Source organism: Castor canadensis, chromosome 10, assembly GCF_047511655.1.
Source record: "Castor canadensis chromosome 10, mCasCan1.hap1v2, whole genome shotgun sequence".
Classification (NCBI taxonomy): domain Eukaryota; kingdom Metazoa; phylum Chordata; class Mammalia; order Rodentia; family Castoridae; genus Castor; species Castor canadensis.
In genome coordinates, this window is record NC_133395.1 from 47,019,750 (window position 1) to 47,308,107 (window position 288,358).

The 288,358-nt window shown below is 35.2% G+C and overlaps 2 long non-coding RNA genes across 6 annotated transcripts; both read right to left on the minus strand.

Moving 5' to 3' along the window:
* Positions 1 to 16,308: 16,308 nt before the first annotated feature.
* On the minus strand, positions 16,309 to 167,147 carry LOC141411452 (uncharacterized). 5 transcript variants are annotated; one of them, XR_012436207.1, is made up of 9 exons: positions 166,960 to 167,147; positions 162,017 to 162,087; positions 128,803 to 128,882; positions 78,596 to 78,682; positions 75,133 to 75,234; positions 73,793 to 73,888; positions 64,525 to 64,635; positions 25,033 to 25,157; positions 16,309 to 16,581 (listed from the first exon to the last, which is right to left on the minus strand). It is a non-coding gene; the product is annotated as an uncharacterized lncRNA (long non-coding RNA). The 5 variants fall into 5 exon arrangements; XR_012436210.1 differs by lacking the exon at positions 162,017 to 162,087; XR_012436206.1 differs by lacking the exon at positions 128,803 to 128,882.
* A 27,846-nt stretch (positions 167,148 to 194,993) lies between these two features.
* Positions 194,994 to 284,665, minus strand: LOC141411453 (uncharacterized). Its single transcript, XR_012436211.1, has 4 exons — positions 284,496 to 284,665; positions 279,273 to 279,375; positions 253,801 to 253,881; positions 194,994 to 195,160 (listed from the first exon to the last, which is right to left on the minus strand). It is a non-coding gene; the product is annotated as an uncharacterized lncRNA (long non-coding RNA).
* Between the last annotated feature and the right edge of the window lie 3,693 nt (positions 284,666 to 288,358).

Consider the following 288,358-nt stretch of genomic DNA (forward strand, 5'->3'; position numbering starts at 1 on the left):
AAATCAGAGTCTTAAGCAATCAACATATTTTTCAAAATATGTAAGAATCTACAAAGACTAATCTGAGTATGTGGGAGAAATTGGACTCCATCAATATTAGAAGTAAACAAGAACATAAATTGTATGGAGATATCATTTTAATGTCACCCTATTTTCTCTTTTGCAAATTTTGAATGTGAATGTTGATTGGGTTAATTAACAGATGAGATGGGTCCAATATTACAAAAGGCTAGGAAATGTTCCCTCAGATTATGTGGTTAATTTCATGGAAGTGAGATACAAGACACTAACATGAAATATCAACCATATTATTTTGTTTAATGCAATATGGCCCTGCCCATTTATGAGAACCATATACTACCACATTTGATACAACATGTGAAGCTGTTCCTGTGTCCCCAGAGTCACTCTGTCAGAAACTCTAATGCCACTCTCACAGGAGTGATTTAGGTAATAAGTTTCTAAATAAGTTGTTCCAAATCCTCCATTTCTTAGAAAGTTCCAATGCACCCTCATTAACACCAGAGGTTCCTTAGGTAGTACACTTTCCCTTTTCTAAAGAGATGAAATTTCCCTCAGTGTATTAATTAGAAAAGATCCTCCGGGTAATTTTAATGTGTGGCTCCAGATGACTACCATCTCCTATCTCATTTTTTTATCTGATGGTCTTGGGATGATAACCCTAAGGAAGTTACTAAGAGTTCAGGCTTTAAAAAAAAAGAGTCAGGTGTTCCTTACCACAAAGCAAAACTCTCTGACACCTTCTCTCTTGTTTGCATGTTAGCCTCAAACATTTCTAACTCTACTAAAGTACATTCGAAATATTCTTTTTCTCTTTCTCTATTACCATAAGACAAGCCCAACTACCATCATCTTTCTCTTGAACCACTATAATATTGTCCTAAACATTCTCCCCATTTCCATTTGTTCACAAACAGCAACCAAAATAATCAACTTAAAACACAAACTGATGTTACTCTTCTGGTTGGAAACCTTCAATAACTTTCAAAATATCTTGGGGTGGGGTACGGGTAGGAAGGAAATTTATTACCTTTCATAGTCCTTAGGTACCTATGTTAATTGCCCAGGCAAAGTTTTTTCATTCTTCAACATCTCATCAGCTCTTTCCTTGTCCTTCTACCAAAATTCTTTATCTCACATTTTCTGCTTGCTAATTCTATTCTTTCTTCAGATCTCTTCTTAAAATAATGACTAAGATTACTCCCAATAAATTAGGAACTTCTGTGATATTATTTCTAGCAAAAATTTTTATTTCATACTATTGATTGTGCAATTACATCCTACAAGGATTATTTACTTCTTGCCTCTTCCATTAATAAGTTTCTGATAACAGGGGCAGTGTTTGTTGGCTTTCAGCTCTATACTCAGAATGTGGTATAGTGTCAAGTATGGAGGGGGAGTCAATAAATGATGAAAGTGTGAATCAAAGTGTGGTGGCTTTTCTAAGGTGTTCACGTGGCTATGCTTACAGTCTCAATTAGTTCAGAAAGCATTTATGTAAGTGTTGCTGTGAAGACATTCTGCTGATACAACTGAGGCCCTCATAAAATGACTTTGAATAAGTGTCTTACCTTAGATAATCAGCAAGAAATTCATAATAGCAGGGCTGGAGTTTTCCAGAGAAGAAAGTCCTGGTACTAGCTCTACTTGTGTGGTTGAACCCTGACTAGTAGTACATAGTGGATACTGTCTATATGTGATCTGTGGACAAGTCACCCAGTTACTCTATGAAAAAAATGTGCAAAATGCAAAATAATAGTGCCTAACTCACAGGATAATTGATAGAATGGAATATAATGGTTGTAACACATTTTGCAGGAACCATAGTAAATAGTTCAATAAATACTTGCTATTGTTATGACATACTTCTAAAAAAGCATGCATAAAATATATTTATTATCTTCACATCATACATATGCTGAATCTTTAAAAAACATTTTCTACTTGGCTCCAGGTTTCTGATTCAATGGACTCAAATGAGGAAAATTACAATTCAAGAAATAATAAATTAGGAAATAACATATATAAATATTTAAAACAGTAAGTATAATAGCAAATATTGATAATGAAGCATAGTTTTTCCTCCTTAATTCCCTTACCTGAAATATAGCTTTCAAATATGTAGATATTTCATATTCATCTATCTATCTACCGATCTGTATCTCAGATATCATATAAAGACACACAGAGTACCAGGTACTTTATTCACCTTTTGCTTGATTCACACAAACAGCAAACTTTACTCAGTTTAAAAGGAATCAACTTGGATCTGAATGGGATTTTTTAAACAATAAACTTAAAAAATAATCTAGCTTTCTGCAGTGGTAGAAGTCGAAATGAGGATATAATCAATTTGTATTTGTCAGAGGTTAATTATCAGCAGTTCTGTTCAAATCCAAAGTGATGTAATATAGCATGTACTTGATTTTTCAGCTGGACTGTTTTTAAGGCTTCCACAAAAAAAATAATTTCAGTAAGTTCACTTGATTGCTCACCCATTATATATCAATATGAAAGGTCAGTAAGAAAATCACAGCTTTAATATATCAGTGTTCCTTTACTACAGAAATAAATACAAATATGTTTCATGTTCAAATCAGAGCTATAGCAAAATGCCAATAAGATTTTTCTGGGACTAGAGGTTTGGCTCAAGTGGTAGAGGAGCTGATTTGTGAGTGTGAAGCCCTGAGTTCAAATCTCAGTCCCACAAAAAAAAAGATTTTTTCTAAAAAAGTTTTTTCATTTAGCTTTAAAAGTGGTGAAAAAAATAGATCATATTTTCATGGAGTTTTTGATTACCAATACTGTCCTCACATTAAAAGACTGAAAAGACACTCTCTTTGACCATACTTTAATCAGGTTCCTCTAAATCCTCTTCTTGACTAAGCTTCAAACTTGACTCCCATCCTTGATAGCCTGAGTATCCCAGTTTGAACAAAAATCTTGCTAAGTCTGTTCAGAGACATCCCCCCATTTTGACATCTGACCACCCTGGTCTGCCTTCATCAAGAGTCCATTAGGTCACACTAGCAAGAATTCTCTTACTCTGGATGTTCCCCTTAAAAATTTTCTACCAACCCCTTAGCTATAAATCACACTTATTTTCTTTTTCTTCCTCCTTCTTTTTTTTTTTTTTTTTTTTTTTTGTGGGACTAGGGTTTGAATCCAGGGCTTCCCACTTCCAAAGCAGGTGCTCTACCTCTTGAGCCACACTGCTAACCCATTTTGCTCTGGTTATTCTGGAGATGGAGTCTTGCGAACTACTTGCTCAGGCTGGCCTAAATTCATGATTCTACTGAGCTCAGCTTCTCAACTAGCTAGGATTATAGACACGAGCCGTTAGTGTCTGGCCCCACTTGTTATTTTCTGAACTCAGACACAAGTCTGATCTCAGTCTCTCCCACTGCAGTCTTGACACCTATCACAATAGTCCTGAATAAAAACAGCCTTACCCTTTTATCAGGTATCAGAATAAGTTTTTCTTTAACAAACTTCTTAAAATGAATCATTAAGTAGGTCAGTCCTTTTGGCCTCAGTCTTGTTGTATATGTACCTATATGTGAAGCAATTATTACAAAGAAAAAATTCAATGAAATCATAAGTTTATTTACAAACACCACATATATAACTGAGGAGCAAATCATATACTTTCTGCTTTCTCACTCTTTTTTTAAAAAAGAAATGGCTGTCTTGAAATGGAAATGTATCTATAAGATTTGACATTTGAAATAAATCACCTATAATTTTGCATTTCAATTGAAATAAAAGTATAAAAATAACCTGATCAACATTTTTCAAAACAAATTTATTCTACATATAAAAGTCCCAAAAATGTTTTATGCAAATTGGTAGACAAATATAATGCAATCTAAAGTTCGCAGTTTTCCTTTCTGTATTATGTTAAAGATTTACAAGTGGAATGACTATTGGAAAATAACTAAATAGATTTTATATTGAAAATTGTAAGAAGAGAGAAAGTTGGGTGGGTTATGTCCTGATGACTAATGTTTTATTCATTCTTCTGATTAGGAAGATGGAAAAAATTAAAATGCCCTCAAAATTCTAGATATAAGGCTATCATATTTCACACTACTGTGTGTTTGTTTTTGTGGTACTGGGGGGTCAAACCCAAGTTCTTTTATTAGTATCATTATCATATTATTTTTATATTGGGGTTACATTGTGACATTTACCAAAGTTCTTACAATATATCACAGTTGAAATCACCAGCTTGCATCATTCTCTTTTATTCCACCTCTCCCCATGCCTGGAATAGTTTTAACAGGTCTTATTTCCTGCACATTCTAGGCAAGTGCAACACAATCCAATCAAGCTACTTTTAATATTAACATTTTATACTTGAAAAAGTCATCTGTTATTAAAGATAAAAGGCTGTTTTCACTATCTTCTAACTGAATTTTTTAACTAATAGACTTTCAAATTTTTTAAACTAAAGACTTTAACTAATAGACTTTAAATATTAAAGATTGTTAGAAAGGTAGGTTCAAATAATCATTGATAAATCTGTATTATTATAATACTGTATGTTACTATATAATATCCCCATCTTCTTCTGGTATTTGCATCCTAAAAACTTGAAAGTAGAATGGGACGAGACATATATCTGAGTAACTAAAACTTGGTTGTAGTTTTCTAATTGGAAACTTCCTAAAAGAACTTTTTAGGAAAAGTTCTTTTTTGCTTCACCAATTACACTTTACCAGTTAATGCTTGGAGCAGATCCTTTATATAAGTAGAAAAATTGGGAGTGCCACCTCTTAACAGTCACATTAAGAGATTTATAGCCAAATATGAAGATATCTATTCCAGTAATCAGAATAACATAAAGATCTATGATAATCTAATTATCTATGATAAGTGCTACTCCTTTAAACATGACCCCTTGCTGAAATGTTTTAAGTAGGCGCTTAACTAAACCATGAATCCATTACATTGCAGCACTTGGTATATATTGACAACAGATAGAATGTTACCATGTGAAAGCTGTTTTAAAGCAATAAAATAATAGTTATAATATCTATGTGTTATTTTCTTAAATTGACAGATTAGCCATCTGTTGATAGATTATTAGAAATAAATCCATGTAAAATACAATAGAAACTTTAGAACCATTGCTTTTCTGAAATTAAAATCAAGAGATTAGAAATCCCTTTGAATATTTATTCACTACACTACAATATTTTTTAGTCAGGTTTATAATTGTCTTGGGTATACAGTGGCTATGTTATGGGAGTGTATGTTTTGAATGCATGTGGCTGTCGTTTAAGTTTATTGTGTAGAAACATGTGTGTATCATGTATACATATGTGTGCACATATTTTAAGAAACTGTTTTTGGTCAGCCTAGATTTGTGTCAATTTAAATTATAATGCATTTAGTTTAAATGCATTTAAGAGGTGATCTTCAAAAATAAGGTTAGAAAAGAAATTGTGATAGATTTGGAATTATTGTGTACTTTAGATCAAAACTATAATACATTAATTAAATGGTATCACCAGCAAGAAATAGTGTTTTCCTAAAGTTGTCATAAAGCTAGAGAGCAGGTCTATTATTTACACCTATGTAATTATGAAAGAACTACAATATCTCACACTATCCAAATTATATTTTATTACTTGGACCATTTCAGTTTTTCCCTGTTCAATAAATACTAAGCATGCCCCTACCCATTGATTCTTAATAATGGCAAACTAGTTCCAGTTTCTAAATAACCACACCTTTCTTCATCCGTAAATGCAAAATAACACACAAACCACATAGCTGGCATCAATTAACTCTGATTAAAAATATTATAGCTGATTTAGCACTGGAGCTTTTATTCCCAACCCTTCCATTCAACATTGTATCACTCGGCCAAGTTCCATTTACATCAATTGAAAATTCAGATAAAAAGAATTAGGTGAAGTGCAATCTCATAAAGTACAAACAAAAAATAAATACTAACACTTCAATCCTGCCTCTCGCCCTTCTTTATTTTTCTATTTCAGTTGGACTTGTAGCACACTACAGGCAAGTGGAAACCATTTGGAATGTCAAAGTTATTTTGAGCTCATTTAAATTGATTAGATCCAAAACAACTTCACCATGTCTATGACACTGTAAAAGAATAGTGTTTATTCAATAGAATAATTCAATAGGATAATTAGAAGCAAATAGGAAATTACCTCAAAATACTAAACAGTACTGTTTCATTTTATGGCCTCTTTTAACATGAACAAAACAATTGGTTTACCAAAAGCTTTTGTTTCTGAAGAATAATCTAAAAATGTACACACATGCTTAGTGTTAATTGTAGCATTGACTAACTCAATTGTAAAATGGTTATAGAAAACTTTATATACTACAAAAGACTAGAGGAGTAGCTAGACATACATGTTTCCAAGTACTCTTTAACAAGACACCCTTGTAATCTTAATGCAATTATTCCTAGCAAAGGTCCAACCAAAGTGTAAAATAAAACTTTGGAAGTTCATTTTAAAATAGGTCTTTTTCTGTTCTATTTAAAAGTGTAAATAAAAGGTTTTGGCTATTATGCAATCTACACTTAAATTTTATTATATAGTCAAATGTCCCTGAATGATGGGGCTATATTTGCAAAATTCATTGTTTGTTTGTCATTGTGCAAACATCATGCAGTACACTTACTTGATAGTATATATATCAATCACTGAGCCTGACCTTTTAATGCAGTCAAGATATGAGGTAAACACAAGATGCTACTGCCAGTATAACTCAGCTTACTGTTTTCCAGCAAACTATGCTTTCAAAAGGATAAGGAGTACACTCTCAAATAACAATCAAAATATGGCATAGCAAATGCATAAGCCATTAGTTCACTTAGGAAGATTACCAAGTATTATGTACTATGCACAAGCATATGCATTATACTCTTGTAAGAATGGGCAGTGCAGTGGTTTATTTACACCAACGTTACATGAGCAAGAGTCATGAGTTGTGCTTCAATACTATGAAGACTATTATGTGTGCCTGTGGTATCACTAGGGGACAGGACCTTTTTAGATTCATTTTATTCTTACTAAATGTCATGTAGACGTGGAGCATTGGCGCATGTTTGTACACATATAACTTAGATTATTCATTTACTTATATACATGTATAGGAGAGACACAGAGAGAGAGAACCTGCATTATAACTCTTGTCTACTCACAATTTCCAGAGATTTCCACACATTCAAAAAATACTATTAACTTAGCATCATGGCTCACACCTGTAATCCTTGGTACTTGGTAGGTGGAAATTGGGTTTGAGGCAAAAAAATATTACTGATATCTCATCTTAATTAATAAATGATGGGCATGGTGGTGCATGTCTGTGATCTCAACTATGCAGAAAGCTGAAGTAGGAGGATCATGATGCAGGCAGGCCGAGGGCATGACTGTGATACCCTATTAGAAAAATAACTAAAGCAAAAAGGATTGGAGGTTTGGCTCAAGTGGTAGAGCACCTGCCTGGGATGTGAAAGGCCCTGAGTTAAAACTCCAGTACCACCAAAAAAAAAAACACGTTTTTTTTTTTTTTTAATGTGGTTGTAAGATTTCCTAATAATCTATCGTGACATTTTAAAAACCCCAAAACATTAAAGCGTTTGATGTCCCCACTCCAGAGGAACTAATACAGGAAACTTAAAGTGACAGAGGTCAGCAGGAGAAGGGGATCAGGAACCAGTGTAAAGGTCAGTGAGAGATGAATCAACTTGGGTTGTAACACATGAAAGCAATAGTAGGAATCTCTCTGTATAGCTATCCTTAACTCAACTAGCAAAAATGCTTTGTCTTCCTTATTATGCTTATGTTTTCTCTTCAACAAAATTAGAGATAAGGGCAGAACAGGTTCTGCCTGGAAGTGAGGTGGAAGGAGAGGGAGGGGAGGGGAGCAGGGGGGAGAAATGACCCAAACAATGTACGCACATGTGAATAAATGAATAACAAAAAATTTTTTAAAAAACCTTGTGAAAGATTAAATAATTTATATCCTCCAATTCTTTTTACAGAATTTCATTAGAAATGTGGGATTTCATGGCAGCAAAAAGAACAGATGAGAAATCAAAATCTATATTTTAATTGTAGACCTAAAACCCTAACACATATCATTCTCATCACAAGTCAGATTGGAATTGTCTCTGCTCTTCCATGGAGGACTACTATGGGAAGAATGATGAATACAGAAGCAATGCCTCTAACCTCACAGCAAAACTCACATTGCCATAGAATTACTCCATCTGGAAATCTGGGTGACAAGTACTTTCATTCCCATCCCTTTACTCCATTCTTCTCTCCCACTCCCAGGTCTTTCTACATAATCTTTGTTTAAGTCATACATTGTTGTTTTAACTCTTAATATTCTCAGCTTTCTCTGTCTCTTAACTTTGAATGTATTATTTTTCACAACGTATGGCACTCACCCTCATCTCATTCCTCTTTGCCTTCATTCTCAGCTTAGTGATCACTTCCTATGGGAAGTTCTCCCAGCCAGTCCCATCAAGCATGTGTTAGATACCCAGTCTATGTGCTGCACAACAGTCTGGTAAAAACACCTCTATCAAAAAGCATTCAACCCAGGCTTAGTACTCCTGAGCATATACCTGAAGGAATCAAAGTCAGCCTACCAAAGGGATACCTGCATGCCCATGTTTATAATGACACTGTTAGCCAAGTCTTGGAGTCATCCTAAATCCCCATCAACAGATGAATGAATAAAGAAAAGGTAACATATTTACCTAGATATAGATATGTATATAGATATTTATCTATATCTATCTTTCATTTCCAGGAAAATGGAGGAACTGGTGCTCATCATGTTAAGCAAAATAATCCTACAAATACAGAATCACATGTTCTCCTCTCATATATGGAATCCAAAAAGTAAAAGACATGAAAGTAGAAGGAGGGTTAAGGGGGAACAGGGAAAATAGAGGATGATCAGGAAATGAACATGATAAAAGTACATTATATTTATGTATAAAAATGTCAAAATGAAACCCACTATTTTGTGCAATACACAATAATAAAAATAAATTAATTTAAAGAAGTGATTCAAATTACATTTTTCCTTGTCCATGTTCTCATTGACTGTAAGTTTTGTTTGATAAGGAATCATGTGTGTTCTCTCATATTTTATCCTAGCCCCTAATATACAATATACATGTATTGATTCATATTGAATGATAGCAAAATCTGCAAAAATTACTGCTTAACATTAGTTGGGAAAGAAAACAATGACAGGATTGTTAGGATCAGGTATTATAAAAGACTTAAACTACTTTTTCTAAAAAGCACTGACTCCTGGGTACTTGAGAAAGACATCTCTAGGTTGTAGATGATTTACATCTCAAAGAGGCATAGAAAAAATTTACAATTGCTAATTTTCTAAACCAAATGATCCAAAAAAGGAAAAGTCAGGGAGAAACCCATCTAAACTTTAGTCAAGGTGAAAGAAACATTCAAGCCAGTTCAGCATCAATTACTTTACTATAAATCAAATAGTAGAAATGAAGGTAAACTGAATCGATATTTTAAAATGTTTCTAAAATGTACTTTATTTTATGTTTCTAGTGATATCTTTTGCACACACCAAATAAGGTCAACACATTTTTGGAATTAAATGCCATTTTTACACTGCAAACCTTTGTTAGCTACATAAAATATGTCATGATGTCAGAATTGGACTAATGAAAAATAATGAGGTATCCATTCAGACAGTGGCAAAAGGCAAGAGAAAGTAGCAATGTATTAATTAATAAATTATATGTCATACCAAATGCATATCACTTAACTCCAGGCTAGAAATTACAGTCTGTTAATATAAAAGCCATGGAATTTCAGACCATTAAAATGCATTATGCCTCCTAGAGAGGAGTATTTCTCATTCTAAAAGTTATTTGGTATTTGAATAGACCTGTCTGACAAGTAACTAATCACCTTCAACTTACCAAATTTTAATTATCAACACATCAAACCATTTGATATGTTTCCAATTTTGCTGAAAATGTTATAAACCTCATGTCATAACACAGACAACTACTATTTAATCAGTGGATAATAGGCTAAAATATGACACCTGCTGATTAAACTTCCTAATGTAATTTCAACCTTCAAAAGCAGACTTTATGTTATTCATATTTAGGAGAAGCAGACATGACTGAACTGATAGATCATGTTCAACCACAAGTGTAGTGAATGCCTGCTGATTATCTTAATGACTCCTTACTAGGGCAATAATTGTAGAGAGAGAAGAACAGGAAATCCAAGGCATGACTCATGTAAAAGACTCTTCTAGATTAGCTCCTCCTACAAAAGAGAACAAAGAAATAGGATCCAACAAAATGGCAGCGAGTCTGAGCATTTCATACTTTCTGTTTTATCTCTTTACTGCTCAACCTCTACATAGAGAACTAAAATACCATTTGTTTACTGCTATGTATGCATGACTTCCAACTTTGCCTAATTGGTAAGAATGCATTCTTAGTCATGCATTCTCTATAATGTATTTAGGACTTCTAGCTCCCAATGCCATGCAAGATGAGAAAAAAAATCTAAATTCATCTCTCCTTTCTGGGAAGATCAATCATTAGAATTGAGGTTAAACAGAAGTGTTGGGATTTAGAAGGCCTAAATACATTCTAGAGAATGCTTACCTAAGAATCTTGCCTATTGAGATGAAATAGCACCAACAGAGTCAAAGGACTCTTAGGTTTCAATTTAATGAGAGAAAGGAAAGAAATTAATTTTGGAGATTTCTTTTTTTAATCTTTTTTTTATTTTTGACTTATCATACTTTAATAATATAAGTGAATTTCATTATGTTAATTCCATACATAAATACAGTATGCCTTGAACAAGTTCACCCTCTCTACTTCTGGGTATATTAGATGCATAATATTGGAGAGTGAGGGGTTATAACTGGTATGGCAAAGGTGGAAGTCATGCATACATAAGCAGTAAAGGAATATATATATATGTATATGTAATCATATATATATATATATATGACTCTCTTTTTAAATATTTTCAAGCACCATAGAATCATTCCTAATATGTTTATAGAGAAGTAGAATAAATGAGGGTAAATGAGAAGTTGAATAAATTAGGAGGCATGTTCCTAATACAGTTCCATTTTGTCACCACACCATGACTCTCTCCTTTCCTCCAGTATTAGTTTTCCAGGTCAGTATTACACATATTCTAAACTGATAATGAAATCAGAATAATGCAGTTTGAGCTGTATCAAATTGACTAGCCTGTTCCTTAAATCAATTTGTAATCATGATTAATTCTTATCTTTACCTATTAAATGTAGCAATATGTAAACTATCAATTCAATAGGAAAGTAAGATTGTCAAAGAATATTCAGTAAGTACCACAGATACAATAAGTGAGAGAATAGCAGTCTATAATTAGCCTGTAATTTAGTAAAGAAAATAACATTAATATTTTTAAAAAGCTGAGAGTATTAAAGGATATCATAGTAATATACAATGGGAGTCAAAGACTTAACCAAAGAAATGAGATTTAAGCAAAGACTTGAAAGAGTATTAGCAATTGGTTCAGTGAAATGTCTTATTTCTACTGAAGGAGGCCAAGTAGTCCTTTGGTCCATTATGGGTCTGGTTCTCAGAAGAGATCAGAATTATAAATTAGAGAATCATCAACATTAAAATGTTCACCTAAGCCAGGCATGGTAGCTCAAATCTGCACTTGGGAGGATGAGGCAGGAGGATTGTGACTTCAAATGCCAGGCCTGAGCAGCATAGCAAGACCCTGTCCAAAAATTTTTTTTAAAAAAGAATGTTAATATGTTAATCTAAAGCATGGAAACAAATAAGATCACTAAAGGAAAAAACACAAATAGAAAAAGAACTGTGAACAAAAAAGTTAAAAAACACATGCACATAACAAAAAGTTGAGGTATTCTTAGAAGGCAGATCTATGGCAGATGCTTTTCATCCTTTCAACTCTGAAGATGCAGACATAACACATTCTCTTTATGAATTCCCCAATCAGTTTATCACAATTTTTCTCTTTTGTCTTTTGAGTCTAACAAAAGTTTTGTTCAATAATCCATCTCAGTCTTGTCCAGTTCAGGAGTACAGGTAATACCTATAGTCTATGGAATAGCCTGGAAGGCACCATATTGTCTTGTACTTGTAGCTTATTACTTTTGATTCATCACTCCCTCTCACTGTTCTTTCTCATTCAGCAGCACTGACCTCTTTGCTGTCTCTTGACAATTCCAGACACTCTTTTTTTTTCTTTTATTATTCATATGTGCATACAAGGCTTGGGTCATTTCTCCCCCCCACCCCCACCCCCTCCCTTACCACCCACTCCGCCCCCTCCCTCTTCCCCCTACCCCCTCAATACCCAGCAGAAACTATTTTGCCCTTATTTCTAATTTTGTTGTAGAGAGAGTATAAGCAACAATAGGAAGGAACAAGGGTTTTTGCTGGTTGAGATAAGGATAGCTATACAGAGCATTGACTCACATTGATTTCCTGTGCATGGGTGTTACCTTCTAGGTTAATTCTTTTTGATCTAACCTTTTCTCTAGTTCCTGGTCCCCTTTTCCTATTGGCCTCAGTTGCTTTTAAGGTATCTGCTTTAGTTTCTCTGCATTAAGGGCAACAAATGCTAGCTAATTTTTTAGGTGCCAGACATTCTTATGATAGAGTTTTGCACAGGGTACTCTCTACTTCTTAAAATGTATTTCCCTCAAATTTTTACACAGGCAACTCTCTCTCCTCTTTCAACTAATTGTGACTTTATCTAAAATTGCAATATTGCTAACCTCCCAACCCTGCCTTATTTTTTTATTTCTTCATACTACTTTGATATTAATATATCCCAGTTACCAAGATAATTCAATGAGTATCTTAGATAAGTAATTTTTGCTGAGTGAATGAATGGATGGGCAAAGAAAGAAGGTGTGAAATAACTTATTTGCTCCAAAATCAAGAAACTTGAAAGTAGATAAATCCATATATGTATCATGGACTACAGTGTGAGAGTAAATATTATTCCTGAATAATGTACAATTTACCTAAACACAAACATATCAATAAAGTAATTGAAGGTAGACCCCCTGAGAAAGAGGTTAAGTCTTTGCATAACCTCTTTGAATGTGGATTAGACGTGAGTAATCAAAGGGCATGGAAAGATAAAGCCGAATTTGAAATCTATGCTTATTTTCTCTTATTGTACCATCACTCCTGACTCAAGAACTATTTCAGCAATCTTGGAAAAGTAATTCCAAAGGATTGGTTTCAAATTAGAAATTCAAAAGTGTTCTGATATATCAAAGTTTCTGTCCTAAAACTTGTCATATTGCCAAAATTGGACTCTCTTCTTTTACCTGTCTTGTAAAAATGAAGACCTAAAAAGACTTAGAACTATTAAAAAGTTATTTATTACTTCAATAATAGTGACAAGAAAGAGGGCAAATTCTCCTAAATCAGAGGATATTGTACCCACATGTAGGAGTGTTCTAAAAAAAATGTATAGTCCTATGCTCAATGTGACCCTGAGAGTAATAGCTTTAAGTTTTAATGAAAATTTATGCATTTTGTTATTCTTTTCATGCTTTCCTTTTTTTTTTTTTTTAGCTGTACTGAGGCTTGAACTCAGGGCCTTGGGTTGGCTAGGAAGTACTCTACCACTTCAGCTTTGCCTCCAGATCTTTTTTGCTTTAGTTACTTTTTTGGATGGGGTCTTGTGCTTTACCTCAGTCCAGCCTCAGGCCATGATCCTCTACCTATGCCTCCCACACAGCTGGGATTACAAACAAGTACCACTGTCCCCAGCCATTTTCAGATTTTTTAATTACAAATTATTTTCAATTTTAAAATCAACAGAATTAACTTTTAAATATAATATAAATCCAATTTAAAGATTATTTTACATCATATATTTTTCACTTAGGGGATTACTATCCAAAGTTTGGCTACAGAATACGCAGTGGATATAAAGTAATAAAACATTTCCTCTTTCTGTCCTTGTTTTGTACTAAAATGCAGAATTGTCAACTTTGCTACAAAATCAATCCCTTACCTTCTGTGACTTCAATTCTAGACTTAATGCCACTTTAGGTATAAAGACACTTTCTTTGCTAGTGTGGAAAGACACAGCCAGCTATAAAACTCAATAGCTCATTTTGACTTGAGGAGTTTTTAAACATCATTCTTATTTAAATGGGATCCCCATTTTAAGTAATTTGATAAAGTGGTATAATCTTATCTATAGAAGCACCACTGTGTTCCATTAAAATTTAATTGCATAAGTATACAAGAAACAGTTTTTAAATTAGCCAAGTAAAGAGTGAGATTGAAACATACAATTTAATCATAAAAACAAATACATCAATGACTTACACACACCTAAGGTGGAAACACAAATACTAAATTACTCATGAAACACAGCCCAATGGGGTACTTAATTTCAATATGCTATTGGAAAGCACACCAGGTGAGATGTCTCTGTTAGAAAATGAGCTGGACTCACTTAAATGAAGCCTCCCAGAGTAACTAATTGTGACATCAGTTACTTCAAAAGAAGAACACAGAGATGTTATATTTAAATAGGATGAAATAAAATTTTAGTATCTGAAAGTAAAAATAACTCTGGTCTCAGGTAGATGCTCCTTAGTTCTCGTGAAGCCGGCACTATGAAGACAATCTCTTTATATTTGGTTTTCACACAAAAAAAGTCTTATAACTACACAACTAGGCCAAATAACTGTATCACAAACCAATTATTTTGTGCTATGAAGAAAATGACAATTAAAATTAGTGAGACAAGATATCAGCATTGCTTTAAAAAATCCTCTAAGTTCATGCCTTCCTTTTATTAGGCAATAAGAACATAAGAGATAGTACATTTCACTTAACTTACAAAACTTTTCACAGTAGAGACTCCACAACCTTTTTAATAGCTGATGTTTAAAAGATTACTGTTTAGAAAATTCCCTAAATCTTTTATGCAGTAGTTTATGATCCTTTTAGGTAAAACCACGCAAAAGCCTGCCAACCTGTTCTACATAACTCCTGAGCAGCAAGGTTACACAAGGACGATGTCACATTTTGGAATAAAGGAGGTCTGAAGACTTGTCTGTGACTTTTAACTGTGGTAGAGGATGCTGCGAACCTTTCTATGCCTTACCTCAGTCTGAAAAAGTTGGTTAACACCTGTATTTGCATTTGGAGGAGCTTTGAATCTAAGCCTGTCTAACACAGTGTCCAACACATAGCATAAGGATAAGATAGTGTTTTCTTCCTACAGGATGACATTAAAATTTTATTCCTGGAATCCTAAATAAAATTCCAGTCTCTGGAGGCATATGTTAATTAAAGTGGAAAAACACTTAAATGCTTTCCTGCAGAAAATCAGCATGCTGAATTTAACATTATCCTTGCTTTCACATGTACTCTAGGGCACAGGAAACTATTAAGTAAGGAAGTACATCCAGCACTCTCTGCAGAACATGTAAACATATTGTTTTTGGTTCTAGAGGTGTTTTTAGAGGTTTGATTTAACAGTCTTCAGTTGTACTACGGTTAGTCCAAGATGACAAAAAAACAAATAAAATAAAAAACAAAGATGAAATACATTGCTTCCCTGATATTAATACTGTGTTGCTTGTCTAAGTCATCACATCTGTTGAGTCTACAAGATTTACTGTGTATTCTACTTATGTCTGTAAGGAAGAATCTTCAAACAATAGGGCAAGCCTAACTTGACTGGAAGAAATGACAGACACCAAAGTCTACTCTGAACCACCTATCTAATGTTTGGTCTAAGCATGAATTAAAATCCGGTGTCTGTTCTACCTCTCCTTGAATGTATTACACAACTCATGGAACAGGTCTGTAATCATCTGCAGAAGTCTTCTAGAAGATGGTTTGCATTTCCCCAAGCAATGTGACTAACTTTGCTGTACAAACACTCACATCACCCTATTGAGACTTGGAATACAAGGACCAGAGAGTATTACGTGTACCCAAGGCAGCAAAGAGGCCCACGGCTTTCAGTTGGTACAGAGTTATTAATTACTTAGAAACTAAGATGTATGAAAAAGTTAACATAATAAAACTCTTTCACATTCCACACCAAAGAATATCTTCTATTCCCAATGTCATTTTGTTACCAATAATTTTGGTTTCCCCTGAGGAAGTGAGGTCCCCAAAAAGTGATCCCAATTTTTCCTTTCAGTGTCACAAAGAAAAAATGAGCCCAAATGGTAAGCATTAACAGCATGAGTTTATTCATTGGCCAAAGAATGCAAGAATGGGAGCCCAATGAGCAAATCAATGTCTCAACTCCAGGGGCTTGAGGAGTTACAGATACAGGGTAAGAGTAATAAGCACAAGGAATAGACTAAGAAAGGGAAGGAACATCCATCTTTTCTAGGAACAAATGGAGATCTTCCAGGAACTATGGTGTCACTTAGTTTTGCTTCTTTTATGGTCTCTTCTGGTTATTGTTATGGCAATTGTCAACTTTCATGGCACTGAGGCAAGTGTCATTTAGCCTTGAAGGAGAAGGAAAGAGACAAGGCAAGTCTAGGTCAAGTGAACTCTATATTATGGTTCCAGACAAAACATTTCTCAAATTACCAACATATCTACATGCAGAGCTGAGTAGAATCTGACCCAAAGGTTAAGACAGCAAAGGAGACAGACACAATAAGACAGAGTTGTCAAGCTTTTTCTTCTCATTCTTGTCACTTATTGTCATCCACTGGTCCAAGTGAGGAATCAGTGCTTTCAGCAAAAGCAGGTTTGAAGTCCCTGAAAAGTAACCTAGTTATCACTACAACCCACAAATGAGAGGTATTATCAACAACAAACAAAAAGAGACACTAGCTCTGTTACCTCTTAAATAGTGAGTTTTAAATCAACTAAGAGCAAGTGAAGTTAGAAGGCTTATTTAGGTTTTCCCCCAGTAACAATTCTGTGAAGAGTTTAATCAAAACTTATGTAGAGTATTAGTGTCTAAGCAGCTCCTGGAAAGTCCCTAACGCCATTCCCTCTCCTGTTTTTAGGCATGCTTTACCTGCTCTTGCAAGGATACTTATTCAATAGAAATTAAAGCAAAAGACCAAATCACAAGACCATATCAAACCAGATATATCCAAGATGGGGATGTGATGGCATTCACTAAAGGGACCATGTGGGAAAGGTGCAGAGTGTAAAACAAGACAGTCTGAGGATGACTTTTACCAACCTGGAACAATGACATCTGTGCCTTATAAAAGAAGTCCACTTTCCCCATCTGAAGAAGGTGTCTTTAGGGCAGGAGTCCTCCCTTCCACATTCTTTGATCAAAAAATTAGGTTTCTGCTCTGCTTTGAAAAGTGAAGTTTGTTCTATTGGAGCAAGAAAAACCAGGCAGGAGGGCCTTCTGGAAAGGTATGTAACCTTATTTTGTGAACATTATGGTAAAAAGAAGACACTGCAGAAACTCTGAAATGATTAAGATCTCTTAATGGACATTTTCTTTCTTTCTTTTCTGGAAGGAAGTATGATGGGAATTAAACCCAGGGCCTTGTGCAGCCTAGGCAAACACTCTACCACTGATCTGTATCCCCATGTCATATCTTTAATCTGATCAAAAATTATGAAATTTGCTCTTAGAGTCCTTATATAAAGAATTTATAAATGGACTTACTAATTCTAATTGATTAATGTACTATAATTGTCTGAAGAGTTGCCTTATAAATTATTGTTTTTTTATTCATTTATTCACATGCACATACATTGTTTGTGTCATTTCTCCACTCTGACCCCCTTCCCAACCCTCTCCTCCCACTCCTCGCTTCCAGGAAGGTCTTGTTCTGCCCTTATCACTAATTTTGCTGAAGAAAAGACAAAAGCATGATAAAGAAGACAAAGCGATTTTGCTAGTTGAGTTAAGGATAGCTATACAGGGAGATTTCTAACATTGCTTTATTGTACCCATGTGTTGCCACCCATGTTGATTCATCTCTAACTGATCTTTACACTGGTTCCTGATCCCCTGCTCATGTTAACCTCTGTTGCATTAAGGTTTCTGTATTAGTTCCTCTGGAGTGGGGACATCAAACGCTTTCATGTTTTGGGTTTTCTACCTATTCCTATATGTGCTCTCTCCTTATCATGTGATCCAAGTCTAACCACATTGCTGCATTTGCCATAGATCTAAACTCCACATATGAGGGAGAACATACAATTTTTGGTCTTCTGAGCCTGGCTGACCTTGCTCAGAATGATGTTCTTCAGTTCCATCCATTTACCTGCAAATGATAAGGTTTCATTCTTCTTCATGGCTGAGTAAAATTCCATTCTGTACAAGTACCACATTTTCTTGATCCATTCACCAATAGTGGGGCCTCTTGGTTATTTCCATAACTTGGCTATTGTGAATAGTGCTGCAATAAACATGGGTGTGCAGGCACCTCTGGAGTAACCTGTGTTGCATTCCTCTGGGTATACCCCCAGGAGTGGGATTACTGGATCATATGGCAGGACTATGTTTAGATTTTTAAGAAGTCTCCAAATTTTTTTTCAGAGTGGTTGCACCAGCTTGCATCCTACCAGCAGTGTATTAGGGTTCCTTTTTCCCCACATCCTTGCCAACACATGTTGTTGTTGGTGTTTTTGATGATGGCTATTCTAACAGGGGTGAGGTGGAATTTTAGTGTGGTTTTGATTTGCATTTCCAGTATGGCCAAAGATGGTGTGTATTTTTTCATGTGTTTTTTAGCCATTTGAATTTCTTCTTTTGAGAAAGTTCTTAATTTAATTTAATTTAATTAAGAAAGTTGCCCATTTCTTAATTGGTTCATTGATTTTAGGAGAGTTTAGTTTCTTAAGTTCCCTGTATATTCTAGTTATCATTCCTTAGTCTGATGTACAGCTAGCAAATAATTTCTCCCACTACGTGGGAGGTCGTTTCAGTTTAGACACCGTTTCTTTTGTTGTGCCAAATCTTTTTAATTTTATGAAGTCCCATATATTCATCCTTTCTCTTAGTTGCTGGGATGCTGGGGTTCTATTGAGGAAGTCTTTGCCTATACCTATTAGTTCCAGAGTGTTTCCTGATCCTTCCTGTAGTAATTTCAGAGTTTCAGGTCTGTTATTTAGGTACTTGATCTATTATGAGTTAATACGAGTACAGGGTGATAGATATGGATCTAGTTTCAGTTTCTTGCAAACAGGTAACCACTTTTCCCAGCAACATTTGTTGAAGAGGCTGTCTTTTGTCCATCATGTGTTTTTGGCACATTTGTCAAAAATGCGGTGGGTATAGTTGTGTGGCTTCATATCTGGGTCCTCTATTCTGTTCCACTGATCTTCATGTCAGTTTTTGTGCCAGTACCATGCTATTTTCATTGCTATTGCTTTGTAATATAGTTTGAAGTCAGGTATTGTGATAATTCCAGCATTGTTCTTTATGCTGAGTATTGCCTTGGCTATTCGCGGTCTCTTCTGTTTCCAAATGAACTTCAGGGTAGATTTTTCAATCTCTGTTATGAATGTCATTGGGATTTTGATGGGAATTGCATTAAACATGTAGATAGCTTTTGGTAGTATAGCCATTTTTACTATGTTGATTCTACCCATTCATGAGCATGGAAGATCTTTCCATCTTCTGCAGTCTTCCTTGATCTCTTTTTTCAGGAGTTTGTAATTCTCCTTATAGAGGTCATTCACATCCTTTGTTAAGTTTACTCCTAGGTATTTAATTTTTTTTGAGGCTATTGTGAGTGGAATTGTTTCCATATATTCCTTCTCAGTTTGTTCGTTGTTGGTATATAGAAAAGCTAATGATTTTTGTAAAGTTGATTTTGTATCCTGCCACCTTACTGTAGCTGTTTATGGTGTCTAACAGTTTTGGGGTAGAGTATTTTGGGTCTTTAAGGTATAGGGTCATATCTTCTGCTAATAAGGATATTTTGACAGTTTCTTTACCTATTTGTATTCCTTTTATTTCTTCTTCTTGCCTAATTGCTCTGGCTAGGAATTCCAGTATTATATTGAATAGGAGTGGGGATAGGGGGCACCCTTGTCTCATTCCTGATTTTAGAGGGAATGGTTTCAGTTTTTCACTGTTAACTATGATGTTGGCTGTAGGTTTGTCATATATAGCCTTTACAATGTTGAGGTACATTCCTTCTATTCCTAGTTTTCTTAGAGCTTTTATGATGAAATAGTGTTGGATCTTGTCGTAGGCTTTTTCTACATCTATTGAGATGATCAAGTGGTTTTTGTTTTTGCTTCTATTGATGTGCTATATTACATTTATAGATTTGCATATGTTGAACCATCCCTACATGCCTGGGATGAAGCTGACTTGGTCATGGTGTATGATCTTTCTGATGTGTTGTTGGACTTGGTTTGCCATTATTTTATTAAGGATTTTTGAGTCAATATTCATTAAGGAAATTGGCCTGTAGTTCTCCTTTTTGGAGGTGTATTTGTCTGGTTTTGGGATGAGATTAATATTAGCTTTATGCAGCCATGAAGAAGAACGAAATGTTATCATTCGCTGGTAAATGGATGGAATTGGAGAACATCATTCTGAGTGAGGTTAGCCTGGCCCAAAAGACCAAAAATCGTATGTTCTCCCTCATATGTGGACATTAGATCAAGGGCAAACACAACAAGGGGATTGGACTATGAGCACATGATAAAAGTGAGAGCACACAAGGGAGGGGTGAGGATAGGTAAGACACCTAAAAAACTAGCTAGCATTTGTTGCCCTTAATGCAGAGAAACTAAAGCAGATACCTTAAAGCAACTGAGGCCAATAGGAAAAGGGGACCAGGAACTAGAGAAAAGGTTAGATCAAAAAGAATTAACCTAGAAGGTAACACCCACGCACAGGAAATCAATGTGAGTCAATGCCCTGTATAGCTATCCTTATTTCAACCAGCAAAACCCCTTGTTCCTTCCTATTATTGCTTATACTCTCTCTACAACAAAATTAGAGATAAGGGCAAAATAGTTTCTGCTGGGTATTGAGGGGGGGAGCGGGAGGGGGTGGAGTGGGTGGTAAGGGAGGGGGTGGGGGCAGGGGGGAGAAATGAACCAAGCCTTGTATGCACATATGAATAATAAAAGAAAAATGAAAAAAAAAAAAGAAAATGAGTTAGGCAGTGTTCCTTCCCTTTCTATTTTATGGAACAGCTTAAGGAGAGTTGGTGTTATTTCTTCTTTAAATGTCTGATAGAATTCAGCAATGATTCCATCAGGTCCTGGAAACTTTTCTTTTTTGGGAGACTCTTTATAGCTGCTTCAATTACTTTTTGTGTTATAGATCTATTCAGGTGATTAATATCCTCTTGGTTCAGTTTTGGTGCTTGTAAGTTTCTAGAAATTTGTCCATTTCTTCAAAATTTCCAAATTTATTAGAGTATGGGCTCTCAAAGTAGTCTCTGATGATTTCCTGGATTTCCGTGGTGTTTGTTGTTATATTTCCTTTTTTATTTCTGACTTTACTGATTTGAGTTCTTTCTCTCCTCATTTTAGTCAGGTTTGTCAGGGGTCTGTAAAACTTTATTTTTTCAAAGAACCAGACTTTTGTTTCATTGATTCTTTCTAGAAGTTTGAGCTGTAGTATTAGGTCATTGATTGGAGATCTTTCTGTCTTTTTACTATGTGTACTCATGGCTATAAACTTTCTTCTAAGGACTGCCTTTGCTGTGTCCCATAGGTTCTGGTAGGTTGTGTTTTTGTTTTCATTAACTTCCAGGCATCTTTCAATTTTGTCTTTTATTTCATCAATGACCCATTCTTCATTGAGCAATGTGTCATTCAGCTTCCAATTGTTTGGATATTTTTTACTGCTGTTTTTATTGTTGATTTCTAGTTTCAATGCATTGTGGTCAGATTGAATGCATGGGATTATTTCTATTTTCTTATATTTGGTAAGGCTTCCTTTGTGCCCTAAGATATGATCAATTTTGAAGAAGGTTCAATGGGCTGCTGAGAAAAATGTATATTGTGCAGAAGTTGGATGAAATATTCTGTAGACATCAGCTAGGTCCATTTGATCTACGGTGTGATTTAGTTCTAGGATTTCATTATTGATTTTTTGTTTGGATGACCTATCTATTGGTGATAAGGGGTATTAAGGTCTCCCACTACCACTGTGTTGGAGTTTATATATGTTTTTAGGTCCTTCTGAGTATGCTTGGTGAAATTGGGTACGTTGACATTGGGTGCATATTGGCTGATAATCATTATTTCCTTCTGGTGTATTTCCCCTTTTGTTAGTAGGGACTGTACTTTTTGATCTTGTTTGATCAATGTAGGTTTTAAGTCTACCTTGTCTGAGATAAGTATTGCTACCCCTGCCTGTTTTGGGGACCATTGGCTTGGTAAATTGTCTTCCAGCCATTCACTTTCAGCCAGTGCTTATTTCTGTCAATGAGGTAGGTCTTCTGTAAGCAGCAGATTGTTGGATCTTCCTTTTTAATCCCATTTGCCAATCAGTGTCTTCGATGGGGGAATTTAGTCCATTAACATTCAATGTTACTATTGATATATACATGGTGATCCCTGTCATGCAGTTGTCTTTGTTGATTAAGGGTTTGATTGTGTGCAGCTGAATCAATGTTACTCTCTACTTTCTTGCCTTTTCTTCTCCTGTGGTTTGGTGTTGTCTGCCCTTTCATGCTTTTCTTTGCTTTCACTTTCTTTGTGCAGAATTCCTTGGAGAATCTTTTGTAGTGGTGGCTTGGTGGTTATATATTGTTTTAGTTTCTGCTTATCATGGAAGTCTTTTATTGTTCCATCTATTTTGAATGATAGTTTTTCTGGGCAGAGTATCCTAGGATTGAAGTTATTTTCATTCAGTGCTCGGAAGACTTCATTCCATGCTCTTTTTGCTTTTAAGGTTTTCATTGAGAAATCTGCTGTGATTTTGATGGGTTTACCTTTGTATATTATGTTTTTTCTCTCTTACAGCCTTCAATATTCTCTCTCTAGTCTCTGTACTTGTTGTTTTAATGATAATATGTCATGGGGTAGCTCTACTTTGGTCACATCTGTTTGGTGTTCTGGAGGCTTCCTGGATCTGAATGGGCATAATTTTCTCTAGATTTGATTTCTGGTATTATTTTATTGAATATATTACACATTCCTTTTGCTTGCATCTCTTCTCCTTCTTCAATGCCCATGATTCTCAGGTTTGGTCATTTGATGGAGTCAGTGAGTTCTTGCATTTTCTTTTCACAGGTCTTGAGTTGTTTAACTAATAGTTCTCCAATTTTTCATTTAATTGCCATTTTGTCTTCAAGTTCTGAGATTCTGTCTTCTGTTTGTTCTATTCTGCTGGAATGGCCTTCCATTTTGTTTTGTATTTCCGTTTAATTCTTTTTTCTGAGGTTTTCCATATAGTGGGTTGTTACCTCATTAATATTGTTAATTTTTTCCCTTAATTCATTTATCTCTCTGCTTATGGTGGTCTCAGTTTCAGTTTTGTGTTCATTTAGGGCTTCAGTGATTTCATTTATTTGTTTCTGGGTTTTCTCATAGTATTTGTTTTTGTTGTCTTGGAATTTCTTGAGTGCCACCTGTTCATTTTGGTTGCCCATGTCTAGTAACATCTCTATGAAATTCTCTTTAATTACTTGTAGGAGTTCTTCTTTCAGAGTGTTCTTGTGGGCTTCATTGGGTTCCTTGGTATAGTTTATCTTTATTTTGTTTGAATCTGGATCTGGGTATCTGTTTTCTTCATTTTGCTCTAAATCCTGTACTCCTTTATTTTGGGGGGAGAATGGTTTCCATCCCTTTTCTTCTTCCTTTATTTCCACTAGGTACCATTTCTATCCCTTGACTATGTGTAATTTAGTATTAGCTGGGTTACAATATTAATACTAACAAAACCAAGGGAGAAGGGTAAAAAAGAGAAAGAGATGGAAAGATAAAAGGAAGAGAGGAAAAAAATGAGAGAAATGGTGGGTGATCAAACAGCAATCCAGGCTGGAAAACCCTTAAAGAAGGTAAAAAAAGGAAAAAAAAATCACCAGTTCTGGAACAGTAGAATTGCAGTCTTAGTTGTTCTGATGTTACTCCTTTAGCATCTAGACCTGTCTGTCTGTGTCTCTTAAGCAGGTTTGGAGTCCTCCTGTGGCGGGGGGCAGGTGAGTGGGGTTCCACGGGCCTACGGGCTGAGGCCTTCATTGAGACAAACTAGCGGGCCTTCTAGCATAGACCTGGCATGCCTGAAAGGTGCGGGCCTGGTGGAGTGGAGATCGTACACGTCTGTAGATTGCTGGCTTGGTAGCTTTAGGGGCACAGTCCCAGCGGAGGTCATGCAGGCTTCTGCAGGCATGAAGAGCACAGCCTGGTGGAGATCATGCAGGCCTGTGCAGGCCTGAGTGGCATGGCCCAGCGGTGATCTTGAATGCCTGTGGATCACTGGCTTGACAGGCCTGAGGGGTGCAGTCAGGTGGAGATTGTGAATGTCTGTAGATCTCCAACTTGCCAGGCCTGAGGGGTGTGGAACAATGGAGATCATGCGGGCCTGTGTGGGCACAGGCAGGTGGAGTGGAGATCTGTGCAGGCCTGAGGGTTGTGGCCCAGTGGAACGGAGATCGTGTGTGCATGTGTGTGTGTGTGTGTGTGTGTGTGTATCACAGACTTAGGGGCAGGGCCTTGCAAAGCAGAGATTGTGCAGGCCTGTGAAAGCCTGAGGGGTGCGGCCTAATGAAGATCGTGAATGTCTGTGGATTGCCAGCTTGGCAGGCCTTAGGGGCTCAGTCTGGCAGACATCATGCAGGTCTGCAGGGTGGGAATTTGGGGTAGTGCGGCCCTGGTGGGCTGAGGAGCAGGCCCAAGGATCCCATGGCCTGCAGAGCAGTGGCTCTGTGAGCCTATGGTGTGGGGCTTGGTGTGTAGCACTGGCTACTCTTTTAGTATATCATGACGTGGAGAAGCATTCTATGAGCTAGGGGTTCAGAGTGCTGATGTTTCAGCTCTCCCTTGTGCTTTACCTCAGCTAAGTGTGTCTCCAGCCTCTCAGCAAAGTCCCTGGCTCATGGAGCTCAGGAGGTCTGCATCTGTGTCCCAGTTGCCATCTTGGATCTCCTCCATCTGTTGTTTTCAATTAGTATAATTGCTGTGAATATGAAGAGAAAGATGTTTCAAATGCTAAAAAACTGGCTTTGAGGACATTATAATATAAGCAAAATACAAATATAAAAACTGTGAGGACTATACATTTTATTCAATTATTATAACTACTTGTGATTATTATAGAGGGGTATATACTTTTTAAAAAGAACCTTGCTATGCTTGAGATTTGTACAATGTAATCAAATCACTGCTCTTACTATTGCAATCTCTGGTTTTTAAAATACATTTAAAAATCTAAAATCGTAGAGAACTAGTAACAAAGACCAATGCTAGATTTAAAAACAAAAAGTTCTCCAAAATGGAGCACACCTAAGAAATCAACTAACATTACAGCTTACTCCTATTTATTTAGTTATTCATTCAATAATTGTTTAGCATGTACTACATTCTAGACACTAAACAAGGATTCCTGTTTCTGGGGAATTTAGAATATAGCCACACACACCCAAAAGGAAACTACAATGAACAGATTATTAGAAGGCCAGGTAATGTTAGTGAAAAAAACAGAAGGCCAGGTGTGATGGTGTATGCTTGTAATCTCAGCTACAATGGAAACAGAGGCAGAAGGAGTATGAAGTCAGCCAGGGCAAAGTTAGTGAGCCCCTACACAGAAACAAAATATAGAGAGATGGGGTGAGATGGCAGATTGTTAACATCCCTAACTACCCAAAGGATACACTGTGGACCCCAAAGGACACCATCCATGAGGTCTCATAGACAGCAAGAAGCAGAGCTCTCTTCAAATCCACAAAGAGAGAAGTAACCAACTATGTGGAAAAATGCTCGCAGGTCAGCACTTCCACTTCTGCCCGGAAGGCCCCCTGGTTCCACTCAGCAGCAGAAAATCCCCTGCCACAAGCAAGCAGAACCCAGGCACCATGCTTCACTACTCTGTGGGTAATATGAGGCTTGTTTCCCCATGGCACAGAGAGGACAGCATTCCTCAGTCAGTGTGCTCACCCACAGGAAAGTCCCTGCTCCCCCATCAAAGAGCGGGAACTCCAGCTCCTCCAAGGAGAGAAGAAAAGCAGTAATCTGCACAAGAAGTTTATGCAGTGTGGTGTGTAAGGTTTCCTGTGTGCCTCACTCTGAGGAAAGCTGCTGGAATCCCAAGAAGAAAAGCTGACATACTCCACATGGCTGCCTGTGAACAAGGACCTGCCCCAGGCTGGGCCAACACTACACCTTCAGCAGTGTAACCATCCAAAGAACTGCTGGCACTAGAGTCTCCTGTCATGAGGAAACCTAGTAAAAGCCTACCCCTGAGCATAGATATAGTCTCTAAGTACCGGAGAGCTAGAAGAAGGAAAAGCTGGAAGAGGTGATGGCATGATGCTGGCAAATTCACAAGAGACCTATCCCCTTCTCCCCACCATCGGTCATGCTCCAGAGCCAGGAATCTAATTAGAATGCAATCTCGTAGACTTAAAGACGCAGTCACAAAATGGGGTGGACATAAGTTGGTCTCAAGAGCACTAGAAAATTTGCAGTCTTTTACTGTAAAATTTGAGTTTGTCACTGTCAAGATTGCAATGCAGATTTTACATTTGTCAACCTATATCTTCCTGTGCTGTGTACTCCAACAGCAGCTACACATTCTCACATCCTAATTTTTTCTCAAGCCCTGTCCTCCACTCTTCCCACTCTGGGCCATCATCACATGACAGCATTTCAGTCTTTAACCTTAAACCACCTCGTCTTCTCCCCCTTTCTTTCACTCTTCACAACTCACACTTTCCATCCTAGCTCTTAACTTAACCTTTTACTGTTCACCCACCCACAATCCTTTAGTACCAATATTATTAGTGGATAACTGTATCCCAGATCAATCTTGCAATTTTATTGTGTCCATATCTATCTGTCTGTCTGTCCAACTCTCTCGATTGATATCCTCCCCTTCTTACTCATTTTAACATCTACTAACTCTCTTCATCACATACCAGTTTTCTTAATCATCCCCTTATAATACCCAACCTGCCATCCTTTCCTGCTACATAAGCTTCTCTTCTCATATAATCCACTAGAACTTTCCCTCCTGTCTCCCTCCCATCACAACCACTACTACATTTAGCCTTTCAGGACCACAAAGATACATCCTTTCTCTGATAGACAACCAAGACACAGGAACAGTAGCAATATTAATGAGAGATTACTACACCTTCAAGTCTGCAGTTTTACAACAGTTAATCCTGTCCATGCTAAGTGGAACAGGGTTTAGAATCTAGCACCCCACAAATAAGAAGCAGAAGAGAATACTATCAAGCATCTACCCTACCATCTAAAGACAGTAAAACACATCAAAGACAACCATTATTCAGTTCTGTATAACCCTTCATAAAACCCCAATCAGGGGGCTCAAGGGATTGGAACCCTGGACCAAAATCCCAGATGCATAAATCTCAATGCAGACACATGAAACAATAAGACAGCAACTCTCTCCCCACCACTCCACCACTAAGCCAACTCCACCACTACGGGTTTAAACTACTGCAAAGAGGAAGAAATATCAAATACTGAATTACAAAATGTAACAGGGAGAGTGATAATTGAGTCCAAAGAAGAAACCCAAAATCTAGTGTCTGATCTCAAAGACGATGTTAATAAACAACTAAATGAGCTCAAAGAGAATAAAAACAAACAGATGAATGAAATTAAGAAACTATGCAAACTATGAAAGAGAAAATCAATAAAGATATGGAAATCCTGAAAAATAATCAATCTGAAATAAACAAGTCAATATCCCAGACGAAAATCTCAATCAAAAACTTGGCAAACAAAGTGGAACAAAGTTGAAAGTAGAGTATCAGTAACAGAAGACAAAGTATAGGAATTAGATCAAACGTAAAGATCACCAAAAAAATGTTAAGAAAATATGAATGGAACATTGAAGACATCTTGGACACCATGAAAAAAACCAAATTTATGATTCATGGGTGTAGAAGAAGGAGAAGAGATACAAACTAAAGACCTAGACAACCTATTCAATGAAATAATAGCTGAAAATTTCCCTAATCTTGAGAAAGAGAGAATCATCAAGGTGCAGGAAGCTTACAGTACACCAAACCATCAGAACCAAAAAAGAAATGCTCCCCCCGCCCCGACATATCATAAACAAAATACTCAACACTCAGAACAAAGAAAGAATACTGAAAGCTACAATAGCGAAGACAAATCACATGTAAAGGCAAACCCATTAGAATAACAACAGATTTCTCAACACAAACTCTAAATTCAAGAAGGTCATGGAAAGATGTATTTCAGGCCCTGAAAGAAAACAATAGTCAACCTAAACTAGTATACCCACCAAAACTATTCTTCCAAATTGAAAGATAAATTAAAATCTTCCACAACAAGGAAAAACTAAAGAAATTCACAACTACCAAACCAGCACTGCAGAAAATACTGAAAGGACTCTTACATACAGAAGAAACTAAAGTGAGACAGGAAGATGAAAGAAAAAGCAAACACCTTTGACCAAGCAGACCAGTAAACAAGGAAGGAATATATAAAAAATAAACAACTGGAGAATAAAAATGACTGGAAACACTACATACCTCTCAATATTAGCATGAATGTAAAAGGCCACAATGACCCAATCAAAAGAAATAAATAGCAAACTGGGTGAAAAAGCCAGATCCAACCATAGGTTGCTTACAAGAGACTCATCTCACTGAAAAAGTAAACACTGGCTTAGAATCAAGAGGTGGAAAGAAGTTTTCCAAGCAAATGGACTTCACAAATAGGCAAAATCTAATGAAAATGAAAATATAACCTACCAGAGTCTGTGAGACACAGAAAAAGCCTTGCTAAAGGGAAAGTTTATAGATATAATTGCTTACATTAAAAAACAGACTTCTCAAACAAACAACCTAATAATGCAACTTAAGCTTCTAGAAAAAAAAGAACAAATCAAATCCCAAAACAGCAATTGAAGAGAAATAATAAGATCAGTGCTGAGATCAGTAAGATCAAGACCAAAAAACTATACAAAAAACCAAAGAAACAAAAAGTTGGTTCTTTGAAATGATTAGCAAGATCAACAAATGCTTACCAATGTGACAAAATGGAGGAAGAAGACACAAATTAATATAATCAGAATGAAAAAAGAGACATAACCACAAATGCCAATGAAATCCAGAGGATCTTTAGAGAGTACTTTGAAAACTTATATTCAAGTGAACTGGAAAATCTAGCTGAAATGGATAAATTTCTAGATGCATATAACCAAGGAAAATAAAACCAAGACGATATTAACCACCTACATAGACTTATCACAAGCAATGAAATTGAAGTAGTAAGGAAGAACTTCCTGACAAAGAAGAGCCCATGACCTGATGGATTCACTGACAAATTTTTAAAGATGAACTAATACCAATACTCCTCAAACTTTTCCAGGAAGTAGAAAGGGGAGGAACACTACCAAACTCATTCTATGAAGGCAGTATTATACTCATGTCAAAACCCAATAAAGATACAACCAAAAAAGAGAATTATAATCCAGTATCTTTAATGAAAATAAACACAAAGACTATCAACAACATACTGGCAAGCAGAATTCAACAACACATCAAAGAGATCATATACTATGATCAAGTTGGTTTCATTCCAAGAATGCAAGGGTTGTTCAACATAAGTCTATAAATGTAATACAGCATATAAACAAAAGGACAAAAACCACATGATCCTCTCAATAGATGCAGAAAAAGCCTTTAACAAAATTCAACACCTTTTCATGATAAAAGCTCTGAAAAAAGTAAGAATAGAACAAATGTTCCTCAACATAATAAAGGCTATATACAACAAACCTATAGCCAACATTATACCAAATGGAGAACTGAAACCATTCCTGTTAAAGAATGAGACAGGGATGCCCATTTTCTATTCAATATAGTTTTGGAATTCCTAGCCAGAGCAATAAGACAAGAGCAAGAAATAAAAGGGATTCAAATAGAGAAGGAAGAAGTCAAACTATCCTTATTTGTAGATGATGTGATCTTATTCCTAAAAGACCATAAAAACTCTAATAAAAAACCTATAAAATCATTAATTCTTTCAGCAATGTAACAGGACAAGAAATTAACATACAGAAATCAATAGCCTTCCCATATACAAACAATAAACAGACTAAGAAAGAAATCAGGGAAAAAAATCCCATTTATAATAGCCTCAAAAATAATAAAGTACCTTGGAATAAATTTAATGAAGGAAATCAAAGAGCTTTTCAATCAAAACTATAAACCACTGAAGAGAGAAATCGAAGACAGAAAGACCTTCCATGCTCGTAGATTGGTAGTATCAACATTGTGAAAATGGCCATACTACCCAAAGCAATCTACATGTTCAACACAATCCCTATCAAAATTACAGTAACATTCTTCACAGAAATAGAAAAATCAGTCCTGAAATACATATGGGAACACAAAAGATCTCGAAGAGCCAAAGCCATTCTGAGCAAAAGTTCAATGCTGGAGGTATCACAATGACTTCAAACTATACTACAAAGCCATAAAAAAAAACAACAACAATGAAAAAAAAACAACAGAGTGGTATTGGAACAAAAATAGACAGAAAGACCAATGGATTATAATAGAAGCCCCAGACATCTATAGCCAACTGATCTTCTAAAGGAGCCCAAAACACAGAATGGAGAAAAGACAGCCTCTTCAACAAATGTTGCAGGGAAAATTGGATACCCACATGTAGAAAACTAAAACTAGATCCCTGTCTTTCACCCTGTACCAAAATCAACTCAAGGTGGATCAAAGACCTTAATAAAAGGCCTGAAACTGAAACAACTCTAGGAAGTAATAGAAAATATACCTGAACATATAGGCATAGGGAACGACTTCGTAAGTAGAACTAAAAAGTCTCAGCATCTAAAAGAAACAATGAACAAATGGGACTGCATTAAACTAAAGAGCTTCTGCACAGAAAAAGAAATAGTCACCAGACTCAAAAGACAGCCCACAGGATGGTAGAAAATCATTGGCAGCTTTTACCCAATCAGGGACTAATATCCAGAATCTACTGGGAACTCAAAATCTCAACCCCTAAAGAAGCAACATCCCAATGAAGAAATAGCCACATGAATTAAATAAGGAATTCTCAAAGGAAGAAGTACAAATGGCCCATAAATATATGAAGAAGAGTTCAACTTCCCTGGTTATAAAAGAGATGCAAATCAAAACTACACTTAGATTTCATTTCATCCCAATTAGAATGGCCATAATCAAAAGCAACAGCAACAAATACTGATGAGAATGTGGTGAAACAGGAGCCTTTGTACACTGTTGGAGGAATGCAAGTTAGAATAACCACTATGGAACTGTCATATGATCCAGTGATACAGCTCCTGAGCATCTACCCAAAGGAACATAAGTCAGGATAAAATAGAGACACCTGTACACTGATATTCATCACAGCAGCATTCACAAAAGCCAAGCTACAGAAACAAACCAGATGCCCTGTATCTAATGAATGGATCAAGAAAATGTGGTATATATACAGAATGGAGTATTACTCAGACGTAAGGAATAATGACATGATTTGAGGGTAAATGAATGCAATTGGAAGACATTATGTTAGGTGAAGAAAGTCAGGCTCAGAAACACAAAGGCTGCATGTTTTCTCTCATACATGGAAGATAGATTCAAAAGATAAACATATACACAAAAACAAACATTATCATATACAAATTCATATGTAGACATGTTTGTAATAGTGGAACTACTCTATGGAAATTGGGAAAAGAGGAAAGGAAAAGAGAATGATAGAGCACCACTGACATCATAAAACATAACATCCATGAAGGTAGAGGATCTAAGAATGTGTATAGAAAGTTGTTGAAAATGGGGGGGTGGAAGGTAAATGGGAAGGGAGAGTTATGGAAGAGGTTGAGTGGACCAAAACAAAGTATAGCCACAGCACAGATACATTGAAAACCCCTTCAAACATCAACTTAAATATTAATAATGTAAGGCAGGACTATAAAATAGGTACAGTATGTGTGTAGGGGGACTACTAGTCAGAGGGGTGAGGGTGAATGAAGGAGATTAATAATGTGAGGGTATATGGTTGATGGACAGAACAAAGAAACCTTTTGCAATTGCTTTAAGTGGGGCAGGAAGAGGCTTCAGGGGGAGAGTCGATGAGGGTGATCTAACCAATGTATAATATAAGTCTAATTAGAATTGTCTCTATGAATTCCCTCCCTGTACAATGGATATATCCTACTAAAAATTTATTTTTAAAAAAAGAAAACAAAATATAAACAAAGAGTTTTAAGGCTTTACTTAAATGGTAGAGCACTTGCCTAACATGTGTGATGCCCTAAGTTCAGTCCTTTGTAAAGCCAAAAAAAAAAAAAAAAGCACCAGTAATCTATTCAGCTATGTAATACAGGGTCTGCCAAAACTACTTCAGGAAATGATATTTCACTTAAAGAATTATGAGGGAGTTTCAACCACCTTGTAAACAGTATCATCTACTCCAATCTTAACTATCAAAAGGAAAGTATCACTACCACTCACTACTCCTCTCTGACTGCCCCAAGCTCCCCAACAAAGCTGCATGTACTTGCAGAACACTCAGAATGACTCATTATTCTTCTCTGTTGTAGCTGCAAGCAGAAAATAAAGGAACCTGACACATTTCGAATAGCTACCTCAATTCAGTTCATGGGTAAGAAACTACTGATGAACACCCTTTCCCATAGAGATGAGAACTGAGAATAGCAACCTTTGTGTCAAGCTTTCATGATCACAATGATGATGTTTCTCTATGCTATCTTGGTACATATAAAGCCAAATGGACAACTACTAAAAACTGATTCCAATGTTTGAAGTTTCAGGTTTAAACGTACACTCATGTTTATAGCAACACTAACAGATATTAGGCTTTTCAATTCTTAGAAACAAAGAGGATACATAATGAATGTGTTTCTAAAATTGATGGATTCAGAGAGGGTATTATTAGGACATGCATAATGATTCAATACAATTCAATTTAACAGCCACTAATGAATAGCTGTTATGTATATAGCACTATTCCAGGAGATGTGTGAGATGGAAAGATAAAGATAACATGATTCTTGCATAAAAGAGTTTTCTTGATTAAAGTCTTTGCCTGTACAAGATTCAAGTACAGCAGTAGACATACAATCTCAAATGTCTTCAAAGAGCAATTATATTGTATAAATTTTGTAAAGTACCTAATGACCTATTGATTACCTTACCTTCATTATTTTTTGCTTCTATTTAATTTGCATTTCTTTTTTATCTTTATGAAATGAAAACTAATACCAATGATTTATTGATTTTCCTCTTTTCCAATATTTTATAATTAACAATTCCATGTAACTGTTGCTTTAGCTGTATTTTAAGTTTTAATGTATTTTTCTTTTCATTTATTTATAAATATTTTCTATTTTGTTTTAAATGTTTTTTATGTATAAGTTGTTTCAGAAAGTAATCTTTGTAATTTATAAAGATTTATAGATTTTTCTAGATAATCTTCTATCATTTATTTGTGAAATTATTTCCAGTAATTTTGAGTTAAGGAATCCTATGTGATTTAAACTTTTTTTTAATTTAGTGAGATTTATTTTACTTTATGGCCTATCTTGGTAAATGTTCCATGTGTATTAAATTGTATTTTCTGTAGTCCTTGATTAGAATACTACAGAAATGTGAATTAAACCATGTAAATTGAAGGTACCACTTAATATTTTATACCCCTATTAATTTCCTGTATCTTATCTTATGAATATGAACAGAGAATTGCAGAAGCTTCCAATTATTATTATGGATTAATCTATTTTTCCTCTTCAATTAGGCATTTTTTTCTTAATGTATTTTGAAGCTCTGCTACAGGATGTATACATATTTTGGTCTGTTATGTCTTCTTAAGAAATTGTGTCCTTTATCATTAGGGAATGACTATCTTAATTCCAGGTAACATTCCTTATTCTGAAATCTACTTTGATATCAATTTAGCAATTACAGCTTTCTTAAAATTAGTTTTTGTATGGAGTATATTTTTCCACTGTTGTTTTGTTTGTTGTTTTTTTCCTTTGCAGAGTCCCACTGTGTAGTTTAGGCTGGCCTCAAACTCGCCATTCTTCTGCCTTCATCTCCTGGGGGCTGGGGAGTTCACCACGGTCAGCTCCATTTTTTACTACCTGTTTCTCTATTTGTACTTTTTGTTGTTGCTGTTCTTGTTTGTAGAGAGCATGTAATTGAACTTTTTTTTTTTAAATCAATCTGATAATATGTCTTTTTTAAATAAGGGAATCAGATTTATTAATAATAAGATAAATATAAATCAATAAGACAATAATACTATTATACACATATCAAATTGGTAAATTTAGAATTCTCATACTAAGTATTAGAAAGGATACAGAACACAGAAACTCTAGTACATTCCTGTGAGGAAGGAGGATAGCAGCACTTCTCGAAAAACAGTTTAGACAGTAAAACTGAAGGTGCGTATATCTGATTCCCTCTACTACAGATAGATACAAGTACACCTAACAGAAATTCACACATGTACCAAGAGACACACATAACAATGCCTATATCGGTATTGTTTGTAATAGGAAAAATTTGAGATAAGTCATGTCTCTCAGCACATGAAGGGATTTGCCATCTATGCTATGTAAATATAGAATAATATATGACAACATAAAGTAAATTATAATTTTGTACAGCATAGATCAATCTCCCAAATATTAAAACATGAAAAAAAGAAAAGAAACACAATAACATGCATAGTATATCTGTTTGTTTAAATTTCCTCAACCAATGCTTAATACTTATTTTCAAATGGTTCAGCAATTGAGACACATACACACACACACACACACACACACACACACACACACACATCCATCTTATGAAAACATGGTAGAATGCTAACGGTTGGGAATCTAGATGAAAAGTAGTTTAACTGCCTTACTTTGCTAGTTTTCTGTAGATTTAAGATTTTCAAAACAAAAAGATAGAAAAGAATTCAATAATTAGACAAAGATAATTTATATTATTTAGAAGTATAAATATTAGTAGTAAAATGTTAAAGAAAATAATTATCAAAATGCAGAATGGTGCCAGTTCTAGGAATAAAGAAGTACTTGTGTAGATGGATTGCTTCATGTGGAGCAATTTCTTCACCTGAGTGTAAATGTTTGTGCTTCCCCTTGTAATTACTTATGAAACTATATGCATAAATTCTACACATTTCTTTTCTGGATGTATATTTCACAAGAGGAAGCAAGTAAAAAGAGGCTGGGCACCATGGCTCGCTACTTCTGTAATCCCAGGTACTTGGGAGTGGAAATAGAGGAGGATGGCTTTTGGAAGCTGTATTGGGTAAAAGAGTTCAGGAAAACCCCATCTCAACCAATGAAAAAGCTGAGCATTATGGTGTATGACTGTCATCCCAGCTAAACAAGAAGCATAAATAGGAGGATTTCAATCCAGGCTAGCCTGGGCATAAATATGAGACACTCTTTGAAAAATACTTAAGCAAAAAATGCTGGGGGTGTGGTTTAAGTGGTAGAGACCCTCTCTAGCAAGTTCAGAGCCCTGTGTTAAAAACAGTACCAGTGTCATCAAAATAAAAAAAAAAAAAGCAAGTAAAAAGAGTGTGGTGATGTGACGAGGTATATAAACATACTTTCAAGGAAAAATCACTGGAGACTTGATAACATTATACTTTAAGAAAAAGGTCTTACTTTTCTAACAAGCAAATGTAAGTTAAGTGGGCTTTGCTGAGTAGGCCATTTACTTCAGATCAATCTATCAAAAGATATTTACCATGCAATAATTTTTAAAGCTAGCTATAATGATATCATCTTATTTTCACATGAGGTAGTTCTCATACAGCTACCAATTCTGAGTATAGTTTAGTTTGATACTAGGTTACACATTCTTCTAAACACGTTGAAATCTGTTGGAGTTATTTTCAGAAAAGGAATGGAGGAAGAAGAATGCTGATTATAGGGAAAATTGGGTGAAAGGTTTATGAGCAATAACTGTAATAATCTTGTACCTTTTCTCTAAATAAAAATTTAAAAAATAAAAAAACTACATTAACTGTCACATGATACCCCAATATTCATTTTTGGCAAAAGTTTCATAATTATTCAAATATTATACACAACTTATATAAATTCTGCCTATTTCCTGTGGCTTTTTCTGATTAACCTCATTAGGATTTCACAAATATTTTGATGCAACCCTCAAAGACCAAAGTTTCTCAGAATTTCATATTCTCAAACTGACTTTTAATAGAGTTATATTAATCTATTTAATTGTTATTATCTGGGTCATATAAAAGAAACATGAAAGTTCAAAGTTCAGGATAAACACTTGGAAAGGTAATTACATTTACCTAGTGTGACAGAAGCCTTAACACCTCCAGAAGGAACCACCAAGAAAAGGTTGATAGATTAAACCACATGAGAATTTGGCCTTCTATAGTTAAAAAATTACCCTGTGAGCAAATTTAAATGGCAAAATCCAAAGTAGTAGAATTTGCTTTTAACACACTTTGTAAGAAACATATTTGATAGCATTAATAAATTATTTTCCATTCAATATAAAAATGTACAAGCCATCAAAAAATAAGCAAACACATAATGAGGCAATCAGGAAAGAAGGTATATAAATGGTTATCAGACATAAAAAATATTCTGTCTTTGCAATACAGAAGATATAGAAATTTTGCCAAATTTAAATGTTTGAAAACCATTGTCTAAAACAATCATTTTACACATATTTTATTGTTTGCCTTTAGAGATATTAATTATATAACCTTCTGTATTAAAAAATGCATGAGATATACCCCAAATCCTAGGAAATCTCGTCTCTTTCCACATAAAGATTGTGAAAATTCATTATAAGCTAGTGATTGAGAATTTATTCCAAAGGCAAGGTGGTAGGAGTAATATGCCCAGGGTGTAGGCAGGAAGGAGGTACACTGTATGTGAAGAATTTACAACAATAATAAAACTTACTAAAAGTCAGTTTGCCTTTTATTATCACCATACACAAGCAATTTTCAACAATATCAGTGATTTAAAAGCCCCTCCTCACCAGGCAGACAGCTTCTACTGCCTCTCTTGGTATTCCACTACTTGCTGGAAATGAGAACAAAACTGCAAAAATATTTGATGAATAACATTCATCACCCTATTCTTTTTAATATTAAAAGAAAATAACCATTCTAAATGCTTAACATTCTGGGATTAGAAAAATAAGACTTGAAACACTCTTATTTCACAATCATTAGAAATGATGGTGTGATCTGTGCTTGTTAAGCCAACAGTGTATTGTTAAATGAAGTACAGGACAAAAATTATACTCACACCCTGTTTCTAAATGTATTTATAATATATTACATTAAATAAAAGGTTACCAAACAGTCATTCTTGTTTTTTATTCATATGTGCATACAATGCCTGTGCATACAATGCCAAACAGTCATTCTAATTACAATCTGATTTCAAATGCATTTTATTGTACTGTAGGAGAAAGACTAGGAAAGATAAATGAAACCTATGATATCTGTTACACACACACACACACACATACACACACATTTTTATTTAAGCAGTTGTTCTCAATCTTGACTGTATATTAGATATCCTGGGGAGCTTTTAAAATGCTAACACCCATATGAATTATATCAGAAACAGGAAGGGGCAGAGAAGGACCAGGCACCAGAATTTTTAATTCTCTGGTGATGATGTCAATGTTCAGCCAAGGTTAGAACCAACCAACTCAAGTATAGCTGCTCAAGTGTGGTCCATGAACCTTCAGCCACAGCTGAAGTAGAAATGCAGAATCTCAGGCTCCTTATCAAATCAGTCAAATTTTAACAAGATTCTCAGGTGATTTTATTAAAGCTTGAGAACCCTCTGCTTCCATCTGTTCAGCACAAGCTGTCAATGGAAGAAAGCATTCTGATGTTTGAAATAAATCTAAAACCACTGGATAGCTAAATTCCTTATCTATTTACAAATTCTGTGACTAATTCACAAAGTGAGTATCTTCCTTCAGAAGTGAGTATATATCATTTTTACTATTAATCCTTATTTAATAAGAAAATAAAGCAATTAGAGAATCATTGGAAACAAGTTTAGAAGGTAATCTATCTCTGCTTTCAGGAAAAAATTGTATCATGATTTTATTTATCTTTTTTCTAGAAGAAAAATTAATTTCTAGACTTTGAGTTCAAAATTAAGTTACTTGATATCTTTTACAGAGTCATATTAGCTAAGTAACTTCATTAGCCAAACTTTAAAAAATGTACCAAATCTAGAGTCATTAAGTGCCAGATCTCTAATCCATATCAAAAGAACATCCAAGTCACTCATATAACATTCTAACCCTAGTTGTTTAAGTAACAAACTGCAAATGAGTAAAGTTAATAAAAGAGAAAAAAATTGAAGTTTAGGGAGGGGTATTAAAATGACACAAACTCTTATATTGAAAAAGCAATTGCCATACAAAGTACTTTTCGTGGGAACTAAATTTACATAATGGAAATCCTAGGCAACCTGAATCAATGCAAATAACCCAATGCAATAGCAACTTTATTAAGATAACAGCTATATACATTTAGGAAAAAGTCATTTCCCTCAGCCTTAAAATGGTATTCTCCTAATAAAAACCAGTATTATAAACTCTTCAGTAACAGAAGAAAATTGACTGATACACTGATATTTCTGGTGTTAACATATTAATGCAAACTCAATTTCTTGGCAATTTCTGCTATAAACATTGACACTATTCTATATGGTGAATAAAAGTTTAAATTGAATACTGTACCAGAAATTTTGATTAGTGCTTCAGAGTTTTCAAACATTTTTTTTCTTTCCTTACTCAAGGAATATGTATCACATCTTGGTACAGAATCGCTATCCCTGAAACTAAAATTTGGAGGAGTCATAACATATCCAAGAATACATATTAGTAAGTCATAGAATATAAACTCAAGACTAGATCGCTCACTCTTAAATTTCTCCCTTCGAACAGCTCCTTTTTTATGTAACTTAATATCTTTCAGTATTTATTTTGTTCATGTGGGTTTTGAGAGTACACATACAACACACACACAGACACACACACACTTTTGGATAATCATGGCCAAGCCCAGGTTCCAGTTCACCTGTTACAAAATATATTCACATAAATTAAGATTTTCAGATTCTGATGCCATTTTGCACATCTCCAGATAATTAAATATGAAGGAATAGGACATAGGTTCTTTGGTTTCCCTGTTATTCTGATAGTACTAACTTCTACCCTTAGTTAACCTTTCCCAAACAAGGCAAGAAGTAGTTAAGAAGAAAATAATGTTGATCTTATGTATGGTGAAGTTAATTCTTAATTGCATTCTACTTTTTAGTAACAAAAGTAATTTTGAATATTTCTTTTTCGTTTAGTGATTGTTTGCTTAGTTTATTTTTCACAGTGCAAGGACAACATATGGTGAATTGCTATATAGACATCTAGGAGATAGGTTAGAGTGACTTACTCAAATAAAATAAATATTCACAAGAATTCTCTTTCACTCTTCCATAACTCACTTGCATTTACTTCAGATTCATGCTTGCTTACTTCATTATTTCCTTTTATGCTTGTGGCAAACATTTTCATGCATAAAAAAGTAAAAAAAAAAATATGAATCCTAAAGTGTCTTGATGTTAATATTCTTTTATTTATTAGTTTTGCATTTAAATAAATCTTCACAAAAATAAGAAATCTCATGGGGAAAATTGGAATTAGATTTTTAAATGACCTAATGATGCCAAATATAATATAAACACAATTAAAATTCAATTCCAAATAATTTTTACTCTAAAGAATTTATAATGAGTTCTCTAATCCCATTCTTTTAGACAGCAATACAATTTCCAATATAAACAGGAATACCTTTGGGACATTATGGCTACTAATATTATACACTACCATTCTTTGAAGGTAGTCATGATCATTAAACAATACAGAACTAAAAATTAAGAAAACAAGCCTTATTTAAAATACTTAGATCTTTAAATATTTGGATAGTTTTCTTAACTATACATTTATGCTGCTGGTATGGATATATCTGATTTAATTTCAGATTAAGCTACATTTTCAATGTGAATGAGTATGCCTTCATAGAAAATAATATTTTCCATGTGTATTTTTAGAGTTAGAAAGTCACATATTAACCAGCTAATGAAAAGAAGAAAAATTAAGATATTAAACAAATGTCATTAAATTTAAGAAAACATATTAATTGTAATACAACAAAATTTGATTTTGTGGTAGTACTTCCCAAATGTGCCCACTTCAATAAACCATAACTCCCTGTATTTGCTTGCTTCCATTGCTTAGTGTAGTTGAAAACGGGTTGACTCTCAACTTCCTTTGGAAGAGGGAAAGGTAGTGTATGTTCCTGTGTATTATTTCCAAGTTTAAGTAATAATAAGCCTTACAGCTTCTATCTTGATGTCTTGAATTGCTTGCTCTAGGGGAAGCCAGCCATCTTATAAGAAGTTCTAAATCTTGAAGTCACCATACTGTGAGGAAGCCAAGACAGTTACATAGAGAGAAGCAGATGCTTGGCCAACCCACAGTTTTTTAAGTGAAGAAGACTTTTCAGACATCCTTGTCTCAGGAAATGTCATATGGAAAGAATAAAGAAATCAGACTGACAACTAGAACAGAAGCTGCAGATACAGAAATCCAGTAGTTGAGTCATCTAGCCATCTAGCCCTATCTCTCACCATGCTAGCCTTCATTATCCCAGAGGAGACTCCAGGGAACAAAGAGCAAATATAGCCTTTCTCATTATATTCTGGTGGAATTACTAACCCAAGAATTATGTAGAGCAGAATTCCTATAAAAATTAGCCCAATGACACTCTTGGTAGACTTGTCCCTATGTTGTATATTCCGCACTGTAGACAAGACCTGCTATCCCAAAAGCCCACTGACCAAATTCAAAATTTATGAATGTAATTAAAAAAATAATTCAAAGAAGTGGAGCTTAAGCATGTAGAGTCTTGCTGCCTTGCATATCCTGAGAAACTAAACCCAATATATGCCAGCCCTAGATAAAATAAGCTGTGTGCTCAAAAACCACAAGCTGCTGCTTCTTCTCAGTTTTGTAATCCAAAGACTCCCTTCCGTGAGGCTGGATAACATCATCTAGACATCCTAGACATAAAATCCCCCTTTCCAGTCCCCTCTTCCCCTCTAAGTTCCCATGCCCTCCTCCCTTTCTGAGCAGTAGTATTGTATGGGCAGATCCCCCAAATGTAAGTTAAAATGGAGCCCAGTTAAGCATGGAGAGGCTAATTTTACCTCACGGTCATATGTTTTTCCTTGATCAACTATTAAATCCTTCAGCTCCCATAAAATAACAAATTGGTTTTTGTTTATGAAGTCAAATTTTATGGTTACGTGTTATAGAGAAGCAGTAAGTAACAGAAATGATTGAAATTATTTCTCTAAGGCATTCCAAACCTTAGAACAGAACTTCTAACTGTCCCAAAATATTTACCAATATGGTACAAGTATCCTGCTTCAATGTGTTAAGTATAGGTTGCAAGCTTATAGAGGGTGAAGTTCCTAAAATGATCTCATGTGCCATTTCCTACCAAGTCCTTTGAAAAATACTATAAGATGAAAAGATATTTTTATAAAAGAAAGGAGCCATTTCCCCAAAAGGAAATTTAACTGCTAGTAATATGCAATATAAAATCACAATCACAAGCATTCTTATCTAACAAAAATGAAAAGCAGTTTTAGAACTAATCCACTATTTCTAAATTGTTAGTATTAACATTTCTTTTGTATCTGTTTTTATTTATGTTGCCATATATTAACATTTATTATAAGATAAATTATATTTGGAGTCAAAATTTTTAGAAAATGTTGAGGCAAAACTAAAACATGGAAAATATAACTTGCAACTATAAAACTTTTATAAATAAGAAATAACTTCTTTTTTAAAATTATTCATTTATTCACATGTGAATACATTGTTTGGGTCATTTCTCCCCTGTCCCCCAAGAAATAACTTCTTTAAGAAAAATTAACCTTTTTAAGAATATGGAAAAGACTGTCATTATTGGTTTTTGGCAGAGTAACTCTGTGATCTGCTTGCAGACCACAAATGTTCTATGTCCGCATAATTGGAGAACAGCTAATGTGGGAGTGTTCTTTCTAATGCATTTTTCTCTCACAAATAGAGTAAAGGAGAATTAAATACTGAGTCCTCTATTATTTGGTCTACTTGGCTAAAGCATGCCTGGAATTAAAGTAAAGTTGCAAGATGGTCTTTGAATACTTACATGAGAGCTGAATGTATCTTTCCAATCACTGGCTTAAAATAATTCCACTAATTCATATGTGACTTTTCTATGTTTATGACCCAATCTTTATTAAGCTATGTAAGAAAACATCCTGAAGAGCAGAGAAATCAAACCAAGAAAGCTTTAGTTTTACTTCTTATCTTGCCACTTAATCATATTATTTTAGGAAAATTATATAAACAAACTGAGTTTTTACATATTCATAAAATCATATTAAATCTCAGTTACTCATATAGTAACTGAGTTTTACAATGTATGTAAAACTATTTTGTATTAAGTAACTTGCTATGTAAACTATTATTTTCATGGATTGTTACATAAAGTCAGCACAGTACTTTATAAACTTGAGGAAGAACAGCATCGCTTTCTGTTTTTTATTTACCAAAAATGTTTTTCACATCACATAAGACTTTATTTATTAATTTATTTTTGGCCATAGTGGGGTTTGAACTCAGGGTTTCAGGCTTGCTAGGCTGGCACTCTACCATTTGAGCTACACCCTTAGACCAGAACCTAAAACTTTCAAGAAAGTAAGAAAGTTATCGCTTTCACTATACTCAGATCCTTACATGGCAAATGTGGCAACATATACTGAAATGCCAATGAGACTACATAAAGAGTAGACTGCAATATTGATTTAGAAGCTGGGGAAGCAAAGATAACACTATCAGTATGAGACTAAACACCATGTCCAACCACAACTTCTGAATGTCCATTCAACTTCTGGATAATATCAATTGTGGCTCATATTTGTGCATATTTCCTTATACATATTTTATCTCAATATTCTTAGAACCCTGCGGAATAGTTGCTTCATTTTACTGATAAGAGTATCGAATATAAGAAAAGAGACAGTCATGTTTCAGAGCCCTCTCCAATTTCTTCCTAGATTAAATTTTGATTTCTGCATGTTGACTCCTAAAGGGAGATAGATATAGATGATAGACAGATAGATAGATAGATAGATAGATAGATAGATAGATAGATAGATAGATAGATATAGATAGATAGATAGATTCTTACAATATATCAAATATATCACAGTTGAATTCACCCTCTCCATCATTCTCCTTTACTCGTCCCTCCCCCCTTTTCTGGAGTTTTTTCTGCTTAAAGTTCTTAAGACAAGGTTCAACATCTCTAACTTGGCTTATAAGGTGATAGATGATTGTCCCTTTGTGGCCACCCCTGGCTTCTCATATCTACGTCTGTGCTCCATTTTTTCATATACACAAAGACATCACTTGCTTTTGTAAGACAGCCTTTGTGCTACTACTCCCTTGGCATATTGCACTCTTCCCCAAGTCCAGCCATTGCCTGGTTTAACCCAAAATTATCAAAGTCATTTCCTCAGAAAGTCTTCCCAGAACTGCTTCCCACAGCCACCCATCCCAAAGGCAGGGTCTTTGCAGACTTCATTTCACCCTGTAACTTTCCACAGTGTGCAGTTCTACCATTGTTTGTATGAGTGTAAACCCCAGGAGAAATGATGGCCATCTTTTTCTTAAATTGATTAATTTTTACTGTGTTTATTTAGGAAGCATAATATATTTTAGTATATTTATATATAGTGAAATAATTATTATAGTTGAGCAATTAGCATATATATCATCTTATATTGTCACTCTGTGTGTATGTGTGTGTGCCAAGAGCACCTACCTCCTATTTAAGCAATAATCTTGAGGTTCAATACAATATTATTAATTACAATTCTCACATTGTGTATTAGTTCTCTGGGATATTCACCCTACATTTCTGTAGCTTAGTATCCCTTGACTTCCATCTTCTTAATCCCCATTTGCTTCCACTGCTAACCATCATTTTATTCTCCACCTCAATACATTCAACTTTCTCTTTTAGAATGCACAACTAAGAGATATCATACAATATTTTTTTTCCTGAGTCTGACTTATTTCACTCTGATGCTCAATTTTCATCACTATTGCAAATCCAGTGCCAAATACAGGAGTAGTCACAGAGCAGAGATTTGGCATTATTTGTTGAATGACCAATGAAGGAACTGAACTGAACAGGTGAATACCTTCTCATCTTTTCAAGGATATATGAGATGAAATATTTCCTCTTCTGTGCCCCTAACTCTGTTTATGCTAGTATCATATTTATCACACGGATGGTTGTATACATATCTATGTTCAGCATGGATTATGAGTCCTTCAGAAGCCTTGAGAGTAGAAATCATGTACTGTTCATTGCTGTGTCCTCGACCTTTCACAGTGTTCACATGTCACAAGCACTCAGAAGTGGAGCGAACTGAAGTAGTGAAAAAGATGAACTCTGCTGCTTTACGATTTCAATTGGCCTTGCTTCAGCAACAAACCCATTTGCACCCAGGAGGTGATGCCAGGTAATATTGAGGAAAATTGCTTAATCTGCTCTATATATTACAGATAATGTTTCAAATCTGCTATCAGGCCTTGACAACCTGCTGAGTTTCAGAATAAGTAAAGGCTTGCTATTGCTGCTGCTTCTTAATTTATAAATATAATCCATGTATTAAAAGTTCACTGATCTTTCAGAACAAACAAAATGCTTCATATTAATTCCTTATTCTTTGGAAAAGGGTAGATTTAAATCCACAATAGGTATTTTTGTTGTTGCTGCTATTTTACAGTTAAAATTAAGCATTGGTGTACACAGCAGTTAATCCAGTTTTAACACTCATTACCCAGAGATACAATGATAAGAATAGGAAATAATAATGGATTTTTAAAGGTGTGGTTATATTTATAAATAAGAGAGCTTTAAATTTTTATCAAAACGATCTAAATGCAGTTAACCTTTAATATTCACATTGAAAAAGAAAATTTATTTTTCCCACAACCTTTCTGTCTCTTAAGGAGTTTGTTATTAATATAACACTTCTTTAAAGGGGTCATTGGTTCTCACTCAGGTTGCTAATTCCTGGTTTATGTGCTCTGTTAAATATAGCTCATAAATACATTTTAAGTTTGGCTCTTAGTAACTGGCAATCTCTCAAGCAGTTCAGAAATGTACTCATACAATTAGCTTGTTCCTTGCCTCTAGAACCTGAAGGATTAGCATTTATCTGAGTGAAAAATGCTGTATTAACTATGTTGGGAAATTTGTGGCTCAACACATGGAATAGATAATAGGCATGCGGTGAAAAAGAAAGGAATAGGAATCTTTGAGGTTTTCAGATAATCATCTCCTAGATAAGGGAAGAGCAACTATCTTTACCTCTATTTAACAGGTAAGCATATGATTAAAGCAAGAACACACTAGAAAAACTGTAATGCACATAATTTAATGAGTAATATTTTAAAATAAACATCACCACAGTATCTTATTTTTAATGTATTAGTTGATGTACTTTTTATGTGTGACTAAGCTTATTGGAAAGAATATTTCCAAAAGATTTTTTTTTTTGTTTTTGGCTTGGGTTAAGAGATTTCACAGTCTAACTATAGATTAAGATATTAGTAGATAGTATCAAGTACTCCCTTACATTTTACACTTGTTAAAATAGATATAGAAAATTGCATTTTGCCTTTTAAATCAACATAATTGAGAAAAATGTGCATACAATGAAATGCTCCCCTTTAAAAATGTTTAGTTCAACAGGCTTCAACCAGGTATATAACTGTAAAGCATCTGTCTCTATCAAGATGGAGAGTATGTGGAAGTATAACTTGTTTATCCAACCATCTTTTGCTAAACATTTGAATTGTTTTCAGTTTTTAACTACTATTATTAAAAGCTATGATGAATATTCATATATAAGTTTTTGCTGGCATTTTCCTTTTTATTCATTTCTCTTTGACAAATATGTAAGAGAATAGCTGAATCATAATATAGGTATAATATTAAACCTCACAATAAACTGTGAATCTAAAAACTATATTTTTAGTTAATGTTCAAAGGTGTCAAGAGGGAATTAACATATATGCTCAGTATTTATTCATTTATTCAATGAATATATTACATAAATATATTGTGTGATTATAAAACTTTGGGCATCAGGTATACATAATTTAATTAGAAATAATCCCTGTCTTAAAAAAATTCAGACAGTATGTTAAACAACTCTCACTTATGCACATAGAAAGTTGCTGTTTGTGGACATCACCTTCTGGACATATGTTTAATTGAATATGCTAAGCTCTATGTCAAGAATTGCTGTCGAATGATTAACTTTGAAAAGACAATCTTTCTGAGCTTTGTCATAGTTCATGACATGTTTGAAATAATCATTATTTTTCCCAACATTAAAACAAATCTGTAATTTGTAATGAAGTAAAAGGAAACAGCAGCAACTCTTCAGATTTGGCAAATTAAGTTGGTAAGATCAACAAAGTTCTAAACTTTGAAGCATATGAGTTTTGTTAGAAATTGATGAGCAGCATAATTTCTAGTAAATATGAGTTGCATGAATCATTTCTTAAAGCATAATAATTTCAGTGACTCAGTATTAGAACATAAATTGTTGAGAAATCCTATCAATGTTCAGAAGACTGAAAACCTACTCTCTATTGAATCTCAACCAATCTGAAATATAAACACATGAAAATAATTGTGGCCAAACATAACCAAAAACAGAAATGAAAATTAAAAGCACAAAACTCTCACTGGTTCCCAACATCATAACTTCCAGCTGTAACATTTTAATGGTCCTGACATCAAGTAAACTAAAAACTGGTCTGTCCAGCAGCAAAAAGGTGATAACTGGCCAAGGAGACACTTCTACTTCCCAAGAAATGTCTGTCTGCACCTGAGAGACATCTTCGCCCTCAGGCAATACACAAAAATACTGTAAAACCCAATCTCCAACCTGACCACAGGACCACCTGTTTCTTGGTCCCCTGCATGACCCCATGCAGCCTTTCTCTTCTCGTCTCTACAAATAAAATCTTTCCAACCTCTGCTGCTGGAGTCCCCCTGTGCTTTCATTCTCAGAGTGGACCCAAGAACCCTGAACACCTGAAAATTCCTGCGTGTCATCTGTGCATCACAGCTGTTACTGACACTTCTAGCAATAGTTTTCACAATGCGATTTTCATCAAAAATCAAAATAGGCAAGTAGCCAACCCTTTAGAAGAAATAGGAATATGACCCAGTACTTGTCCATAACTTAAAAATATTTTCAATTTATAGCCAGAGATTTACAGGGAAGGAATTATTCCTGTCCCTTTTTTATGGCAGTTTAAAGATATTGAATGAAGAGAAGAGTTGCCCTTAATTTGTTTTGCTTTATTGTGCTGCTAACATCCTTAGCTGTCATTAATCTCTGCTGTCACGTTCACATGAAAGCTCTAGTTCTTAGAGAGAATTCAGTAATTCTCTCCTCACCCCAAAGGATAAAGGGTACCTGTGAATTCAGTGAAGAGCACCAAGTACTAGGTAGAGGTGATTCCTTAGGGGAAACAATGAAGAATGGAAAGTATCCTCTTCCAGCATTTGAATAAGCATGCAAGTCAACACCGTTAGTCAGATTACCAAACAATGTTTAATAAAATGATGACTGTCTGCCTTGGAGGTCTTAGAGTAGTTAGTCATGGAAAGAGAACAGTATCCAACATCAGAACCAAATGAGCTGTTAGTATCCATATCCAAAAGCAAGCCAATTATCATTTTTCTATGTCCTATTTTCCTCATCAATACAATGATCCTTGTCTTATAATATAGCTTTATAATATTTAACAGCAAAGTCATAAAGAACATTTTTCTCTATGTAATATGGAGTTTAGGAAACAATAAAATGTACCTACAATTTACCCTATAAATGTAAAATAATTACTACTGTCATAATTTGAAGTATAGACAGCACTTAAGATTTCTAGGTAAGATAAAAGAGTAATTCTTGGAGTATCTAATAGGAATTACCCATAAATTCTGCTTCATACTTGAGGCCAAGAATGAAGTTCCATTTCTATCAGTGCTGGGTTTCATAAACTGATCCCTAAATTTCCCATGTATATATCAGCCATGAAATTCTTATGAGAGATGGTCATCACATATATATCATGATTAAAACTCTAAACCAATTACTTTATATGATTAATACAATGACACTTTTTATCAGGGCAAGACTAATGCATCCACAGCATTAAGTGGAATCTTGTCTTCAAATTCTTAATCAACCAGGAATCATAGCAGAATGTCCACAGGCAGAGGAAGCAGCTGAAGAATCCCCATCTGGCTCTTAGTTCTGTGTTTATCAAGTACTAGAAAACTGGATTAGTTTTTTTCCTGTCCTGCTGCTCAATTTTACCTTACCTTATTTAAGTAAATCTTCTGTCATTAACCTTGTAATTATCTGGTGTAGTAAAAGCTAGGAGGAAAGAGGCAATGCCATAACAAATGCCCAGCGATTGTTAGTCAAAGCAACCAGTCCTGGTGACAAAAACCTTGAACCTCTATGCTGTGGGTCTCTTCTTCACATTTAGAAAAAACATTAAACTCATGGTACTGGGGTTCATTGAGGCCGAATAGACCCATAAGATCTTTCTTTATCTCACCAGCCTGTTCTGCATGATAGCCAACACTGATAGTAGCATTCTCTCTTACATATAAAACCATTTCCCTTTTGATTTTATCTGTTAGACTTTTCCTACTTAAATAAAATATGTTTATTTAATAGTAAGCCATGGTAAATTGTTATTAAGTGAATTACTTGGCTCCTTTTATGCTCATTTAATTTTTTTTTAAAGTTCCACCTTGCAAAAAATTTGGCCAGTAAAGGAGAGGTCCTTAACATTTAAATTATGAGCTGTAAAAAATTAAAGTGAGGCTTAAAACTTATTTTTACAGTATCTTCAAATAACATGCAGCTAAATGATTTCTAAGAGATTTATCATTTCTTGCTTTTATTTATTTTTTTATTTAGTTAGTTGATGGGACTGGAGTTTGAACTCAAAGTTTCTCACTTGCAAAGTTGTGCTCTACCTTGACCTACACCTCCAATCCATTTTACTTTGGTTATTTTGGAGATGGAGTCTCATGAACTGTTTGCCTAGGCTGGCTTCAAACTGTGATCCTCCCAAACATAGACTCCTAAGTAGTTGGGATCATAGGTATGAGCCATCAGTGTCCAGCAATATTTTTTTCTTGAGCAGATATTGCAGAAAAATGACAAGTAAGATTTAGAAAATTCTTTTACTGCTTTGTGCCTTTGGACAAGAATGCTATATTATTTAACTAATTTGAGATGTTTCTGAAGTCAATCATTGGTCTTCTATCAATAATCGATCATTTCTTATATCAGTTTTAAGCATCAACACTATCAGTTTAAGCATAGCAACATCACAAATTCCAGTGAAATTTAAACATCAAGGCTATGTAAAAATAAGAACTTCAGAAACACTGAAGCATCTCTTTGCTTTCTGATGTATATAAAAATAGAAATAAAATATATAGCATATAAATATATAATCACAGCATTAGATAAATCATCCCATTTAAATATATAGTTGAGCAATATTCTTTAGAATGAAATTTCACAAATAGGAACATGGTCCTATAATTACACAACTACTTGCTTTGGGAGAAGGGCATGGTCTATTTTTATTCTCTCAAGAGCTTTCTGGCAGTCACCACCAAAATTGCATCTGCTTCATTTGATATGGAAATTGTTAAAAGGTGGATTACTAAGAAAGAATAAGTCACAAGTAGATGGCTTTATCTTTAAGGCAGAGAAGATCTGTACAAAAACAAATGCATGAACAATGCATTTCTTTGGTTTAAGGTTTGACTCCCTTCTAGCAAGAAACAGCCTGACTTCAGGACACCCTGCTAGAGGGCAGGTAGAGAAAAAATAAGATGGTGGACATAAGATATCAAGGAAGAAAGATTAAAAGAGTTAAAAAAGAGTATGCTTTATAAATTTAGTGTACATTTTTAAAATGTACTTTTCCTTTATATACTAGAGGAAAATGTAGGAAATTAAATATCACAATTTAAAGGATTTTGGTTCCCTATAAATAAAATAAGTGAAAAGTGTAATTTCAATTCAACATGCTGACTTTATGCCTGATTTTCAGAAAACCTCCCTAAAATAAGTACAAGAAAAGTAAATAGTTGTGGTGAATTTGACAAAAGGAAGAAATATTCCAAGTGGTTGAAAGATGACTGTATTATCTGTTACCTTTACTGCTTTTGTATTCAAATAAAACATAGCAGCTTCATTTGGTTTTAATCTAATACTTCAAGTGCATAGGCAAACATGTCAGGACCTTTCCAGCTTGTTTGTTAAATTAATGTAACCCCAAATAATTGCTAAGAGACAATTGGGTGCTGGATTGATAGACAGGACAGAGAGAAGTGGAGCTTTTCACTTAAGTTGCAGCCATGGTTAGACTCATACCCAAAGAGTGAGGCGAGCTGTCAATATGGAAATAATCTACATTCTACTACAATTCTGTTTTCAACCTAAGACTCTTATAACATCCTGGATAAGTACATCTGAATATCTTAAAGATGGATGAGGGATATGGAAAGAGAATCTTCTGAAGGAATACGGGGAAGACCTGAAGTGGGAGGACAACCTGACACCTTCCAGAAGAACCTAATCTCTCATACCGTATTTCAATGCTGAAAAAGTATCACAGTAATTCCTTGTTCCTTTTTTTCTATTTTTCCTTTTCCCTCTCATCTTTGCTTGTCTCCTCTGGGTCAGCATTAATGATATTGGCAGCTTAGGAAGATTTCTAAGAGTGTTAAAGCTTTAGTAGGAAACTATAATGAGAAAAATGGACCTTTTGTTGAATCAACAGCAGCATTATCATTACTGCAATACCACAGCACCTTTGTCATTATCATAGCACTTTACAACATATCCTGACTTTATATTTTTGTAGTGTATATATGAATCCTTTTAACTGTACACATTATCTGTGTACCAGATTAATACTGTATTGGATGACATAAGCAGATAGTTATAGGTGTGTTTATAAATAGGCTGTCCTAGAAATATCTGTACTCAAAATAAGGGACAGATGTTTTTTTAAATTCTCCATGTACTAACTAATATTTTAAGATGAAGAGTTAGCTAAAATGCAAAGATAAGTATGTTGGCTGTTTTACATAATGGCTTTCCTTTGTACCCAGCTAATTGCTTTAGAATGCATCTGTAGTTTCCCTATCAATAGTATTCCTGGCTCATTATAGGAATCCAATTTCACTTATCTCATGCATAAATTATAGACAACTTAAAATCGGCAAGATGCAATGTTGGGTTTAAATTATGGAACGTGAGATGCAAGAGATTGTGGGATGTCTAAAGCTTGTAGCTGAATTGTAGCAGAGTACACCACTAAATTTCAAATCAGACAGTGAAATGAATTAAGAGAATCCTCAAAAGTTGCCCTTCTAGATATTTCATATGATATATTGGGAGTAGGCTTAATTGAGAGGAAGTTGGAAGTGCTATCATTGATTGTTTGCTTTGTAAAACATTTTAAAAGCTTGATTTCTTGGATAAGACTTGAGAGAAGGCATTGCCTGATTTCCTCTAAAAAAACTCTTGGTATTTCTCCTATTTGTATAGTCTAGAGTCGCCATTCCTTGAGTCAAAAAACTAAAAGTCACCAATGATTTTCACCCTCACATCAGCTCTCATATCTTATCTATTACAAAAATCTGTCAGCTCTCATATCTTATCTATTACAAAAGTCTGTCAGTTCTACTTTAAAATATCTATATCTCAAAATATTTATACTCAAATCTACTTTTTTTCCCTATCTGTACTACCAACAACCTAGTTCAAGCTCTCATGATATTACTTGTTCAATATTAGCAGACAGTCTTCCATATTCTCTTCTTATCCACTATCAGAAAAGCCCCCTCATCAAAGTAAGCTTATTTGCATTGTTTTCTTTTGATTTTTGGTATGAAGAATTAGTTTTGGCTAACTACACAAATTAGTCAGAAATTCATTTTCCTTTTTATGTGACATGGTTTAAAAAAAAATCAGAACTTCTCCCCTTACTGAAACCCTCCAGTGGCTTTCTAATTGCAAGCTGAATAAACTCATTCTCTAAATGATCTCATTTTTACTTATTTCTCTTATTTTATGTGACACCTCTATCTAAGACTACTCATTTAACTGAATACTTTCGTTCCCCTACTTCAATGTAGGGCACAAAAGTGCACCAGTGTACCTCAGTTCTTAGCAATTGGCTTATATTATGCACTCAATAGATTTATAAAATAAATGAGCAAATGAACACATACAATTCTACTAGTTTTCTGCTTTCTCTACAGTTCCTTCTAATACTAAGGGACTAGCTATGGTAACTGCAAGAAAAGTAACCAAAAGCCACATTTCAGTGACAATCACTTATTAAACTGGGACTCTAACTCACAACAATTCAGATGTAGCACAACACTCATTCCATTCTTGTATATAGAGTTTCATTATAACTACCTTGCAATATGACTAAGACTAAATATCATTCTCTTATTTTTAAACATAAGGCAACAGATTTCAAAAATTTATTAGCTTAAAGCACCACATTTGAGAAATTTGGAGATGTCATTGAAAATTAATTCATTAACTTATTCCATAGATGTTTATTAAGTCTCTTCTTGGGAATTTCAGGTTTTGTGGGAGAGGTTACTTTATACACACACACATACAAATTATTTTTTTCCAATATTTACTAAAATATATGACTGTATGGACATATGTCTAAGGCTTCTCCCAGAGATGTGGACAAAACCTGTGCAAATAAAGAGCTCTGAAATTAAGTTCAATATGCTTGATGGGAAATGGTGCTCTGAGGGCCTATAAAACATTATTTTGGCCCCTGGAATCAGTCATGAAACATGCTATCACAAAATTCTAGAATCAAGGTAAGTACAGAGTATTTGGGAAACAATAGGAAGGTGGAGGACAACCTAGGGAGACACTGAAAGAGAGGCAACAGTATGACTGAGTAATAAAGATCAACTAAGAGTTGTCCCAAACAGTAGAGCTTGCCCTGAGTAGGGCTGGAAGAGAGAGGAACAGCATATGTGTAAAGCAGCATTTGGAAAGACACATAGAAAAGAGATTGCCACATTTATGAACTGTCACTACTTGGTTCTGGATGGTGTTTGAGGTGAAGGCAATAAGCAACAATGAAATAATGGCAGAAGACAGAAAACAGTTTAAAAAGAGCCTTGGGGTCACACTAAGGAATCTGTGTTTTCTCTTAAAAGCTTCTAAAGACATTTAATAAGGAAAATGGTGCATGAAATATATTTCTTAATAAGATTATTCTTCTGGTAGTATTGAAAATGAATGAAAGTAGGTCAAGATTTGCAAGTAAGGGAACTAGACAGAATGCTATTGCTGTAACCAATGAGGAGGAAAATCATGAGGGCCTGAAATAAAGGGTTGAGAGGATGCCTGCTTCCAGCTCTTATTTCTCATTCATAGACCAACCATTTAATGAATACTCTTTGTAATCAGGATTTTATTTGTATTCATACCAAGAACATTGGGGAAATGGTTATCCTGATCTGTTGTGCCTGCCTTGAAGACTAATTAAACCTTACCTCACTTTTCTTATCTGAGAAATAGGAGAACTGATTTACACATTCTATGAAATTCCCTTTCAATTCTAGAATTCTATGAGCAAGTATAACTTTCCCATTTCTATTATAGACCTGTAATTTACTGCTCTTTTTTACAAGTTAGGAAGGGAAAATGAGCTAATTAACTTGGAATTAATCCTCCAATTTTGCTGCCTTATATCTAGAAGGCCAGGCATTGATACAGACTTTTTACAAATACTAATTAAACTTAGTTATCTTTATGAGAAAGGTCCTTCAAAAGACAAGTATAATTTAAACATAAATTCTAAATTAAAGTTAGTTATATTTTCTCTTATATTGTAAAGAACAGCAGAAAAATATATATCTACCTTTCAACATATATTATTTACTTTAAGATAGCACAAATTAGTAATTATATGCAGTTAAGTACCTCAAAATCCAATGCTCATAGTTACAAACTAAGTTTAAGTAGTTTTAAGTAATTCTACTAGAGCATTATAATTAAAGCTGTGCTGGAGTAATCCAGTTCTGCACTTGAATTAGAAACCTGTTATCAAGAGAGTGCTTGCCTGCCATTCACTAAAATGGGCACAGATAAGCCATTAAAGCTGACTTTTCCCACATACTTCAATTAAATGCATTTTATTTTACATATTAGATAGAACTATGTGGAATGAAATTGCTTCTATTTGAACACATTTGACCCAGAAAGCAGCAATTTCACACAGTTCATTGCAATACTAGTATATGAGAGACATTGAAAACATAATTTGTACAATTTTTGCCAATTATAAAAATAAACAAAATGGTTTCTATCTTCAAGTATTTCAGCTCTTTATATACATTTCATGGAATATTAATATATGAAGTATTGTATATAAAATGCCAAACAAAATTAGATGCATCATGAAAGGTCTCACTTTCAGATTTACTAAAAGTAGTTTCCAAATATCAAATTGGAATTCTGGACTCAGTTGCCCACTCTGCCTAAAACATCACAAGAATTAAAAGTTCTATATTCAATTTTTCTAAATCATCTAAAGGGAAGAGGAGCAAACCACACAGTTAAAGCCTCTACAAAAGTGACCTGGAACTCCAACTACAAAGTATGCACCTTAAAGTAACCACTAAAGTGGCTCTGGTCAAGAATAGGGAACCAGGAGACCTCAAACCTCACAGGTCACAGCAAAGTTGGGTAGAAGTACATCCTAGTAGCTTTAGGGGATGCTAGTTAATGTGTGCCAGCAAGAGAGAGAAGGGAGGTCTGGGGGTGTGACTCAGTGATAAAGCACTTGCCTTGCATGAGTGAAACACTGGATTTGTTGAAGGAAGAATCAGAATCAATGTGGTTTAGTTGTACTCCAGACTTTGTTCTGAGAGAGTAATGAGGAAAGAAAAATCAGAAAAAAAGGGAAAACTTTAAGACTTTGTTTTTCATATTTGTTCCTTGGATTAATGTCCTACCAAAGGACTATTTCAAAACTTCAGGTACTCAAACACTGGATTTACTCTTAGAGTGCTGAAAAAATTTATATATATTTACATATACATGCCCATTGGCATATCTGGAAAAAATTAATTCTGAGAAAGTAACCTATCTCAGAGCCTATCTTTGGCTCACAGATTAATGTGAGCCAAAGGAAAACTTTAGAAAATGGATGGAGAAATGAAATACTCAATAGCATTGTATTAGAACAACACAAAGTTAGATAGAGACTAATGTCACATTAAGCCTCTCTGGAAGAAAGATTTATAAGTTCATCTTAAATTTTATTTCCTCTAATTAATATCTAAAGCCACAAGGAATTTCTGAAAACCAACAAGAAAAAGGCAAGAAACTCAGCAAAAAGGGAGTAAAAATATGATAGAAAACTTTCAGAGAAAAGAGAGTCTAACAATAAATGTTCAACCTTGCTAATACTTAAGTAGCTACTTTACACTATCAAATTGGTGAATACGTTAAAAAAAAATGAGTACAAATGTAAACAAATGCAAAAGTGATACCTGTTGAAACTACTCCAAGAATCAGAGGAGTAAGGATGAAGGACAATGGTTGAGGAGGTGAATTCACCTGTGATGTTTTTGATACATTGTAAGAACCTATGTAAATGCCACAATGTACCCCTACCTATGACAACAACAAAGGAAAAAGGAAAGCATGACAAAAAAAAAAAAAGAAATTTGGGTAGCATCAAGAGTGAATAAGGGTGTTGGGAAACTGGATCCCTCATGAACTGGGAATGGGAGAAAAAATTATTACAGCAATTTTAGAGAGAAATCTGAAAGTATTTAGTTAAATCCACTTTATGCACACACTGTGATCTATAACTTTTGAAGTATGATTTATTCTAGTTCTCAATAAGTGCAAAGGTACAGCAAAAAATCTGTACAATGACCATCAAGGAATGAGTTAATAAAGGCAAAACAACCTATTTGTCCATCACTTGTCAAATGGAGACAAAAATATGGTAGAGATGTAAAATGCTATGTACCACTCAAAAAGACAAAATGAGATACTCCTAGAGAAACATAAATAAATTTAGAATTAATACTGATTAAAATATCAAAAGGCAGAAATTTGTACCACAGTATCATTAACTTATTTTAAAAACATGCTTAAATATCTATTTTTAGTATCTAGATACAAATGCAAATGATTGTGTACAAAGGAAACTGGAAAACTAACCTAAAACCTAACAGTGATACCTATCCAGTAGGGAGTAAAAGGAGTTGGGAAATGAGAACCAAAGGAGGAAATTAAACAAAACACACAAAATAAATTATGTATGGAGAAATGAGGGCTGCAGTGTCAAGACAGAGGATATAGTTAACTCAATGCTGTACTTCTGGCAAAATTAGAACAGAAATGAAAAATAGAGCACCTTCCTTCAAGTCTCCTTTTGATACTTACATGGATTATGTTTATAAATTCCCTTTAATGCACTGCATATTTTTTCATGAGCTCTTTTATTTCCATGCACATCCTTAAGTTATTTCATAATAATTTGTGGCTTGATCTAGAAAAGCTGCTAATATTTCCAAAGTTTCAAACCTCAATTTGCTCTCTATAACCATGGGAAGAGTAAAACTGAGTATGAAATAAAAGAACACAAGTACAATAATATTTGGCATGTATAACATGCTTAAGTTTGAGTAAATATTAACTTTCACTTCGTTTTTCATATTGATTTGTCTCCATTTACTCTGTCTTCTATTTACGTGCTACATAACTTTGCAAATGACTATTTTGGTATTCTCTAATATATTCTATGTGCGTTTTAAATCATCACTGGTTTTATTTAATGTTTCCTCTTTTTTTTTTTCTAACAGCTACTATCACCTCCCACAAAAGCTACACTTGGAAAAGTTCTTATTTGGATGCTTGAAAATCCTCTAGCATCTAGGGATCTGTCATTTCACCTGACTCTATAGCATCTATCTCTCGGTAGAGAGACCCTCCCTGCCTCAACCCAGAATCTTTTCCATCTTGTAACATAGGTCTTCAGTAAACCTTCCCTGGGTCACCTAGGCCAATCACTATCCTGGTCTTGATCCCAAAGCAGGTAGATGTCACTAACCACATTCAGTACATACCACCCCAAACCTGAAACTTTGATGTTTGAAGAAATAGCAAAAACAAGAATGTCTCTCTGACTTTCTCCTCCTTCTCTGAAACAAACCATAGAGAAAAGGTTAGATCAAGAAGAATTAACCTAGAAGGTAACACACATGCACAGGAAATTAATGTGAGTCAACACCCTGTATAACTATCCTTATCTCAACTAGCAAAAACCCTTGGTCCTTCCTATTAGTACTTATATTGTCTCTTCAACAAAATTAGAGATAAGGGCAAAACAGTTTCTGCCGGGTATTGAGGGGGTGGGGGGAGAGGGAGGGGGTGGAGTAGATGGTAAGGGAGGGGGTGGGGGCAGGGGGGAGAAATGACCCAAGTATTGTCATGAATAATAAAAAAATGAAAATTAAAAAAAAAAAGAAGAATTCTCTGACGTTCTTCTGCAGTAGGTCCTAAGACTCTCCTTGCCAAAGTTCCCTCTCTAGTCTGGGAGGAAAGGAAGGTGCTTATATCTGAAGACATAGGGACACAGAGAAGAATCTGAATGCACAGGTCTTGCCAAGTTTCCCAGAGTTTATTACTGTAGATAATACCCTTGTGTCCATACATCTTCATGAATGTCCACTCTTCAACCCCAGCACCAAAATAAGCAGCCTTTTCTATTCCTTTCGGGTTTTACTTCTGAAGACTTTTGTGACACATAGAACTTATATCAAAACAGCATGTATACTTTTTGTTCATCTGTTTATTTCTTTGGATGCATCATTATGAACCTAGGAATGGGTGAAAAAAGAAATCCTTTACCACCCCAAATATTCTCCTACCCTCAAGATTTTTCTGGGCAGGAGGCAAATCCCAGTACATGGTCTAATCGAGCTTTCACAGGTAGCAGTTTTTGCTGTCACTTAACAGCTGAAAATGAGCAAAGAAATGAATGATTGGGACCATGTAAGGTCCTCTACCAGACAAGAGGTAAGAGGACAAGAAATTCTACCCTACCGCTAACAGCAACGTCAGAGGAAGGAAAGGATTCCAAGCTTTCTCCAAAGGAATCGGAGTATAAAATCCTTTTCCTCCACTTTCTCAAATTCAGATCCTACAAGTGAATGGGGCGCTCCAAAAGCCCTAGATCAGGTTCTCAAAGTACATCTTTCAATTTTATTTTATTGTAACTAAGAACAAAGATTTTGTAATTCTTTGTATCTAGTCAATATTTAAGTTATAAGGTCATATTGCATAAAGAAAGCTGAAATATAACCATAATGAGATACTGATTATCATTGTAGGGGATTTTGAAATGCATAGATCATAACAAAAAAGACTTAAAATGACAAATATTTTTACTAAAATTATAGGTTCAATCTAATGACTAAGTGGTAAAATTTGTTACCAATAAAATAGCACATATCATTTCCGAATGTATATTGGGATATTTATTAAAATGGCCCATGTGTTAATAAGACCAAAAGGAATTTCAACAAGTTCCACATCTTCTGATCATGATACAATAAATGAATTACTAATAAAATTAAAGAAACAAGTGCCAATAACAAATATAGCTAAAAGAGAAGTGTGCAGTTTGAAGTGAAAATGCACATTTAAATCACTCACGGCCTAAGGAAGAGTTATTAATCAAACCTATAAAAATGAGTCTGATCAATAATAATGAAAATATTATGTAAAAGAATATACCCAATTGTTTTGCTTGAAATGTTGAAAAAATAGCAAGAGATTAATATGAAGTAAAGATTAATGAAAAAATTTTTAAATAACTGAAGTATCAAAAAAGATGTTCAAAGCCAAAAATTTCTCTTTTTTAAAAGATTAATAAAATATAATAAGCTAGACTAATTAAGACAGAAGTCAAGGATAAGCAATATCAATAATAAAAATGGCACAGACTATTAACATTGTGGTTACTTTTATAAATCCTTAAGTACTTTAAACATTTCTATGATAAGATTTGAAAATGGAAATGAAAGAAACACAATCTATCAAAGACCTAAACAGACTAATGACCATTTCACAAGCAAACAAGTAAATAAATAGATACTACACCCCACAAAAGAACCCAGGTCAGACAGTTTTAACGTTTATGTTTAAAAACCTAAAAAAAATAGATTCTTAAGTTTCACAGCATGTCCTAAAAACTAGAAAAACAATACTGTAACTTGCTTTATGGGTCATTTTAACCCTGATTTCTATGAAAGAAAAATAAAGCAAGGGGAAATTTTCAAGTCAATCTCACATATTTTAGGTAGAAAAAAAATCCTAAAATAATATTTCACTTAGAAAGTCCAAAAGGGTCCAATAAGGGCAAGCCCATTATCAGGTGCAGTGGTTAGAAAATTGTCTGTTTCTGGAATCTCACTTTCGAGAACTACCAGGTATATAAAATACAATCTTCAGTCTTCAAATTTGAGGGATGATAAAAAGTCCCTCACTTTTAACTCTACTCCCAATCACATGGAAGTTACTGTAACTTTCACATCATAAGATTGTCTTCTAGATATTTTGTGATGAAATTTAGCAACTTTTGAAAGGTTTTAGTAGATATTTTATTAGCAATAAATGAAAACAAGCAGCCTTAGGGATGTGAAGAAGAGTTTTTGGCTCAAGATACTGCAAGCACTTGTGGCTGTATTCACTACCTAGATTATACATTACACAAAAAGAGGAAATGCAAAGTAAAATTACAGAATTTATATTACAGTAAGTGAAAAAAAAGAAAAGTATCATATACACATGCATAGAAAAAAAAACATGCATAGAATAACTGGTTTTATTTTTTGAAAAATAAAAGCATACGCACACATACATGTACCCCGATAACATAAACTCGAAAATAACACCCACCATATATTAGCAATTATTACAAATGTAAGTTGGATTGAAGAAATGGAAAGGTAACTTTTACTTTTTAAATTTTTCAATATTTTCAAATAAAATACAGCCAGAAAAATAGGCAAAAGATGGACTCTGGCTGAAAGAAGGAAGAGGACACAGAGAGAACAGGAGAACCAGCAAAGGTAATTTTGATAAACTTGGAAAGGTGAGATGAGTATAACAGAATAATTGTCTAATGTTTCTAACTATCTAAATGCTATGGTAAAATAAAGAAAATTTAAGTTCCCCACAACCCAAAATGGATGATAAAATGAATGCCAATTTTCCCAAAAGACAATAAAGGAGGGAGCAGACCCAGAATGAACAGGCTCTGAGGGTAGAAAACAATTGAGCAAACCATCTGCAACTTGTGAATGAGTCTCGCCCAGCACCTAGCTGATGTGTCTTCTAACCCCAGGCCACTCTGAAGCAGTTTTCTATTATAAGAGGAGGCAATATAGTGGAGCTTTAGGATGAGTGAAATATATTAAGTTGGAGAATAACCAATTTCCTTTACAAGTTTGATGTTACATCAAATTGTTATAGCAAGTTGTTTTCATACCAAAAATGGAAATGATAATGATTCAAAAAGAATAACAATACTTCATAACCACAGAGAGTTCATTGAAGAGTCCCCAGTGTAACATTACATTTAAAAAAAAAAAAGCACTGAATTTAAATTCAAAAAGAATTCAACTCTTAAAAGTTTAAAACAAGAGTAAACAAAAAGGAAGCAAAAGAATGAAAGAATTAAGAAGATAAAAGTAGCAATTAATAAAATGGAGAAAAACCAACTGACACAAAAAAATCAAAAGCTCTCCAGAAAGACCAACAAAAAATGCAACATTCTGCTAAGAATTTTAATTAATTAAAGAAAATTAATGTGGAAACAAAACAGACAATAGGGATAAAAACTGGAACAAAACCATAGATACAAAGGAGGAGCACATATTTTGGGAAAATATTCTATATGACTTCATTTTAATAAATGTGTAAATACAGATATAGTGGATAAACTTCAGGAAAAATGAACACTATAGACACAAGAAGAAATGACAGATTTTAATAGTTTGATAGCAATAGAAGAAATCAAAAAGCTAGTTAAAAACCTGTTCCAAAAATTTCAAGTTAGATTCTAGAAAATTTCAAGAAATATAGGAATTGCTTTAGTATGCGGTAAAGTTAATAAGATTCTGCAAAATTATTATAACCTCATTTACAAAAGAGTAACAATCACATTTAGTATTAGCAGCAGCAGTAACAATAGTAATGAAAACCAATCTTATGAATGAATACAGATGAAAACTCCTAAAGAAAATGTTACCAAACAGATTCCAGAAATGAATTTAAATACTACCCGTGAGTAGAGTACATTCCTAGAAAATAAAGATGTTCCAAAATTAGGAAATACATTAATAATGACCTCCACAAATTTCCAGAAATCATTTAATAATACTCCATTTCTATCCAAAATTAAGCTTGTAGTAAGGTTGCATTACATGAAGATTTTCTGGACTGGTGTCACTGTAACTGCCAGAAAGCAACAGCAAAATATACTTTGCTAAAATAGTGGAGATATCGCCTTAAAATCAAGAACAGAGATATACTCTCACTGCAATTTTTCAATATTGTTCAAGAGATTGCAGCTAAAGTATTTAGACCAAAAAGAAATGCCATGTGATAGGAATATTGGGAAAAGTGGCTAAATTTTCCTTATTTGTTGATGCACAATTTTATCCTTTGGAAATCTAACCAAATTGATTAACAAATTGTTAGAACCAGGCCCCAATGTTTTGACATTAGAAATGAGACTTCATGGCCAAAAGGTTGACTGTACAAAGATTAGGGCTATATATGATATATGTTTGTGTCTGCATTTCTATTTGTTGAGTGTCTATATTTCTATGTGTGTGTCTGTATTTCTATATGTGTATGTGTGTACATGTAAGTATATGTCTGTCTTTCTGTCTGATTGTGAGCATGGCAAATGAAAGAAGTGCAAAATGTTCTGGCAGGATGTTTAAGAAACATTCAAGAAATTCAAAGGTCCTGGGATAGAAGAAACTTTTTGTTTCTGAAGAACAGAAATGGGTCTGGGAGCTGGAGGTTTCAGATACAGGGGAATTAGAACACAGTAAATTAGTAAATATGAAATGTTGGCGGAGGACAAGCCATATAGCCACTCATTAGGCACGACTGAAGTTTGGATTTTTTTCAAAGAGAAGCCTAGATCTGATGAATAATTAGAGGAGAGTGATATATATGAAATTCACATTTTTAGAATATTTTTGTGATCTGGTAATAAACTATTATGGTAGAAGTAATAAAATTGCTTAGGAAGCTTTTGAGGTTGCTCAGGTGAGAGCTGTAGTATCTTCATTTAGATTGTACTGAGGTAATGGAGAAAAGTAGACAGATTCAAGATATAGTTTGGAAATGTAACTGCTCAGATTTGTTTGTGAAATGAATGTGGGGAATCAGAGAAAGGACGTTTTCAATGATACTCTGAGTGACTAGGCAGATGAAATTATTGCTACTAACTTGGTAATGAACATGTAAGATGGAGGTGATGAGAAGTGAAATTTAGATTAGTTTTGAGTACACTAGATTGAGGTGCAGTTAGAAATCCAAGCAAGCCAGTGGAGGTGACATGCCAGTAGACACAGTCCCAGGTACTTAGAATGTTAAACCTGGAGGAGTTTTTAATCTCAGGAGTTCTAGGACAGCCTGGACAGAATAGCCAGATCCAATATGAAAACAAAAGAGATGGAGAGAAAGACAGAAAGATAAAAAAAAAAAAAAGAAGAAGAAGAAAAAGAAGAAGCCTGGTTGGGAGGTGTATGCCTATAATCTCTGCACTCAGGAAGCTGAGGCAGGGTGATTTCAAGTTGGAGGCCAGCCTGGTTACACAGCAAGACTGTCAGAATGATAGGGAGAAGGGGAGAAAGGGGGGAGAGAGAGAGAGAGAGAGAGAGAGGCAGAAGGAATACAAGGAGAGAAACGATATCCAAGTGGACATGTCATTTGACAATTCAAATTGAAGAATTGTTCAGAGAGTTCTGGACTAGAGATATGTTTCCAAAAAATCAATATTGAGTTTTTAAGCTATAGAACAAAATGAAGTCACTCAGAAATAGTGAAAATCAAAAAGAAGGCCCAAATCTAATCCCAGAGGCATTGAATATTTACACACCTTCCAAATTTTAAAAAGGTGAGAACACAGAGACAAAAATGCAGGGGTAGAAGTAAATGAAATGTCACAGAAAACAGAAAAAAGAATGTGATTCAAAAAGGAACAGCATCCAATTGGCTCAGATTAAGTTAAACTTTTGAGCTAGATGACCGTGACAAGGAGAAACCAAGCCATATTAAAGGGTACTGGAAAGAAAATGAAAGATAAAAAAGTAGTTAAGTATAGATAGTGGGTAGGTAATATTGTCAAGTTTTGTTAGTGAAAAATAGGACAATAATAAGTAGATAAGAGTCACAATGCCAGTGCTTCTTTATTATGCATAACTTTTTGCCAGGGACTCTTGTTAAAATTCAGATTATGACAGTATAGGTCTGAGATCTGCAAATCTAGGAAGTTTCTGTGAAGATCCTAGATACACTTTCCCACATTAACATAAGAAGACTATCTACTGGTTAGTGAAAGATGAAAGTTGCAGAACAAGGAACCAGAATGTTAAATCAGATCTTTCTAAATCAAACTTTACTAACAATTTCAATTTCAAATGCATTCTCTCTGGATCAGAATAATAGATGACTCCTCTAAGAGGGCATTGAGGTTACTACCTCTTCCTCTGTTAAGAGCACTTACATTATAAAACATCTCTCTTACTCACTAAGGAATTATGTCACTGACATGATATTCTCCAAGGTTTATGTCTCATAAACCCAAGCATTCTAGATTTATAAGAATTCCTCTAGTCAGGGATATATTGTTGAGGTTATTCAGTAGATAAGGTCTCTTCCTCCTAGCAAACATTATCACTATGTGTACCTGGAAGGACAGTTGACATTGAGGTTAGGCTACATCACCCACTTCCTTTTTCTTCACCTAAGGTCATCACGTCCTCAGAGAAGGTCAGGAATGGTGTATCTTGTACCCTTCCTAGAGGAAAGGAAACTTTTTTACATTCTCAGGGAAGCAGCGCAGAAATGAACACTTACTCTTCTCTCCCTTCTGCCCATGGTACATTTCTCTAGCAAAGATACTTGCCTGGTAAGACTAGGGAGAGCCTTCTATTCACTGGACCTCATCACCCGCAAAGCTTTTTGCTCTTTTAATGTGACTGACTCACATAACAAAGTCACTTCCTGTTGGTTTTCAGCCCAAGCCCTTTAAGCCTTCAGAACAGAATCTCCTCTAAGCAAGAAGAAGTTCAGATAGTTGAGTAAATGTGATTTAGGAAAGAAATCCTGAGGGACCTGGTTTTGAAAAAGAACAGGGCTCTTGGAGAAAGGTTGTGCTTTTAATTTGTTTACTGATAGACCTGGAGTGGAGAATGGAGGCATGCAAACGTCTTGACCTCAATGTGATATTTTTGTTTGTGTGTGTGTGTGTGTGCGCGTGTGCATGTGTGTGTGTGTGTGCGTGTGCGTGTGTGTGTGTGTGTGCGTGTGTGTGTGTGTGTGTGTGAGAGAGAGAGAGAGAGAGAGAGAGAGAGAGAGAAGAGGGATGATATCTCCTTGTATATCATAACAAATTGTTGGTATTTTACACCCTAATTGTTAAAAGTGGGTTTGTTAGGAAATTATGGGATGGAACAATTTTCCCTTTTTACTTTATGTACTTCTGAATTAATTTTTATAATGTGCATGTATTACTTTAGCAGTTTCAAAGTTCACAGATACAAAAGTAGAAAGGGCCTTAAATAAGTGGTATTCCATGGACAGTCTCCATCTAAGGAAGCTCCAAGGCCAACACCAACTGCACCTCCTATAGATACGTCCATGCTCTGCTCAGTTAACAGGGATCAGATCTTTCTTAGAATCCCTAAGCATGTATTTATAAACTCACATGTATTTCTTCATTATTTATTACAATATTTATGTCTCTTTTTATTCTTGTTTGTACCTTATGCTCCTATAAGTCACTTGGGTAGGGACAGAGCACATCTTATAAGTCTTCATTTTGTCCCAGTTAAACCTGTCCCTTGCATGTTGTAGGTTCTTACTTATCATGTAGTTCATTAACTGGTGGAAGTATGTCCTTTGCACACTGGTGAAAGGCAGAGGAAGCACTCCTCTGGCCTTTTCTCCACCTTTATGACTCATAAGAGCACATGGCCCAAATGCAGAGGGCCATGTTAGCACCGTCAGTGAAAGCTGAGGGAAATCAGCTACATCTCCTAGACATAGGGCCCTCATTTATGGCAAGTGTACCTTTTAAGATCTTGTGAATTAATACAATGGTGAGCTAGGCAAGCAGCTAATTCACTAGCCTCTGTGTATTATAAGAAATAAATGACTAGGTCCAAGTCCCTATACGATATTAATCTAGTCTAGCATAATCTCAGGCTTATCTTCTTGAACATTCACCAGTAAAATCTCTTACTGTAGACAATAATATATAAATATAAACCCAGTAAGATTCTTATTCAATTTGTATACTCATCTTCCTGGGAGACATGTATTAACCTCCAGACTGGAAAATCCCTCCTGTCGATGATGTGACAATGTGAGCTCCAACCTTCACCTTTGGTGCTAATAAAGCAAAGTAAAGTGGTATTGGCTCCTCATATTTTTCTCTCTTCATTGGTGACTAGGAAGAGTGTGTTCCAAGGAAGGAAGGCTCATTCTATCAAGTTTCACTGAGCTTAGAGGATCTATCGCCCTCGTTTTCCTTCCCAGTGCACAGATAGTTCTCATTCCCATATAATTGTATCTTTGTCCAATGAGAAGATGCCTGTTTACTATATTTCATGTAGCTGTATCAAGAAATTCAACCTGAGGTTCACAAAAATCCAACAGTAGAAAAGCAACCCATTAAAGAGATCACTTGGTTTAAGATGGTGAAAAAAATGAAGTCTCATTACTTAGGAAATCCTGAACTAGAAAATTTACCACTTAACATACCATTTGGTAATTTCTAATGGCAGGAAAGGAAAAATCTTCAAAATTCAAAATCACTGAAATAGTATACTTATGTCTGCAGCTTACAATTATTTTAGTTTTAGGTATGAAAAAATTAGTGCTATAATGAACAAAACAAACAATGGGAAGTACACTTGTATCAACAGAAAGCACTGACTCAAAAATACCCTTTAGCTGATGAATGGCTAAATATATGCACAAAATAAAATAGTAAAACATTTCAAATCTGTATGTACCAATGAAGATGTATGCACACAAGATGGGTGAATAAAGAAAGGTATAGAACACAATGGCTTTTGATTCCATGACTGTGTAAAAGTGCATATGTACATAAATAAAATGGATGTTGACATACATGCATAGACAACAAAACAAGTAAAAACATGAGTAAATTGTCAACAGTAGCTACTTCTAAAAAGTAGTCTTTGGATATACTTACTTTTTGCTGTTACATGAGTTTGTTTCAAATTAGTGGGGAAAGTTGGGAAAAAGGAGTAACACATATGGATATATTTTCTTTTAGTGAAGCTGAGTAAATATTAATCCAGTGCTTTGCTTATCAAAAAGTGTCACTTGACTCCACATTAGAGAAGTATTCCAAGTTTTCCAAAGGAAACTCCTCTGGCAGTTTTCCTTTCTGTATTTCAACTGTTATACTAACATGATAAAATTATATGAAGCATATGGAAAGGCTTCCCCTACTCTTACATCCTTCCAGCCATCGTCACCCTATTTATCTGCTCCATTATCTCTACTTCCTCACTGCTTATTTATTGTTCTCTCTCTCTCTCTCTCTTATACTGGCATTTGAACTCAGGCCCTTGTGTCTGCCTACAAGCATTGTAACACTTGAGCCATGTCACCAACTCATTTTGCTTTAATTAATTTTAGATAGGATCTCATGTTTCTTTCCAGGGCTGACCTCAGAACATGATATCACATAGCTGGGATTTTAGGACTGATAAGATCTCAACTTTTTGCTCAGGCTGGCCTTGAACTGCTTCCTTCCTGATCTTCACCTTCTGAGTAGCCGGGATTACAGATATGCTCCCTCAAACCCAGCCTTTGTTTTCTCTTTAGTCCACTCCAATGGTGTTTTAGTTCATTCCAGTGGTGGTTTTCTCTTTCCAGTGTCTCCAGTGAACACTATCTTGCTAAATCTATCCTCTTCTGACTGTTCAGCAGAATTTAAGAAAGGTGATCATTTCTATATCCTGAATATAGTTCCTTCTCTTGGCTTCTATGTAACTACACACTGTAACTAACACCACAGCTCTAGTACTACTAGTCATGATTTAGAGTAATGCCAGCTGGTGTATCAAACAAACCTCCAAGTCACAGTAAATAGACAAAATAAAGGTTTACTTCTTACACAACTCAATACATATTTTTATGACATGTGAATTGTTATTTTATGAAGAACAAGTAATTTATGATTAAAAGAGTTTTGTATGACCTTCTTTTTCCCTCCCTCCTCAGTTCCTGCTCCCTATCCAAGGACTTGACTTTTCAAGTTATTCCTAGTTAACCAAAACACATTATTAGTATTAACACTACAATTATAAGAGGTATGAGGTTCCACATAACCATGTGCTTATCACATGAATTTTTGGTGGCTGGTGAACTGTACTGAGAACACACAAATAAGTGGATCCTTAGGAACGGATGTAGTTTGATCAGGAACAGCTAAGTTAGTGGATCAAGATAGAGAAGCTACTTTAATTCAAGGGAAGGCCAACACTCTTGTGAATGAATATTCAGACCCATCTGATACTTTGAAAATTTTTGCAATTTCACAGGTATAAATGGAACAGAAAGAGTACATGAATTTCAAACACATTCATCAGGAAAACAGAGGAAGTAGAATATTTTAAATGAGTCAGATATAAATTTAAAAATTAGCTCAGCAGCAGAGCAACTATTTAATCAATTTGCTACATGGTATAACAATGACAATAGCAATGATAATAATATGTGACAGTAAATGTTTGCAAGTGTTCTACATTAACACATTTACTCCTTCCATCAACTTTGTCTCAAAGGTACTAATATCCCCACCATAATAAGCTCCATAGTTAACACCTGGTGGCTCTGGATTCAGACCCAGCCTCCAAAGTATACAACCCTATACAATGTGCAGTATTGCCTCTGAAACATTAGAATCATGAATTTGCAAAAGATGAACTAGAAGAATTAGCACTTCTATAGGTTTTAATATTACTATTGTGGAACTAGCAAAATTAATAGTTATGACTTAGGGTCAACACGGTACTAGATATGTTTTAAAAGAAAAACAAACATATAAAGAAAAATTAATAACCAAGATATCTTGGCAATGACAACATTGTAGTTACTATCTCAAGAAAAAACAACAAAAATAAATTGGAAACCCTTGAGTTTCTGGAATGTCTAGTCACAAATTAACCACTGAGTCCTAGAAATGCTGCTTATCATTATTATTAAAAATACAGCAAAATGTAGGATAATTTTTTTTCCTATCTCAAGTGCACATATTTTATCATGGAAAAATCCTGTCTTAAAGTCATATTTCTAGCATAAAGACATAACCATGAGGGAGTAGAACAGAGTTGTTAAAGAGAACTGACTGGAATTAATCAATGACCCCCTCTAATTATCAAACAATGCTGCCACCACCAGAAATTCTATAGCCAGTGTTGTCAATGAAGTCTGTTCTCCTGTTGCCTTGTAATTCCTATCACCTGGGGATTAAAGTGTAGATAAAAATTTGCTTTATCCTCACTATAAGATTAAGTTACAGTTCAGGATAGATGACTGAGTGGCAAATGAGGTATTCCAGCCTTACTCACCCTTTTCCTACATGGTTTTAAAACTTCTTGCCTTGCTGGGAGCCACTGGTTCATGCTTGTAATCCTAGCTACTTGAGAAGCTGAGATCCAGAGGATTGCAATTCAAGGCCAGCCCAGGCAAAAAGTTTGGGAGACTCCATCTCAACCAAAAAATGCTAGGCATGGTGGCATACGTTTGTCATCCCAGCAACTCAGGAATTGAGTTGGATCAATTGAGTTGAATTGGAGGATCATTGTCCAAGATACCTCCAAGATAACCAGAGTGATCAGGACTGTATGCATGGCTCAAGTGGCACCCCCAGTACCACCAAAACAAACAAACAAAGCCTACTTTCCTCACATCTTCTCCAGAAGGATTTTAGATACCAAATGGATTCCTGATGAGCCTTTTTCAGCTCTTCTGAGACAAGATCATATGGCATGAATCAAGGTCTGTTTAAGCTTGACCTGACCAGTAGATCTGAACTCATTGTTATTGGGTCTGATCTATCAAACAACCCAACCTTGGCATTTCTAGATTCTCATTCCTATGCAGTGAAATACTGGCTTCTCTCTGAACTCTAGAGAAATTTGGAGTTATAGACTAAGTTGACTGTTACTTTCCTATAATAAAGAGGTTATTAAATTTCAATGAAAAGTTTTGGGAAATACTGAAAAGTAAAATAATTTTAAAAGTTTTGATCAATGCTCCCACCAATAAGAAAGTCTTTTAAGACTACTGAATATACAGCTTATTTACCTTCCTATATTTTCATGACAAGTAGATTTTTCAGGTTATTAAATTTACCTGTAAAACTATATTTAATGCTATCATCATAGTTCATTGTAGAGATATACTATATTATTATTAAACATCAAGTTTTTAACTTTGGTGTAAATAAAACTGTAATGACTATCATGAATATAAATAATAGCTCTCCTTTTTATTTTATCTTTAGTATTAGTAGCATGAGATCAATAAACCAAGGAAATAAATATTTTAACATTTGTATTTCTTGGAATATATACCATTAACCTGTTCTCTACAAAAGCTGTGTAACCATTTTACATTCTTAGTGGGAATGTATAAAAGTCACCCACCTACCAAGTATCAGTATTTTATATATTTCTTCATATATATATATATATTTTGCTGATTTGATATGTGAACATGGTATCCCATCCCATGAACTTGGATCAACTTGATTACCCCTGCAGGAAATGATTTTCATTTTCTATTATTAATACAGTGGTTCTACTTTATTGGTTCTTCAGAGAACTCAGTTTATGATATGTTTCCTGGGCTAGTCATGGTGGTACATGTCTGTAGTTCCAGCAAGTGGGAGACAGAAGACAAGAAAATATGAAGATCTAGGTCAGCCTGGGACACACAGAAAGACTCTGACTCACACTCATACATACACATACACATACACATACAAATACAAATACACATACATATACATATATATATATATATATATATATATATATATATATATGTTGCCTCAGCGTATTCTTTTTCTGTGTTCCATTTCATTCATTTCAACTTTAACATTTATAATTTCATCCTTCCTTTTTCTTTTGGCATTCTGCAGAGCTGCTTTTCTAACTCCTTGGTTTCAAAATCAAGTTTAAGAATTTTCTGTTGTTAAAAAGTCTGGCTGGGTATAGTGGTGCATGCCTTTAACCCAGCAGCTGGATGGTAGAGGCAGGAGAATGGTGAGTTTGAGGATGACCTGGGTTACATAGGGACATGCTGTCACACACATACATAAAAAACAAACCCAACAAAATAAATTGTCTGTTAATAACCAGCTTACAATTATAACTGCTTTAGCTATAATTATTTCACTTCAATATTTACTTCCATTCACATGCTTTGATTTGAGAATGTATTTTTAAAGTTTTTGTAATTTAGATATTTCAATTTAAGTTTCACTAATTCCTAGTTTTATTGCATTCTGGTCATAAAGTAGGGCTTGTATAATTTCTACTGCTTATTTCTGGAAATATTTTAGGAAGTATTTTCCAACTTCTTATTGGAATCAAAAATAGGCACTCCTATTTCCTCTCACCAAGTGATCTTACTTCAGAGCATTTACTCTTGTCAGTAATTACGTATTTCTTAGTTTGTTCACTTGCTTATTTTATTATGCTCCTGAACTATGCTGTAACTGTAAGGATAACTATCAGGATGTCTGCTTCACTCATCGCTACATTCCCAGAACCTAGCAATGCTTTTATTTTACAAAAGAAATAAGTGAGAGAAACATTCAAGGGTTGGTGATGGAGGTAAGGGCACGGATAGTAGTGTGACAAAGGGTCATGTTTAATAAATGCACCCAAGGACTTGTTCTGAGGAAAAAGTTAATGTTAGCCATGAGTAAGAGAAACTGAGGTTGCCTTCTGTTTGGTTCAGACAACCTAGGGGAAAAAGGAAGACAGCTGGACTGACTTCAGACCAACTTCCTAGCTGGGTATGCTATTTCATTTCATAGCATAAATTGTGCATAGCTCTTGGATCCAAGTTTTAGCTGCTGCTTGCTTGTTTTCTCTGTATACGGTGATGATGGGAGACAACAGTTTGGGAATCCTGAGAGAGAGAGAGAGAGAGAGAGCAAGGACCAGGGCAAATGACTTTATAGAGTCGGGAAGTCAGCATGAAATGCACACATAAAAAGATGGAAGGGGATTTCATTGTATTTGAATGCCACCAGGTCATAGTCAAGGAAAGGCAAGAAGGGGATTTATGGCATGGATCAGTCATATCAACTGGCACTTAACTGGACACAGCACTCACAACTTAATTGTGGGGATTTTGAGGCATCAGAAATATATGAAGTTTTTAAAATTTACAAAACAGTAGCCTGTTATAATTGCAAGGTTTTTAAAGTCTATTTTTAGTAAGTTTACATCCGTTTCCAAGCAGGTCTCAATAAAGTTTAGAGGGACTGTATTCAGAGTTCCTAGCCTAATCCTGCTTTAATCTGAAATCTAGGTGTTTCTTCTTATAATTATAATTGCTGTGCTGCTTAGATGTTCTGACTTCAGTTAATGCACTTCATCTCTCACAAACATACACGTCAGTTATAGCATGACACTACACTGTCTCTTTATTCAATGGCATGTTATTATCTACAAAAGTTAGAAAACTCATTTTAATTTGATTTGTGAAAAAAAAAATTCCACAGTGGATGAGGTGTCATTGCTTGTTAAAATCCTTTGTTTATTTAGTACCACTGAGAATAAATTGACCTGGTATCATAATTTTCAAGTTTCTCTTTAAGAAATCATAGTAGTTACTCATGATAATGACAAAATAAGCCTTTGAACATTGGACTCTTTTCCCCTAATAACACATCTTTCTTTGTACAGATTGATAGTACTTTCTTTCTTTCCCTCAAGAACTAATACTAAGCTTCAAGGTCCATCAACAGTTTCAAACTCTCTGGTTTTCATCTGTTCAGTTGAGAGTACTCCCTCTCTGGCTCTCCTATTCAAATCTTTTCATCTCACTATTTTTATATGTGTTCCACAGCATTGTAATTACTTGTTAGTCTTCCCAATGAATTTTGAACTCTTTGATAACAAAGATCTTTGTTCTTTATTTGCATAGCCCCTGTGTATACCCCAATGGATAGTAGCATTCAGTAAACACCAGTAATGCAAGGAAAAGAAGGAGGAACAGACTGAATAAAAGAAGGAGAGGAAAAAGGATGAAAAGTAGGGATAACATAAAAATGCTCTGAATCAAATTGATATCGTAAGTATGAGCAATGCGTGCATGCACATGTGTGTGTTTGTGTATATTTGTGTATGAATCTTGGTAAGCAAGAATTAGCTCAGGTAGAATAAAATAAAATCATGAAAGGATTGAGATCTGTTTGAACTGCTCAATTTCTGTTGTAGAAGTAGAAATTCTCATCAAAGCTGTCCTTTTCTATAGGAGCAATTTTTACTGTATCTGCCCCACATTTGTACCTTATTAGTTTTCTTTTTCTATCTGAAGAAATAGGTAGAAGACTGAATGCATATTTAGAAAGTACATGATAAATATCTGTTGAATAAATTCATGAGTGAATGAATGAATACCTAACAATGAATGAATATCTAAAAACAGAAAGTTAAAAATAAAACCCAGTTTACCTACTTGGAGGTTTTCAAATATACTTGAAATACTTTCATTCCCTAGCAAAGTAATTGTTGATTCTTTAAACTGCCTAAAGTTTTTGATACATTTTCTAAAACTTTATTAACTAGATAGAGACAAATTCACCCTAATTGTCTTTTTTAATTGTTATTCATTTATTCACATGTGCATACATTATATGGGTCATTTCTCCACCCTGCCCCCCCCCCTACCTAATTGTCTTTTGTGTTCAAAGCAGAGGCACTGACAGCCATGTCCTCATCTCTTCTCAACCAATAACTTTCTAGTCACTGGTTTGGCTCTGCTGTCTATAAAGCAAAGTTGTTAATTAGCAAGTGCGGATAATACTTGATTGGCTCTACTAAATTAGATTTTGTTGACCTGACAAAGTGAATTTGTCATTAGCATTTACTAGGAACACACACATACATATACACCAAAAACAAACAAACCAAAAATAACCTCCTTATAAAGTGCTTCAGTTAATGTTAATTTCTTTTTACTCAAAAATAGTGTAATTGCAACTACAAACCTTTTGAGTCAAAAGACTATGTGAAAAAAACTACCAACCATAGATCCTGGGAAAACTCTAAACTTCAGTGTTCCAGTGTATAAAATGATGATAACAATGCTTTCATTACAGGATTATTATGAGATTCAATAGAGTTAATTAACAGAAAAACCTATCTGTACCTAGTGTTATAGCTGATGTTTATTAGTTATTTGTTAAATCTCTTAAAAATAGAATCTTTTAGGATTATGTCATTACAACAGTTTTGAAGTTGAAAGCTTTCTGGCTAGATTCATGAATTCATTTATTCAGTATACCTTTATTTGGAGAATACTATGTGAAAGATCGTATTTGATAGGTACTGGATATTATAATTCCTTTCTTCATAGGGCTTATGATTCACTCAGGGAGGTAAAATACATGCATACATGACTAAAGCACTATGTAAAATATAAAATTAGATGGGTTATTTTATTGCTTCTTTCTGTAGCTATACCTATCTCTTCCAAATTAAACTATTTGATTATTTGAACACAACTACTCATATTATATTTATTAAAACATTACTCAAATCTCTGCTGTCAGAATTCACTTATTAAGTCATTCTAAAAGCTAATATATATTGGTAGCTCATTGAAACAACCTTCTTTTACAAAACTCACTTTTTCCAGCTATTTCAAAGGGCAAAATTTGCAAGAGTATTTTCAAAAGCTCCCTTATTTCATTAGTAAATATGTTTTCAATTCATAGGACAAGAACCATTGTAATATCAACTAAAATAATACCAACTGTTTGGTTTTGGATTTTTAAATTTAATTTTATTTTAAATTAGCATACATTCATAATATGAGGGGGTTTCATTGTGGTAATTCCATACATATTTACAGTGTATGGTGAAAAAAATTCATCCTTCCATTATATTCTCATATTCTTCCCTCTTTCCCAGTGTTTGATGAGTTTTATTGAGCTGCATACACACACAAAGATATACTTATATATATGTACTTCAGTCCTCTTCACCACTCAGTGTGCCTTCTTTACCTTTTCCCCCTTTCCAGTGATCCCTCAAGAGAGTTCCATAGAGTCATGCAGTGGCACTTAAGAATTTGTAATAAATTATTTGTAATAAATTGATGCTCTTGTCTAAAAAAAAAAGAAAAGACAGTTTCCCATCATCACCATCATCATCACCATCATCAACCTACAATGATGACCGTAATCATTAAATCTAAGCCACCTTGGTCTAGAGTCCACAAATGAACAAATGCATGCAATATTTGGTTTTTTGAGCTTGGCTTATCTTGTTCAACATGATGATCTCCAGTTCTGTTCATTTTCCTACAAATGATGTAACTGCAATTTTCTCTATTGCTGAATAATATTCCATGCTGTACATATGAGTATGTGCATACGTATGTATGTATCTGTCTATGTACATATCTGTGTGTACATCATATTATATTTATCTATTCATGGGTCGTTCAGCACCTTGCCTGATCCCACAGTTTGGCTATTGTGAAAAGCACTGCAGTAAACCTGTATATGCAGGTATCTTGTCTTTTATACTTCTTTTTCAGAGTCAAAACAACTCCATGAAGCATAAAGGAAATAGATTCATTTTAGTGCTGGGATAGCAGGAAGCATTTTGTGAACTTGGCTTTTTGCTACCAAAGTAAATGAGAGGGAAACTAAGGAGGAGATAGTAGTGAAGGATAAGGATGAATGGAGCCATGAGGGTGATGGATAAGCTAAGAATGAGTGGAGAGTAGTGTCAGTTGAAAACAAATGAGTGAGTGTTAAACATTGTAACTCATAATTCAATGTTTAGGGCAAACTAAGAGATATTTTGAGTTTTATATAGGAATTCCACCATACCTTATTAAAACTTTGAACTTCTATAATACCTAAATTATTGCCCCTCAAAAGGCTGCATCTTGCTTTAGTTTTGGCCCTGTTATTCAAAGATACATTGCTAAATTTGATATGAATTATAACTAAACATGTTTACCTCATTTAAATAAATTATTTTAAATTCTACTGTTACATGACTTCATTTCTACAATGAGTATGTAATTTCTACTTCCTAGGAAGAAATTAGATGATCATTAATCTGTGGATAACCTCTCATGCTTTATGAAGGAATGAAAATATACCATTCTCCGTAATTCCACTCATTAGCTCTGTGCACTTGTGCATGCTGTTTATCTTCACCGCACCTCAGTGTCATTGTCCATAAAGCAGTGGCAACGCCTGTCTTTTCAAGTTTCAGATAATACATGTAACTTGAGGAATGTTACACACAGGAATTGCTATTATTAGTGATACTATTTGTTTGATAGTTCTTTTTTCTTCACCGAGGGAAGAGCTCTTAACATGAGAAGTATGCATTTAAGAAATTTTAAGTGTACGTTATTACTGAAGATAATTACCGAGTACAATGTTGTGCAATAAATTTCTAGGGTTTATTATCTTGTTTGACTTATATCCATTGATTAGCAACTCCCCATTGTCTCTTCCCCATTTTTTTGCTTTTTCTTTACCCTTTTCTTCAGTTTCATTATAAAGAGCTGCCTGACCACTCTGCTTCACTGGAGGATATCATGGTGAATATGTATAATTATAAACTGAAGCTCCAGAGAAAAGTGTCTTATAAAGTTCAATAAAATGCAGAGAAGAAGAAATGAGAAAGAAACTGTTTCTTAATAAACTGTGGTACTCTCTGCTACTTTGAAACAAATAAAAACTCAAGTCAACATCCTGCCAAGAAAACAATCTACAGAAGTGATACCATACTGAAGCTATGGAAAGACAAAAGTCCATCCTTGCACAAGTTTATCTGGGCAATAAAGCCCAAATATGCAACCTCTAATCTAGAAGGATAGTAGCAAGTAATTTCAATTTTTAAAGTTAGCTTGAAGCAAAGGTAAAGGTAACATTAGATAAAAAAATGAAACAGTTAATAGAGGAAATCTTTAATAAAATGTTTGTAATTTTTATAGGAAAAAGTACAAGAATTATTCTGGGAAAAAAGGTAAGTATTTTTAATTATGTAATATGTACAGATTTGTTTAATGATATCAGACACCTAACATATTATAGTTTCCTCAGAAAATCAATAGATTTTCCTGCATACATGTTATCAAAACATGTGTTAGTCTTTTAATAGCAGTTGACACAAATGGAGTTATATTGCTCCCAGAATATTATGAGGGGGTTTTTACTTTATTCCCTTTTAACATTATATAAGCCTGTGCATTGAAAAGAAGCTTTAGGCAAGATTCAGGAACATTGCTAAGAAGCTAAAAATAAAGTTGGTAGGCAATAATAGCATATATTTTTTAGAGCTTGAACCGAGCATATCAACAAAGCAATAATAATAAAAAGTAACAAGCGCTGCCACTGTCTCCAAATGGAAAGCACAGCATGTACTGTGGAATAGGACCAAGGAAATAAACAAGTGCTCTGAAATCACATGGCATACTTGCCAAGAACTACACAGCCTTCAAATACACAACATACAAAGGAAAACACTACGAGATCGCATCTATTCCAATCGCTTAGGCTGGCTAGAAATTTGCTTAATTGGTACCATCTCAAAGGGCACCAGAGTGGTTATAGATGCAGTGATAGCCTGTGGTATCAGCATTTCATTTAATGTAGGGCAAGTTAGGGTATAAAAGCTGTCTCTTGGGGAAATACATCCCATAAGTTATGTTATCCCATTACCTATTCTCATTGAACCGTTCAGCTACAGCTGCTGTCTACCAATGTGGAAGAAAAGGAGATATTTACCAGCTTCAACCAAAGCTCACCATCTCCTATTCCCTACTCATCAACAGGGCTGCAAGCAGTGGTAGAATAAGATTCCACTAGTCTTATTGTCCTTTCTACAAGGAACTGTGAGGATATTCAAAGAGAAAACTGTGGTTTCTAGTCATGTGCCTACACCATTAGAAACTCACCCTGAGAAAACAAACACCCAGTGAGTATATGTGTGAATATCCGCAAAGGAGAAAATGGTTACGTGTTTTCAACACTGTGTACAATGGATAAAATCCATTTTCCACTTATGTGATTCCTAATTCTAATACTAGTATTGTCCAAGTGTGAGGGAAGCATGGAGATATAAAAACAAACCACTGTAAAAATGTCCCTATTATTAGATATGTGCAATTCCTTTGAGAAATGCTATCATTACTGCATCATGTTAAAAAATAAACTTAGACTGGCTATGAAAAACAGATAATTCATGGTAACAAGCATTAGTGCTCATTTTCATTCATTTAATTAAATTTCATAATATTTATTAAGAACCTTCCATGTGCTATAATCTCAGAATCTATTATTGGTACTGTTTATTCATGGTTGTGAATAAAAACAGTGCATGTAAAACATACAAAACCCTGTGAGCAAATGCACTCCATTATTATCAATGGGACATTTTTGTACCATTATTCAATTATATTAAAAATAGTCATACCTGGGACTGTCAAGAAAAACATACCATTTACTGTGCAGAGAGCTAAAACTTTTTTTCATTAATTTATTCAGTCACCCCAAAGTCTTTCTGAGTCCAGAGTAGCATGTGGTCCTAGAAAATATAATATACAAGGTCAGAAGCAGTCTCTGCTGTAATGGGAATGACAGTGCTGAGAAATAAGAATTTACACCACCACCTGCTGTTCAACTGGGTGAGAGCTCAGGAAGAGAGTATGAGAGGTGCTATGGCAACAACGAGGCCAGTGAGAATGAATACTAAAATACCAGCCTATGCTCTGGGTATCTGGTTCAACAGGCAGGTAGGGGACAGGTTTTAGCAAAGGAAGCATCACCTGTGAAAACGCTAGGATAGAACAGAGAGAGTGACTTCATCCAGGAACAGAGAGAAAATGCAGGTATGCATGGATTAAAACGTGATCAGAAAGAAGGCAGGGCCCAAATGAAAGCTCATTTATCCTATCATTTGTGGTTTGAATTTTATCTCAAGAACTGGTGGTCTCATGAAAGTAATTAGTTGTATGATGAAATCAAGACTGATGTTACAGGTAGAGAGCAAATCTGAAGAAGGTGCCCCTTAGGTCAAGGAAATCCAGTGTAAAAAGTCTTAACATATTTATTTAATGAACAGTGAAGGGAGTAGCCTGAATTAGAGTAGTTATGCAAAAATAATGGAAATATTTGGTGAGTAAATGGATGGTAAGTAAGGCACAGACAGGAAACACAGGAAAAGCCACATCAAGGATGGCACCAATCTGAATGGGAAAACAGGAAAAAATGGTGGTACCAATCAAAGAAATAGTAACACGGAGGAGAGGTATGTTGGGGGACCAAAACTGAAATATTGTATCTTAAACTTGTTGAATGAGAATAATTGTAAGCCATCTAGAAAGAGATATCCATTCAAAAGACAAGGAGTTGTATGGATCTGGGACTCGGCAGAATCTAAATTTGAGGTAGTAATGTGAGAGCATAATGTCACAGAGGGATTGTGTATGAAATAGGAGAAGATAACCCTAAAGGACATCAGTGCTTTTATGAAAAGAGATAACAACAGAGGCAATTATGAGGTGGTGATGGAGGGGGAATAAATATAGTTTTACAGCAGCCAAGAAATGTGACCAAGAAAATTGAGGACCCAATATGTCCACACCAGAGGTGGAACATAGGTGGAATCAGTTCCTGGAGGTGAATAAATGAAAATCAGGCAGTAATAGGTTAAAGAGTCAACTGGAGCTGGAAAAATGAGGGTAAGTTCTTATCCCAGGTGCTCTTCAAAAGGAAAGGTATTTTTCTCAAAAAGCATATTGGAACTGAGACATAAACCTGACAAAAATTAATACTCTTCTGAACAAGGACTCTTGTCCTTATCGTTAAGGATGTCAGTGCCCCCGTGGGTCTCTTGCATTTCTACATTTCTTAAAAGCATAAGCACACTTCACGGATGTTTGCATAACAGCCTTGAAAAATGGAAAGAATCTCTCTCTCCACAGTAAAAGAAAGGCTTAGTGGACATTAAGAGATACTTGTGTTCCTTGAGGTCAGGATTTCTCTCTTACAGCCCTGCACACTGCATGTGCAGGTATCACCTAATACTCTTCACATCTTGTGGAAATTAGAGCTCCAGGATCTGGCACTAGAAAATACTGATACTCTGGCCACTACTGTGTTACTAAAAGTAACAAAGTCCTGACCAAGGAACCTCATACCTTCTGTCATCATCCATGACACAGAGCAGGCTAACTTAGCTTATAAGTAAGGCAAAATCTCAGGTTTTTTTCATAGTGCTTAACAGTTTAACCATATACACTATTATCCTGGACCTCCTCAAAACAGACTTTTCACACTAATATCACCCAAAAAGCCAGAGTAAAATTGTTACTATAAAGAAAAAGGGCTTACTGATTATGTAGTATTCTTTAATATCAATTCCAATTAAGCTATAGATCAGCAGTTGAAATTAGAAAATATGCATACCACTGACAAGCTCACAGGGTAATATTTCTTAGTTCTGCATTGGAGCACATTGCTTAGAGTGCATATTTCCTGGTTATGTTCACTCTGCATATATATATACACAGTGAGATCCACAGTGCTGTCATTTTTATGCCAGGTTACTCATACAACACAGACATATTATTTGGGTAAAATACCACTATGTGAATAATTTCTGAATGATAGAGGCTCTTTGGAAATGCATTCTAAATCTTACAAGAATGGTATCTAGTCAAGAGGTTTGTTCTTTTTCAAAAAAATGAATTTAATAATATACAACTGTGTCTCAAGTGAAATACTGACTGACTGAATTAAGGATGGCTCAGACTGAAGTCATTTATGCCAACAGGGAGACTTATTGGTTAAAGCCACTAATGTCTTCTCTGGGTAAGTTAGATTCTCTCAGTACCTTTGAATAGACTGAGTTCACTTAAATAGTAACAAACCCTCAGAGGTACAAAATTACAGAAACAAGCAGGTCATGGTGACCTGTATTTCATTAAATGTTCAATGAATAAGATGCAATTGAAAACAAAATAAAGAATAAACATAAAAGGAACAGAGCATAATAATCTGAAGAAACTAATTGTATTGAAATCATAAAGAATAGAGAAGATATCAGGGTAACACTAACAAGAAAGATGAGATATTTTTATTTTTAACATCTGTTGAAATCATTATTATGCGGATAGTTCTATCAGACAGGATTTGTACCAGGCTTGACAAGGTGGGCTGAGTAATCAGTTAAAAACTTCAGGTTAAGAGTAGGAGGAAACACTACTCTAAAATTATAAAATTATAATAATTTATATATATGTATATATATAAATCCAGGATGCCCTGGGCATAATCATTACCGAAAGTATTATGCCCTGAATTATAGGTAAACTTTCAAACACAGTCTTCACTGAAGGTAATGTAAATATCACTTCAGTGGGAAGTCACAGCACAAGGACAGACACATCTAGGAAACACAACGTTTCCAGTTCTATTATTATAAGCACTCTTTTTGGAATATATTAATTTAGTGTCATAAATTTCTACTCAACAGAGTTTCTGAGCAGGTCATATAAGTTCTGAGAATACCAGAATTCTGGTTATCACTCATGCCCATCTGAGCGAAGAGTAGCATAAGATATTTCCAGAAAAATTATTCATCTTAACATTTTATAATGTCTGTTTGTTATTAAAAGTATTCAGTCATACTAGGAGATATAATTTTTTCTAGGTAAACAAACATCTCTAGAATGCCCACAGGCCTTTCTAAGCTCCAGAATAGTATTTTCCAAATAAATTGATCTATGTAAGAAATATTTAATGATCACACTTAAGGCAAAAAACAAATTGAAAACTGATTCCAGAGATAAGACAAGTTATCAAGTGAGTAATAGCTATACTAGCATCTATTTTAGAAAATTACTAGCTTCAGTCTACAAGAGGCAGATAAAAGGGTAACTTTAGGATGACATTGATAGAAGCTTTCATTCCATTTCACCTGTGACAGTCTCAAGTGGTTCAATTACCTAGCATGTGTGTGCCAAGAAGTTAAAATATCTCCTTCCTTGGATTGAAAAGCAAACCAAAGTGACCACCTGCTACGTTAGCTAATCTTGTCTGTAGAATCACACTAAAAGTGTAATGCTTGTGAAGTTCATTCTCTAAGAACCTGAGCTACCCCATTGTTTCTACCCACCTTTCCCACCTCTGTTTAACCATCTTTCAATCAGAAAACATCCTGCTGAGTAATGGGCAAACCTCATCAACAAGGGAGCTACTGTAATTCACTATTATCCATTGAAAGGGGCTCTGTCTGTGCGTCTATGTAGGGGTGAGCTACAGGTACATCAACTTAGATGTGGTGCACATGATGCAAAGAGTAAACAAAATCTTTTTATAAGTATGAAGAAAAGTTTTTGGGATGTAGTAAATATACATGATTGAAAAAATCTTATGAGTTATTTTGCCTATTCTCATCATACTTTCTCTCCAAATATAGTTTGTTTCTCTTTTTAAAAAATTTTCTGAAAATAACCTTCAATTATTCCATTATGATGTTTCATAGTTGGTAACAAGTAAGATTTTGATATCAAACTCTAAAATCCCTCCCATCTATTTAAAATGCATACCCTATTGTTCTGAGTGCCAAAAAAACAGAGAAAAACACCAAACATTCTAGTTTTTAAAATCTAGTTTTGTAGTTATTCGTGACTCTAAGTTATCATCAATAAGACAGTATGGTATAATGGAAAGTAGACTGGAATTAAAGATTAAAAAAAAGGTCACAGATTCAAACCTAGAAAGTCACAACCTAATTTAACTTCTGTTTTCTTAGTTGTCCTTGGAACTGCTGAAATATCTATAAGTTATTACAAAGAGACGTGATTTCAAATGAGACACAAGAAGTGACAAAACTTCTAACGTCCTACAACACTTATAGAAACTACAGTACTATTTCAACCAAATATGGATTTCTCATTTACATAATGACATTAAAACTCTCCTTATTACAAAGTTGTTTTTTAAGATTATATCTAGAAAGCATAATGCAAAATAGCTAGCTCAGTATCCAGTTCATACTGAAAGGTCAAAGAAGGTGTGTAAAGAGCTATACCAACACTGACTACATCATTGATGCTCAAAAATCAGAAATCATTTCTAACAGTCTTTGTAGTAGTACTACTCAGACATGTTTTATTTTATTTATAGGAGAAAAGCACTGGAACAAAAGATCTATTCAGCAATTTTTCTACTGGACACTTCATGATTAATATCTCATGTAAGACTCACCATAGCTCCAAAAATTAGATATTAGTTCTCCCATTTCATTGGTGGAGAAATGGAGACTCAGAGAGATTTTATAACTTGCCAAAGGCTCACAGAACAAACCAAGTTATGTCAAATTCCAAAGTTGCTTATATTTGCTTACAACCACAGAAATTCAAAGTTAATCTTCATATTCTTAGGATAGCCTGGCTAGTCTTGCATAAATACATATGCCAGAAAGTCATCTTTTGTTTTCTATAAACCTTACAACCATTTACATAGGTTTTAAAAATTTCAACCACCCTCTCACTTAAAACACACTGAGAGATGTGAAAAAATGTTGAATAGAGCTTTAATGTTTTAATTTCTTTAATAAATATGAAGAATTATGGTAATGCATGCAATTAAAATTTCTTTTGTTAAATAATTCCATTACTGTACTAAATTGCTTTCATTATAGAGAATTACATTCTCTTACATATTTTGGTGTGTGTAAACGCTATCTGTGTTTTGGAACATCCTCCTTCTTAATATTGTCCTACTAATTATATTCCAAAAATGTTTCTTCCTCTAAATAGCTCACAATTATAAGAACTAAATAAAGGAAATTACCCTTGGAATGTAACATTTTGTAATCCTGCTGGTCTTTTAAGTTTGCAAAAATATTAAGATTGAGATATATAGTCACAGCTTTGAAGATTCTATCAGAACTTCTTTCAACAAAATTAATAGAATCGGCTCCAGTAATTAATTCCTCTAACAACTTGTATTTTTGAGAGCCTAAGTTTATCTGTTAAATAAGATTTTCATTCAACTATGCTATATTGCAAGAAGTTTTTTGTAAATGTCACAATGTACCCCCAATACAGCAATAATAAAAAAATTAATAAATACTTTCCATATTTATGATTAAGACAATAATATTTATGTTTGCTCTTTTCATCATTTCTTTTAAGGCCCTCAGGGTCATAGATTTTTTTCAACCTTCTTTATAAGTCAGCCCATTTTTTACATTGCATAGTATATTTGAACCTACAGTTTTTAATATATATTTTACTTATGCACTTACCATTGTGATTTCTAAATAAAATACATACTCTCAAAATATTCAGGTATGATATATTTGATTAAGAACTTTTGTAAATGCCACAATACACCCTCACCCAGCACAATTTTAAAATGTAGTCTTACTAAAACAATAGAAATTAAAATGTATTTATAGAAAAAATATCGTAGGAAGATCAATTCAGATCAATTCTTTTAGAGATCAAACAAAAAACCTAATTACTTATTTTAATATAGATTCCATAAGAAAACTAGTAAGGAAGAAAAAATAATTTATCATTTCTACCTTGACCTTCTTCCATTGTTACTAGTGCCTAAACAGTAAGAAATTTTATTATCCAGTCCATTCTCCCTTGAACTCAGTCATTACAGGGTCTCCTACCCAATCATTTTATCAATATGCACTTCTTACAAGTGAACTTGGTTTGATTTCATTTTCCTTTACAGACTTCTATGATCTCAAAAGTCATTACTCTCTTCCTATATCTGGCCAGACTCACTTACAGACAAAAAAAAGCCTAGATTCAGATTACTCCAGCTCAGTCATAGATGCATGCGTGTTCTCCATGCACTTAGGTGCCATTGAATTGCTGACTCACATTGGTATGTGATAGCAGTAAGGACTATCTCATGTCCCCTGTTCCAGTGCCCCAGAAATCTAAGGTAAGCTTTCCTTGTTTCTGGTTGCACACTTTCTTCAAAACACACATGGGTTAAATAAGAAGTAACAGGTGGTCAAGCAGAATGGGATCCTCCAGAATGATTTAGGGGAGAAGATGGTGTACTTATAATGAATTCTCATTTTTAAATCTTCATAATTTTGTGAAACTCTTTAATGACATCTGCCTTATTGTCTTGTATTATGATTATTTCCCTATGTGTCTTACTCCTAGAATTATCTGATTATCCAAACAGGACAAGCAATGGTCTCAATTTGTGAAAGTGGCTACATTTTCAAAAGCCAATTTTTCTCAGCACCTTTAGGATGAGGAGTAAAAGGGTACAAAAAGAAAGAAAATGTCCAAAGCACCTTTTCTGAGTTGATCTCAAGACTGATAACAAAGAGGGAGATTTGAGTGGTAGAGTTAAGAAATGTCCTTGGACACTATCCTGGGTAAGTCTTTTATAACATGTCACTGGTATTCCTGTAGGCAGGTAAGCATCTATTACAAAGGTTGGCACTGCTTGGGCAATTTGCAGACTGTAAACCTTTAAATGTCAAGGATGCTTCATGTCTGACTCACCTTCAGAATCAACTCAAATGTCATCTTCTCTGTGAAGGCTACTCTGATGATTCCCATAGCAGAATGAATTTTTTACTTTTTAGTATTACCATAGCATTTTATTTATGTCAATAGAATGGTCATAACTTCTCTATTTTATGTCTAAATATTTACTTTCTGCCTCCTCCAACAGAATTCTTTGAGGAATGAAACCATACCTAATTTATATCTGTATTACTAGGCCTTGCAAGATTAGAAGAGATTCTGTACATAAGAGATACTTTTTAGATTGGCTTAAATTACTTGTCACACACACAAAGTATGGGAAGGATTAATTACATTATCAGAGAAAAGAATGAATATATTAAAATAAGTTGAACTATGTTGAATGTATGACATTTTGATCCTGGGTTCTGAGAGGATTATAATACTAATAAAGAAATACAAGTCATCAAAATCAATACAGATCAGGACAATAATGAGAGGTTCTGAAGGCTGTTGTTGAAAGCTCAGTACTGTATTTTGGGAAGGAAGCCAATATGGAAAAAATAAAATTGAAACGCATCCATTTAGTGTGATAATTTAACCTGTGAGGACATCATTACAATACCAAGGGAAAAATAATGAGTTGTATGCTAGGAACTAAACTAAAGGAATGCCGATTTTTACGGATTGAGAGGAAAATTTCCAGTACATAAGGCATAGGTGGAACCTGAGAAGTGGTGGCCAGGGGGGAGAGAATAATGAGCAATTATGGAAACTTACTGAAAGGATCTAAGAAACAATAAGGTCACGTATGATATATTTGATACATTGTAAGAACATTTGTGAATGCCAAAATGTACCCCCACCCAGCACAACAATAAAATAAAAGAAACAATAAGATTAAAAGTACCATAACATAAGGGAGTGGATTTAAAACTGTGATGTTGGCTGGGAACAAAGTGAATTCAATAAATTGAGCTGAAAAGAGATAAACGGAAGTGAAAATGTCAACTCATAAACTATTGAGCCATAGCAAGAGAAAAATTATCTTTTTTTAATAAAATAAGTTTATTGTTGCACAGTTTATTGTTTTTATAAGTTTTTAAATAGTTAAACAGATATTCGCATTTTGGGTTTTTTTAAATTATTCATTTATTCACATGTGCATACACTGTTTGGGTCATTTCTCCACTCTACCCCGCTCCTCTACCCTCTCTCCCCCTCCACTGCACCAGTTCCAGGCAGGTCCTGTACTGTCTTTATCACTAATTTTATTGAAGAAAAGGCACAAGCTTAATAAGGAAGACAAAGCATTTTTGCAAGTTGAGTTGAGGACAGCTATACAGAAATATTTCTAGCATTGCTTTTCATGTACACATGTATTATGACCCATGTTAATTCATTTCTAACTGATCTTTACACTGGTTACTGATCCCCTTCTCATGTTAACCTCTGTCACTTTAAGGTTTCTGTATTAGTTCCTCTGAAGTGGGGACATTAAAGGCTTTCATGTTTTGGGTTTTCTACCTATTCCTATATCTCCTGTATGTGCTCTCCCCTTGTCATGTGATCCCAGTCCAACCACATTGCTGCATTTGCCCTAGATCTAAAGTCTTCATATGAAGGAGAACATATGATTTTTGGTCTTCTGAGCCTGGCTGACCTCACTCAGGGTGATATTCTCCAGTTCTATCCATTTACTTGCAGATGATAAGATTTCCTTCTTTTTCATGGCTGAGTAAAATTTCATTGTGTACAAGTACCACATTTTCTTTTTTTTTAACATTTATTTTAAATTTTACTCAAATGTAAGAAACATGCATGAATTTGTCACCATGAAACCAGGTACTTGACAATACCTTTTTTTTTTTTGTAGCTTTTGCCCAAATTACTTTTTTTTTCTTTTATTCATATGTACATACAATGTTTGGGTCATTTCTCTCCCCTTACCCCCACCCTCTTCCTTCCCCACCACCCCCTCCTCTCACCCCCTACTCCCCTCACTACCAAGCAGAAACTATTTTGCCCTTATCTCTGATTTTGTTGAAGAGAGAGTATAAGCAATAATAGGAAGGACCAAGAGTTTTTGCTAGTTGAGATAAGGAAGCTGACGCATTGCTTTCCTGTACAAGTACCACATTTTCTTGATCCACTCATCAATAGTGGGGCCTCTTGGTTGTTTCCATAACTTGGCTATTGTGAATAGCGCTGCAGTAAACATGGGTGTGCAGGTGCCTGTGGAGTAACCTGTGTTGCATTCCTTTGGGTATATCCCCAGGAATGGGATTGCTGGATCATATGGCAGGTCTATGTTTAGATTTTTAAGAAGTCTCCAAATTATTTTCCAGAGTGGTTGCACCAGCTTGCATTCCCACCAGCAATGGATTAGGGCTCCTTTTTCCCCACATCCTTGCCAACACATGTTCATGGTGGTGTTTTTGATGATGACTATTCTAACAGGGGTGAGGTGGAATCTTAGTGAGGTTTTGATTTGCATTTCCTTTATGAGCAGAGATGGTGAACATTTTTTTCATGTGTTTTTTGGCCACTTGAATTTCTTCTTTTGAGAAAGTTCTGTTTAGCTCAGTTGCCCATTTCTTTATTGGTTCATTGATTTTAGGAGAGTTTAGTTTCTTAAGTTCCCTGTATATTCTGGTTATCAGTCCCTTGTCTGGTGTATAGCTGGCAAATATTTTCTCCCACTCTGTGGGTGTTCTCCAGTTTAGAGGCCATTTCTTTTGTTGTACAGAAGCTTTTTAATTTTATGAAGTCCCATTTGTCCATCCTTTCTCTTAGTTGCTGAGCTGCTGGGGTTCTATTGAGGAAGTCTTTGCTTATACCTATTACTTCCAGAGTATTCCTTGCTCTTTCCTGTACTAACTTCAGAGTTTTGAGTCTAATATTAAGGTCCTTGATCCATTTTGAGTTGATACTAGTACAGGGTCATAAACATGGACCTAGTTTCAGAAAAGTACCATTTTTTTGTGGTATTGAGGATTAAACCCAGTGCCTCCAGGATCTCCAGCACCTTGAGCATCATCAATTGCTTTTTTATTATAAAAACACTACTTTTGTTTCTCTGAGTCTTGTTTCTACCTGTGAATGCATATGTTTTGCTCTTTAGTTCCAAACAGGGCCATTAAAATGTTTCATTATATAGCCCATGGAAAATGTGAATTTACTCAATAGTCATTATTTACCATTATTAGTTTTAGGAAGGAATCTTTATATTTTAGTATATGTTTGTCCATCCTTTCCTTAGTTGCTGGGCTGCTGGGGTTCTATTGAGGAAGTCTTTGCCTATACCTCTTAGTTCCAGAGTGTTTCCTGATCCATCCTGTAGTAACTTCAGAATTTCAGGTCTGATATTTACATCCTTGATCCATTTTGAGTTGATACTGGTACAGGGTGATAGACATAGATCTAGTTTCAGTTTCTTGCAGATGGGTAACCACTTTTCCCAGCAACATTTGTTGAAGAGGCTGTCTTTTCTCCATCATGTGTTGCTGGCATCTTTGTTAAAAATGAGGTGGGTATAGTTGTGTGGATTCATATCCAGGTCCTCTATTCTGTTCTACTGGTCTACATGTCTGTTTTTGTGCCAGTACCATGCTGTTTTCATTGCTATTGCTTTGTAATATAGTTTGAAGTCAGGTATTGTGATAACTCCAGCATTGCTCTTTTTTGCTGAGTTTTGCCTTGACTATTTGTGGTCTCTTGTGTTTCCAAATGAACTTCAGCATAGATTTTTCAATCTCTGTGATGAATGTCATTGGGATTTTGATGGGAATTGCATTAAACATGTAGATTGCTTTCGGTAGTATAGCCATTTTTACTATGTTGATTTTATCCATCCATGAGCATGGGAGATATTTCCATCTTCTGCAGTCTTCCTTGATTTCTTTCTTCAGGAGTTTGTGATTCTCCTTATAGAGGTCATTCACATCCTTTGTTAAGTTTACTCCTAGGTATTTGATTTTTTTTTTTTTGAGGCTATTGTGAATGGAATTGTTTCCATATATTCCTTCTCAGTTTGTTCGTTGTTGGTATATAGAAAAGCTAATAATTTTTGTAAGTTGATTTTGTATCCTGCCACCTTACTGTAGCTGTTTATGGTGTCTAAGAGTTTTTGAGTAGAGTTCTTTGGGTCTTTAAGGTATAGGATCATATCCTCTGCAAATAAGGATATTTTGACAGTTTCTTTGCCTATTTGTATTCCTTTTATTTCTTCTTCTTGCCTAATTGCTCTGGCTAGAAATTCCAGTACTGTGTTGAATAAGAGTGGGGATAGTGGGCACCCATGTCTCATTCCTGATTTTAGAGGGAATGAATGGTTTCAGATTTTCACAGTTAAGTATGATGTTGGCTGTATGTTTGTCATAAACAGCCTTTACAAAGTTGAGGTACATTCCTTCTATTCCTAGATTTCTTAGAGCTTTTATCATGAAGTGGTGTTGGATCTTGTCAAAGGCTTTTTCTGCATCTATTGAGATGATCAAGTGGTTTTTATCTTTGCTTCTATTGATGTGCTGTATTACATTTATAGTTTTGCAAATGTTGAACCACCCCTGCATCCCTGGGATGAAGCCGACTTGGTCATAGTGTATGTTCTTTTTGATTTGTTGTTGGATTCAGTTTGCCATTATGTTATTAAGGATTTTTGTGTCAACATTCATTAGGGAAATTGGCCTGTAGTTCTCCTTTTTGGAGGTGTCTTTGTCTGGTTTTGGGATGAGAGTAATATTGGCTTCACAAAATGAGTTATGTAGTGTTCCTTCCTTTTCTAGTTCATGGAATAGTTTAAAGCAACTTGGTATTAGTTCTTATTTAAATGTCTGATAGAATTCAGCAGTGAATCCAACAGGTCCTGATATGAAGAACATAAATAATATACTGCTTGAACTTGACATCAAATGAATTCTAAGGAAGAACCTAAAAAACTTATAGAAGAATTTGTTTCATTAGGAGAAATTCACATTTTATTTAAAGGAGATCATGTAGAAAGAATGGTTGAAGGCTGTAAACAACTGTGAATAAAAGGAGATGCCACAGTGTAGGGGGTTGCAGAGAGAGTTACAGAGAATGGATATGGAAAGAGGACAGGCTTTGCTGAATAGGAATAAAAGAATGGAAGGAGGCAGCACTAGAGTGTTTGAGATTGTTGATTTAGAAATATGTGAGAATCCTGATTATCCTAATTATTCCTGTGTACCCCCTTGTTTTGTGGCTTTTTAGTTTCTCTCACTAGAGTGGTAGAATACATTTTACCCCTCTTGACATAACCTTGCCAGGTGAGATGATGACAAGTGTAATGGAACCAAAGGCTTGGGAATCATTTGAGAAGTTAGACTCATTCTCTTATATTTTTGCCACCTTCATGAGATGCAGAGGCAAGGTTTCTGTATCTGGAGAAAGATATGAAACAAAAGGAGCACAATCAATCCACAAATTCTTGAAAAAACAAAAACTATCCAAATGTAGCAGAGTCACTCAGCTAAGCCCAACCTATAGCAGCTGAACTGTAGCCAACTGAGGGCTGTATGAGCTAAATAAATGCCTATGATTACATATGACTGAGATTTTGTTGTTATTTTGCAAACATATTATAGCAATAACAAACTGATTCAGAAAATAATAGCCAAATAGCCATTTATTGAGCAAAAATGTGTTAGAAACCAGGTATCACAAACCATTTCACATGGAGAATCCCATTTAGCCATTATCTATATGTAATACAACAGACACTGTATCATGGTCATCTAACAATACTAAAGCAAATTCAGAGCTCATCCTACCAAGTGGAGTGAACAAGATGCTAATTCAAGCACTAACTCTGCAAAACAAGATTTTTAACCACTATGTGTTCCCTGAAAATAATAGATCACTACTGAAAATATCGCTATGTAAATATGGTCTTTCAAATAAAGCATAGAACCTGCACAAGTATAACAATCTAAATGTGAAGTATATTATTGATTCCATTTTTTTCTGCAAGCTTTTCTGGGAAAGGATGGATTGAAGAAAGTGATATAAATTAAAAGCTTATATACATGCCATATTTCCTGCCATTACTAACTTTTAACATGGTATGCTTAAGTTTGCTTAAGATGGCTAGGTTTACTGAGCAAGATCAGAATTCAGATGGAAATAGAATGAATATAATGGATGATGTGATATGTGGCAGGAATCCCCCTTCAGAACCAAGATGTTCATTCTTCATGCTGTCAGTACTGTCTGTAGTAGATGGTCCCTAGCTGTAGCAAAGGAAGCTGTCTTCTCCAGCTATGTGCTTTCTCCCCAGTAGCTGCACATAGTAATTGACTGGTACAAAGCACAAAGGTTCAGCAATAATTTCTTGGGCATAACTCCCAAAAAAACACAGACAACAAAAGCAAAAATAAACTAAGATTCTTGCAAGCTAAAAGGCTTCCTCACTGTACTGTTCACTTCCTCAGAGTGAACAGTACAGTGAAAAAACAACCCACAAAATGGGAATATAGTTGCAAACCATCCATCTGATAAAGGGTTAATAACCTAAATAGGTAAGGAATTCAAACAACTCAATAGTAAAAACAAAAGAGACAATCTTATTATAAAAACTTTGAATGGACTTTTTTTAAAACACATACATAGGACCAACAGGCATATGAAAAAGTTCTCAACACCAGTAATCATCTGGGCAATGTAAGCCAAAATCACACTTATATTTCAGCTCACCCCAGTAAGAATGGCTATTATCAAAAAGAAAAAATAATAATTATTATTGGTAGAGATGTGGGGAAAAGGGAATTCTTGTACTCTATTGGTAGGAATGTAGATTAGTACAATTATTATGGAAAATAGTATACAGTTTCCTCAAAAAATTGAAAATAGAACCACCATATAATCCAAAAATCCCATAGAAGTAGAAAGTAGAATGGGGTGGGGTGGTGGGAGGGGAGGGGTTGGGGTGATGTTGGTCAAAGGATAAAATATCACTGTCAGGAGAAATCATTTCAAGAGATCATTTTGTACATCATAACTATTGTTTAAAATACTGCATTGTGTACTTAAAATTTGTGAATAAAGTAGATTTCAGGTGCTCTGACCACAGAAAAAAGATAAGACTGTGAGGAGATGATATATGAATTGAATTTTCTTGACTATAGTAATCATTTCACTATGTATATACATATCAAAACATCATGTTATACTTAATCACTTACAATTAAAAACTATGGCCCAAACTGCCTATTGACCTTGTCTTCTTAAATTGTAGACTCTTTCAGAAAGTTTCACTAATGAACAATCTCATCACTTAGCTAAGAAAGAAATTCCTTCTTTAAGGTTTAAGTTATGCTAACAAAGACAGTAGTACAACAAAATAATATTGATATAGACAGCAAGGCATGGCTTTTCAGCCTAGGACTACATAAAATGCATCTTTCAATCCTGAAAGAATAGTGATAGAATTTGGAGAGGTTCCATAAGTGCCTGTCAAGCAGACAGATTTTCTTTCTAAGGATGACAGTGTAGCTTAGAAGAAGTCATGTAAAACTGGTGATCTTTCATACATAAACAACAGAATTTAAATCAGCCCACTTATACAAATACTGTTCAATTTCTAAAAATAACTATTATTTTTAATATCCTGATTTGTATTAATCAGGAGGTAAGCCTCTCCTTCATGACAATTCTTTCAAAAATCCAAGTGTGTTTTGCATTAAAATTTCTTTTTAATTAAACAGAAAAAAACTGGAATGCATCTCTTACTTAACCTATAATAAATATGTTACATTAATTTAAGCTTTAGAATATTAAAGAATAAACAAACAACCATTAAAAATTGCCATCTATAACAACCAAGTAGTCTGAATTAAGTCATCTAATGTACAAATGGGATTAGGGACAAGACAAATGGAACCAGTGATTGATGATCAAATGAGTTAGTCCAAAAGAGCTCTGTGAAGTATACATAGCATGCCTGCAGTGCTCAGTCATTTCTCTTCAATCTTTCACTCCTCTATAGCTCTCCTTACTCCCTCATCTCTCCTTTAAACTCTCAACTCTCTCATAACAAGTCCTGTCTCCCTACCCCACCATCCTTCCAGGTTAGCTCTTAAAAAAAGGATTATCAATCATTTTTTGTTGCAACATGATTTTTCTCAGCTATTTTTTCTCTCAGTAGTATCTATACTTAAATCATATTTCAATAAGCAATGGTAAATCCTTTCTTTTAGGTGAAATTTGGAAAGACTGCCTGGCCTTTCTACAATATCTAAAGTTATACCCATTTTTGCTACAGTTGATTATAGTCTTCCTTCAATTCACTCTTGAATGTAACACAATAAACAAGGGAAAGAAATAAGAAACCTACTCATCAAATACACTTTTCTTTGTGTTCCTTGGAATAATTTCAAATCTGTAGATAGTAAATAATGATAATGATAAATCTGAAGATAGTAATTAATGAGGCTAATATTTATTATCTACTGTACTTCAAGCAGTACGGAAAGTGTTCAACACTCATTAAATTTCCAGAAAAGTCTTTTGACATAGATATTATCTGTATCTCCACTTTGTAAGAAACTAGGATTCAGAAAAAGTAAATAAATTGGCACTGCAAGTAAATGGATAAAACAGAATTTAATGTCAGGGTTTTATCAGATTCCAGAATCTGTCAGACCTTAGAGGTAAAAATTTATGTCTCATCTATTTTCAAAGAAATATGCCTACCACATATTGGAAATTTAACACATATTTGTAAAGAGAGTACTGTACTTGAAGAAATCTTCAATAATATAATATGAAAATAAATGTGTTAAATGGCACAAAAAATAAAAATGCTTACTTTTTTATGTTAGTAGAAGTTTCAAAAAGAGTTTGATATGTTCCATACACAATTCAGCTAAAATGATTTATGTATAAAATGATAATGCCATATCATTTATATTACCCCTAATATTTTATAACAAAATATGACAATATGTGATTATCTCATATAATGTGAAAAAAAAACAATGAAAAATATTAGGCATGGTTGTTCTTATCTCAAGACAAAAGACTGATTCTCTGTGGTTCTAAGTCCTTTTGTACTCAGAGCTTCTCATGCTGAGTTGAGATTATAGCCTTTGCCTTTAGATATTATAGAAAATGAATAACTGATCAATTAAGCTGAAATATACTGCCAGATATGAAAGACTCTTTGTAGAGTAACACCCACACAAAATACAGGGTAGAATAACTCCCAACCCAGCCTGGACCATGGATACATATCACACCCGTATAACTGCTCAACAAATATCAAGTAACATTCAGAGAATAGACTTGTCATGAAAAAGAAACAAACAGGCAAGAAAAGCCAGCTTGTTAATAATGGACCAATTCTGACATCCATAAATTTTAACCTAAGCTCTTAGTAAAATAATCACAGTTTTCATGTATCTCTTTATTGCCTTCAGAATGTCAGATCATAGTAGAAGGTTATAGGAATTATTTACATTTTTGAACATCCTTGGCAAATGAAAACATAACAAAGACAAAGAGTTATTATCTCTTATAAATTATTTCAACTATTTATTCTTACCCTATGCTGAATGAAGAGTGTTGACTGCACAGTGTTACACTGATATTATAGTTTGCCTATTATCATTTTACAGATAAGATACTGATGATAGGTTGTTGGTAGGTAATATTAATTTAAAATATTATACTATTTATCAGAATTTCATGACATTTTCCTTTCATCTGTGGATGATTTTGCAAATTACAAAAGTTCTTAGGCAGTGTATTTGAGTCTTTTAATAGCATTGTAAAAGAGGACCAGCTTCAAGAAGCCCTGGTAATGACAAGCAATAATGCAGCAACCTAATGAAAGAAAGATTCAGGGAGATAGTCCTATAGTAAAGTGAAAAAAATACAGACCTTCATCCCTGAAAGTCTTATATCAATGAAACTGTGTAATGGACATCTGTAGTGGGACAAGGATGATTTATTCATTCAATTATTTTAAATATATATTAAAGGCTTAATAGATGCCTAGAGATTATGGAAAAGACAGAGTAATAATAATAATAATAAATAATAAATAAATAGCCATATGTCAAAGCTAAGCCTAAGCTGTGGTCAGAAAACAATCATGCTTAGAGGAAAACATCAAATGAGGGGAATGACAGTGTCAGACAGTCAGGGATGCTGGCCTAAGAAAATAATGATAGAATCAAGATCTTCAGGAAGAGTTAACTGTGGTCTGTGCTTGTTTGTGTATGGTAGAAGAGCATGCAATAAGGGAAGAGTGTGTGCAAAGGTTCTGTGTTAGAGGTAACAAAGAATATTTAAAGAACAGACAAGAAACAAGGCAGATATGGCTAATGCATGAAGACCTGGAAGATGGATGGAGCAAGATGATGCTGAAGAGGTCAAAAGACACTACATTTACATTGTCCTGTAGCTCTAAGACATTTCTTAACCATAAGAGAAATGGAAATCAATTCATGTGTTTTAAGATGGAGGGAAGGAGCACAACAACTCTACTATGATCCAGCTATATTTTGGAAACATTTCTCTGTAGTTGAAGTAAAGAATGGACTGTGGTAGGTCTAAACAGGTATAGAGAGAACACTTAAGAGCTTATTTCAGTAGTCAAGGGATAAGATAACTCTCTCAGCTTGAAGTGGTTGCAGAAGAGATGGTAAGAAGTAATAGATTATATTGTTCACCATGTGGGTGAATACGGACTGAATGTGAGATGTCACAAAAAAAAAGAAGGGGAAAAGTTGATCAATAGTCTTCTGATTTTCATTCCTGGGTTTCCTATAGTTCCACTAAATGAGTAAGATATTGGACAGTGAACAGTGTCAAACTAGAGTTTGGTTGGAAGTACAGAGTTTGACAAAGCCTTATGGCATTCAGAAAAATACTTCAGGTGGGCAGTTAGTTGCATCAGTTTCACTTAGACAGGAGGATCCAGGATGCCAATAGACCTTACACAGTCATCTGTGTACAAACAAGAATTCTTTTGCAAACAAGAATGTCTGTGTTTTGTATTATACCTAAGGTTGATAAATATTTTCTCATAACTTTTATTTCTGATAGACTATTTATACAGCTTATATTTACCATTTGAGTACTGTCAATTAAATATGTGAAAAAAAGCTAACACTCTCCATCTCAACCTTATTAGAGGGAGCCAAGCAAGGAGACCTCTGTAGCACAGAGCGTAGGAGCTACAGATTGTCCATGCCCATGTGTTGGAGCCCAAATGGGATAAGGAGAAGATCTAGTGAAAAGAAGCTTGGTACTAATGGCCTTGAGTGGAATATTAGAGCCAGCCTAATGAAGAAGATGGTCTACAGAGTGCAAACCCTGCAGGGAGTACCAGACTCCTATAAGTACAAAAAGGACATATGAGCATGGGAAGTAAAGTAGGTTCTGAAGGCTACTGGAGACTGGGAAGAGTACGGAGGACTTCATCACAGAGAGAGAATGGGATCAGCTGAGACAGGGTTCTACATCCTGGATGAACTCAAGTGAGCATACATAGCAGGGACAGAGTTCTGTATAATCCATAATGCAAATGAGGTCTCCTTGAAAAGATGACTCACTGCAGAGCTATAGCAAAAAAGTCTATTAAATGAACCTGGATACATATTATGCCAGAATAGGAGAAAGTACTGTCGGAATGAAAGTGAAAGAAGACAAAGATGTTTTAAAGGGCTTCTACATGACCAAATGTGGGACGTTTTAAGCACCATTATATATATATACATACATATATATATACATATATATATATTTGAATATATATATAATTGAATAAAATAGAAATCTGTACGTGCATAGTGACAGAAAATTTAATACATTGGGCTATTTATAGCATCTAAAGTGTCTCTTTGAACATGCTTATTAATACTGAGGAAAGAAAAGCCTTGCAAATGCCACCATTAGCAAGCAAGCAATAGCAGCATCTCCAGTAACAAGATAAATCAGGCACTATGCAGGATGCAAAGATAATACATCACCTCTATAAGGTTCCTGAAAAAGATGTCTAACCTGAATTGATAATCCCAAGATGAAGATCAAAATAACTGGTCTACAATTTTTGAAAGTGTCAATGTCGTGAAAACCAAGCAAAAATGAAGGAAGTCTCCAAGACTGAAGGTGATAAAGGAAATGTGACAACTAAATGTCACATGTGAATCTGAATGCACTATATAAAGAATATTACTAGTATAAGAGGTGAACATTGAATGGCATCTTAGTGTCAGATGATATTAATATACCACTGCTATTTTCTATAGACGTCTATAGAAGACTTCTCTATATGAGAATGTCCATATTTGTGAAACATATTTACCATATTCATGATAATAGGTGATCATATCAGCCACTAAATTTCAAACTGCATGGGAAAATAATACCATGTCTCCAGTATATTCAACTTTTCTCTGAGTTTGGAATTTCATTTTTTAAAGAATACCATATCTCCTGGAATTTATATGAAATCAGTTGCAAAAGGTAGGTTTCTGTTTAGTTGAAATAGAAAACAGAAGACACAATAAAAAATTATCTACATGAAATAAAGAAATACTTTGCTTTCAGATTGTCTCAACACTGCCTTTCAATCAATGGTGCTCCAGTGTTAATTGTCAATATAGAAAATTTCACATAGGAATATGACAAAAAATAAGAACCATCAAGGCACAGACATTTAACCCATAGACAATAAAAAATCGATGCTTTTGCTGTCCTTGTGATCTCATAAGGGTTACTATCACTTGGATTCCAGATATTGGTTAAATCTGGTTCTTAATACTGAAAAGTATTACTGTGATTTGCAGATCTTCTTACACTCCTAACACTACCTTCCTTTCTGAGAGTGTCTTTCAAAAATAAATGAATAAAAGCCAAAGGAAACAGATTAAGCTTTTCCTAAAGGTGAAGGGAGAAGATAACCCATAATGTGAATAAAGCACTTACAAATTTGAGATGCTTTCAAGTCAGAATGAACCACTGAATGAATCATTGAACCTTAGTAACTAACTTGAAAGCCTTTGATAGTCAATATAACCTCGTAAGAATGTGATGTACCATGTATTCATTTTTTTATCCAAGTTTTACTATTCAATATCCGTTTGCTTAAAATGACAGGATGGAAATAATTTGATGTGCTTCTCTCGTCTTATCTATATTCACTACTTGATTTCTATCATTACTCTCAAGTCAACAATAAATTTAACAGGGTTAGGAACCTGAAGCTTGAAGAGATAATAATGTCTCTTCTGGAGCTTAATGTACCATCAAAAAACTCAAATGCTGGAATGAAGGGTGAAGTGGTTGACTACCTCCTAAAGCCATCACCATAACTTTTCACACCATAATCTGAATACTTCATTCCACTGCAGAAAATGAATGCACAGAGAGAGAAAAAAGGTATATGCGTGCAAGTGGGGGGAGTGGGAGTTGATAAAAATTTTTTAAGAAAGAAAGCCAGTGACACAATAAATAATAAAAATAGATCTTAACAATGCAAAAGTTTATTATTATTATAACTGTGAAAGTAAATCTATCTGTGGTATTTTGATTTTGTAGATTGAACTAAAATAATTTCTGTCTGAAATTAAGTAATAGCACATACAGAACAGAGAGAAGGGCACTATGTGAATGTTATCAAATGTAATGGCATCATCAATCGTTGTGTGCCTCTGGTAAGAACCACGAATCACTCAAATGATGGCTGTCCTCTCCCTATCAACCCCCCAACGATTACTTTGGGCATCCATTTGCCCAAAGAAAAAACTTACTCAATTTGTCCGTGGCATCTTATTTTCTTATTGGCTTTTGCTTAAGAGTAACTCTCAAAGAAGAGAAGGTGAAATAAATAAATAACTTTCCTCCTTTTTCTGATTTTTTGATACCCATCATCAAATATCCAACAGCCAGGTCTTCCCTTCCAAGTATTCCCTAGAATACCATGCATGCTTACTGGCTTTCACTTTCACCAGTAATGGAAATGTGAGTACCACTAAGGCCTTGAGGTCCACTAAATCATGCTAAAATCCAGGATGGCCTCTGCTACCTCCTCCATTAAAGGTATAGTTTATAGTCATGATAACACACTGCCTTCTACTCTTATGATTACATTCAGAGTTCTTGAAATATCAACAGACAAAACAAAACCAAAAGCAAAAACTCTGTTGCAATTTCTGCTTAAGAGGGCAGTTTCTCTCTCTCTCTCTCTCTCTCTCTCTCTCTCTCTCTCTCTCTCTCTCTGTTACTGCATTGCTTGGCTGTCAAAAAATTTTGTAATATAATTAAAGTATCAATAAAAGTACTTTACTGAAATAGCCTTTTCTGGTTGTATTTGCTATCCTCCCTCTTCCCAGTACTCATAAATGACAAGGAAGGGGGTATTAGGTTCCATCTGACTGCCTAAGTTCTAGTTTTCTTTTATCACCATTGTCCCTCTCTTCTGAATATTCACCATTGAAACTGAAGCAACTAGTAAGTGTCAAAGTCTTCCCTCTGAATGATTTTTTTCTCCCCAAGAAGGCTACTTTTTTGGACAACTCATACATTCTCCTAGTAAAGCTCACACACATTTTAACTTTTTAACTATACACAAAATCATAGACGGTTGTTACATACTTTTGTTTTCTCCATTTTGAAATATTCTTGTCTTTAATCTTTGCTGCTGTCAATAATTGACACTAAATTGAAAGGAGAAGTCAGAGAAGGTAACAGAGAGTACTTACAATAAAATCCAGCAATATTAGGCTAATAAGTCAACCTCCATAATGTAAGTAAATCCTTTCCAAAATCCCTAATAAAATTACTTTTGTGAGGTAATTAGTACCCACCCTAAAATATTATAGTTAAATTAATATTAGCAATTTCGTAGTGAGTGCTATGGTAATTTCCTGTTTCCTGCTATTATTATGCATAATAGTGTTATTGCAGGGCCCTCATATATTCATTCCTTCATTCATTTAATAACATGTTGTATGCTCATTATGTTCCAGATAGATGTGCACATAAATAATTGCACTATTGTAGTTTAAGGAAAGATGAGCAGTTTCAGCCAAGAGCAATGGGAATACAAAGGACAGTGTCATCAATTCTGCTTGGTTGAGTAAGGGAAAGCTTAACAGAGAAGAACACACATGAGATTTGGTCTTGTAGGATGAAAGTCTTAGAGTCTATCAGGGGAATAATAAGGAAGAACACTACAGGCAGAATGAAAGTTTGTGCAAGGTATGAAATAATGAGGCTTGTTCAGGGGACTGTAAATAGTTCCATATACTTGGAAGGTACCAGAAGTCTCACACTTTCATGTCAAAAAATCTAGATTTGCACTTTGCCTTGATGTTTACCATCAGTATAATTTAGATCAAGTTCACTTAACCTTTTAGTATTTTCATTTTACTCATTTGAAAAATGAGGATAGCAGTAATATTCATCTCAACTTTTGAAGTAAGGATTGAATAAAATGTAAAAAAAAATGGGCTTTTAGAAAGTCTTACACTGTTCTTGACACATAATTGCAAGCAGTGTGGTGATTAATGATGTCACAACAGTTGCTGCTGTTGATAGGGGAAAGAGGAGATAAAGTTGAAGAGGTGTGATGAATGACGCAAGTATAAAATGAGGGAACTGTTTTGGGGTGGGAACCAATGGGGGAGAGGTAAAAGGAGAAGGCAGGTGAATATGATCAAAGTACTTCATGTGTGTGTATGAAAACACATTAATTAAATCCATTAAAATTGTTTTAAAAGAGGGAGGAAGAGGATAAGGAAGAGTAATAGAAGTGGTGAATTTGATCAAAGTATACTGTATACACATATGGAAATATCAAGATAAAACACCTTTGTACAATTAATATACACTAATAAAAAAGAAAGAAAAAAGAAATTAGGTGCAGAAAAGAATCAATTTGAAGATGTAAGCATGGATCAAGTTTTGGAGGACTGGATGTTCTGCTAAGCTGGCATAACTATATTAATTATGGGATATAAATAGAGCCTTTCATTCCATTATCAAAAATCTTGTTTTTCTTAATTATACTATAATTTTAAAATACAGGCATATTTGATTCAGATATCCTACTTTAAACAAAAAAAGAAGCTGTATGCTGTATATGAGAGCTAACATGAAGGTATTTATACATGAAAATGAATTTGAGTCTGAATAGCATCCTGCAAAAGTATTTTTTAACTATATTTCAAAATAGTCTTTCCATAACTCTCACCCGTGATATATTTGCATTGCCAAATCCCTCTTACTGAACTAGCAAAAACTGAAAAATTCATCAGACATAAAGATGTTTGGAGAAAAATATACGATCTAAAACAGTTACATTTTGCAAAATAAGTAAGGTTAGCATAGTACCTTTAAAATTGTCTCAAGGAGAAATCATTTAGACTTTTTGGGAGAACAGCACTTTCTTGAGATTAAGAGGAATGAGCATTTAAATATTAAGGTACTTATAAAGTAAGAACATTTTAACATCTTTATTGAGATATAATCCACACAGGATAAAATCCACCCACTTAAAGTGTACAATTCAATGGTTTTAATATATTAGCAGAGTTGTGTAACAACTACTGTATCTAAGTTTAGAACATTTTCATTACTTCTGTGTTAGTCAGCTGTCCATAAGAATGACAAATACCTGAGAAAATGAACTTATAATTGGCAAAAGTTTATTTGGTTCACAGTTTTTGGAGGTTTCAGTTCATGGTCAGTTAGTTCCATTGCTTTTGAGCCTATGGTAAGACAACACATCAAAAATCACTTAAATCATAATCCCAGGGAGCAACAGACAATGAGAGGAAGGGTCAAAGCCCCACAATATGCTTTGTGGGCCTATCCCTGATGATCGAAAACCAGGCCTTACCTTTTAAGGTTTCAACCTAGTCCCACCAGCACCACACTGGGGACCAAACCTTTGCACAAAGAACTTTAGAGGAATATTTAAAATCCAAAATAAAGAAATGCTGCAGCCATTGTAATTATTTCCCATACCTGTCCCAGCCCTGGACGCCACTGTCTACTTTCTCTCTACAAATCTGTCTAATTTAGACATTTCAAATAATGGAATCATACACCATATGGTCTTTCACAGTTGGTTTCCCTTTCACTTAGTGTAATGGTTTTAAGGTTCATCTATTTTTATCATTTATCAGTAATTTATTCCTTTTATTGCTGAATAGTATTTTTATATGGATTTAATACAATCTGTTCATTAATTAATTGGTGGACATTTGCATCATTTCTACATTTTTGCCTATTATAAAAATGCTATTATTCCTACTCAAGCACAAATTTTGTGTGGATGTATGTTATTATTTATCCCAATACATACATAAGAAAGGAATAAGTTAATGTGATTAACTCTATGAATGACCTTTTAAGAAACTGCCAAACAATTTTCCAAAGAACTCAGCCATTCTTCTTCCTTCCTTTTTGCTTCCTGATGTGTTATGAGGTGATCAGTCAGGTGACCACAAGCTCCCAGCATGTTGTACAGCTTCTCCACAGGCCCAAAGGCAATGGGCCCAACTAAGGACTGAAATTTCCTAAACTATGACTCAAAATAAATCATTACACCTTCTCAATTATTTTGTGACAGTAATGATAATACAGGATGTGCAAAAATAGCTTTGAATGCCTAATGATCCACTAATAGGCTAAAACAAGCTTCAACCATATTTTTAACTGTAGCTATAACCCCCTCCCTTACCCTCATATATAGGCATATCTACAATTATCATAAAAGATTTTTCCAATCAGAGAATGTTGATTTCATTTCTTAGAAAACCAGGTCCATACTCTAACCAGCTGGGGAATATCTAAAATACCTCAGGTTTTCACAGGAAAGAAAAACTCTCGGTGGTTGGACACCAGATACTATCTAAGAATCTGGGGCTCTGGTCAAATGCAATTTGAAGCACATTATAACATTGTTATGAAGTTTGTCTCAATAAAGGAAAAAGACAAGAAAATAAACAGCTGGGTGGCCTGAAGAGGTCAGGAAGACAGAAAGTGAACATAGTAAAGAGCTGCTAAAAGTCTGGTGCAAATACCATGTACACATGTATGGAAATGCAAAAATGAGACCTGTTGAAACTATTCCAGGAATGGGGGAGTGGGTAAAGCAGAGCGGTGGTGAGGGTGAATTCAAGTATGATATATGTGATACATTGTAAGGACTTTTGTAAATGCCATAATGTATCCCCGCCCAGCACAATAATAAAAAGAAAATAAACGAAATAAAAATCATGAAGGTGCCTATTCTAAAACAGAAGTAATATCAGTATCTTCACAATATAGTCAATAACCCTTGCAAAAAATGTATGGCGTACAGAGGAGCAAATTAGTACAACACAACTTGTATCTGATAAGACATACTTCATTCTAGAAGACATTAATAGTTTTCATTAATAAAATATTTATTTTATATGCATTGTTAATAATTATATATTTTGTCAGTCATGTTTATAAGTTTATCACAATTTGTTCATTACTCTCATATTGTACTTTTAGTAAAAAGCTATTTCATGCTTCTTTTCCTTTCTAACCATTTCTTTTCTTTTCCAAACTTTTAGAACTACCTTTATCATAATCCACTCGACCTCTCAATTTCACTTGTCTATTCCCAGTAATTTCTCAAAATTCTTACACTAGTTCAACACATTTTATATCTCATAAATTGTCAAACATGTGCTGGGTAAGTAAATACTCAAAATGCATTGAATTATTTATTAAAATAAACACTGAAAACATGCATAATATTTATAAACACTTTCATCATCTATTTAAAAAGCATTTAAAAGAGAACATGTATGTATCATGACAGACTATAGGTATCTCATTCACAGCTTCAAAAAGATTAATACACATTCAAAAATGTTACAAGTGTTGTAATATCCAAACATTAAATTGTCAACATTTCTAAACTGGGCACAGTTTTTACCTCCTTATTAGTGTCATTTGTGATTCTTGGCTAAAGTAATGACATAATATATATTGAAATAAACATAAAAAATAGATAATACTGTGGTTTTGGGGAAGCTGAATTATAATTAAAATCTTAAACACATATGACTACAAATGACTTTGTAAGAAAGCTACAGAAAAGCAATATAGTAAGTTTACTGTATGATATATAAAGTGTAAGTGAACATCTAAGTAGAGAAAGTTTTAATTTTGTCATTAAAGATTTTTCTAGAGAGGAGACATAGGTTTTCAACAGCCACTCAAAACAAATGCAAAGATCTTTGCTGCTATTTATCAAAAAGCTACATCATATTAAGAAGGAAAGTGGGCCCAGCTCTATCCCCTTCATTCTCTCTAAGATGAATTCTTAAGGGGATAAGAGGTGGAAGATGACAATAATTACTCAACAGCAGTATTTCTCAACCTTAGCTGCTTATTGGAATCATGAAATACCTGACACCCACCCCCACAGATTCTGATAAAACTGGCCTGGAGCTTTTTAAACTTTCCGTGTTGATGGCAGTATAGCCAAGGATGATAACCACTGCTGTATATGAAAGTATACTGACATAGATAGAGTTGCACATACAAACAATAAATATATATACAAATACACATGCAGATATAGATATATATTTTTTTTCTTTAAATTTGGAATGCCTCCCAAAGGCCAATGTGTTAAAGATTTGGGCCTCAGTTTGACACTTTTGAAGGTGGTTGAAACTTTTAACAACAGGGACCTAGTGGGAGGATTTCAGTGAATGGGGTTGGTGCCCATAAACGGAATTGTGGGACACTGTCTTTCCCTTTCATCCCAGCCACATGAACAGCCTTACTCTGCTGTGTGCTCCCTCCCATGATGTGTTGCCTTGCCACAGGCCCCAAAGCAATAGTTAACTGGAGTGATTGTTAATGTCATGGGAAGTGGCAAAACCATTGTAGATGAACACAGACTTCTCTGAATGATTTCGTTCTCTCAAACTTGCTCTTCCCTCCCTGACAACACACTAAAGACTTCTGCAATTCTTGTTTAAGAAAGATTACCTGAGTTTCTATTCTTCCTGAGACACTTGAAGAGGGGGGAGGGAGAATCACAGGGGAAAGCAAAGGAGAAAATTAGAAAGACAAAATAAAAAGAGTCAGGTACAGTGGCTAACACTGTAATGCCAGCTACTTGAGAGGTGGAGATAAGGAGAAGAGGCCTGGGCAAAAAGTTAGTGAGACCTGCCTCAAACAGCAAGCTGGGCAGGGTTGTACATGCCTGCAATCTAAAGTACACAGGAGGCAGAGGTAGGAGGATCATGGTCCAAGGTTGGCCCTGGGCAAAAGTACAAGATCCTCCCTAACATTATAAAAATAGATAAAGCAAAAATGTCTCAGAGTGGCTCAAGTGGTGGAGTACCTGTCTAGCAAGCACAAGGCCCTGAGTTCAAATCACCATATAATCACTACCAAAAAGAAAGAGAAATTGACTTATGTGTGTGTTTTTGTATATTCTCTTGTTTTCATATTCTTTGGCCTAATAGGAAAAGAGTCAAGAATTCTAAAAGCTTGGGGAATATTGTTTGCTTTCTCTTATACTGCTTTCCCCCAAAATGTGATTTCTTAATGTCTATAGATCCTGATCCTTCCTGCCACTAATCTGTATTTTGTCAAATTGCATACTTTCAAGATCCAAAATATACTCACCAATATTTGTTTCAAAAAATACTTAAAGGCCACCTGTGAGGAGTTCTACTACAATGCCCTGAACACTGTATCAACATACAGAAAATTCCTTCATGATTTCACATGCAAAGTGCTGGGAGAAACAAAAGGTTTTCAGCTCACATTTCTCAGCCACGGACTCTTCACTCCAGTTGAATATTTAATTCACCCCTAGATAATAACACTACGTATAGCGCTCAAAAAGGCCACTCTTATAATTTGCTTCTTATAATTGAAAATTTCAATCTAGGTATTTCTAATCTCGAAATTTTCAAAGAAATAAACAACATTTTCACTGGAAAAGACTTCATCAGTGTCAAGGGAGATGGTTCAGCCAAGAGTCTCTACAGAGCTTTGTAAAAAAAAAGGAGAGGGTTCATGACTTTTTTCTTACCTCTGAAATGTATCTTCATCAAATGTTGTCTGAGCTCTCTTTACTTTGTTATCATATTGACTCACACTAATTAAATCACCAGGAGCTTAGTGTTTCTCTGGCATAGTCTTTGATTAGCAATTCCACTTGTGCTTTTTTCCCAACTGTCAAAAATTATTTGTTGACCAGAGTTTTCAAACAAGAATGAAAGAAAAAATACTTCAATGACTCAAAACTGCTGGTCTCACACTCAATAGTATACTTGTTTTCTAGATGCTTGATATAAATACTTATGTAATTTGCATAGTTCTTATCTAACCTTCAGTTCTCAGTTTCAAATCCATTTGTATTTAGTCTCTGTTGATATTAGTCCTATGAGCCTCTGTCCTACTGAGCTTATTTGTTACATTAAAGATTTGGAGCCTACCACTACAGGTTAGGGCAGGAAAAATAACAAGATTATAAAAAACAGGTGCTTGTCCATAAGCTTTTGGGGTTTCTCCACCCCTTTATTGAGCTGAATTAATAAAAAGTGTAAAGATTTGGGCATCCATCTAAGCTTGAATTTTGAATAGCACCCTAATTAACTGTGTGCATCTTTGGAAAGTCACACAGTATCTTTGGTAATTTTCTTTATTTTATTGATAAAATCTTAAGGAAATATATTAATGAAATAATTTTTGTCAACTGTAAAATACTATGTAGATATAAAGCATCTTATTATGAACTCTGTTATCTGTACTGATTTTTCCTTTAAAAATAAAAGATAGTTAAAACATTTCATAATTTGAGAAGTGTTTTTAAGAAACTGCTTCAACACTCCTTTCCAATTAAAAATAAATCCTTTTACTTATAAGCTTGAGCTCATGGTCAAAATCTGACCATCAGAGGCATTACCCCTTTAAAACATATATTTTCTCAGAGAAACAAGTAGTCAGTAACCACGTTCCTTCAAAGTTAAAAGCATGGGTGCGAGGAAAATAATGCCTTGATCTCACTCCCAGCTCTGTCATTTACTAACTTTACAAACTCAAGTACATTTGTCAATTTCTCTGTGCCTTAATTTCCTTATGTATAAAATAGGACTGATTATAGCATATAGGGTTGCCATGATGATTAAATAAACTACTAAACATTATATATTTAGAACAGTCCAGCACACCGTAGATATTAAATAAATTTAACTATCTGTTAATTTTGTTATTATTAGTTCACCCCTCTGCCTTACCCTAATTGTTTCTTATCCATTACTTCCCATCTGATGTATTTAGCTCTCCCACCTTTATTATACTCAAAACACTACTTTTAGGAAGCCTTCCCTGATTTTTCATCTCCTCTGAAGTGAATAGAAGAAAAGCATTGAATAGAAGAAGAGAAATGGAAAAACACCAAGGGAAAAAAATTCATCATGACATTCCTCAAGATTTGCTTTCCTGTTAGAAATACAAAATACCTGAGAAAAGCATAGCACATCCCATTCACTTGTCTACTCCTACCCAGATGCAACACCAACAGCAATTGCTTGTGTCAAAGCAATAATGTATTAGGCAAAATTAAAAACAAAGACAGGTTTTGTTCATGGCTCTTGAAGTTGGAAAGACAGAGAAGCTTAAACTCAGCTTAGTTTAACTCTGATAAAAACCAAAGGTGAAGGGTTTTTTTTTAAGTGCTAGGGTAGCTGGCGGGATAGTGGTGGAGCCTTTAACTTGAGGTTGACAATGGAAACTGCTGAGGACAGGCAGTTTTCCTGAGTTTGCAAACACTTTTCTCAATGATTAAGCAATTTGTGTTTGCTAATTGCCTCCCACTGAACAGAGCCCTGGACTAGGGGTGCTACTCCTTAATGATTATACCTCAAGGGCTGACAGCCAGATCCTAGAAAATGATACCCAGCATTGTAAAACCACATGAGGCTTTTAAAAGGACTTATATAAATCTGAAAAGGGCAGATAAAAAATTTTACAATTGTAAGTTTTCTATGGTACAAGCTCTAAGAAAAGTCCTATATATGCAGTGTGGTGCGCTACAGGGAATGACAGGGAGAAGCAGAGATGGGAGAATCACATTTGGCCAAAGCCCAGAAAAAAGCAAGAGACCCTATCTGCCAAATAAACAAAAAAAGCAAAAATGCTGGGATGTGGTTCGGATGGTAGAATGTTCGTCTAGCAATTACAAGGCCCTGAGTTCAAATCCCACCAAAAATAAAGTCCTGGGGATAGCATGTCTAAAGTATGTTCAGATGGAAGGTAACATGGAGGCCCTTTTGATCTGTTGCTATTTCACCCCTTGACTTTGTTTCATTTTCTGACTACAAAGGAATGAGAATATTGACTCCATCAATCCTCTGTGTCCTTCACATTTCATTCTTTACCCAATTTGTCTTACTATATTGTGATTTCAAAATTTTAGTTTCATTCAAGTATTGATTTGTCTTCAAAGTCCTCCTGAGAAGAATGTTTTCAAGTATAGCAGTCAACCAAGATATGAATAAGATCACCGACTGAAATAATAATATAAAATGGTGTATGTGCGTCTGTGTGTGAATACTTATGTGCCCTGTATGCATTGTGGGTGTGTGGGGTGGGGATGTACCAATTTACCTCTGGTAGGACAAAATGTTGGTGGAAAGAAATTAAGAGTAGCAATTTTGGATAATTTATCCTATTGTCACATTGTTAGCACTTATTATATCAAGTAAGTAACCAAGTAAACATTCCTTATCTCTTGGAAGAAATGTTTTAAGTAGGTTTTGACTTTCCAAACATAAATTAGTGCCTCTGATGTTCACTTAAGAAATTGTTTCTTTTTTGTTTTCAAAATAAGTAAACTAGGACCTTTGTGTATGTATAAGCTCTGGAAAATAAACTAGCAATAAATAGAACACAAATTCATGCAGCATGCATTTGTAAATTTGAAAAACTCAACTACATCTTTCTTGACTTTTGTCAAATAATAAAGAAACCATCAAATAAGGTTCACGAGCAATAACAATTGAGGATTGAATCAGCTTTGAATATGAATAAAGAAGCTTTTCAAAACTCCTAACAAATTAGCATTAATTCTTTTTATAGAGAAATAACATTTTGCAAGGTGACTTTTTTCTTCAAATGCACACATTGCGGTCACTGAAGTGATATATTACCAGAAAGTCTACATAATACCAATTTTCTTTGCCCTGAAAGAAAAAGGCAGGCATGTTGACTTAAAATCATCAAAAGCTACAGAGGTAGTGAGGTAAAAATACTGATCTTATAAGTCCTTGTGAAATCTGTGAGTGGGGTGGAAACTATATATTTAAGTTTCTAAAAAATGTAGTAAAACAAAGTCAAAATCTACATAAAAAATAAAAGTGAAGAAGGCTGACTGATGAACATGCAGAAACGGAATCTATAATAATCCAAAAGTGGTGAAGATGTACAATGGTTCCATTTTAAGATGATTTGTATGATTAACTTCTTTGTTAAAAAAAATTCTTTTCTTTTTCCCTTCCTATTTCAGGTCACACTTGTGATAAGACAAGTGTACGCTGTCACCACTTATTAGCAAGAATTGTAATCTCCTTAGAAAAGCTAGGAGGATGAAAACCTCATTCATAGGCTGTCTTTCATAGTTTTGCTTTTTCCTGGAAGTCTCTTAAAAAGAAGACAGAGCAAATCCACAACTGATGCTAGATGTGTAGGTACCATAAAAGAAAGTGCTGAGTCAACATCCTAGACACCTACAAATCACTCAAGCCGTACATCACAACTTCTGAATGGACCTCCTCCTTCCAGCTGCGTGAAGTCCCGCTTCATCTGACTTACACTCTCAACTGTACATGTCTTATTTATTCACAAAACTTTGATATTGCTTATTAGTTCTCAAAAATCAACTATTTCTCTTATAATGGAATTCATTTATGATATTATAGAATCTTTAAGGTACAAATTCAATCTTAGTCTAATCACCTGGAAAATATATAGTAAAACCTTATTAATTCTATTCTGATTGGATTGAAAAGCAGAAAGAGGAATCAAGAAAAGGATTTGTCAGACACATGAGATGTTCTCCTCACAAAATTCCTCTTTATGTGAAAATGTAAACTTTTGATCTTTGGTGAGTTAATCCAAACTAAGCACTATTTCATTTGATGTATTCATAGAATATACCTGTGAACTTTACCCCAATCTAAACAGGATTAGAAAAAAAAATTATTGTACTCAAGGATGAAACAGAAATAGAATGCTATCAATATAACTCCAGTCTGCAGCTTAAACATGTCAGGAAACACATTGTCTTTCAGTAGTGTGCAAACTTTGCTAATTACTTGTATTATCTTGGTATCCAGGCTTCAGAACAGATAGTAGGTAAATTATAATTGGTATAAACCTAAAGACTGTAGATTAGGAATAAACACACAAGAAAAAAAACTCCAGTGATTACCTTCAAAATCCTTAATAAATCACTTTTTAGTTAAGAAGTGATTTAAAAAACCTACCCTCTGACAGTAATGGATAATTTGTCTATTGTTATTGTAAATTAATGATAGACTTACTGTGTAGCAAAGCATTTAACAACCAATGCTGATATTTTTGGAGCTATTTATACCTTGGCATACATTGGAGATAAGGACTGGGAACTGGCACTAAATCAGAACTCTCAGCTCTTTCTGGAAAGGGCTATTTTATTCTGAAATGTTTTTCACTTGGTAGCACAAATCCAATGATAAATCTTGTCAATCAACAACTGTGTGACAAAATTTATGTCAAAAGATCTCAGATCTGGGTGAAGACCTAATGGTTTCTTTTCAGGAACCATAACAAAGTAAAAGAAGCTTACCTTTCAAATCATTTTGGTATTAAGCCAATTTTTTTCCAAAATATTAACATGTGGACTTTGAAAACCAGAAAGTTTCTTTTAAAAGAGTGAAGGTATCCAAAATTTATCTTGTGATAAAAAAGCTCTTACTATTTCTTACATAAGCATTTATAATGGAGAAAAATTAATGTATATTTCCTTGTATTATTTCGGGTAAATATTAAAAATTATTTTATATACATATATTGAAATTTTAATTTTCTTTCTTTTTTTGGAAAATCTCTTGTTTATTTTTTTAATTTTTATTTTATTCATATGTGCATACACCGTCATTTCTCCCCCCTTCCCCCACCCCCTCCCTTACCTCTCCCCACTCTTACCGCCCCCCCTTACCCCTTGCTATCCGGCAGAAACTATGTTGCCCTTATCTCTAATTTTGTTGAAGACAGAGTATAAGCAATAATAGGAAGGACCAAGGGTTTTTGCTAGTTGAGATAAGGATAGCTATTACAGGGAGTTGACTCAAAATTCTATCTCATAGCTACCAACTTAACTTTTTCTTATGAGGTACCCTAAAACATTTGCAGGCCGGAAATGCAAGGGTTTTGTTGTTGTTTGTTTTTTTGCTTTGTGCCAAATAAAATTTACAAATCAAATCTGGCAAATATGACAGAACTATAGAACCAAATACATGGGTTGAAAAGATAGCTAGATACCTCAAAATTAACAAATCAAGTCAGCAACCATACATTAGCAATAGTTCAAGGTTTTTAAAACATAATTATCTCAAAAATGTTATTAAATAAATGAATGATCAAGACAATATTTTTTAAATCCTTAATATAGTAGGAAGAGAAGGAAATTTCCTTAGAATTTTTATATTTTTGATAAACCAATAGTAGTTTTTAATATGTTTGGGGTTTTTTTATTTTTTAATTTTGTTTTGTTGTGATATCAATGATCGAAGCCAGGGCCTCACACATGATTGGCAACTGTTCAACCACTGAGCTAAAATTCGAACCCTCCAATAGCCCTCTCCAAAATGTCATTTTTCTTCTTCTTTTCTTACACAAAATCAGAGAACAGGAGGTTCTGCTTGGGGGGTTAATACCAGTAGAGGGATAGGGAAATGGTGAATGAGGGTGCACAAATACTGTGTACACATGTATGTAAATGAAAAATGGTATCTGTTGAAACTATTCCAGGAATGGAGGGAGGAAGAGAAAGGGAAAATTGTTTTTCAATCATCACTTACTCATACATTATACTCTACTCACATTGCTCTGCTCTAACCTACATGTGTGTTTATGTGGATTTTGCAGTCTTCACTATTGTCAAGAAAATCTGTATCATTAAATGATTAAACAATTAATTAGTAAATTATAAGCATTGATGAACATGTTGAGTTAATCCCCAACTATTCTCAGTCCTCTTTACTCACAATTCTAAGTATTTATCTTTTATGAAAGCTTTCTTTACATACATACATACTTTAACAAGCCTAAAATAATTGTGTGTAATAAATATCATATTTCTCAATATGAAAAATCAACCCACATATACAAAATCATCCATTAGTTTATAGAGAAAGTGCTACTCCAGAACTATTTTCCCTATTACTCATAAAAGAAAAAAGTCACTTAACATAAAAGAACTTGTATATTCTGGTGAAGAAAAAATGCAAAAGAAAACATCTTACTTAAGCATTACTTTAGTCATGACAACAATGAATACGTGAACTTCTGAGGACTAAGAAAGGATGAGTTCTCATATATTTTCTCTTACATGCTCAAGTAATGATTGCAATTACCATAGCAAAGTTAGAAATTTCATCATTATAAAAAGGCCTACTTTGAAAATCATGACTCTTTTTGTTTTTCCAGCTTTCTTACTGATTGATTCACTGATTGGTAAATAGGGAATGCAATCATGTATTTCTAATTTCCAAAAGTACAACAGTGTACACTAATAAATTCTCTTCAATTGCTAACCAGCCAACTAGGTCCTCATCCTCAGATGCTAGCAACTAATACCCATATCTTATCAACATCTTTCTATGCATGTATGCAGTTTTCCTTTCTATCACCTAAATAATAATATTCCCATGCCCAAGCTTGTTTACTCTTCACTCAATGTGTCTTAGAATGCATTCCCCATCAGTTATAAATTTTTCCTCTTTCTTCAGTAGCATGGTATTCCATTGAATGGATGCATCATAATCTACCTGACCAGCTCCAGACTGATAGAAGTTTAAGTTGTTTCTAGTCTTTGCTATAGTAAATAATGATGTGATTATTTGTATTGTATGTGTCATTTTGTTCATATGCAAGTAACATATTGTAAAAATTTCCAAGGGCACAATTACTGTTTCATAGAGTATGTATATATTTTACCTTGGATAAATATTGCCAAATTACCCCACATATAATTTACCAACTTATGTTGCTCTCAGCAATATGTGAAAAAGCCTTTAGGAATAAAAGCACTATGCCTGCAATTTATTTTTATAAATTGTAAACTACATGTAAAACCACATAGATGAAACATGTATATGAAAAGGAGATGGGACAGAATATAGACAATTGGAAAATCTGGGCAAAGGGTGTGCATAGGTATCCCCTGTAGTTTTCTCAAGTTTACCCCAAATTCTGAATACAAGTACATTTTTCAAATTCTCACAAATAAATATCCAGGCCTAGTTTATTTCTCTGATAAATTTTATCAACCTTAATAAGGAAATGGCACCAGTCTTACACAACTCTTTCAGTAAACAGAACTTGTTATTATTAAGCAGTGTAATCTTAATACCAAAAGACATTACAAGAAATTTACTGACCTTTCTCCCTCATAAAATGCCCACACAAACACTTAATAAAAAGGATAATATATCAAAATAACTAAATTTTATCATAAGGATGCAAAATTGATTTTATCGTTGACAAAACAATGTAATTCATATTAGAGTAAGTTGTTTTTTAAAAATATGTTCATTTAAAAAATACAGAAGAAATTTGGTATCCACATGTGATTGAAAACCAGCTTTTAGCAAAGTATAAGTAGAAAGAGAAACTCATTGATCTGAAAAAGATATCTCTAAAAAACCTACAACTAACATCATACTTTATGATGAGATAGAAGTCAATCTCAGTGTAAATTTAGCAGAGACTATGTCCGTATTAAGTATATTAATAACATTCTGGGTTTCCTAGGTGTCTTCTCAATTAAAATTGCTGACATTTTGTTGTTCCATTTGATGTTATCATAGCCAGAAGACTAGGAATATATTACACCAGCCCCATTCTAGTGCTATTTTTCTTCACAAGTCCCTAAAAGAAACATACGCAAAGAGCAACCAAAAAGGAAAAAAAAATAGCATTTTAACAATTAGAACTGATTATTAGACTTAAAATTTCAAAATGAAGAATTTTAGTTAACCAAAATGGTATATTCATCTTCCCCTAAGAAAATTAGACCTAATGGCTTCAGACAAAAGCAGGCAATTACATCCTCTAGGTTATTTCACATTCCCTTCCTACCTCTTTCCCCACAACTACTTTTCCACACTTAAACCAATAGATTTAATGAGATGAGAAAGACATCTTCTTTTTGCATCATAGTGGAATAAGAAACTCATACTGAAATATACACAGAGGTCACAGAGCTTTAGTTTCCAAAGCAGTGATTCTGCCACTATGTAAACATTTGAAAGTACAGGTAACACTGGAAAGCTATGACCATAAGTCCTGAGTTTTGACTGTACTGGATTTTTTCAAACACCTAACAGGCCTGAGAACTTAGGACACTGATCACCATTCTGTTTCCTTTCCACTTTACAAAAGAAAACCACAGATCTCAGGTATCCAGAATTTTGTTATGGCAAATTGTGTCATATTCTAAAACCACCAAAGCAGCAAAATGCAATTCCAGTAAAGGATACTGAGAAAGGAACAGCCTGTAATAACTTGGAAACAAGCCCACTTCTAAGACAAGTAATTATAAATCATTTGTTTAAGACAAAAATCACCTATAGCTATCAACTGTTAGACAATTAAAATAATTTTTGTTGAGTGCTCAAGGTAGAAGAAGCTCAAAGTACCATGTCTTCACATCCAATTTTATGTGGTTTTTCAGCACTTATCTCAATGAAAAAGAAAAATGGAGTAGAATCTGTGCTGAACTGCTTTACCCTATCAATAAAATAATATTCATCTAGGAACACATAAATTAATTTTAATATAGTAAAAAAGGATTTAGATTATTTTTCAAAATTTTGTTTATATTCTGTTAATTATTTTTATATTTTATTAACTTAATTTTTGTTAGCATATATAAATTTTACATGGGGGTTTCATTGTGATATTAACAAAATTCTTATAATGTATTTTGATCAAATTTATCCCATCTATACTACTTTTTCTTAACCCTCACTCCTCCCCATCAATTTTTGACAGTTTTTGGTGGGTTTCATTGTGCTATTTTCATACATATATATTTTTCTACAATATTCATACTGTTACCCTTTCTTTTCTTTCTCCCCCCCAAAGTTCCTAACTCTCTTAGTAGTCCCACTTTTGCAACCATGCCATATTATCATTTTTTTTGGGTCTAGATTCTGAATATGACCAGAAATATGTGATATTCATCATTCTAAGCTTGGTTTGTCTCCCTCAACGTGCTGACCTCTAGTTCCATCTATTTATGGATGATATAATTTCAAATGATATAATTTCAAATGATATAATTTCATTCTTCATTATGGCAGAATAGTGCTCCATGGTATATATGAGTGCATTTTCTTTATCTAATTATTGGTTGTTGGGCACCTAGGCTGGTTCCATATCTTGGTTATTAGAAATAGTGCTGCTATAAACATGGATGTGCAGATATCTCTCTTGCATGTTGACTTACATTCCTTTGGGTATATGCCTGACAGTGGTATAACAGGATCATATGGTAGTTTAATTTTCAATTTCTTGAGGAGCCTGATTTCCTTCGTGACTAGATTTATTTTCATTCCCACCAACAAAAGGACTCCTTCCTCTACCTTTCCCATCCTTGCCAGCATTTCTTGCTATTTTCTGAATGATTGCCAATCTTCCTGGGGTGAAATGGAACCTCAGTGTTATTTTGATTTGCATTTCCTTTATGTCTAAGGATGTTGAATATTTCTTCATGTGTACATTATTTATTTCTACTCCATCTTTTGAGACTGTATGTTCAAGTTGTTTGCCCATTTATTAATTGGATCATTTGTTCTTTTGGTATTTAATTTCTGATCTTTTGAAATAGTAATAAGTGAATGAAATAATAAAGATTTTGACCACTTAGAACCTTACTGATCACAAGAAATAAAGCACTTTGATTTTAATTTATATATATAGTTTTATTGCATAAAATATATGACTGTGATCTACCTAGCATAAACATATTTTACAATAAGGTAAAATTCTGTGTGGTGAGAGGAATAGAAATAAGATCATAGGGAAAATGAAGTAAAATCTATGACTGTTAAAGAATAATACTCACGTATGTATTTTAAACAGGTGTGACAACTGTCAAATTAGTATGAATTTAATTTTCCATTGGATAACTGTAAAAGGGTAATTTGACAGCTTTGTTTTAAAATTAAATATGGGAAGCATGTGAAAAATTCCATCTTAAATGACACCTTAGTATTGTGTGTATGAAAATAAAGTTTTTCAAAATCTTATAAGTGATGCAGAAAGATAGCTTGAGGGTCATTTCTCAAACAGTAAGATGAAATTTGGAGAAAAATTTTTCTGTTTGTAAATATCAGACAACCAGTGCCTAATACTCATCCAAAGAAATTCTTTATAGTATTATCTGTGAGAGTTTTGCAAGTATTTGTGCTCAGTACTTAGGACAAGTTTGAGAAAATTTTCTGATATTGTTAAGTCGGGCATGATTTTCAAAGTGTTTAAAGATAAACAGCACTACAGCATTATAAAAGCTAAGGAAGAAAAACTTTAATATGTACAAGATATAGAAATTTTTAAGACTTCTAAAGATGACTTAGCTACTTGATAGTTACTAATAGAGACTTATTTGATAGCTTTTATGCAACAGTACAATAGGAGCAATGTCTCCACATCTCTGTGTATTATTAACATGCCCTTTAATTCTCCAAAGTCTCAATGAATTCAGTAGAATGCCTGCTAATTTAACAAAAAGGGATGTTGGATAATTTTACTCTGCTTTACTTTTCTAGTCAGTCATCTTTGTAAAACATGTTATAGAACATCTCATGTTCTAATCTCCTGATATAGAAAATAGATAAAGCCAGACTACAATCTGTTAATATTCTACAGAGATATTTCCTAGAAAATTCAATAATTTGAGTGCAGTATCATGCATGCAGCATGGGGTAATTTACATAATTAAAGGGACATATGCTTTACTTTTAATCCCTGTATTCATATAATTCCAGTTTTAACATTACATATATGATCAAACTTGTGGCAAATTAAAATGAGTGAAGAGTGAGATATCAAGATGGCAGACAGCCAGCAGACCCCGGAATCCTGAACTCTCAGGATTCAGAAAGAATACTTCAAATTCATGGCAGCAAGAATCAGGTAACCTGACTTTTTTGACAACTAAAATACTGCAAATATATAGGGTGCACATAATGTACAATGACTGACCTTTATATTAGCTTTTTATAGCACATAACAGTCCCAAAAGCTTAGAAAGTCATTTTTCCTTTTTATTCACCCCTTCTTTTCTCATCTCAAGGAAGAACAGAAATGCAACAAAGAGAACTCAAAAATGAGCTCTGCAAGCATCTGGGACAACCTGGGCAGGCAAATTCATGGATACAGAATTTTGGACACTGCCTGCCTGTGCAATCCTGAATCCTATTCCCATACCACCTAGTGAAACTACAACCCCACCAAGTGAGCCCACCACATCATCTGTTCTGGAGAGAGCCACAAAGTCCAATGCATCATGTGGTAAATTGCACCCCTCCTGGACAAAACTCATGGCCAAATAAACGGAGGAAAAATTTCACCTTAAGCACGGCCAAGTGCTGAGTTGACCCAGCCTGTGTGGGAAGCCCAGCCATGGTCTGGGGAAAATAACAACACATTCAATCACCTTGGATAAACTGTAGAGAGCAGAAACTAACAGACTTCCCAAAGAAAAGCAGTCAACCAAAAAGCTCAATTCTCACTCCCAGGCTTGCCCTGCTGGTGGAAGGGGTTGGCAAATGATCACATCCACCTCCTCTCAGGGCCACTTCAGAAAACTCACCTACAAAAACAAGCTGACCTAAATGGCCCATGCCCCCCAAGAAGAGCCTGGGCTCAAACACCCAGAACAGATCCCCCCACAAAGATATCTGATAGAGCATCACCATCCATTGCCACACAGCCCAATATATTAACCTTAAGGAGGGGCAAGAACCAGAAAAGGCCCCTGTCAAAAGTATCAGTAGTATTAGAAATCAGAAGGAAAAATCCAGAGTACTCACTGAACTAAGAGGAAACCCACTCCTTTCCATAACAAAGAACTATTTTATTTTATTTTATTTTTCCTCTTTTAAAATTTGTTCTTACGTACCTCATTTTTCATTCTTTCCAAACTTTAATTTTCTTAACCCTCTCTTGTTCTACTTTGTTTTCTCTCCCTTAATTTTTTTCTTCTTTTTTCTCTTTCTTTCTTCTCCTTACCTTCCTTTCTGCTCCCTCCTTTCCCCACACTGTCTCTGCCTTCTCCACACTAACCACACACTGAATAGACTATAATACCAACTTTACACATCACCCCTATTACAGAGGGATATACCCTCCCCCAAAACAACTGAACAAAATCTTACACACTTTAGGGACTTATTACTCCATGGCTCTCCTCACCTCATATCTCTTCTCCCACTCACACAATCCCCTCTCTGCCCACTCTTCTAGCACCATCATTTTAATCATCTAAATATCTATCTCTATGCAAACAACTGTTATCTCCTCAGTACCACTGTTTATAGATAATATCACCAAGGGTTTTTTTATATATTATGTAAATAAATGATTTGGCACTGAATCTGTGAATTTGTAATTGCTAAGTTATACCTCCAGGTCAATGAACATACAACAACTAAGCTGGTCAGAGCATAGAAATTAAGTTAAGGAAAAGAATAGCTAATTAAAACCCCCAACCAACTAATCAACAACACATGAGCAAAGCAAAAAATAGAAACAGAAAAAAAAGAAGTCAAAGTCAAGGAATATGACCCTCAAAAGGCTAACAATAACACAATAGAGGAATTGGTGAAAAGTGAAGGGGCTGAATCCTCAGTTGCTGACATCAGAAGAATGATGATAAATATGTCGATGAGCATAAAGAAGAGTGTAAAGAGGATATACAAAAACAACTCAATGAGTCCCAAGAGAGCATGAATTAAAAAAAAAAAAACTTCAAGAATATACAGAGAGAACTAAATGAACTCAAAGAGGATTTCAATAAACTCTGAAACAAAAAGAAATAAAGAAAACAGTACAAGATATGAAAGAGGAGTTTAACAAAGATAAGGAAACTCTCAAAAGCAAGAATCAAACAGAAACCCTGGAAATAAAAAGTTCCTTAAGTCAAATAATAAATAAAGTTGAAAGTCACTCTACAGACTGGAAGTGGAAGTCAGACTCTCAGGGCTCAAAGATAAAATAGATATTAAAGAAAAATCTAAAAATACTTAGACAAAAACTGAAGAGCTGAGAAAGGAATATGCAAGAACTCTGTGACTCCATCAAAAGACCAAACCTGTGGATCATGGGGATTGAAAAAGAGAAAGAGGTGCAACAAAATAATATCAGAAAATTTCCCAAATCTTGAGAAAGAGATGCTCATTCATGCACAGGAAGTCTCCAGGAAACCAAACAGATGTGACAAGAATAGAATCTCTCTATAGCTTATTATAGTTAAAACAACTAACATGAACAAGGAAAGAATATTGAAGGCTGGAAGAGAGAAAAACCAAATAACATATAAAGGTAAACCCATGAAAATAACAGATTTCTCAACAGAAACATTAAAAGCAAGAAAGGCATGGAGTGAGGTATTTCAAGCACTGAAAGAAACAATTTCAATCCTAGGATACTCTACCCAGTAAAGCTATCACTCAAAATTAAAGGAGGAATAAAAATCTTCCACGACAAACAAAAACTAAAACAATACATTACCACTAAGCCACCACTAGAGAAAATTCTGAAAGGAATCCTGCACATAGAAGATGAAAATAAACATAGCCATGAAAGATGAGAATTATTAAACCTCAAGAGAAGAGCCTAATCAGAGAGTAGAATAGAATTAGTTGCATACACACAAACCCTTAAAAAACAACTAAAGAGCAAGGGTCACCACATTCCTCTCAGTATTAAAACTGAATGTTAATGTCCTCAGTTCCCCCATCAAAAGATACAGAATGGCAACTGGATTAAAAAAGAAGACCCAACAATCTATTGTTTACAAGAAACCCATTTTACAGAGAGAAACAAACATTGTCTTAGGGTGAAAAGGTGGAAGAAGTTTTACCAAGCTAATGACCCCTGAAAACAAGCAGGAGTAACAATATTTATGTCAAATAAAGTAGACTTCAAACCTAAATTAGGCAGAAGAGACAGTCACTTTTAACTAATTAAAGGACCAATACATCAAGAGGAAATAACAACTGTTAACTTATATGTGTCCAATGTTGATGCACCCAACTTTATTAAACATACACTGGAGGACTTAAGACCACAGATAGACCCCAACACAGTGGTGGTGGGTGACTTCAATACTCCTCTACTACCAATAGATAGGTCAAGACGTGGTAACTATTATAAGGAAGGGGGGTGCAGAGGGGATAAAGGAGAATCATGGAGGGGCAGAATTTAACTAAGATATATTATAAGCACTTTTGCAAATGTCACAATGTACAAAAATAATACCATAATAAAAATACAATAAAAAAAAAAACTCTAGAATTGAATGACAGCATAGATTAAATGTCCCTGAGAGACAGCTACAGTGTCTTCTATCCTGCAACAGGATAATATACTTTCTATCAGAAGCCATGGAACTTTCTCCAAAACAGACCATATTTTAGGTCACAAAACAAATCTTAACAAATGTAAGAAAATTGAAATAAGCCCTTGCATACTGCCTGACAACAATGCAATAAAACTAGAACTTAAAAACAACAGAAAATACTCAAACTCCTAGATGGTGAACAACACATTGCTCCATGATCAGTGGGTCACCAAAAAAATAAGGGAGGAAATAAAAAACTTTTTGGAATTTAATTAACAAAATTAGAAATGAAAAAGGGGAAATAGAAACATACACCAGGGAAATCCAGGGAATCATCAGGGACTACCTTGAAAACCTATATCCAAAAAAATTAGAAAATCTAAAAGATATGGACAAATTTCTAGATACACATGACCATCCAAAATTGAACCAAGAGTATATTAATTGCCTAAACATATATATAACATGCAATGAAATTGAAGCAGCAATAGAGTCCCCCAAAAAAGAAAAGTCCAGGACCTGATAGATTCTCACTGAATACTACCAGACCTTTGAAGAAGAACTAAAACCAAGACACCTTAAACCTTTCTATGAAATAGAAAGGAAAGAAACACTGCCAAACTCATTACCCTCATCCCAAAACCAGACAAGGACACACCAAAAATGAAAATTACAGGCCAATCTCTTTATTGAACATAGATGCAAAAATCTTCAATAAAATATTGACAAACCAAATTCAATAGCATATCCAAAAGATCATACACCACAGTCAAGTCAGTTTCAACACAGGGATGCAGGGATGGTTCAACATATGCAAATCATTAAAGGTAATATATCATATTAACAGAAACAAAGACAAAACCCACATGCTCATCTCAATAAATGCAGAAAAAGCCTTCAATAAAATTCAGCATCCTTTCATGATAAAAGCTCTGATGAACCTAGAAATAAAAAGAATATATCTCAACATGATAAAGATTATATATGACAAGCCTATAGTCAACATCATACTTAATGGGGAAAAATTGAAATCATTTCCTCTAAAGTCATGAATGAGACAAGGATGCCCACTTTCTCCACTCCTATTACTATTCAACAAAGTCTTAGAATTCCAAGCCAGAAAAATAAGATAGAAAGATTAAATAAAAGGAGTAAAATTGGAATGGATAAAGTCAAACTATTTGCAGATGACATGATCTTATACCTAAAAGACACAAAAATCTCCACCAAAAACTCCTAGACATCATAAACTTCAGCAAAGTAGGATAGAAAATCAATTTACAAAAATTAGTAGCCTTTCTCTACATCAACAATGAAGAGACTGAGAAAGAATATAGGAAAACAATTCCATTTCCAATACCCTCAAAAAATATAAAATACTAGGTATAAACTTAGCAAGGAATATAAAAGACTTCTACAAGGAAACTATGAACAATTGAAGGAAGAACATCATCTTAAGTGAAGTTAGCCAGGTTCACAAAGTCAAAGACCCCATGTTTTCTCTCATATGTTGAATATAGACCTAATACAAATATAAGCAATATCATGAAAAACAGGTCATGCTAAGGGGAGGTCACATACAAGAAAGGGAGGATAAAAGAAGGAAGTTAAGAAGGTGAATATGGTTGATATACAGCCTATACAAAGACAAATATAGAATTTTTAATCCTGTTGAAATCACCAAAGAAGGAGACTAAGGTAGAAAGGAGAAAAATAGAAGAGATGAACCAATTTGGGTTATAATGCATGGAAATGTCACAAGGAAACTCCCTATATAACTATCTTAAACAAACAAAAATGTCATTTTTTTTCTTTTACAAAATCTGAGAACAAGAAGTAGAATACATCCTGTCTGGGAGGACAGTACTTGTGGGAGGGGAGAGGATGTGGAGAAAGGATGTAGAAGGGTGAATATGGGGCAAATACTGTGTACACATGTATGTAAATGGAAAAATGAGACCTGTTGAAACTATACCAGGAATGGGGGGATATGGGGAACAAAGGAAAATGAAGGAGAGGGTAAATGTAAGAACTTTTGTAAATGCCACAATGTACCCATAGCACGACAATAAAAAACATCCTGGCTATAATCAACCCCTCCCCCCCAAAAAATAAAAGTACTCCTTGGAAAGTCTTTGAGTCACTTCAGAGGAAAAGATCAGATGGGGCAAAATAAACATTTCTGGTTTTATAAAAATAAATAAATAAATAAAAATAAAGTGAGTGAAATGGACTCTTTTCTAGTCTAAAATATTTATCTTATAATCTTCTAGTTGGCAATTTAATTGTAACTTCCCTAGGCTTAACTTAAATAAGTATATTTTTATTTAACATTATTAGTTAGTGATGAAAAGTTAAGAGTACATATTTTTCCTTTTTATTCAAATAGTGTTCTGGAGAAATATGGAAACACAATTACTATGGATAAATTTTTTTAAAAGAATAATAGAATCATTCAAGTCCTCTAAATTATTAACTCAGCTATAAAGACAGAGCCTAAAACAAAAACTGTTCAGTGTTGTGAAATTGGTGACAGAGGGTTGAAGGACCAAAATTAACTTTATAAGATTATACATATACATATACATATGTATATATACAGTAAGATATGTAGTTTATATTGTTAAAAAGGTAAATATTAAATAAAATTTCACTATACCTATCAGATAGATCAGAAGTTCATTCTTTGATTCTAATATTTTAATGAGGTTATTCCATCATTGTTTCTATCAAAATTGCTTTGCTAAGAAATTGAATAAGAAATGGATATAAACACTTAGAAACTGGAACATTTATTTCTTGTGATACAACTTCTTTTCAAATGTCAGTAAATTCTGAGAGTAACATTTAATGGGAGAATCTTTGTATTTTCTTCCCAATGCAAACCCCTTTGATTTTTCTCTTGGGGAAATGTAATACTGTCACAGGTGATGTGTTTCAAAACCTAGAGTATCTCTTCAGGAAGCAAAAGGTATCTTTGAAAAGCATGCCCTATTTGGGCTCCTTTTCTTGAACTAAAGAATCTTTTTCAACTTCTAAGAAGGCAGCAAAAGTTAATAAGGCATTAATAACATTATTAAAATAGTAACATAAAACTTATATAATACAAAAGCAAGAAGTATATTGTTAAGGAAGATAAATATTCCTTTAAGTATATATTTCATTGTAGTAGAAGGTTAAAAGCTGTTTGTAATTCCTCAGGCAATATGGAGGTAAAGCTAGAATGCCCTCAATTTGAACCATGTTTAATTTCTAGCCCAATCCCTATGAATGCTTTCATATAAACATATTTCAACATACATACTACAAAATTCTAATTTTAGGCTAGGCATTGGTGATTCATACTAGTAATCTTAGGTATTTGGAAGGCTGAGATTAGGAGAATTGCAGTTTAAGGCTAGCCCAGACAAAAGTATTTGTAAGACCCCCATCTCAATGGGAAAAAAGCTGTGTGTGGTAGTACGTGCCTATCATCCCAGTCATGGTGAAAATAAAGTAGGAGGATGGTAGCCTTGGCCAGCCTGGGCAAAAACCACGTCCTATCTCCAGAATAACCAGAGCAAAAAGAGCTGGAGGCATGGCTCAAATGGTAGAACCCCTGCCTATAAGTTCAAAACCCTGAGTTCAAACTCCAGTAGCACCAAAAATATCCAATTTTATTTAACAATTTGAAGCATTATTATTTTGTCTTTACCTATTGCCCAGGGACTTTGATTAGAAGAGCTACACACCGTGAATTGTACTTGGATTATGTAAAGCAATGAAGGTTGCCATGAGTATATTGATCTACTCTGATCTAAATCTACTAACATTTGTTTTGTCCATAGCAGAAACTTGAGCTCTGCTTTTTGATGCTTCATCTGATAATAGACATGCTATTATTCTACTTTGTAGACTCTTAATCACCTCTACCGAAAGTAGTTCTTTCTGTATTAAATCTTAGAGTCACCATTAAAATCTTACTTTGAGACATTTTGGTGACTCATTAGCCCAAACAAGGCAAAAAGGGTTGAGACAGATACTTACATATACTGATATTGCTCAGGCTGAAATAAACTTCATGGAAAATTATCCCATGCAAGTGAGGAAGCAATATGCAATGAATCTAAAATGTACAGAATAATTCTAGAAATCTTTAATCTCATTCCTTCTAATCAGATATATGGATGAGAGTGATGGGGAATTGAGCTGGCGCTCAATGATCAGGAACTGGGTAAGGCAAAACATCCCCAAGGAGAGGACTCATAGGAGTCATTCAGAAAGAACAGGTCCTAGAAGGAAGGACGAACTGGACATGGCACATGATTATATGTACTACTGGAAAGGCTGAAACTTAACCCTGTGACTATGACAGTATGACAAGCTATGTTAGTAAATGTTTATCTGCAGCTAACAGATACTACAATTTATACAGGCTTATGGAAATGATAGTTTCTTTCTCACATATAAAAAGTCAAGAGATGGGCAGTTGCTGGAATTATGTTACTTATTTGTAACTATTTGAACCCTGTGTTATTCTGTCCTGCCATTTTATGTTATATTGGCTGTCATTCAAGTGCCTGTCATCTAATGCTTGCAGGAAGCATTGCAGCTCCAGACAACAGACAACACACTCACATTGAAAGCCAGATAAGTAGAGTAAGCAGTTGTACCAGTTTCATACATCCCCTTGGAACAAAAACCCCAGTGGAAATCAATTTATGTCTCACTGGATAGAATTGTCGTGTAACCACTCTCCAGCTATCAGGGAAGTTGGGAAAGTAAATACATTCTGCTTCTGTAATATAGATTAGGGAATATATGAGTGGTAAATGGGCAATAATGTCATTAGAAAGCAATAAATACATTGTTTTCTTTCTTAATTTTCTTACACAAAAAGCTAAAACATCAGCAGTAAGTACGTGTTGTTTTGATGGAAAGATACTTTTTCCACCACATTTTAACATTTCTGAAACCAATGGAGTTTATAATTGCTGTAAGCCAGGTGGAAGTCATTACAAACCGCCATTGTGTGTATGCATATGCAAATTTGGTCATAGTAGCATATATTGTCATGCATTCAAATGAGTTATGTGATGTTGGTAATGCATGCCAATCAATGTAATTGAAGGCTAGAGAAAGCAGAATATTCTTCCAAAACAATATAAGAAATTTCAAAACAAGAAAATGATATCACCAAAAGATACATCAACCATGTAACACACTCATTAAGACAGAAAACATTAGTCTGTCAGAAAATAATTCTGGTTTTGTACAGAAGCTATTTAATATGCAGTGATGTATGATTCAGTAAAAGTATAAATTAGTCAAATATAAAAATTTCAGCCTCTTATACCAGGTGTGGTGGTGCATGCCTATAATCGCAGAATTTGGGAGGCTGAGGCATAAAGATCAAGATTTTAAGGCCAATCTTGGTTATCTAGTGAGACCTTGTCAAAAAAAAAAAAAGAAAGAAGAAGAAGAAGAAACCAAAATAATCAGCCTATAAAGTTGTAAGCTTGTAACTTGGATAAAGACTTCAAAATGCTTTTAAGAAATGCTACAATGTCCTTAATAGTATGCAAAAAGAGATACATAGGACATCACTGAGTTGAAAAGTCATAGAAATGAGTTGGACTCCAAATGTAAAGACATTTTAAGAATAATTAACCAATACTCTTTATGTATAAATTCTTAGTTTTCTATACAAAAAGAGTGATTTAAATTTTTTGAGCAAATCAGCCTAAAAAGTGTTTTGATGAATAAACTACAGAATTCTAACTTTGACAGTAAAACACAGTGCTTGGCTTAAACAGCACGAATCCCTCTTACTAATATTTAAATGAATAGAATTTCTTGTCCTACAATCAAGGCCTCTGAGTGAATTTGATGTTGTCAGCAAGATTGGCTGTTGTTCTGAAATTAAGAACCTTCCCTGAATCATTTTAAGAAAATTCAGAAAGGAGCACCTATGGGTTCCTCTCTTGGAAGGGATTTGGCCAAGCTGGGAATGGTTCCTGGTTCCTGGTCACTGCACTACCTTTGTCCATTTTGAAAACGGTAGCCCCACGTACTAACTCCATTTCCATTTTCCTTAACTCAGAACCACTACTTTGTTCAAGTTGGAGTTTTGTCAACATCTCTTTTGCTATTTTGCAAACTTTAATATACCCTATGGTAGCCTCTATTGGCATCTTGTATTTGGAGATGCAACTGATTTGTAACTTAGCAAACTTGCTAAGCTACCTTGTTGTTTCTAATAATTTATTTGTGAATAATTTTAGAATGTCTATTTATGTAACAATTTAATATTCAATAAAGAAAGTTTTATTTCTTCTATTCCAATCCTTTTTTTTTTTCCTTTTTGACAGTACCAGAGTTTGAACTCAGAGCTTCAATCTCTCTAGGCAGGCACTCTATTTTTTGAGCCATACCCTAGCATTATTTTTTTGCTTTAGATAGGATTTCACACTTTTTGCCTGAAATCTGCCTTGGACAGTGATTCTCCTATGTACACTTCTCAAGTGGTCAGGATTATAGATGTGTACCACCACCACATGGCCCTTCTACCTCAACTCTTGTTTACTTACTATAAATTTTTAATTTCTTTAACCTTTTCAGAGAATAGAGCTATCTTTGCCAATACTTTCTGGTTCAGGATTCATTTAATTTCTTTCATTTCTGCTCTTTTAATCACTTCCATCTGCTTTCTTTGGATTTATAAATTTTTTTCTACAAACCTTTAAATGGATACTCAACTAATTAAATTGAGCCATTTCTCTTTCCCTAAAATCTTATTTTAAGATTATGAATTCTTAAATTACAAGATAAACAGGGAAGCAGAGATAGGAAAGCAATTGTCTCCAAGTTTCCTTAAGACTAGTTTTTCCTTTTTTATCATATCAAGGTCTATAATGACATCCACCTCAATGGGATATTAATTTTTCTTTATATTTTCTTAACCACTATAGTTTTGGCTACACTAAACTTCCTTTTTAAGAAATAGTTCCTTTTTCTGGACACAATAACTCTGGTTTCTCCTGTCCTTCTGCTTACATCACATGACTTCTTTCTCTCCTTTGCTGATTTTCAGTTTACCGTGTTAGACTTCAAATGTCAGATTGCCCAATGCTCTCTTCGAAATTCTTTATCATTATTGTTGTTATTATTATTAATTATTCTTAAATTACATTATCTTGTCTGGTGATTTGGAATACCATCTCTATTCTAATGAATCCCATATTTTTTCTCTCTTATAAGCCCATACTAAGTTTTTTCTAATTTACCTATGCAGACATGTCTCAAATAAAAATCTTTATTTCTTACCATCTATCTCCATCAAGCTTATTTCTTTCCTATCCTCTCCTTCTCACTCAGTGGTACCATAAGTCTTCCAGTTGCTCAAACTGAAAAATAAAGAATACTTTTGTCTCTTAATTCTGTCCATCCCAAAGTGTACATATTCACACATACATGCACACATACATGGGCATGTCACGATCCATATCCACCCTCCATGTCTCACACAAATACAATAGTTTATCATCAATTGAATGAAATATTTAAAGAACCTCCTGATTCCTGTTTCCTTATTTCTTCTCCACAATTCACCCACTGGAGAAGTATAGTGATTTCTAAAATACAATAATATAATTCAAATAATGTTACCATTCTATTTATAACCCTTCTAAGAAATCCCATCACACCAGAAAAGATTCAAACTTTCTTAGTCCTATAAAAACTGGTCCCTGCCAATCTGTCTAGTTCATCTTCTCCCATGTGTCTCTCACCCTCCACATTCCAGCTTCTTACTGCTCCTTGGACACCATGAGTTTACATCTGCTCCAGTGCCTGGTACAAACTGTACCCTGAGACTGGAATGATCTTACCCAAGGTATTTACAAGACTGGTTCCTCATTCAGAGAAGGATAACAACCTACTTTAATCACACAGCCACTTTAACACATTGGTCAATTACTTATCACATTGGTCAATTATAATTCTGTGAAACCATTTAGTATTTGCCTTTTACTATAGATTTTTGGTCTCTTTCAGAATCTAAGCATTTGAAAACAAAGATACCGCCCACCTTTCTTCAATGCTTTGTCTTCAATATCAAGAAAAGAGCCTCTCACAAAACAGTAACAATAAATGGGTGGAAAAAATGATCCCCAACAGAAAACATTAAGACTAGTAACTAAAGCAGCTCAGATGACCTACTGAATTAATATTGTTATCTTAATTCTAGAATGATTTGAAGGCTCAGTGAAAAAAAAAATCACTAAACCAAAAAATATGGCCCCTGACAAAAGTCATCTTGTAGTTACCATTTTTTATGAGATGCCTGCCACAGGCAATTTAGAAGTCTCTGAGCCAAGAGAAGGATTTCATCTCCATCATGCAATATCAAAAAATGCCCTTCACCTCCTATTGTAATTCCCATAAAGCACATCAGGAAGGACATTTAAGCTCTCTTTCTGGAATCACTTGAAAATAGCTTAGACAAGGGAATTATTTCTCCTCCCTTTTAAAATCCTTTCAGTTTTTCTCTGATTTGACTTTTTCTCTGATCATCTGAGAGCAGATCTCATTCCTCCAAAGGTTTAAATTCTCTGCTTATGCTGAGATAGGAGTTTGTGGGGGGATGGGAAACATCTAGAAAAAACATCAAGTGACTTTTGCTTCAACTCTGCTAGGCAGTAAAGGTGTCATGCTATTTGATTTGATCTTAATGAACAGAACACCAGGCAGTGCTTAAGGAGGCTCTATAAGCTGCCTTTGGTCAGACTGCCCAGCATGAACTGGCCACCTGCAGAGTTGAGTGGTAGGAACAATAGAAGCCTGTGTCCTGTAACCACTAAAGTTTCTCTGTTCCTTTCTCTTGAAAAAAACTTTTGAACCACAAATGAATAAAGGTTAAGAGTCAACTGAAAATATTGGTTTTACAAACTGTTTACTCAACTGTCTAGAGCCAATCAAATAAATAGGCTAGGCATATGGTGCCTGAACTTTCTCTCTGGATAGAAAATGAAGAATTTTTTATTTTACTAAAAAAGGCTACTTCCAATACCACTAGTGCATTTTTAAGCAAGCACCATTAAGGAGGAATGACTGAGCTGTATGACAATTAAAATTATGTTCACATGACTTTTCTTCTAGAAAACCTTTTAACAAACTAAATCTCTTCCTTTAGAAGAATTCAAAGAATCCCATATATGCGAATATAGAACCAATGCTCTCTCCCTCTCTCTTTTTTTTATTTTTCACTTATAGAATTAAAATTGACAGCAGGTTTTCCAGAACAAGGGTCACTTCTATTCTGGTTAAGAATAGTTACCCTCTTCACAGGACACAAGTAAGTAGCCTGTTATAACCTTCAAAGCACCCCAAGTTGTGGATGCTGGTTAATTTCTTGCTCTGTGTTCTTTGGGTTAGAAATGCTAAAAACCCATTTAAACTATCTTAAGCTTAAAAATGGAAATCTGTTACAATGGTACAGGGTTTGATTGTCCAACCCAAGGTTAACACAGATATGGTTTTCAAGAACAGATGAAACCTGAGACTTTCACTTACTTTCCAGCTATTCAATGTTCCATTTTGCCTATCTGCTTCATCCTTCCCTCTCTTTCTGAAGATTGGTTTCTTCTACAGATTCAGTCACCAAGTAAAGAACAAGGCCCCAGAAATCCCTAAGTTTATACATTATATTTTCTGTTGCCATGTTGGAGATTGATCTCTCCCAGTTCTGATCACAAATTCTTAAGAAAGAAAAAATGTGCTTTGATCCTTGGTGGGAGGATATAATTCATAATCTCATCCCACCCTTCCTTGCCTTTATAAATCTCTTCCAAATCCTCATAGCCCCATTCTGCACATTGACTGACCTTTCAAAAGTCCCTCATATCCTTAAAAAATGAACAAAGGGAAGTGTTCATAGTGCAGGGTCTCTATTCATCACCACAAAAAAAATCTATATTGCAGATGAAGAAGATAAATAATAAAGAATTTAACATAGCTAACATATCTCAGGGTCAGAATTCAAAGTCAAATCTCTCTGTAAAACTCACCACCTTCATTACTCCTAATAATTCGATTTTTTTAACTTGGTAAAATTTAAAATAATTTAAAATATAGAGACCTCATTGACATAGGCATTAGACAGGAAATTAGGAAACTTGATGGCTAAAAACAATGGCTTGGATGTTGATGAAAAACTACATCCTGTTCCACTGACAAAAATGGAACAAATCATGACATAAAGTTGGGTGTTGTAGACACACATCCTGCAAAAACTAGAAGGTCTCCATCTGACAATCTAAGTCCAAAAACTCCCCTGCCCAACAAGTGGGGAAACCCCCACCCTCTGTTTTCCAGGAATGACCACCCCTATGTTTCCAAACCCCGACAAAAGCTCAAAATGTTGAGACCCTCAAGACAACTTCTCATTCTCAAGCCTCCCTGTTTTCCTGTCTCGAGTGTACTTGCACTTTGCTGTGCAGCAGCTGCTCATTCCAGAGCCTGCCTGCACTCCCATCCAAGAGTGTGCTTTTACTTTGCTTCCCAGCAGCCACTCTGCCCACTCACCCATCTTGAGTATATGTTCACTGTGTCTTTGCCTTGTTTCACTGTAATAACCTGCTCCCACTAACTCTTCGTGGTGTCCATCCTTGACTTCTTTCTCTGACAAGATTAAGAACCTTCTGTCCCTGGACCTGATGACACCATATTTATAATTTGTTTCTCTGAGATCATTAGTCTATAAGAGATTTGGATTTCTCAAAATTTATCCAACTGTGGGTATAAACTTGAATGACCTATATTTCACTATTCAAAATCCATCACTAGCTCTGATCCAGCTTGTCCTTAGAGTCCCTAAGGCCATGGCATGTGAGCTCTCAAGCATTTCTAGAGTTGTTTCTTCCCATCCCATGAATAGCTATCTCTGACCATAAAGCCATTTGAGAGGGTGGCCTCCAGGTTCTCCTACTGCAAATGCTCATGATCAAAATGTCTCTGTGTGACTAGAATTAGACAGCATACTTTTTCCAAAGCTGCAAAATCTTTAAGTAGCATAGAATCTCTGTTTCCATATTAAAGTTAAAGACAGTAGCCAGGTGCTGGAGGCTCGCACTTGTAATCCTAGCTACTCAGGAGGTAGAATGTGAACAGATTCAATTCCTCTGTTAAAAGATATGGATCGACTGGATGGATTTAAAAACAACTAGACCCAACAATATGTTGCTAACAAGAAAAATACTTCACCAATAAAGACACACTTACTGAAAGTGAAGGATAGAAAAAAATATACAATGCGAATGAAAATCAAAACTGAATCGGAATAGCTATACTTACATCAGATAAAACATACTTTAAGAAAAATTTATAAAGAGACAAAGAAAATCAGCAAATCAGTATAGTGATAAAGAGGTCAATTTAACAAAAGAAAAGTACAATTGTATGTAGATATGGACCCAACATTAAACTACCCAATTATGTGAAACAAACATTATTAAATCTAAAAGAAGAAATAGATTATAGTGTAATAGTTGAGGAACTCAGCATCTCACTTTCATCAATGGATAATTATCCAGAAAAAAAATCAACAAACATTTGAGGTAAACTATACCTTAAGCCAAATGAACCTAACAGACAATTACAGAATGCTTCATCCTACTAATACATATAGGACATTCTCCAGAATCAAACATATAATAGACCACAAAATAAGTCTCAACAAATCAAAACCACAGCATGTGTTTTCCTTGACCAGATGGAGTAAATCAACAAGTGAAACTTCAAAAATTGTATAAATACATGGAATTAAACAACATTTTCTTCAACAACTAATGAGTTAATGAGAAAATCAAGGGGGAAATTAATAATTATTTAAAGAAATAAAAACAAAAACACAACATATCAAACCTAGAGTATACCACAAATAAAGTAAGAGGATTTTCTAAGAATAAATGTCTTTATTTATAAAATAGAAAGAATTCAAATAAACAATCAAATGATGAAAAAATAAGAAGAAACAAAACCCAAAATTGTGGAAGGAAAGAAATAGCCAAGATAAGAACTGAAATATAGAATACTAAAACAATACAAATATCAATGAAACTGAGTTTTCTGGAAAAAATAACAAAATTAACAAGCTTTTAACTAAAATAACAAGAGAAAAAGAGAAGACAAAAATAAATAAAATCAGAAATGAAACAGAAAACATTATAACTGATACCACAGAAATACAAAAGAGCATTAGGGACTATGACTTCAACAAATTAAAAACCTGGAAGAAATGAATAATTTTCTGCACACATATGAGATACCAAATTTGGACCATGAGAACATAGAAAACTTGAAAAAAAAAGTCCATCAAAAACTGTTAAAAGTGACAAATTCAATGTATTTTCACAATATAAAACAAACACACAAAATGATAGCATTTTAGCCCTGGTAATGAAATTGCTGAGGAAGACATCAAGAAAGCAATCCCATTCACACTAGGTACCAAAAAATCCACCTAAGTATAAATTTAAACCAGACAGGTAAATGGTAAATGATATCTACAAAGAAAATTACATAACCTAGATGAAAGAAATTAAAGAAGACACCAAAAAAAAATGGAAGGACATCCCATTTTCATAGACTAGAAGAGTTGATTTTGTTAAAATATTCATACTACTCAAAGCAATCTACAGATTTAATTTCTAGTAAAATACTAATAATCTAGTTGGGTGCCTGTGGTACACGCCTATAATCCTAGCTGCTTGACAGGCTGAGGTAAAAGTGAACCCATGCAAAGGGTTAGCAAGACCACCAGCTCAACTAGTGGTTGGAGTGGTGGTAAACACCTACCATCCATGGGAAGTTGAGATAGGAAGAATTCTGGTTTCAGGCCAGCCAGAGAAAAAGAAGTTGATGAGTCCTCCATTTTGATGGAAAAAAATTGGGAGTAATGGGTACACTTGTCTTCCCAGTGACAGGTAACCATAAAATAGGCCAGCCTGAGCAAAAATCAAGACCCTATCTCCAAAATAATCAGACAAAAAAGGGGCTGGAGGCATGGCTCAAGTTGTAAAGTAACTGCCTAGCAAGGAAGAAGCCCTGACTTCAAACCCAGTGCCAGAAAAAAATATTACTAATGACTTTCATCACAGATTTAGAAAAAAATAATCATGGAATTCATATGGAAACACAAAAGATTCTGAATAACCAAAGCAGTCCTCAGCAAAAACAAAGCTTCCATGATGGACCACACTAATCCTGATTATGTCAATAGAATTAAAGGCAAACCAATGGTTTTGGCAAAATTGACAATAATTACACCTAAACAGATGCAATTACATAACATTTTTAACACTAAACATTTAAATATAGGTTTCTGTAAAAGTTGTTTTCTAGAAGCAAAAATTATACAATCCTGAGCTTATCAAATGTAAGTTCTGTGATCTCTCCATATCAACTAAAATCCTACCGAGTTAAGCCAGTAGATCTAAACAGTAGATTTATCCTTTTCCAGCTAGCATTTTATTTTCCTTGTGTTTTAAAATGTATATAAAGCCATTTTAATTGGTTCATTTCATTTTTTAGGCTAAGGAGTTCTCCTTTTATTGCATCCATAATTTAACAATAAAGGACCTGAAACTGGGCTAACATCTGGCCTATCCCAAACCACAAGGAATAAAGAATCAGGTTCTAAAAATAAAGTACCACCAGTTAATTTCAAAGCACATATTCTGTGGAACACTGACCACTAGTCCTATTGTAGATTATTATGCAGTGTGCTTAGTGCTCCAAATATCCTTGGAAACCTTTTTTTATAATTTTAAATCTGTTAATGATCTTCAGTTCCACATTGTTGAATAGGCGATGCTCAGTTCTATTGACTTTGAGTATCTCCTGTTGTTCCTCTGATGCTAAATGCAAGCCGGAGGTCCCCATGACACTTTAAAAGAAGAGGTGCTGTGATAAGTAACTATAATGTATCTTTAAAGAGAAAGATAGTTAAGAAGACAATAACTGCTATTTATAAATTCTTTCACAATGTGTCCTCAGATTACAAATTATGATTCAGCCTTAGGATAATAAATTGAGTAGGAAAATTGAAGTTCTTATTCATCTTTTTTGTCATGGAGAAGAGGGTTCATTTTCAAAATGAATCTGGAGTACTTTTGTTGATTAGTATAATAATAGGAAGGCTACATAGTCTCAACTGGCATTATTAGTCTTCTAGAACAAAATTGGAAACCAAAGCAGACTGTCCTCATAGCTTCCCCAATGCAAGGAAAAAGGTGAGATATTAGTAGTACGGAATCAATAGGTGAGTAATGTGTCAACAAAATGTTTAGTTTGTGTGCTTGGAGGTGTGTTAGTGTTTTCTATTTTCCCCTTATTACTTGATTATACTGGATGTGAAATAGATTTGTGAGTACCATCTATAACATTGCTAGTACTTTGATAAATATAAACAAGGCAAATTAAATCAGGGAAAAACTTAATTTAAAAAATGGAATTTGGCCTGCATCTTGAAGGCTTAGCACCTAGAGGGAGCTCAATAAATATTAAATCAAGTCACAAGATTCTAGGTCTATTGAATTATAAGGGAAAGCTAATTTCAAAATCATGCACTATCTACAAAGGAACCCCTGCTTCTAGGCTCTGAATTCCAATTTTAAGTCCCCACCAGGTATGCTTTAACAGATAATGCATACAGCAGTCTGCAAGGGAGAAACATTATTTGTAAATCAAAGAAGGTTTAAAGCTTATTGAGTGTAATGAATGGAACTCCAGCACTGAACCTGGAAGCTAATAAATGAAGCTGACTGAAGACCCTAGGAACAAAATGATTTACCATGTCAAATGTTGAATAATTTTCTTTACACTAGAATAGGAAAATTTCCTTAAAATTAATCACATCTTAAATCAATACTTTCATGAGTGATTTGAGCTTATGTGGGGTGAGAATTCTAGAAGCAAAACCAATGCGCACAGATTAATTGTAGATAATCTTACTGCACAGCTTTCTGGCGCTTCCCACAGAAAAATAAGGCTTGCCTATTTGATTTTGTAATTATTATTTTATGCATAAAGTGCTCAGAAATATCATGTTTACTTTGGAGTTGCTTCTATAAAAGTTTCATGATAATATCCAATAAATTCTTGGTTCTATTGAAGACCAGATAGTTAATGGTCTAGTGTAAGGAAACAAGTCAAAATCCTGGCCCAGTCATTTAGTAGCTGTGAGTCTGTCGTTTAACATTCTTGTCCTCAGTTTCCTAATTTCAAAGTCCAGTACTATCTACAAAAAACCTCCTGCTTCCAGACCCTGGTTAAAATCAGAATCATCATCAGTAAAAATAAGGATGATAAGACTGTCAAACGGTTCTGTGCCAATTAAGAAAGAAAATATATGGAGAAGCTATATGTAAGAAGTGTGGAATGTGTGATTGTTAAGTCTAAAGAAGATCTGTAAGACTCTCCAGATGGAGCAAAAATGGGCGATAGAAGCCTCTGACTGCCCTTTTGACTGGCTGCAGAATGCTCGATAGTATCAGCAAATAGCATCAGGCCACTGAATGCTTCCTGCCCATCCCCATTTTTGGATGGGAGGAAGATTTTGGAGAGTCTGGAATGGCTTCAGTGGCTCCAGTCAAGGAGGACATTTCTAATGTACTCAGATATAATTTAAAGTTCCCAGGAAGTCAAAGCCATGTTCAATTTCCAAGGGTAGAAAGGCTTTTGAAAGATGATCCAAGTTTTCACTGCCCACAAAGTTTCAGAATACTATATGAATACTGACTACTCATTCATCCCCATGGCATTTTTACCTGTTGAAATTGTTTAAAGCACCTAGCTTAAAGCGTGCTTCTCCCAAATACTTCTCCAGTTCAAAGGTAGGCTATTCCACTACTGAAAATTATGCAATATTCTGTGTCTCTTTATAAACACATTTCAATATACCTTTGTTACAGTTATTTTTACATTTGTCTTGCTGTTGCTATCATAATGCTGTATGAAACACAGCAACAAATATTAGTGATTTACCACCACAGCCACAGATACTTCTCCTTTGTGTGTTTTCATCATTTTCCCTTTACCAGTGACTTTCAGTTGTATGTTCTTTCCATGGTGAATCACAGTAGTACCAGAGACAAGATAAACCATAAAAATTCACTTGGAGTCTCTACAGCATAGTACAAAGTGTCATTCCAATTACCAAGTCTGTGGTCAATTCCAAGTTAATGCAGCAGTGGCGTACATTTCAAATTCACTAGTGGAAAGCATGCCAGTGGCACAAAGCAAAAGAGCTAAAAATTGAAAACTACCATCTAATTAATACAATGTTAAGCATAGTGTAGGGCACACTCTATTTTCACAAATATGTGTTTTTTATTTATACAGTCTAAACGTGTAGACTCAATCAATTGCTCATTCAACCAATTAATTCACAATTTAATACTCTAAAAGGAAAGCAATCCCGTTCTTAATACAATATCTGGTACTCAAAAGACATACAACAAATATCTGTTGAATCACTTTCTTGAATGATGAGAAGTTCAATACCTCCTTCTATGGATTACTTAATACATCAGGCAGCTGAGTGGGACAATTCTCTGCAGACTGTGTGCCCCTTACAGCCACAAAAGATCTGACCTGAAAACCCAATCAACAGCATTACAATGCCCCCAAAGTATAGGCTGTAAGAATCAGGCAGTATCTGGAGTAATTAAAAAGAGGATTATCACTCTTATAGTCTTGTTAGATGCATGATAGTTTAGTCACTTCTGTCGTTTATTCCACAAAGCTGAGCATTATATCAAAGCAACAGACATTTATTTAGCTTCGCCTTCCCCACAGATGAGGCTTAGAACCAAGTGAGATCTGCTTCTCCAGGGGCCCCTTCTCCTTTTCCTCTCTCATTTTTATTTTATAATGTCCTTTACACATTAAAGTCTACAACATCTGAAAAGCTGAACTAGTTTGTTAAGTGGAAATGAAATTGTTGGGTCTACATTTGCTGATTGTATCCATGGGGGGAAAAAGATTTACTGAATTTGTTGGAGTATTTGGATTAACCACTCAGGCTATGTCAACACAGTGGAAAATTTATTTCTCTGTTTCTTGCCTATATAGTGACAATGAAGTTTCAAGTACAAAAAAATGCTTCAGGGCCCAGTGATTATTTAATTATGTCCTGCAAAATAATTTCCACATGTGACAAGGGCATCAACAATTTCTTTGAGTCTGTTAAATTCACTTTCTCCTCTACCTTTTCTATCCTGTCTCCTCAAATTACTTCCCCTGGCGGGACACATCCAGGTTTTGAGGAACTAAGATTTATGTAATTAGGGAGAAGACTCTTTTTCATTAAAAAAGACTATAAAACTACAAATACAGGAGTAGATTTTTTAAGTGTGCCTGTGTGAACCCTAAAAACTTAAACTTCGTTGGCTTCAAGATTAATCCATCTATGTTCATTTTATAACTGGAATTGCCAGGTAAAATATGACACCCAGTTAAATTTGAATTTCACATAAATAATAACAACTTATATGTGCAGTCTTCAGAACACAATTCTGAATCAGAAATTCACATTTAACTGAGCATCCTATAGTTTTATTTACTAAACAAATCCTACCTAAAACCTGGATAGAAAAGATATACTCTGAGCCCCTCCCCACCAGATAAATCTATAAATACTCATATGGATCATCTTAGACTTTCTCTGACTTCTCTAGATAATTAGGCTCTTGATCCTTATATCAATAAGTATTTTAGAATTGAATTTCATTCATCTCTGAATAAACAGAAGTGGTTTTAAATTAGTCCCTAATTTTAAAAATTCAGTAGGGAATACTTTCGAATAAATATTTCTTATTCAATGATAACATCAAAAGTAACAAGACTGATGATTTCAAATAAATGCCAACTGCTTGTCATTTTAAGGTAACTTGATTACATGCAAATTCCCTCAGTAATGAATTTTAGTACCCCATAGCCTTTGTAATCTGCAACCCAAACCCTCCTGTTTGAGTTTAACCCTCTCCTTAGTTGAATAGGAAAAAAGAAAATCACTCATCAATACATGGCTTTCCAAGCTTGCACACTGTGAAACCCTTCTCAGGCTGCTCTTGCTCTCTTGCTCCAGTGCTTGCTCTGGGGAATGTCTGCCCCCACTTTAACAGAGCTGAATCTTCTCCCTTCACACAGTTCTTGCCCCACATCTCAAGATGGTTTAGTTCTGAGGTCTGACCACAGGTAAAAATCCTAAGGAAGCCTAAAGTCAATATTGAACATAAATTTTGAAAAATCTCATGAATCTGAGTCCTGTTCTACTTTTGGAAATGTTTTTGGGAAACTGGAAGTGATTTTTGAATTGTTCTCATACTAACCATAAAATGGAAACCCTTGTTAGATAAATGAGATAGGGAGTGAGGTTTTATGAAGTTTTTAGTAATCATAGAATGAAATTCTCCATGGATGAGTCACAAACCTACTAAGTTGGTCGGATACCAGACAATAAGATGGTTAGTTCAGATATACAGGGTGAACATTTAACTTAGAAAAAAAATGATGCTATAGGCACTTTCCAAAAAATGTAAATAGGACTGACAATATTATGAACTACTCAAAGAAATACAGATTTCAATACATACTTCCCAAAGTGGCAAGTTTGAAAACAATGCATACTTTATTTATAAGTTGTGTTAGTTTTTGGAAAAGGGTTATCTGTAATTACAAAGAGTAAAAGTATCCATTTCATTGAAGTGGTATAGGAATTAAATGAGAATATGTTTAAAGAACAACACAACAACTATAATAAACACTCAATAAACATTTCTTATCATTATTAGCATTGCCATTACTCATTCAAAAAAGGCTACCAAATACTACACACGTATACACACACACACACACAAAGGAGATATTCTTTTCTCTATCTAAATTCTTTTCAGTTATTTAATAAATGTAGACTTTTAAATAGGAAAATCAGAGAAATTACATTTGATCAATATTTTACACATTATAAATTTAATATATCTCAGAATCTTAACAATATTGCCACATTTCTATTATATGATACTCTTATCTAAATGCTAATAATTAATGTGGTCTAAAAACTTCTTGATGCTAAGTACAGTTTTGTAGAAAATTTGACCTTAAAATAAGGTGAAATCTCTGCATCAGTAACTTTTATCCATTGCTGTTGGTTCTGCCTCTGGTGAAGCATTCCATCTCTCTTCCATCTTCCTTCTGGCAGCTGTTCTACAGTTTCTAAAAATGTCTTTAGTAACTGTCCACATCAAGTCATTTCTTCTTTAGTTTTTCTTACTTTATTTTATAAATCTCTAAGAATCTACTGTGTACCAAGAGCTACTCTGCATGCTAAAAAAAAAAAAAAAGAAAAACACAATTCCTGACTGCAAAAAAGATCAATGTAATGGCAAGGCATAGTCTAAAAGACAGAGACATAAAAAACAAAATAAAATTGTGGAGTTGGTACAGTCCCAAGAATGAAGGACAACTAGCCCTATTATTCATAGTGATTATAATTCTCAGTTCTTCACATTTCCTCTTCAACCTGAGACATTTTTGCCTTCCGTGGAATAGCTGGCAGCACCTGGAGACATTATGTGCTGTCACTCTGGGTCAGGAGGTGTAAGTTCTATTAGCAGGTAGTGGGTGGAGGCCTAGGAACTGGTAGACATGCATTGCACAAGGTAGCTTCTCCACCCCTCCACAAAATGTCTTCTGGTCTCAAATGTAGATAGCTTGAGAAACATCTAGCTTTTAAAACTCGATGCCCACCTTGTCATTTCTTCTCTAGTATAGTTTACTTTAGCTTATAAATTCCTTTTTTTTTCTTGTGCTTCTGGAGCTTGAACTCAGGGCCTACACCTTGAGCCACTCCACCAGCTCTTTTTTTGTGAAGAGTTTTTCAAGATGGGATCTTGCAAACTATTTGCTTTGGTTGGCTTTGAACCGTGATCCTCCTGATCTCTGCCTCCTGAGTAGCTAGGATTACAGGCAAGAACCACTGGTGCACAACTATAAATCCTTATAAATCCTTCTATAATATTTAATCAAGGTAAAAAGAAACCAGCCAGGTTCCAGTTGCTCACACCCGTAATGCTAACTACTTAAGAGTCTGAGATTGGGAGGATCACAGTTTGGGACCAACATGGGCAAATAATTCATCAGACCCTGTCTCAACCAACAGCTGAGTGCAGGGGTATGCACCTGCCATCCCAAGCGACAGAGGAGTCTGAGATCAGGAAAAAGGAAGTTTCAGGCTAACCCAGGCATAATAAGTTCATAAGACCCCATTTCAAAGGAAAAGAGCTGGATACGGTGGCATGCCTATCATCACACCTAAGGTGGTATGTGTAAAATGGGAAGATCTTGGTCCAGACCAGTCAGGGGAAACCACATCTACAAAATAAGCAGAGCAAAAAGGGCTGGGAGTATGGCTCAATCTGCAGAGCACCTGCCTAGCAAGTGTGAAGCCTTGAGTTCAAACCCCAGTACTGCCAAAGAAACTTTTAAAAACTAGTAAAAAACACAAAATTCCAGATGTGGCCACACCCATTTGAATACAAAAAAAGGCTTTATATTCCTTAACTTATTCTTCATATCTGAATTAATTAGCCTAAAATAGAATAAAATTTTAATAGCTTTTCACAATGTTGGCTCATAAAATAGTTAGGGTCAGTTAAAATTACTACATTGATCAATTTTTCCTGTGTAATTTTTTGTTAATTTCAACCTACAGTTCTGGCCTACTGAGAACTTTGGAACCTAAATTCAGCTACTTTCAAGTTTGACATGCCTACTTATATCTTTATCAAAATACTAACAAAAATATCAAGAATATTAAGACCCATACCATTAAACTAAAAAAGTACCTTGAGAGATAGAAACTGATTAATTAAGCAACATTCTTAGAAACAGATATTCTTGAATGTGTGTGTGTGTGTGTGTGTGTGTGTGTGTGTGTGTGTGTATGTGTCGTGGTACTATGGTTTGAACTCAGGGCTTCTCCCTTGCTAGGCAGGCATCTGCCACTTGAGCTTTGTCCCTAGCCCTTTTTTGCTTTAGTTGTTTTTTTGAATACTGTCTCACACTTATGCTCAAGACCAGACTTGGAACCATGATCCTTCAACTATACCTCCTGTGAAGCTGGGATTATAGACATGTACCATCACATACACCTTGTTGGTTGAGATGAGGTCTCAGTAACTTTTTTCCCCAAGATGCATTTCTGCCTCCTGAAGAGCTGAGATTACAGGTGTGCACTACCATGCCCAGTCCTAGATATTCAAGAAGACTGCTACTTGCCTACATCACAATTACTAGCCCTCAGAAAAAATGCTGTGAGAGTATGAGAGTTCACTACAGAAACAGAACCAATAGGTATAGTTATAGATAAGTATAATCAGTAAGTATAGTTATAGATATACATACAGATATAGATACAGATGACATAGATATAAATGCATGTGGATTTATTATGGTAATTGGCTCATGAGGTTATGCAGAAGAGGACTGGTATAAGTCACAGAATTGATTGGCACCAGAATCAGGCCTCCAATGTGTCCAAGAGTAGGAAAAGATAGATGACCTTGCTCAAGGAGAAAGACAGAGACAGGGAGGGAAAGAGGAAGAAGGAGAGAATTCACTCTGCCTCTGCCTATTTGTTCTTTTTGCCCCAGCAGATTGGAAATGGCTGGTATTGGTGTGTGAGATCTTCTTTACTCAGTCTTCTAATTCAAATGCTAATCTCTTCCAGATACACCCTCACAAACCCATCCAGGAATAGTATTTGACCAATTATCTGAGCAACCTTAGCCTAGTCAAAGTTGAGACCTGAAATTAGATATTTTTGATTCTTTTACCAGCAGAAGGCACTGAATCCATTAGATTGATGAAGTTGCCTAAGGCACACAGCAAGTAAGGCGACTGAAGGGATTTACACACCACCCACATGTGACTTAAATACCATGATCCCTCTTCCCAATGGACTATTTCAACAAAACATCAGCTGTGATTACAGTACAGGTACATGCACCTGATCCTCACAACCATGATGTAGTGCAGACATTATTCTATTGATATTACAATTGTGGTGACACCTGATGCTTAAGGAAGTTGACTACTAAAAATCGGACCAGAATTTTTACCTTATTCACTTTGTTCTAAAGCCACCACATTGCCTCTCACTGGAGGCCATCATCAATTCTCCCAGCTAAGCCATCAGCCGACCCTCCCTTGCCTTCTGCAGACAGAAGGGTTCTAGAGTATCTTCCTACATCAGTGGCACACTCAGCCTTTGCTTATGGATACTCTGTCACATTCATACCTTTGGGAAGGATGTGGCTAGAGATACACCCAGAGCAAAATCATAGAAACAGAATAGCTCCTCACTAATTATGAAAGCATGGAGAAAGAGGCTACCAACTTCTCTACATTGCTCAGCCTTAGAGAGCTATTACCTTTTTCTAGAAAAAAATTAATAATCATTCTGCCTGTATTTGTTCTACATTTATAGCAATTTTTAAAGAAAAGGTAGGATTTCTTTTCTACCTAACTAATATAATGCTTTAAAAATACAAACAGAAGATAAGTTCAAAATTAAAGTTCAAAAAACTAGATGGGGGAATATTATAAAATATTAATACATTTAATATAAGTGATGAAAGTATGTATATATCCTTTCTACCCTTAGTATGGCTGAAATTTTTCATAACAAAAAGTAAAACAAATATAAAGTTCCAGATTTGGTAATACTTATTTTCCCAATAGAAAGTAATTTTTTATATAAAATATTTTCATCATTCATTATTACAAGTCAATATAATTTACAAAATACTTTTACAAATTTGCAATTCTAAAAACTAATTAAATCTCAACCTTTAGAAGATAATCAAAATCTCAATAAAACCCTCACTGCAGTCAAAGCATAAAAATCTGTCATTTTTATTTGTAAGCCTTGCTGAGTATGCCTGCCTTTGAGTACAGTATTAAATCCCTATTTGATTTATTATCAATTTCGTTTTAGATCCCTAACATTTAAACAACATTTAACAGAGCTGAAAGCTGTTGCCAAGGCTGACAAGTATTGGCATAACAAGAAAATGAGACAACTGCCATTTTTACAGGTGTGAATTATTTGACAGTGTTATGAGTTGGCCTTACCCTGAAATGATAGTTAATTATTGAGTTCACTGTAAGTAAAATGAACTACACCTGCAGTAACTTCAAAGCAGAGGTTGAAAAGATCTACCTTTCAGTCTTTCTTAAACCTTCCCAAATCTTGTAATATTTTCTTTAAAAGGAAACACTGCCAAACAATATTGAAAGAACTTTCATAAGTATTTCATCACGACAGACTTATCCAGATGGCAAGAAGGTCCCTTGCCTCACACACGGGAGATGGAGAGCAAATTTTCACAGAGCCTTGAAATAGGCACCAGCAGAGAAATAACTGTCAGCTGAACATACACAACATGACTGTCATGGCTTCCCAAGTCTGAACAATAAATGGAGTCTGACACCAGCAGACAGAGTGCCAAAATTCTCAATACTGTGTCAATGTTACAGGACTGTGATTTGTGGTTTGAAAAAATACTGCATGAAAATAATTACTATTATTTCTTAAGAGCTCACTATGTGTGATGGTTAATCTTTTTTTTTAAGGGTATAGTACTGGGATTTGAAATCAGGACCTTGCACTTGCTAGGCAAATGCTCCCGAGCTATGCATCTAACCCTTTTTGTGTTGGTTATTTTTGAGATGGGGTCTCGCTTTATGCCCAGGTTGCTATGAACTGCAGAACTCCTATTTGTGTTTCTCTGAATAGTTGGGGTGACAGCTGCACTCTGTCTCACCCAGCCATTGGTTGAGATGGGGGTCTCACAAACATTTTTGACCCAGCTGGTCTTGAAATACAATCCTCCTAATTGCCACCTCCCAAGTAGCTAAGATTTCAGACTTCAGCCACCACTTACCCAGAGTGATTGTTATTCTTGATTGTATACTTGATTGGATTGAGAAGTGCCTAGGAGATTAGGAAAACACACCTCTGGATGTGTCCATGAGTGTGCTTCCAGAAAGAATTAACTAAGGTGGGGAGGATCTGCCTTGCATGTGGGTGGCAAATCTCAACCCTGGGGGCCCAGATGGATAAAAAGGGGAGAAAGAGAAAAACAACCAGCCTAAAAGCAGGCATTCTCTCTTTCTCTCTCTCTCTCTCTCTCTCTCTCTTTCTCTCTCTCTCTCTCTCTCTCTCTCTCTCTCTCTCTCTCTCTCTCGCTCTCTTGCTCTCTTTATCTCTCTCTCTTTCTTTCTCTCTTTCTGTCCTTCCTGGCCACCATGAGATGAGCTCTGCTCTGCCATGCCCTCCTTACCATAATGACTGGAACTGACACCATGAGACAAAATAAATAATACCTCCCTTTATCCCAGGATTTTTGGTCCCAGCAATGAAAAGTCTGACTAACACACTATGCTAAGCCTCTGTGTACAATAACTCATGAGCTTCACCACTATGATGGTAAATTTTGTGTCAACTTCACAGTCATGGTATACTCAGATATTTGATCAAACATTATACTTTAAGGATGTTTGGGATAAGATTAACATTTCAACGTGCAGAGTGCATAAAGCAGGTTGCTCTGCCTCCTGTGGGTTTGTCCAATAAGGTCACATAAGTAGAACAAAAAAGACTGAGCTTCCCCCACAGTAAGAGAGAATTCTTCCCACCTGACTGCCTTTAACTGGGATACTGATTTTATTTCTGACTGAGTTCAAACTGAATCATTGATTCTTGCTGGGTCTTGAGCCTACCGTCCTTTAGAGCTACACCTTTGGGTCTCCTGAGTCTCCAGCTAACTGACCCTACAGGTCTTGGGACAAATCAGCATCCATAAAGGCATGAACAAATTCCTTACAGCAAATCTCTTTATTTATTATAAGGCACACATCCTGTTGTCTCTTTCTCTGGAGAACACTGATGAATACACTTAATCTTATAAGGTAGCATAAATACTTTTATTTTTCAATGAGAAAAATAAGAATTAGAGAACACATATTCCTTGGTAAAGTTTATTTTCCTTTTAGACTAAAGTCTGCTCAAGAACTAATATTTTTGTCTTTCCCATTTAATAAATGTTCTCAAGTACCTAGGACAGTGCAGCACATAGTAGGAACTTGGTCTGGTTGTTCTCTAGATCTATTATTTTAGCCTTTATGCCTCCTGATAAATTTATAAGACAGTCTGTAAAAGAATAGTCCTTAAAAATATTACGAGCTTATTTGAGCTCAGTTCTAAAAGTACTAATTCCTAAAAGATGAAAAAAAATTTTTAAATCCCAACAGATGGAACAATGGACATGTAAGATAAAATTCAATCAGGAAAACAAAAATTCCTTACTTTTATTTCAAACAGCAACTAAACTTATATGGATGTCAGAGGCATAGCTTAGCAAGAGCATAAATTAAAAAAAGTCTCAGCAGGATTATTTGATAGAGAGCTTGATGTAAATCAGTACTGATAGCGATTGCCAAAGGAACTAATGCAATTCTTGGCTGCATTAATAGAATATTTTGTCCAGATCAAGAGAAAAATAATTCCATTCTATTATGCCTCTATATCAAACCACTTCTAAGTCACACACTACAAGCCTAAAGGTAAGCTGGAATACATTCAGAGGAGAGTCACAAGAAAATGAGGAGAATCAAAACCATGTTATACAAAGATTAGTTTTGTGGTTAGCAGTCTGCAAAAAACTGAAACTAGATCCATGTATATCACCCTATACCAAGATTAACTCAAAATGGATCAAGGATCTTAATATCAGACCACAAACTCTTAAGTTGATACAAGAAAGAGTAGGAAATACTCTGGAGTTAGTAGGTATAGGTAAGAACTTTCTCAATGAAACCCCAGCAGCACAGCAACTAAGAGATAGCATAGATAAATGGGACCTCATAAAACTAAAAAGCTTCTGTTCATCAAAAGAAATGGTCTCTAAACTGAAGAGAACACCCACAGAATGGGAGAAAATATTTTCCAACTATACATCAGACAAAGGACTGATAACCAGAATATACAGGGAACTTAAAAAACTAAATTCTCACAAAACTAATGAACCAATAAAGAAATGGGCACGTGAACTAAACAGAACTTTCTCAAAAGAAGAAATTCAAATGGCCAGAAAACACATGAAAAAATGCTCACCATCTCTAGCAATAAAGGAAATGCAAATTAAAACCACGCTAAGATTCCACCTCACCCCTGTTAGAATAGCCATCATCAACAACACCACCAACAACAGGTGTTGGCGAGGATGTGGGGAAAAAGGAACCCTCTTACACTGTTGGTGGGAATGTAGACTAGTACAACCACTCTGGAAAAAAATTTGGAGGTAGATCAAGGACATCGATCTACCATTTGATCCAGCAATACCACTCTTGGGGATATACCCAAAAGACTGTTACTCCAGAGGCACCTGCACATCCATGTTTATTGCGGCACTATTCACAATAGCCAAGTTATGGAAACAGCCAAGATGCCCCAGCACTGACGAATGGATTAAGAAAATGTGGTATCTATACACAATGGAATTTTATGCAGCCATGAAGAAGAACGAAATGTTATCATTCGCTGGTAAATGGATGGAATTGGAGAACATCATTCTGAGTGAGGTTAGCCTGGCTCAAAAAACCAAAAATCGTATGTTCTCCCTCATATGTGGACATTAGATCAAGGGCAAACACAACAAGGGGATTGGACTATGAGCACATGATAAAAGCGAGAGCACACAAGGGAGGGGTGAGGATAGGTAAGACACCTAAAAAACTAGCTAGCATTTGTTGCCCTTAACGCAGAGAAACTAAAGCAGATACCTTAAAGCAACTGAGGCCAATAGGAAAAGGGGAACAGGTACTAGAGAAAAGGTTAGATCAAAAAGAATTAACCTAGAAGGTAACACCCATGCACAGGAAATCAATGTGAGTCAATGCCCTGTATAGCTATCCTTATCTCAACCAGCAAAAACCCTTGTTCCTTCCTATTATTGCTTATACTCTCTCTACAACAAAATTAGAAATAAGGGCAAAATAGTTTCTGCTGGGTATTGAGGGGGGGGAGAGGGAGGAGGTGGAGTGGGTGGTAAGGGAGGGGGTGGGGGCAGGGGGGAGAAATGACCCAAGCCTTGTATACACATATGAATAATAAAAGAAAAATGAAAAAAAAAAACAAAGATTAGTTTTGGAGGAAGGAATGGAAGATGTTTTTAAAAGAAAAAGCTTAGCAAAAACATCTTAGATGACTTTGAAATTTATAAGGCTGTCATGTCTAAAAGAGGTTAGATTAATTTGCCTTGACTGGTTCTAGAAGATGGTCTTTAGCCTAACAAATAAAAATTAATACCATTGTGTACTCTCTCCATTTTCCAAAAGTAAGATTGACAATATCATGACAATAGTTATGTTCTCAATCACTGCTATTGTTGAAAACCAACAAAACCACAACTTGTCTTCAGTTGGGAATTAAGTTTCAGATGGATTGTCAGAGTAGAAGACCATTATGGTTCCTTACAGAAATAACTGTGATGATGCTCAGACGTGACACAAAAGGTGAAGAGGGAAGGTGGACAAGATGAGAAGAAAAAACTAAAATCTATTATGTGCTGATAGTGTCAGTACTGTGCAGAGAGCTTCTATTTACCTTAGTTTATTGACTCATCATGAACATAATAGATAACATATCATTTCCATTCCAAAAAGGAGGAAATTATAGCTCAAAGGATACAAGGAACTCGCTCATTGTCACAGATCTGGTAAATAGAAGAATATTGATTCCTATTATTCCAAAGCACTCTCCTCCAAAAGGGAAAAATGCCTAATGATTGTCAACATTTTTCAGTTGTGCTCATCAAATTATTAGTAATCCTTTCTAAAGGGAATTGTTGGTGCTGATATCTATACAGCCACCCAGGAAAGCAAATGTGCTCTACCAGAAACTGTGAGAGTCACCCACATCAGAGATGCAGCCTGCCTCATGCCATTTAGGATTCCTCATATTTTAATCTATATCATAAATGTTAAAAGAAGGCCATAACAATATCATAAGTTTATCTGTACAAGGAAATCTTTAAACTTCTATTGCATCTCAGTGTTACATAAACTGTGGGATTTTTATATAATTCATTTCAGATAATAATGTCAGGGCAAATTTATAATAAATCATCTTTTCAAATAATTACAAGGAATCAGAAAATTCCTCTCTTCTCTAATAACTTTGCAGATTGCTTTAATAAGCCACTGTGTTTAGTTATTCTAAATTCTTATGCTAAATTCATTCAATCTATATAACCTATGCACAAAATTCTCCTATTTATTGCACAAAATTCTCCTGGGACTTTCCACATCATTTGAAAAAAATATGTTCTTGAAAAGGCCATATACAATGGCCATATAGTCATATACAATACATGTAGCCATATACAATGGGTCCCGTCACCAGTTTGAGCTCCGGCTCAGCTCCAGCTACACTAGTCTCTTGGTTATTGTTGAGCAACTACCTTTAGCAGATAATCTCCTACTGCTTAGGATGCTTGTCTCCTGGAGAGCTGAAAGGCACCACCTTCAGGTCTTGAATGAAATGTCACCTTCACAACAATACCTTTGGCCACCTTATAATTCTGCCTCCTATTACCCTTACCTACCTTAAATTTTTCCCACTAATTATTAAAATTAATATTGTATATATATTTTTTATTTTATTTATTTTACTTTGCAGAAGAAATTGCTGAATGAATGAATGAACAAACTGGTTTTTATGAGGCAATTGTTTTTAAAACAAACCTCATGTTGATCCAGGGCATAAAGATGAAGATGCTCTAATATACTTCATGTGTTTATTGTTCCTGTATAAACTTCCCACCAAACATGTAAACACTGCTCGAAAAATGTCAGGAAAACAGTAAAAAATCTATTAAGATGTAACAATTTCTCTAAAATTTAAAAGAAACAATATAATCATGGTCTTTCGTACATAGCTAAACAAGATGATTACAGAGAAATATAGTGGCTTTCTTTCTTTTAATAACATTGCTAAGAAAGAGAAATATTAGAATTAGGTAATGCATATCTGGGCCTTAAAATCACAATCTTTCCAAGGGAGTGAGGAGTCTATAACTCACTGGTTCACTCACAAAATGTGTCCTCAGAAATATTTCCACCAACAGCATTAATTACATTTTCAAATCCCTGTACACTCCTGACCCCTGTGCCAGGTTTTAAGGATGTAAGTGAAACAAGTGAGCTACAAAGTCCCATCTTGGAAGGGCTTCTGATTTGAGTTGGAGAAAGAAAGAGAGGAGAGATTGAAAATGACCAGCTGCCTCTTTGGAATCAGCAGAAACACTGCCAACATTCTTAGAGATGAATGATACACAGAGGATCTGAAAGGTTTTAGTTTAAAAAGCTTCCTGAATAATTGAGAAGGGATTACAACTGGATGAAACACATTTGTATTAGTTACAACTTGTTCTCAGTTATTAGCTATTTCCTCTAGTGCCTCTGAAGGATTAATAGGGTTATCAAGACACAGTGTCACAACTGGTAAGTGTTTTAACCCTTATTGTGACCTGCCTGGCAGCAACGCTGAAACCTAAATAGTATCTGAATTGTTTAGTGCTATAACATGCCACTGATTTACATCTGAGTACCCTATTTGGTTCTTTTATTCCCCATGACTAAAAAACTTGCAGTATTTTTTATTAGTGTCACTGCGGTGATAATATTTGATGTTGCAATGTTCTGAAGGCTTATCTTCTATAATTTTCAGCTCTCTACTTTAAAATCTCTTACATAGTCATACTATTAGATCTTCATCTAAAATTCTCACCTCTGAAAGATCATTCCAAGGTAGATATATTGGCTTTAAGTTGCATCTGTTTCTACATGAAACTGCTAGAAAAGCAGTTTAGAATCAATACCACCTTTTTTTGTTTATGGATTTAGGTGCCAGTTTTTTCTTAAATTTGGAAACACCCAATTGGGTCATGCCAATAAGTTGCCCTTATTGTTTTAGGCTGTTTCTTAAAATAAGATTGGTCTAAAAAAATAATGAATATTTTACCCCTCTGTTACTTGGAATGAAAATGAAAAGTTTATTTGTATTTAACTTATTATTATACACATCTTGTGTCTAGCAAACCATTGTTCCAGGATTTTAGAAAGCACAACTAAAGCTGTGGAAAAAGTAAAGCCAGCTAGTTGTTGCTTAACCCCTCCTGTCAAGGAAAGTTACACTCCCAGCATGCATCCCCTTCTCTGTGTTAATGATGCTTGTAGAGAGGAATGCAACATGAGCTGTAAAGGTAATAGATGCTGCATTTTGATAACGTTTGAATGGGCATGGACATTTCAACAAAGCTATAATGGGTGACAGCTTAAATCGTGTCTAAAAATGTCTTTAATTAAGATTTATATGGCCAGCTACTAGGAGCAAATATAAAATGGTTGCTAGACATGGTTAAAAAGGAAGATGACTGATCTCTGTGGTTCGTAAAACTAACTCTCATTCTAATTTATATGACTTAATAAAATTCCCAAATCTGGAGAGTTTTGCAGCATTGGAGAGAAACAAGTCAAGAATTGCTCAGACTTAAACTACAGAGTCAACAAGGGTCAGACTCTTTGTGGTGGTGATGAATACCAATATCACAGTGATTCCCTAGCTTCTAATAACTGGAGATCACTATTCTTAGAAGCAACAATGCTTAGTGGAGTCTTAGTTTCATCCCCTATAATGTCAAATAGGTTTCTCACCCTGTTTTTCATCTTCTATTGTCCAAAGGCAGGTTCACAACAGCCTGTTGAAACCTGTGAAAATAACACACCTCTAGATCTGGTTCAGCGTCAATGTTATTTACCTTCCTCTGAGATAGCCCAAAGGAAGTGACCACAGACAATCAGAGGGCATCCACAGTGCACTGACAGCAACATTCTCCATACAAGGGGTTCACATACTTCTTTCTACAGGTAAGAGATCATGAGAGAGGCATAACATGTACACTTTCAATAGGATCATGGTGAATAGGCAATCTTTTATTTCAACATGAAAAAGGCTGGTACCAGTGAAGCAAAGAGCTATAAGAACTGAAAAATCTCTTTGATGCCAATTAGGGTATGGAATCAGAAATCCTAAATTCCATTACTTTAGAAACCTCCTTGAGACATAGGAGCTACACTTTGGTAATTGTGATTGCTTCTAGCCAAAATAATAACCGACCAACACATTAAGTGCACGTAAAATTCAAGGACCAACCCTTGAATCAGCTTTTAATTGCACCTAACAGCCACATGCAGTACAGCCAGCAGGACACATCCTGTCCTGGACAAAAGTCCCCTGGCTGTCTCTTCTGTTTTTATTTTTTTTCCCAGCTAGCAGAAGACAGAGCATCAATCAGAATCAAACTCTGCAACCTGTGGAAAGCCTCCCTACACCATGGCATGATGAGAAAAGCAGTGTCATTTCTCCCCACCAGTCAGCTCCAAAGCTGCTTGTGTGAATCTATTGAATGAACAGGTGAACATCACACACCACACATTACTCCCCTACCCAGCCCCCGGGAACATAATCCAGTGCAATCCCTGGGCAGATTGAATCCCCCCTCAACAAATCTGAAAAACATAAACAGTGAACTGTAAACTAACGTGACAGCAGAGGTGGGTGTGGAACGCTAAACCTGCCCTAGAGAACCGGAGTAGGTCAAGGAGCTGAACTTTCAGTGAAGAAAAAACAGAAAAAATATTAGTCAAACAACTCAAGAGCTGCAAAAGATATATGCAAGAACTCAGAGACTCCATCAAAAGATCAAATCTGAGAATCATGGACACTAAAGAAAGAGAAGGGGTGCAAGCCAAAGGGATATGTAATATATTCAATAAAACAGTAACAGAAAAATTCCCAAATCTCGAGAAAGTTTTGCCCATTCAGGTACAGGAAACATCCAAACAAAAAAAAAGACTTGGCCAAAATAGAACCTCTCCATGGCATTGTATCATTAAAGAACAAGCACAGAGAACAGAGAAAGAATATTGAAGGCTATAAGAGAGAAAAAAATAATGTAAGAAGGTAAACCATTCAGAATAACAGCAGATTTCTCAACAGAAACCTTAAAATCAAAAAGGATGTGGAGTAAGGTATTTCAGGCACTGAATGAAAATAATTTCAGCCCTAGGATACTCTACTCAGCAAAACTGTCATTCAAATTGATGAAGAAATAAAAATCTTCCACAATAAACAGAAACTAAAACAATATATGACAACCCTCATACACTACTGATGGAAATGTAAGCTAGTACAACCACTATGGAAAACGGTGTGGAGACTCATTAAACAACTAAAATAGATCTTTCATACAATCCAGCAATGCCACTCCTATAGCTATACCCAAAGGAATGTAAGTCAGGTTACTACAAAGGCACCTGCATATCCATGTTTATTACAGCATTATTCACAATAGCCAAGCTATGGAAACTACCAAAATGTCCCAGTACCAAAGAATGGATTAAGAAAATGTGGTAGTTATACACTAAGGAATCTTATTCAGACACAAAGAAGAATGAAATTTTGTCATTCACAAGTAGATGAATAGAATTGGAAAACATCATCTTAAGTGAAGTGAGACTCAGAATGCCAAAAATCATATGTCCTCCCTTATATGTAGATTGTAGACCTAGAACAAATGCAGTAATATTATTGAACATGGGTCATACACTAAAGGGAGACCACGCATGGGAGGAATCGGGACAGGGAAGGAAATCTAAAACTTGAATGTGGTTGATGTGCTCACTGTATGAGAGTGAATAATAATAATCTTAAATTGGCAGAGGTCACTATGGGAAGGGGACTAGGAAGTAGCAAAGACGTCTGGTAGAGTTGAGTATTGTGGGTTGCAATACACATGTGCATGGGAACAACACTAGGAATCTTGCTGTATAGCTATCATTATCTCAAACTAGCAAAACAGCATCTCTTTCTTACTACCTCTCATGTTTTCTCTTCAACACAATCAGAGAACAAAAGGTAGAACAGGTTCTGCCTGGAAGCAAGGGAGTGCGGGAAAGGTGGGTAAAATGTAAAAATAATAAAATAAAAACAAAAGGAACTGAAAAATCATGACACCTGTTTTACATTCCTGTCTTTCATAACTTAAGTGTCTATTCATTGTTCAGTAGGGTTTTGCCTTGATATTTCACCTACGTATATGTATTTTAGTCAATCTAACAACCTCTATTACTCTTCTTGCCCTTTTCCCCTTCCTCATAATTGTTCAACAGTTTTCAGCGCAGTTCACTGTGTCTTATTTCTATACAGATACAATGTATTCCAATATTACTCTCTCTCTACCACTCTCTTCTCTTCTTCTTTAGAAGCTGAATATTTTCAATTCCTTAAATGATTGATATTTTTCAAGTTAAAACAATTTAAGTTCATTTTGGAAAATTCTATTTCATATAATTTTTCTTTTACATTCTTTTTTTATTTGTCAATTTATCATATTATAAGTTACTTTAGAATATAAACTTATCTAACAGAAAATTTGAGGTAGAATCACTAATGTCAACTATAAAATACACACACATACACATGGAGAATATACCTGCAGAATATCAAGCCCACAATGATGTGCAGCTGTAATCAACATTATTGAGATTTATGAGAGCATTTTAGTTGAAAGTAGCTGCTATTTAAGTTACTGAAATTTGTCAATGAAAATAATATCTCTTTTAAAGATAAGTTATTATTACAAATAGACTGGAATCAAGTTTAAAATTCTTTTCTCCAGTCTCTATGCTAAAATTTCCATTGCAAAATTAGTCAATTTTCTACCATAAGCAACTGGGTCTGTGTCGCCAATTAATGTGAATTACTTTTTCATTTACAAATTGCTTCCTTCTGTTCTAATTAAAAACCTTCTTTATTTTATAAACTCATTATTTGTCTATCTTGTCTAAGTATATACATTTCTACCTTCATCCTACCTGGCTTTTAGCTACTATACAATTTTTGTTATTACTTATTGTTCATTTTTAAGGCAAAATTAGAATGAAAGTTAGCAAAAATAACAATGAATTCACAATCCATGAAATTGGTACATATAAACTGCACTAATTTGAAGAGTTGAATACTGCCAAATGAATCCTCTTAACACAAACTGTAAGATAATAAAAGCCATCATTTTTGACACTGCTCAAAAACGTAAGGATTCAATCTTTGGAAATAAGGTGACATAATAAAATGGAATACAAATTGTACACAGATATGAGGTTTGGAGCTTGCACAAACTTCTAGGAAAGCCAGTACTCTCTCTCTAGCAGTTTAGAACCTCTAAGTTTATGAGCGCTGGGGGCAGTGACCCCTTGAGGGGAAATCTGTGCATTTTCATGTAAATCTTGGAAAGTCCCTTTTGTGGACACAAAAAGGGAGGGACAGGGCATTTCCTCAGCCTGGTTTGTGCTGAGCATTGTAAAAGTAAAGTTTGAGATAAATTATCACAAAAATAAAATGTTCTTCCCCTAATTTGGAGTTTGTTTTGAAGGACATTAGTAAGGCCTTTGGGGAAGTTTTGAGTTACTGTTTCCAGGGATGTATCTGGCCCAGAGATAATTTCATTTCTAAGAGATAAACAATGACTCTGCTGTTCTGGAATATGTGTCATTATTATAAGAAGAAACTCTGCATTTTGAAAGGAGAATAAAAACGTCTGTGAAGATATAGAACATTTTTTCCCTTTAAAAACACATAAAATGTGAGGCTGAAACCATCTGTCCCTGCTGCCTCTACTGATTTTAAATCAGCTCCAACCCATTCAGTCTCCTCAGATGTTAAATTACCAGCAACAGCTCTATTTCTCCATCCTTAACACAGGGGTCATATAACTGATCCCCTTCTCAAGCCTGAATTGCTATTTAAACTAATCCAGACATGCAGGGAATGCCCTTTCCTTTTAAAAAATGATATAATGTGAATTTGCTAGTTGAATACGTGAAGGCTCTAGGATAGGGTAAACTGATGCCACATAACTCTTCAGAACATTCTCCACTGCCCAACCAAGGATGAGAGGCTGCTGTGACATCACCCAGATCTGACAAATAAGCAGCACTCAATTTATAACAATTCAGTTGCTTCCCAAATATGGCTAAGCCTCATTCTCCTGGAGAACTATTGTAAAATGATGACTTTAGGGTCCCACTGGTTAAGAACCTTCAGAATTTTATATTTAAAAGAAATTTGCTGGAGATCCCAACATCACTAACCCAATAATGGATTCTAATGGAATGGGCTAACAGAAAACAACTGTTAGAAATTTGCAAGGACCAAAGTCATCCATATCATTCGACACTTTGAGGGCATTTTAAAGAACCTTTAAACTAAAATACAAAACTCTCATTTTAGAGAAGAGCAAACCAAAGCCAAGGGAAACCAACGAAGGTCCTGCAGCAATAAACCCAGTTTATAGGCAAATGTATTACTAGAATTCGAATCTGGTTGGTAAACTGAAGTGTTAAGTGACAGTAAGTTGAGTTAAAGGAGACAGCCAGTTATTTTGGTTGTCCTTCAGCTTCTGAAGTTCATTGCTCAATTTCCAATTATCAAGATTTTTTCCATCTGAACTGTACATGAAATAGCTTCATTGACTCTATTTAAGTTAAAGAGTAAAGTTTTAGAAGACAAAATTATATTGATAAATTACTATTATTTTCAAAGCATGTTCCTGTGGAAGCATGTTATGGTCAGGGTCCTATAGATAAATTGAGAGGTAACCCCAGATGCTTTTCATCACTATTTGACATAGAAGAGCTCTGGCTGGCACCTGCTTCATTCTCACTCATTTTCTGTCCTGCTTCTGCCCAGTTCTATCTCACATTCCAGTCATTTAACTCAGAAGTAAGACAGAGAAGACAAAGCTGCCAGGCACTGGAGATGTGTAGAAGTACCATGTTGACCAGAATGAATCTTTTTCCCAAAAAAGAAGTAAAATCATATGAGAGTTATAACTGTATTATTCCCAACATGTCCTTAAATATTTATTTTGATCAAATAAAAACTATTTCCCGTACATATTCTATAGTCTTATAGATGAAAAGCACTTTGTATAGGCTGCAATGAAAACTTTCATGGTAAGAATATCAATTTCTACATTTCCTTCACTTCACAATGTTAAAATATATAATTTTACATATTTTAGGCCATCATTAAAGTGCTCTGTGTCTGCTTAAAACTATTAATAGCAAGATCAGTGACTATAATGTATCTTTAACTAAAGAGCAATTTGATCATTTTGCTATTTGAATCAAGGACAATTATATGCAACCAGGTGTGCTGCACTTATTTTTTCCTTTTAATATTTGAATGTGCACCAAGGGATTTTAATAATGACACATATTAATGAGTAAGAAGTTCTAAAATAAGCAAGTGATTTTTCATTTGTAATAGCATAGTATGTTGAAGCTACACCCAAAAGTATTCTTTGCAATCTTTACTTCTATGGAAAATTTTCACTGCAAATCATAATGACACTGTTCATGAAAACATCACCTCCAGCTTATCGTGAATTAATTTTCAGATGAATCCTTTTATTTGCCTACTGAGATGCCACTTACTACATATAATTTGATTGCTGATAAAACATCTTTTAGTGTGGACTTGTCAGATTTTGCACAACCAAATATAAAACCATTCAGTAAAGTGTTCATTTATTTTATCATTGCTTTATGTAATTTAAAATTACAATAATCATTTCTACTTTCTTTTCTAATTTCTCTTATCTCAAATATATTTGTTGACCCTAAAACATGCTGTTTCTTTTATCCATGTCTTTATAGTCAACCAGTGAATTACCGATTTAAAAAAGAAAAACAAAACAGTGCAAATGGTTTATAACTCTGTATAGTGTGTCTCGCTCATTTTAGAGTAGCCAATTTGCAATTATTGGTTCATTGTCTTGCCAGTAGAAGGTGCTCAGTATAGATATGTTGAATAAACACACAAACTTTAAAAACAAAGCTCTACAAATATTTCAGGAAGACATTATTTTCCTGGGTTGTAAAATAGATGATAGGCTCTAAAGACTAAAATTCTAGCTGACACAATGCAGGATCAGGATCTGTTCCTCTCCAAAGCCTTTGTTGTTTATGGCTGATGTATTTTTGTCTTGAAACGACATTCCTAATGAGTAATCTAAGAGTTAAGTCTAAAATATTGTTCTTCATTTGGCCTTTGGTACTTCACTGTGCCATCACTCTCTAGTGTGATATCATACAACAGATGGAACCAAGAGTCAACTAAGCTGATGTCAGCCTTGAAATTGGTGTCTTTAACACATCACTTACCCTATATGAGTCACTTTGGTTTCTTAATTTATTATTGGTAAAATGTGATAATTGAAGCAAATAAGGTAATTTGAAAATTCTATGAATTAAGTAGATGGGTTGGTTAAAAACTAAGTTAAAAATAATTTCTAATAAAAAAAGCAAGTAAGTGAAACATGTCAAGAAACTGAGTCATGTTTCTTACTAGACAATTTTAATTATCAAAAAATGGCTCAATTACTACTCAATTTGTCTCATAAAACTAAATAATTTATCTCTCCTCCAGATTTCATCAGGAAGGAGTTATCTTTAGCTAACACTGAAAGGAATAGGATGTCTCAGCGGACCCCCACCCCCCTGTTGGAGAAACCAGTACCAAATGCCCCTTGTAGATAAGATAAGCAGAGCAGCAGGGCTCGGCTCTGGCATACAGAATGTGAGGAATGTGAGCAGGTTGCGAAAGATGACGGGATGTACGTGCAAGATGTGCTCTGCCTGCTTGCTCAATGTTGATAACGTAAATACGCGCGCAAATGCTGACCTTTTACTCTATAGGCTAGGAAGTACACGTACTCTTAAATGGATAGGCTAAAAATGTATGTGGTGTTACAAAATCATTGGCTATGTGCCGCGCGCGGGCTTTTGCTATAATGACAGATAATGGTCTATATAAGATCTCCCCTAAAGAGGCTCGTCGTCATGTTTTCCTAACCTGTCCTGCGTGTCCATGTGGGAGCTCGACACTGGCTAGCCAGCCCAATAAACTCTGCTTTGTTGATTGCATTCACGCGTGGCTTTCTGTCTCTCGGGGGTCCTAACAACACAAGATTTAAAAGGTTGAATGCTTAATAGACTTGTTAATATCTTGGTTTATATAAAATAAACCTTTCACAGAATGTTATTTTGTGGGGGGAAAAAACAAAGAAAAAAAAGGAATGGAGAGAGTGAAGGGGAGGTGAATATCATCATTGAAGTACTTCATAAGCGTGCATGAAAAACGAATAATGACACCCACTAAAATTGTTTTAAAAGGGGAAGAGGGATAAGAAAGAGTAACAGAGTGAATTTGATCAAAATATCCATTATACACATGTATGGAAATATCACAATGAAACTCCTTTGTACAATTAATATACACTAATAAAAATAGAAAAAATGGTCCAATTTTTTTTTTTTTAGAAGGAACGTAGAGTCGAAAAGAACTTCTCACTGGATACAAACCTGGAAGAAATTCTACTAAATCAGTTCCCCTTCAAGAATATGTTTATAACAAACAATCCTAAATTTTGTCATCACTGTTAAAATACAAAAATTTAACAAAATCTCATGTTTCCAACATGGTGCCAATAAATAATCATGTGTGTTTTCTCTCTAAGCATGACTAACCTAAATATGTAAAAATTTTGAATGAAATAAGAAAAACAAAAATGATAAGAATGGCTTTTCCCCTCAGGGCGCTCCAAAGAGAAGCACTTTCTGAGAATCTCATCTTTCTAAAATCACTGCCTGTACTTTCTGGTTATTTACCTCAATCCACATTCACTAACAGAGAATTTAAAATTTAAAGATACATGGCTTTCCGAGTCATACCTAAAATGACAAAATAAGGTTAGGAGCTCATTTAGAGGTGTGGTTCACCTTAAAGAAGGAAATGCTTGATTGTTTATGTCACTGGTCATATTTTTTCTAATGCAAACTGAAAACTTGATGAGAATCAGTATAATACAAGATTCAGCCTAGGCTACAGCTGTCCTGACAAATAAAAGTTAGCAGGTCTGAGACCCAACTACTTGATGAATCAAACTAAAATTATCAACACTGTCAGCTACCAGGCATAATATCTCAGGGAGAGATGGCAAGAAATTAGGGTCTTGATTCAGCTGGTTACTTGAATTACCATTTATTAGGAGATATTATATATATTGCACCTTCATGCACTTCTTTTTCTCAGCAAATATTAACTGAACATTTCTACACACCAGGAAATATGCTAAAATGTTCATTTTCTGGGGATCACCAGTTTATAAATTTCCTTTCAGAGATGGACAACTCCATGCTATCAGAAATAATATATTAAAAGCATTTCTGGAAATATATGTAAAAGTTAATTCATTAGTTTCTATTTAAAATAAAATTCCAGTCCTAAATAGATAAAAAGTTATAAAAGTCATAATCAAATATATCTTTTATTCATAATATTTGATAATATATGCCTGGCATTTTGTTCATGTTTATACATCATTTATTTTTAATTTTAGTCCAATGTTGTAATGAGGCTAAAGACTCACTCCTCTTAACATGGCTGACAACTTAATGTCCTCTCTAAGAGACAGTACATTTATGAGGCCTTCTCCTATGAGAAGTAGTATTGTCAATTTTATTTTCCTTTTTCCAATATCAAGTAAGGTAAATGGGATTTAAAAATTGAAAAGGCCAAAGTAACAACCTATCTTGAAGACTACATTGTTGGTTAGCAGGGAGTGGCTCCTCACAGTGCCTCAAAGTGTTCTTTTTCTAGCTGTCATATAAATGTCTAGATTCAGCACACAAGATTTTTTTGTTTGATACAAAAAATGTAGGTTTTTATTGAAGTTAAACCTCTGAAAGTCAAGGATTGCTTGTTTGTATAACTGTATTTATGAGGAAATTGATAGAAATTAATTAGGTAGGTTTCAGCTACCTAATAGAAAAAAGTATTTACAGAAATCATTAGTGTTTTGGCCATTCCCAGTGATTTCAGCTGTTTAGTCATTACAACTTTGTGATTCAATTTTGAGTCCATATAACCACAGTGTTGCTTTTCTATTCTTTCTTAATTTGTCTACTGAGTCTTTAATTTCTTTTTCCCCAACTCTTCTCCATTCAATCACTTAACCACTTAGAAATCCATCTTCTGAAATTAGGACTCATCTCTTTCCTCTCCCTCCTCTTTTTTCTTTTTATTATATTATTGTACTGGGGGTACATGGTGACATTTACAAAAGTTCCTACAATATATCATAGTTGAATTCATTTAATCCATCATTTGTCTCCCTTTCCCCACATTTCTGGAATAGTTTCAATGTCTGATTTTTCCATTTTCATATGTGAGTACATAGTATTTCCACTACATTCATTCTTGTATAGAAAGTACATCACCCATAGTCACCTTGTATCTTCTGACAGGTTCTGGACACAGATGTCACCAAATCCTCACAAGCTCCATCTATTGTTTCCACTCTGCATTGTTAATCAGAAATCAAAGTTAACCAGAAGAAGAGAGTTTAACAGCACCAATGATTTCCAAGATTCGAAAGTGAAGAATACCTCTTCAAATTGCTGGAAATTTTGAATTCTATGTATGTTTAAGATTCCTACTTTGCTAGTAGTAGAATCAGTGGAGTTATCAGCCACTAATATGATGTAATTTTGAGGAAAGAGAGGCTGCTAGTCCTACCTGTACATTAAAACTCAAATGAGAATGAAATTATCATCTAGGATTAAATAATCTTATATTAAATTCATGAGGGGTGTGTGAAGCACTATTGTTGAAATTCTCAACTTCAGAATTCCTCCTTCATTGTAAATCCATAATAAAATGGATCTGCCTTACTCAAGAGGGAAAAAATTAATATAGTAAACATGTTGAATGGAAAAATTATGAAAACAGTAAGCTATAGTAACAAGTTAAATTGAAAAAATCAATAAAACCTATAACCATAATAGAGATGCTTTTCAAACACTGTCACTAAAAGTTGTTTAATAGTAGAAGCAACATGGTTTTTGGTGAATATGTTTGATGTATTTTCCATGCAAGAATGAATATAGAATTTTTAAACCTATTGAAATCACCATAAGCAGGGAACTAAGGTAGAAAAGAGAAAAATAGAAGGCATGAACAAATTCTGGTTATAATACATGGAAATGTGACAAGGAAACTCCCTGTAGAGATATCTTAAACAAAAATGTCTTTTTTAAAAAATGGTTTTACCAGAAAGGTAAAACCGGTCCTGTCTGGAGTTTGATACCAGTAGGAGAAGTGAGGATATAAGGAAAGGGTGTAGGAGGGTGAATGTTGTGAAATAACCATGTGCTCATGTATGAAAATGCAAAAATGAGACATTTTGAAACTATTCCAGGGATGGAAAGGATAAAGGAGAATGATGGAGGTGGTGAATTCAACAATGATGTACTGTAAGAACTTCTGTAAATGTCATAATGTACCCCTAGTACAACAATAATGTGATAATAAAAACTTTATTTTTGATTCTTATTAACTCTCATGAATATTCTTATTTTACACATTTGGTGTCTAGTAGTATTTTCTGCTAAAAGAAACCCAAATTCAGTGGAGGAGAATTGCTTCCATGAGGGTTTTAGAATAGCCTAGTGAAACCAAGGAGAAAGGCTGTCTTAAAGAAAAATGGAGTCAACTTATAAGTAATTCTACTGGCCAAGTCATGACCATTTATACAAATATATTCTGGGACAAGATTAATACCCAAAATGAGATTAGTACATGGTGATGTTCAAACAAGAAAGGTTAATAAATTATAAGGCAAATTGTTGTACAAAAAGGCAAATGAATGAGTTAGGGTAAATGTAATTATTTTAATAGATGATTGTATATGTGTACATGCTTGATATACTTATATTTCTTCCATTTCCTTCCATTAATCATACATTTTAAAAATATAGACCAGTACTTCTCTTTGTATAAACAGAGAAATTAAAGGAAGTCTGAATAAATCAAATACGCTTTAAAAGGAGAGGCATTTAACAATGTATGATAGACCAGTGTGAAAATAAAAGGAGGGCATTCAACACAATAGGTTCATGATAAAGAATGACCTGCATGCATGGTCAAAGGTGATTAAGAAGAATAAATATACTACTAGCAAGGGTTACATCAACTGAATCAAACTTTAATATCCTATGAAATGTAGCAAAACCTCTACAGGGCATGATTAATAAGCCACACATATGTTTCAATGAAGTCAGAATATTATAATGATGAAGCAAAGAATTAAAAGCTATGTCAAATGCATGAAGTTAAAAAAACTGCATTGATCAAACAGTGATAATGTAATGATAAAAAAGAAGCTCAAAATACCAATGGCTCAATTTGGGGTTATTTCAGTTGGTTTTTAAATTTTATGTTTCTATCTTATTATAGATTCAGAAATTATAACTGTAGATGTTCACAGAATATAAAGTGATGTTATTTACTTAATTTTTGTAGTGAGAACATTTGAAATTTCTCTCTTCTCAATTTTTGAATCTTCCCAATTTTGAAATTTATAGTGCACTATTTTTGACTACAGTCACCATACCATGCAATAGATCTTATTCTTCCTGTCTTATTGAAATTTTTTATCCTTTGACCAATATCCCCCTTTCCCCTCAGCCTCAGTCTCTTATAATCACCATTCTACTCTGCTTCTCTGAATTCAATTGTTTTAGAATCCATATATGAGTGAGAATGCACAGTATTTGTTTTTCTGAGCCTGGCTTATTTCACTTAGCATAATGGCCTCCAGTTTCAACCATATTGTCACCAATGACAGAATTTTCTTCTTTCTTAAAGCTGAATATCATCCCATTATGTATGTATTCAATAGCTCAATTTTGAATCCCCTTGAGAGAAGCCAGGCAGATCCAAAGCCAACTCAGAATTCACTGGCTAATAAATCAGGTTTTGTAACCTGACTATTCAAAGAAGCTATCTTTTATTCTTTTGGGTCAAATAAGACAACTACAACTCTAGAAATGTATCAAAGTAATATCACTAAAACCTTTACAAGGTACCAAAAAAACTAGAGCTATTATATTTGAATGATAAGCAAATAGAATTTATGAAGAATTAAATCCCAGAACTGGTTTAAATAAATGAAGTTATTAGTTTAGTGATAACTATTCATGTGCCCTTTACCATCCCATTTAAGGTATATGAATCAACCATAATAATTTCATAAATACAACTTAATTTTAAGGAAATTAAAACATGCAATCCACTTTCAAAAGCTAAAAATGGTAGTAAATATTCTATTACACTTGTGTGGTTAGTACACTGAGTGTTAAAGAAAGAACAAATAATTATGGATGTGCCTCTCCATGTACAAAAACCTCTCAGACATAAAAGAATTTTTGTCAGGAAACATGAAGTACACTTTAGCACCTATTGTTACATTAGCTAGCTGAGATCATTTTCTCAGTAACAGGAGAGGAAAACATTCTCAGAAACAGCGTTCTTAGAAAGGTTTTAATAAAAAATGAAAGGTGAGAGCCAGAAGTATTATCCAAAGAGGGCAGGCCTAAGCAGTATAAATACTAGGGATTTTTTTGTTTGGAGAGGTGTGTGTGTGTGCGTGTATGTGTGTGTGTGCATGTGTGCGTGTGTGTGTGTGTGTGTGTAGTGCTGGGGATTGAACCCAGGGCCTTGTTCATGCTAGGCAAGCTTTCTACTACTGAGCTATATCTTCAGCTCTCTCTCTTTTTTTTTTTTTTGGTGTTTTCATAGGTCAACCATGTTTGTGATTTCTGACCTAAACTTAACATTTATACATACTAGCACCTCTTTAAGTGATATCATGCAGTATAATTTATAATGAAACTTGGCAATTTAGATTTGAGAAATATCTATAATGAAATCCCCAACCTAGTACAAACCATGTGTTCTGGATAACATTATTTCATATCCCTAAGCCTCAAGTTTTCATCATTACTATGGGCATGTTTTTTCTTAATCTATATTATAAATCAACCAGAATTAAATATAACAAAGTGCCTACTATATAGTAATTGATTAATTAGTAGTCATGAAAATGTGACTCTCAGATCTCCAACCTAGGGAGCATTATTGACCTAAGACCATAATTGCTATTTTCTGAAATCCTTTACCACTTTTGCATGAAGTCCACTTCCCATTGATTCTCCTAGCCAATGATGGAGCAAGAAAGCATTGTAGAGCAAGCCAACTCTTCAGAGATGATGGGGTGCTCTTACAATAAGAAATTGTGTTGCAGACCCCATATCAGCCTTGCTAAACTGCTTTTAAACAGTGATAAGTTGTTAGATTCTTGCACCTATCCTTCCTTCTTCTCACTTTCACAGATCTTTACAAGCTAAGGGTTCACCCAGCTTCTACTAGCTCACTTCCCACTTTCTTCATAAGCATTTTGCCCAAGAAAGAGTATGCTTATCTTCCTATCTTGGCATTTGCTTCTCAAAGGATCTATGCTAATACAGAGTTGCAAGCTCTTAAACATGTACAACATTCTAAAGCCATGAGTGGGCTGAAGAGCTAATGTTCTGTTTGAAAACCTTCACTCACATGTATAAACAGAGACAATAGATCTAAGGACTTTACAGTAGTAATATTTAAAGAGTATATTAAATCCATTAAAATAACCCATTTACAAAGGCTAATGTTACCTTTAGTGAAAATAATGAAAAATGTGGTTTGGAATTCAAAGGTAATTCTTGGTCAAGGTCATTTGGCATACATCATAAAATCAGTCATAAAATGTACTTTTATAAAATAATGTTTTCTTATTCAGGCAAGTTCCCAAAAGGTAATGGCTCAGTTTAACAAAGCTATAAATAGGATTAAGACTATATGATTTCAAGAGGCACAATCTGTATTGGTGTATTAATAATGAAACAGGTTCTAGTCCCCTAAACTGACAATAAAAAATATTCAAATTCTTATCTGATCCATGGACCAAAACTTTAAACTATTGCTTAAAGTGGATTTCCACCCTTCCTTATTTAAGCACTTTCTTTGACTCCTTAAAGGGTGTCAACAGAATACACTTACAATTCATTTTATCTATTCTTTCCATATTGTTTTCACTCTTGTTTTGAATGTGCAATATATATATGTATAATTCTGTCCACTTTTTCATTGAAGACAGCTTTTTTTGGGAAAATACACAGCTTTTAAGTATCATTTTTTAAATACAAATCTAGTTAGTTCTTTGCATTTTTTACAGAAATATCTGAATTCTTACCAATTGATAGTGTTGTTCTGGAATTAAATTTTAGAAACATAATGTATATTCATAAGATAAATATTTACATGAGCTTCATGATATAGCAAAAATATATTACCTTATCCTTTATATTTCCTTAATCCAGTAGTAGTTATCCTCAGGAAAGTCATGACTTAAGTCTTAGAAGTTATAACTGAATCATATTTAACACCATCAGAAGGAATTCATCTATATTTAGAGATATTAATTCATTAAATTCCCCTCAGCAGTCTTAGAAAATAGGGATTTATTATTCCCAATTTGCAGGTGATATAACTAATCTCCTTATGGTTACACAACCCATAAGTTACAAGGTTAAATTTGAACCACATAGATAAGATAAAGAGTCTATGCTGTTACAACACACAGTATGATTTTGATGACTACAAAGTATGAGTTACATAACTCAGTGCTATAATAAATAATTAACCTCTCCTTGGATGACAAAAATATTTTCCTCTCACTTTCCACTAGAGAACAACTGGCAATATCTGCTTGAAGGTCTGTGTTAAGGAGCATTCTGATTTTGAGTCTGCATCCAAAAGGAAAGAGTCCAGAGACTGCCAATCTGACAAGGTCACAAGTGCAGTAATAGTGTCTTCTCCACACATAGTTAGACATCCATGAGCTAGACTTTCCCAATTTAAGTCTGCTATATGTGTCTCTCCTATACTTAAGATATATGAGACATGGTTAGACCAAAGAGACCAAGAAATAACTAGGAACTTTACACTAAGTTCTGGAATGATCCATCATGTTTCCAAATCACTGAGCAAATATTTTCTTAAATGCAGGGATGACTTTGAGCCACCTGGCCTCGTTTTCATTGCAACTGTATAGCATGGTAAGCTTGTGAGTAGACAAAGATTCTTCAAGATAATTAATCAAAGAAATAAGTAACTTTGCATACTTAAAGACCATGAAACGGCATGAGTATAGTCCAGCACAAGGAATCTCTTCCTAGGTAATTTGGATTCTACTGTATCCTTTGTAATAACAGTTAACTCCACCAAGGTGACCATTGACATCTAGGTAATTGGTGCCAAGTATCTGAATACAAACTAGCTAAATAATTTGAACCAAGAAATCTCGAGGAAAGAAGATAGTAAGTAAAAGTAATAATCTTCACCTAGTCTCAGAATTCTCAGCAAATATATTCCTTTTTGAAACAGTGCATATCAAAAGATTTTCTCTAGTTAAGAATCTCAAATTTCTCATTAGTTTTAGGATAAAAACCAATGTGTTATCAACAGAAATTGTCCACATGTACATGTGGTATTCTCTAGGTGCTGCTGAAGTAAAAACTATAACAACGACTCATTCTCAAAGTATCCAGACTTCAGCAAAGGTGCAAAGTTTTAATACAAAATGATAGGTCAATAATAGGGGTAGGTGTATAACATTATAATGCATAATATCATAAAGTATAGTTAACATTTTGCCTAGAGTAAAAAAGCATTAGGTGAGTCTTAAGTGGAATAATTACCAGTGTGCTGAGTATAAAATATATTTAGTATTTCTTAAGCAGGTTAGAAATAGGGGAAATGAATCTTCTTTAAAGTTAGTATATGATAGACTCCAAACACAGTTGTAATGGGAGACTTTAATACTCCCCTATCACCAGTAGATAGGTCATCAAACCAGAAAATCAATAAAGAAATCCTAGAACTAAATCACACCATAGATCAAATGGACCTAGCCAATGTCTACGGAATATTTCATCCAATTTCTGCACAATAAACATTCTTCTCAGCAGCCCATGGAACTTTCTCCAAAATTGATCATATCTTAAGGCACAAAGCAAGTCTTAGCAAATATAAGAAAATAGAAATAATCCCATACATTCTATCTGATCACAATGCATTAAAACTAGAACCCAACAAAAAAACAACAGCAGAAAATATGCAAACAATTGGAAGCTGAACAACACATTGCTCAATGATCAGTGGGTCATCAGTGAAAAAACAGACAAAATTAAAAGGTTCCTGGAAGTTTAGGAAAATGAAAACATGACTTACTGGAACCTATGGGACACAGCAAAGGCAGTCTTAAGAGGAAAGTTTATAGCCATGAGTGCATATGTTAAAAGGACAGAAAGATCTCAAATCAATGACCTAATGCTACATCTCAAACTCCTAGAAAAACAAGAACAAGCAAAACCCAAAACAAGCAGAAGGAGAGAAATAACAAAAATAAGAGCCAAAATTAAGGAAACAGAAACAAAAAAAAAGTACAAAGAATCAACAAAACAAAAAGCTGCTTCTTTGAAAAAATAAACAAGATTGACAGACCCCTGACAAATCTGACTAAAATGAGGAAAGAAAAAATCCAAATAGGTAAAATCAGAAATGCAAATGGGGAGATAACAACAAACACCATGGAAATCCAGGAAATGATCACAGACTACTTTGAGAACCTATATTCCAATAAATTAGAAAATCTTGAAGAAATGAACAAATTTCTAGATACTTATGATTATTCAAAACTGAACCAAGAGGAAATTAATCACCTGAATAGACCTATAACACAAAATGAAATTGAAGCAGCAATCAAGAGTCTCCCCAAAAAGAAAAGTCCAGGACCTGATGGATTCTCTGCTGAATTCTATCAGAACTTTAAAGAAGAACTAATACCAACCCTCCTTAAACTTTTCTAAAAAATAGATAGGGAAGGAACACTGCCTAACGAATTCTATGAAGCCATTACACTCATCCCAAAACCAGACAAAGACACATCCAAAAAGGAAAACTATAGGCCAATCTCCTTAATGAACATCAATGCAAAAGTCCTCAATATACAATGGCAAACCAAATCCAACAATATATCAGAAAGATCACTGACTACGGCCAAGCCAGCTTCTTCGCAGGGATGCAGGGGTGGTTCAACACACACAAATCTATAAATATAATACAGCACATTAATCGAAGCAAAGACAAAAACCACTTGATGATCTCAATAGATGCAGGAAAAGCCTTTGATAAGATCCAACACCACTTCATGATAAAAGCTCTAAGAAAACTAAGAATAGAAAGAATGTACCTCAACACTGTAAAGACTATATTTGACAAATCTATAGCCAACATCATACTTAATGGAGAAAAACTGAAACCATTTCCCCTAAAATCAGGAATGAGACAAGGATGCCCACTATCCCACTCCTATTCAACACAGTGCTGGAATTCCTAGCCAGAGCAATTAGGCAAGAAGAAAAAATAAAAGGAATACAAATAGGTAAACTGTCAAAATATCCCTATTTGCAGATGACAGGATCATATATCTTAAATACCTAAAAAACTCTACCCAAAAACTTTTAGACACCATAAACAGCTTCAGCAATGTGGCAGGATACAAAATCAACTTACAAAAATCATTAGCGGTCTATACACCAACAATAATAAATTGAGAAAGAATATATGGAAGCAATTCCATTTACAATAGCCTCAAAAAATATCAAATAATTAGGAGTAAATTTAACAAAGGATGTGAATGAGCTCTGCAAGAACTACAAACCCCTGCAGAAAGAGATCAAGGAAGACTACAGAAGGTGGAAAGGGCTCCCATTCTCATGGATTGGTAGAATCAACATAGTAAAAATGGCTACACTACCAAAAGCAATCCACATGTTCAATGCAATTCCCATCAAAATCCCAATGACTTTCATCACAGAGATTGAAACATCTACCCTAAACTTCATTTGGAAACACAAGAGACCTTGAATAGCCAAGGCAATACTCAGCAAAAAGACCAATGCTGGAGGTATCACAATATCCGACTTCAAACTATATTACAAAGCAATAGCAATAAAAATATCATGGTACTGGCACAAAAACAGACATGAAGAAACAGAACAGAGAACCCAGATATGAATCCACACAGCTATGCCCACCTTATTTTTGACAAAGGTGCCAAAAACACACAATGGAGAAAAGACAGCCTCTTCAACAAATGTTGCTGGGAAAAGTGGTTATCTGCCTGCAGAAAACTGAAACTAGATCCATGTTTGTCACCCTGTACTAGTATCAACTCAAAATGCATCAAGGACCTTAACATTAGACCCAAAACTCTGAATTTAGTACAGGAAAGAGCAGAGAATACTCTGGAAGCAATAGGTATAGGCAAAGACTATTAGTTGCAGCTCAGCAACTAAGAGAAAGGATGGACAAATGGGACTACATAAAATTAAAAAGCTTCTGCACAACAAACAAGTGGCCTCTAAACTGAAGAGACCACCCACACAGTGGGAGAAAATATTTGCCAGCTATACATTAGACAAAAGACTGATAACCAGAATATACAGGGAGCTCAAAATACTAAACTCCCCCAAAATCAATGAACCAATAAAGAAATGGGCAACTGAACTAAACAGAACTTTTTCAAAAGAAGAAATTCAAAAGGCCAAAGAACACATGGAAAAAATGCTCACCATCTCTGCTCATAAAGGAAATGCAAATGAAAACCACACCAAGATTCCACCTTACCTGCTAGAATAGCTATCATCAAAAACACCACCAACAACAAATGTTGGCGAGGATATGGAGATTAAGGAACCCTCAAACACTGCTGGTGGGAATGCAAGCTAGTATACCACTCTGGAAAACAATATGGAGGCTTTTAAAAAACTAAACATAAACCTGACATATGATCCATCAATCCTATTCCTAGGGATATACCCAAAGGAATGTGACTCAGGTTACTCCAGAGGCACCTGTACACCCATGTTTATTGCAGCACTATTCACAATAGCCAAGTTATAGAAACAGTCAAGATGCCCCACTACTAACAAATAGATTAAGAAAATGTAGTATTTATACACAATGGAATTTTACTCATCATGAAGAAGAATGATATTTTATCATTCGCAAGTAAATGGATGGAACTGGAAAACATCATCTTAAGCGAAGTTAGCCAGGCTCAGAAAGCCAAAATCGTATGTTCTCCCTCGTATGGTGACTTTAGATCTAAAACAAATGCAGTAATATTGTTAGACTGGAGTCACATGCTAAGGGGAGAACACATACAGGAGGAATAGGGAAAGGTAGGAAACCCAAAACTTGAAAGTGTTTGATGTGCCCACTGCAGAAGAGCTAATACAGTAACCTTAAAATGACAGAGGTCACTGTGGGAAGGTGACAGGGAAGTAGTGAAGAGGTCAGGTAGAGATAAACCAATTCTGGTTGTAATACACTTGTGCATGGACGCAATGCTAGGAATCTCTCTGTATAGCTATCCTTATCTAAACTAGCAAAAATGCTATGTCTTTCTTATTATTGCTTATGTCTTCTCTTCAACAAAATTGAAGAAAAGGGCAGTACAGGTTCTACCTGGAAGTGAGAGGTGTGTAGGGGAGAGGGAGGGGGTAGGGGAAGGGAGGAGAAATGGCCCAAATAGTGTATTCACATATGAACAAATGAATAAAGAAAAAAATAATAAAATAAAATTTATAAAAATTTAAACAAAGTTAGTATACGAAATTACATAAGGAAAAAACTAGCATAACATGAAGCAGTTTCATTGCAGGGTAAAGAAAGGTGGAAGAGGAGGCTAAGAAGGTAGACAGACAGAAGTGACCTCATATGTACCATGTAAAACAGAGCATTTGGACTTCCTCCAGAAGATAGTGAGAATACATTGGAAAGTATATATTTATTATTGATATGTCATGGACACAACTATATATTTGCAATATATTTTTAAAAGTCTTTCCAGAAGCATGATGAAAGCTAGAACATATCAGTACATGACTGGGGAAATCAAATCACTTTAGCTAATTAAACAATAGGAAAAATGTGATGAAAGCTTAACACTCAATAAAAAAAATATCAGATTCAGCAAATATCTAGGTTTATGCAACTTCTAATAACAAATGTCAATGAACTGTAACCTGATTTTTGAATTAGTCATACTTTGATTCTGCTTTATATAAATGTCTTTGTGCTTTCAAATATTCTATATAACAGCTTTATTGAATTAATATTACTATTCCAATTTTACTGCCAAGAAAAATGAGGTGTGGAAAAGTGGCTCACCCAGTGACACAATGCCTGTAAATAATGAAGTTGTACCTAAGACTCCAACTTCAATCTCCATCCTTCTCACAAGTCTACAGTGCCTTTTACTGGAAAACTATTCATCAAATCACTAAAACATTGACTGTTTCTGTTGTATTTTATTTGAAAATTCAATAACTATTTCTGTCAAGCTAAGTACAAAATCCATGATTTTCCAGAGTTAGATACAAGAATCTTGTAAACTCTAATGAGTTAGAATTAGTGATTGACATGTGGAGTATACAAAGATGTCTTTTTTTACCCAAGTAAAAGAATTTGTGTAATTCAACAAATTTTCCTTATAAAAAATTAGAAAGTTGCTAATTATTTACTTGGGAATGAAGATAAAGTGAAGCTTTCCCTGCCTTGTCACTGCTTTTTTGTTGAAACAAAATTAACGTAGTGAAATGCATAGATTTAAGTGTACACTTCCATATAGAGCTATTGTGCAGAGGATTTGTCCATTAAATCCATCTAACATCCCATGTTCTGAAGGAGCATTAATTATGCCAAGGGGTATGGCTCAGTAGTAGAGCACTTGCCTAACATATGCAAGGCCCTGAATTTAATCCATAGTACCACGAAAACAAAACAAAACAAAAAATAGAAGGGAATTAATTAAAGTCATATTACCCAGTCCTGGTAGTTCACACCTATAATTCCAGTTACTCTGGAGGCAGAAATTGGGATGATCTTAGTTTATGACCAGTCCAGGGAAAAATGTTAGTGAGACCCCAATCTCAACCAATAGCTGGGCATGGTGGTATGTGCTTCTCACACCAGCTACACAGGAAACATAAATAGGAGGATAACAGTCCAGGCCAACCTGGACAGAAACAAAACACCTTATTGCAAAAATAACTGAGACTAAAAGGTCTCTAAGGTCATGGCTCAAGCAGTGAAGCACCTGCCTAGCAAGCATGAGGCCCTGAGTTCAATCCCCAGTACTAAAAAAAAAAAGTCATAATCTTTTTCCCCTCAATAAGCAGACAAAAAGCATATTTCTTCCTATACCTGTAGGACTGCTGTTGTAAAATACTGGCTCTGGTTTTCACCAGGGGAAATGTCTGGGGCAAAAAGTGGGTGGAGGGCACACTTACCATTTAATGTGGATTAAATAGCAGCTATATCTGGGTTATGGAATGCCTGTGTGTACATTCATGGGAGAACTAATAATGATGAATATAAAACCCAACGCCATATACAGAAGCCCCATAATACATTATTGTTTATCCTGTTGACTGTCACTTATCTTTTAAAGCTATTTTTAAAATAATACAAAATGCCTCTATTTATTCACATAACTGCCATCTCTATTATCTTCTTGTTTACCTGTTGATCCAATGTCTATCTGGCATTATTTTCCTTCTACTTAAGGATTTGTTTTTCTTTTTAACACTGATTTTAGTATAAATCTACTGCCAGCAATTCTGGGTTTGATGGGGTTTTTGTCTGTAAAATGTTCATATTTCACTTGCAGTTTTGAAAAATATTCTCCGTATTTACAATTCTAGGTTGACAGTTTTGCCACTATCTTTTCATCTGCTAAATCAACTCTTAATCTCATTCGGTGAAATTGTCCAGTTAACAGTTCTCCTTCCTTCAGAAGCCATTTTTCCCTAAAGGATGTTCTTTTCCTGCTTTGTTTGGCTTTACTGTGAGACTAAACTTCATCAAATATTGAAGTGGACACCTAGAATCTCTGCAGTAGTATACCCACAAATTTTTTGCCATCTTATACTCTATAAATTTTGATCTTCATCTGCTCAACTCTGCTAAACTCTGCCAAGCTCGCTTTAGTTTTACATTTCCTGTGCCACAGAAAGAAAATTGTCTCCAGGCAGAAAGCTGATTCAGTTTGGCGAGATTACTCTTTTTCATGTCCCTTCTCTGAGGTCCATGCTATAATATCAGGACAGAGTTGTTTCTAGTTGTCTTCAGTGAGAGGGTGATTCTAGAACCTCTTGCTCACTCATTGGGTGAAAGCAGATATCCCTCATTGTCCTCAATATTCATTCAAGTTTTTTTATATGTATTTTTCTTATTCCATTCTCCAATTGATAAATGTTTTAGTTAATTACAGATTTTATTGCTGGACTAAAATTTCTACAAACATCTGTGTTAAAACCTGAATTAAGATATGTTTTTATTTGTCTTGGGTATTTACTTACAAACAGAATTCATACATCATTGAATAGATGTGTGATTAACCTCTCAAAAAAACAACTCAGCAGTTCTTCAATATAGTTATTTCCATTTAACATTCTCACCAGTGGCGTATGTCCAATATAGTCTCCTTCAAATCCTTATCAACATTTGAAACATTCAATCTTTTTAACTTTAGCCATATAGCTAGTTTAAAATGGCATTTTATTGTGATTTTATTTTAGATTTTTCGCTAATAATGTTAAGTATATTTTAAGTGCTGATTGGTCATCCAAGAATATTGTTTTTTAAAATGTCTGTTCAAGACTTTTCAATTGAGTTTGATTTTAGGTGAATTATCTAAATAGGTCAAAGAATTTTTTATTATAGTATACATATTGTAGGGAATACAAATTATGTCCACCCCTTTAAATTGTCTTTGGTGGCCACTAAATTACTGGAGGCTGTTTTTGATCATGTTAGGTTTGGTTTTATTCTTTGTCATTATCTCGTTTTTGCCCTTAGTTTTATAATGTGATCCATGTTGTAGTGTGTTTTCATTACACCAAAGTGTGCCATTTCCAGCTGCTTCAACTGAATTTCTTGGGTGCTCTTGAAGGTCTCTCCATTCCACCTGATCTGGTACTCCAGCAGTGTAGTGTCCCAGGTCTGCTGTTAGGCTACCTGCAGCTATTCTTGTTCAGTACTCATAGAATCCTACTATTAGGGTTTGGATCTGAAATTTCCTCCAAGGCTCCTCTATTGAATACTTGGTTTCCAGAGCAGCAATGGGCAGAGGTGGGGCCATTGAGAGGTGATGGGGTCATGTGACTCTAACCTGATGATGAGTTCATAGCCTACTGGGCAAGTTCAGAGGAAACAGGTCACTGGGGGTGTGACTTTGAAGGGTGTATTTTCCCCACCCCATCTATCTGTCAATCCATCTATCATCTATCTCTATATTTATCTCTCTATCTCTGTCTCTTTCATGGCTTCTATGAGATGAGAACCTCCTCTGCCAAACATTCCTACCTCCATATTTTGCCTTACCTCAGGTCTAAAGCAATGGAGCCAGCTTGGTGTTGGGATGAAACCTCTAAAAATATGAGTCAAAAATATATCTTTTTTCTTTAAGTGGATTTCTTCTAGCTATTTTGTTACAGCTATAGAACATTGAGTAATATGCTTACCGTTGGATATAGACCTTAGCCTTTGACCAAGAGCTTGCAATATATCCCACACAGATTCCTGATGATCTCTTCTTTGTAGTTTCCTTCTTTCCAGTAATCTGTCTTACAAATAGCTAACTCAGTAGACCCAAGCTCAGATATAGTCCTCTATGACTCAATAAGGCCACCATGCTTTGCTTGGGCTTCATCTTCCTGATGTAGTCCCAATTATATCCCAACTGGAGAGTCTTTGCAAAAAAGTATTGTCTCATGGTTTCCCTAATCTCTCAGATCTTGAAAACAGATATATGTGTCAAAGTAGCAAAATGAAACCCACCAAAAACTGTTAAAATGGAGGAAGAATGAGGATGGTTAAGAAAGAACAATGCAGAACTTGATCAAAGTGAATTATATGTGTGTCATAAATATCATAATGAAACCCCTTTGTACAGTTAATTTATGCTAATAAAAATTTCAAAAGAAAGCAGTTGATTCATTATTTTTCCTAAGCTTATTGTTATTTGTGTTCAGGAATGCAAATATGGTCAAATTGTCACATTATGGGCATAACAGAGTCTTTCCTTCCATTTAGCCTTACTTGTCAAAAAATCCTAACCTACCACCATGTATACAAGTAAATTTGCCCATTTCAAAAGTTTCCTGTAATAATTGGGAGAATTTCAGTTTCTCTTCTTATGGCTTTATGAAGTGTCTGGAAAAAAGACATTAGCTAGAATTTGTCTCTAAGATCTCAGATCCAAGATAAAACACAAAGTAAAATTGCAGAGCATATTAACCAAGTTTTTAAATTACATGCAAAGAGTAGTTCTCTGCTAACACAAGAAAAAACCTGTGAAGAATTTTAAAACTGGATATAAAACTATTCATTTAATCTCAGACTTTTAAAATGTCTGAATACAGTGATAAAATTATCTCAAATCAGGTACAAAAAGCCTTTCATGTCAATCCAAAGCAATGTTATGTATGGCAATGACATAAAATCAATGTATAACAAGGTGTCTGACAGATGTTTAAAGAACTGCAAAAGATATTAAAATGTTATTTTTAGCAAATCCCAATTTCGTTTTTAAAATGCATGTTACAATTCACAATATAAATATATAGAAGAATTAATGAGATCAAAGCATGAGTAATATGTTCTGATCTAAAATGAAATGGATGAAGGAGGTGAAAATCGAAATGACAGGAAGCACACATTCACTTTACAAGTATTTCATCACATATATCTTAATGTAAAACTACATAATATCATTATAATTTAGTATGTGTGCAAAAAAGGTATTAATTTTATATATACTAACACTAAAGTCTTATGAGAAATATTATTTACATATAATTATGCAGAATAAATTAGGGTGTTTTTATATTTCTTACCTACTTTCTATCATACAATGCCAAAATATCTGCTGATATTTGGAGTTCTTTAGGTTCTTGCAACACAGAGAAGAGAGTAGTGTTAAAAGGGAGAGCTACCACCACACCTCTACTATGTCATGTTGATCATTCATTATTTGTGTGTTATCTGGAAAATTCTGTGTGGAGTCTAAGGTGTTAATGGCCACATTTTATGGAACATTGGTGGAAACAAGAATGGATTTGGAAGTTAACACACTCAAAACTCTCTTTCACTCCCTCATCTACATTAAGATATCAATGTTTCCAAAGGAGCTTAGTCCCTAATTCTTCCACAATTAACTATGGCTGCCATATAAATGTGAATCTGAAACTAGAGGAAAATGTTAATTGCATTTTTAAAAATGATTTCTCCCTTATATTTCAAAGATTCTTTTTTTCTAGGAATGCAATTTTTTTCTTTCAAACTCATTTTGGTCAATGGAAGCACCCTTGGAAAGGGATTATTATTTACTCAGCGTCTCCACTTTGGCTTCTCCCTTACTCTATTAAATCTATTCCAATCATACTTCTGCCTCTCCTTACACTACCACCATGAGTTCCTCATTCTAATTCCAATGGTCAACTCTCAGACCTGTTTGACATTCTAGGTAGGTTCTAGGACATTTCATGCCCTTGGCCACTTGTCCTCATTCTTCTGTTTTATTTTGTCTACTTCTCAAAGTTAGAAGGTCTCAAAGTCAGTTCTTGAACCTTTTTTCTTCCCCAATACAGTCACTCCTTTGGTGTTTTTATCCAATTTTATGGCTTTCAATATCACTGCTAGGCTGAACATATCACAGGCCTATATTTCCCAAATGCCTATTTAACTCACTCCATCTGGATTTATTCTAACAGACACCTCAGGACTAATGTATCCAAAAATGAGTTCTTGATACTCCTGTAAAAACTGTTTCCCTTCCCCTCCCTCATTAATGGCAGCTCTACTCTTCCAGGTGTTTGGAGCAGAAAGTCTTGAGCTCACCTTTGGCTCTTACATTCTGTTCCACTTCCTTTGGTAGGTCAAATACAATTGGCTCCACTTTCAAAATCTATCTAGAATTTTCCCACATCTCCCCCACCTCCACTGCTATCAGTCTCCTCCAAGTAACATCCCTTCTTGCATAAATTGTTGCACTATTCTCCTACCTAGTGGTCTTTCTTTCCTTACCTTGCACAATTGTTCTCAACAAAGAAGCCATGACAATGCTAATAAAATCCAAGTAGATTATGTCATTGCTCTGCTCAAAACTATTATATACCTTCTAATTTCACTTCAAATTAAAGCTGAATTCTAAATAACAGCTAAAAGCTCTTACAGGGCTCAGACCCTCCAATAATTTTCTAAAATTGTTTATTAGTTTCCCCGGTAGATCTCCATGTTCTCCTTGGAGCATAGTAGGCATGATTCTTCCCAAAGACCATTGTTTTTGAAGGCCTCGCCTCTTTACCTTTTTCACTTTTTCCTATTTTTTCTTTTTTTCTTATAGTAGTAGTATTGATTAAACTCAGAGTCTTGTGCTTTCTACCACTTGAGCCAATACCTGAGTCCTTTTTCTTTTTCTTTCTCTTTCAGATCAGATTTAATACTTTTGAGTGGACCAGCCACTGTTACCATCCCATCGCCTCCTCCCAAACAGTTGGGACCAATGTATGCACTATCACTCCTGGCTTGTTTTTGAGGCGGGTTAATTTTTCAGACTGGCCTTGGGCTGATATTTTCCTATCTCTGCTTCCTGCATATCTGGGATTACAAACATGTGCCACCATGTCTAGCTCCTCTTTTCACCTTTTGAATAATATTTTTTGTGACTTCCATACTTTAAATTTCAATAACATCTTGCCCCACTTAATTTCTTCAGTGTACTTATCACCACCCAACATTCATAGTATTTTAATTTTCTCTACTTTTCTTTTTATTGCCTCCTCATCAAAATGAGAGCTAACAAAAATTTCATGAGTATTGTCAATGACCGTATCCCTGAACCTAGAAAAATGCCTAGTAGGCCCTCAATAAACAATTGTGGGTGAGTGAACATTATTTACCAGATAATAAATAACCTATCTGAACTAATGAGTGGTTTAACCTCAGAAATAAAGCAGGTTAACAAAAGCAAAAAACTCATCTTCAGGATTTTTAGTAAGAGTACTTAGGAAATTGACTTTATTTTATTTTATTTTTTTTAAGAGAAAAGGTTTACTCTGGCTCAGGAAATTGACTTTAAATATAAAAAGTCTTAAGGAAGAAAGGAGAAAATGCCATGTCCTTATTTACTGAGTTAGGTATATAACAAAATGTTAACTATTATTATGGCATTGGGAAAAATATGATTCTTACATTGTTATAAAGCAATAAAAAGCTTAAGAAAATTTACAAAACTTTATTTCACAGTACTTTCTGTTTCTGAGCGACTGAAGTCAAATATACTAAAATATAAAGATTCCTTCCTAAAACTAATAATGGTAAATAATGACTATTGAGTAAATTCACATTTTTCATAGGCTATATAATGAAACTTTTTAATGGCCCTGTTTGGAACTAAATAGCAAGACATATGCATTCACAGGTAGAAACAAGACTCAGAGAAACAAAAGTAGTGTTTTTATAATAAAAAAACAATTGATGATGCTCAAGGCCCTGGAGGTCCTGGAGGCCCTAGAGGCCCTGGGTTTAATACTCAGTACCACAAAAAAATGGTACTTTTCTGAAACTAGATCCATGTTTATCACCCTGTACTATTATGAACTGAAAATGGATCAAAGACCTTAATATCAGACCCAAAACTATGAAGTTAGTACAGAAAAGAGCAGGGAATACTCTGGAAGTAATAGGTATAGGCAAGGAGTTCCTCAGTAGAACCCCAGCAGCTCAGCAACTAAGAGAAAGGATGGACAAATGAGACTTCAAAAAATTAAAAAGCTTCTGTACAACAAAAGAAATAGTCTCTAAACTGAAGAAACCACCCACAGAGTGGGAGAAAATATTTGCCAGCTATACATCAGACAAAGGACTGATAACCAGAATATACAGGGAACTTAAGAAACTAAACTCTCCTAAAATCAATGAACCAATAAAGAAATGGGCAACTGAGCTAAACAGAACTTTCTCAAAAGAAGAAATTCAAATGGCCAAAAAACACATGGAAATGCTCACCATCTCTAGCCATAAAAGAAATGCAAATCAAAGCCACACTAAGATCCCACCTCACCCATTAGAATAGCTATCATCAAAAACACCACCAACAAATGATGGCGAGGATGTGGGGAAAAAGGAGCCCTCATACACTGCTGGTGGGAATGTAAGCTGGTGCAACCACTCTGGAAAAAAATATGGATGCTTCTTAAAAATCTAAACATAGATCTGCCTCATGATCCAGCAATCCCTCTCCTGGGGACATACCCAAAGGAATGCAACTCAGGTTACTCCAGAGGCACCTGCACATCCATGTTTATTGCGGCACTATTCACAATAGCCAAGTTATGGAAACAGCCAAGATGCCCCAGCACAGACGAATGGATTAAGAAAATGTGGTATCTATACACAATGGAATTCTATGCAGCCATGAAGAAGAACAAAATGTTATCATTCGCTGGTAAATGGATGGAACTGGAGAACATCATTCTGAGTGAGGTTAGCCTGGCCCAAAAGACCAAAAATCATATGTTCTCCCTCATATGTGGACATTAGATCAAGGGCAAACACAACAAGGGGATTGGACTATGAGCACATGATAAACGCGAGAGCACACAAGGGAGGGGTGAGGATAGGTAAGACACCTAAAAAATTAGCTAGCATTTGTTGCCCTTAATGCAGAGAAACTAAAGCAGATACCTTAAAAGCAACTGAGGCCAATAGGAAAAGGGGAACAGGTACTAGAGAAAAGGTTAGATCAAAAAGAATTAACCTAGAAGGTAACACCCATGCACAGGAAATCAATGTGAGTCAATGCCCTGTATAGCTATCCTTATCTCAACCAGCAAAACCCCTTGTTCCTTCCTATTAATGCTTATATTCTCTCTACAACAAAATTAGAGATAAGGGGAAAATAGTTTCTGCTGGGTATTGAGGGGGGGGAGCGGGAGGGGGTGGAGTGGGTGGTAAGGGAGGGGGTGGGGGCAGGGGGGAGAAATGAACCAAGCCTTGTATGCACATATGAATAATAAAAGAAAAAATACATAAATAAATAAATAAATAAATAAATAAAAAAAAAAAAAAGAAAATGCAGTACTAACACACAATGGAATTTTACTCAACCATGAAGAAGAATGAAATCTTATCATTCACAAGTAAACTGATGGAACTAGAGAACATCATTCTGAGCGACGTTAGCCAGGCTCAGAAGACCAAAAATCATACATTTTCCCTCATATGCAGACTTTAGATATAGGGCAAATATAGCAATGTGGTTGGACTTGGGTCACATGCTAAGGGGAGAGCACATATGGGAGGTATGGAGATAGGTAGGAAACCCAAAACATGAAAGCATTTGATGTCCCCACTGCAGAGGAGCTAACCCAAAAACCTTAAAGCAACAGAGGTCAACATGGGAAGAGGATCAGGAACTAGTGAAAAGGCCAGGTAGAGATGAATCAACTTGGATTGTAACACATTTGTACGTGGAAGTAATGCCAGGAATCTCTCTGTATAGCTCTCCTTATCTCAACTAGCAAAAATGCTTTTTCTTTCTTATTATTGCTTATGTCTTCTCTTTAACAAAATTAGAGATAAGGGCAGAACAGGTTCTGCCTGGAAGTGAGGGGGTTGGAGGGGGGAGGGAGGAGGGGGACGGGGAGGTGGAGAAATGGCCCAAACTATGTATGCATATGTGAATAAATGAATAAAAAAGTTTTTTTAAATGGTACTTTTAAAAGCAAATCCAGTATTTCAGATAGTCTACTAAGTTAACTAATATATGTCTCTGTAATAATTGGTTTTGTTATTCATTATACATTACATTTAATAATTTATTTTAGAGAGCTCTCAAATTATTTTATTAATATACATGTCACTAACACAGGGATTTAACTTACAGCACCTTAAATGCTTTAATATAATAGCTGCTATCATCATTTTCAGAGGAGGCACAGGCAAGTTGAATACTTATTGTATAAGAATGGAAAAGAATATGTCCATTTTCTGCTCACATTTCCTCCCCTTAACAGATAATCATTCTAATGTTATTTAATATATATCTTCATTTGTATTGCACATAATGTATTGCATATGGTATGCATCTATTTTAGTTCTTTAATTTATAAAATTAATTCTTTATCTTTTTCACTAAGCACTGTGTTTGGGGGGTTTGCTTATATTGCTATTTATGCACCTGTTCTACTACTTCTTACTGCTACATAATATTCTGTGATACCCACAATTTTGCCTCTACAGCAATGGATGCTCAAGCTGTCTCTGACTCTCTAACATCATCTGTGTCTTACAGCAATTCCGTCTGATAAGTATTTTCACTCCAGTTTTACTGATGAGGAAAGTGAGATTCAGAGAGTTAAAAGAGTTTGTCCCAGGTTCCATAGTTAGGGAAAGGGGATGACCACCAGGGAGAATCCACTTCTAAGTGGGAAAAGTAATTATATATCTGGTGTGACATTAGAGGTTCCAAGTAAGCCCTCCTCAAGAACTGTCTCCTCCATTCAGCTCCAATGATACCTCAAAGTTAACAGTAAGGACTCTTGGACTGAGAGTGTATGTAAGCTCAGTGGTTGAGCGCTTGCCTATCAACTATGAAGCCTTGAGTTCAAAGCCCAATATCACCCACCCCATCAAAAAGGTTAAGGAGATGGAAATGTTTATTGCCCTGGTTTTATCATCAAACATTGTATACATGCATGAAATTACCACAATGTACCCCATAAATATGTACAATTATTACATATCAATTAAAAGAAAAACAAATTCAGTTATAGACAAAAATAGAGGTTATTTTAATTTAATGATTTCTCTCTGTTCAAAATCCAAATGGAAGGTAAACCTCTTTGGGTATTTAAGCCTTGTGTTAAATGAGTTTTTAAGCCCTTTTTGGAGGTAAAGGATTAGGGGAGTCATGCTGCTCTTGAGAGCTTAGAGGGCAGTGTATGGGGGAGAATGTATTCAGTGGGTGGCACTTCAGTTACCAGGCGGCTCTCCAGGCATGGTCTCCAATAGGTGGCATGAACACCATGTGCATTAGGAGTACAAGGTTTCAGGCCCCAGCCCACACCTGGAGCTTGTGAGTCCTCCAGTGGTTCCTATGCCCATGAGAGTCTGGGAACCACAGGGTTCAGTTATAGAGGATCCAGTATTGTCAGTCAGGGCTGGTTTCACAGTACCAGCAATGATCCAGCTCCTTCGGTGATCTGCTCTGACACGTTCAGCATGTGGCTTTCATGTTCTTGGGAGCAAGAGGTATTTACATATCCCACCTGCATTCCAGGTCAGAAAAACAGGGTGAATCCAGAATGAGTGGTGCCAATATTGAGAAATCTTTCCAGAGATCTTCTGTTTTTGTCCCCGTGGCAATAAAAGTCATACAGCTGTGCCCAAGGGCAGCAGAGAAGCACAAGTAAATATGCAGTAACTGTGCACATTTCTATGGTTGTCTGTTAGTCAACTTTCTGTCACTATAACAAAATATCTGGGACAATAAACTTATAAAGAAAAAATTTTTAAAAAGAATGCAAAAGAAGGGATATGAGATTTTCTTTAACCTTTAATATCTAGATTCTTAAATTTAAATGTGAAGGGTGTTTGACTTTCTTACTTTATAATTCATGTCTAACTCCTGCCAGGGTCCTCTATAGTATAAACATTCACCAGATTGAATTTTGCAATGAAAATTGACAGATACTTCAGGAACAAACGACCATTAAAAATCTAGAAATGCAATGGCACCTATCACCTTCATCACTTCTAAATTCTGAGATTTCATAGAACCTCAAAGAGAATAAAGAGCCTTAAAGTGACCTCTCTGTCTTCTTAAATCTAACATTTTATCGAACACTTGAGCAGTCTTACATGGGTTATATCAAAAAAGAGAAGAGGCTGGAAACTTACTTCACCACAGTAGTGATTTTAAAAGTCACTTCTCAGGAAGTCCATATCCAAATTTTATCCTAGTAATTATTGCAAAAAAAAAGAGAAGCAATAATACAAGTCCATTAATTAATTACAGTTATCATCTTATACCTACCACATGTCAAATACTGTGCTTGTAACCAAAAATGTTTAGTACTTAGACTCCAAGAGTCTGTTGTAAAAGAAGCAAGTATAAAGAAATAATTGTGATTGGTATAATGGATATTATGACAGTGCCTTGCAAAGAATGCTACCAAATTATGTAAGAGGCACGCCAAACCCAGACTCCACTTAAAAAAAAAAACAAAAAAAAAAAAAACAGGAAGGAAAATGTAAACTAAAACTAGGAATAGTAAGAAAATTCAGGAAGGAAACAATGACAAAATCAGCTAAACAGAGAGGAAGAAAAATTGAGAAATGATATCGACAAGAGGATGAATAAAGCCTTCATTTCCTTATCATCAAACATGGAAACTTGCAGGAATATTTTGTCTCTTCCTCTCCCTCTTATTTCATATTTTTTCTAGCTATTAAACTGTGTTTATTCACTTTTTTTTCAGTTCTTCATTACTTGATTCATTTATTAGATGCATCTTGCATTACTTCAAAAGCCCCACTAATTGGTCGTTTTTATCATAGAAACTAAGATGAAAAAAATGTACGTATATATGGGGCAGAGTTTTATGTTGATTTAAATGCAAAATTCAAAATTCTAAAAGAGACAGTCAAGGCTTCCCAGTCATAATATTGAACTCAAGATCAATAACATAATTATTGCTATTCCTGCAGTATATTCCTAATTATAATGTTACTCATATACAGTCCATTTCATATATGGTACAGATTCTTATACTATAAGAATTATGTCACTTATTTTGTGTGATCTGTGATACCTAGTTCATAGGCAGTACTCATAAAAGGCAAGTGAGTTAAAAAGAAAAAAAAAGTATATGTGGAACTAAATTTAAGATGAAATAATGTTCTCTTTATTCCCATGTCTTTATACTTCAAGAGGAATTAACAATATAAAAGGCAGTATTTGATTCTAGAACTCAAAACAGCATTTCTCATAGATCTTATTTAAACTTTAAAATGACTTCAAAGGCTACCATGGCCAATAGATGGCCATATCTGTCTAGAGAACACAGTCCTTCTGAGGTTTTCCAACATTTTATTAATATGCCTCTTCTGGGAACTTGTCTCTCTGGAATCTTATTGAAATCTTTCTAATGCATCCTTATTTGCAACAGAATCTAAAATAATTCAGAATTTAACAAACAAACTGAATAAACTTTATTGCGTAAAGGACATCTTTGTACAATCATGACTTGAATGTGTGCAGTGTTACTGTTAAGTAATCTAATAGTTTGGGGAACTATGACTAGAATTGACATAAACATTTTATATACCATAGATTAGAGCTGTGAAAAAATGTGAGGTAATCTCAAACAATATTCTGAGTCATAAATCAAGAAAACTTGGCTTCGACCATGTTCTGAATTGGGTGTTTTCTACATTTTCAGAGCTGCCTTCTCCTAAATCATTGTTCAAATAAAGAATATAATGTTCATAGCCTTGGGCAAATATTTCAAAATAGTATTATTTGGTCCAGTATATTAGCTCCTTGTCAATTATCTAGAAAAAGGAGGAAAGTTAAGATAGTATTATAATATGGGCAATGAATGATAGGTTTATGGTGCTGAAACACACACACAGAGTCATAAACTCATTCTTATACACACATTTCTCATTGAAAGGAAGACATACATGTTGGGACTATATAAGTGAAATAACATAGAGTGTTACTTCAGTAATACCACTCATACATAACAAGCTAACTTATTTTCCAAGTGATAATTTTATATTTTTTCTCTAAGATATGATCAATTTAAAGCACACTTATTTTTAAAAAGAATAAACTTCCCAGTCTCAGCATTCACATAAAGGGACATGCACCTTCCTCTCTCCCCCATTACCAGATTCACAAGACAATGTCTGGGTCTGTTGCTCTTTCTGATATCTCTAGCACTCTTGAGAGACTGATTTTCTGAGTTTGTCTTTCTCTTTGTCTCAAAGAAGCTCACTTATAAAGCCAACAGTCAAATGATTAATTGATTTTGGCCCCCTTATCTTTATAACTTAAACATTTCTCCCATAGACAACGTGGTTCTCTTTGCACAACCAATTATCTTTTCTTCCCTCCATTATCCATGTAAGCTGTTTACTATTTCAAAACACATATGTTGCCATATTTTATAAGGCTCTCGATATAAGCAAAATAAAGTAAGAGAAGAGCATAATCTTAGAGCAAAGTATTAAAAGAATGTGTAATCAATAATTCATAAATTCAACATTCTTCCTAATGTAGAGATTCACAAATTAGAATGATCTGTGAACAACTGCTAAATCCCATACCTATGTCACACCCAAACATAAACTTTCCAGAGACCCAAATATGGAATAAGGATTGACAGTCATTGCAATAACCCAATAAGATTATAATAACTCATCTGGAGAAAGCTGAAGGGAATTTCTAGTCTCTTATTTGAATGAGACAGGAGCTAAATTAGAAACCACATGATATTCCAGCCTTGCCTCGGTTAGTAGAAAAATCTAGCCCGGCAGCAGATAAGAATCTCATTACCTATACTGATTCCAGTGATGCTATTATGGACTGACTTGTGTCCACTCAAAAAAGATATATTCAAGTCCATTTTAAATCCCAATATCTCAGAACATGGCTTTCTTTGGGAACAGAATGTTGATAGATGAGGTCATTAGAGTAGCCCCAAATCAAATCTTACTGATGTCTTCATAAAAGGAAGAAATTTGAACACAAAGACTGACCTTCATGGAGGGAAAAATGATGAGAGAAAACATAGACAGAAGAAGGCCACATGACTGGCCTCTTGCTTCTACAAGCCAAGGAATGCCAAGGATCACAAGTAAACACAATAAGCCAGAAAAGACAGGAAAGAGTCTCCGTTAGAGCCATCAAAGTATATGGTTTTGCCGATACAATAATTTCAGACCTCAAGCCTCCGGAACTATGAAACAATACATTTCTGTTGTTTTAATCCAACCAGAATTTGACACTTTATTATAGAAGCTCCAGGAAACTAATACAGTTGAGCACATGGATTATTGTGTTCTGAGAAAGCCTAGAGGGGTTAAAGGAAGATTGTACCACAAGTAAGAGTCATCAAGTAACATTAAAGACTGCAGTCTCTAAATAGTTGAGATTGCTTTGTGTTTTTAAGTGACAATTGGTGATTCATTTTCCTTTTCTTCAAGATAAGTTGCTTAGTTATTACTTACGTATGACAATATGCAACCATTACATTTGCACTATTGATTAGACCAGCACGTATTTTATCTAACATAGTTTCCAAACACCAAAAAAACTGGTTTCCATCTGATGCTTTTCATTTGTATACACACACTTTATTCATCAGAAGCACTTTTAGTATTTTTACAAATATGGACATTTCCAATATATTGTAGGTGGAAAGTAACTACTTTAAAAACATAAGCAAATTCTAAGCATTGACAGTATAAATAAAAGCAATAAATATAAAAGCCACCAATAGTTTGGTTCTTAGTTTGACTACTGAATTTTATTGTCAGTATTGGGATAGAAACATAAATATATATATATATATATATATATGTGTGTGTGTATAAATATATGTATAAACAGAAGATACTATTCTTGGCTTAATTTCCTATTTAAAGCATTAAATTTTAACACCTTGAGGACAACTGTGCTATAATAATGAACTTAAAAATTGGTCAGCAGCTCTGGCTTCATTTACTTTTCTAAAATACTAAATTCTTTTTCTAATTTCTTATGATGGTTCAGAGCAACGGGCTCATTATTCTCAGCTTAGATTACAACCTTTACTTATCTTATTGACTCTAAAACAGGGGTGGAAACAGCCAGTGATAACCTTCATTCCATGCCTATAGAACTCAAAACTAATGCCCAGTATTTCCAACTGACATTTACAGTGCTCTACATCATGACTGTTAGTTCTTTGAGGACAAGAACCTAATAAAGGGCTCTGTGTATAAGAGAATGTGCACAGCGTATATTGGAAAAAGTCCGAAGTAGCAGGAGTCAAGAGGCCTGTGCTGAAAGTCCAAAATTGCCATTCCACAGCTACTTGATTTAGGGACATTAAAATCTTCCTGAGCTTTGCCGTTCATTAAGAGAAAAAGTATTAGTATCAATAACAATAATGTGAGAAAGATAGAATGGAACCGTCCATTAAAGATCTGTCAACAATGTTTTCCCTTCCTTTGCTTATTCTTTAAATGTTAGTCATTCTGGGGTGTACAGTGCAGCACTATTCTCTTTTCATCCCTGTGTACTCTTTCTATAAAATTATATCAACATCCAAAGTTTCCACAATCCCCTGTAAGCTTTAATATCCAAATTTGTTGATGAAATGTATTAATTAGTGAAACCCAGCTATGTTTTCATCATAGACCTTTCCTTTGAGAATCACACCTCCACATCCAACTTTCAATCCTTACTCCTAACTCAGCTGTCTCAGAAATGGGCAAGACAAAGTCCAAACAAATGTCCTCTTCTCTCTAGTCATGCTTCTCTTCTGATCTCTGTCTTTGTGACTGGTCCCTTCTACAAAAATCAGTCTCTCCAGATCTCTCCAGATCCACAGTTGGTCTTTTGCTATGTGTCTGTATATGGGCATCTGAGTTCAAGTTCAGACAAGACAAGAACTGATACCATAATAATTATCTATCACCTTAGCTAGGGCATTAGCAATCCCTAGGATAGACACTGGGTCCCAAGATCAAATATGTTTGAGAAATCCTGCATTGCACGAGGTTAAATAGGGTTTTCTACCGAAGGACTTCTTGGTCTTTAATGAGCACTATAAATTTACAAAGGAGTTAGGGGAGTTGTAATGAGCAGCAGTTCCCAAATTAATTTGCACATGCAACCCTTTTCCATGGAACATCTCATTGAGAAAATGCTGGTCAGAACATATTTTGATTACCTACAGTGTAGCAGATCCAGGACATGTCTGAACTCTGCCAAAGCTAGTCCTGTGACCTTGGACAGAGCTTAAGTCTTTGGACCTTGCTTTATACTAACCAAAAATAGCAATTTGAACTTCAGAAGAGAAACCTGCTTTACATTAAAATAGTTCCTAATAGCATTTTGTCAAGCCAATTGAACCCAATTATTTTCCTTTCTTCCCCTGCCTTTGGCCACGCTGGGGATTGAATTCAGGGGCCACATGCTTGCTAGGCAGGACCCCAGTCCTTTTGCTTTAAGTTTCTTTTTAAATCAGCTTTTGCCCAGGCTGGATACAAACTTAATCGACCTACCTCCACCTCCGGAGTAGCTCAGATTACAGTCATATGCCACCACATCCACTTCGGACACTTTTTTTTTTAAACAAGAGGTACTGTTTTCTCTGTTTTACAAACAAAAAAACTATCCAGAGAGATCAAACATTTTCTCAGAGGAAACAACTATGTACTGACAGAGTTGAGGATTTAAATTTTGCCTTGTAATAACCAAGTCAATATTCTTACCACTGATTCAAAATTCAGGATTTAGAACAGTTACCTTGAGACTATAAAATAAGTGCCATGGGTGTGTGGAGCGAGGTACTTGTGGGAGAGGAGAGGGTGAATGAAGGAGATGGAGAAGAGAGAATAAGGTTGATGGGCTTCCTATCCAACCTTTTACAATTGTTTTAAGTGGGGCAGGGAGGGGAGAGATTGTGGGAGCAATCTAACTAAGGTAAAGTGTAAAGTTATCCAGAATTGTCACGATGACTATTTGCTAATTTTTTTAAAAAAGAATAATTAGCTTGAAAGAAAGAGCACACTGAATGACAAATTATGGGAAAGATCATTCGTAGTGAATTTAAAGTTAGTTTAAGTTAGTGAGTAGTCAAAATCAATAGACATTTTCAAAGAAATACAGTTTTGTTTCTTCCTATTTTAAATACACACAATAACACAAACAAGTATATATCTGTGGTTATGTTAGAATTATTTATAATAAAAATTCTAGCTACTTTATGCAGTCTTGCAAGTATAAAAAAATAAAGAAGTCTTCTCTGAGAATTTTATATCACTAATTTTAAAGAAAGCTTGATATCATGAAGTACAATTCATTGACTATTTTGGTGCAACAGTAAGAATAATAATGATAATTTATCTAGGATTTACTATGTGCCATGTTCATAGCGAGAGCTTTACAGGCATTGTCCTATTCAATCCTCATTGTCAACACCTGAGATAAGTTACTGTTATTATTCCATACTATAAAGGAGGCCAGTGAGTCTTGGTGAGGCTTTCTAATTTTTACCATGCCTCAAGTTAGTAAGTAGAGCTATCTTCAAACCTCCTAACCATTTGGCTTCAGAAACCAAGTCTTAACCAACATACTACAGTGATTTCTAAGTAAAACAGACAATAAATTAAAGACAGGGCCTTAGTAATTTAGGAAGAACACCTGAGACTGGAACTTGTTACATAAAATATATAACTACTCTGGCAAAAAATAGTAAAATTAAATAAGTTAGTACCTTTTAAAAATGGGTTGAACAAAATTCTTCTCAAAGTGCAAATGTTCCCCACAAATGAACAAGGTCATGATCACACCATCTTCCTGTTGACTGGCAGAACATGTCACAGAGCCCACTCACCTAATAAGACAGTGTCTTATCATGACCTTCCAGATAAGATGACCTTCTGTCATCTTCCTTCCAGAATTGGCCTGGACACAGAAAGGAATGAGTTTAAGATGATCCTAAGATTTCACAGGGGCTGTCTCTGGGATTGAAAGCATACATAATGTGCTTCTTTCCTGTGCTCCTCTGACCAAACCTGTATATTTGATTGCTCAGAATTCTTTCAAACTCTGCTATTCTATGATTCCTCCAGGTGAGTAAACCACTCCCTAGGTGTGAGGTAACAACTCTTCTAGGGACACTGTAAAGCTTCAAGCTCCCAAACTGCCAATTAGTGTACTGCAGATGAAATGTAATGTCTTGAAAGAGTTAGTGTTCCAAAGAGCCAGCAAGGTATTTCTTATTCACCTTGAGGGCTGGCTGGTGGAAGTAACCTGTCTAAGAACCAGTACATCATCTGAAATATGTATCCTGAGAGTAAAGTTGGGTTCACTCACCTTTGTCTAACTCTGCCACAAACCTACAAATGAAAAATGAAACAAACCACAGTGTGTTCAGGAGGGAAAGTGACATTATCTGAAGGAAACTAATTGGAAAACTTATTTTATCTGAAAATTCCATGGAGATATAATTTATCAAAAAATTTGTGTCCTGAGCGGTTATATATGATATTCTCCAAACAGTGAGCAGTTAATTTACTGCCTTATCTCCCAAAACCCACTAATCTTTTTTATCATATTTTACTTTCTGTGGAATCATGAAATGAAATATGAGACTGTGGGAGTTGTATGTAGTACACAACATGATGCTCCGAGGTGTGTTCACAGATGCATTAAGGGTTTCCTGATGCCCACAAAACCAATATTCCCACATATACAGGACTACCCTCCTTGGGTTTGGTTCCTTGGCTCTGCTCTCTCACTGACTTCATCTCTGTTGTCCCCATCTCTCCTTCATACCACTCCTTATCATACACATGGTAAAGGACATATTTAAACTTGATTTCAAGGTGAGAGAATTTTGGAGTACAATTAATTGCTGTTAAGGGAAGTGGTTGTTGTAATGCCAGAGCCTTCAGATAAGTTTATAATTTTTAGCTTCTCTAACACTTACTGTCAAGGTTGTTAGAGTCAGACACAAATGTCTCAAATGACTTCAACAGGTTATACTTTGTGATTACTCAGCAAATATTTGTTGAGGGATTTCTGAGGGCAGCATCAGAGCTGCAACAAGGGAGAGGAAATGGGCTTGCTCCCAGATCTTGGGGATAAAGTGGAAATACATAGTAGTAAACACAAAACTTGAATATACTGTGTCAGTACTGTGATGAGAGAAATGAAAGTCATGAGGCTGACACACAAGGATGTATTTCTCTTTCTTGGGCCCACCTTTTGTTGGTCCTCATGAGCCTTAACTGAGCCCACCTCGTGGGGCATTATTAAATGTATTCAGGTATTTACTGTGTCACAAGCCTGTCTGAAGCACTTAACATATCTAACCTCACTTAGTCATTTTGATAGCTAACTGAACTGGTATTATTACTATTATTGCTGTTCCCTTTAACAAATGAGAAGAGCTGAAGCAAGAAAGTTTATATAAATTATACAAGAACCCACAGTAGTAAGTGGTTGACACAGTTTTCTATCCTAGGTAGTTTGATTCCAGAGTACACATGCTTAATCACTCAGTTAAACTGTCTGATTGTAGCATATTCCAAAAAAGCAACGAGCTGGCTGGCTTGAGGTACCCAACTCTATTGGGATGGGGTACAAATAACAGAAGTAAGTTTGAAAAGTATGTATTAAATTATAAAGATCTCTACCCTGAGAAAACAAGAAGCCCCCAAAAGCTGGCTGAAAGACCAGAGGGTGACATAACCAAAAATATGTTATTTTAGGAAGGTAACTTTGACTACATTTTTTTCTCCTATCTTTGTAACATCACTATCTAACCAAGTTCTCCATTCAAACATAGGAAATTGTAAACCTCTCTCACTTTACCTGACTGAGCTAAAAAGATCACGATGTCAGAATAACTGCTGGTCAGAAAGGTATTTTCTCAAAATTCTGCAGTAAAATATGTTTGATTCTTACCTCCAAATTCCTTTCTTCATCTTTTCCCCTTTGATTTCACAAAGCAGAAGCAGAACACAAAAATGAGTAGCATGAGAAAATATTGCTTTGAATGTGAATGGAAAGTTAATATTGTTTTCCTGGAACATTTTTCTTTTTAGAAAAATATTATTAAATAGCTAACAAGATTTGCCAAAGGCAAAACCTATTAATTGAACTTAGTTCAGTCACTTAACATCTACATACAATTTAAGCTTCAGTGGCATTACAACTTCACCCTCTGACATTCTTTTTATTCTCAACTTCAAAACAATATTCTTATGCCTTACTTCATTTTGGTGACTATAGGTTTTTTCTTTCTTTTTTGTTCTTTTGTATGAATCATGTGGACAAAGAAGTATATGATATACACATTCCTGCATGTTTATTTGAGTCTTAATAAAAACTATTTTAAAAACAGTGTGTCTCTCACAAAGCCTAATAAATGAAAGATCAAAAACAACTTTGAAGCCTCTTTTATGGTACTCTCCCTGTTTCCTCCCTCTTCCCAGGTGTAGTTACTATTCTAATATTCTTGTTAACTGTTCCTTTGTGCTCTATACAGTGATGGTATTTCTGTGGGAATATCTAAATAATATATCTGAGTTGGGGTAATTTGAACTTTATAAATGAAATGGAAATAGATTAAGTACCTGCTACACAACTCTTCTGAATAAAACAATAGGATTTCTGTGAAGCATTTATGGTAGGTTTCCCTCAGTGGCCCAGCAGAGACCTGGGGTAGAGAAAGGGTTGTATGAAGGAGACTTGTGGGGTAGCTTTTGACTAATAAATAAGACTCTCAGAGAGAATGCAAATGAGCTGCAAAGTTCTTCAGGAAGTTATATATGCAGCAGCAGCAGCTTGAATGTGGTCAGTAGAATGTTAGTATGATTCTCCTGGAGAACAGAGTATAGAATAAGACAGGCCATAAAGACCCCAGAATTTTACCACCGGAAGAAGGCTGAGAGTCTTGCTCAGCTACGTGCACATGCTGGCTTTTTGGAAAAGTTAAATCATGGCTCAGCACATGGAAACAAGATCATGGAGAGTGGAGCTGGAAGCCATTGAAAATTTTTCCATGCTTTCAGATCTAATGGAGTAACTTCCAATATTTTCCTGCCTGGATTTCAGAATTTCATTGTATTCCTTTTGAATTGGGATGCTTGTAATAATTATTTTATGTGTACCCCACCATTATGTGTCAGGGGCATGGGTAGAAGATAACTGGCCAGGTTTCTTTCACACGTCTGTAAATCAGGAGGAAGTGCATTTGGGGAGCTGGGCTTTAGAATCTATACCCAGAGCTTCATTTACTAGCCTGGTCCAGGTTTAGATTATAAGACCCTGAAGTTTAAGAACAAGGTGGGACCTTTGGAGTGGGTGAATAAATTTTCCATGCTCTCAAGACCAGAGGATAGACCATGGTAGGCAGCTGCTGACATGGTCTCTAGTTTTACCTGCTGTTTGGTCCTCATCCCCTTATGTAGGAGCTAGATTTAGTAACTCTACTATAATAATTAGAATATGTAGCCAAAATGGACTGCTGCTGCAAGACTGTTATAAAATAAGGCTGAGATGGCTCAAACCTGTCGCCTCCATTTAGGATTGACTCTCTCTTCTTTCTCCCTCCATCACCATTCCCCCTGTGGAAAGACAAATTGCTTGTGAAGAGTTCCATGTGTTAGAGGACTTGCCAATAACCATACAAGTGAGCTTGAAACCAGATTGGCCCTCTCCAAGTTGAGACGACAGTACTGACCCGGCCAACAAGAGGCACTCAACTGCATTTCCCCCATATTCCTGACACATAGAAGCTGTAAGATATTAAATGTTTATTGCTTTAAGTTGCTAATTTTTGAGTTAATTTATAATGCAGCACTAAAAAATTGATAACAGATTTTGTTAAAAGCAATTCAAGACTATTATATACTTATCTCAGATCCTAAGATCTGTTCTAAAATACTTGATTCCTTATCCTGGATGGTTTATAAGCCAATATCCATCATTCTATCAGAGTAACTCCAAAGGTTCTGAATGAGTAGGGCTGACTAACCTGACTATGCAGAAACTTGTATCTTCTATAATAACTGCTTAAGAAAAAGAAATTATAGCAGTAATAATAAGCTGATCATTATAACTTACATTTATATGGGTTTTAGAATTTACAGAGCAATTTCACATAAATGATTTATTTTTAATCTCAGAAATAATTCTATAAATTTAGTTATTCTCATCTCAATTTTAAAGATGAAAGAGAATATAACAGGCATGGTGGCTCAAGCTTGTAATCCTAGCTCCTTGAGAGGCAGAGACCAGCAAAATTGCAGTTGAAAGCTAGCCCATGCAAAAAGTTTGCAAGACCCCATCTTGAACTGTGGCACTCACCTGTCATCCCAGTATACCAGGAAGCACAAATAGGACGATTATGGTCCAGGCCAGCATGGGCATAAAGTGGGAGTCTATCTCAAAATAGTTAAAACAAAAATGGCTGGCATGGAGATTGAAATGATAGGGCACCTTCCTACCAAGCATGAGGCCCTGAGTTCAACTCCCAATGTGGTCAAAAAAAAGATGAATAAAGTGAATAGCAGAAAAATTAGAGACAGGTCCAAACTCATTCTTTATGTAATAATAGGCAAAATAGATTTTGAATGATTGTTTTTGGCGTGTTACAAATTTAAAACAGCTCTTAAAAAATGCTTGCTTATTTAAGTTAAAATAGCTGACAATTAAATGGTCTTACTGCCTAAAAAACAAATGAGCTTGCTTCATTCACAGACCAAATCATCAATAGGCAAACACTTTATTTCACTAGTAATGCAACTCAAATTCAGAAGCATGATGCTTTGCCTTTGCCTACAAAATTCAACGTGTGTAAAGATAAGTCTGATCACATCTTTTCTCGTTTTTTGCTACTACTGTCATTCTAAAATATTCAGGGCTTCAATTCTCCTCAACTTGCAGAAGGCATTGAAAGTAATTTCCTGTAAAGAGAATGTGGCAGATTATCTCTATCACATACTTCGAAATAATATAACATTCTGTTCTCAAGTTAAAATAGACCTAAGAGAGCCTATAATTTTGTGTAGGGAGGAATTGAAAAAAAATCACCTGAACACATATCAGAACAAAATAAAAGGGTGGGGGGATGGTAGGTATTTTCTCAAACATAGCATTTTAAATATACTGTTAAGATTTTAGACTCACAGAGTCTCAGAAGACAGATAAGCAAACATTCTTATATTTAATTTATATTTCTTATACACCAAAGACTTTATTTTAATTTTTTGTGAATTTGTTAAGTGATTTTAATGACAAGGAGAAGTGTACCTTCAACTTTTTATGATAAACCTCCAAAGTCATTTTCATAAAACAAAAAGTGTTTTTCAAATCCTTTGAGGTTTATAAGTTTTCCAACTTGGAGAGGTTTACATTTATAAAGGGTTTTAGATGCCTACTGAAAATTCATTCAGTTAAGACATTTCTGCCTACATAGCACTTTTAATGGACAAATTTTTGCATTTCTCTTTGAGTATTTTACAAATAAGAATTTTGCATAAACATGACTTGCATTTTTAAGGGATCACCTGTTTCTCATTCTTCTTTACTCAAAAATCATATTTTCTTTATAACATCATAATTCTTTTCTCAGGGACAAAATCTTATGTCATAAGCAGCCATTATGATTTCAAGTGAGCAATAAGCACAGGCAGCAAATTATTTTTTGTAAAACATTTTTGTTTACAAAAGATTGCCACAGCTTTTGAAAAAATAGGCAACATTTTACACCTGTTTTTTCAGTAGATATCCAACACAATTTATATTTCTAAAGACAATATGTAATATCCAATTAAATGGATAAGAGCATCCTTTTAACATCTTGTGAAGAAGGCTTTAATTCTTAATATTCTAACAAAATCGTCCTTCCCTTTTAAAATTAAAAAGAGGAATTTCTTTAACTCTTGAGAAAACATACTCTGCTGAAAATGTATCTTCAGAAGCTTCAAAGCTTCATTTAATTGTAGTTTTGGGCATTATGACTAGATGGGTTTTCTTACACATTGTTGTAAAACACACATCAAATCATGTCAGTACCCATCTTAAAACTCTTCAATATGTCCCCCAAACCACAAAATAAAGTTTGAATTGCATATGAGCACTTTCATATTTTGGTCCTTGGACAACAAGTATAATAGTGTCTGTCTTCTTCCATGTCCTCCAATCCTCTTGCTATTCACACACTGAATTTCAGTATTTTGGCACCGTAAATGCTTATCATATTTTCAGCAGCTTTTAAAGTATTTGTAACTTGATAAATTGTTCTATCTCAGTCTCATTTTGGCCAGTTGTCAAGCATCTTCCAGAAGTTAGTGGGAATGCTACCTTTTTCCTGAAGCATAGGCAAAATATCCCTCTATCTTCTGAATTGCTGTATCTCTGTTCAACTATAATGCTTAACAAGTTGGGTTTTAATTGTTAGTATCTGTATCTGTACTCATTTCTCTCCACTAGAAAGTGAGTTCCTGGAGAAAGGTTTTACATATATATATATATATATATATATATATATATATATATATATATATATACATATATATATGTGTGTGTATGTGTGTGTTTGTATTTACTCCCTGAAAGAATGAAGAAAGACAAGAAGGGAATATAGGTTGAATGTCTGATTTCATGGTAGAAATATTTATTTTTAACTAGAAATCAAACTTGTGAACAAAACAGAAGATATTACACTATCTGACTTCAGCAAATACTACAAACTCTAGTAATCAAAGCAGCATGATACTGGAATGAAAATAGACCCATAGACCAATGGAGCAGAAAACAGAATCCAAAATACATGATTATAGACATTCATTTTTAACAAAGGCAGAAAGAACATATATTAGAGAAAAGAAAGTCTCTTCAATAAAAGGTGCTAGGAGAACTAGATATTTATATGTAGAAGAAAAAAACTAGACCCACAACTCTCTGCTATACAAAAAGCTGTGCAAACGAATCAAAGACCTTGACTTCAGACCTGAAACTATAAAAGGACTAAAAGAAAACAGAGCTTACTGTGGTGAATCACAACTGTAATTCCTAGCTACTTGGTAGAATGAGACTGGGAATATCAGAATTCTAGGACAGCAGTGGCAAAAAAAAGTTCACAAGATGCCATTGCAACAAAAAAAGCTACACATGGTGGCACATGCCTGTCATATCAGCTATGGCGGGAAGCATAAATAGGAGGATCATGGTTCAGGTCAACAAAAAGTGAGACCTCGTCTCAAAAATAGCCATAGCAAAAAGGGTTGGAGGCATAGCTCAAGCTGTAGAGCTTCTGCCTAGCAATCATGAAGCCCTGAATTCAAACTCCGGTATGGACAGAAAAGAAAAAATAGTTTTGACCATTAGTCTGGGAAAAGATTTTTTTGAAATGACCCCAAAAGCAATGATTGTAAAAAAAAAAAAAAATGAAAGTTGCTAAACAATATAGGAAGTAGTCAACCTAGTCAAGAGACAATCTACAGGATGGGGGAAAATATTTGCAAACTAGTCACTCAACAAGAGATTAATTTCTAGAATACATAAGAAATTCAAATGACTCAATAGAAAAAAGCCAGTTAAAAAAGGTAAATGACCTGAATAGAGATTTCTCAAAAGATGTACAAATGACCAAAAATCATATGAAAAGAATGCTCCACAATCCTAATCATCAGGGAAAATCAAATCAAAACTATAACAAAAGGTCATCTCAGCCAGGTTTGAATGACTATTATCAACAAGACAAACAATGACAAATGCTGAAAAGAATTCAGAAAAAGAAAAAACCCCATATACCTTTGGTGGGAATGTAAACTAGTATCACCATTATAAAGAATAGTATATTAGTTCCTCAAAAAACTATAAGGAGAGGGATCCAAAATGGTGGTTAGCATACTGAATCAGAATTCCTGAGCTCAATGACTCCAGAAACCAACTTGAGACATGGGAGCTATATTTGGGTAATTCTGACTGCTTCTAGCTAAAATAATAACCACCATCACATTAGGTGCAAATAAAATTCAAGGACTGGCCCTTAAAACAGCTTTTAATTGCACCTAACAGACTGGAAAAATCCCAGCACAGCATAGCCAGCAAAGCATATCTGCCCTGGGGAAAAAAAACCCTGACCAATTCTGTCTCTCTTTTTTTTTTTTCTTTTTTTCCTTCTCTCAATAAGCAGAAGACAGCATCAATCAGAACTGAACTCTGCAACATCCTGGACCACTGACCCATGGAAAGACTCCCTACACCCTACCACGCTGAGAAAAGTGGTAAGCCATTTCACACCACCAGTTGGTTCCAAAGCTGGTTGTGTAAACATGCAGAATGAACAGGTGAGCAACACACACCACACACAACTCTACTATCCACCACCCTGGAACATAATCCAGTGCAGCCCCTGAGCAGATTGAATCACCCCAAAACAAAACTGAAAAACATGCACAGCAAATTGCAATCTCACACTGGCAGCAGTGGAGGAGGGTGAAATGATAAACCTGCCACAGAGAATGGGGGTGGGGCAAGGAGCCAAACTCTTAGTGAACAAAGGCTGAGAGCGGAGGTGGGGCGACAAGCCAACCTCCCAAAGTGGGACCTGTGCTGGATCCCTGAATGGGTCTCGCAAGACTGAGGGCAGTACTCAAAAACAGTTGCCCCACCTTGCTGAGGAAGGGACCAACCAGACAGAGTTGCAGCTCTAGGGCAATGTAGCTGCCACCCTTTGAAAATAGCAATAGCTCTGAACACCTGCAGGAACTGGCAGTGAGTTACCTCAGGCCCAAACTGCAACCTGCCCTGTGGACAAAAAGAACCAAATACTACTCACAAGCCAGTTACCTGGTGAGACCACATCAGAGCTCCTGATGGCAATGGAAGGCCTATAAGACCAAGGAAAGCAGAAGAAAAAGAAGAAAACCCTCCAACCATTTCCACTCCAAGCTATCTGACAAGAGGAGCAGCACCCTTCACAAAAAAGCCCAGAATACCATGCAACAATACCAGATTGGTCACCAAAGGAATAACTCCAGCCTGAAATTTTTGTTGTTGCTGTACCTGGTGTATTTTTTGTGTGTGTATTATTAACTTTACCATCACAATTTTCTTATCCCTATTCTTACGCCCTTTACTTTTGCCCCTGTTCTTGTGCTACAATCCATTGTTTTTCCTCCCAACTACTTGTTCTATCCCTTCTCATCCACTCTCTCTTCATCTTCATCTCCCCCTCCTGTCCTTTCCCAATGTGTGGCCACACTACCCATCTCTACACACTCACCACCTACTGACTAGTATACTGTACTACTGACTAGTACCAACTGTGCACACCCCCAGCTCCCTGCAATCCCTGACACAAGCACCCTCCATTACAACAGCAGAAATACACCCTATCACACACAAGGGCTATAAAACCCATCAGGCACCATACCTCTTCCCACACATACCCACTCCCCTTTTCCACCCTCCCCTTTTAGTGCCACCTTTGCCAATTGCCCAAGTTTCTATCTCTAGCCTAATAACAATTACCCCTGCCCCAAGTCCCACTATTTATAGATACTATCACAAATGGGGTTTTCTATATAGTATGTAAACACCTGGTCTGGCATTGAACCTGTGAATTTGTTATTGCTAATTTGTACCACCAGGCCAAGGGCAGAAAGAGCACATCAACCTAGCCAATAAACAAATCACTCACAACAAAAAAATTAAATCAAGGGTAAGAAAACAGTCAATTAAAACCACCAACCAGCCTATCAAGAACACAGTTGCATAGCACCAAGTGGAGCAGTGGGAAGAAGAAGAGATGGAAACCACACTCCACCAAAAAAAAAAAAAAAAAAAAAAAATTCAATAGAAGATTTGGTAGGAAATGAAGGAAATGGATAACAAGTTCCTGAAGTTCCTGACCCCAACAAAAAATTATAAATGTCACTAATGAGCCCAGTGATGCCCACAAAAATAATCCCTCAAATCATGGAAGAAATTACTGAGAAACTCATGTAGAAGATACTAGACAAGTTAAGAAAGAACAAGATGCACTCAAGATTTGAAGACAGCAAAAATAAAGAACATAAGAAGACCCAGAAACAAATAAATGAACTCAGAGAAGACCTCAATAAAAACTAAAGTGAAACAAAGGAACTATAAAAAAAAGAGAGAACTAAAGAAGACAACACAAAATATAAAAGAGGAATTGAGCAAAGATATGGAAAACCTCAGAAAAAAGAATGAAACAAAAATCCTACAAATAAAAATTCCCTTTAGTCAAACAAAAAACACAGTGGAAGGCCACTCCAGAAACTTGAACAAGTGGAAGACAGAATCTCAGAGCTTGAAGATAAAATAAAAATTAAAGAAAATACAGTTGTTTGACTAAGAATTCAAAAGTCAAACAATTCAAAAGATGTGAAAGAAATATGCAGGAATTCAGTGAATCCTTCAAAAAACCAAACCTGAGAATCATGGCAATCAAAAGGGAAAAGAGGTGCAAGCCAAAGGGATACATAATATATTCAATGAAATAATAACGGAAAAATTCCCAAATCTAGAGAAAGTTTTGCCCATTAAGGTACAGGAAGCCTCCAGGACACCAAACAGACTTGACCAAAATGAAACTTCTCCACAGAATTGTATCATTGAAACAGTAAGCACAGAGAAAGAATATTGAAGGCTGTAAGAGAGAAAAACAAAAAACATATAAAGGTAAACCCATCAAAATAACAGCAAATCTCTTAATAGAAACCTTAAAACCTAGAATGACATGGAGTGAGGTATTTTGGACACTAAATGTAAATGATTTCAGCCCTAGGATACTCTACCCAGCAAAATTGTCATTCAAAATTAATGGAGGAATAAAAGTCTTTCTGGATAAATAGAAACTAAAACAATATATGACCACCAAGTGACCACAACAGAAGATTCTACAAGGAATTCTGAAGACAGAAAATGAAAGCAAACAAAACCATAAAAGGATGGGAAGTATTAAACTGCAGGAGAAGAAAAGACAAGTAATCAGAAAGTAGCATTGATTTGGCTACAAACAATCAAATACATAAACAACAAAAGCAACTAATATTAACACTGAATGTCAATGGACTCAACTTCCTCATCAAAAGACACCGTCTGGCAAACTGGACTAAAAAGGAAGATCCAACAATCTGTTGTTTACAAGAGACCCACTTTGTTGACAGAAATAAACAGTGGAAAAAGATTTACCAAGCTACTTGCCCCCTAAAACAGGCAAGAGTTGCAATACTTATGCCAGACAAAGTATTAGTCAAATGAGATACATTAGTCAAATGAGATAAAGAAAGACACTTCACACTAACTAATAAAAAGGGCAATACATCAAAAGGAAATAACAATTATCAACTTACATGTACCCAATGTCTATGCACCCAATTTCATCAAACATACATTAAAGGACTTAAAAGCACATATAGACTCCAACACATTGGTAGTGAGAGACTTTAAAACCCCTCTAGCACCAATACATAGGTCATCCAGACAAAATGTCAACAATGAAATCCTAGACTTAAATGACACCATAGATCAAATGGACTTAACTGATATCTACAGAATATTGCATCTGGCAACAGCACAATATATATTCCTCTCAGCAGCCCTTAGAATGTTCTCCAAAACAGATCATACCTTAGAGCACAAAGCAAGCCTCAGCAAATATAAGAAAATAGAAATAATCCCCTGTATTCTATATGATCACAATGCAATATAACTAGAACTCAACAACAAAAGGAACAGCAGAAAATATGCAAACAAGTGGAGACTGAATAACACATTGCTCAATTTTCAGTGGGTCATATAAGAAATAAGAGAGAAAATCAAAACTTTCCTGAAATTTAATGAAAATGAAAACACAACCTATCAGAAACTACAGGACACAAAAGGCAATCCTAAGAGGAAAGTTTATAGCCATCAGTGCATATATTAAAAGGACAAGAAGATCTCAAATAAGTAACCTAATGCTATACCTCAAACATCTAGAAAAACAAGAACAAGAGGAACCTAAAGCAAGCACAAGGAGAGAAAAAATATAAATGAGGTTCTAAAATTAATGAAATAGAGACCAAAACACATAAAAGGAATGAACAAAATAAAAAGCTGGTTCTTTGAAAAAATAAACAAGATTGACAAACCCCTGGCAAATCTGACTAAAATGAGGAGGGAAATGACCCAAATTAGTAAAATCAGAAACAAAAAAGGTGAGATAACAAGAAACACCAAGGAAATCCTGGGACTCATCAGAAACTACTTGGAGAACCTATATTCCAATAAATTTGAAAATCTTGAAGAAATGGACCAATTTCTAGATACTTATGACCATCCAAAATTGAACCAAGAAGATATTAACCACCTAAACAGATCTATATCATGTAATGAAATTGAAGCAGCAATAAAGAGTCTCCAAAAAGAGAAAAGTCCAGGACCTGACAGATTCTCTGCTGTGTTCTACTGACTTTTAAAGAACTAATATCAACAATCCTTAAACCTTTCCAAAAATATAAAGGGAAGGAACACTGCCTAGCTCATTCTATTAAGCCAGTATAAAACTCATCCTAAAACCAAACAAGAACACATCGAAAAAGGAGACCTACAGGCCAATCTCCTGAATAAACACTGAGCAAAAATCCTCAATAAAATAATGGCAAATCAAATCCAACAACACATCAGAAAGATCATTCACCATGGCCAAGTTGGCTTCATCCCAGGGATGCAGGGATGGTTCAACATATGCAAATCAATAAATGTAATACAACACATTAATATTATTAAAGATAAAAACAACTTGATCATCTCAATAGACGTGGGAAAAGACTTTGATAAGATTCAACACCATTTCAGGATAAAAGCTCTAACAAACTAGGAACAGAAGGAATGTACTTTAACACTATAAAGGCTGCATATGACAAACCTATAGCCAAAATCATACTTCATGGGGAAAAACTGAAACCATGTCCCCTAAAGTCAGGAATGAGACAAGGGTGCCCATTCTCTCCACTCCTTTTCAACATAGTCCTGGAATTCCTAGCCAGAGCAATAAGTCAAGAAGAAGAAATAAAAGAATACATATAGGTAAAGAAGAAACTATCCCTATTTGCAGATGACACAATCTTATACCTTAAAGACCCAAAAAACCCCACCTGAAAACTCCTAGACACCAGATGTAGCTTCAGCAAAGTAGCAGGATACAAAATCAACTTGCAAAAATCAGTTGACTTTCTATACACCAACAATGAGCAAATTGCAAAATAACATAGGAAAACAATTCCATTTACAATAGCTTCAAAAAAATCAAATATCTAGGAATAAACTTAGCAAAGGTTGTAAATGACCTCTACTAGGAGAATTACAACCATTGAAGAAAGAGATCAAAGAAGACTACATAAGGTGGAAAGATCTCCCATGCTCATGGATTGGCAGAATTAATATCATAAAAATGCCATATTATCAAAAGCAATCTATATGTTCAATGCAATTCCCATGATATTCCCAATGACATTCATCACAGAGAGTGAAAAATCATCCTTAAAGTTCATCTGAAAGTACAAAAGACTCCACAAAGCCAAGGCAACACTGAGCAAAAGAGCTATGTGGAGATATCAAAATACTGAACTTCAAACTGTACTAGAGATCCGTAGCAATAAAAACAGCATGGTACTGGCACAAAAACAGATATGAAGACCAATGGAACAGAATACAGGACCCAGATATGAATCCATTCAGATATGCCCACCTCATTTCTGAAAAACTTGCCAAAAACATACCGTGGAGAAATGACAGCCTCTTCAACAAATATTATTGGGAAAAGTGGTTATCTACCTGCGAAAAATTGAAACTAGAACCATGCCTGTCACTCTGTGCTAGTATAAACTTAAAGTGGATTAAGGACCTCAATATCAGACCAGAAACCTTGAGGTTACTAGGGGAAGGAGCAGGAAATAAACTGGAAGCAATATGTACAGGAAAGGACATCCTCAGTAGAATTCAAGCAGCTCAGCAACTAAGAGAAAGGATAGACAAATGGGACTACTTGAAATTAAAAAGCTTCTGTATAACATAAGAAATGGTCTCTAAATTGAAGAGACCACCCACAGAATGGGAGAAGATCTTTGCTAGCTGTATATCAGACAAGGGACTGATAATCAGAATATACAGGGAGCTCAAAAAACTAAACTCCCCAAAGATCAGTGAGCCAATAAAGAAGTGGGAAACTGAACTAAACAGAACTTTTCCAAAGGAAGAAGTCCAAATGGCCAAAAACACATGAAAAAATGCTCACTATCTCTAGCCATAAAGGAAATGCAAATCAAAACCACACTGAAATTCCACCTCACTCCTGTTAGAATAGCCAGCATCAAGAACACCAACAACAACAAATGTTGGGTAAGGATGAGGGGAAAAAGGAACCCTCATACACTGTTACTGGGAATATAAAGTAGTACAACCACTATGGAAAACAATATGGAGGCTGCTTAAAAATCTAAACATAGATCTGCTGTATGATCCACCAATACCACTCCTGGGGATATACCCAAAGGAATGCAAGTCAGGTTACTTCAGAGGCACCTGCACACCCATGTTTATTTCAGTGTTATTCACAATAGCCAAGTTATGGAAACAGTAAAGATGTCCCACTACTAACGAATAGATTAAGAAAATGTGGTGCTTAAACACAATGGAATTTTACTCAATCATGAAGAAGAATGATATGTTATCATTCACAAATAAATGGATGGAACTGGAGAACATCATCTTAAACAAAATTATCCAAGCTCAGAAAGCCAAAAATCGTATGTTCTCCCTCATATGACTCTTAAGGATAGACCCAAAGGAATGTGACACAGGTTACTCCAGAGGCACCTGCACACCCATGTTTATTGCAGAATTATTCACAATAGCCAAGCTATGGAAACAGCTAAGATGCCCCCCTACCAAAGAATGGATTAAGAAAATATGGTATTTATATACAATGTAATGTTATTCAGCCACAAAGAAGAATGAAATTTTGTCATTTGCATGTAAATAGATGGAACTGGAAAACATAACCTTCAGCAATGTTAGCCAGGTTTAGAAGGCCAAAAGTTGCATGTTCTTCCTCATATGTGGATTACAGACCTAAAACAAATGCAGAAATATTATTGGACATGGGTCACACACTAAGGGGAGGCCATGCATGGGAGGAATAGGGAAAGAGAAGGAAACCTAAAGCTTGGACATGATTGACATGCTCACTGTACAGAAGCATTATAGTAATCTTAAACTGGCTGAAGCCACAATGAGAATGGGACTAGAAAGTAGTGAAGAGGTCTGGTAGAGATGAACCAATATGGGCTGTAATACAGATATGCATGTAAACAACACTAGGAATCTCTCTGTATAGCTATCTTTATCTCAAGCTAGCAAAAACACTATGTTTTTCTTATTATCTCTTATGTTTGATCTTCAACAAAGTCAGAGAATGAGAAAACAGAACAGGTTCTCCCCAGAAGTGGGGGAGGGGGTTGGCCCAAATACTGTATATACATGTAAGTAATGTAAAAACAATAAAACAAAAACAGTAAGGAGATCTAGCATATAATCTAGAACCTCCAATACTGGGTATATAGCCAAAGCAATTGAAACCAGTCTATAAAAGAGGCATTCCTATGTTTATTGCAACACTATTCACAATAATCAAGATGTGAAATGAGAGAGAAAAAAAATGGCAGCTAAGGTGGGGAATCAGAGCTCCTCACCTTCTGAATTCAGAATCCTCCTAGAGACACTGGAGCCACACTTGGCTAATTCTGATTGCTCCTAACCGAAATAATAACCACCATCACAGTAGGTGCAGATAAAATTCAAAGACTGACCCTTAAATCAGCCTTTAATTGCACCTAACAGCCATGAAAGTCCCACTTGGAATTGCCAGCAAGGCTTGTCTGGCTTGGGCCCTGGGAAAAAAGCCTCCAGCTGTTCCTCTTTTCTTTTCTTTTCATTCTTCTCCCAACAAATAGAAGACAGAGCATCAATCAGAATCAAACCCTGAGACATAGGAAGCCTAGCCTGTGGAAAGCTTCACTACACCACACAAAATGATGCCATTTCTCCCTGACAGCTGGCTCCAAAGCTGTCTGTGTGAGACAGCACAAGATACAGGTGAGCATCATGCACCATGCTTGACTTCCCTACACAATCCCCCACCCCAGAAAAATAATCCATCACAGCCCCAGGCCAGACTGAACCCTCAGCCCCAGCAAAACTCAAAGCCATAAACAGCAAAACGTAATCTAACACCAACATTGCAGTGGGGGTGGAATTCTGAACCCACCCTGGAGAATGGGAGAAGGTCAAAGAGCTGATCTCTCACTGCTGAACTGTCGGGGGTGTGGCAAGGAACTGAGCTTTCAGTGCTGAACTCTCAGTGATGCACCATAAAGTAGCAAAGGCTGAGAGCAGGGATGGGGCCAACAAACAACCACACAGAGGAGCCACTGGCACCTAGCAGAGATCGGGAGAGAGAGTGAGAGGAGTGACAAACTAACCTCCCAAACCAGGGCAGGAGGTTGAGCCCAGAGCTGATATCCAGGACCAAGGACAGCATACAAAACAGAATTGCCCCATCCTTCTGGGGGAAGGGCTGACCATACTACTGCAGCTGAAGAACAACAACTCTACTGCCTGCTGAAAACAGCTCTGATTACCCTGAATGAGCTGGCAATCTTACACCTCACAACTATAACTAACCTTATGGACAGAAGGTCCAAATACCACTCACAAGCCAGTCACCTGGTGAGACCACATCAGAGCTTCCACTTGAACACCAATACCAGGATTGCAGACCTAATGACTAACTCCAGAACTTTTGCTAACAGACTGAACTGAACCAGGTTGCTGAACGTGGGGATTTTTTTTTTTTGCTTTCTTTCTTTTCTATTTTTGTTCCTGTATTATTTTAACTCCATCATCACTATTCTCTTATCCCTACTCTCATCCTCTTCACTCTCCCTTCTTTTCCTGTACTGAAATCCATTATTCTCCCTCCCAACTACTCTTTCTACCCCTTCTCTTCAACTCTTTCCTGTGTGTTCACCTCCCTCTCCCATCCTCCCCCAACCTCCAACCTGTCATCATACTACCCCTCCCTCCTCACCCTCACCACCTGCTGACTGGCCTACCCTATGCAATACACCCAGTCCCAGCCTCTTGCAATCCCTGACACAAAAACCCTCCAATACAACAACAGAAATATACCCAAACACACACAAAGGCCACAAAACCCAGCAACCCCATAACTCTTAACCCACCCACCCACCCACTCCTTTTCCCACCCCACCTTTTTAGTGCTGTCTTCACCATTTCCCCATAATCTATAACTAGCGTAATAACCATAAACCCCATCAGCTACAACCATTTATAGATATTATCATCAAGGGGTTTTCTATAGAGTACATTTACAACTGGTCTGTCATTGAACCTGTGAACTTGTTAATGCTAAATTACCCCCCAGACCAGGGCCAGATAAAGCATGTCAACCTAACAAACAACCAAGTCAATCAGAACACAAAATTAAATAGGGAAAGAAATCAACCAACCAAATCCACAGCTAGCAGACAAAAAATCAACAAAGATATCCTAGAACTAAATGACACCATAAATCAATTGGACCTAATCAATTTCTACAGAATATTTCAACCAACAACAACACAATATACATTCTTCTCAGCAGCCCATGAAACTTTCTTCAAAATAGATTATATCTTAGGACACAAAACAAGCCTTAGCAAAAATCAGAAAATAGAAATAACTCCCCCCATTCTGTCTGATCATAAAGCATTAAAACTAGAACTCAACAATAAAAACAGCAAAATACATGCTATTAGATGCTGAATAATACAATGCTCATTTATCAATGGGTCATAGCAGAAATAAGAGAGAAAATAAAAAGTTTCCTGGAAGCTAATGAAAATCAAAACACAACCTACTAGAACCTATGGGACACAACAAAGGCAATCTTAAGCAGAAAGTTTATAGCCATGAGTGCATATATTAAAAGGACAGAAAAATCTCAAATGATCTAATGCTACATCTCAAACTCCTAGAAAAGCAAGAGCAAGGAAAACCCAAAACAAGAAGAAGGAGAGAAATAATAAAACTAAGAGCAGAAATTAATGAAAGAGACCAAAAGAAAAAAAAATACAAAGAATCAAGGAAACAAAAAGCTGTTCTTTGAAAACATAAATATGATTGACAAGCCCCTGCAAATCTGACTAAATGAAAGAAGGAATCGGGAAGAAAAAGACCCAAATTAGCAAAATGAGAAACAGAAAAGGGGATATAACAAGAAACACCAAGGAAATCCAGAGAATCATCAGAAACTACTTGGAGAGCCTATATTCCAATAAATTGGAAAATCTTGAAGAAATGAACAAATTTCTAGATACTTATGACCAAACAAAACTGAACCAAGAAGACACTAACCACCTAAATATATCTATAGCACAAAATGAAATTGAAGCAGCCATAAAGCATCTCCCAAAAACAAAAGTCCAGGACCTGATGGATTCTCTGCTGAATTATATCAGACCTTTAAAGAAAAACTAATACCAACCCTCCTTAAACTTTTCCAAGAAATAGAAAGGGAAGGAACACTGCCTAACTAATTCTATGAAGCCAGTATTACACTCATCCCAAAACCAGACAAAGACACATCCAAAAAGGAAAACTATAGGCCAATCTCCTTAAAGAACATCAATGCAAAAATCCTCAATAAAACAATGGCAAACCAAATCCAACAATATATCAGAAAGATTATTGACTGCGACCAAGTCGGTTTCTTCGCAGGGATGCAGGGGTGGTTCAACACACACAAATCTATAAATACAATACAGCACATTAATCGAAGCAAAGACAAAAACCACTTGATGATCTCAATAGATGCAGAAAAAGCCTTTGATAAGATCCAACACCACTTCATGATAAAAGCTCTAAGAAAACTAGGAATAGAAAAAAATGTACCTCAACACTGTAAAGACTATAATATGACAAACCTATAGCCAACATTATACTTAGTGGAGAAAAACTGAAACCATTTTCCCTAAAATCAGAAATGAGACAAGGGTGCCCACAATCCCACTCCTATTCAACATAATACTGGAATTCCTAGCCAGAACAATTAGGCAAGAAGAAGAAATAAAAGGAATATAAATAGATAAAGAAACTGTCAAAATATCCCTATTTTCAGATGACATGATTCTATACCTCAAAGACCCAAAAAACTCCACCCAAAAATTTTTAGACACCATAAACTGCTTCAGCAATGCAGCAGGATACAAAATCAACTTACAAAAATCAGTAGCTTTTCTATATACCAACAATGAACAAATTGAGAAAGAATAAAAGAAACAATTCCATATATAATAGCCTCAAAAAAAATTAAATACCTAGAAGTAAACTTAATGAAGGACATAAATGACCTCTTCAAGGAGCACTACAAACACTGAAGAAAGAGATCAAGGAAGACTACAGAAGAAGGAAAGATCTCTCATGCTCATGGATTAGTAGAATCAACATAGTAAAAATGGCTATACTACCAAAATCAATCTACATGTTCAATGCACTACCCATCAAAATTCCAATGACATTCATCACAGAGAATGAAAAATCTACCCTAAAGTTCATTTGGAAATGCAAAAGACCATGAAGAGCCAAGGCAATATTGAACAAAAAGAACAATGCTAGAGGTATCACAATACCTGACCTCAAACCCTCAAACTATACTACAGAGCCATAGCAATAAAAAACAGCATGGTATTGGCTCAAAAACAGACATGAAGACCAGTGGAACAGAATAGATGACCTGGATTTGAACCCACACAGCTATGCCCACCCTATTTTTTGACAAAGGCACCACAACCATGCAATGGAGAAAAGACAGCCTCTTGAACAAATAGTGCTGGGGAAAGTGGCTATCTGCCTGCAGAAAAGTGAAACTAGATCCATGCCTGTCACCCTGTACTAGTATAAACTCAGAGTGGATTAAAGACCTCAATATCAGACCAGAAACCTTGAGGTCAGTAAAGGAAAGAGCAGGAAATACACTGGAAACAATAGGAATAGGCAAGGACTTCCTCAGTAGAACTTCATCAGCCCAGCAACTAAGAGAAAGGATGAACAAATGGGACTACATGAAATTAAAAAGCTTCTGCACAATAAAAGAAATGGTCTCTGAATTGAAGAGACCACCCACAGAATTGGAGAAAATATTTGCTAGCTATACATCATACAAAGGATTGATAACCAGTATATAAAAACAGCTCAAAAAACTAAACTCCTCAAAAATCAATGAACCAATAAAGAAGTGGGTGATTGAACTAAATAGAACTTTTTCTAAGGAAGAAATTCAAATGGCAAAAAATCACATGAAAAATTGCTCATTATCCCTGGCCATAAATGAAATGCAAATCAAAACCACACTAAGGTTCTACCTCACCCCTGTTAGAATAGCTATCATCAAGAACACCACCAAAAGCAAATTCTGCCTAGGATGTGGGGAAAAAGGAACCCTCACACACTGTTGGTGGGAATGTAAGCCAGTAAAACCACTTTGGAAAACATTATGAAGGCTCCTTAAAATACTAAACATAGACCTGCCATATGATTCAGCAATACCATTCCCATGGATATACCCAAGGGAATGTGACTCAAGTTATTACAAGAACACATGAACACCCATGTTTATTACAGTACTATTCACAATAGTCAAGCTATGGAAACATCAAAGATGCCCCACAACGGACAAATGGATCAAGAAAACATAGTATTTATACACAATGGAATTTTACTAAGCCACAAAGAAGAATGAAATTTTGTCATTTGCAAGTAAATGGATGGAACTAGAGAACATTATCTTACGCAAAGTGAATCAGGCTCAGAAGACCAAAAATTGCATGTTCTCCCTCATATGCACATAATAGACCCAAAACAAATGCAGTAATGTTATTGGACATGGGTCATACACTAAGGGGAGAACACACATGGAGAAATAGGGAAAGGTAGGAAACCTAAAAACTTGAACTTGGTTAATGTGCTCCCTGTTGAGGAGTAAATAATCTTAAATTGGCAGAGGTCACTATGGGAAGGGGACCAGGAAATAGCAAAGAGGTCTGGTAGAAATGAACCTATGTGGGTTGCAATACACAAGTGCATGGAAGCAACACTAGGAATCTCTCTATATGGCTATCTTTATCCCAAACTAGCTAAAACAATATGTCTTTCTTATTAACTCTTATGTTTTCTTTTCAACAAAAGCAGAGAAGAAGAGGGCAGAACAGGTTCTACCTGGAAGCAGAAGGTTGGCCAGTGGGGTGGGGGTTAGGAGGAGGTGGTACAATGTATACACATGTAAGTAAATGTAAAAATGATAAAATAATTGGAGAAGAAAAAAATAAAATAAATATAAAAGAAAAAGAAAGATGTAGAATGAACTGAGGTATCCATTGGAATATATAATGGATAAAGAAAATGTAGTAGAATGAACTGAGGTATCCATTGGTATGTATAATGGATAAAGTAAATGTAGTGTAATTACAAAATGAGTATTACTTGGCCATTAAAACAATGAGATTTTACCATTTGCAGTAACATGGATGGAACTTGGAGACATTAAATGAAATGTCAGACACAGAAAGACACATACAGTGTAAAGATCAGTTAGAGATCAATCAACATGTGTTGTAACACATTTGTACATGGAAGCAATGCTAGGAATCTCTCTGTATAGCTATCCTTAACTGGTGAAAACATTTTGTCTTTCTTATTATGCTTATGTCTTCTCTTCACAAAATTAGAGATAAGGGCAGAACAGGTTCTGCCTGGAAGTGAGGGAGGGTGGGGGGAAGAGAGTCAGGGCAGGGGGAGGAATTACCCAAACAATGCATGCACATGTGAATAAATGAATTTAAAAAACCAGAAAGACACATACTACATGTTCTCACTTGTATGTAGAAATTAAACAGCTGATCTCATAGGAACAGCAAACAGATCAGTAGTTGTCACACCCTAGGAAAGATGTGGTGGAAAGAAGGAAAGAGAAAAGACAATCAACAAGTACAGGATGCTATTGAAAAGGAGTGATAATGACAGGTTACTCCAGAGGCACCTGCACACCCATGTTTATTGCGGCACTATTCACAATAGCCAAGTTATGGAAACAGCCAAGATGCCCCACCACTGACGAATGGATTAAGAAAATGTGGTATCTATGCACAATGGAATTTTATGCAAACATGAAGAAGAACGAAATGTTATCATTCGCTGGTAAATGGAGAACATCATTCTGAGTGAGGTTAGCCTGGCCCAAAAGACCAAAAATCGTATGTTCTCCCTCATATGTGGACATTAGATCAAGGGCAAACACAACAATGGGATTGAACTTTGAGCACATGATAAAAGCGAGAGCACACGAGGGAGGGGTGAGGATAGGCAAGACACCTAAAAAACTAGCTAGCATTTGTTGCCCTTAATGCAGAGAAACTAAAGCAGATACCTTAAAAGCAACTGAGGCCAATAGGAAAAGGGGACCAGGAACTAGAGAAAAGGTGAGATCAAAAAGAATTAACCTAGAAGGTGACACACACACACAGGAAATCAATGTGAGTCAATGCCCTGTATAACTATCCTTATCTCAACCAGCAAACACCCTTGGTCCTTCCTATTATTGCTTATACTCTCTCTACAACAAAATTAGAGATAAGGGCAAAATAGTTTCTGCTGGGTATTGAGGGGGTAGGGGGAAGAGGGAGGGGGCGGAGTGGGTGGTAAGGGAGGGGGTGGGGGTGAGGGGAGAAATGACCCAAGCCTTGTATGCACATATGAATAATAAAATTAAAAAAAAAAACGAATGGAATGAGAAAATAAGAAAAAAAAAAAAGAAAAGGAGTGATAACTCCTAATGTTCTCCAGCACTGCTGAACAATTATGGTTGGCAATAATAAATTTAATATTTCAAACAACTAGCAGGGAAGAATTTAAATATTCCCAACACAAAGAAATAATAAATGTATGAGGTATTATACCAATTACTCTGATCTGATCATTACATATTTTATACATGTGTTGAAATGTCACACTGTACCCCATATATATGAACAATTGTTATGTGTCAATTAAAAATAAAACATTTATAAAGAAATCAGACTCAAATTCTGATACAAAGATTAAGAAGAAATAACACTTTATGATATTTTTTACTTTTTTGATATCAGCTTTAAATTGATGACTAAACATGCTTTACAAAAGAGAAAGTGTACACGTGAAGTTTCTCAACATTTAATGAACTCGTTTTATGTATCACATATGATCAACATTATCTCATCTAGTTTTTACAGAAATTTTATGAAGTAGATTATCATGGGTTCTATTTCCCAGGTAATAAAATTGAAGTATGGCAAGAGGATCAGAGCTTATAATTAAGAAAGAACTGGGACTAGACCCGAGGTCTACTTTCTTGAGCCTACTGCTATTCTAGAAGTCACCAGATAGTTCAGTTCATCATTTCATGATGATGTCATTGAAATGTATGACTATTACATGATCAAAGTGGCAAAATAATAATTTCCAAATGTGAACTATTCTAATCAGATTTTTTTTTATTATTCATATGTGCATACAAGGCTTGGGTCATTTCTCCCCCCACCCCCACCCCCTCCCTTACCACCCACTCCGCCCCCTCCCTCTTCCCCCTACCCCCTCAATACCCAGCAGAAACTATTTTGCCCTTATTTCTAATTTTGTTGTAGAGAGAGTATAAGCAATAATAGGAAGGAACAAGGGTGTTTGCTGGTTGAGATAACGATAGCTATACAGGGCATTGACTCACATTGATTTCCTGTGCATGGGTGTTACCTTCTAGGTTAATTCTTTTTGATCTAACCTTTTCTCTAGTTCCTGGTCCCCTTTTCCTATTGGCCTCAGTTGCTTTTAAGGTATCTGCTTTAGTTTCTCTGCATTAAGGGCAACACATGCTAGCTAATTTTTTAGGTGTCTTACCTATCCTCACCCCTTCCTTGTGTGCTCTCGCTTTTATCATGTGTTCTTAGTCCAATTCCACTGTTGTGTTTGCCCTTGATCTAATGTCCACATATGAGGGAGAACATACGATTTTTGGTCTTTTGGGCCAGGCTAACCTCACTCAGAATGATGTTCTCCAATTCCATCCATTTACCAGCGAATGATAACATTTCGTTCTTCTTCATGGCTGCATAAAATTCCATTGTATAAAGATACTACATTTTCTTAATCCATTCGTCAGTGGTGGGGCATCTTGGCTGTTTCCATAACTTGGCTATTGTGAGTAGTGCCGCAATAAACATGGGTGTGCAGGGGCCTCTGGAGTAACCTGTGTCACAGTCTTTTGGGTATATCCCCAAGAGTGGTATTGCTGGATCAAATGGTAGATCGATGTCCTCGATCTACCTCCAAATTTTTTTCCAGAGTGGTTGTACTAGTCTACATTCCCACCAACAGTGTAAGAGGGTTCCTTTTTCCCCGCATCCTCGCCAACACCTGTTGTTGGTGGTGTTGCTGATGATGGCTATTCTAACAGGGGTGAGGTGGAATCTTAGCGTGGTTTTAATTTGCATTTCCTTTATTGCTAGAGATGGTGAGCATTTTTTCATGTGTTTTCTGGCCATTTGAATTTCTTCTTTTGAGAAAGTTCTGTTTAGTTCACGTGCCCATTTCTTTATTGGTTCATTAGTTTGGGGAGAATTTAGTTTTTTAAGTTCCCTGTATATTCTGGTTATCAGTCCTTTGTCTGATGTATAGTTGGAAAATATTTTCTCCCATTCTGTGGGTGTTCTCTTCAGTTTAGAGACCATTTCTTTTGATGAACAGAAGCTTTTTAGTTTTATGAGGTCCCATTTATCTATGCTATCTCTTAGTTGCTGTGCTGCTGGGGTTTCATTGAGAAAGTTCTTACCTATACCTACTAACTCCAGAGTATTTCCTACTCTTTCTTGTATCAACTTAAGAGTTTGGGGTCTGATATTAAGATCCTTGATCCATTTTGAGTTAATCTTGGTATAGGGTGATATACATGGATCTAGTTTCAGTTTTTTGCAGACTGCTAACCAGTTTTCCCAGCAGTTTTTGTTGAAGAGGCTGTCTTTTCTCCATCGTATATTTTTAGCTCCTTTGTCAAAGACAAGTTGGTTATAGTTGTGTGGCTTCATATCTGGGTCCTCTGTTCTGTTCCACTGGTCTTCATGTCTGTTTTTGTGCCAGTACCATGCTGTTTTTATTGTTATTGCTTTGTAATATAGTTTGAAGTCAGGTATTGTGATACCTCCTGCATTGTTCTTTTGACTGAGTATTGCCTTGGCTATTCGTGGCCTCTTGTGTTTCCATATAAATTTAACAGTAGATTAATCAAATAACCTAGGTATTTGATTTTGTTTGAGGCTATTGTAAATGGAATTGTTTTCATACATTCTTTTTCAGTTTGCTCATTGTTAGTGTATAGAAATGCTAATGATTTTTCTATGTTGATTTTATATCCTGCTACCTTGCTATAGCTAGTGATGATGTCTAGAAGCTTCTGAGTAGAGTTTTTTGGGTCTTTAAGGTATAGGATCATGTCGTCTGCAAATAGGGATATTTTGACAGTTTCTTTACCTATTTGTATTCTTTTTATTCCTTCTTCTTGCCTAATTGCTCTGGCTAGGAATTCCAGTACTATGTTGAATAGGAGTGGAGATAGTAGGCATCCTTGTCTGGTTCCTGATTTTAGAGGGAATGGTTTCAGTTTTTCTCCATTAAGTATAATGCTGGCTGTAGGTTTGTCATATATAACTTTTATAATGTTGAGGAACTTTCCTTCTATTCCTAGTTTTCTTAGAGCTTTTATCATGAAATGATATTGGATCTTATCAAAGGCTTTTTCTGCATCTATTGAGATGATCAAGTGGTTTTTGTCTTTGCTTCTGTTAATGTGTTTTATTACGTTTATTGATTTTCGTATGTTGAACCACCCCTGCATCCCTGGGATGAAGCCTACTTGGTCGTGGTGAATAATCTTTTTGATGTGTTGCTGAATTTGGTTTGCCATGATTTTGTTGAGGATTTTTGCATCAATGTTCATAAAGGAGATTGGCCTATAGTTCTTTTTTTGGAGGTGTCTTTGCCTGGTTTTGGGATAAGGTTTATCCCAAATTCTAATCAGATTTTTTTTTTGTAAATTGGGAAGACCCATAGGAGGTAGTAGGCAAAAAAATACTACTTCACATTGATCCTTGATTATAATATTATCTAAAACAATTCTTTCTGTCTCATAGTATTTCTATGAAAAAGCATGCATATTATTTACTACTTAGCCAATCTCATAAAAATGAGTTCACTTTCATGACATGTTTCAAATATTCAGATTGAATATTTAGATTCAGAATATAAATATAAACTGTAATTATTGCTTGCAATGCAGTAGTATCCCTAGTCTACATTTGCTCTTTCTGCAGATTCAGTTACTAATGGTCAGTTACAGTCCAATGATATTAAATGAAAACACTGAGAAATAAACAGCTCATTCTCTTAAACTGAATACCATTCTGAAGAGCTTGATGATGAGAGTGCTGTATTCACTTTCACTTGTTAGTCACTTACTAGCCCTCTTGCCTCTCAGAATGATTGTCAGATATTGAAATGCAAGTGTTACAATTATCCTTGTTTTACTTAATAAAATGACCTCAAAATATAAGAGTAATAATGCTAGGAGTACTGGCATACCAAAGAGAAGCTATAAAGTAGATTCTCTTAGTTAAAATGTAAGAAGTTCTTGATTTAACAGGGAAAGAAAAAAGTCTCACACTGAGGATGCTAGGAGCTACGGTAAGAATGAATCTTCTATCCAATGAAATCATAAAGTAAATATAAATTAATAATAGTTTTGCTGTTGCATCTCAAAATGCAAAAGTGATAGCCACATTGCAGGATAAGTGTTTAGTTAAGATGGAAAAGGTTTTAAATTTGTAGACAGAAGATACAGACACAAAACATATTCTGACTGACAGTAATAAATTATGCAAGAAATCAATGAGTCTAAATGAAGACTGCAACAAGATATACCCTGAAATGAGTGACCCCAACCCATTTACTGCAACTAAGCATGGTTATACTAATTTAGGGATAGCTTTGGGCCAAAAGATATAAAAGTTACTGGAGAGGCTGTGTCTACCCATGGATAATCTACTGCCACATCTCCATCACAGTTAAAGAAGTTGATTGAGAGAAAAAGACAACATCCCCAGCACTTCTCCAACTGCTGGGCTCTTGTGGAAGATGTTTAATAGAACCTACATTTATAAAAGTGCAAAGGACTACCCAGGGCATAACACATTGCAGTACATATCTACTCTGATATTGTGCTGAATATTGAAGTCCCTATGATGAAGCCAGGCCTTGTGTAAAGAGCAAAGAAGCTATATGCTTTCAAAAATAAAAGCAAAAATTATCTACACATGTTCTGGCAATGAGTCAAAAAGCATGATGATATCCATCTTATTTATAAAATGGTTTCACCAATGCTTCATTTTAGAAGTGAAAAAATATTTGGAAGAGAAGCAGGAAATCAAAGGACTATTAATAATAGACAATGCCCTTGGCCACCCTTACTTGGTTTGCTATGAAAATAAAAATGTTGGGGTTATATTTTTACCTCTAAACATAACCTCACTGTTTTAATCCTTGACCGGGACATCACTCAGTATTGCAAGTACCCATACACCAACCTAGTATTTTATTATGTCCAATCAGCAATTAATGCAGACACTAATCTGCACATAATGAAATGGTGGAAATCCTTTATGATTGCTGACATAATAATACTCATCAAAACTGTGATGAATAAATTCACATCCCAAAATTTAAATGCCTATTCGAAGAACTAACTTATAGAATAAACTCATGAATGATTTTAATGTTTTTGTGAGGATCGTTAGGGACATAGGAAAAATCATTCACTCAGTAAAACAAGAACTTGGAACATGATTGATGAGGTGAAACAACATATTGAAGGCCATCAAGAAGTGTTAATAAATAAGGAATTGGAGGAGCTTGTTGAGTCATTTACAGAGGAAGAGGAAGATGAAAAAACTGAAGCAAAACCAGCAATGTGGATATTACCAAAATTTACACAGATTTTAAAAGACAAAATTATAGAATGTGATCCCTGGATGGAACCCAGGAAGAAAATCACAAACATGAGTATGGAAGCAATTATGACCTCTGTAGCAATATTTTTATGAATTAAAAACGAAGAGACAACTCCTGCTCACAATGTTCTTCTAAAAATGCTAAGGGAAGAAAAGTTTCAATTATTGAGGATCCCCAACTGTTAATATCGTCTGCTTCAACATCCAGCCATTGATATCATCATGCTTCCAAGGTTCAGGAAGCATGGTACCCCTTCTGATATATTGTTAGAAGATCAATAACAACCTTACTACATCAAAATATCTGCAATGTTCACTTACTTCATGTCATAAATAAGCATTGTAGCATCATCATAAGAAGAGGAAGGATGAGTACAGTACAGCTACTTAGAGAAGAGAGAGACATAAGGCACCAACATAACTTTTCTTATAGCATATTGTTATAATTGTTTTTTATTAGTTATTGTTAATCACTTTCCATACCCGATATATAAATTATCATAGGTATGCATTTTTAAGAAAAACATGGTATGTGTAGGGTTCTGTGGTATGGATGGTTTCAGGCATTCACTGAGAGTTCTGAAAGTACCCCCTGCAGATAAGCGGGGACTACTGTGATACTATTTTGCCTTACAAAAGAAATGTTTGCTACTTTAACAGAAGCTTAAATCCCAAGGATTACTTCCCTTTAACTCCACTCAGGTGAATATTTCTTTTAAATGACTTGAACACAGACAAACCTTCTAAAGTTCAACTCAAATTTATGTGTCTCTGACATATATAAACAGACACAATAGCTGCCATTAGATGACAACCTTAAGCATCTCACAGAAATTTTCCTGCATACAAATATACTCCAGATAAACGGCTTTGCAGAATTTCGTTTCCAGGAAGAAAACGACAGAGCTTACTTGGCCTTATTATGCATATAGAGTGCAACTACAAAAGACATCATAAATATCATCTACCCCAGTAGTTCTCCAAGTGTGTGCTCCATATTGGGAACATTACCATGGCATGGGAACCTGTTATAAATGCAAATTCTTAGGCCTCCCCAAACCTTCTGCAGAAACCATGGAGTGATACCCATCAATCTGTATTTTAATAAGTTCTCTAGATGATCCTAATGCATAACAAAGTTAAAAAGCAATTCACTTACTCTCCACTTTTGTTTCACAAATAGGCTAATGGAGGACCCAGGTACATAATTAATCAGATGAATCACCTAAACAAAATAATTTTGTCCTAAAGTCAGTAGGTTCTCCTATTCTCATTTCCCCTCCTTGATTACCATAGGAGTCAAGTTTCTAGGGCTACAATACAGAAATCCCATTGTTGCTTTTCTGGATCCACTGCATTTAAGCCTTAGAGTCTGGACATACCAATGGTATACAACATTGCTGAGTATGTTATTCTTCAATTAAGATTAGAAAGCTGCATCACTAAAAAGTCACAATTTCAATAATTGGCCCAGATATTATCTACAATTGACTTTTTTTCAAAATGAGCCTATTATAATATTCATCTAAAATAAAGTGTAAAAAAATATTTTCCATTATTTAAAATAATCACCAAACTTGGCCATCTCCATTTGCCAAAACCCCTCTAAAAGCCCATCTAAAATCATACAGAATTGTGGTAAAGTTAGAACAGTACTGCACTTTGTATAGCCACCCACATTTGCCTCTTCTCTTAGTGGCATCCTAATAAATCTTTGCTTTCTCCCACCAAAAAAAAGAAGTTACAACTTTGGCATATGTGGAAATTTATAGTGTTGGGGCAATTTAGAACATCTGGATCTTTGCGTGGTCTGTATTGGACCCTTACACTATCTTGATTTCCAGTTTCAATGGGGTCAGTTTCTCTGAGTATTTATTTAATCTAGAATCATTTGATCCATTATTTTGGGGGAGGAGGCAGAAATCTTTTCTCATTGAATATCAGCACGCCAAGAGCTTATCCAATGCTCCTGAAGGATTCCCAAAGATGCCATCTCAGTCTGCTTTCCATCACTATGACAAAACACCTGTGAGAGAAACAACTTAAAAAGAGGAAAGATATTTTTTGGCTCAAGGTTTCAGCCCACAGTTGTTTGACCCTGTCATTTTTGGCCTATAATGGAGCAGAATAACATGGTGGGCAGTGTGTGACAGAGAAAAAGCTGCTCACTTCTTGGTAGCTGAGAAGTACACAGTGTTTAATTTTATAACAAAACCCTTCCTTCAACATATTAAGCTATGTATTCATAAATGGGTTAATCCATTTATGAGATCAGAGCTCTTATGATCCAATCACCTCCCAAACACCCCACCTCTAAACACTGCTGCACTGGGGACCAAGCACATGAGCTTTTGAAGAACATTTAAGATCTAAGCCACAGCAGATGCCGAGGAGTATCTCTTCAACATAGACCCCAAAGGAAATGGAATTTGATTCATAATTCTTCCCAAGAATGAAGAGAATGCATCTATTTATTCATTCAAGGAAGATGTTTCTACTCTAATTACAAATTTTAGCTCAAATCAAATGTCCATATGAAAAAGGAAGACATGATAAAAATTTCCCTGGGCCAGTTCCTCATTCCACATTTCCATCTTCTTTGCTTGTCCCCTCAAAGTTCTGTGTCTATACACGATCAGTGCATGTTTACTCTCTAAGGCAGTATCTCTTTTTTCTTAAGAAGACACCAAGTACTACCATAATGAGAATGTCCTGAGCAGGTATCCATGCTTCCTATGAACTGATCTTTGTCTTCTAATTCAGTCACCTGGTGTATCAATACATTAACCAAACTCTTGGTAAGTCTCCCAAGGCTAATAAACATTTCCTTATCCCCAAGATTTATTTGTTTACAGTATCTTAAATTATTGTAGATCATAAATGATAACCCTTCATCTCTCTTATTGCCATGACCTTTCAGAATGAAGAGAGCTATAAAATTAAAAAAAAACCCTCTGCTGCAGCATTTCAAATCTTTATGATGGTGTCTTGCTCTCAGTTTTCTCAACAGCCTGCTGCTTTACTAATGTTCCCTTTTTTGTTTTATTTACTCAAACCTATTTATTTTCAGGTCTGTAAGGGCATATGTTCTTTCCTTCTCTTTAGAAGAAGAAATTAAATCATATCTAATAATAAATTGAAAGAAATAATATTGAAAAACTGCCTGTTGCTAAGCGCTCTCCCAGCAGCTGTATCCTCACACACCTCAGAAAGCCATCAAGTGCAGCGGTTTTCCTCCCCAAGCTGATGGCCAGACACTTTTCACGAAAATAGCACATGGTAATTCACCCTAGGAAGAGAAAAATGTTACTATTCTGTTACACATTTGAAAAGGAATAGTAGCAGCTTATATAATTGTTCTTATAATGTGGGTTTGTCATTACTTAATATGTTAAAAAAATACTGATAAACAGGAAGGTCACTATGAGAAAAACCTTAGAATGGGACAATAAGCTAGCCTTAAAAAATAAATCACTCCTTAAATATACATGGATTTGGGTTTGTTTCTTAGAATGACTTCATTTTCTGATTGATGAATTCAATGTTTTAGAGTTCTCTATAACATTCCCATTAGCTCAAATGGCTCTACAATTTTTTCCATACATTTTCACATTAGTAGATGATGCAAAAAATACTTTAGATTTGTGCATGTTACTCACAAACACAATAAATTACTCAAATTCACAAAATGAGATATTTATTATTCTCAAGACTTTTCCTGTGGCTACAATTATTTTCACTCACCTATGAATATTTTTGGGCTTAAAACATGTCATGCAGTGGACTGAATACTTGGGGAAACAAAGATGAATAAATAATGGAATCTACTCCATTAACTCCATTTTAAAGGAAGAGTCTAATTTAATATTTTTCCATGGTAATTAACTTGAAATTTTTGTTTTGCTTTGTTATCTAGAAATAAATAACTTTCTAAAGGAAATATATTTCTAGAAATATAAAGACACTCCATCCATCATCCAAAATGAATGACTCTTTAAATACTATCATTTTAAAATTTCAGTCATGTGCACCACTATTAAAAGAACAAATAATTAGTACATTCCTTAAAAAGAAATACTGTAGTCTTTTGTAGGAAAGTGCTAATCTTTGCCTCTCCAGCTCTCTACTACTGTACTTCCCTTGGCCTTCTCACAGCCCCACTGTGTCTAGTAACATGGAGGTCCCTCAGAGAGGCCCCACAGGGCCTTTCACCTTCTCCATCTCAAACCAGATTACAACAGTCTAGTTTAAAGGAGCCCATATAGGTTAGAACATACCATCTGTGCTAATGAGCCCATAACCTTTAATGTGCAAATTACTCACCCTCTCAAACAGTTTATTTAAAATTTAAAGAGATAATTCCATAAGTGAAAGAATTGTTCAGGGTGAGAAATTTAAGCCTCTGTCATATCTCCAAGTGAGATATTTGGGAATCACAAATGGGTCTTCATATGTTTAAATTAGATCAACTTTCAGTGTCCTGAAGGTAAGTCTGAATCTTCTCCTTTTGCCTTTCTAACCTCCACAATATTTAAACATCATCCCTAGTCCCTCCATGGGATTTCCCCAACCACTTTAGGCCTGACATTACATAGCACAGTAAGACTACATTCTGAGTTATGTGGAAGCTTCATTTGACAGATACTTATTGAACCTATAGTATGTGTTAAGCACTGTAACTGATACTGAAGATATAGTAATGGGTCCTGCATTAACCAATGGAGATTTAGTGATACCATATACACTTTTGCGAGCTTTCAGTCAACTAAAACCAATAAAAGTGTATAAATTTTAGATAATAAGGATCTATAATTCCAAGATTTGCTAATTGTACTCCATTTAAAGCATCATATTATAATACCACAATAAAATTAAGTAGCTTTGTTAAAATTTTTACTCACAAATTAAAACATTTTATGACTAGCTAGCCAAAATTACTTTCAGGTAGTGTAAGACAAAGTACATTTAAACTGCTTAGAGTCCTGTTCCTGGCACAGTTATCTAACATAGTTATGGGTCTGTTTTAATTATTGATCCAATTCTCAAATTCTATAATTCTACAGAAATTCCTGATAAGCATTGTTAACTTGCTGGCCAATCATTCAACTCCATACCATAGCAAAACTTCATCTTCCAAGGGAGGATAATCAGGATGAGCTTTCAAAGTTTTCATTCATTTATTTGATAAATATTAAAACCATATGCCAGTATGCTAGGCATTGGGAATGTAAAAATCATTAGTTCTATGCCTGCCCTTGGTGATTTCACAGTCCATTTGGAGAGACAAACAAGGAAACAGATGATTCAAAATTGGTCATTGTTAAACTGGTTGTCTTTTGTGGGCACTCAGAAAAGAGACTGTCTATCTCTGTTCATAAAAGAGGTTATATATGAGTTAGTCTCATAGGCTTTCTTTGGCAGATGAACTAATAAAAGTGCAGAAGAATAAGAAGCCAGGAATAAGCATGACTTGTTCAGACTAACACTAACGGCAAATCTGGCTATGGGTGACTAAGTTGCCTATGAAAACACATAACCTCTGAAGGCTGAACAAGTGGGAGAGTGTTAGGTTATGAAGGGTCCATATGCCATACTAAGGGACTTATTCTATAGAGAATAAAGTACAACAAGTAAACCTGTATTTAATATGAAGATATTTTAGCCATTTTTTTCCCAAAAGTCATCTCCAAATTATAAGAACAAAGAACAAAAATATATCCTATGTCCAGTAAAACTAGAAAGATTTGTACTGACAAACCACAGGGTATAAAGATTGAACTTACAGAGGAATAACACATATATTTGCACAGCCGAAGAAGGGCAAGTCCAACTGTCAGCAGAGAAGGGTATTGACAAGAGGCAAGCTTGGTCACTTTGGAACCCAAGGAATTGAGGGAACCAGGTGGTGCAGAAGACAGGAGAGTAGCTGCAGAGCTAAAGGCAGAGAAACTATTTAAAGTCTGAATCAAAAATTAACTAATAATTTCCTGATACCCATCAGGTTTAAGTCACTGTTATGGTTTAGACATGAAGGATTTCCTTAAAAGATTCATGTGTTGAAGGTTTGCTCCCCAGCTGTTAGTGCTACTGACAGATAATTAAATCATAAGAGCACTAACTTCATCAACAGATTAACACAATAATAAGCTTATAGCTAAGTGGGTTATTATGAAGTGGGGTCTATTTGGAGGCAGTAAGTCACTGAGGATGTGATCTTCCTTCTTTGTCTCTGCCTCCTGCTGCCACTTTGCTCCTCTGCATGCTCCCTGTCATGATGTTCGGCCTCTCCACACACACCCAGAAGCAATGATCCATGTTAACATGGACTGAAACCTCGAACCCATGAGTCTAAGTAAATCCTCTTTATCCTGTGCTGTACTCTCAAGTATTTTGTCACATTAACAAAAAGTAACTAACCCAGCTACTGTGCCTCAAGTAAAGCAAGGCAAATATCCTAGAGAACATGAGTCAAAGAAGTTAGCAAGTCTGGAGCACAAGGATGAAGCAAGAGTGTCACATGATCATAAACGATATGAATGGTGTTACATGCCAGCTCACTTTTGCTGCCCAACTATGGAACAAACTTATACCACCAAACTTATTCCCACCAAAACATCCAGAAAGAGATGATTGACAGAATGGGTGGAGAGCAATTTTTGGAGGAAATGAATTTCTGTGGGGAGAGTACTAGAGCATCTTGTTATGGAAGTCTTCAGTGAAAGCCTGGATATTTTGACAGACTAATCAAAGCCAATCTTTCAAAACTCCTTGCCAAGACCTCTAACCCCTTGTTTAGTGTTCACTTTTCAATCAGTCTAAAAACTAGTAATTTTAGGAATGTCTGCAACATGAAATATAAGGACCAACATGCAACATAATAAATAAAGGTAAAGCAATGGTGAGATGAAACTATCAAATATGCTACAATTAATATTGGTAAATTAATAGAAGAAAAGTAGTAGAAGATCAGATATTGTATGCAAAAAAACAAGAGGAGGACATTGTGAAATTCCAAAATGTTAAAAATGACAGACTCCCCACCAAAAAAAATTAACTCAGAAAATGAGATAAAGATGGAGTGAAAGAAATGTTTTAGAAAATAGAAATAGAAAAATATAGATTAGGAAATCCAGGAATTCAACACAACAAATAGGAATTCCAGAAAGAAAAAATAAAGAGAAAGAAATGGTGACAATAATAATTGTTCATAATTGAAATGGACCAGATTAGGAGGTTATGTGAGCAAAGGAAAAGGTGGTCATTTAGAGCCACTAAATTCTCAGGTGAATTTACCAGTACATAACTGATACATCAAGTCAAGATTATGGTCTATTCTCTAGTTCCTACAATGCGAGATAGTCTCTCCCTTTCATTACGAAGTATGCAATACATTATTTTCCAGCCACAAGAAAGGTGTGTGCTCCTAACTCTGTGAGTCAGCCATTGGGACTGGCATCAATCCTCAGGCTGCCTGACTAGGATAGAGAGAGTAAAGGAACCTATTTCCTATTCACACGTCTGAGACTTGGCTCTGGCTGATACCTAAGCAACTGTGAATGCCCAGCTCCAAAGTTCTTTATATTCAGCAGGAAAGTTCTTAGCAGCAGAAATCTTATGACCAAGCTAAGAATCTGTGTGGGAAGCACTACACAAGTATGTAATAAGAGGAGGAGTGAGTCACTGGGTAGATTAGTTCAACAACCTATCCTTTTAGACCAAACAGACAGAGCTACCCAGAACTTTGGGTCTAGACTGAGTAACTTAGAGGAGGAAGGACAGCAGAGAATATTTTTTATGATGTTTGGCTTAACTTGTATAAACACCGTAATCTACCATTAATAATTGTTTTCAAATATATACTTACTTATGCACTTACTTTTAAATATCTGCCTCCTGTTCTAGATTGCTCCAGGCCTTTTTCATTTCCGCCTCTACAGAGTATGTAGTCTTTTTTGTTTTTTTTTTTTTGCTCTACTGGGGTTTGTACCTAAGGCTTTGCAGTTGGTAGGCAGGCACTCTATCACTTGAGCCCTGCCACCAATCAAACCTAACCCTTACTTTTTAAATGAAGGAATGAAAGGACTAAGAAATGTGTCCACAAAAATAAGCAGAGTGTAGAATCCAGGATAGTACCAAAGACATGGAAATACCAGAAGTGAGTTTGTTATGGGTTGACATGAGAAACAAATCAGTTCATTTTTGTATTCCCCATACTCAATAGTTTAGTAAAGGTTCATTAAATATGAATCCAATGCAATGTTTCAGGCCTAGGTAGCACTAGGCTCTAGATAGCACTCTGATCTTAGATAGCACTTTGCTCTCCACCCTGTTTAGAAGCTTCCAAATCTGTGTGAATTCCTATATCTGTAGGTGGTTGGTTTCAAGCATACTTCACAAACTTTTAAATGTAGGATCACTTTCCACAATTAAAAATTACTGAGAAATCTGAGGAGTTTTTGTTTATGTATATATATATATATATATATATATATATATATATATATATATATATATCAGTATTCTCATAATATACATTGCCACTGAGAACTTTAAGAACTTTAAGAACTTTAAGAATATTTGATTCTTTTTCAAAATAACAATAATATCACTTGCAGCATAAATAGCATGTTTTTATTTTTTAATGAAAAATATTTTTCAAAACAAAAATGTAGTGAGAACAATGGTATTGTTTAAGATTTTTTGCAAATCTCTTCAGTATCTTGCTTCATCGAAAAGAATCAGATATATAATATCTTGGCATTATTATGAAAATATTTTTGTCTTTCTACATCCTCTAAAAGGGTCTCAGGCACTTGTCATGCATGTGTCTAGTGAGAGTGTTCAAAGATTTAGGAAATAAGTTGGTAGTATCTTCAAAGTAGTGCAACCCAGAGAATTATCTATTTAGAATCCAAGGAGGCAAATTGAACTGTTAGGATTTCTTAGTACCAAATAAAATACACCTCTAGAAGTCCTGTTAATATTAATAAGCCCATTACTTAGCCAAATAAAATTCAACTTTCTTAATGGATTTCTTATATACAATGTGAGCTGTTTTTTTATTCTTTGTGCAATGGTATAAACTCAGTGATTGTTTACATTCCCTCCCTTCAACTTTTCTAGAAGCTGAGAACAACTCCACAAATAGCTCTCTCCTCTTTAGATACAACAGTAATCTTTTATTAATTATTAAATAATAATTAAAATTCCTTAACTGCTCTAGAAATTGTTTGGTGTGCTTTATTGAATTATTTTACTTAATCCTGAAAAGCAACCACTGAAGTAAGTCTTTTTCTCATAATTATTTTATAAACGAGAAAAACTGAAATCAAGAGGAATTAGATAAAATGCCCAAACTCATACAATTAGTAAATATCAAATCTCAAAGCTTTTAAATACTGTTCTATTCAACTTCCCTGCTCATGAATTTTGTAATAGTAATATTTTCTATAATTTTTCATCTTAACTGTACAGTTTTTCAATATAACTTTAAATACCTTTTGAGGTCTAATGTGAGAAACTAACCTTGTTTTCAGAATCTTACAAATGCAGAAGTGTGTGCCAAAAGGAAACAGATGTTTGGACCTTAATATATTCCTGTGCCCTCTGCTTTGCTCCTTTCTAAGCAATTCCTTTGAGATAGTGCCTAAAGGCACACCACCTTCACTTCTCTGTGCCATTTCTTTGGTTATCCTTGTCTCTTATATTTGAATTGCTCAACATCATTGGCAGCAGATTGAAGACAGCCTGATAGTGATGATGAAGAATTTCTCAATAGTCTGATCACCAACATCATCAAGGGCTGCAGGACAATCCTGTAGCAGGTGTCACACCTTTACTCATCTTTTCAGAAATCCTGTCAGCAACAGCTTTCTGAAGACCCCTGTGACTTAGAAAATATCCACTCTATAAACCACGTAGAAATGAATAGCAGATGTGTGCCAGCAGTTCTGGGAAATTCAGAATTGTCAGTTTAATATCCCAGGTGTCAATGCCTGAACCTGAAAAGTCAATTCAGGTTATAAAAGTTTTGGTAGATTGCCACAAATTTCTGAATGTTCTCTTCAGTTTAAGAAGAGCAGAGATAATGGGCCACAGGAGAAAAACAGGTAAAATAATGATCCCATCTCATTAATTGAGAGATGACTCTTGGAAAGGATAATGATACTGAAGATTCTATTTCCTCTAAAGCCCCTTAATTTTAGGGTTGCAAAAATATGTATGAGCAATAACACTCCAGGGTCATCATGGACAGGTCAGACTAGAATCACAAAAATGTTGTTTTTTTCTATGATAGCCTTAATTATACTAAATAAAACACAGTCTACCCCTTGAGTTATAACTCAGTTACCAAGTTTAATTATATAAATTGGATTATCACTTATACCACTCTCAAGAAAATACTTTGGCAGTTTAATTTAAATAACAGAATAATGGTTTTATTTCCCAGAAACTTACTCCTTAGAGCATTATATAATCTTTTATCAGTTGCATTATAAGCTCTCTTAGTATTACTCCATAGAAAACAAATTCATTTATAGCCAAATAAAGATATAGGTATATTATTTTGGTTTGGAAGTCCCTATAGAGCCTAGTTTCCATAGAAGATAAAGGAAAATGAGACCATCCAAGGTATTTCTCACTTCAGTTAACTATGATTAATTGAATTACTATCACTGAACTGATATTCATAGTTTTCCAGTATAATACAGTAGTTTAACTGATGCCTCCATTGAATACTTAAAATTAGTTTATCAACTCATTTATTATACATTCATTTAATAAGCACCTTCTCTGGAGCTTCTTCTGTTTGAATCCATGAATGAGAAGAGTCTGAGTAGCAAAGGAGAGACCATATTGAAAAGAGAAAGATGGGAAGAGCATTGGAAATCACAAAAGAGGGACAGGACAAATGAAAGTATAAAGAAACAGAAAGGCAACAGAAAAAAGTACAAAATAATCTTCAGTTCCAACCCTGGCTCCCCAGGAATGGGGAGAAGCTGAACCTACAACCATAAGGAAAGTCAAATGGCTATAGTGACAGAGAGGTAGACCTAGCTTCAAGATAATCCCACTCTTCCTACAAGCCTTAAACTCAGTGCAGGGATTTGGTGTGGCATTGACTACTCCTACATGGCAGGCTAGCACTAGAGAAGAAAGACATCTTCTTGTTCCCCATATCTCCAAGTGCTATAGTAAGGCCCCATTCTGAGAGGGGGCTATTGTTTGAGACTAAGCTACTCTGGGGACATGAAAAAAAGAAACAAACATTGCGCTCTCTCTCTCTCTTTCTCTCTCTCTCTCAATATATGTATGTATATAAATGTAATTGTTTATTGTATATATGAATACATGTATATAATATACATTGTATATTGTGTTGTATTATTATATGTGGCATATATATGTATATTGTATATATAATATACATGTATATAAATATATATGGTATATTTTATTGTTGAATATGTGTGTTATTAATGCCAGACTTCAAATTATACTACAGAGCCACAGTAACAAAAACAGCATGGTACTGGCACAAAAGCAGACGTACATCAATGGAATAGAAAATGCAGACATAAGCCTACATAGCTACAGCAATCAAATTTTCAACAAAGGAATAAAACACATACATTGGAAAAAATAGTCTCCTCAACCAATAGTGTTGAAAACCCATGTAGACAACTGAAATTAGACCCCTGTCTCTCACTCTGTACAAAAATCTTAATGTAGAGCTGGGGGCATGGCTCAAATGGTAGAGTGCCTGCCTAGCAAGCTTGAGGCTGAGTTCAAAGCCTAGTACTCCAAAATACATACATACATACATACATACATAAATGCATCCATACATACATACATAGCTCAGGAAATAAGAGCAAGAATTGATTAATGGGATTGTGGGATTGAAAAGCTTCTGCATATCAAAGGAAGCAATTACCAGAATCAAGTAGAGAGCCTACAGAATGAGAGAAATATCTTTGCCAGATAATCACCACCAAGGCATTAATATACAGAATATATAAAAAGTTCAAAAAATTAAAAACCAAAAGAATAAATAATCCTAGTTGTAAATGGACAAATGAATTAAACAGACAGTCCTCAAATGAAGAGGTTCAAGTGGCAAATAAACACATGAAAAATGTTCAGCATCCTTTGACATAAAGGAAGGGCAAATCAAAAGTAAACTGAGATTACATTTCACTCTGGTCAGAATGGCAATCATGAAGTAAACAAACAAAAACAAATGTTGACGAGGACCTGGAGGAAAAGGGATACTTCTACACATTTGATAGAAATGTTAATTAGTGAAGTCAGTATGGAAATCAGTATAGAGGTCCTCAAAAAATTTTTTTAAAAAGAACTACTATATGATCCTGCTAAACCACCCCTGGGCATATATGGGAAGGTATGGTAAATCAGCATACCATAGAAACACCTTCACACCATGCTTATTGCAGCATTATTCACAATAGACAAGCAATAGAATCAGCTTAGGTAACTATAAACTGATGAATGGATAAGGAAAATGTGGAATATATATATACAGACATATATTCAGTCATAAAGATGAATGAAATTAGGTCTTTTGCAGAAAGTGAGTGGATCTGGGTATCATTATGTTAATCAAAATAAGACAGACTCAGACAAATATTGCATTTTTTGTACTTACATATGGAATCTGTATTTAAAAAACATGAAAAATGACAATGTAAAAGGAAGACTGTTTGGGGAGGAGAACCACTTTATAGGCGGGATCATGGGAGATGAATATGATCAAAGTCACGAAAATATCACAATGAAATCCCTTGATCCAGAGTTCAAGGTCAGCCTGGGCTAATAGCAAGACCCTATCTCAAAAACCAAACACAATTTTTTAGTGCTCCTCTGGATTCAAATCAAGTTCATTTTGCCAATTGGTTTGTTTTGTTACAAAACAAATCTTCAAATATCATAAATATCATTTGATTATACCCATAAGTAGATGCACTAGCGATAAGAGCAGTCTGCCTACTCGAAATATCTGTCCCAATAATATTGTAGTTATTGTCTCTTTTTTTTTCTATGTTACACAACCTTTCATTCTTTGAAAGAACTTTGTGCCTGATGCAACAAATAGGCAGCTAGTATGTGGCAGGCATTCATACTTTAGCAAACTCCGTCCTTAGAAATAATCTATAAAGAGATCAGATTTGTCTTCATTTTACAGATAGGCAAAGGACAATACAATAAAATTAAATAATTGCTAAAGATTAAATGTCTAGTGAGTGCTCTCCCTGGGATGAAAACTGATTCCTGATCCAGAGATTTCCATGCTTTGCTGGACAATCCAGCTAACTAATTACCTAACAAAGCTGTCAGATACATGTCCATATACATCTACCAACATACACTTCAGTGATTTCACTAAAAGCAGAGTTGAAATGTTTGAGCATCATATTGGGTGACTGAAGGACAATATTGCCTTAGCAGTAAGACTGACAGCATAAAGACTCAGGAGGCTGTTAGTGTTGAATAAGACTAGGAACACTACATTGTGCTGCATTTAAAGTCTCACATAATGGATTTTACAACTTCTTGTTTCCTTGTAAATTTCATTATGATATATTCTGGAATGTATATGTCCTCCAGGCAGGAAAAAGAATAGAATAGCAATAATGCAAATATAATCACTTGACTATCAATGAGACCTTCATTGGTCAAGTCAAGTAATCTATTACAATGGTAAAATTAACACCACACAGTGCATACTGATATTTGATGTTCAGAAAGGCAGTAGCTAAGCTTGGGTCAATCATAACTTCTCTGTGTCTTAGTTTCACCATTTGTAAAAGAGGCAAAATAATAGTAGTGACCATCTGAAATGGGGATAAAATAAATTAATACTTATTAGTTTAGAATAGTGACTGGGTCAAAGTAGTGTTCCATAAATGGATACATAAAGCCATAAAGTACTTTTTATTACTGCAGTATTATTATGTGGTCTAGTGATATCTTGTTCAGAAGGAATATGGAATGTAAATGTAGCACTTACGATAGTAATGCACTCTTTGAATTAATTTTCAAGGAAGCACTGCCAATTCTATTTGCCATTCTACTTAAAGGAAAAAAAGACCAATTTTAGTCAGGATGGTCCTCACCAAGTAGTGCCTCCCAGAATAAAGAGCAATAAATGACCACACTACCCAGTGTCAATCCGGGCAGATTCTAAACACTCAACTTTGGGTTTACTGCACTCATCTCAATCTTTTAGTGAATCATTTCTAAGGCTCCCATTATCTCCAAATTCAGGATAAATACTCAAAAAGTTCTACAGTATGACTGAAAGTTATCCAAGTGTAAATGTTTCTCAGTATTTGCAGTGGATAGGAACAGAAAGGAAGAGAGCATGCAGACTGGAGAGAAAATTCCATCTTATGCTACCCTTCACTTCTTCCTCCATTCAGGTAAAGAACATGATTTCCAAGGCCCTCTTCTTTTTTTTTTTTTTTTTTTATTGTTGTTGTGCTGGAGTGGAGGGTACAGTGGAGTATTTACAAAGGTTTTTACAATGTATCAAATATATCATACTTGAATTTGCCCCCTCTCCTGCTGTCTTTCATACCTCCTCCCTCAGTAACTGGAAGAGTTTCAACAGGCACCATTTTTGCATTTACATATATGTGTATACATTACTTGTACAACCCCCTCCCTGCCTCTGGGCAGAAATTGTTCTGTCCTCCTGTTCCCCAATATTGTAGAAGAAAAAACATAAAAGATAATAAGAAAAACATGGAGTTTCTGCTTGATTGAGATGAAGATAGCTACATGGAGATATTCCTTACATTGTTATGCATATATGTATTACAACCTAAATTGGTTCATCTCTACAAGACTTCTTCACTACTTCCTAGTCCCCTTCCCATAGTGGCCTTGGCCAGTTTAAGATTATTATATTCCTTACTATAGAGTGAGCACATAAACCACATTCAAGATTTTAGTTTCCTTCCCTTTCCCTATTCCTGCCATGCATGTTCTCCCCTTCATGTGACCCATCTCCAACAGTACTGCTTATTTGTTTTAGGTCTATAATCTGCATGTGAGGGAGAACATGTGATTTTTTGGCCTTCTGAGCCCAACCAACATGCTTAAAATGATGTTTTCCAGTTCCAACCATTTACATGTGAATGACAAAATTTCATTCTTCTTTGTGGCTGAGTAAAATTCCATTGTGTATAAATACCAAATTTTCTTGATCTGTTTGTCAGTTGTGGGGCATCTTGGCTGTTTCCATAGCTTGGCTATTATAAATAGTGCTGCAATAAACAGGGCTGTGCAGGTGCCTTTATAGTAATCTGATTCACAATCCTTCGGGTATATCCCAAGAGAGGTATTGATGGATCATATGGCAGGTGTACTTTTAGTTTTTTTAAGGAGCCTCCATGTTGTTTTCCACAGTGGTTGTACTAGCTTACATTCCCACCAGCAGTGTATAAGGGTTCCTTTTTCTCCAAATCCTCACCAACATTTGTTGTTGGTGGCGTTCTTGATAGTAGCTAATACAACAGGAGTGAGGTAGAATCTTAGTGAGGTTTTGATTTTCATTTCTTTATGGCCAGAGACGGTAAGCATTTTTTCATTTATTTTTTAGCCATTTGGAATTGTTCCTTTGAGAAAGTTCTGGTTAATTTGGTTGCTCATTTCTTTATTGGTTCATTGATTTTTGGGGAGTTTAGTTTTTTGAGCTCCCTCTATATTCTGGTTATCAGTCCCTTGTCTGATGTATAGCTAGCAAATATTTTCTCCCACTCTGTGGGTGGTCTCTTCAATTTAGAGGCCATTTCTTTTGTTGTGCAGAAGCTTTTTAATTTCAGGTAGTCCCATTTGTCCATCCTTCTCTTAGTTGCTGAGCCCCTTGAGTTCTACTAAGGAAGTCCTTGCTTGTACATATTGCTTCCAATGTATTCCCTGCTCCTTCCAAATACTAGTTTCAAGGTTGCAGGTCTGATATTAAGGTCCTTAATCCACTTTGAATTGATACTTGTACAGGGTGACAGGTATGGATCTAGTTTCAGTTTTCTGAAGGCAGATAACCACTTTTCCCAGCAACATTTGTTGAAGAAGCTGTCTTTTCTCTATCATATGTTTTTAGCACCTTTGTCAAAAATTAGATAAGCATAGTTTCATGGATTCATATCCATGTCCTCTACTCTGTTTCACATCTGTTTTTTGTGTCAGTACCATGCTGTTTTTATTTCTATGGCTCTGTAGTATAGTTTGAAGTGGGTATTACGACACCTGCAGCATTGCTCTTTTTGCTCAGTATTGCCTTGCCTTTTTGTGGTCTTTTGTGTTTCCAAATGAACTTTAGGATAGAATTTTCAAGCTGAAATAAATGTCATTGGAACTTTGATGGCAATTGTGTTGCACGTGTAGATTGCTTTTGGTAGTATAGACATTTTGACTATGTTGATTCTGCCAATCCATGAGCATGGGAGATCTCTCCACTCTCTGTAGTCTTCTTCGATTTCTTTCTTCAATGGTTTGTAGTTTTCCATGTAGAGGTCATTAACAGACTTTGTTAAGTTTATTCCTAGGTATTTGATTTTTTTGAGGCCATTGTAAATGGATTTGTTTTCCTGTATTCTTTCTCAATTTGCTCATTGTTGGTGTAGAGAAAGGCCACTGCTTTTTTTAAAGTTCATTTTGTATTCTGCTACTTTGCTGAAGCTGTTTATGGTATCTAGGAGTTTTTGGATAGTTTTTCAGGTCTTTAAGGTATAACATCACATCATCTTTGAATGGGAATAGTTTCACTACTTCTTTACCTATTTGTATTCCTTTTATTTTTTTCTTTTGCCTTATTGCTCTGGCTAGGAATTCCAAGACTATGTTGAATAGGATTGGGGAGAGTGAGCACATTTGTCTCATTATTGACATTGGGGAAATGGTTTCAGTTTTTCCCCATTAAGAATGATGTTAGCTATAGGTTTGTCATATATAGCTTTTATAATGTTGAGGTGCATTCCTTCTATTCCTAGTTTCATCAGAGCTTTCATCATGAAATGGTGTTGAATTTTACCTAAGCCTTTTTCTGTATCTATTGGGATGATCATGTGGTTTTTGTGTTTGCTTCTATTAATGTGCTGTATTACATTTAATGATTTTCATATGTTGAACCATCCCTGCATCCCTGGGATGAAGCCATCTTGGTCATGGCGAATGATCTTCTGATGTGTTGTTGGATTTTTGCATCAGTGTTCATTAAAGAGATTGGCCTATAGTTCTCCTTTTTGGATGTACTCTTTTCAGGTTTTGGGATGAGTGTAATACTGGTTTCATAAAATGAGTTAGGCAGTATTCCTTCCCTTTCTATTTCAAGGAGTGTTGGTATTAGTTTTCCCTTAAAAGTCTGGTTGTATTCAGCAGAGAATCTGTTAGGTCCTGGACTTTTCTTTCTTGGGAGATTCTTTATTGTTGCTTCAATTTCATTTCATGTTATATATCTGTTTAGGTGATTTATACCCTCTTGATTCAGTTTTGGATGGTCATATGTATCTAGAAATTTGTCCATTTCTTCTACATTTTCCAATTTATTTGAATATAGATTCTCAAAGTAGTCTCTGATTATTCCCTGGATTTCCTTGTTGTTTGTTGTTATCTCCCATTTTTGTTTCTGATTGTATTAATTTATGTCTTTTCCCTTCTCATTTTAGTAAGACTTGCCAGAGGCTTGTCAATCTTATTTATTTTGTCAAAGAACCAACTTTTTGTTTTGTTGATTCTTCATATTATTTTTTTAGCCTTTGTTTTGTTGATTTCAGCTAACATTTTTTTTCAACTGCTTGTTTTGGGTTTAGCTTGTTCTTGTTGTTCTATGAGTTTGAGATGCAGTATTGGGTCATTTATTTGCAATCTTTCTGTGTTTTTAATATATGAACTCCTGGCTATAAACTTTCCTCTTAGGATTGCCTTTGCTGTGTCCCATAGGTTCTAATAGGTTGTGTTTTCATTTTCATTAAATTCCAGGAACTTTTTTATTTCTTATCTTATTTCATCTATGACCCACTGACAGTTGAGCAATGTGTTGTTGAGCCTCTAATTGTTTGTGTATTTTCTGCTGCTTCTTTTGTTGTTGAGTTTTATTACATTGTGATCAGGTGGTATGCAGGAGGTTATTTCAATTTTGTTATATTTTTTGAGACTTGCTTTATGCCCTAAAATATGGCCTATTTTGAAGAAAGTACCATGGACTACTAAAAAATGTATATCATGGTATTGAAGAGTAGACTATTCTGTATCTGTTAGGTCCATTTGATCTGTAGTGTCATTTCATTCTTGGATTTCTTTGTTGGCTTTTTGTCTGGATGACCTATCAATTGGTGACAGAGAGGTATTAAAGTTTTCCACTGTGTTGGGGTCTATATATGATTTTAAGTCCTTTAGTGTATTTTTAATGAAGTTAAAAATACAGTTGGGTGCACATAAGTTGATAATTGTTATTTCCTGTTGATGTATTGCCCCTTTTATTAGTATGAAGTGACCTTATTTGTCTCTTTTGATTAATGTAAGTTGAAGTCTACTTTGTCTGATATAAGTATTGCTACTCCTGCCTATTTTCAGGGCCATTAGCTTGGAAAATCTTCTTCCAGAGTTTGACACTCAGCCAGTGTTTATTTCTGTCAATAAGGTGGGTCTTTTGTAAACCATAGATTGTTGTATCTACCTTTTTAATCCAGTTTGCCAAAGGGTGTGCTTAGATAGGTGAGGTTGACTCTATTATCATTCAGTGTTAGTATTGAGAGGTATGTGGTAATTCCTGCCATTTAGTTGTTTTTGTTGTTTAAGGGTTTGAGTGTGTCCAGCCAATTCAGTGCTACTCTCTGATTACTTGTCTTTCCTTCTCCTGTAGTTTACTACTTCCCATCCTCTCCTGGTTTTGTTTGCTTTCATCTTTTGCATGTAGAATTCCTTGCAGAACTTCTGAGATGGTAGCTTGGTGGTTATATATTGTTTTAGTTTCTGTTTATCATGGAAGACTTTTATTCCTCCATCAATTTTGAATGACAGTTTTGCTGGGTAGAGTATCCTTGGGATGATTTTGTTTTCTTTTAGTGCTCAAAATACCTCACTTCACACCCCATTTTTGCTTTTAAGGTTTCCATTGAGAAATCTGCTGTTATTTTGATGGGTTTATCTTTATATGTTATTTGGTTTTTCTCTCTTCCAGCCTTCAATATTCTTTCTCTGTTCTCTGTGCTTATTGTTTTAATGATAATATGCTGCGGAGAGGTTCTATTTTGTTCTGGTCTGTTTGGTGTCCTGGAGACTTCCTGTACCTGAATGGGCAACTCTTTCTCAAGATTTTGAAGTTTTTTCTGCTATTATTTCATTGAATATATTATGTATCCCTTTGGCTTGCACCTCTTCTTCTTTAGAGCCCATGATTCTCAGTTTGCGTTTTATGATGAAGTCTCTGAATTCTTGCATATTCCTTTCACAGTTCTTGAGCTTTTTACCTAAGAGTTCTTCTGTTTTTTCTTTAACATCTATTTTATCTTAGAGCTCCAATTTCTGTCTTCCACTTGTTCTAGTCTCCTGGAGTGGCCTTCCACTGTATTTTTTATTTGATTAAAGGGACTTTTTACTTCCAGGATTTCTGTTTGGTTTTTTTCTGAGGTTTTCCATATCTTTGTTCAACTCCTCTTTCATATCTTGTGTTTATGGTGCTAAATTTAATTTTGCCATGAAGCCAGTATATAAAATCAAGCTAACACTCGGCAGATCTAAAGTCCTGTTGGTATTTATAACTACTGTTTCTCTATATTAGAAACATTCCTAGGTAGCCCCAATACCTTTATGGAAGGAATTCATTACCACAAGTGTGAAGAATGGGACACCATATCAAGATCCAATAGAAAATGTAAACCCTCGGATAGTGTGACATTTTCTTCTAAACCCCTATAATCTGGCATAACATCTATGAGGCAGGAAGCATTTCATGGTAACATGGTGAGAACATCAGGCAACTGTCAGGAAAATGTGCCATATAGAAACTTGACCTCCAAATTTGGCCTCTATAATTTTTATTTTCTGGCACTTTCTAACAACTGCTTTAATTATCTGTTAATATGAGCTACTAAATCCTTGACATTTGCAATTCTCAAGTTCTACAGATGGGCTTCAGGCTATTTTCATAACTATCCTTCATTTTCAGTTTTTTATAGAGTTAAAGAACAAGAATGGAATGTTAAGAAGGAAGACATGGATTTCATTTTTTTTCTCTACTACCTAAGTATTGTGCATCCTTAGAAAACTTATTCAACCTCTCTGAACTTCAAGTTTCTCATTGGCAATTCTGAATGATAATGTCTTTCTCACAGGGCTTATATGAAAATATAATGGATAATGTCTTCAAAAATGATTCATAAATGTTAAAGACCTTCCCTACAGAAGGAAAGAATCCTGGCATTGCCCTGACCTTTCTGTGGGAACATTTTAGCAGACATGAGTGATGAGGCAAACAGTTACTAGACTTGGGATGTAATGATCCATATACAGAGCTGAGAGAACAGAAACTATGTGTACCTCTATTTCTCACACTCTATTCACCTAAGGAGAAGAGGGGCAGTCTGCAAAATTTCTGTTAGCATAGACAAGAAGCATTACTCAAAATACCTAATGTCAAGAGTAATCATATTATTGATTGAAAAAACACTTTATGAATAACCCTGTCACTATTCATTCTTTTTTACATCCTTTCTCAGTCCTCTAGCATTGATGTTTGCATTTATGGTCTTTTGACTTACCAGGATCCCAATGGTCTTCTGATTGATAGGAACATTATATATGATGCTTTTCCTTCTCTCCCTACCTCATCTCATGTTCCTGTGATTTCCTAACCCTTTCTTTCAAAACCACTCTTTACATCACATTCTCCATGATCAAAACCCATGGGAATATATCTGTTCCCTCCCCCATTTTCCTCCTTTAATCCTTTTCAAAATTATTCACATTATTATGGAGGGAAAATATGTGTTCTTTCTCAAATTATTATGACCTATTCACTCAATCCATGTCACTGAAGTAACCTGACCACTCACTGAAAGCTTTCCCAAAATGTTCATCTATAGTCTCGACACTTCCCTCTAACAAAAAAGGGAATGTATTGGGCTTTTCTTTTTCTATAAACTTTGTGTCTTTCATTTCTAATCTCTTAAAGCAGAGCCCTATAGAGCTTCAAAATTTGTCTCTGGTCTCCATGATTTCTTCTTCCACAAAAACTAAAATAATGTAACTCAAACTAAATTTGACTATGAAATTTCTCTTATAGGAGAATCTATATTTTGTTGCTATTACCTTAGCAAATACAGCTTTCAATGACAGCACCACTTTGCATCATATTGCAGGACTCTGAAGACAATATATTAATGCTTCTGAACAATTTGGTGTTTTCTGAACAAATTTTACTAAAACACACTTGAGCTAAAAGACAAAGTTAAATTAAAACTAAATTGATAATGAAGACTTTGGAGAAGTTATGTATTCACATTTTAAGGAGGAATAAAACTCTGAACATACCCTGACTTATAAACTCATTGATGCTAGTCTTATCTTACCCATAAAGACATATGTTTACACTCCAAAGGATACAAACTCCAGAGTCCTCTTAAGGAGAATCTCTTTACACTGAGGAGCAATGGTTTTTTTTTTTTTTTTTTTTTTTTTTTTTGAGAGAGAATACACAGCTTAAAGGGCCTTTATTTGTACCAGCTCACGGAGATTAGGCAAAATTATCCTGTATCTTTTTTTTTTTTTCATTTTTCTTTTATTATTCATATGTGCATACAAGGCTTGGTTCATTTCTCCCCCCTGCCCCCACCCCCTCCCTTACCACCCACTCCACCCCCTCCCGCTCCCCCCCCTCAATACCCAGCAGAAACTATTTTGCCCTTATCTCTAATTTTGTTGTAGAGAGAGTATAAGCAATAATAGGAAGGAACAAGGGGTTTTGCTGGTTGAGATAAGGATAGCTATACAGGGCATTGACTCACATTGATTTCCTGTGAGTGTGTGTTACCTTCTAGGTTAATTCTTTTTGATCTAACCTTTTCTCTAGTACCTGGTCCCCTTTTCCTATTGGCCTCAGTTGCTTTTAAGGTATCTGCTTTAGTTTCTCTGCGTTAAGGGCAACAAATGCTAGCTAATTTTTTAGGTGTCTTACCTATCCTCACCCCTCCCTTGTGTGCTCTCGTGTTTATCATGTGCTCATAGTACAATCCCCTTGTTGTGTTTGCCCTTGATCTAATGTCCACATATGAGGGAGAACATACGATTTTTGGTCTTTTGGGCCAGGCTAACCTCACTCAGAATGATGTTCTCCAATTCCATCCATTTACCAGCGAATGATAACATTTCGTTCTTCTTCATGGCTGCATAAAATTCCATTGTGTATAGATACCACATTTTCTTAATCCATTCGTCAGTGGTGGGACATCTTGGCTGTTTCCATAACTTGGCTATTGTGAATAGTGGAGCAATGGTTTTATTAATCACTCAGGAAACTCTTTCTTCTTTATAAACCCCTGGATTCTTAACTTCAGGTTTCCTCATTTTTGATGCAGATCCCAGTGTGTGGGGGATGATTGCTGGTCCTCATCCTACTGCCTTTGAAAGTAGGACTGAGATATTGGGAGCAGATCCAATTAAGTAATAATCTGACTTTCCTGAAATATCATACCTAACTCAAGATAATACAATAGGTATTAAGTATCAAGCATGTAATAATCCCATCTAGCCAACCCATTCTCCCATCCCTCCCTTATTTCTTTATAGTCTCTTAAAATACTTCTTATAAGCCTTTATGTGGGTCAGGCTTGGTGGTGAACACCTGAATCTCTCAGCTATATGGGAGGCAAAGATGGGAAAATCACAGTCTGAAGCCAGTTCTGGGCAAAAATGCAAGACCGTACCTGAAAAATAACTAAAAATAAAAATTAGTGAGGTATAACTCAAGTAGTAAAGTACCTTCCAGCAAGCATAAGGCTCTGAGTTTAAACCCCAATACTAATCCCTCATAAGAGCTATATTATACACAATGTATTTGTTTCTACTCCCTGTGTTATTGCAAATGTTTTTCTCCACTTGAGTGTCCTCTCCTATTATAAAATCAATCCAAATTCTTCCTTTTTCATTAAAAATTTGGAAAGTCTACTCAGTAAAATCATTGACATTCCTGTATTTACAGAGGAATATATTAAGAGTTGGTCATATATTTCCAACTCTTACACTATAGTATACAATTCATAAAGTTGTTCTAACTCAATCTTAAGATAAACACTGTCAACCAAATTTTAGTATGAGGAATTAAAATCTCAAAATTAGGAAAATTTTCCAGAATCATAGAGTTAGTAAGAATAAGGGCCATAATTCAGACCTATTTTTGTTTGACATACGGCTTGGCCATGAGACTTTCTTAAGCCAATAAAATATTATTAGAATTGGAAAGAGCTACCTACCAACAAAGTTGTGAAGAGCTTTTGAATGGTCCTTTCATTGACCCAGATGGGCTTACTTCATTAACCAGAATCTTTAGTGAACAAGATAGGGATTTCAGGTGCAGTCAGAGAACACAGTATTTCTTTTTGGTTTTCTGAAACAAGATCTTGCTATGTAGCCCAGGCTAATGTTTATCTCATGATCTTCTTTCCTCAGCCTTCTGTGTGCTGGGATTACAGGAGTGCCACCACCATTCCTTGCTGAGAAATAATCTTTTTAAAACTACTAAGACTTTCAAATTATTTATTGCCACAATATGATTTAGTGTGAGCCAACAGACTTAGAAATTATTACAAGGAGTAGAATGCAGCCATAATAGTACCTTAGAATATGTAATGTCAGATCTGGAACTACCACTGTGGAAATATTTTGGGAAAATGGAACAACCTATACTATGCAGTACCAAATATATTACAAAATTGTTCTCTGAAATAAATTGAATGGCATATAATATACTTGATTACATTATGACTTCACACAAAGAAGTGAGAAAAAAATCATTGTTTGTATGAGTTAATCACTGTTGGCTGTTTTGGCAAGATGCTAAGAAAGAGATAAACATAAAGAAAAAATGACCAATTTGTGAAAAATTCTGGCAAGTAACAGAAGTTCAGAAACTTGTGGAAGTAAAAGATGCAATAAAAGATATAGATAATCTTTATTTTTAACTGATAAATAATAAAATAAGCAACAAAAATTGATTAAAACCTAGCTTTTAGGGCTAGGATTATAGCTCAAGCAGTAGAATACTTGCCTACAATGCATGAAGTCCTACTGGTGGAGTGGCTCAAGTGGCTCTAAGTTTGAACCCTAATATCACTAAAATATAAATAAATGAAATCAAATTCAAGTGTGAAGTCCTGAGTTCAAACCCCAGCACCGCTAAAATAACAAAACACTTTTGTTTGAAAGACCAAAATTTAAGATCAGTAAATTTTAACGCCTTATTTTAAAGAGCCTCTTTATGAAAAAAATCTATGAATTAAGAAGGCAGACAGCAGATCCCTTCAGTTTTACAAAATGGCCTGAGGATATGAGATGTATAACCCCACTAGGAAAATCTGTTTAGACAAAATAATCTTACCCACCCACCACCACCATGATGTTCACGAACTTCCTTATCCCCAGTGAGTACCTACTTGTTAATGTGACTAAGTTAAAGATTTTGATAGGGGATTTTTCTGGATTATCTGGTGGGTATAATCACAAGGGTTCTCATAAGTGAAAGGGAGAGGCAAAAAGAAGAATTAGAGAAGGGAATGTGGTAGGGAAGCAGAGGACAGAGTCATCAAGTTATTGGCTTTGACACTGAAAGGGTCCATGAGCCAAGAAAAGCAACAACCTTTTAACAGCTGGGAAAATGCAAGGAAATGGATTTTCCCCTAGTACCTTAAAAAATAACAGCACTGCCAAAATTTTCATTTTAGCATCATGAGACCTATTTTGGATTTCTGCCCTCTATAACAGTATAAAAATAAATTGGCATTATTTAATATTATCATTAAAGATACTGTTGCTACTATGCTTGTGGTGATTTGTTATAGTACAGCAAAAGGAAGCAAATACTATAAAAGTCACACGCAGTAGTATATACCTGTAATCTGGCTTTTAAGAGGCAGAGGTAAGAGCATCAAGAGTTTGAGGCAAGCCTAGGTAACATTGCAAGTTCAAAGCTAGACTGGGCTACATCCTGAGATCCTGTCTCAAATAAATAAGTAAATAAATAATCAATCTGTAGGTATAACTAAGAAAGATAGGTATTTCCCCAAAAATTGTATGTATGTCTTACTGATAAATATTGATGTTGTCATCCAAATTGATAAAAAGTTAACTCAGTTCTTGAGAGAGGTATAATACCCCAAGAATCACGAGTTGAAACTAAGAAAGACTGTGACTGAGAATTGAAATGTCACTTTGGTTTTAATAAGTAAGCAGCAGATTCACAAAGCTGCTCAGGTCAGCAAAACGTTAGGATAAGAAGTCTCTTAGTTCTACTAACCACTGGAAGAAGTTTAACTAACAACAATCCACAGAGCAGAACATCTCTTTGAAAAGTACAATACTTAATAACAAACTTGAGATACTCATGCGTTTCCCAGAACTGAATAAAAACTGAATTGGAAGGGTAGAAAAAAGCTTTCCACGTCCCCCCACCCCCAACCCAGGTTGGCCCAACATCAGATAGAGAGGATTCTTCTGGGGCCATGGTTTCTTTAAGGACAAAAGAGAACCCAAGGACTAAACCAGCTTCCCTAGTATTATAAGATTTTAAGCCCACCTTAGTGTCACCTCACACTAAGAATATGATTAGACCACCTTGGGTCAGGTAGAAACAAAGAAAGAAAGCAGAGGTCACAGTAACCAGTACATGGAACTTGGTGCTACCTTTGTGTTTCTGACAACTGTGGTACTAGATAGGAGATATCAGCCAATGTCACAGGCTACCTGCAAAGTTGAGCTAGTCACCTCCAAAAGCCCAATGTGAAGATAAACCTTGCTTTAATCCCTAGTAGGCCAATCTCTATGGCCATCCTGCCAGAGAGACTCCTGCTTCTACCCATTTTGGAGAGCTATAAGGAACAAGAACTGTTTGACATTGTAAATCAAAAAGTCCACCAATGGCACCACAGAAAGACCACCACCTTCATGCACTGCAGTAAAGCTCAGCAGCTATCCCGCTTGGCCAAGGATGTTAAATACAAAAGCCCACCTCATGGCTCCACCCTGAAAGGGTGCAATCCTTAATCAAAAGCCTCAATGAAAGATTCAGTCAACCAGAAGAAAGAATCAGTGAGTTGGAAGACAGAACATTTTAAGTTATCCAGTTATTGGAGCAGAAAGAAAAAAAAAATGAAAGACGAAGAAAAATAAAGCTTACAGGAATTATGGGACACCATCTAGAAACCAAATCTTTGCATAATAGGAATTGCCAAAGGAGAAAAAAAATATATAAAGGGCAAGAAGGCATATTTAATGAAATAATGGCTGAAAATATCACAAATTGGGGATAAATGCCAATATCTAGGTAAATGAAGCACAGAGGTATTCAATCAAATTCAACCCAAAAAGTTCACCAAAAGGCCAGGCACTAGTGGCTCATGCCTGTAATCTTAGGTACTTGGGAGGGTTGAGAGCAGGATGATCATAATTCAAGGTCAGCCCAGGCAAAAAGTTCACACAAGACCCCATCACAACCAATTACTGAATGCAGTGGCAAGTGCCTGTCATCCCAAGATACATGGAAAACTGAGATTGGGAGGATCATGGTTCTAGGCTAGACCAGGCAAAAAGTTTGTAAGACCTCATCTCAATGGAAAAAAGCTGGACATGGTGGTATACACCTTTATCCCAGCAACAATTGGAAGCATAATATAGAAGAGCCATGGTCCAGATCAGCCTGGGCAAAAAAGGTGACTCAAACAGAATAGTGAAAACTAGCAAGCATGAAGCCCTGAGTTCCAACCCCAGTAAAGCCCCCTGAAAAAAGTCACCAAGACACAGAATAATCAAACTATCAAGCATCAAAAGCAAAATTCCAAGAGTAGTAAGAAATAAGAAACATGTCACATATAGTAGTGCTAAAAAGACCATCAGTGAGTTTCTTAGCAAAAACCTTGCAGGCCAGGATGAGATGTTATACTCAACATGCTAAAGAAAAAACTGCAAGCCAAGAATACTTTGCCCAGTGCAGTTGTCCTTTAGAAATAAGAAAGAAAGAAAATCTTTTCCCAGACAAACAAAACCTAAGGGAATTCATTTCTAGTAGGCCAGCCTTATAAGCATTGCTAAAAGGAGTTATTTAAACTGCAACAAAAGGCTACTAACAAATAACATGAAACATGCAAAACCACCCAACTTGATGGTGTAAGTAAAATAAACATATTAGGAATAAACTAGGACTATAATGATGGTATATAACGCTATTTTATCCCTAGTATGAGAGTGAAAATGTAAAAATAATAACTATAGTGAAAAATAAGTTGTCTAGGTAGATACACTACAAAATGTTATAAATTCCTATATCAAAATCATAAAATGTGTGGAGGATGGAGTATAACTTTGGTTATACATAAACAAAGTTAACAGCTTGAAGCAGGCTACTATTATGCTTTGGATATGAAATGACCCTCTTAGGTTCATATATTAGGGACTTGGTCTCCATCGACTGGTGCTAGTTTGGGAGAGTTTGGAAAGTTTAGAAATCAGAGGCTGCTGGAGAAAGGCGGTCACTGGAAGCATGACTTTATCTGGCCCCAGTCTTTAGTGTTCTTCCAACTTCCTGTCCACCATGAGGTAGACATGCTCTTGCCACCATGATATTCTGCCCAAATGCAAGGGGCCAAGAATCCGTGGACTGAATCCTCTGAGGCCATGAGCCAAAATAAATCTTTCCTCCTTTAAGTTGTTTCTGTAAAGTATTCCACTACAGTGATGCACAGCTAACTAACACAGCTGCCATAAGTATAAGATGTTCTATGAAGCATCATAATAACCACAGAGCAAAAATTTTAGTGGACTCATAAAGCATAAAAGAATTCAAATCATACTACTGTAGAGAAGGCAGGAGAGAAACAAAATATCTACAAAACAAGAAAACCATGAAATGTTAGTGGTAAATCCTTACTTATCAATAATTATTTTCATTGTAAATGGATTAAATTCTCCAATAAAAATCATACAGTGACTGAGTGGATTACAAACCAAGATTCAACCCACATGCTGCCTCTGAGAGACTCACTGAATTTCTAAGGAAACACATAGTGAGGTGAGTGGATGGAAAAAGTTATCCATGCAAATGGAAACTAATAGAGAACAGAGGTGCTGTCCATATATCACACCAAATAGACTTTGCCAAAAGCTGTTTAAAGAAAAGGCCATAGTATAATGATAAAGGGGTCAATTCATCAAAAGTACATAACTATTATAAGCACCCAACATCAGAACACCTTTTTTTTTTGGCCCTGGGGTTTGAACTCAGGGCTTCACCCCTGCTAGGCAGACACTTTCCTACTTGAGCCACTCTATCAGCCCTTTTTTATTTTCGGTTTTTCAAGATAAGGTCTCATGAACTATTTGCTTGAGCTAGCTTTGAAACACTAATCTCCTGAGCTGTACCTCCTGAGTAGCTAGGATTACAAGAGTGAGCAACTGGCACCTGACTCAGAATACCTAAATATTTTAGATGATTGTTAAGGAATCTGAAGGGAGAAATAGATTCAAATGAAATCATATACAGGGACTTCAATGCCCACTTTCAACAATGGGCATTCATCCAGCAGAAACTTAATTTGAAAAATTGGAGTTGAACACACTTTAAACCAAAAGGATTTAACAGACATTTATAAAACATCCCATCTAATAGCATCAGAATACGCACTCTTGTCAAGCACACTCTGAACATTCTCTAGGAGAGATCACATTAAGATCCTAAGAGACTGTTATAAATAATTTCATGCCAAAGAATTGGGTAACCTAGAATAAATGTATAAATTCCTAAACACATACAATTTACCAAGGAATCATAACAAAATAGAAAATCTGAATAGACAAATCATGAGTAAGGAGATTGAATCTGTAATAACAAGTCTCCCATCAAAGATGATCCTTGAGTCTGAGGGTTCCATTACTGTATTTTACCAATTATTTGAAGAGGTAATGCCAATCTTTCTCAAATTCTTCAATAAATAAATAAAGACAAGCAATATCCCAAACTCTTTTTATGAGGCTAGTTATTAACCTGAAACGAAAGCCAGTCAAGAACTTTATAAGAAAAGAAAAAGGTCAATATCTTTGATAAACATAGATGCAAAATCTCAGCCAAATAGTGACAAACTGAATTCAACAACACATTAAAATGATGATCCACCATAATCAAGTGAGCTTATCTCTGAGATGCAAAGATGGTTGAACAATGCAAATCAATAAACATGAAATATCACCTTAACAAAATGAAAAACACAGATCATATAATCATCTTGTGAGATGCAGAAAAAGCATTTGACAAAATTCAACATCCTTTCATGATTAAAATTCTCACCAAATTAGGTATAGAAAAATGTTTATCAGTACAATAAAGCAGATATAGATGAAAGCTACAGTTAACATTTTATTCAATGGTAAAAAAATTGAAAGCCTCTCTTCTGAGATTTGGACAAAGAAAAGGGTGTCCACTCTCACCATTTCTATTTAAAATGGTATTAGAAGTCCTTTCCAGAGGAATTCAGTAAGAGAAAGAAATTAAATGTACTCAAGAAGACAGAAAAAAGTAAAATTGTTAGTGTTTGGTAATGACATGATCTTACATATAGAAAACCACAAAAAAAACTGTTAGAACTAAAAAACAAATGCAGTAAAGTTACAGAAAATAAAATCAACAGGCAAAAATCAGATCAGTAGCATTTCTGTGTACTAACAGTGAGCTATACAAAAAAGATGTCAAGAGAACATTCTCACTTGTAACAGTTATGATACTTAAGGATAAATTTAACCAGGGATTTAAAATACCTGTACACTGAAAACTATAAAGTGTTGATGAGGGAATTGAAGGAAACACAAATAAATGGAAAGAAAACTTGTGTTCATGTATTAGAAGAATTAATTTTTTTGTTGTTGTTATTTTAAATTTTTATTTTGGGATCTAAGATGGAGGACAGGAGAGGGAATCAGAATTCCTGAGCTCCAGGATTTCAAAAATCACTTAGAGATGCAGTAGCTACATTTGGGTAATTCTGATTCTTTTTAGCCAACTAAATAAACGCCAACACATTGGGTGCACATAAAATTCATGGGCTGACTCTTAAAACAGCTTGTAATTGCACATAACAGCGGAGGAAGTTCCGAGGGAGATGGCACAGCCACTAGAGTGTGTCTGCCTTGGGAAAAGCCTCTGTCGGTTTCTCCCTTTTCTTTCTTCTTATCCTCACAAAAATCAGAAGACTGAGGATCAAATAGAACTGGATTCTTCAATATACTATGCCCATAACAAGCAGACAACCTACATATACCCCACTGACCTGGACCCTGAGCAGAACTGGGATGGGCACAGCCCCAAAGAGCATCTGCTTTGGGAAAATCCACCAGCCATTTCTCCCCAACTGGCCTAGACCCAACTCTGCCTGTATGAATCTGCAAGCCCAACAGGTGAGCACCGCACACCATACACCCTCCAGGGAACATTACCCAGCACAGGTCATGGGCAGATTGTCACCCCCACACTCGCCCCCAACAAAACTGAACACCATAGTCGATGAACTTATTTCACCACTGTCAGCAGGGGCAGGGCGGGAGAGCCAGGGCAGAGTGGGGAGCAAACACTGAGAGCAGGGACGGGATGCTAAGTCAATCTGGTGAGGGGCATGGTGGATCACTTAGCTTGTCCTATGGGGGGCACACAAAACTGAATTGCCCCACCTTGTTGGGAGAGGAGCTGACAAGCCAGAGTTGTGGCTATGAAAGACTCAACTGCCACCTGGCAAAAGCAGTACCTCATCTGACCACCTTGGACAATCTGGTAGTGAGCAACCACAGACCTCAATTGTAACCTGCATTGTGGCAGAAGGAACCAGTTACTGTTTACCAGTACTGTTTACACCAGCCTTCTGGTGATACCACATCAGAGATCTCCCCTGAACTGCACAACCCATCAGATAAAGAAAGACAGGACTCAAGAAACCCCAAGCCAACTCTACCCTAAGCTTCCCAACAAAGAGAGACAGCATTCTTGGCACACAGCCCCGCATGCCAAACTTGAGAAGAGACAGGAACGCAGAGAAAGTCCCAGTATTAAGTGCCTGTACCTGGATTTGATGCCAAAGGAATAAGTCCAGAGCTTTTACCAAACTGATTTTTTGTTTGTTTGGTTGGTTTTTAACTTTATTCTATTTTTCATATTTATACTCAGTTTTTTTCTTATTTTTCCCTTTTTTCACTCAGTATTTTTAATTTTTTACTACTATTTTCTTGTCTTTATTCTTACCCCTTTCACTTCCTCTCCTTTTCTTGTGCTATAAACCATTGTTCTCCTGCCCAATTATTTTTTCTGCCCCCTTTCATCTATTCTTCCCCCCATCTTCACTGCCCCCTCCTTGCCTTCCCCTACCTTTCACCCCACTACTCTCTCTCCTCCACACTTACCACTCACTAATTAGTCTACCATATTAACACTACACACCCCTACCCTTCTGCAATCGCTGACACAGCACCCTCCATTACAACTGAACTACACCTTAACACACACAAGGGCCCTAAAACCCCATAGCACCCACAACTCTTACCCTTCTCAGCCCATTCCCACCTTTCCACACCCATCTTTAGTGCCACCTTTTAAAATTACCCAAGTATCTATCTCTATCCAAACAACTGTTACTCCCCCAATTCCCACTAATCATAGGTAATGTCACCAAGGGGGTCTCTATATATTATCTCTGTAGTTCACAACTGGTCTAGCATTGAATCTGTGAATTTGTTATTGCTAATATACACTTCCAGGTCAGGGACAGAAATAGCACATTAACCTACCTAATGACTAAGCCAGCCACAACACATAATTCAATCAAGGGAAAGAAAGAAGATGATTAAAACCCCCAACTAGTCAATCAATAACATAGGAGCATGGCACAAAAGAGAAGCATAGGGAGAAGAAAATGACAATGGAATTTCACCCATCAAAAGACCTAATGCTGCATCGCAAACTCCTAGAACAAGAACAAACTAAACCCAAAACAAGCAAGAGAAAAGTAATAACAATACAGGCTGAAATCAACAAAATAGAGACCAAAAAAAAAAATAGAAAGAATCAACAAAATAAAAAGTTGGTTCTCTGAAAAAATAAGCAAGAATGACAAACCACTGGCAAATCTGACAAAATGAGGAGGGAAAAGATCCAAATTAATAAAATCAGAAATAAAAAGGGGAGATAACAACAAATACCAGGGAAATCCAGGGAATCATCAGGGACTACTTTGAGAACCTAATTTATTTATTATTTATTATTTTATTATTTATTATTTGAATAATTTATTCAAATAAATTGGTAAATAGAAGAAATGGACACATTTCTAGGTACATATGACCATCTAAAACTGAACCAAGGCGATATTAATCACCTAAACAGATCTATAACACACAATAAAACTAAGAAATCAATAAAGAGTCTCCCAAAAAAGAAAAATCCAGGACCTGACAGATTCTCCACTGCATTCTACCAGATCTTCAAAGAAGAACTAATACAACACTCCTTAACCCTTTCCAAGAAATAGAAAGGGAAGGAACACTGCCTAACTCATTTTATGAAACCAGTATTTCACTCATCCCAAAACCAGACAAGGACACATCATAAAAAGAAAACTCTATAAGCCAATCTCTTTAATGAATATAGATGTAAAAATCCTCAATAAAATAATGGCAAACTGAATTCAACTATAGATCAGAAAGATCATACACCGTGACCAAGTCAGCTTCATCCCAAGGATGCAGGGATGGTTCAAAATACACAAATCATTAAATGTAACAGAGCATATTAACAGAAGCAAAGACAAAATCCATTTGATCATCTCACTAGATATAGAAAAAGCCTTTGGTAAAATTCAACACCATTTCATGATAAAAGCTCTGATGAAACTAGGAATAGAAGGAATATACCTCAACATAATAATAATAGAAAATAATAAAGGCTATATATGACAAACCTATAGCCAACATTATACATAAAGCAGAAAAAAATGAAACCATTTCCCCTAATGTCAGGAACAAGACAAGGATGCCCACTCTCTCCACTCCTATTCAACATAGTCATGGAATTTCTAGTCAGAGCAATATGACAGAAAGAAGAAATAAATGGAATACAAATAGGAAAGAAACTGTCAGACTATCTCTATTTGCAGATGACATGATTTTATACCTTAAAGAGCCAAAAATCTCCACCCCAAAACTCCTAAACACCATAAACAGCTTTAGCAAAGTAGCAGGATACAAAATCAACTTACAAAAATCAGTAGCCAGTCTCTACACCAACAATGGGAAGATTGAGAAAGAATATAGAAAAACAATTCCATTTACAATTGCCTCAAAAAACAAATCCAATCCCCATGAATAAACTTAACAAAGGATGTGAATGATCTCTACAAGGAAAACTACAAACCACTGAACAAAGAAATCAAAGAAGACTACAGAAAGTGGAAAGATCTCCCATGCTTATGGAGTGGTAGAATCAACATAATAAAAATAGTTATACTACAAAAGCAATCTACATGTTCAACATAATTTCCATCAAAATCCCAATGACATGCATCACAGAGATTGAAAAACCTACCCTAAAGTTCAACTGGAAGCACAAAAGACCACGAGTATCCAAGGCAGCTGAACAAAAAATGCAACAATAGAGATATCATAATCCCTGACTTCAAACTATACTACAGAGCCATAGCAATAAAAACAACATGGTACTGGCACAAAAACAGATATGAAGACCATTGGAACAGAACAGAAAACCCAGATATAAATCCACTTACCTGATTTTGACAAAGGTGCCAAAAACATAAGATGGAGAGAAGACTGCCTCTTCAACAAATGATGCTGGGAAAACTGGATATCTGCCAGCAGAAAACTAAAATTAGATCCATGTTTATCACCCTGTACAAATATCAACTCAAAGTGGATTAAAGACCTTAATATGAGACCCGAAACCTTGAAGCTAGTATAGGAAAAAACAGATAATACACTGGAAGCAATAGGCACAGGCAATGAGTTCCTCAGTAGAACTGAAGTGGCTCTGCAACTAAAAGAAAGGATCAACAAATGAGACTGCATGGAATTAAAAAACTTCTGCACAACAAAAGAAATGGAATCTAAATTGAAGAAGCCATCTGCAGAATGGGAGAAAATGTTTGCCAGCTATACATCTGACAGGAGACTGACAACCAAAATATACAGAGAGCCCAAAAAAGTAAACTCCCCAAAAAATCAATGATCCAATGAAGAAATGGGCAAGTGAACTGAACAGAGTCTTTTCAAAGGAAGAATTCCAAATGGCTAAAAAACACATGAAAAAATGTTTACCATCCCTGGCCATAAAGGAAATGCAAATCAAAACCACATTAAGTTTCCACATGGAGTCTCCTTAAAAAACTAAAAATAGATCTGCCATAGGATCCAGCAACCACTCCTAGGGATATACTTGCAGGATTGTGAGTCAGCTAACAACCAAGGCACCTGTACACCCATGTTTATTGCAGCACTATTCACAATAGTTAAGCTATGGAAACAGCCAGTGTGCCACACTACTGACGAATGGATTAAGAAAATGTAGTATTTATATACAATGGAATTTTACTCAGACACAAAGAATGAAATTTTGTCATTCATGGGGAAATAGATGGAACTAGAGATATCATCTTACGTGAAGTTAAACTGACTCAGGAAGCCAAAAGTAGCATGTTCTTTCTCACACTGGTCACACTGAGGAGAGTTCACACACAGAAGGGGTAGTGAAACTAATAACTTGAATAGGGTTGATATATTCTCTGTACAAGAATGGATATAGAAATCTTAAACCATCTGGAATTTCCATAAGAAAGGGACTATGGTAGAATGAAGAAAATTAGAGGAGATAAACCAGTTGGGGTTATAATACGTGTATACATAGAAATATCACAATGAAACTCCCTGTGTAGCTACCTTTAACTCAAACAAGGTAAAATGTCATGCTTTTCATTATATCTTTTCTCTCTTCTACAATATTGGAGAATAGGAGGGTGGAACAAGTCCTGTCCAAGGGGGAGGGCAGGCACCAGTGGGAGGGAGGAGTTGTTGGAGAAAGGGAGTTGGAGGGTGACTACAATGCAAAAATGTGTACACATGTAAGAAAATGCAAAACTGATACCTGTTAAAACTAGTCCAGGAATTGGGGGGAAGAGGGATGAAGGAGAATGTTAGAGGGGGTGAATTGAATTGTGATATATTTGATACTTTAAGAACCTGTGCAGATCTCCCATGCTCATGTATCGGTAGAGTCAACATAGTAAAAATAGCTACACTACCAAAGTAATCTACATGTTTAATGCAATTTCCATCAAAATCCCAATGACTTTCATCACAGAGATTGAAAAATCTACCCTAAAGTTCATTTGGAAACACAAGAGACCATGAATAGCCAATGCAATACTCAGCAAAAAGAGCAATGCTGGAGGTATCACAATACCTGTCTTCAAACTATATTACAAAGCAATAGCAATAAAAACAGCATGGTACTGGCACAAAAACAGGCATGAAGACCAGTGGAACAGAATAAAGGACCCAGATATGAATCCACACAACTATACCCACCTCATTTTTGACAAAAGGTGCCAAAAATATACAATGGAGAAAAGACAGCCTCTTCAACAAATGTTGCTGGTAAAAGTGGTTAATCTGTCTGCAAGAAACTGAAACTAGATCCATGTCTATCACCCTGTACTAGTATCAACTCAAAATGGATCAAGGACCTACATATCAGACCTGAAACTCTGAAGTTACTATAGGAAGGAGCAGGAAACACTCTAGAACACATAGGTATAGGCAAAGACTTCCTCAATAGAACCCCAGCAGCCCAGCAACTAAGAGAAAGGATGAATAAATGGGACTTCATAAAATTAAAAAGCCTCTGCACAAGAAAAGAAATGGTCTCTAAACTGAAGAGAACACCCACAGAGTAGGAGAAAATATTTGCCAGCTATACATCAGACAAGGGACTGGTAACCAGAATATACAGGGAATTTAAGAAACTAAACTCTCCTAAAATCAATGAACCACTTAAGAAATGGGCAACTGAACTAAACGGAACTTTCTCAAAAGAAGAAATTCAAATGGCCAAAAAACACATGAAAAAATTCTCACCATCTCTGGCCATAAAGGAACTGCAAATCAAAACCACACTAAGATTCCACCTCACCCCTGTTAGAATAGCCATCATTAGCAACACCACTAACAACAGGTGTTGGCGAGGATGCAGGAAAAAGGAACCCTCTTACACTGCTGGTAGGAATGTAAACTAGTACAACCACTCTGGAAAAAAATTTGGAGTCTACTTAAAAAGCTAGACATTGATCTACCATTTGATCCAGCAATACCACTCTTGGGGATATACCCAAAAGACTGTGACACAGGTTATTCCAGAGGCACCTGCACACCCATGTTTATTGCAGCACTATTCACAATAGCCAAGTTATGGAAACAGCCAAGATGCCCCACCACTGACGAATGGATTAAGAAAATGTGGTATTTATACACCATGGAATTTTATGCAGCCATGAAGAAGAACAAAATGTTATCATTCACAGGTAAATGGATGGAACTGGAGAACATCATTCTGAGGTTAGCCTGGCCCAAAAGACCAAAAAATCATATGTTCTCCCTCATATGTGGACATTAGATCTAGGGCAAATGCAGCAATGTGGTTGGACTTGGTCACATGATAAGGGGAAAGCACATATGGGAGATACAGGAATAGATAGAAAACCTAAAACATGAAAGGGTTTGATGTCCCCTCTCCAGAGGAACTAATACAGAAACCTTAAAATGACAGAGGTTATCATGATCAGGGGATCAGGAACCAGTGTAAAGATCAGTTAGAGTTGAATCAACATGGGTCATAACACATGGGTACATGAAAACAATAGTAGGAATCTCTCTGTATAGCTATCCTTAATTCAACTAGCAAAAATACTTCATCTTCCTTATTATGCTTACGTCTTTTCTTCAACAAAATTAGTGATAAGGCAGAACAGGACTTGCCCAGAACTGATGGGAGGTGGGGGGACAGGTTGGAGAAATGACCCAAACAATGTATCCACATGTGAATAAATGAAAAAAAAATAAAGTCTAAACTCTTACAAATTAAAAAAAAAGAACCTGTATGTATGCCCCAATGTACACACCCATCACAACAATAAAGGATAAAAAATAAAATTTTATTTTTTTGAATTAGCACATGTTAATAATATGAGGGCATTTCATTGTGATAAGAATTAATATTTAAATGTCCCTCTTGCCCACAGCAATCTACAAATTCAATGCAATATCTATTAAAAATTCCATTCTTGCTTCTTTATAAAAATAGTAAAAATAATACTGAGATTCATATGAAATTATGTAAAAACTGAATATCCATGTGTTCACATATTATGAACTAAAAAACTATTGATCTCATTGAAGCAGAGAGTACAACAGAGGTTCCAGAAGTTGACTAGTGTGGGGAATGAGAAGATGATGGTCAAAGGGCACAAAATCTCAGTTACAAAGGAGAAATAGAGAAATTGTTTGTTAGTTTAAGATCTATTGCTGAGTGTGGTTGACTTAATTAGTGTACAGTATACTCAAGATTCCTAAAAGAAATTTTCAAATGTTCTTCCCAAAAAATTAGTATAAAGTAGCAGATATGTTAATGAATTTGATTTAAAATTTTAATACTTACTCATAAATCATAGTGTCATTTTGCACCCCATAAATGTGTACATTATGGAAAAAAACCAGAAGGGTGCTCAATCCACAGGCGGAGTATATTCTTCAATTTCTTTTTTAGATATAGCAAAGGAAGATAAGTGAGGGACCAGACATGGTGGGTACACCTATAATTCTAGCTACACGAGTGCATAGGTGGGAAGATCACAGTCTGGGTAGAAGCAGGAGACCCCATCTGAGAAGTAAAATGAAGGGAAAAAGGCTCAGGGGTTTGCTCAAGCTGTAGAGCACTTGCCTAACAAGAACAAGGCGCTCAATTAAAACATAGTACAACAAAAAAAGAAGAGGGGGGGGAAAGAAGTAGCTGGATAAGAAGCAGAAGGAGAAGTAGAAGGAAGGTGGAGTCCAGTTGAGGGATATTCTTCACCATATTAGAAACCCTCACTATTTCCCTGTGGTATTTGGCTTGTACCGACTCCCGTTCTTCTCTCTTTCCAATGTACTTCAGTGCTGTGTCATGGTGATCCTGTCCCTGTTCAACTACTGGGGATGAAAGAGTGGGATATTGGGGATAAAAAAGTGACTTGGCATTCTTTTGTGTGAACCTCAGTTCAAGAGGGACTACATTTGGATTGGATGTGGAGTCTGTCAAGTGATCCTGGACTTTCAACCTTATTAGATGAGACTGTCAGGTTGTTTCTTTTGAAAGAAGATGGGTATATTTTGGATGCGTAAGGGAAATCAGTAACTTTTTGTGACCAAAAAATAGATGAAGGATGAATTTATTATAGTTTCCCAATAACTATATTTGCTGCAGAATCATTGTGTTTTCCTGTGTCATTGATATGAGACATGATCATGTAGCCAATAAAATGTGAGTGAAGGTATGTAATTTCTGTGGAGAGGCTTTAGGAAGCAATGATAAATCAGTCATCTCTCCTCCTTCTCTCTGCCATAAACCCAGCAATGCTTCAAATAAGCGCTGCCCTGTCTGCTTGGTTTTTTGAAAACTGAGCCACAAGCAATGACCCACAATTGACACAACACAAGGAAGCAATGAAACTTTGTTTTTGAAAACACTGCGATTGTGGTTTTAGGTTGCATGTTACTGTAGGATGAGGCTGAGGTGACTCATACAGGTCAGGCCAAGGAGTAATGACTAGTGGACACTGTTGCTGATAGAATGATGCAAAGGACAGAACTATTAGACACACTTTTGATTACTTTGTCTCAATAAAAAGCTCTAATCATAGAAGAATGCAAAAATCATTGCATTCATTTGTGGTTTAGAATGAATGTGAGTTCTGAATTTTATATTTCAGAACAGCTGCAAGAAAAAGAATTCCACATGGTACTAGATGATCCCAAAAGAGAGGCAATTATTCACTTGAAAAAAAATAAAAATTCTTTCATAACAAAAGGGTGAGACATAATCTGTGTTCCAATCTGGTGAAATGTTAGAGTTATAATTCTTCTATCACAAATGCTAAAATTCCAGTAAGACAGAAGCAGAGAAGAAAATAAATAGGCCTCTGACATCATACTCAGGTGTTTAATGATCGTATTGTGTAAAGGGCTAGCATCCATGGACCAACATGACTTATTTGCAAGAACTGTATCACAAATCCATGGCATATGCACAAATCCATTGCATACACATCACCACAGATTTCTAAAGTGCAACCACAAAGCTAATCCTTGTAACTCTTTTCCAGAGCAGAAGTTTGAACTTGCAATAAACAAGATCCATATATGTACATGTCAAAAGCACATAGTGAATATCTGGAACAGAGAAAAGAGAGCTAGGGGCTAAATCACTAGGAATTCTTGCTGCCTCAGTGGAACATCTGGGTAAATGTAAAATTATGAATATATGAACATCATCCATCTGAAAAAGAAAAAAATTCTAATGTTGCCACAAACACAGTTGTAGAGGCCAGGAAGAAAGCCCACCCTCTTGTCTTGTTAATATTGAGAGGGGAAAGTCTGAGATTGTGCTGTGCTGTTGTGGCTGTGGCTGCTGTTTTAAGGTCAGGTCCTTCTCCTCCCCTCAAGATTTCATTGTATCTAGATGATTTTTTGTTGTGGTTGAACAAAAGCTAAGCTTTGAAGTCTGTGAATAAGAATCAAAATAGGAATGACTTTTAGACTTTAGATACTATGTCCCAAACCCAATAATATGCCTTGAGAGTTGTGTATGATGGCTAGAAGGCATGCCTATAAATATGCAAAATGATTTCCATATTGCTCATGTAACACACCTGAGGAGGTGGTAGGTGTTGAAGCTTGCCTCCTGATCCAAATGCTCACCTACAGGGAAGAAACTGACAATGAGAAATTCAAAAGCTGCCAAGAATGCAAAGCACAAAAGAGAACAGCTTTTTATAAGTGAAGTATAAACTTAATTAAAGTTTTCCTGCCAGTTTTATACTAAGAGTACTATGTTCAATCTATAATATGCAATGGGATTCCCAAATACTATACCCAATTACATTGCACATTTTCCATACTTTGCATAGAGAGAAAATATTTTAAAGCATTTATGATGTGAAGATCTCCAATCACCTTAGTGGTTAAAATAGAAGTCACAAACTTAAATAACTATATGAATAAGACAGCAAAAACCTCAGAATTGGGGAGGCCTGATAAATGTTGGAGAATATGGCAAATCAAAAAAAAAAATTACACACTGCAGGCAAAGGGCAGCTACAATGAGACTCCTACTGGTGTTCCCTCATAAAAAAATAAGTCCAGTGAAGCCACTTTTTAAGAAGAACCAGAAATCTAAAATTTCATATGAAATTAATTGATTTTTAAAATGCTACCAACTAATTAAAAATAATTACTTAAATTCCATTTATGGCCATATTTTTTTTGGCATCACTGGGGTTTAGGCTCAGGGCCTCACACTTGGCAGGTGCTTTACCATTTAAGCCACTCTATCATCCCATGACCACAATTTGTATCCCCCCCAAATAAATATATTGGCCAGATTGGTACAAAGATGCAGATTTTCAGTTTCTGAGTTTTTATGTACTCTCAAGTTACAGCCCTTTTCTCAGATGCCAAAGGAATATGCCAATGACAAGATGGTTTCTATTTGACTTACAACTAAATTTTAGATCAAAGAAAATATATGCACCTTGTCATGAAATACAACGACCATGAAAACTCCCCATTTACAAGCAACATATTTGTGTAGGCTGATCTTTTGAGGTTATTCTTAAATTTCAACTAGGAAGCAAATGTTGACTTACAGAACTATCTTGCTGGAGGCATGATGTGGGGGGTGCACATAACTAGGATTTGAGAGAGGTTCTGCTTTGTCTGTGCTGTGCTCCAGAGTGAATGGGTAGGGTTTGACCTCTAGAACTAAATGAAAGGTGAGGTAACTGGTTCTCTATCACTTGAGGTTTTCTCTATCACTGCATAATTGCTGCTTGGAGATTCGCTGCTGAGAGGAGCTTGCATGGGTCAGAGAATGCCAAAAGCACAGGATATGAGGCAACTGATCAACTCTCATTCAGCAGTTTCATAGCATGCCATCAGAGTCCCAAGGAATTTACAAAACTTGATGCATTGAAGATGCAATTGAGCAAATTGTGGAGATGCCTTAGAGAATGAGACTGGGAGTGGCTCTCTGCAAATGTTTGAATGGCTTAAAGGAGATGAAGACTTTAAACTGACTTTTGTGGCCCCACCAAAAAGAAAGAGAAGTCATGGAAAGACTTCACCGGAAAGTAAATGCTGTCAAAAGTTGACTCAACTAGTCAGTTACCCTCAATTTGGTTCATTTCCTGTCACTAAAAGTACACTCCATCTTCATTATTTGAGGATTTCATATTTGTACATTCATCAATTCGCTAACTCCCAGTACCTTCATGACCAGAAGTTTTTGTGAGCATGTGCTTGCGTAAAGCTACAAATTTAAGTTTCCTGCTATGCACAATCCCAGCTGAGGTTGCACAAGGCAATGTGTTGCCTTCTTGTTTCACCTCTCATATTCTAAATAAGTATCATTTCCCCACATAAAGTGCCACACTTTTTATATTCATGCTTTTTTGTTGGTGACTGTATTGTATAAATCACAGTGTTGAAAGATTGTGTCATGCTCCTATGCACAAGACGACTGTGATATGCCTTGTGGAAAAACATAACTGTTAGGTAATGTTAGGCAACTGTTCATTGGAGCACAGGTTCCAGCACTTTGATTATTAATACTGATTATTGAATCAGTATTATACAAAAACTAAGACATTTTAAAACACAAACACATATCATGTGATGTACTATTTAATGACTGAAAGCATGACCAGAGTATCAAAGTTATGTCACCTTGCATTTTTCCTAAGTGCAATGATTCAGCATTCACTTCTTCAGTGTTCAACTTTAAAGGACATATAACTACCATAAATAATGAGAATTGGCTATTTTTAAATAGCAACTTGATAATCTCTTAAGAATGATATGAGGTAAAGACTTCACACGTCAAATCAAAGGACAGCAAAGAAACCACACAATACCCTTTCCAATCTCAAATTTTCATAGTAAGTGAAGAACTTATTCAGGCCTCAGAAGAGTGGAGCCCCTCAAATCCCATAATTTTACAAATTTGTCAGGGAATTGATTGAGTCTGCGTTTTATACTTGTATAGAATAAGAATTTTATAAAAAATATTTTTCTTAGTTTTCTTCTCAGTTCTAAAGTACTATTAATATTAAAAAGGGTTCTCACTAAACTGTTTATTGACTTCTAACATCAAATTCTCCTCCTGCTCTCCAGGCACTGATGTCTTCCACCTGTAATCCTAGCTACTCAGGAGGCAGATATCAGGAGGATCAAAGTTTGAAGCCAGCCCAGGCAAACAGGTCTGGAGACTCTGTATTGAAAATACCCAACACAAAAAAGGGCTGGTGGAGTAGCCCACCTAGCAAGCATGAGACCCCGAGTTCAAACCCCAGTACCACCAAAGGAAAAGAAATTCTCTTTCTGCTTTTATTTTCTACTTGGTATTTGATCTATAGAAGTTCCCACTTGCTATTCCTCACTCATGATTTTCTTCTTTTTTAATCAGTTTCAGTCTTTAATTTGTTGTTTTGGGAGATAGGGCAAAGATACCCAGAGCTTTCCTTTTATGAAACATTCCATTCTTCTTCAAATGCCCTAAAAATTCTTTTGCCCTCCCCATGCCACTTTACTCATTTGAAAGGCCTAAATCCAGAAAATTGTACTGCAAGAAGTACAAAGTACTTGCTGTCCTAACCCCAATGGATAACAAGATTATAAAAATTCCACAGAGCCTCTCCATTAACACAAAAACAACCTTTCAGTAACAGTCTTGTTTTTCTGCAATACTATTTACAAGAAAAGCCTCTCAACCTCCTGAGTGGTTTCTAGAAAAAAGGTCAAAGTCACATCTGAAACAAAATATCATCACTTTTGAATCAATCCATAGCTGTGCTGAGCAGCAGTGAACCATGAATCTGCCTGAACTTGGTAAACACACAGTCCATCAAGTGATAACATCTGCAGTGTAGCCACTTAGCTATTCTCTGAGAGAGAGAGAGAGGGAGAGGGAGAGAGAGAGAGAGATTGAGAGAGAGAGAGCTGAAAGCTGTCAGTGGCAGGGGTTATCTGCCTAATTTAATAAATACTACATGGTTTATAACCCCCAAAACGGGCTTGTGGGGATACAAGTGCCTCTTTAAAAATAAAGCAACAATGAGTAAAGAGACCAAAACTAGAGTGACAGGAAAACAACAACCAGATAAATAATGCAGTATCAGAAATAAAACAGGATAGAAGAATCAACACAGTAATTCAAATAAAGCAACTCAAAATGTTGCTGCCATGTTTTTCTGCTCCATTAAGATATGAGTGTCTTGAGGGAAGCAATAGGATTTAATCACCTATTCACAAACAGTGCCTAGAATACAGGTGCCTGTTAAGATTAATTGACTTCAAGCATTTTATTATTTGGTTACCTATATCACTATTTATCAAAAAAAAAAAAAAAAAAACCCTGTTTTTCCCTCAAAAGCAGCATCAGGGTGTTTTAGACTAGAGCATGGGAGTGACCCATATTCCACTTATGTGTCTTGCCAGCCTAATGTGACAGGAAACATGAAAAAAGAGAGGCCAAAAATACTAATGGAAATAAAAATGACCCCAAGTATAATTGCGATCAGTTTTAAATTTGAACAGATTGTTGAAAACATTGATAAGCTTAATAATACTCAATCTAAAAATCAAGGAATTACAACTATAATTATTTCATCTTAGCATGAAGCCAAAAATGATAGGAGTCATTTATGTTAATGCTAAAGAATATCAATGAAATGCAAAAGTATTTGTCTCCCATTTCCCCTACTTCATCTGAGATTAGATTTTCTTTTGTCATGTATAAATTAGAATAAATTATTATCATTTAAATCTATTAATTTTATAAACTATTGAAAATAGTATGAATTCAGTTGTGCCTCATTATATAAAGCAGATTTGTTTCAGGATTCCCCATAGATACCCATACCCAGGGATGCTTAAGTCTCTTATATAAAATGTTATAGTATTTGCAAATAACCTACTCATATAATCTTGTATACTTTAAGTCATGTCTAAAAGACTTACAATATCTCATATGATGCAAATGCTACATAAATAGCTGTTATACTATGTTGTTTTTGAAACAATTTTCTAAATATTTTTAATATGCATTTGATTAAATCCTCAGATGCAGAGTATATGAGTACATAGTACCAACTCTAAATTACTATTTACAGCATGGATTTACTCATGACATGAAATAACAAATATTTATCAATGAACTCCTATATACTAAATAAGAGAATATAAATATTGGTAAGTCACAATTCCTACCCTCAGAGAAATTATGGTCTTGTCAGAAAGATAATTAAATAGCATTATACAATATAATTTATGATCAGAGGCAAGCATGACATGGTGTTGAGAGGAGGGATAGGTAGGTACATGAGAGAAAGTGGATTGAGAGTGACCAGAAATGCTTCTTGCAGACTGCTGAGCTGAATATATTGACTCATTTATTTCAATTCTATAAATTTGAAAATGTCTTGAATTAATAAGGCAACATTTCAATGTTAGAAACCATCATAGTAAAGTTACCTTATAAGACAACTTTTCAACACCCCTCGATTAAACCAAATTTGACTACTAGTGATCCAGGAAAGGTTTTATTCAGTGATAAATTCTCCAAAATAGAAGTCTAATCTTAAAATGCATACTGGTCTTCAATGCAGACTGACAATAAACTCAGACCCACTGGGTAAGCTGAAAATACCACTCCCATTAAGTCTGCTGTACTTTTCTGCGATGAAAAGTTACAACACGTTCTATTTATAGTCAAGGAAGCAATTTTCAGATTATGCAACAGAAGCATCACTCAGAGAAAGAATAAACTAAAAATGCAGGTAAGTCATCCAGAAGCTGTCATAGAAGTTTACATGACTGATAGATTCCCAGAAATCTTAAATAATATATCTAGATGATTCAGAGAAAATACCTTCAGTTCATTTAGATATCAATGACCACACATGCTGAAAGTTTCTTATTGTTGTCATCTACCCATAATTGGCAAGGAAGTTTTATAAAGAGTTTTTGAACCAGTGTGTATTACTCATATTTCTGTTGGCAACACTGCTTATGCTACTGAAGTTATTATAATGTGTGGTACTAGCAATTTCCAGAGATGAGTCCACATGTATCCCATGACAGTAATATTAATGATTATAACAAAAGGCATAGTAAGGCTTCAAAAATCAGCCTCCATTAAATATGTGATCTCAAAACAATGGTTCCCAAATTTTGATGTGTATCAGACATATATGGAAGGCCAATGAAACACCAATTGCTGCACTCCATACCTCCAGATCTTCTGACTCTAGATCTGGAGTGAGGCCTGCAGATATGCATTTCTCATAAATTCTCTGAGGCTAATGTTGCTAGTCTGGAGACCATGCTTTGAGATCAGAGGCACTTAAACAAATCAATTGTAGGACGTCATTAATGAATTTACACATGGAGTCTCCAGAGCTTATAATTATCCAAATGACAATTTTAGATTAATAAATTTATTAAATTAATAGGCAAATTAATAAGTATGAGGATAGGATGAAAAATATTATAATTGGCATATTCTCAAGGCTCTTCAGAAAAACATAGAAAAGTCAATTAAATCATAGTGGTGGGGGGTTAACACCAGAAAATTTTCTTAGTGGAAGGTAAAAAAGGGTTGTGGCTTTTTGTTTTTCTTTGTTTTTTTGTTTAGTTTAGTTTTTTTTTCAGACAGGGTCTTACTATGTAGCCCAGGCTGGCCTCAAACTCGCAATCCTCTGGCCTCAGCCTCCCAAGGGCTAGGATTACAGGTATGTGCCACCATTTCTGGCCTGCATTGTATTTTAAAAGAAAGATTTGTATGTGGGAAAGGAAAAATATTTCAAGCACAAAAAATGTAACATGGGCAAAGAGTCAGTGAGATTTGGGCTTCAATTCACCCTCTTAAACCTTTATTTTCAGCACATTTTTCATCAAGCTGTCTAGTCCTCTTACATCTAATAATAATATGAGTCTAATAATAGCATCTTTACCATGTGGACCTGTTACACTTACATGTGATAGTATATGTAAATGTCAAAGCATGATGCCAGGCTCAGAACATGTACCTAACAAATGTTGGCTACTATTACTTATTGTTGTTGTTTTTATTTTTATAAAGTCATGAGATGTTTTGACCTATGCAAGATGCATTAGGTACATCCTATGACTAAAGTAAAGAGAAGGGATAATAAAAAGCCAAGGACAGAGATTTACAGGATCTATTTCATGAGGAGTATCATGTGTGCTAAGCCAAGTAGTTTGCAAATAATCATGAAAGTTATAAAATCTTGTTGAAGGATTTTAAGCAAGGAATCTGCAAGATTAGACTTACAGTTTAGAAGAATTATTTCTAGTTATACTAGATGGATATGTGGAGGCTAGGACAAAAGCAAGAAAATCAATTAGAGGACCACTGAATAATCCAACCTAAACTAAAGCAATGACAATGATGAGTGCGAGGAGTAAGAAATGGACTTGGAGGATACTTGTCAGATCCATGGAGAATAAAGATTGGAGGTGAGTAAGATTCAGGAGAACAAGACAACTTGCAAGTTTCCCTTTAATCTGACAAAAAAAACTTTCAGAATTTTTATCAAAATTACTTATATATATACTTGCTAACACAAATTGTGTCAATATTGAAAACCACACCAATTAAGAGTTCATGAACTATAGAAAAACATTTACAATCATGGAAATAAATCACCTCAAATACCTCAAATTTCAAGCTTAACAAAATGAATTACTTTAAGAATCACTATCAATAAATGTTAAAAAAAATGTACTTCACTGAAAAAAAAACTGCACACACAGAAAAAAAAAAAAAACAATGTCAGCCAGAATATATATATAATCATTTTTTATTTGGCCCTCCCCAAAGTGCCCCCACCCTCACCATCACAATAGATGTCTTTGATTTATGAATTTCTATTTCAATCATCTTGGCCTCTATTTGCATATTGAATACTGCAAAAACTAGAAGAAATTCTGTTGAAAATCTTTATCTTATTTGGGTCATGAGCACACTTGATAATATGATAAAAGCTGTATGAAGATTCTCTCCCCAGACAAGGATTGGAATATGAAATTTGCATTAAGATAACATTTCTGGGGACTCATAATCTCTAAGGCAAAACCTCAGGTCTGGAATAGCAGCTACAGAAATAGAACATATACCCATTACAGGATGCATACAAGGCCATAAGGAATATAAAAAAAGAAAAAAAAAGAAAAATTTTTGTTAAGTAGTTATATTGAAAGCCTCTAGGGCAAAGTTATGCCAGGTCATAAAAAAGGATTGATATCAGGAAAACTATTTATAAAAGAAAACTCTGCAATTGAATTTTAATGACATAAAAATACATTATCTACATATCAATCAAGATACCAAGGAAGTACACTACAATACTACCAAGGGAAAAGCTAAATAATGTGATTGTAGACAACAGAAATTAGCTGAAGAATGCTTAATTTTCTAATTTTTAGAATGGATGCTACAAATAAGAGGGCAATAATTACAACCTCCCTCAAAGATAAATTCCAAATAATTTAATTATTAAGGACTCATTTCAAGTTACATCCAGAACAGGAAGAGTATTAGAAAAAGAAATTATCACTAGAATTAATTCCTTTAAAATAAAATAGAATCACATTTTCTTACTACTACTAGAACAATTTCGATCCAACAAGTAAGGCACCATTGGAAAGAAACAAGGTAAGTGGTGAGAAGAATGTTCATTGATACCTATTTAGTTGGTATCCCACATAAGTCTCCGGATCCTATTTCCAGAATGATTTCCAAATGACCCAGAAATTACTCATCCAAAGCATATATTTCCCTCCATCTTTCCCAGTGCTGCCATAAGCCTCCATTTAATGTTTTCTCTCATCTTTCATACATTCTTCTCACTCAATCACCAATCCGTTAGAATGGTTTCCAGTAGCACAGTGAGTGTGGACAACGAATGAAGCAGGTCATATTTCCCCTTGCTGCTCTGCCACTTTATCCTGCACAACATATGTGCAGATTTGTAAGTGCATATCAGCTTTTATGGGGGCCTTGGGAATAAATACAGAAAATATTTAAGGAGAAAAGTAAAGCTCTGTGGTAAGTATCACTTCTGCTGTCTAAGAGAAGAGCATCTAGGAAGTGATAATGTTCTCACAGCCTTTATCCCATCAGTGTTCCCAGACTAAATTTTCTCCTCTATCCTTCAGTCCACAACACTAATGCTCTAGCTTGCATCATATGTACACTAGACATTCCTTTCTAATCTCTCCCCTCTGTGGAAGTCTCCCATAAAACACAGTTGTTTATTTGTCTACATCATCATGTATCCTCAAGTATGAGAGAACTACTCTATGGTCAACAAGAGAAGGGTACAAAATAGCATTGGTGATGAGGTCTAACAGAATAGTCAGGATGTACATGTCACTTGGAACCATGCCCATTTGACAGCTCTTCATTAGTGTGGGCCTTAATAGGCACTCTTGTTCTTCCACTTGTAAAGCAGGCAACTTTGGGATAACATATCATACCCAAAACAATTTATACACACATACACATTAGTTCTAAGGTAACATTCCTTATCACTTAGAGACAGCAGAGTCCAGATCCAAAGGAGAAGAGCAAACATGTCTCTGTCTAATGACTTGCATGGCTTCCAGTCTCATTATAGAGTTTCTGTACAGGTTAGTGTATGTTACTTTAGTCATACCTTTCTTTTCAAACTGCCTTCTCTAGCTGAATGAAGGAAAAACAAGATCCAACCCATATGCATCTTAATGGCTATTTCCTTGATTCACAAATTCTTAAACCAACTTTCTGAAATAATCAGTTAGACCATTTTCAAAGGCCTGACTTAAAGCTTCAACATGGCATCTTTTTTGGTCTCATTCTCAATTTATGTATGAGTTTGGAGAGGTACAAGACGAACGGAGGTTCTGTTACACTGATATTCTTAGACTTTATCTAGTCACTAGGTCTACACAAAATGTTGCTTCCTGTGATAGGCAACACAATGAACTTAATCCCTTAGAAAGGGCATATTATTTCAGTGGTTCTGTATTCATTAGACCATGATGTTTTTATCAGTGTCCTTAATTTCAATAACCTCAAATTTTCAATAAATTTTATTAGGATATGTTCATTATACAAGACAGTATTCATAGTGACAATTCTGATTAGATTTATATTGTATATTATTTACATTGACCCCATCATCTCTCCCCCTCAACTCCCTCCTCCATGCCCCACTTAAAGCAATTGCAAGAGGTTTCTTAGTTCTGTTTCATATAGGTATATGAAGTCCATCTACCATATACCATCACCTTAATCTCCTTCATTCACTCTCCAACCTCCCACTAGTACCCCCAAACACACTGTACCTATTTTAAAGTCCTGTTTTTCATTATTAATATTTAAGTTGATGTTCAAAGGGGTGTCTCAATTTATGCCCACTGTGGGTATACTTTTCTTTGGTCCATTCAACCTCTTCCATTACTCTCTCTTTCCCCTTTACCTCCCACACCCATTTTTCAATAGCTTTCAATACATATTCTTATCTCCTCTGCCTTCACATCTTATGTTATGCAATATTACTGAAGCTCTATCATTCTCTTTTCCTTTCCCTTTTTCCCCGAGTTCCACAGTTACAAACATGTTCTACATCTGCGTTTGTATATGATCATGCTTGTTTTTGTGTATATGTTTGTCTTTGGATCTACCACATACGAGAGAAAACATGTGGCCTTTGTGTTTCTAAGCTTGGTTTACTTCACTTAATATGATATCCTCCAATTGCATCCTTTTACCTTCAAACCACATGTCATTATTCCTGTGTCTGAGTAATAATCCATTGTGTATCCATCGTCTCTTCCTTGGCAACCTACAACTTTGCAAATCACTCCCTAAGCATTAACTTAAATAAAACAATGACCAGAATTTTTCTCATGTTCCTGCTTGCCTTTATAGATTAGCAAATTTATATTGAGTCATGGCAAAGAAAGCAAAAGAGAATTTGCCTTTTGAATCAATTTTAAATTAAAGGAATACATAATTCTGGCTAATAGGTTAATTATTTGTATGAATAAATATAGTAAGAAATAAAGGAACACAAGTTGCTTAATAGTTACTAGAAAATAGCATCATACTACAAATGTTAATGAAGGCAAGCCATTCAATTTATAGGGGTATTACATGCTTAGGAAAATTACTTTCCCAATCATCAAAGACTAAAAAATGAACTTGCAAGCTATGTAAATAAAAAGACAATAATTTTCTGTAAACTATTATAAAGTTCTAAAGTATCTTATTTTAATGGAAGCAGATACTTCCCTACACATGAAAATGTCAAACTATTAACTGTGCTCTTTAAGTTCATAATACCATGTAATTCATAATTCTCATTTTATTGAAGACTTGAAAACTAATAAGTTTCATGTGAATTCTGTTTAGGCTAAAGACACATTCTCCAGACACAATGGGAAATGATCATAAAATAACCAAAATAAATTCATAACCTTCAAATTTAAATTACTGCAACTGAATCTTCATGAAAAGTATTTAGCCATATGAATAGTCATTCACCTTCAATGAACATTGAAAAATACCCATTAATTCAACTTCCAGGTTTTCAATGCTAATTACTAAAACTTCATCCCACATAGCACAGATTCTCATTCCTATGTTAAAAAATTAATAACTTGGCTTTTTGAATACATTTATTTCAAGATTATAAATTATTATAATAGCATGCATATACATTTCTGACTCAGCATTGTGTCCTGAAATCTTCCAGGAGAAAAAAAAAAGCTGGATGTGTAATTTTATCATTTTATTTTAAAGAAAAGTTCAACTCCTGTCTTTTTTTAAAGCAAGTAAATGAAACAGACATTCAGTCTCTTATGTAGTTAGATTCTCATTTGTAGTTATGCCTTTGAACTCTACCATCGCCAGAGTAGTTACAAGGGGAAATTGCTGAATGATTTGCCAAGTGGATAGCCTGCAAAATGTTTAAGAGGTGAGAGGTAAATTGAATGCTAAAGCAAAATGAGCACTTGAAAGGGATTTGTCAATTTGATCCCAGAAATGTATAAAAGGAAAAGCTGATGATTGGGCGAAGGAGCTGGGAAGAGAAAAGATAGCTTAAATTACTTCTAAGCAAGAAATTCCACAATGGAAGAGAGTTAATAGACATCAATAAATCTGGATCACTGCACTAAATCACACTGCTGCAAAAGTATTAGCCAAAATCTTAAAGGAATGGGAAAGGCTGATCCCAGAAAGATATAATTAGGTGTCACTGTCCTAGAAGATATGTTACATGTGTTAACCCACAATTTATCCAAATGCAAGATGACTGTGGTATTGTGTTATCAAACAGAGTTCTACTAGTTTATATCAACTGTGTAAAGGAGTCCTATTTAACTGTCCTAAAATCACTAAAGTTTCAAAGACTCCCTTATCCAAGTCTTTGGATATTTACCTAAGTTCACACTGTCCCAGCTGCAAATGTGTGCTATCTTTTCTGAGACTTTTATAGTTCCAAGATATCACTCAAGTATGATACAGACACTGCACATGCATTGTAGTGTTAAAAAACAAGTAGGACAAACATTTGTTTCCTAGCATGGTTCTTGATGGTGTCCAAAGCTTTGTTGGCATTTTGAACTTGAAATACTGAAACATGAAATATTGAATCAAGGTCTTTGAAAAATTTCTTGGACAACCCCCAATATTACTGGGTTAATAAGCATTAGCTCAGAGTCATCATTATATAGTCATATAATTTTGATACTATAATCTTTGATTTTAATATTTTGTACCTGTACACAATAATACTTATCTACTTATCCCACTACTACAATTTTCATATCCCTGGAAAATATAGAAAAGGCATTTTGAGACAGAATATAAATAATATAAAGAAAAACTGAGATAAAAAGTTGTTATCGGAGAATAATATATTAGTAGGCCTATAACCACCAAAAATTTGTTAACCAAAAGCTGTTAGGATTAATACAAGAGATAAGTTAAATGCTAAGAACATAAAAGTAAAAATACAGAAGAATTTCTTTACAATAACTAGTAAAATGTTAACATTATATTTTAAATTGTCAGCTTTTGCCAGATTGAAACTCACTGGTGGTTACCAGAAGCATTAGGGTGGGAGGTTCAGGAAAGGGGAGATGTTGATCAAAGGATACAAAGTTTCAGTTAGACAGGAGGAATAAGCTTTAGTAGTCTATCATATAGCATGTTAACTATAGTTCATAATAATGTATTTTTGCATTTCAAAATTGCTGAAATAGTAGATTTTATTATGTTCTCACCACACAAAAAAAGATACAAAGGTAAAGGAACGTCTAGGTTAGCTTGATTTAATCATTTAGGAACATATGCATACATCAAAATGTCATATTGGGCTATAAACATACATAATTCTTTTTGTCAAATGAAATAAAATTTAAAAACAGGATATTAAAGAAATATTATGAACAACTCTACACACACCAATACACTAACTTAAGTGAAATGGACCAATTCCTTGAGAAATACAAATGCCAGTTCACCCAATATGTAATAATTTTTATAGATCAACAATAACTAAAGAAATCAAAATCAGAAATAAAATTCCCTCCCATGAATCACCTGGGCTAGATTATTCCACTGAAAAAGTAAAAGCAACATTAAAAAAATTTAAAAGTCAATTCCATACAATCTCTTCTAAAAGATAGAAGAGAATGAAATGCTTACCAATTCGTTTCATGAAGCAAATACTATCCTGATATGAAAACCAGAAAAAGACAGTACAAATAACAAGACTATGTATCATTGGTCCACATTAACATGGACACAAAAATTCTTACCAAAATATTAACAAATAAAATCCAGCAACGTGGTCAGACTTTATTACCAAGTGGAGTTTATGGCAGAGATAGAAGGGTGACACAACCTTTGAAAATCAACTAATGCACTCACTCACATAGGTAGGCTAAAGAAAAATCACATGGTTGCACCAATTGTAGAATCAAAAGCATCTAACAGAATTTAAATGTTTTAATTTTAAAATGCATGAGAAAAATAGTAACAGACGGTAACTTCCTGAATTTAATAATGACCATCTACAGAAAACTTACAGAATTTTTGCATTGTCCTATATTCAAATATTTATTTCCTATTTTTTCTAAAAGTTTTATACATTAACAATTTACATTTGAGCCTGTAATCCATTTTGAAATAATTTTACTATCAGGTATGAGACTTATACAACATTCTTCCCCTGTCCCGTGGATGTGCAATTGTTCCAGAACCATTTGTTTAAAAATCTATGTTTCCTCTATTGAATTGTTGTGTACTTTCACAAAAATCAGTTGGAAAAACATAACATGTATGGCTTATTTATGATTCTTTATCCTGCATTGTTGAATCAGTCTACCTAATTTCAAGATGTATTATACAGCTATAATAATCACAACTGAATGGTATTGGCAGAGTGCTACGTGGGTCAGTGATTCCTGGATTTGAACTAAAAAAAATCAATTGAAGAGAAAAATGATAAACCAGACTTCAAGACTTTTTAAATTGTTCTGTGAAAGATCCCATTAAAATGATGGGAGAACAAATTTCAGGCTGAGGAAAATCATTTATCTCACAAAAGATTAGCATCTAGAATATAAGAACTCTCAAAAGTCAGCAGTAAAATAGCAAACAATCCCATTAGAAATAGACAAAAGACATTTCACTCAGGATATGGAGAGGAAGATAAACACGCCTACAATCCCTACATGAGCCTGGGGAAGCTGAGACAGGAGGATCACGAGTCTGAGACCAGCCTGGGTTGTATAGTGAATTCCAGGCTAGCCTAGGTTACACAGAAAGACCCTGTCTCAAGGTAAAAAAAAAAAAAAGAAAAGAAAAAGGAAGAAAAGACAAAAATATAAATACAAAGTAAAACAACAATTAGACATTATCCCTATACATCTACCACAAAAACATTTTCAAAAGAAAAGTGACAACATCAAATGCTACCAAGATTGAAGAGAAACTCAATCCTTCATATATTGCTGGTGAGAATGCGAGATGACACAGCCCCCGTGTAATAGAGTTTTGCTGTTCATTTTTTAAATACTCATATAAACACTACCTGGCTCAGCAATTATACTCTTGGGTGTATGTCCCATAGAAATAAAAAGTTCTATTCACTCAAAAACCACCACATGAGTTCTTAAAGCTTGACTCATAAATGAAACATTCCAGATGTCCTTTAGTTGAACAGTAAAATAAACTGCAGTGTATCCATACCCTGAAATACTACTCAGCAGTAAAAAAGTCCTAAACTATTGGCGAAAGGATACACAGGAGCTGACTGTAGTGCTTATTTTTGTTTACAACTTCCTACGAGGTTACAAGTATTTCAAACTGAATGTTTAGTTAAAGAAATCATTGAAGAAGTCCAAAATCGCATATGCCTATAATCCCAACAATGTGGGAGGCATTGGCAGAGGATCGCAGTCTGCAGGAGACCCTATGTAAATAAACAAATACCTTAAAGCAACAAGGACCACAGGTATGGCTCAAGTGGCAAAGCCCTTGCTTAGGAAAGACACAGACAAAATCCAGAGTTCAAATCCCAATACTGCTAAAAAAAACACTGCATAAAACATTAGGATATCTCTATCAAACCTTGATTAAATCAAACACACATATAAAACACCATATATAAAAGAGTTAGTATCAGTTATAATAAAATGGTTTATACTAATTATTAGGGAAAACAAGAAAGTTCCAGTGCACAAGTAGGAAAATGAAATGGGGAAAAATCAGAAAAGAAACTGAGTTAGTAAACAGGTGGGAAATGTTTAAAGTAGTACTAAACATAAATTTAAAAACCCTAAGGACTTCAATTTTTTCACATACTAAATCAGCTAAGTTGTGTTGTCACATATTGTTTCTTTTTTTTTCCCTCATCTCTCCTTTCTTTATTTGTTTTTGTTATAAAATGATTCTAACAACAACAACAAAAAAAAACCCCAAACAAAACAAGGAGGGGGAAGGATATAACAATATGATGTTCTTGTCATTTATCCATCTTTTTGTCCTTTTCTTTCTTCTTTCCTGTCCTTTTGCTGAAGGAAAATGGTTCTGGATAGAGTTATGAATAGAGTTGCCCTTATATCCTCCCCAAAATGGAATGTCTCATTCCCAAAGTTTTGATATTTTTGCTTCATGCATTTTCACTAGGAAATGGTGTTCAAAAACAAGCTGGTGGTGCTACAATCCCAGTTATATGGAAGACAGAGGTAGCAAAACCTGAGGTCCAAGCCCAGCCCTTATAAGCAACAGACCCTATCTGAAAATTAATTAAAAAACAAAAAGGGCTTGGGGCATTGCTCAAGATTTGAACACTTGCCCATCAAGTGTGAGGTCCTGAGTTCAAAACCTTAGTATTGCCAAAATTTCTAAATATGAAAATTTGTAACAGTCTCCACATAGCTCTATTCCATAGAGCCATCTCCCCAAAAAAGTATCTGCTGCTTATGTGACCAAAACCAGTGCTTGACTATGAGAAAAAGAACATTTGAGGGAAAAAATCAGATTCTGACTGAGAATCTGATTGAATTCTGAATGAGAAAAGAAAACAGAAGAAATCCAATTAGGTTGACCATCACACTCATGAAGAGACGATAATGGGAGTGTATATTCTGGGTGTCGGGGTTCTACCCCCAAAGGTGGAGTTTTGACTCAGTTTCCCCTTTTGGTATTCTGGAAGACAACATTAAGTAGTACAGTTTAGTGACTATTCAGTCTTAGATTCAGAATCTTATAATATCTTCAATCAGTGTCATTTGTACTCTAGTAAATATGCATTACCAATTCTGAGTTGTACATCTGAAGGTATTTAGACTTTCTCAATTAAGCACATTTTCCAAGATCATGTGATGGGTGTGGCTGGAGTCCATGTCTAATTGAATGAGGAATTCAAAACCTACAGCTTTAACTCCTGCCCCACACCTACCTAACCATGGAGTCAAAAGAGGACAAGAGCCAACAGATCTTGTAAAGAATCAGAGCTGAAATACAAAAATTCTGTGTTTGCCTTGTGAAAATGTCTTTCCGTCTCCTTAGGGCACACATAGCACACGTTTCCAAATCAAAAATCATAAAACCTTGTGTCAACTTCAATAATTCACAGGTCGTGTGTGTTGTTAAAGCTGGGAGAGCATCCAACACACAGGGAAACATATGCCAAACATAGGCAGAATTAAGTGCAAAGTTCTAATGTTTGTTCTACCCCACCCTGGTCAGAGGAGAAGTAAAGGGATCAGTGTCACACAGCCAGGAAGACTGGTCCCCAAGCTGCCAACTGCCTCTGAGGCTTAGGATCTCACCTCTCAGGCACAACAAGAAGAGTGTATCACTGGAACGTAAGACTATAAGGCAGTCACACAGCATGCTTTTTCCTGTGTATCTCTCATCCGTCTGGACATAGCTGTAGACATAGCTCACTGAAAGCCAAATGAGATTCCCCCAGGCTGACCAAATGAGGTCAATAACTCATCATGGTTCCCCAAGGACAATTTCCAATCTTTGCTCTTCAGTCTATAACCTAACTTAAAGAGGTGCTTTAGTAGAAATGTGAATAATTCTGAAGAGGGCTCTCAGAGAACAGATTCCTATAGTACCAAAGAGAATTATTCAAAAACACTCACCAGAAATGCCACTGATGTCAAAGTATTCTAGTTTGTAGGAAATGAGTTCAACTCATGTCAGGATTTGGATTTATAATAATGCTAATTTTTAATATAAAAGGGCTCACATATCCCATAATATAAAAACTGTAGAATATGGCCTTTGTATTGAAACTTTTATTTAGACAATAATCCTACGAAGTGGTTAACCACTCAATTCTTTGTTTCAGTAGTGAATTATAAGAGCTTAGTAAATGTTCATTATAACAATATCAATTTTACACTTCTGAAAAGTAAATATACTTTAAATTAAAACTAGATGGGGTCATGTATATTAGACAAGATGTATACTTTATACATCTTGTCTAAATCTTACTAGAAGATTAATATCAATTTCTGATAAGCCTCTTCTCATTTCAAAAAGTATTTAAAGAAGTACTTCTTACTTTTGGGGAAAGGAATTGGAAAAAATATGCAAAAAGACATGCCACAGCACACCATAGGATGTCATTTATTCTACCTTGACCTCCTCAAAAGAAATCCAAAGTTGTAGAGATGTCAATAGAATTAAATGCAGACATTTTAAGGGGGTGATCTTCAAATAAAATGCAAATTTTAATAAATATTCAAAGTAATCCCACATTTATCAAGGTCTGGAAAGGATCCCTTCCCAGCAAAAGAAGATAGTAAGGAAAAGTCTGCTATACCCATAGTCCACAGACATGACTAACAGGGAACCCTAATAGGAATGTTATACCCTAGGCAGCTGAAGTGAGTTACCCCAAGGGACCCCATTCCCATTGTAATCACTACAAATGACAACCCTCCTAGTGGGCAGTGTGCATCCTGCACAGGTCACCTGACACCATGCTCACCCCATTCTAAAAACCTTCTTCATTAGCCTGAAAACCCAGCCCACACTAGGCCTTCCTCTGAACAGCCTGAGACAGAGTGGAAGTAGGGAGATGAGGAGGGAGAAAAAAAATCAAATATTAAATGTATTGTTTAAACATGGTCAAGATAAAAAAGTAGAAATGGCTTTTTACATTTGTCATTCAGTAGATGCCTTTTTTGTTTTAATATATTTACACTGTAGGAAGGAAATGACCAATGCATTTTCTCATCCAAGAGTACAGAAAAGCAGGAAATAACATTATACAGTGAAGAAGCTTCAAAAGCAAATCAAATTCCAGGACAATTCATGTAACTGAACTACATAGGGTATTTTTTGAAAGCGTAAAGTAAAGGCATTATAAGGGGACAATTTAAGGTAAAGCTGTAAGTAAACTTTTAGGTAGAACTCACCAGCAATTCCTTGACTGTGTTCCTTGTTTTCCTCTCTCTCATCATTGATACTTGCCTTTCCAACCCTCAAACTTAATTTCTGCCCTAAAACATTTCCTAACCAAACTTTGCTCCTGAATTTTGTATCTGCTCATTTTAGGATGATTTTTCAGGATGTGCTTATAGGATCGTTCGTCACTGGATGCCATGGTCCACAATGACACAGGATATTGTATTGTTCTCATGTTTTTCTTCCTTATAGTATTTCTCAAATAATGACACCTGACTACTCACAGAACTGCTGTCTCTATCCCAACAGGAGCTTTTTTCTCTCTTGACCATATGCAAGACAAATTGTTCACCTTCAACAGAGGCCAAGGAAACAATGATAGAAGGGGATTTCCTTGTTCCCTTCAGTTTCCTGGAGAAGTTAGACTAGCTGAAACTCAGAGAATTTGAAAAGCATTAAAATGTGTTTCTCTCTTTCTTACTCAGTTGAAATGGACTGAAAGAAAGGGGACATTTATTTCCATGACTACTTCAGGTAAAGCCTCAAATCCTCTGGTTTCTCTAAAGTTTTCACTTTTGTGTGAGAAATCATACTGTCTTTCATCAATAAACCCGTAAGGGCTTTAGAGCTCTGCAGTCCTTGTAAGCAATCCCAAAATGATTTAATGTTATTTTCTGGGTTTTGTTCTTCACCTCAATAGCAATTTAGAATGGATTATAATGAAACCATTTTTGTTTCTAGGCTTCCAATTGCTTCACAAAATATGCTTTTAAATGAAAATTATTTCAATGCTACAAAATTGTTCTATACTTCTGTACAAGAGTGGAAGAAACCTCAAGGGTCCATAACAGGCAATTTCCTGGCCACAAAGTGAAACCACGGTAAAACCATCCCAGGAAACAACTATTTCATGTTCTTATAAAGACTTACAAAAGTGGAGATGCCATCCCAAACGCTAACAATTGTTACTGTTGGCAGATATGCATTCTGATCCACAGGGTCTCATGTGCTAATGAACTCTGTTTCATTTGTCCTACAAAGAAGAGACACATCAGATAGATATTCACTTTAATTTGATTTGGTAATAATTTACTGAGCAATTCTTACATTCAAGTACTTTTATAAGCACAGAAATAAAAACATATAATCCTAACTTTCAAGCTATTTGAAATTTAGTGAGAAAAATAGACATGTTGACATTATAATAATGTCTGTTAGAATAGACACTGGGTAATATTCAGAATATTTAACTGCTATGGCACGGCTATGAACCTATCAAAATAGAGACCTGTGTTGGGGGGTGGGGGAACCAAATACAATTTTGCATATAATACCCAGATTCCATGAAGTCTCACCTGTTGTCCTTAGTTTAAGAAGACCTACCCTAAAAAGTTTCCAACCAGGAATAATTTCAAGAAAAACATAATTTCACATTTTCTATGTTTTCCATTTATGGATTTTTAATACTATACTTTGTTTATGAAAGAGGCTTAGAGTAAGACTGAGAGAATCAGAGACATAAGAAGGAAACAGAAACAGATAACCAACCTCCAGGAAACGGTACACTAAAGAAATTGCTCACTTTCTAGTCTGGTGAGTTAGCTTGACAGCTCCAGACTGCACACAAAATTTTTCCAAAGAGACATGTAGGTTTAAATATATCTTTTTGATTGCTTCTTTTCCAGTATTGAGTACAATATAATGGATTTGTTTCATAAATTGGTCTCTAAATTATTCCATAGAACACTGAGGGAGGAAAGAATGTAATAAATATCAGACCTTGATAAGTTCATAAAAGTTCCTTAAAGTCCAGCTTATCAGAGGCCATGAATATAATTTTAAACTGGGCCATAAAATATAGTAAAGACCACAAGGTTTGAGGGTTCAGTAGAACTGCTAAGATCCTAACCCACTGCTGCTTAACCAGGGCTAGGAAAAGAAGAGTGTTAACAGTAATTCACTGAATTCAGAGAGCAGGAAATACAGCTCTGAAGATAAGCTTGAAAGAAAGTCACTCAAGTCCAGAAAAGCATAAGGTGGAAATAATGAAAGCTTACTAAAAATCAAGGTCATTTGAGAACTTTCAAGGCAGCAGCAGCAACTAGCATTTTAGTGCACTTCATAGGATGTTTGAATCACATGAAAATCTAACATCATAAATAAAATTTTAATTTGGAATAAATGTAGTTCTGACATGATAAGTGACTAATAAGAATGTGTCCTAACATGTCCTTAGACAAGTTTTTAAAAGCCAACTGTACACCACCAGGAGATTTTCTGTTGGACTAGTCTACAACGAGAGCAGCTCACAGAAAATGTACCAGCTGAATAGCATGAGGCAGCTCACCTCAAGTGACAAAGTATGCAAATCCCAAATGTCTGTGACCTAAACAGTAGATCTGGTTGCCCTTCTCACTGATTAAGACAATTTGTGCACATTTACTTCCCACATGGAATGTGAAATAAATGTGAGGATGACAAGATGGAGCTGACCTTAATACTCTTTGTCTGTTTTAATCTGTTCAAATCAGTTTCCTCTTTGCTAGCAAATGTCCTCTGGCTGAAGAAATTAAATAATGGTGTGATCTGTCTTTTTTTCTCATACATAGTGAACCAGGTGAGCAGTACCAACTTATTCTAGGATGTATAGACTTTATTTTTCTTTGTCATAGACGACAGGGAATTTTTCAGGAAATTTGTGTTTCACTAAAATACACAGAATGTTTTGACATTTAGAAATCGCAGTTTTCCTGTGCAGGAATATAGATAATATGTCCACAAGTGTTTTGGCAGTTATATAATTTTAACATTTACTTCCAAAATATTTATCAGGAAATGAAACATATTGTTACTCAGAAGCTTTTACTGGTTGTTGCAGACTTCTAAAAAATAGGTTTGAATAGAACTTGTTTCTTCTGATCTCTTCAGAAAATTGTCTCTTCTTAAGAAACAATCCAATATTCTTGACTGTTCCTAGTCAAGCCTTGGTCTGCCAATACTATCACTCCAACTTTTATTTTATAATATACTAAGTAGAATATTGCTCATAGTTCACATTCCATTTTTCAAGTTTTATACCTACAAGCCTATAAGAGTTTCTTTTCTGCCTTGTCTAGTTTTCTATCTGCATCTGCAAACCACCAGATGTTATTACTTGACATGGCATTATATATCATTGTAGATGGCATAACGATTTATGTCCTATTCATGAACAGTTGACAAGTTCTATTTTCATTTCATAATAGATGAATGCAAATCACTTGGCCTTAATGTTTCAGAAACAAAGTTATTACTATTTGACTTTTTTTGAGCTTGAAAAAAGGTTTAGCTGTTGGACACACACACACAAACACACACATGCACACATGATATATGTATGTAAATATATATGCTCATATATATTTTTTCCTTTGGTTGGTTATATATTCTGAAGCCTTAATGCCTTTTCATAACCTTGGGCTCTAATTCTCTTGTCTTTAGATCAGCATATTAGGCAAATATGCATGGCTTTATTTTTCATTTGCATTGCTTATCTCTAGTGTGTGATTTTTTTTTCTAGGTCACTAAGTTACCAAAAGCTTCTGATTGATGCACTTGCTATCTTGCATATTGATTTGTAACTGACTTTCTCATTTGTCTTCACAATTTCATCTTTCATAGACTGAAGTCATTGAATACACAATACACATCAGATAACACACAACAGATAATATCATTTGAAAGATCAGATATTGGATTCTTTCTTGCCTCAGGCCTCTCTGTACATGAACTCTTTTACTACATACAGTCTGTCTACTTTATGCTTAAAGTGTATCTTAGTTCCTACTTTAAAATGTTGCATAGAATTGGCAATGGGCTTCTACATAGCAGTTTGGCTTTACAATATTAGTGCAGGCTCTGACACCTAAGAGGCTATAGTATCCACACTTCCTCCATTATTCCAACAATACCCATAGCAAGTGCTCAAAAATGCTTCTTAACTGATGTAGGTAGAGTTATTTTTGGATGATATGGAAATTAAAAATCTGCACCAGATACTAGGATTGACTTTGAAAGTACACGACTCCAGGGTAACACATCCCATGGCTTAGAAATTCATCAATTTCTTTTTCAATTCTGAATCTCAAATATGAAGGCAATAAACCAAAATCCAACATTATCCTAAGCAAGTATAGGGATCCAACCTTGATTTTGAAGATATTACTATCTCAATTTCAAGTTCAAAGTCATAATAAAATTGTTAGGCAAAATATTGGGGAGAAGTTATGATTAGACCAAAGCAGTTCTCATGGTCCTTTCCTCCAAACTACAGGCTCCATTCAAGAGAAGAAGAGAGATTGGAAAGATGCCATGGCTGGGGAATTTACAATCTCAAGTGAAATCACACATAAGGTGGACCCATTGAGTTTCCTCTAATGTTAAAATGAACTTGTGCCTTGCTTCCTATACTAATCCCAAAGAGCCTGCACATTTCCTGTGGAAGCCATTCAAGCAGTAAGAAGTAGAGTGGAAATGGTAGCATAGCTGTTTATGAACTGAAGAATTAATACTACCCTTGAGAGTTCTATGATAACAGAACAGAATTTGGGGGGAATCTCAGTGTCCTGGGACTAAAAAGAGTTATAAATGTAAGCTGAGACAGAGATCACAGGTCAAAAAGAGATCTTACTGCCACTGGTTGATGCAGTCTGAACCCTCCTGCCCAAATCAGGTGAGAAAGACAATGAAGTAACACCACAATGGAAAAGGTCCATACAGAATGAACTCCATCTATCAGATGACTTAGAGAAGTATCTAAAAAAAGATATCTTCTCCTCCCTAAGATGATTTTCCATCTGATCAAAATTAACCCACTTGAGTTGCCTCAGCTGACTACATGAAGTTTTCTTAACTATGTGGATGTGCTACTAAATATTGTTAAGAGAACCCACCCTGGAATCAGATCAACTGGGTTCAAATTCTAGCTTTGCCCAACATTTGTGACATTGGGCAAGTCACATTACCTTCCTGTGCCTCAGTTTCTCATATTTAGATTGAGTAAAACAATAGTAATCTGTTTATACTATTTACTGTACTACTATGCAGATTAAATGAGTTGACATGTGTAATGTGCTTTAAAAAGTACCTGTGGTAAGTGCTACATACATAGTAATATTCTGTATCCGATGGAATGGGTGCTCAAGATAAAGCTTAACTCTAAATAACATACTTTTTCCACACCTAAGTTTGTGGCATGTTAAATGCATAAATGATAAGATAACATGTTACTATTACAAAATTTTAAAAATAAAATTTAAGGGTCATTTAACTCAAGACTTACTTTCAGAGCTAAGGAAAATCACATTTAAAAACATCAAATAATTTGCCTGGGATCTAATCTGGGATTCAAACTCAGATCACCAATTTTTCATTCAATGTGTCAGACACAGCTACATGCGACAACATGTGCATGCAAAGCTCACAGAGTTTTTAACGTATTAGGAAGTATACCAGGAAAGAAAGTGGTTTATTACAATAGACAAAATATAGAGTTCTTTATCGCTTAGAGTTAAGCAACATAATTTAGGACAGTCATTTGAAGCACAAATCTAAATAGAGAGTGCGAATTAGATGAAGTGGTAAGAGTTAAAGCACTAAAAAGCAAGGGAGAGACATATAAGAGATTCCAGAGTTGAGAAACAATAAGATTTGTTCAAAGAGTTGACATGAAGTTAGAATATTTTAACAAAGAGAGCAATAACGGGTATAAACAGAAAAGAGTAATAGATAAAATGAGATTCTTGGGTAGTCTTGTACATTACAGTGAGAAATTAGACTTAATCATAAGCCATGAAAGCTTTTGAACAAATAATCAGGCAGAAGATTGACATGTGTCAAGGATTCTTTTAACCACGGTAGGAGGAGAGACTGGGGAGAAGACGTTTAGAGTCAAGAAGGTCATTTAGAAAGCTGTGCATCCAGGAAAGAAAACTACGTTGTCAGTCTTAATACATTGTCCATTTGAATATCGTCGGTGTTAGCAAACAGGTAAGATAGCTCTGGGAAAATAAACATAGAGACTAAAATCTGTTTTTGTTGTCCTTATATTATCTTCAGCCCTTTCTATATTGATCACAAACTTTTAGAGCAAGAAGTGACCGTAAGGGAACCAACCTGTGGATTTTATAGAGTGCACATAAGAGCTATATATATGTCCAGCTTGCCAGATCACTGTCTTCCACTGCACCATCCTGGCACAAATCTTCTGGAAAGAAGGCAGAGGAGCATCAAGTTGAACATCCTGGAATCCTGAGTGGACTGTCCTGAGGAGGGACTCTCCAACGAGTATCCCAGCTGCCTTGGTCAGAAGGAGCAGATCAGTCAAATGAGAAGATGCCCCAGAAAAATCTGTGCCCTGAATTTTGAAATAAGGTTTTTTTTCCTTCTCTGTCAGAGAAATCTCAGTAAAATTAGTTTAAGATTCAAACTCAGTGAATAATGTCATCAGTATGGAAAATAGTCTAATGGCAGCCAATTGCTCTCAACAATCTCAATAATCCTCATGGTAAAAGAAAATTCTTTACATTAAGCTGAAATCTTCCTGCCTATAATTTCTACTCACTGCCTCAGATGCATCTTACAAGTAAATAGGAAAGAAATAATAAAGTTCTGCCCTCTGAAGCTTAAGAAAGAAATCCGTGAGTACCTTTTAATTGAATAAAAACACTTGGACCATGAACAGTATAACCCCGAACTCATCAGGCTAAGGTAGGATCCTGGGATACATAGTGAGACCCTGTCTCACAACAAACAAGCAAACCTGGGCTTGACAAAAAACTCAGTTAATTAGGATCACTTTAGGAGAATTCTTGGATTCAAAGTAATCCAGTTCTCTAATAGTGCCTGTGCATAATGCAAAGATAGCAAAGGGATTAAATGCCCAATGATTTAAGAAAACAGACTTAGAGCCAAGGCCCAGAGACACAAAGCAATGAGAACCCCAGTGCCAGCTCCATTGCAAGCCTCAGGTTTCTATGGTCTTACTGTAACGAGCACAGTCTCTGGTAGCCAGGGCCTATTGTCATAAGAATGGTGTATATATTTGAGTGTTGGAGCTCACAAACACATACCTCTTTCACTGAGCTCCCCGCTCCTCACCAGGGTCTCTTTAATCACTGCAGATGGTAAGTCTCCCTTAGGCCTAGATAGCAAAGGAATAGGTTGAATTCTAAGGATTTCGTCTACTCCCTCTTCTCGAGGTCATGTAGATTTGAATTTTCCTCTAGGGGGATATCAGAATCTAAAAAACCCCTAACACCTGTTATGTAAGCAGGAAGAGATTTATTTTCTTTAACTAAAGCATTGTTGATTATAGCAAAATACTAAATACATCAGGAAAGGTGAGCCCCGGCTTTTTGGTGCTTGGAACTAGAAATAGTAGTGAAAAGTTTTAACCTCTGAAATAAACCAGGTTGCTCAGGGTTATTATTAGATTCAACACTCAATCCTAATGGATTCCTGTCTCACTCTCTTATGTCTTCAGGCCTCCTGGTCAAGATAAAGACTTTCAGGCACTATGTTTTAATGATAAAATAACAAAGATATCTATGATTCCCAACCTCCACTACTCCAAAATTTACTTTGCAGTTTTATAGCTTTTAGAACAACAAAATATTGACATTCAAAATACCCCCAGGCTATTCTATTCATTGATTGTTCTACACATGTAATAATGTAAGTGCTCCTCCAACCAAAAGCAAACTGGAAGGTGGTTAGTTGATTGAGTCTAGATTGGCTGGGATTCACTCAGGAACAAGCTGTTATCATTTGTAATATTGCCCAGAATCACTATAAAGTATGAGGAAGAAGTGAAAATAACCCAAAAGAAGTTGAGATAACCTGAAAGTAGAAGCATTTTAGAAACAGAGGATCTCTGTTTTTTTGTATTTTGCTGAGGTATTTCCCTGTCACCATCTTGGATTGAGAACCAGGACCATTTTTGTATTTAGGCTATCAGAGTACAAACCTAGGCATTTAAAATGGACAATCTTAGGCTGTATGTGTTTGTGTGTGTGTGTATGCTATCACATACACACATGCTCACACATGCACACACTAAGCTTTAGAAACAGGATTTTTAGATAACCATAAAGTGTTTCTCCTTTCTGGGGATTAAAAAAAAAACATCGTTTTTTCTCAGTTCACCCCAGGCAACACCCAGTTCAGTCCAACTCTGTGAAAACACTATGATTACATTTAGCAGTCAGCTCCTTAGGGAGCAATTGCACCCATCATCCTCTATCCAGTGTTAGAGGATATTTGGTTCCAATTCTTCATTCTTTTTTGCTAGAGAATAATATTTAACCTTCACTTTGCCATATGAATTTGCTAAGTCTTTAATTTGAGTAAACCAAATTAAAGATATCATAGAACTTTACTATGTTATTTGCTTTAGCCAATGACACAGTAGTGGATACAATGTGAACAGAGGCTTACACAAATGATTTGCCTCCTATCACGTCTGCCATCATGATGAGAAAAGCAGACCCCTAATGGTCCTAGCCATTTCAAAATGACACATGAGGAGCAGAATCAAACCCAATCTACAATCTAGAGTGAAAAGTCCAGTAGCAACTTAACCAACACCTAGGCTCGTAAGCCATAAAAATAAATGTCTATTGTTATGAACTTATAACAGCTTGTAGGCTATTTTAAAGTTGTTTGTTTAATTGATTTGTTATTGCAATAACTGACTAATGTACAAGATGTTACAGAATTAAAATTAACAGTATTGATAAAGCACAAAAGGAAATACCAGTTCAAAATATATAATTTTCATATATGGAGTTGATTAGACAGAAATGATTCCCATATTTTCTGACTACACTACCCTAAGAGCTCAAGCACTCCATTAAAATTGTTTATATCTTTTTGTTTTACATATGTCTGGCATTACAAATAGTGGGTTAAGGATTGGTGCAGTGTCTCAAGTGATAAAACACTTGCCTAGCAAGCATGAGGCTGAGTCCAAACCCCAGTGCCACCAAAAAAGAAAGAAAAATGGGTTAAAATGCAAAAGAAAAGCAAAAGAGAAAAAAAAAGCTCTGGGTTCTCCAGTCAGGCTACAAATGAATATTTTCTAAAAAAAAACAGTAGACTCCATTCTGTTCTAAAATTTCTTACTGAAAAATAAACTGTTTTCTTAAAACTAGTCAACATGTGATAAAAATGTTGGTTTATTATAGAAACTGTACTTTAATTATTTCTATAATAGCTGTGATGATGCATGACTTAATAGAAGGATAAAGATAAAAAACAGTCCTTACTTCTCTAATAACATGCTAAGCCATTTTTCATCTCAAGTAAATCTAATATGTTACTGAGTTGATATGTCAAAAATAACCAACTTACTCATTCTAGACAATTCAGTAATCAATGATAAATTCTCCAAGATAAATTCAGTGGTAAGAAACAGTATTGAATTTAAAGGCAATTGAAATGTCCGGATTGTAAATTGATCACAACGTCTTAGAACCAGAAAATTTGTTTGAAAGTAAAGCAACTCCTCTGTCTCTTCCATGTCTCCAGGCCTACACACAAGGATCCAGCTCCTTTCTCTGGGACACTACATATGAGGTCTCTCAATAGTTAACCACGTAGGAGCCAAACCAACTCATAAGGCAACTGATGGGCATCACCCAACTTATCTCAGCTTTACCTACTCAGACAACTTTCCTAAAATCAACTACCATCCTCTTATGAAGCCTACAAACATATTTTTCCTCACAATCCACTTCCTATGGCCATTTTTTGGTCTCAAAAAAAAATTTACCCATTCTCCAGAAATACTTATTTTTCTTAGCTTATCTTAAAAATCCATTTTCCTTTTTACATTTTTTTGACAATCAATTTTAATGATCCATTAGACACAATATAGGAATGAAGCCAAGAATAATTCTGCTTATGTTACAAGAGGAAAAATACACTTAAATTTCTAAATTAAAATAGTCTGATACTCATATCCTGCCAAAGGTATT